Source organism: Lynx rufus, unplaced genomic scaffold, assembly GCF_022079265.1.
Source record: "Lynx rufus isolate CCGP_SWC_20201006 ecotype Redwood Valley unplaced genomic scaffold, mLynRuf1.p SCAF_15, whole genome shotgun sequence".
Taxonomy (NCBI): domain Eukaryota; kingdom Metazoa; phylum Chordata; class Mammalia; order Carnivora; family Felidae; genus Lynx; species Lynx rufus.
Genome location: NW_025814829.1, coordinates 42,051,072 through 42,282,474, shown reverse-complemented (window position 1 = coordinate 42,282,474; position 231,403 = coordinate 42,051,072). Strand labels below are relative to the sequence as shown.

At 38.0% G+C, this 231,403-nt stretch overlaps 1 protein-coding gene and 1 long non-coding RNA gene across 4 annotated transcripts; one reads left to right on the top strand and one right to left on the bottom strand.

Annotated features, from left to right (window-relative positions):
* Positions 1–35,939: 35,939 nt before the first annotated feature.
* On the bottom strand, positions 35,940–194,250 carry PLA2G4A (phospholipase A2 group IVA). 3 transcript variants are annotated; one of them, XM_047076921.1, is made up of 18 exons: positions 194,156–194,250; positions 161,785–161,887; positions 149,000–149,081; positions 125,600–125,748; positions 124,762–124,875; positions 110,978–111,015; positions 105,892–106,033; positions 92,242–92,378; positions 84,559–84,781; positions 83,587–83,701; positions 76,945–77,082; positions 76,764–76,856; positions 73,254–73,325; positions 66,049–66,291; positions 58,190–58,374; positions 46,672–46,867; positions 45,002–45,159; positions 35,940–36,556 (listed from the first exon to the last, which is right to left on the bottom strand). In XM_047076921.1, the coding sequence occupies exons 2-18, from the start codon at positions 161,815–161,817 to the stop codon at positions 36,425–36,427; spliced, it is 2,250 nt and encodes a 749-aa protein (XP_046932877.1). In that variant the 5' UTR covers positions 161,818–161,887; positions 194,156–194,250; the 3' UTR covers positions 35,940–36,424. The 3 variants fall into 3 exon arrangements, with proteins under 3 accessions (XP_046932877.1, XP_046932878.1, XP_046932880.1); XM_047076922.1 differs by lacking the exons at positions 149,000–149,081; positions 161,785–161,887; positions 194,156–194,250 and adding an exon at positions 140,372–140,397; XM_047076924.1 differs by lacking the exons at positions 124,762–124,875; positions 125,600–125,748; positions 161,785–161,887; positions 194,156–194,250 and having other exon boundaries at positions 149,000–149,073.
* Positions 185,543–188,731, top strand: LOC124510175 (uncharacterized). The gene is made up of 2 exons (XR_006961637.1): positions 185,543–185,653; positions 188,573–188,731. It is a non-coding gene; the product is annotated as an uncharacterized LOC124510175 (long non-coding RNA).
* Positions 194,251–231,403: the final 37,153 nt, after the last annotated feature.

Sequence of the window (231,403 nt, the reverse complement as noted above, 5' to 3'; positions counted from 1 at the left end):
CAACCTGGAGTATACAATAATAGAAAGTAATCAAGTTGAGCAAGATAGAGAAAAAAATTATGCAAAATGAGAATAGACTAGGGAACACATCGTCATTATTAAGTGTAATAACATTTGCATTATAGGGATCCCAGAAGAAGTAGAGAGAAAGGGGGCAGAAAATTTATTTGAAGAAATAATAGCTGAAAACTTCTCTAATCTAGGGAAGGAAACAGAAATCCAGATCAAGAAGTCACGGAGATCTCCCAACCAAATCAACCCAAGGAGGTCTACACCAATATACATAGCAGTTAAGATGTCAAAAGAAGTAGTGATAGAGAATTTTAAAGGCAACAAGAATAAAAAAAGCAGTTATATACAAAGGAAACCCTATAAGGCTATCAGCTGATTTTTCAGCAGAAACTTTGCAGGGCAGAAATGAGTAGCATGATATATTCAAAGTGCTGAAAAGAGGGGCACCTGGGCGGTTTAGTCAGTTGAGCTTCCAACTTAGGCTCAGGTCACAATCTCACAGTTCGTGGGTTCAAGCCCCACGTTGGGCTCTGTGCTGACAGCTCAGAGCCTGGAGCCTGCTTCGGATTCTTTGTCTCCCCCTCTGTCTGCCCCTCTCTGGCTTACACTCTTTGTTTTTGAGAGGGAGAGAAAGACAAACATTAAAAAAAAAAGAAACAAAGTGCTGAAAAGAAAAATAATCTGCAGCCAAGAAGACTCTACCCAGCAAGGCTATCATTCAGAATAAAAGGATAAAGAGTCTCCCAGACAAACAAAAGTTAAAGGAATTCATGACCACTAAGCCAGACCTACAAGAAATGTTAAAGGGGACTCTTAGACTGGAAAGGAAAGACCATAAGCACGAATAAGCAAAATGGGAAGCATAAATGCAGTAAAAATAAGTACATCTATAAAAATCAGTCAAGGGAATAAAAAAAAGGGATATACTGTATGATGCCATATTCCTAAAGCATGGGGAGGAGTAAAGAATGGGTTCAAACTTAAGCAAACATCGACTTAATACAGACTGTTAAACACAAAGGATGTTATATACAAACTGCTAACCACACATCAAAAACCAGTAATAGATATGCAAAAAATAAAGAGAAAGGAATCCAAGTATATCAGTAAAGAAAGCCAGCTAATCGTAAGATATGAGAGCAGAGAAAAAAATGGAGAAAAACTACAAAAAACACCATAAAAAAAGTAACAAAAAAGCAATAAATATAATCCTATCAGTTGTTTATTTGAATGTGAATGGACTGAACACTCTAAGCAAAATACATATAGTGATGGAATGGATTAAAAAAAACAAAACAAAAATAAGACCTATCTATATGCTGCCTACAAGAGACTCATTTCAGACCTGAAGACACATGTAGATTAAAAGTGAGGGGATAGAGAATATTAACCAAGCAAATATATTTTAAAAGAAATCTGGGGTAGCAATACTTATATCCGATCAAATGGACTTTAAAACAGATCTCCTTGGTGGTGGAGGCCGAAAGGACAATGGAATCCCTTCCGGATTTCCCTGAGCATCTTAAGATGACCCTGGACTTACTGTGTGGACAGAGAGAGCAGGCCCAGCTTATTATATCATTCTGATTGTCAATGGACACCATTTGAGGGCCCATCAGGCTCTTTTGGCTGCTTGAATTATACATTTTAGAAGTTACTGTGAGGTTAAGAGATGTGTGAGGAAGTACTTTGAAAATAGAAAATTACAGAAATACAGGAGTGCTGGCAGGAAGATGGCAGCATAGGAGGATGCTGGGCTCACCGCGTCCTGCTGACCACTTAGATTCCACCCACATCTGCCTAAATAACCCAGAAAACTGCTGGAAGACTAGCAGAACGGACTCTCCAGAGCCAAGCGTAGACGAGAGGCCCACGGAAGAGGGTCTGCCTCCCTCCTGGTGCTGCAGGGCCCCTCCAGAAGCGGACCACCAAAGGCAAAGTGAGCTGAGTCTGCCCCTCCTGCCCCTGTGCACCTTGCGAATCCACCCCGGCTAATATGCCAGATCCCATCGAAGCAGCACCACAAGCCTGGCAGTGTGCAAGTAGCCCAGACAGGGGCCACACCACTCCACAGTGAGTCCCGCCCCCGGGAGAGGGGAAGATAAGGTACACGCCAGTCTGACTGCGGCCCCAGCGGTGGGCTGGGGGCAGACATCAGGTCTGACTGCGGCCCTGCCCAACAATGCAAGTTACTCCAGACAGACACAGAGGAAGAGCCCTGCAGTTTGGAGCCACCCCAGGGACTACCCAAAATGACGAAACGGAAGAATTCTCCTCAAAAGAAACTCCAGGAATTAGCGACAGCTAACGAACTGATCAAAATGATTTAAGCAATGTAACAGAAAATGAATTTAAAATAGTCGTAAAATTAATCGCTGGGCTTGAAAAAAGTATAGAGGACAGCAGATCATATTACTACAGAGATCAAGGGACTAAGAAACAGTTAGGAGGAGCTAAAAAATGCTATAAATGAGCTGCAAAATAAAATGGAGGCGACCACAGCTCAGATTGAAGAGGCAGAGGAGAGAATACGTGAATTAGAAGATAAAAATATGGAAAAAGAGGAAGCTGAGAAAGAGAGATAAGAAAATCCAGGAGTATTAGGGGAGAATTAGAGAACTAAGGGACACAATTAAATGCAATAACATGCAAATAATTGGGATTCCAGAGGAGGAAGAGAGACAAAGGTGCCAATTGTACTTGAAGAAATCATAGCTGAGAACTTCCCTGATCTGGGGAAGGAAAAAGGCATTGAAATCCAAGAGGCACAGAGAACTCCCTTCAGACGTAACTTGAATCGATCTTCTGCATGACATATCATAGTCAAACTGGCAAAATACAAGGATAAAGAGAAAATTCTGAAAGCAGCTAGGGATAAACATGCTCTAACATATAAAGGGAGACTGATAAGACTAGTGACGGATTTATCTACTGAAACTTGGCAGGCCAGAAAGGAATGGCAGGAAATCTTCAATGTGCTGAACAGAAAAAATATGCAGCTGGGAATCCTCTATCCAGCAAGTCTGTCATTTAGAATAGGGGAGATAAAGGTCTTCTCAAACAAAAACTGAAGGAATTTGTCACCACTAAACCAGCCCTACAAGAGATCCTGAGGGGGATTCTGTGAGACAAGGTACCAGAGACATCACTACAAGCATGAAACCTACAGACATCACAATGACTCTAAACCCATATCTGTCTATAATAACACTGAATGTAAATGGACTAAATGCGCCAACCAAAAGGCATAGGGTATCAGAATGGATAAAAAAACAAGACCCATCTATTTGCTGTCTATAAGAGACTTCAGATTGAAAGTGAGGGGATGGAGAACTATCTATCATGCTACTGGAAGTCAAAAGAAAGCTGGAGTAGCCATACTTATATCAGACAAACTAGACTTTAAATTACAGGCTGTAACAAGAGATGAAGGAGGGCATTATATAGTAATTACAGGGACTATCCATCAGGAAGAGCTAACAATTATAAATGTCTATGCGTCAAATACGGGAGCCCCCAAATATACAAAACAATTAATCACAAACATAAGCAACCTTATTGATAAGAATGTGGTAATTGCAAGGAACTTTAATACTCCACTTACAACAATGGATAGATCATCTAGACACAGGATCAATAAAGAACCAAGGGCCCTGAATGATACATTGGATCAGATGGACTTGACAGATATATTTAGAACTCTGCATCCCAAAGCAACAAAATATACTTTCTTCTAGAGTGCACATGGAACATTCTCCAAGATAGATCACATACTGGGTCACAAAACAGCCCTTCATAAGTATACAAGAATTGAGATCATACCATGCATACTTTCAGACCACAATGCTATGAAGTTTGAAATCAACCACAGGAAAAAGTCTGGAAAACCTCCAAAAGCATGGAGGTTAAAGAACACCCTACTAAAGAATGAATGGGTCAACCAGGCAATTAGTGAAGAAATTAAAAAATATATGGAAACAAACAAAAATGAAAATACAACAATCCAAATGCTTTGGGATGTAGCGAAGGCAGTCCTGAGAGGAAAATACATTGCAATCCAGGCCTATCTCAAGAAATAAGAAAAATCCCCAATACAAAACCTAACAGCACACCTAAAGGAAATAGAAGCAGAACAGCAAAGACAGCCCAAACCCAGCAGAAGAAGAGAAATAATAAAGATCAGAGCAGAAATAAACAATATAGAATCTAAAAAAACTGTAGAGCAGATCAACGAAACCAAGAGTTGGTTTTTTGAAAAAATAAACAAAATTAATAAACCTCTAGCCAGGCTTCTCAAAAAGAAAAGGGAGATGACCCAAATAGATAAACTCATGAATGAAAATGGAATTATTACAACCAATCCCTCAGAGATACAAGCAATTATCAGGGAATACTATGAAAAACTATATGCCAACAAACTAGATAACCTGGAAGAAATGGACAAATTCCTAAACACCCACACACTCCCAAAACTCAAACAGGAAGAAACAGAAAGCTTGAACAGATCCATAACCAGCGAAGAAATTGAATCAGTTATCAAAAATCTCCCAACAAATAAGAGTCCAGGACCAGATGGCTTCCCAGGGGAATTCTACCAGACATTTAAAGCAGAAATAATACCTATCCTTTTCAAACTATTCCAAAAAATAGAAAGGGAAGGAAAACTTCCAGACTCATTCTATGAAGCCAGCATTACTTTGATTCCTAAACCAGACAGAGACCCAGTAAAGAAAGAGAACTACAGGCCAATATCCCTGATGAATATGGATGCAAAAATTCTCAATAAGATACTAGCAAATCGAATTCAACAGCATATAAAAAGAATTAGTCACCATGATCAAGTGGGATTCATTCCTGGGATGCAGGGGTGGTTCAACATTCGCAAATCAATCAATGTGATACATCACATTAATGAAAGATAAGAACCATATGATCCTGTCAATCGATGCAGAAAAAGCATTTGACAAAATTCAGCATCCTTTCTTAATAAAAACCCTCGAGAAAGTTGGGATAGAAGGAACATACTTAAACAGCATAAAAACCATTTATAAAAAGCCCACAGCTATTATCATCCGCAATGGGGAAAAACTGAGAGCTTTTTCCCTGAGATCAGGAACACGACAGGGATGTCCACTCTCACTGCTGTTGTTTAACATAGTGTTGGAAGTTCTAGCATCAGCAATCAGACAACAAAAGGAAATCAAAGGCATCAAAATTGGCAAAGATGAAGTCAAGCTTTCACTTTTTGCAGATGACATGATATTATACGTGGAAAACCTGACAGACTCCACCAAAAGTCTCCTAGAACTGATACATGAATTCAGCAAAGTCGCAGGATACAAAAATCAATGTACAGAAATCAGTTGCATTCTTATACACTAATAATGAAGCAAGAGAAAGACAAATAAAGAAACTGATTCCATTCACAATTGCACCAAGAAGCATAAAATACCTAGGAATAAACCTAACCAAAGATGTAAAAGATCTGTATGCTGAAAACTATAGAAAGCTTATGAAGGACATTGAAGAAGATATAAAGAAATGGAAAAACATTCTGTGCTCATGGATTTGAAGAATAAATGTCGTTAAAATGTCAATACTACCCAAAGGTATCTACACATTCAGTGCAATCCCAATCAAAATTGCACCAGCATTCTTCTCGAAGCTAGAACAAGCAATCCTAAAATTTGTATGGAACCATAAAAGACCCTGAAGAGCCAAAGTAATTTTGAAGAAGAAGACCAAAGCAGGAGGCATCACAATCCCAGACTTTAGCCTCTACTACAAAGCTGTAATCATCAAGACAGCATGGTACTGGCACAAAAACAAACACACAGACCAATGGAATAGAATAGAAACCCCAGAACTAAACCCACAAAAGTATGGACAACTAATTTTTGACAAAGCAGGAAAGAATATCCAATGGAAAAAAGACAGTCTCTTTAACAAATGGTGCTGGGAGAACTGGACAGCAACATGCAGAAGGATGAAACTAGACCACTTTCTTACACCATTCACAACACAAACTCAAAATGGATAAAGGACTTGAATGTGAGACCAGAAACCATCAAAACCCTAGAGGAGAAAGCAGGAAAAAACTTCTCTGACCTCAGCCACAGCAATTTCTTACTTGACACATCCCCAAGGGCAAGGGAATTAAAAGCAAAAATGAACTACTGGGACCACATGAAGATAAAAAGCTTCTGCACAGCAAAGGAAACAACAAAACTAAAAGGCAACCGACGGAATGGGAAATGATATTTGCAAATGACATATCGGACAAAGGGCTAGTATCCAAAATCTATAAAGAGCTCACCAAACTCCACACCCAAAAAGCAAATAATCCAGTGAATAAATGGGCAGAAAATATGAATAGACACTTCTCTAAAGAAGACATCAGGATGGCCAACAGGCACATGAAAAGAAGCTCAACGTCGCTCCTCATCAGGGAAATACAAATCAAAACCACACTATCACCTCACGCCAGTCAGAATGGCTAAAATGAACCAATCAGGAGACTATAGATCCTGGAGAGGATGTGGAGAACGGGAACCCTCTTGCACTGTTGGTGGGAATGCAAACTGGTGCAGCCACTCTGTCAAACAATGTGGAGGTTCCTCAAAAAATTAAAAATAGACCTACCCTATGACCAGCAATAGCACTGCTAGGAATTTACCCAACGGATACAGGAGTGCTGATGCATAGGGGCACTTGTACCCCAATGTTTATAGCAGCACTCTCAACAATAGCCAAATTATGGAAAGAGCCTAAATGTCCATCAACTGATGAATGGATAAAGAAATTGTGGTTTATATACACAATGGAGTACTACATGGCAACGAGAATGAAATATGGCCTTTTGTAGCAATGTGGATGGAACTGGAGTTGTGATGCTAAGTGAAATAAGCCATACAGAGAAAGGCAGATACCATATGTTTTCACTCTTATGTGGATCCTGAGAAACTTAACAGAGATCTATGGGGGAGGGGAAGAAAAAAAAAGACGTTAGAGAGGGAGAGAGCCAAAGCATAAGAGACTCTTAAAAACTGAGAACAAACTGAGGGTTGATGGGGGGTGGAAGGGGTGGGGAGGGTGGGTGATGGGTATTGAGGAGGGCACATTTTGGGATGAGCACTGGGTGTTGTATGGAAACCAATTTGACAATAAATTTCATATTAAAAAAAAAAACCAAAAGACCCCCCCCAAAAACAAATGGACTTTAAAACAAAGATTAACAAGAGACAAAGGACATTATATAGTAATAAATGGGATAATCCAACAGGAAGATGAAACACTTGTTAATATTTACACACCCAACACGATAGTACCCAAATATTTAAAGCAGTTAATAACAAACACAATGGAAGTACTTGAAAGTAATACAATAATAGTAAGGGACTTTAAGACCCCACTTACATCCATGGCCAGATTATTCATACAGAAAATCAACAAGGAAACAGTGGCTTTGAATGACACATTGGACCAGATGGATTTAACAGATATATTCAGAACATTTCATCCTAAAGCAGAAGAATACACTTGCAAGTGCACATAGGACATTCTCCAGAATAGATCACATATTAGCCTACAAGTTAAATCTTAACAAATTCAAAAAGATCAGTCATTCCATGTATCTTTTACGACCACAGCATTATGAAACTAGAAATCAGCCATAAGAAGATTTTGGAAAGAGCACAAATACATGAAGTTAAATAAAAGGCTACTAAACAAAGAATGGATCAACCAAGAAATCAAAGGGGAAATAAAAAAAAATACATGGAGACAAATGAAAATGAAAATGAAAACACAATGGTCCAAAATCTTTGGGATGAAGCAAAAGTTGTTCCAAGAGGGAAGTTTGTAACAATACAGGCCTACCTCAAGAAGGAAGACAAATCTCAAACAACCTAGCCTTACACCTAAAGAATTTAGAAAAAGAACAAACAAAATCCAAAACCAATAGAGGGAAGGAAATAAAGATTAGAAAGAAACAAAAAAGAAACTAAAACAACAACAACAACAACAACAACAACAACAAAACCCCACTATAGAACAGATCAATGAAACCAGGAGTTTGTTCTTTGAAAATATATATAGAAAAAAATTGATAAACCTTAAGCCAGACTCATCAAAGAGAGAACTAAAATAAATAAAATCACAAATGAAAGAGAAATGACTGACACCACAGAAATACAAAAGATTCTAAGAGAATATTTTGAAAAATTATATGCCCACAAACCGGACAACCTAGAAAAAAATGGATAAATTCCTAGAAACAGATAACCTTCCAAAATTGAACCAAGAAGAAGTAGAAAATTTGAACAGACCTACTACTAGCAATGAAATTGAATCAATAATCAAAAAACTCCCCCAAAATAAAAGTCCAGGTGGCTTCATAGGTGAATTCTACCAAACATTTAAAGAAGATACCTGTTATTTCCAAATTATTCCAAAAAATAGAAAACTTCCAAATTCATTGTATGAGGACTGCATTAACCTGATACCAAAACTAGATAAAGACGCTACAAAACAAACAAACAAACAAACAAAAAAAAAAAACAAAAAAAACAAACAAAAAAACCAAAAAAAACCCCAAAAAACTACAGGCCAATATCTCTGATAAACACAGATGCAAAAATCCTCAACAAAATATTAGCAAACTGAATCCAACAATATGTTAAAAAAAATCATTCACCATAATCAAGTGGGATTTATTCCTAGGATGCAAGGGTATTTCAATATTCAGAAAATCAATCACTGTGATGCAATCATATCAATAAGAGAATGGATAAAAACCATATAATTATTTCAACAGATGGGAAAAAAAGGAGTTTGCAAAATACAACATTCATTCATGATAAAAACCCTTAATAAAGTGGGTTTAGAGGGAACATACCTCAACATAATAAAAACCATACAAGAAAAAAACCCCACAGCTAACGTTATACTCAATGGTGAAAACTGAGAGCTTTCCCCTTAATATCAGGAACAAGAAAAGGATGTCCACTCTCATTACTTTTATTCAACATAGTAGAAAACTCCCAGCCACAGCAATCAGACAAGAAAAAGGAATAAAAGGGGCGCCTGGGTGGCGCAGTCGGTTAAGCGTCCGACTTCAGCCAGGTCACGATCTCGCGGTCCGGGAGTTCGAGCCCCGCGTCGGGCTCTGGGCTGATGGCTCAGAGCCTGGAGCCTGTTTCCGATTCTGTGTCTCCCTCTCTCTCTGCCCCTCCCCTGTTCATGCTCTGTCTCTCTCTGTCCCAAAAATAAAATAAAAACGTTGAAAAAAAAAATTTAAAAAAAAAAAAAAAAAGAAAAAGGAATAAAAGGTCTCCAAATTGGTAAGTAAGAAGTTAAACTTTCACTATTTTCAGATGACAGGATACTATATATAGAAAGCCTGAAAGAATCCACCAAAAAAACCTACTAGAACTGATAAATGAATTCAGTAAATTCGCAGGATACAAAAATCAATGTACAGAAATCCACTGCATCTCTATACACTAATAATGAAGCAACAGCAAGAGAAATTAATAAAATAATCCCATTTATAATTGCACCAAAAATAATAAATAATAAAATACCTAGAAATAAACTTAACCAAGGAAGTAAAAGACCTGTACTCTGCAAACTGTAACACACTGATGAAAGGAATTAAAGACACAAACAAATGGAAAAATACTCCATGCTCATTGATTGGGAGAACAAATATTATTAAAATGTCTATGCTACCCAAAGCAATCTACGTATTTAATGTAATCCCTATCAAAATGCCAACAGCATTTTCTACACAACTAGAATGATGCTAAATTTGTGTGAAACCAAAAAAAAAAACCCCCAAATAGCCAAAACAATCTTGAAAAACAAAACAAAGCTGTAGGTATCACAATTCTAGATTTTAAGATATACTACAAATCTGTAATAATCAAAACAGTATGGTACTGGTACAAAAATAGACACATACACCAGTGGAATAGGTTAGAAAGCCCAGAAACAAACCCACAATTATATGGTCAATTAATCTTCAACAAAAGAGGCAAGAATATACAGTGGGAAAAGGACAGTCTCTTCAACAAATGGTGTTGGGAAAACTGTACAGCTACAATCAAAAGAATAAAATCAGACCAGTTTCTCACACCATAACAAAAAGAAACTCAACATAGATTAAAGACCTAGATATGAGACCTGAAACCATAAAAATCCTAGAAGAGAGCACAGGTTGTAATTTCTCTGACAGCAGCTATAGCAATATTTTTCTAGATCTGTCTCCTGAGGTAAGGGAAATTAAAGCAAAATAAACTATTAGGACTATATCAAAATAAAACCCTCTGCACAGTGAAGGAAACTATCAACAGAAGTAAAGACAACCTACTGATTGGGATAAGATATTTGCAAATGACACATCCGATAACAGGTTAATATCCAAATAAATGAAGAACTTATATGACTCAACACCTAAAAAACAAGAAATCCAATTAGAAGTGGGTGGAAGATATGAACAAACTTTTCTCCAAAGTGGATATACAGATGGCCAACAGACACATGAAGAGATGTTCATCATTCACCATCATGGAAATGAAAATCAAAACTGAAATAACACCTCAGAACTGTCAGAATGGATAAAATAAAAAAAAAAACCATAACAAAACTCAAGAAACAAGTGTTGGCAAGGATGTGAAGAAAAAGGAATGCTTGTGCACTCTTGGTGGAATGCACACTGCAATATGAATTCAATAGGAGTCTTTCCATCCTTTCCATAGATAGCTATGCTTTAGACATTGTGTTTTATTGAGTCCAAGCTTTGCTATCTAGATTGTTAGCAAGCAACCTAAGCTTTTGCTTAAGCAAGCCATTACACCTTTCAGTGGAGCCAGAGGCAGTTGGGTTGTAGGGTAAGTAGAAGTTCCACAACATGCCTTCTTCCTTAGCACATTTTTTAAAATGTTTATTTATTTTTGAGAAAGAGAGAGTGACAGATCGTGAGATGGGGAGGGGCAGAGAGAGGTGGAGACACAGAATCCGAAGCAGGTTCCAGGCTCTGAGCTGTCAGCACAGAGCCCAATGCAGGGCTCAAACTCATGAGCTGTGGGATCATGACCTGAGCCAAAGTCAGATGCTCAACCAACTGAGCCACCCAGGCACGCCAGTAAGAAACGATTTTAAAGATGTTTCTCTAACTGTAGGTTGTCAATGTTGCAGTTAAGATTTGGTTGGTGCGGGGAATACTCTTAGAACACCTATAATCTCAGGGCAATGCCTGTCATCTGAGATAACACACAACCCAACCAGAAGTCAAGTAAATATCACACATCCTAATGGCTGTGATTCCTTGGGCAACTGTAAAATGAATATTCACACTTAAAGGAGGAAGTATGACATGGGTTACCCCACTTTTGTGGTTCTGCAATATCAAAAGGGAGAGTGGAGGCCACAGAAAACCCCGTTATAACAGAAGGAAAACCTGTTGCTAAGGATGTGTTGTTGGAACAGAACCAAAATACCTTTATTCTACCAGACTGTGGATACACCTACAGTACAGGTATCAATGACTGTGGCCCTGAAACCTCCTTAACCAGAAGGAAACTGGACCAGAATAGTATTCTCTCTCTTACTCTAACCTATTGGAGTCAAGGGAAAGGCAAGGAACACAACATGATGGGATGTGTAAAAGCGAATCTGACAATAGAAGAAAAAAAGATGTCGTTTGTGGTCAATGGAAGATAAAGGAACTATTAAAATAACCAGAGAAATATCTCACATTGAACCTGCTAAAATCTAATAAATGTCATAAGTGTAAATGTAACAAAAGTAATCTAATAAATGCAAATTCTACGTTAGAAAACTTAAGTGAAGGGGCACCTGGGTGGCTTAGTCAGTCAAGGGTCCGACTTCGGCTCGGGTCATGATCTCACGGTTTGTGGGTTTGAGAACTGCGTCTGGCTCTGCACTGACAGCCTGCTTGGGATTCTCTCCCTCTCTCTCTACTCCTCCCAACTTGCATGAGTGCACCTTCTCTCTCAAAATAAATAAATACACTTAAAAAAAAAGAAAACTTAAAGTAAACTTAAGTAAAGCCACACTTGGAAGATGAAACTAATGAAGTCAAAAGAACCTGGCAGGAACTGAAAAGAGAACAGAAACACGCATTCCCTAAAATGATGATAGCCTTGAATTCTAGTGTTATGGAAATTGAACATGTACTTGATAGTGTTATGCAAACTTGCACCACCTGAAGCTTTATAAAAGTGATCTTTATTTAGAAACATATTTGTCAATAAAGTTAAACAGAGTGGTTTAAGAAAGTTAAGTTTTGGTAATTTGGCAATAGGATATGGAACCATGCTAAAGTGTTGTTATACTTATTATATGGGAATATGGTTGCTTAAACTGGCTATTAAACTATGGTGTAAAAGGATGCACGTCAAATAAAAATACTCCCAAAAGATGAATGAGTGTTTGTGATTAAGACTGTAAGTGATGTAGAATCACAAGGTGTGATGATATTTTTGTGAACTTAGATTTATACTGGCTATTAGGTCCTTAGTATTAACTAATGGGGGAAGGGTTTGGAATCATAGGGTGGATATTGCGTGTTGGTTTAATATGATTTCAAATCCATTTGTTTATGACAAACATAAAAAAAAAACGTTGGTTAGAAAGTTGTTTTGATATAAGAATGAAGTAAGTGGTGTCAAGATGTTAGTTCAACTGTCCTCACCCATAAGAACTCGATAGCTCAGTTCATGAGGGGCCTTGCTGGAGGCTTATTAATAAAAATGTATGAAGGAACTATGGCAAGGGGCCACAAGACTGCAAATACAGAGCATTTCTGAGGATGAGAAGAGAGTGCTCGGTCTGCACAAGGCTACACTTTTCTGATGTAAAATAGCTCTCTGAGGACCGTGGGGCAATTAGCTCCTGCCTGGTAAAGACAACACTTCTACCTGCGGCGGCCAGAGCTGTGCAGTCACCCCTCGAGGATGATCATCTTGTCTCTCAACACCAGCTCTGTCACCCTTAGCAATGTGCTCTAGGAACATGAGACTTGCACCTTTGCACTTGGAGCTGGACTTGGAATTAGGCAGATGACAGGTACTGCCAGTAGCCTGTTCCTGTGACTTAACCTTGCCTTCCATTGCCCTGTTCCCAGGTCCCTGGCTACCCTGACACTAGGCATGAGCAGCTAGAACCAAGTGCTCTTGGCCAGCTGGGGCCATCCAAGCCTGTGGATCTAGGATCCATCTCCAACAACTGCATTGCCTCAATGATGGAGGAAGCCCACCTTCCAAAGATTACTCTGAGGGGACCATCAAAATGAGTGACGGTCTCCATAGGTACTTACTATTTTGGGTGATCTTGGGTTTCTGCAGCAATCGAGGTTCCCAGCTGTCTCTTTTGGGGGGACACCTGGGCCAGCCTGCCCAATCCAGCCATGGTCAAGCAGTTCAGATTTCTCTAGCTCTACGTTCAGTGGAAATATGGGCATTTGCATAGGTTAAGGCTTGGAATTAGGTGGATGCCAGGTACTTCCAATAGTCCGCCAAGTTTGTGTCCCAGCCTTTCCCACCACTGCCCTGTTCCAGGTCCCTGGATAGCCTGACCTCCAATGCTGGGCATGAGAGTTAGAACCCTACCAACTGTTCTTGGCCAACTGTGACCCTCCAAGCCTGTGGATCTAGGGTCCATCTCCAACCCTGCAGGACACTGTCCTGTTCCATGTCCCTGGTTACCTTGACCTGCACCTCCCATGTATGTGTTGTTTGTACCTTGTCAGCCAGAATTTGGTAGAGAGTGCTGACAGGTCTGTGGAACATGGGCAATGCCCATTCTTCTGAAAATTCGTAAGGTGGAGAGCTTTCTCCTTGCAAATATTTTCAGGCAGCAGCTATAAATTGTTGACAAACTGTCTCCATTTGTACTGGTTGCCTGATGAGGTCCAGAACTTCTCCAACAATCAAGGTTCCCAGGTGTTTGTTACTAAAGAGTGCCCTGGCCATCCCACCTTGCCGCACCCTGGCAAGACAGTCCAATTAGTCTTGGTTTGCCATCAGGGGGAATAAGCCCATTTGTGTGGAATAAGACTTCAACTTAGGCATTTGCCAGGTAACCTCAATAGAGTGCTTCTGTGACTCTGTCTTTGATGCTCACTCTGTTTCAGTCCCCCAACTACCTTGTTCTGCATGGCCCGCACATGAGCAGTACATATCACTCAGAAGCCACCCATGTGTAGACCCAGTGCTCCAAGCCTGTGCACCTCCAACCAGACAAACCACCTCCACCACACAGCCTCCAGCATGGAGAGACCTCACCTTCCAAAAATGAATCTGAGCTGAAAGCTATAAATGGGTAATAGTCGCTCCCCATGTGGACTTGCTATCTGATGGGTCCAGGACTTCTCTAGGAAACATGGGCTCCCAGGAATTTCCCGATAGCAGATACCCTGTCTTGTTTTCTATTTCTTGGAAGAGCAGTTGTATACCCACACCACCTCCTTCAGGGGAAATATTCCATAGTGGGTCTATGGACCTTCTGATAGTCCTAGTCCTAGTAATCATAGTCCTTCTGATTAGACTGATGTTTTACACACTCAAGAGCCCCCTCCTGTGCCCCACTCTCTCCTGACATTTGCTCTATTCTAGGTCCCCAACTACCTTCACCTGCATGGCCCACACATCTACAGTATGCCCCCCTTCAGGTGCTCTTGGGCAGGCCTCCAAGCTATGGAGGTAGGGTCCACTCCCGTCCCCCAAATCTTCACTCCTTCCAGGATAGAATAAACCCAATCCTCAAAATTGCTTTGAGGCATCCACTGAATGGGCAACAGTCCAGCCCCATGTGAAATGACTGCTTCATAAGGTCCCAAGCTTCTGCTGCAATTAAGGCCCCTAGGTGTCTCTTAATGTTGGATGCCCAAGCCAGCCTGCCTGACCAAGTCTTCATAAGGCAGTCCAGAATCCTTCAGCATTATCTTCAGAGGGAGTATGTACATTTGTGTAGCTTAGGGCTTGGAATTAAGCGGATGGCATGAACTCCCCAAAGACCCATTCCCATAACCAAGAGTCTTCCAACACTTGCTCTGTTTCAGGTCTCTACCTCAGCTGACCCACATGGCCATGCATACTCAGTACCCACCTAGTTTGCCAACTTTGGGCAGCCATGGACCTCCAGGCCTGTGGAGAAACACCTGCATAGATAGCAGGCTCAAAGCATCTTCAGATGGAGAGCAGGCAGTGACAATCGGACAGAGTTTCCTGGTTTGTAGTGTGAATGTCTCTGGTGATCTTTTGGAGTGGCCTATAGAGCAGCAGGCATGAAAATTATATATGGGCTGCTGTGGTGATTTTCTTGAAGTTTATATAAAGTCATTCCTATTCGGTTTGCAGAGCTTCAGGAAAAAGGGAAGTTTCGGTTCTCGATGATTCCAAGTCAAAAGAATGGGAGAAAATTAGAAATGTCATTTTGGAGAGTTGTAGCCATACTATGGAGGAAACTAGAATCTGGGATCTAGTCCAGTTTACAGGTAGGAAACAAAACCTCAAAGACAAAAGAACCATGATATAATACCTACAAAGCTGTGTTACTGAGACATAATTTTTCTCTCTGAAGTCACCCTATTTTCAAAATTAGTCAGATAAAGTCTTATTTATAAAATAAGTTTAGTTTTAGTAAACTTGATCTGATTATTTGCAGCAAGAACAGCATTTGGTCATAAACACTTCTTAAAATTTTTGCTGGAACTTTTCATAGGGAAACGTTAACAGTCTCTCAAGACTAAGAAACACAGCTGTCAGTCTTTATCTGCAATACCTATAGATTCGTGTTACTCCCTCTTTTCATGGTCCTCAAAATATCCTTGGGTTCTTGCCCCTGACAGGAAATGGCCTTTACTTACCTGGTAAGGCTTCTGGGAACCCTGTAAAGCAGGGTGTCAGGCTGTTTTCCCAGGGGCTTTATTTGGCTCCAAAAAAGCCAACCTTAGTTCCTTAAAGCTGTCCGGTCATATCTGAATCCATGCATGTTTCTCTCAAATATGACATTCCTCTCAAAGCCTTGTTAATATAACCAGTTATCTAATTGTATCCTGTTGCAAGAAGAGCAGATTCTTACTGAATGTATGCAATACATATATTGTCATGAAAATATAAGGATACTGTTTCTGAATTGAATTCTGGAGGGATCAGGTAGGGAGAAAAAGATAAATGTTTCAGTTCTGCTTACAAAGGTTTAATTTACCAAGCTACTGTATAGCAGTTTAAAATTTTTTTCCTTAAATCTGGAAAAAATTTTTTTTTAAACTTAGTAATGTTTCAAACAAAAAGTCATAAAAGTCATAATCATTCTCTTCAATTTATTTTGTCCCAAGTAATTCTTGTTTTGCTTCATCCTGTTTTTCCCATTAATTCTGGAAGTTTTTACCAACTTCAGTTTTGTGATATTTAAATTATGAGACACCTATATTTTTGTCTTTTTCATGAATCTCCTTGAAGGTGAAACATTTCTTCAGGAACACCTTTGCAAAAGCATCCAAATAAAATATAACTGTCTGTAAATGATACAAGACTTAGTAATGGCCATGGTTAAGGATCTGATTCAAGTTCATTACAGTGCAATTGACCAGGAAATTTGGTTATTTCTGTCACACAAAAAGAAGATAATTAGATAATTAAAATTATAAGAAATAACGTATCAGGACATACCAGATTCTTAGGAGTTTGATATACTTTCTAGAACACTTATTTCAACAACATATATTTACACAAATATAATCAAAGAAGGTTTAGCATCACTTATTTGACAATGCTTCCCATGTGATTTAACATACCCAATAGACCTAATTAGTTTAATATCTCTTTTTTTAATGAGGAGAACAAATCCTTTTAATTGTTCCAGGGACCCTTTATAAAACCTCAAAGTTAGTTTGTTGTCAAAAGACTTCATTTTAGAATTTGATTTTGGAAAGTCTATCAAAAAATATCCAAATTTGAACACTTGATTAAATCTGATCACAGAACATTATGAAACATTATTTAGGGGCGCCTGGGTGGCGCAGTCGGTTAAGCGTCCGACTTCAGCCAGGTCACGATCTCGCGGTCCGTGAGTTCGAGCCCCGCGTCAGGCTCTGGGCTGATGGCTCGGAGCCTGGAGCCTGTTTCCGATTCTGTGTCTCCCTCTCTCTCTGCCCCTCCCCCGTTCATGCTTTGTCTCTCTCTGTTCCAAAAATAAATAAACGTTGAAAAAAAATTAAAAAAAAAAGAAACATTATTTATTTAACCAAAACAACAATAAAATATTTCAAAGGCAAGTGCAGAAGTTTACCTAATTGTGAGCAAAACTTAGATCTTTTAATATTAAGATGACTCAGTTTTCTTAAGTAATCAAAGACCTGATGGTAAGGATACCATGAAGCATGAGAGATTATTTTGTTAAAACATATCTTTGTTTTCTAGGCAGATAATTTAAAAAGGTAAAAAACAAAACAAAAAAACCTGTTTACAATCCTTTATCAAGAGGAACCCAGTAATTTAAGAAAACTGTTCTTTTAACAAAGAGTAAACCCAATTTTCATTTTGCACCAGTGTACTTTTGAATATTAAAACTCATTTACTTAAAGTTTATTCCAATCTTAGCCAGCCTGACCACTCATAAAACTCCTTTGCAAAGATTCCTTTTCTAGAAATCTTTTACAACTTCCTTTTTTACATCTAGATTTTGTCCCATGTTTTCCCTCTTTTCTAACCTCTAAGACAAAATTACTTTCTTTTCCCTCAAGAAAAATGTATTTCCCATACTTTCTTCTACTGAAAACATACATCCTACTTACATATGGAGAGTTTTCCTTATTTCTAGTGGCTTTACCCATAAATATTCTTTGGAATTTTTAGCCAGTAGAAACTTTAATGTCTAATGAAATCTAAGTAGTAAGCAATTGTGAACTGTTTATTATACCAGCATTTTTTATTGGCAAATTTATGAAAACATTTCATAATTTCTAGAAATGTTTATTCACAGTAAATCTTTTAATAAAGCAAAAAAACATGTTTACTAACAGACCCACATTTTAGCTTTAGTTTCTTTGTAATAGTGGATAAACCTATATTCAATAATTAATGTTTCATTATTTTATCTTATTTAGAACTTATGTAGATATTCAATAAATTTAACTTATCACTTAACTTAGCAAAACTTTAAAGTTTCATGTTATCAAACATGATTTTGGAGCTAATCTTAGGCATGTATAGAATAAAATATAGTTGTTGCTAAAAAGATTATCTATAAACTCTTATTCCACTTTATCTAAAACATTTGCTCCCAACAATTATGTTTTGATCACCCACAAAAACTTCACAACACACTAAACAAAATCAGTTAGCATTCTGTTACTTTTGCTGACAAATTTTGTAATAGGGATAACATGAAGTTATTTGCTTAGTAAACCTGGGTAGGATAAAAGTATTATATTTAATGCTGATAACTCCAAAGACATGTCTATTTTAATTAAACAAGTAAACTTAAATTAGCTTTAATATCAATTATTTTCCAGATCACATAAACCTGAGATTCATTTGGATTAAATTTCTATTTTATTTTGGAGAGTTTTTTTGAAAGCCAAATTTATATAAGCACTTAATTTTCTTTAAGCCAATTAAACAGAGCTCTTTTACAAATTTATTATGGTAATACCACCTGAAGGTAGGAAAATACCCTATCTCTAACATACGTGCATTCAAATACATCTAGTCAAACACAGAGATCTTATAGCTTGCTTTAAAACAATATAAAACTCACTAGTTTATAAATAACAATTGGAATAAATTAAGTATACTCGCTCAGATGGCTAAAGTCTTTTACTACTTGTAGAGAAGATTTCTAAGATTTGTATTTGCCCCCGTAAGTAATCTTAAGGAGGCTGTGCTGGAGTTTGGGTACAAGAGGCCTTTTAGCAGTTTGGTTTTTAAAAAGGTCTCTTTACTTTTTTTTCTTCTTCAGTTTCAAGTGACTGTGGGATGTGTTTACAGTTCAAAAGATTTATAACTTTAAGATGGTGCCAGATTGCAAGAAAGAGATTTTATGTTGGAGATGGATGTTAAGCTTTGGCTTACATCTAATTTCTGTTCTTTCACATGTCAAAGGAGTCCCTAAGTATAGCCTTTATATTAGTAAAGGAATTGTTACAGGGAAAGAATGCAGGCATTGGCCTTGTCAGCTTGCTTTTCGAGCCAGCCTCACAGACGGGCATGTTCGTGATTCTTGTCAATCTGGCAGCTGTTTAGATAAACTCTGCTGTGGGTCTCATATGTAAAAACTGAATGAAACTTTACTTTTCTTATTAATAGCCTTTCTATTAATAAGACAATTGAGCACTCTATGAAGAATTCCTTTTATCTTTCAAATTTGGCCAATTTAAAGGATCTATCATCTATCTGGCCACCGACAGATGGAATCCTACTAAGGACAAGGCCTTTATCACACGGGTAGTAAGGATGGTGTGGCGACAACAGTATTTCCAGTTTCCTGTGAAAATATGCAGCGTCTCTAGTCACAGACCTGCTAATCTGTGACACCAGGCAGGCACTGCTACAATGGGACTTTTCCAGCACTAACAAGCAATGAGGGGTAAGATGACAAAGGTCCCTCCTGGCTGGGACTTCTTATAACAAACATGTCTGGCATGAGCTGGCATGTCTGGACAAAGAGGGTGCTGCTAGTAAGTGCACATCTTGCAACCCCAGTCTATTTGATCAACGTCCACCCAGGTAATTGTACCCTGTGGCTGGTGAAGACCAGAGAACATTCTCCCCGGTAATAAAGCCAAGCTCTTAGGACACAGAACAAGATTAAAGGAAAACCTCATCAAGATTGTACATAGAGGACCCACAGCAAAGTTTGTTTAAACACACGAGTCTGATGAGAACCTTGAAATCATCAGTCTGTGAGGCTGGCTGGAACAGCAGGCTAATGAGGCCTATGTCTGCGTTTCCTCCCTATGGTAATTCCTTTTTATGACAAATGACACAAAAGACAAAGAAAAACAGTGACCGTCTCTGGGAAGAAATGAATCATTCAGAGCAAGAGTACTTTACCAAATTTATAAGAGTTGCCAAGCCCAAGGAACTGGTTCCATGAATATTTTCTTCTGATGATCTAACTTTAGAAAGAGAGAGAAAAAGGGCTCTCCGTACTCTTTCTCCACGAGATTCTTCAGGCAGAGAGCTGGTGGGGATGGGGATTGGGTGAGTACTGACATAGTAAAGATTCCTACCTTCTTCTGGTTTTTGGAAGACGTCCCAGGGTCTCTCAGCTGCAGCAGTGTCCAGCCAGAGAAGTTTATTCTGCCGACTACAGCAACTTCTGGAGAGGAGAAATATTTCTCTACCTTTCAAGGTTCTTCTAGCTAGTCTAAGAATTAAATTGACAGGAGACAGATTAACAGGAGAAAAAACAAATTTAATTAGCTGTGGACAGAGGTCCAATATTTAAATTGAGACCCAAAGAAACAACAAAGACTGGCAGCTTTTATACTTTTTAGACAAAGAAATAAGAAATCTTTGAGAAATGGGCTGTAGAAAAAGTAGAATTGACAGCAGAAAGATAGTAATGAAACTTACATGTGGGAACTTGAATTAGTAAGGAATTCTAAACAGTATTTGGGCTGGAGTAGTAAATTACTAAAAGTAAAAAGGTGTATATATATATATATATATATGCACACACACATACATACACATACATACATATACACACACATACTTCTTCAGCCACGAATTACCTGTCTGCTGAGGAATGTCATCAAAACGACATGACCACTGATTGACCTATAGGCTGGACTGGGCTCTTGGAGGCTCCTCACCCCACTCTTCTGTCCTTGGAATGTGGGTTACACTTGCCTTTCCTGTTCCCAGAGGCTGCTCCAAGACAGAGCCTTGAGATAGTGATGTGTTGAGAAGACCTGTACTGTATATGTGACTGAACACAGTTAAGGCCTCCTTATAAACTTTTAAGATTGGCAGGCAGGTGGGAGGACCCTTTCCTCTTGCTGCTACCTAAGACACGCCTCTATATAAGTTTTCTTTGCTTATTAAAACTGCCACCTAGAGTTGCCTGCTTCTTTCTGTGATCTCTACCTGTCCTCTGTGTATGGGGGCTGGTTTTAAAATGATAACTGAGAAACCCTTAGGAGGGTTACAAATCAACCCGGTCTCTGATGATAAGGGGGTCTCTTTGCTTTCTGGTACAGGAGGGTACCATTGACATGGGTGATTTATTTCCTGCTTTCAGGAGACAAAGGGGAATCTGGGTGTCCTTATTCCACTGGCTGTTTCTGAAGTAACTTTAATTCAAAATAGTAAGTACGCCAAAGTGGCATATTTTGGGGTAGCCTGCTCTTGGTCCCCATGTGTACATTGGTGTAGGTTCGAGTTTGGAAAAAGGCAGATGCTGTTGTCCCCCCAACAAATCACTCTGGGAACCTAGATTCTCTGGACATGGCCCACTTCAGGTCCCTGCTTGCCCAGACCTGCAGCAGCCCATACATGGGCAGTATGCACCCCATCAGCCATCCTTGGATGGCTGGATACCCTAGTGCTATGGAGCTCAGATGAGTCCCCAACCAAATACATAGCCTCCAGTGCAGAGGGAGTCCAATCTCCCCAACATCATTGTGAAATAACAGCTTTTCCAACGTTTATTTATTTTTGGGACAGAGAGAAACAGAGCATGAACGGGGGAGGGGCAGAGAGAGAGGGAGACACAGAATCGGAAACAGGCTCCAGGCTCTGAGCCATCAGCCCAGAGCCCGACGCGGGGCTCGAACTCACGGACCGCGAGATCGTGACCTGGCTGAAGTCGGACGCTTAACCGACTGCGCCACCCAGGCGCCCCTGAAATAACAGCTTTAAACTTGCAACAACCAGTCCCCATTTGGACTGGCTGACTGCAGGGGTCCCGAGTTTACCTGTAACCAAGGCTCCCAGATGTCTGTTAGTAATGAACACTCTGACCAGCCCGTTGGATCCAGCCCTGGCGAGACAGCCCAGACTTCTCTAACTCTGTCTTCAGGGTGAATATTTGTAGAGATTAATGCTTGGAATTAGGCAGATGCCAATCAGTATCCCCAAGAGCCCCATCCTGTGACCCATCCTTGCCCAACATTGCCCTGCTTGTGTGTGCCTGGCTACCCAGACTTGTGAGGCTTGCACATGTGCAGTGAGAACCTGTAAACCATCCTTGAAAAGATGGACCCCCAAAGCTTAGAAACTCTGGCCACAGGTATAACCTCCAGCGTGGAGGAAGCCCACCTTCCAAAAATCCCTGAGGTGGCAGCTGCAAATGGGCAACAATCCCCATGTGGATTTGCTTTTGCTGGGTTCTGGGCTTCTTTAGGAACCTGGACTCCTACGTGGCTCCTAATGGAGGATACGGTTTCCTGCCCACGTGGCCCAAGGCATGTAAAATACCTCCAGCTCTCTCTTTAGGGCGACCACTCCACAATGGGTAGTTTGGCCTTGCAATCTGTCTGGCATTTTGCACTGCTAAGGGCCCATTCCTATGAACCAGCCTCTTGCAACACTTGCCTCTTTCAAGGACCTGGCTGGCCTGACTGGGACAGTTTGCACAAGCCATATATATCCGGGCATCTGCCCTTGGTAGCCAGGCCCCTTCAGGCCTGTGGAGCTAGGGCCAAACTAGTACCCCCTTGGGGTGCCTGGGTGGATCCAACTTTGGTTCAGGTCATGATCTCGAAGTTCATGAGTTCAAGCCCCAGTGCTGGGTTCTGTGCTGCTAGCTCAGAGCCTGGAGCCTGCTTAGGATTCTGTGTCTCCCTCTCTCTCTGCCCCTCCCCTGCTTGTGCTCTCTTTCTCTCTCTCAGAAATAAACATTAAAAAAAAAAGTACCACCTTGTCTCAAGGGTAGAGAGTGCCCACCCCTCCAAAAATCACTCTGAATCATCAGCTGAAGTTGGCAACAGTCAGTCTCCCTCTCTGCTGGGGTCCCAGACTTCAGCAGCGATCAAGGCTCCCAGTGAAACTCTGGCCTGGCCCCAAACACCTACATAGCCTCAGGCATGGAGGGATCACACCTGCTGAATAGAGTCCTGAACCAACAGGTACAAATGGGTCTTTAGGTGGGCTTGCTGCCTAATGGGGTACATCCCTAGGAACTAGGATTGCTAGGTGTCGCCAAATGAAGGCTAGCCTATCCTATAAAACCAGCCCTCCCTGAAAGGCAGGGCATTCAGGGCCCTCTGGGTGTGTGGATCGGGGTCAGTCCGGAGTCAACTGCATAGCCTCCAGCGCAATAGCCCCCCCTACCCCACATCTTTGTGAGGTGGCTGCTTTAACCTGGCAACAGTCCAGTCTATTTGGAGCAACTGCCTAATGGGGCCCCGGACTTACCTGTAATCTGGGCTCTCAGATGTCTCGGTGTGGGATATCCCAGCAGCCTGGTCATCCTGTCTTGGCCGGGTAGTCCGTACACCTCCAGCTTTACTTTCAGGGAGAATATGCACATTTGTGTGGATTACGGCTTGGAATTAGGCAGATGCCTTATATCCCCTGTCAGCCTGCTCCTGGGACCAGGCCTCCCCAGACACTTTACTTGTAACAGGTCCCTAGCTCGTCTGGCCTTTGCCGCATGCACATGCGTTAAGTAGGCACTTGCCGGCCAGCCTTGGGCAGCTGGGATCCTTCAGGCCTGTGTGTGGAGTTCTTTCCTGTTCCCAAACGCCCGCATAGCCTTTTGGGCATATGGAGCCCACCCCCGAAAATCCTTCTGAGGAAGTAGTTTTACAATAGTGATAGTCCCAATTTGGACCGGCTTCCATAGCAATCAAGGCTCCTAGATATGTCTTACTGAAGGATAGATACCCCAGCCAGTCTGCTGAGCCAGATGATGGCAAGGCAGTGCAATTTCCTCTGGCTCTGCTTCAGAGGGAATATGTGCATTTTCGGAGGATGATGCTAGGAATGAAGTAGATGCCAGGTACCCCAAAGAACTCGCTCCTGTGATCAGGCCTTTCCCTACAGCTGTCTTCTTCCAGATCCCCCGCGACAACCCGCACCAGCGCAGCCCGCACATGCGCATTCCTCACCTCGTCCCCCGGCTTTGGCCTGTAGAGGGCACTCCAGGCTCGCGCAGCTGGGGAGGACGCTCAACCGCCTGAAAGTAATCAGAGTGGAAGGAACTCGCGCCGGTGAAGTTTATTCGAGGCTCCATTTGAAACAAGATGGTTAGTTCCCATGTGGACTGGCTGCCTGATGGGGTTCTGGGCTTACCAGCAATCAGGTCTCCCATGTGTCAGTGAAGGATACCCTGGCTGGGGAGTCCAGACTCCTGCAGATTTACCTTCGGGAAGAACATGCACATTTGTGCAGGGCAGGGCTTGGAAGTGGGCAGATGCCGGTAGCCCCAGTAGCGCCCACTTTTGTGCCCCAGCCTCCCCGTACAGCTGCTCTGTTGCAGGTTCCTGGCTTTCCTGACCTGCACCGCCACGCATGGGCAGTCTGTACTGTCTTCATCTGGACTTTGGCTGCCTGCACTCTTCCAGCTGTTTGGGTTTAGGCCAGTCCCCAAAACCTTCATAGCTTTCAAGCTGGAGAGTGCCCTGCCCCCCCCCCCCCAAGTCATTTCAAGACAGCTGCTTGAACTGGCCTCGGTCAGTTCCCATTTGGACTGGCTGCCTGAAGTGGGCCTGGGCTTCCCCAGCAAGCAAGCCTCCCAGGTGTCCCCGGTTGGTGGATCCCGGGGTAGACCTCCTGGCCCACCCCTGACAAGGTGGTTGAGGAACTTCAAGTTCTGCATGTATGGGGGATATTTTCCATGTGGTAGTTAGAGGTTTCAAGTACATATATGCCTTGTCTCCAAGAACCCCTTCAGAGACCCAGCCTCTCCTTGTGCCCTTGTGGGTCCCTTGTACCCTGAACTGCCCTGCACTAGTGTGCAGTTTGTCCCCTTCAGTCAGGCTTGTATAGTGGAGCCGGTCCCATGTGACCTGCATAGGCCAGTGTGGAGGGATCCCCGCCCTGAAAACCACTGTGAGGCAAAAGCTGCACATTAGTGACAGTCACTCCTTATCTGGACCCGCTGCCTGAAGAGGTTCTGGATTTTTCCAGCAACCGATTCTCCCAGGCTTCTCTTATGAGGTGGTACCCGGGCCAGTCGCCTGGCTCCACCCTGACAAGGCAAGCCAGTAACCTCCAGTCCTGCCTCCAGAGGGAATGTGTACATTTGTGTAGACCAGTGCTTGAAAAGAGGCAGACGCCTCATGTCTCCAAGATCCCCATCCTGTGACCCAGCTTCTAAAGACTAGTGACCTGGTTTGGGTTTTTGGTTTCCCTGAACTATGTTGCAAACATACGTGTAGTTCACACCCAATCAGCCGGCCCGAGTTCAGCTTGGGCCTCCCAGGTTTGTAGAGTTGGGGCCTGGCCCTGACAACCTACACAGGCTCTAGCACCCAGGGGACCCACACCCCCAAATCACCCTGAGGCAGCAGCTACACATTAACAACAGTGAGTCACCATTTGGACTTGCCTGATAGGGTCCTAGGCTTTTCAGCTACCATGGCGTCCACATAGGCTTTATTAGAGGGTTCACCCCGGGCCCCACCGACTGAGGTTTTAAGTGCCAAGATATGTGTGTTCAGAGTGATGAGGTCCTTTGTGTAGGTGCAGGCTTGGACACTGGGAGAGGCCTGTTCTCCCACAAGAATCCATGACAGTGACAAAGACTATTAGGTTTACTTGTTTATACCCTCCATATACTCAGATTATACCATGGAAACAGATTGAGGCTAGAATCCCCCTTTCTTTCCTGCCCCAAACATGTCACTAATTTAAAACACTCTTGTCAAACTCTTCTCAAAAAGCATTAAAAATTGTGTGCCAGGTCCTTTTCCAGGAGCATAGGGAATGTATCCTCATCAAAGTTGTAATTCCAGTATTATAAAGCAAATGAGAACATAGAATTGAATTCCTCAGTCGGCCTCAAGAAGTGAGGAAGGTACCCAACAGAGGAGGTGATGTTTCTAGGACTCCCAATGAAGATATGTTTTCATGGGGAAGGCATTGCTGATGGAGTGACCAGTAAATATAAAGGTGGGGGGGGGGGGCTGTGAGACAGAATGAAGCAGGCTGGTGAACGGAATGCAGATTGCGAGAGGCATAGGGGTGTGATGGGAGAGAGAGGGGAAAGGAAGGCTAAAGATGTAGGTGGAAACCAGACAGCCCCAAGCTCTAGGTGTCTCTGTAGTGTTGTGACTGCTTTCCTGGACTGAATGAGGAAGCCTTGAAAAGATTTCAACGGGAGGATGACAATCACATTTGCATTTTGGAAAGGAGGCTCTGTAGCAGCATGAAGGCTGGATTGGGGGGCTGATGAAACTTGCTTCGGGGACACTTGTAAGGACACTGAGCCACTAGACTCCTGTGCTCTAGTCAACAGAGGGTATATTCCAATGTGTCTCCTATCAGAGACTTTGCCCTTTTTTCTGTTTTTGTTTAAAATAAATATATGATTGTTCTATTAACCTTATTCTCCTAGAGCTGATTAATGTTACCACTGTTTCCTTCGATGCTTTACAGGGCTTAGTATAGCACTTGGCCTTAGTGAGCATGACATAAATGCTAATACTTAAGCCAGAAATTAATGAAACAAGAGGTTGGCTGATGAAAATCAGAAACTGGGCCTGGGATGGGTTTGCTGTTTCTTTGGTGGAAACAGAGAACATAAGGCTGATCTAAAGGCACAGGGGTGGGAGCACAGAGGGTCATGCTTAACTCTGCAAAGGTGACTTTGAGGCTTCACTGAAAATATTTCCACTGGATCTAGAAGAACAATCCAGAAGAACAAAGTTGTCCAAAGGAATCGTTAATGAGAAAAATGCAATTAAGGATCGGAGTATGAGAAAGCACACGCGAAGTTCATTCAGCTGGAGCAGGCAAAGAGTGGTCAGAAATCAGCCTAGGAGTTTGTGTGGAGATGAAGAGCTTCATAAGCCATGCTACATTTAGCTTCTTTTTTCAATAATATTTTTAATATCTAGTCATTATATTTACTATCTGCTTTGCATCTTCACTCAGTGTAGTGTGGGGGAACAGAGGAAATTAGCTCAGGCTAAAACGGAGAAAGGGAAGGTTATTAAGAGTCACTTTGTTAAGGTACGGACAATAACTTACATGGTGGGGTTCAGCACACATGGTAATGGTTAGAACTCTGCCTAAAATCTCTCCTTCCAACCAGGTATCTGGTCTATGAAATTTTTTAATTTATTTTTTTATCTAAAAAAATTTTTTTTAATGTTTGTTTATTTTTGAGACAGAAGGAGACAGAGCGTGAGTGGGGGAGGGGCAGAGAGAGAGGGAGACACAGAATCCGAAACAGGCTCCAGGCTGTCAGCACAGAGCCTGATGCGGGGCTCGAACCCATGATCCGTGAGATCATGACCTGAGCCGAAGTCGGACGCTTGACTGACTGAGCCACCCAGGCTCCCCTGATCGATGAAATTTCTCTTCAGAGATGAACAAACATCCTGATTAAAGTGCCAACAGAGCTACAGCTTTATATACTCTGAGTTGGAAAGAGGCATGAGTCCACCTAAACCGTCCCCCACTGCACCTAGCAAATGAATCTCTTGAACTCATGTTCTGTGAATAGGTGGATAACTCCAGTGACAAGGAATTTATTCACATCATGATTGTATTCCATTCCATAACTGGTAGAAACTTTCCCCCTATTTACAGCTGCACAGTATGTAATTCCTCTTCCACAAGAAATCTGGTAGTGGTTTTCAATTCTTGCCAATTCTAATCAATGGGTATGAATGACCTGGGGCGGTACCCAGCAGGAATCTACAACTTCGTCCAGATTCATCAGGAAGAAGGATGGTTCAATGGCTAGGTCAGTTAAGTATTCTGGAAGGGAGAGTGGCAACATATAGGATATATATTTTCATTCCAGACTGAGATATTTGAAGCCAATAGCTTTAAACAACTCTACCGCCTGTGTGTTAAGTGGTTCCCGAATTAACACCTAGTATATAGAAGAATCTGAATAAACGTCTTATCAGTGGATTCAAGACACTGTTTCTAGTCACACCTCCACCCCTGCTCTCAAGTCATTTTTCCTTAGATATTCTAGACAATGTCTACCCTAAAACCTTGATGCCATACTTCTTTTCCACTGCATTATTGGTTTATTGGATTCCGGTATAGGGTTCTCCATTCATGACCATTAAATTTCATCTAATTAGATTTAACTTGTTGCAACATATAAAGAAAATTACTTGTCAAAATATTCTAAGGGTTTAGAGTTCATGAACTTAATACAGGTCAGTGGGTTGATGCCAAAACAAATCCTAAAGTGATATTAAGATGTATAGAGGGATACGGAATCGACAAGGAGGTATTAAGCTTGCTCCAGTAGAGAAATACTTGTCCCTAAATCCTACTTGGAATTCTACTTACCTTTTAAGAATTAATCTAAATGCCAGCTCTCCATGAAAGTTTCCCTAATTAACCCCTTAAAATTTTTTTTTAACATTCATTTTTGAGACAGAGAGAGACAGAGCATGAGTGGGGGAGGAGCAGAGAGAGAGGGAGACACAGAATCTAAAGCAGGCTCCAGGCTCTGAGCTGTTGGTACAGAGCCCAATGTGGGGCTCAAACTCACAGACCATGAGATCATGACCCGAGCTGAAGTCGGACACTTAACTGAGCCACCCAGGTGTCCCCCCTAATTAAGCTGTTTTTAATGAATCACCCTCAGCAATTTGTATAAACATAATTTTTGGCATTTGTCATCTTATAGGTGTTCTTTTCTTTTACTAGTTTGTAACCTTTAAAACAATCCAGTCTTATGCATTTTGGTATCTGCCTTAGGTCAGGTTCTCTAGGGAGAGAGACTGAGATGAAGGTTCTTACATAAGTAATTTAACTTATTTTTTTAAATTTTTAGTTGGTATTTTTGAGAGAGATAGCGTGCATGAGCGGGGGGAGGGGCAGAGAGAGGGAGAAAGAGAATTCTAAGCAGGCTCATGCTGTCAGCGCAGTCTGACTCGGGGCTGGAACTCACGAACCCTGAGATCATGACCTGAGCCAAAATCAAGAGTTGAACACTTACCCAACTGTGCTACCTAAGTGCCCCATGTAAGTAATACGTTGAAGGAGTACTCTTAGACAAACAATAAAGGAGAGAAGCTACACAAAAAGTGGGTTTAACTGTACTCTTACCTCAGCCTGATCCTTGGGAGAACTTTGGGCAGGAAAAGCATCAGACAATCAGCCCATCCTGAGATAAGGCAGCCCTTTGTAGCCCTACATCAATTAGTCATTGGTTGCAGGCTTCCTCCAGGAGGAAGTCCTAACAGCGCCAGCATATCTCCTCAGCTGAAGGCAATTCTCAGGAGAAGGCTGCAGGGATGGGCTTTTAGAAGCCAATACAGCAGCTGGAGGAAGGGGGCCCCCGACCAGGCAACGGGGATCTGGCCAACCACCAACAGTGCCTGCTATAGTTGCTGTCCAGAACCAAGCATGGCATCTTACACATACTGGGACATAATAAATGTCTGCTGAACTGCACTTTTCAAAGTGTTCAACCAAAAGAACCACTTTTCTATTCAACAAAAATTTTCTTACTGACTATTGCTCATTTTGCTTTAATGTTTATGCAGCCATTGGTGGTCCTAATTGGATTTATCATTTTGGTATTAAAGTAATGGAAGAAATACAAAAACCATTAGGATGTCATAAAGCTCTATTCCTTAAAATATTCAGCAAAAGCTGGGGCACCTGGGTGGCTCAGTTGGTTAAGCGTCCAACCTCAGCTCAGGTCATGATCTCATGGTTTGTGAGTTCGAGCCCCGTGTCAGACTCTGTGCTGACAGCTCAGAGCCTGGAGCCTGCTTCAGATTCTGTATCTACCTCTCTGCACCTCCCCCACTGGCATTGTCTCTCAAAAATAAGTAAACATTAAAAGAATATTCAGTGAAAGCAATTTCATAGAATTTTTAGCCTATGATTTATTTTGCTGGCCTTTATTCAATATAGGTAAGTAGAATTTGCATACATCAGCTGTAAGAAGAGTTAAAAGAAGAAAATGTGGATATGAAAAGGAATCCACTCATGTAAAACCTCCTTAATTATTTGAGAATCTTCTGAGAGCCTACTGCCAAAGCTTTAAGAACTTTTAACAGTTTGAAATAGTGTCAAGCGAGGGGCACCTGGGTGTCTCAGTTGGTTTGAGTGTGTGACTCTTGATTTTGGCTCAGGTCATGATCCCAGGGTTGTGGGATCAAGCCCTGGTTCAGGCTCCACACTGAGCATGGCGCCTACTTGAAGTTCTCTCTCTCTCCCTCTGTCACTCTACCCCCCCACCCCTGCTCACATACACTCCCCCTCTCTCTCAAATTAAAGCAAAACAAAAAACAAAACAGTGTCAAACTTACAGAAAAGTTGCAGGTAGAATTTGAAGAGAATATTTTTTTCTTTTGTGAGCCATTTGCAAGTAACTTGCCAACATAATATCTCATCACCCTGAGAATTTTAATGTGTATTTACTACAAATAAGGATAATCTGCTATATAATCACAATACAACAATCAGAACCAGGATATTAACATCGATACCAACAATTTTCCTGATGACATCCTTTATAACAGTAAGAATCCAGGTGAGAATCACACACTGTCTTCAACTGTCAGTCATGTTTCTTTAGTTTTCTTCAGTTCAGAACCATTATTTAGTTTTTCCTTGATTTTTCTGACCATAATACTTTTGATGATTACAGGCAATTATGCTTGGAGTTTCCCTCAGTTTGGGCTTGCCCGGTATTTACTCATGAACAGACTGAGGTGATGTCTCTGTGGGACTATCACAGGAGAATTCTGCACCGTTCCCATTGCATCCTGTCAGGTGTGCAGGATTTCAATCTGTTCAATTGCTGATGATAATTTTGATTATTCTGCCAGATTTTTCCATTATAAAGTTACTTTCCCACTTTGTAATTAATAAACATTGAGATGATTTATTATTTATCAACATATTTATTCATCAAGATACAGTAATGATTTCCTATATTATTCGATGGGATTATGATCTGTTGCATAGCCAACAGATTATGATCTGTTATTATCATTATTTATTTTAATGCTCAATTTTCCCAAAGGGAGTCAGTCAAGCTGGATTCTGTGTCTTTTGGACATGTTCCTATTATTCCTTGAGCACTTCCTTGCTTTCTGGCAAAATAAAATGGTCTAAGATTATTTTATACTTTTCTTGTCCCAGCCCTAAAATCAGCCACTTCTCCAAAAAGCCTAGGTTTCTTTTTGTAAATAATGAGATTTAAAGGCCAAAATTGAGTGATGTCATCAAGAGGGCAACACAGGATGCTCCTTTTCTTCCCCTCACAAGAAGGACAATTAACAATTATTCAAGAACAAGACACCACTGAGAATCCTAGAACATAGGAGTAGTGCTAAAGTACCCCCTGCCCCCGCACCACAGAGACCAAGTCAGATCACATTAGAAGGGTAGGGGAGGCAGCTACACATTGACTGAATTGCCTCTTCCACAGACCAGTGCAACACTATGCAGAGAGGTCTTTCCTGAGCCTCTCTGGTTCCTCCAGTGGGGAAAGAGAACCTAGGGAGACAACCAGCCACAGCTCTCCCCGCCAACCCCCAGCACTGTGAGTTGCTTTGCAGGAGCCCCTTCTCTGACTTCACACCACAGGGATTATACGGGAATCTGAGGGGCCAAGACAGAATAGAATGACATATTCAAATATTGAAAGAGAGTAACTGTTAACCAAGAGTTTTATACCCAGTGAAGCTGTCCTTCAGAAACAAAAGAGGGATACGGACATTCCCAAACAAAAGCTGAGGGAGTTTATTACCACCATACCTGCCTTACAAGAAATGCTGAAGGGAGGTGTTTGAGTAGAAGGAAAAGCATGCTAATTAACATCATAAAAACATTAAAAAAGAAGTATAAATCTCACTGGTAATGGTAAATATATTGTCATAGATTGTAGAAAATGGTAATAGTACAGTGCATAATTCATTTAAGACTCTAGTTTGTAAGTTAAAAAAATAAAAATAAATAACAATATTAGTAAAAACCATTACTACAACATAATATTAAAAAAAATGTAAATTGTAACAAAAATAACCTAAAATGTGAGGGAGAGGAGAAGTAAAAGTGCAAAGTTGGTGAATTCTATTGAAGTTAAGTGGTATCAGTTTAAAATAGGGTGTTACCAGTTTACACTATTTTATATAAGCCTCATGATAACCACAAAGGAGAATCCTATAGTAACTGCATGCCTACAAAACCACAAATAACAAGTCAAAGTACACCAATACCAAAGACATCACAACACACAAAAAAGGTGGTGGCAGGACAAGAAACAAGGATCAGTGGATCTACAAAACAACCAGAAAATAACTACTAAAATGGCAATAGTAAGTCCTTATCTATCAATAGTAACTTTAAACATAAACTGATTAAATTTTCCAATCAAAAGACAAAGAGTGGCTGAAAGAATTTTAAAAAAATCCAATAATATGCTGACTATAAGAAACTCAAATTAGCCTTAAAGATCAAGACAGACTGAGAGTGAACAGATGGAAAAAGAAATTTCAAGCAATGGTAACAACAACAACAACAACAACAACAATAACAACATCAGGGTAGCTATGTCAGACAAAATAGACTTTAAACTAAAAAGGTAAAAAGAGACAAGGTGATTATATAATGAAAAAAGGGTCAATATATCAAAAAGACATTACATTTTCCAGGATAGACCATACATTAGGCCATAAAACAAGTCTTTGCAAATTCAAGAAGATTGAAATCATACCAGGTATCTTCTCTGACTACAACGGCATGAAACTAGAAATCAACAACCAGAAGAAAACTAGAAATGCACAAACACGTGGAAATTAAACAACATTCTAATGAAAACCAATGGATCCAAGATGTAATTAAAGGGGGAAATTAAAAAAAAAAAGATTGAGGCAAATGAAAATGGAAACAACATACCAGAATTTGAGCCGCAGCAAAAGCAGTTCTAAGAAGAAAGTTTATAGCAATAAACACACTAAGAAACAAAAAAGATCTCAAATAAACAGCCTAACTCTACTCCTCAAGGAACTAGAAAAAGAACAGCAAAGTGAACCCAAAGTTAGCAGAAGAAAGGAAATGATAAAGATTAGAGCAGACATAAATGAAATGTAGAACAGAAAACAATTAAAAAAGATAAAACAAACTATTAAGTTGGTTCTTTGAGACAATAAACAAAATTGACAAGCTTTTAGCTAGACCAACTAAGGAAAAAAAAGCCCAAATCACCAAAATTACAAATGAAAAAGGAGACATTACAAATGATAACATAGAAATTCAAAACATCATAAGAGGCTACTATGAACAACTATATGCCAATAAACTGGACATCTAGAAAGAGTGGAAAAATTATTAGAAACATACAACTTATCAAGACTGAATCAGGAAGAAATAGAAAATCTGAATAGACCAATTACTAGTAAGGAGATGGAATAGGTAATCCAAAATCCCCCAATGAAGAAAAGCCCAGGGCCATATGGCATCACTGGTGAATTTTACCAAACATCAAAGAAGGATTAACACCAATCCTTCTCAAACTCTTTCAAAAAATCAAAGAGGAGGGAACACCCCCAAACTCTTTTTATGAGGCCAGTACTATTTTGATACCAAACCGGAAAAGAACACTAGTAGAAAAGAAAACTACAGGCCGATCAAAAAATATCCTGCTGAATATAAATACAAAAGTTTTCAATCAAATCCTAGCAAACTGAACTTAACATCACACACAAAGGATCATTCACCATGATCAAGTGGGATTTACCCCTGGGACGCAAAGATGGTTGAACATATGCAAATCAATCAATGTGATGCATCACATTAACAGAATGAAAGAAAAGAAACATATGATCATCTCAATAGACACAGAAAAAGCATTTGACAAACTGAACATTTATTCATGATAAAAATTCTTAGCAAATTAGGCATAATTAGGAACATATATTAACATAGTAAAGGCCATATATGACAAACTCACAGCTAACATACTCAGTGGTAAAAGGTTGAAAGCTTTTCCTCTAAGAACAGGAACAAGACAAGTGTGTCTACTCTTATCACTGCTATGCAATATAGTACTAGAAGTTGTAGCTAGAGCAATCAAGCAAGAAAAATAAATAAAAGGTAGCAGAATTGGAAAGGAAAAAGTAAAATTGTCTCTCTTTGCAGATGACATTTTATATACAGAAAATCCTAACGACTCAACCAAGAAAAAAAGCTCTAATCAATGAATTCCATTGCAGTGTACAAAATAAAGTTTCAGAGGGGCGCCTGGGTGGCTCAGTTGGTTAACATCTGACTTCGGCTCAGGTCATGATCTCACGGTTTGTGGGTTCAAGCCCCGCATCAGGCTCTGTGCTGACAGCTCAGAGCCTGGAGGCTGCTTTGGATTCTTTGTCTCCTCTCTCTGCCCCTCCCCCACTCACTTGCTCTCTCTCTCTCTCTCTCTCTCTCTCTCAAAAATAAACATTAAAAAACTAAAAAAAAATAAAGTTTCAGAATACAAAATTAACATACAAAAATCAGTAGCATTTCTATACACTAACAACACATTTTCTTAAAAAGAAATAAATTGATCCCGTTACAGTAGTATCAAAAACAATAAAATACTTAGAAGTAAACTAAGGAGGTAAAAAAATGTCTACTCTGAAAACCATAAGACACTGATGCAAAAAAAAAAAAATCCAAATAAATAGAAAGACATCCTGTGTTGATATTGTTAAAATGTCAATACTACCAGATTCTATAGTTTCAGTACAATCCCTATCAAGATTCTAGTAGTGTTTATACAGAAGTAGAAAACACACTCCTAAAATTTATATGGAAGCACAGAAGACCCTGAATAGCCAAAGAAATCCAAAGAACCAAGCGGGAGGCATCACACATCCTGACCTCAAGGTACCCTATAAAGCTATAGTCCTCAAAACAGTATGGTACTGACATAAAAACCGACAAAGAGACCAATGGAACAGAACTGAGAGCCCAGAAATCAACCCAAGCATACATAATCAACTAGCATTTGACAAGGAAGCCAAGAATACTCAATGGAGAAAAGACAGTCTCTTCAATAAATGGTGCTAATAATTGGACATTCATTCTTCCTTCTTTGAATTATCTTTCTTTACGTTCTCTATTCATTTGTCTTTTTTCGATCACCTTTTATTCACATTCATATGTGTGAGGAAAGATAAAGAAACAATAACAAAGAAGAAGGGAACATTCTTTCCTTGGCTGATTTATGCATACAAGAAATTGGTGCCCAGTACACTTCATCAGACATGCTGCAGCATCTGGGGATACAGCAGTGGACAAAAGCGACAAAAGTCCCCACCCTCAAGGACCTTACATTCCAGTGGAGATGACTGACAATAACCAAGACAGGTGAGTTTCTTTACTATGTTGGTTTCTCCTTAGGTTTACACCAACCCTGAACCTTAGCAGTTCAATGGGAACAGAAACCACTGTCATGCGATACAGACTGTCCCTAAGCCAAGACTTCCAGGTACAGCCTGTGCTACTCTTCTGGATTTTTCTCTGAGGTCAACTGTTCTCTGGTGGGCAAACAGTCCAAGATAATCTCGACAAAGTAAAATATTAAACTAGAAGAAGTTACATTTTTTTTTCTACTTGATGAATAAATGCATACCATTTGTTCAACAGATTACATGTCTTCTCCTTTAAGAAAAATAACCATGATTTAAAATGATATGTTTCACATTACCAGTTAAGATTAACAACTTTTGTGTTTGAAACCTTTGAATCTGAGAATGTTTCATAGTTTACAGTGCAATACCCCATTAAAAATAAACAAAAAATCTGTTATGCTAATTGCATATTGATGTATTTATTTCATGTATGTATGTATGCATAATATAAATAAAAAATAGTGTTGTCTCGTGGTATGAATAAATCCAGTCAGTGAATAACATTTACACACAATGCGAAATCTTACTTATTGAGACTGAACCGTTAATGATTCTTAAAAGAAAACAATTTTTCAAAAAGAGGACACATAAGATAGTTGGTGAGGAATGTCTTAGCGACAGTGTATGTCCCTACATTTGCATCAGGAAATTCATACTGACAGAGAATGTAGCTGAGCATAATTTTACGTGATCACATCATCTGCCAACCTAACAAATTTATAACAGTGTAATTCTCACGCGGCTAAGTAACTTCAACTTTGAGTATCAGCCAGTCTCTTGTGATCAGTACTAACATCTATACTGTGTTTTCAAATCCAGTTGTAATGGCATTTCAAACTGCCTCAGCTTCAGAAATTGCTACCCTTTCCACAACACAAACTATGCTGCAGGTTTGCTTAGAAATTCCTTGTTGAAGAATCGTCTTGCTTCAACATTACTAAGAGAAACCGAGCAACGAGACGGATTCTGTCTTCTGTATTCAATGCTTTCAACTATGGCGTTCTTTATCACCTGCAAATAGAGGTAAAGTATGCATAATTAGTATTGCTCTAGCCCCCTGTAAGCATTTGTTTGGTCAAAACAAATATCTAATTGATCTTTTTAGTATAGTTTTCTTTTTGAAAGAGAGAGAGAAATCTCTGAGTCATGCATGTGTATAGTTAGCTCTAACATTAAGCTCATATCCAGATAATCTTCCCTCCCCAACAAGAGAAAGCAGTATTCTGGGAATGTTCCAGATTTTGTGCTGATAAAATTGTGAATAAAACATTTGTAACCTGGTAAATGTATCCTTATTCTGGTTTTCTATGGGAAGGTGTCAAGAGGGAAGAAACAAGTAAATCTAGAATTTATGTTCTTTGCTGTTAGTGGATAAGCAGAAATGAGGGAACACAAGGAAGTAGAAGACTTTCTTTAAACCTACAGAGAAAAGAGGCATTGCTGAAGACCTGCCCTGCTTTCTCAGCTAAACAAGTACAGGGATAAAACATGGATGTCCTCTATCTAGAAAATGCCATACTTAGTGATTTTATGGATGATCACTATTTTTTATTCAGAATAATCTTCATATATACTCAAATTAATGGTGACTATAACCTCTAAGAACTTCCATTGCAATGATCATACTCTCTTCTGGTGTGAAGTTAACCTACTTAAGAACTTCTGGAAAGAAGACAAGACTTGGAATTTGGTTGAAGCAGTTGTTGCAGAGAATGGGAATGGGCTTTGGCAGAGAGGCCTGGCTCTGCTGCTGTTTTGGAACCCTGTCCAAATCAGGAAGACTCTATTCCCTAGGACTGGACTGTAGGATTTCATCTTAACCAACGAGGTAAAAGTTTGAGGGCACAGAAGAAAATCACAGGGGTAATTTTACAATCCCCTTTATTCTCTACCTCAGGGACTGTCAAACAGCATTAAGGTATTATCTGCCTGTGTTTGAGCCCTTGGCCACAGGTAGGAAGCCTTGGCAAACTCATGTCCACAGCCAGTGTCACTGAGCAAGCCCAGGTCAATGCCTGAAAGAGAGAGATACTGAGTTGAGTAGTGCTAACATGTAACTAATATTCTGTGACTTTGTGTTGGGCCCGAAGGGCAGGCTCCTCTAATTCTCCAATGGTAACTTTAAACAACAAACAGTTGTATTCTGGAAAGAGGGATTTATCACAGAAATGGGACACCTTTATTTGCTTTATGATTTTTAAATTATATAGAGAGAATATATATAATACAACATAGTATCATTTACGTATATTTAATTGTCTTATGGGCTCAACTGTTACTGAGGTTTTTTAAGTAAAGCGGGTATTTGCTGACGCCATTTTCCCCATGAGTAAGGGAAACATAATTAATTCTATGGTGACAGAAGAGGCTTCAGGTCTGTGAAGGAGACCTTGACCAAGGACCTCCAGGCTCAATTACTTCTTGGCTATGTGAGGTCAAGGGGAATTAGCTTAAATCCTTGAACCTGTTTCTTCTCTTCTCTTCTCCTTCCTTCCTCCCTCCCTCCCTTCCTCCCTTTCTTTCTTTCTTTCTTTCTCTCTTTCTTTCTTTCTTTCTTTCTTTCTTTCTTTCTTTTCTTTCTTCTTTCTTTCTTTCAAAAATATTTATTTATTCTTGAGAGAGAGAGAGAAAGAGAGAGAGAGAAAAGGGGGAAATCAAGCAGGGGAGGGGCAGACAGAGAGAGGGAGACAGAAGATCTGAAGTGCGCTCTGTGCTGACAGCAGAGAGCCCGATGAGGGGCTCAAACTCAAGAGCGGAGAGACCACGACCTGAGCCGAAGTCAGATGCTTAACTGACTGAGCCACCCAGGCACTCCTGTTTCCTCTTCTTTAAAGTGGGAATAATAATACTAACCTTGGCTTTTGTGGGGATTGGAGATCATTTATATAAAGTGTTTTGCACAGTACCTGGCACGTAGGAAGCATTCCCTGACCAGCACCTATTTATTGTTGTTATTTTTAAACTGACCATGTGTGCGAGAATTTAGGAGCTTTAATTTGGATGTGAGGCTATAAAGTTTACCAGAAATAAACACACAAGGTATATCCAATTGTGGGCTTATTGTATGGTAGAAGTCAGCAAACCGATTCTATCAAGTGGGTCCTCTGTCTTCTTTCAGTAATCTCTCTGCCTTTCTACATCTTATGTCAGCAAGTTTTCAGCTGGTTTCTCCTTCACCATACCAGCACAAGACACATGAACCCTCACTGCAGAGAAATACCCAAGTAAAATAAAAACCAATGGTTTATTTTCCAAATACCTAAAAAGCTTTAAAATATAACAAACCACAGGGAACTTATACTAATAATGACTGCTGTCAACTCCTTTATAATGAATTCATAAACACGCAAAAATGAGCAGTATCAGTATCCTGAACTAGTGGATTTACCGTAAGTGGACGTTGCAGGTGTTTCTAGAAAACAGGCCATTTTTATAAAGGAAAATGAATATTTACATTTATTAACTGAAAATCCCAAATCACATAGTTAGAATGTGCGAGTTGAACCACTAGGTGGCACATTAATACTAGGAAGGCATTGCCCCGATTTTTCAGATTGCTGCAGAAAACAGCCATTTGTTGTGATTTATAATTCTGTGACACAAACAGAAGAGGCTAGACTCAATACTGCATCAGTTGCTAAATCCAAACTTTCTGGCATGATCCATGGTACAATCACATGTATCCAAAGAACTCTTAATGTGGATCCTTAGAAACTTAACAGAAGACCATGGGGGAGGGGAAGGGAAAAAAAAAAAGTTAGAGAGGAAGGGAGGAAACTGTAAGAGACTCTTAAAAACTGAGAACAAACTGAGAATTGATGGGGGTTGGGAGGGAGGGGAAAGTGGGTGATGGGTGCTGAGGAGGGCACCTGTTGGGATGAGCACTGGGTGTTGTGTGGAAACCAATTTGACAAAAAATTTCATATTAAAAAAATAAAATAAAAATAAATAATAAAAAAATTAAATAAAAAAAAAAGCCACCCCCCCACAAAACAAAGAGGCAATATGCCATCTTTGAATCTTCCTATTTTTAAAATGGTATTAGGGGTAATCTTCAAATAGTGTTTGTATCTAATTTCCTCTTTCATTCCCCTCTGAAATTCATTGAGATTCCAAATTCTTCCCTTTCATGTTATACTACAACAGCCCTCATCTCTCAAACCTCTTCATCCCCCTGCTCATCCCTAAGTATGACTGACCTCTGTCATCCTTCACTTGTGCCATTCAGTACCCTTCTAATGTTGATCCAGACTCTAAATCTATGGCAATAAAGGCCAAGAATAAGAAAAGGAAACATGTTAAATGTGATCTTCTCCCCTAGAGGCATGAGATTAGAAGCAATCCACAAGCAAATACTGAATTCCCACAACAGAAAATGAAAAATGATCCCCAAGAGGAAAGTTACTGTATATTTTGAAAGAGAAATAAAAATTACAAACATAGAAGACTATGAGAAGATATTCTGGTCTAAATTACTATGAATTTGCCAGCAAATGCCTGCCTTTCCAAAATAAACCGAGTGTCATAGAAACAGGCACCCTATTAGTCTTGTCATTTTTGATCCCAGCATTTAGAACACAGAAGGAGAACCATAAATATTTGTCAAAGTAATGAATGCATGGAAGGTTGATCAAAACAAAGTTCAACTCATGGAGATAATGAGATGAATAGAAGGACAGGAAGATTCTATAAGTGTGGTGGATGGACTGGGCATTCTCAGTAGAATTCTAGACGATCTTGTAAAACGGGCTGAAGATAGGAGATCATGGCATGCGTAGGAAACATCTGGGAATTGGCCTGGCAGGAAAGGAGACTGTGTTTGGGAAACAGGAAAGAAGGCTTCTTGAGAAAAAGATGCTTCAAAAGTGAGGAAAAAGTGAGAAAAAAACCCCTGTGACCCCCATCTTGACTCCTCACATGATTGTGTGGCTTCCAGCAATCTGCCTACGTTACCCTTGACTCAGTTTCTTCACATTTAAATAAAGATACCTACCTCATAGGCTGATTTTAAGTGTTAACTATTCTAGGGGAGAATATCTAGCTTATCTTAAACACTCAAAACTGTTTTTTTGTTCTTTTTATTTTGTACACTGTCATATCCTTAGTTACGAAAACAGTGCCTGGCACAGTAGATACCCAACAAATCTGTGTTGAGTTAATGAATAAATAAGATGGAAAGAGATTATAGGCAGCATTAAAGGTAGATGATTTGGGGCCTAACATATTAGGCCATCATATATAATAAGCTTCTAAATTATTTTTTAACCTCTTTGTGTTTTTTAAAAATATATTAATTTAATTTTTTTTTAAGTAGGCTCCACCAACGTGGGGCTCGAACTCACAACCCCGAGATCAAGAGTCCCATGCTCTACTGACTGAACCAGTCAGGGTCTCCTAAATTATTTTGGAAAAGATAAAAACTTTAACTTGTACCTAAGTGCTCTTATGACGATGATGAAGAATTAAGTACCAGTACTTCTGGATACATGCTTTTCCTCATTTTAATTAACATCTAGTATTTTCCGCTTTAAAGAACTGTTTGCGAAAGAATTTTAAAAGCTCATTATTATGCATCATTGGAACATGTTGAATAAGTTGACACATAACCTTAGAATATGCCTACCAAAGTAATCAACTGAATGAGTGAGGCTGTATAACAGTGCATTTCCCTGTGGCAGTTAAATCAACAAGGTCCTGGGAAGGAGAGGCCATATTCCCTCCAGATCAAATTGGGGGTTTATGAGTCCAACACGCTCCATGCCCAGGCATATAAGGTGTAGAGTTTCTGTGTGGTCAGAAATTCTGCCTCCAACCAACAGACCTGTGTCCTGCCACTTGCTCTCCTCCCCTCCTATGACATCAAACTCTTTAAAAATTTCAGCCAGTAACTCAATGACATTTTAAAAATCATTCACAAAAATTTTATCGCATATTTACTTTAGGTGCCTGGCATCATGATCAATGTCTCTGGAGGACACAAGGTAAATAAGGCAAGTTATAGTTTTCAAAGGGTTTAAATTTATAAGTAAAAGTAGAAGACAATATGAACGCTGATAATAATTATCATTATCATATTAATTGCTTCAATTTATAGTGTCTCTTACATGCCAAGCCCTTAAATTACATTATTTTACTTAATAATAATTTACTTAATAATATTTTACTGTAAGATATGTATCATTGTTTCTCTTTACAAGTGAGGGAGGCAAAATTTGGAAAAGTTAACCAACGTGTCCAAGATCACCCAGCCAAGAGGTAGCAAGCAAGGATTTGAACACCCAGTTTGGTCTGACTCCAAAGGCCCTTCATTTCCATACCACATGTTTTGGTATAAGTCATTCTATGGTAGGTTTCTTAAAACAAACAAACAAACAAACAAACAAACACACACACAAACAAAAAACCCCAGCACCCACCCCCGCCCCCACCCAATGAAATACCGCCATTGTAAAAGCACCGAGGCAATGTTCAGGGAGAAAGAATTTGGGAGGACTGAGTAAGTGCAGAAACCTGATGCTAATGAGAAACCCAGGCTGTTGTCACGATGTGAGCAGAAACAGAGCAAGAATTCTCTAAAGATGAACTAGAATTTAGCTTTACCAAAGAAGGCCAGCTAGGATCTCTGGGAAAATAACCCAACAGAAGCATATAGCTGGCAGAGACAGGGTGGCCTTTTCAGAGTAAAAAGTTAAGCCAGAATGTTAATCGAAGATGAAAATTTGCCCCAAGCCAACAGTGGTCATGGCCACAAACTTGGAAACCATCTTCTATGGAGTTGGCAGTCAGGGGTCTGCATTAAAAGAATTTCTGTTCCTAGGGTCCACAACTGGCAAGCAACTGACAGTCCATGGGAAGTAAATATGTGCTGTGTTGCTGAAGTATGAATTAGTAAGCTACGCTATTCAGGTGGTGTGGGAATGAATGATTTAGCTAATGATTGAGCCTAATGAACTCTCCAGCATCCTGCCCTGGCAGTTTTGTTGTTCTGTTTTATCATCCCTTATCAAGAAGCTTTGATGCTGATAAAATTTGTTTCCTTGGTTACAAGTGTTTCCTTGGTTTGTTTCCTTGGGGGAATAGTCAAGAAAGAGATAAAATGTCAGTGAATACTGGAATTCCTACCCGGGTATGAAATGTACCCACGTGTACGTTCACACACACACACACACACACACACACACACACACAGGAATCACTTGAACACAAGTCTCAATGGTCATAAAATTTAAGAGGAAGTTCACATTCACTCATGACCTCCCATTCCCCCCTGCCAATTTATTGCCTAGGCTACTATTACCTGTACAGACTTGTCTATGTTATTAATTCTGGGCATTTGCGAAGGTCTTGGGGGGTATCTAGCATGGTATAGGATATGGATACACGTAGGTAAGATTCCCATTTATTGAGCGGCTTCTGTGTGCAGGTTATCATACATACATCACCCGATGATTCACTATAGCTATTATGATAGGTGCTGTTACATCTGTTTTAGAGATGAGGAAACTGAGACCCCAAAAGTAGCTTATTCAAAGTCACACAAGTGGCCCCTTTGAAATCTAAATAAGATATAAAGCCCATGGTCTTACTTCTACATTCTATGCCAGAAACATTCTTAGAAGCAATTTAAACCTGTTTTATTAATTAATGTTTGATGAGTTATATTTCAGGAAAGTTATTTTGGAATTCAGTTCATTTTTGCTTAGGCTTTTACTTGTTCGTCTACGTGTCAAACAAACTACTTTTGAGAATATATAAATAGAACTGTATCATTCTTTATAGCAAATAGCTTAGCAGACTTTATATAAACCAGAAGTGAAAGCAATGAGAGAAATGTAGTTGTTTAAATTATATATCTATATCTATCCACTCACACATTCAGACTATATAGAGGTATGTAAATATGCAGATGTAAATATGCAGATGTATGTGTGGGTATTCTTTTATTTTTCCAAGTCTAACAGGGTATTTACATATTCTTATATTCTATTTTTTTTCCATTTGAGGACAAATGGTCAAGTTTAATGCATTTAATCCCAAGGAATACACAGGTTTGAGTTTGCTGGTTTCATACCAGATATAGGATTACTATGATATTACCCCTTAGTTCTCTTCTGACAGCATGGGGTTTTATAAAACACAACTCTATTTTGAGAATGTCTGTTCACCCCCTATAAGTTAAAAATTAAAATACTGATTTTCTCTTAATATTCTTTAAATTTTTACAATCACCACAGAAACAATGTAGCCTATGGATTTCAGATGTCCACTGATTGTAAGATAAAAGAAAAAAGAAAAAGATAAATATATTTAGAAAATGATACATGCTATAAACTTTACTAAGCATGTTTGATGTGAATTATCACATATTATTCATAAGTAAAGGCTGACAAGAAACCATTTTAGAGTTTTAGGAACTGAAGCTTATTAGGGAAAAATTTCATGTTTATAAAAATTAAAGATACTGATTAATAAACATATTATGGCATAACTGTTATAACTGTACACAATTGATCACCACTAGTCTCAGGCCAACTAAACCCACAAGTGAACCAGACGTGCCGGAATTCTCTTAGTGCACATGGAACACTCATCCACATACTGTGCTTTCTTTGGCATCATTCGTACAGTATCCAAAAAGACTGGTAAGTCAGATAGGATACCTTTCCCTCTCCATTTAATACCTTTATTTTTCTTTTATTCTTTTTTTTAATGTGCAAAATCCAATTAGGCTACTGAACTTGGGCTTTCACAACTGATAGTAATTTATTAGACACTATGGTTTGGAACTACAAACCAACATGATTTCAGTTACACAACCACGTTCCTAAATGGTGAATTAGAGATTACAGAATGTCACATAGACGCAGAATCTTAGCAGCAGATTTATTGGGGATAGGAATGACTAATACTGAAGAGGATGACTTGTTGCTGAAGTTCCTAATGCAAAGCATACTTAATATCTCATAGGTGAAAAATGAGAAGGCTGTGACTGATGGCAACATGCCCAAGATATACAAAAATAAAGACGTTTAAAAGCATGAGTGTATCTATGAAAGCTCATGATATTTTAGCAGATTAACTACACTTCTATTACATTCATTTTCCTACTCTTATATTTCCTTTTTATCACATTTCTTCCTACTTATAATTTATTTTATCATACGATGAATACATTAGATACTCTGGGAAAGAAGCTGAGTATTAAACAATCCTTCAAACAAATAATAGTATAAAATGTGGGCTCTGCCCAAAAGCAATCTTGGAAAGATTGCTTTTCTTATTTGTGAATTTTATAGGGTTCTTCTGGAGAGTAATACAATAATTTACAAAAAATAAAATGGTACACTTTGGGTGGCATCATCCATAAACTTTATTTTTAATTAATTAAAAAGGTATTGCTATGTTTATGTGATATAGAAGTATGTGACACCATCAATGATCACAGGAGATACTTACATCAATGTTGTTCAGGGTATTGAAGTACATGAGATCATGCAGCCTTTTGAATGCTTGATTTGGATATTGAAAGTTGAAGGTTGAAAATGGTGATTCGGGGTCATCAAAAATATCAAAATCAGCTATTTCTTTCTCTTCCTTAGTTTCTCTTGGGACACCTAAATACCCAAAGAGTCTCAATTGGTGTGATTTTGAAAACTACAAAATATCTCTAAAACCCAAGAAATAAAACATACAAATAGCCATAAACATAACATTGGGAGCCCCCCACCGGGGTCATGTAATCTGTAGTACGCACTGTTTTGCTCTCACCCATATTCCCTGGGTTGGGATTTCTATGTGTTCTGCCTGGGCAACTTCCAATTGCCAGCAGCTGCATCCCTGTGCCTAAGGACTTTCTACCCCATCCTGCAACTGGGGAAGGTTGCTTTGCTAACAGCAGGATGTAAAGTCTGGTAAATAACACTCTGCCCCAGGCAGTAGTCAACCAAAGACACTAGGAAGTAGGATATAAATACTCCAGTTCCCTTGCCTATTGCTGCATGAAAAGGAAGGATGACTCTGGAGCATAGGCTCTATTCCTTTTCCTAGAGTATTCCAACAGGATCAAGTTCTCCTCATGGTAGCTGGCTTACTAACACATCTTTGCTTGTCTACCTTCCTTTATCACTTCCCCACTCCCTTACTAAGGTTCCCTAGTCCACCCAAATAAACCATCTGCCCTTGAATTCTTTCTCAGCATGTGCTTCTGGGGGAATCTGAACCAAGACATTATCTAACTGTGTTCATGCCACAGGAATCCCCTACACAGCCTCTTCTTGAGTATTAACAGTGATAGAAGATTCTCTAGGTTTTAAGTACTCTACTGCTCAATAACTGAAAATGCCAGCCAGCTCTTCCTTCTCTTGTTTTGAAGTGTGACTCCTAGTAACCAACCCCCCACCCCGACTGATCTTTTCTTTGTGTTCCTCCACTCTCTGGAAGATCACTTTCTTTTCCATTAACCCTTGTCAAATCTTCCATGACTATCTTTTGTATCTTTCCGTTCACAACTGTACTTTCTAGTCCGAGGATAATATGATTTTTAGGCCTTGAGCATCCTGCTCGTCAATCTCTAGATCTCCTTTTTGTTAAGCAGTATCGTCTAGGATATTGAAGAGTCTATAGACTCTGGATGTAGTAAAACAGGATGACTGTGCCTTGAACTTGATTCTCTTTTTCTACAAAATATAACATGGCAACCTGAAATTACTAGCTATGTTGTATTATATTAATCCTGTGGTCACTTAAAGTTCTCAGAGTTTTTGCATGATTTGTTCTGAAACAAGGGTTTTCTTGCATGGGTGATTTTTCAAAGTATTTAACAATCCCTACGACAAGGGCACCAACCAATCAGAACAAACACAAGCCCAGGTTCTGGAGTAAAGCCCCAGAGATTTTTATTGATATGTTAATATATCAGTTTCTGAATTGTGAAGAACTCAGGGGATCTTGGAGTGAGAAAGAGGGGAAGTACTTGGGGTCTCAGGATAGTAGCTATTTATTAAGAGAAGGGAAGAATTCAAAATTTTAATAGTTGGTACAGCAAGTACCATTATGAAACCACTTAACATCAGTCTTGCTCCTTTCCCAGATTTCTACTCTACAGATATAATATATTCCCAACGTACCTGGTGCCTTGTAATTTCTGAAGTTGATGTTGGCCAGAACAAAGTGGATGATAGTTGGGCAATCTTTCTCAACGTCAGGATTCTTGGGTTTAAAGACATAGCATTCCTTCAGTCCTTCTCGATCAAACACATTGGGATCAATCTTTGGAAATGGAAGCTTGTTCATTCTGGCCCACTTTTCTGCAAGTAGAAGTTCCTATGGAGGAGAGGTAAAGATACATTCGGGAATTTTCAGTTTTCATGTATTCAGTTGGTCTGGCCATCGTTCAATATTCATTAGGTGTTGACTGTGTCCTAGCAATGTACTCCTTGCTAAGATGAATAATGACCTTGTTCACAAGAAGCTCATTAGTGTAAAAAGATACATAGTTGCCTCCAAACAAACTCGCTATTATGTTAATTCTTGGCCTCATAGGAGGCATGTGAAAATTTACTGATGGACTGAACTGAATGAAATTATATTGACGTAATTGCTATAGGAAAAAAATATTAGGGCTCTGGTTATCTATAACCCTTCAGAGTCAAGGATCTGAAGAAGCCAAATGAGGAACACTCTATTACTGAATTCTTACCTGTATCTTCTTAACACAACCAATTAAAATTAATAAATTTCACGTATGCTAACATATCTGAATTACTCTGAATCAGCTTTTTTAAATCTTCTGTTTATAAAAAGATTTTAGCTTCTGGCCTCAGAATGCTATTAAATGTGTAGTGGCCAAGAGTGGGCCAGACAGGGAAACCAAACATTTAGTTAGTGGGTGTCGCAATTGTGTGATTGTTTCCACATATTAGCTCCCTTCCTGATAAGAGAATTATATATTCCCACCAGAATGAGAAGACACCTAGACATAGTCACAGCAGATGATTTGTAGCTGCTGACACGTAATGTGACCAAGAAATACATGTTTTTTTGTTAGCCACTGAGATTTTAGATTTGTTTCTGCATCAAGGCTGACTAAAGGGTGGGTAAGCGCACAGACACACACACACACACACACACACACACACACACACACACACAGAGTGTTGAACTAGAAAACATAAATCAATATGGACAGATGCCATAAATAAGGCTTATTTATATTTAAAAATATTTTTCAATGTTTATTTATTTTTGAGAGAGAGAGAGAGAGAGAGAGAGAGAGAGAGAGAGAGAGCATGAGCAGGGGAGGGGCAGAGAGAAAGGAAGACACAGAATCCGAAGCAGGCTCCAGGCTCTGAGCTGTCAGCACAGAGCCCGACACAAGGCTTGAACTCACAAACTGTGAGATCATGACCTGAGTCAAAGTTGGACGCTCAACCGACTGAACCACCCAGGGTCCCTGAGCCTATTTATATTTATATACAGTTTCAGGGGGAGTGGGAAAAATAAGAAGCAGACTCTCAGTGGTAAAAGCACAGACTCTAGGGCCCGATTGCCTGAGTTAAAGCACAAGCTCTGAGACTATGGGCATGTTTCTTAGTGTCTCCATACTCAATATCCTCAAATGTAAAATAAGGAAGGTAATAATAATAATACATATCTCATGATTGCCATTCGAATAAAATAATCTCTGTACAGTATTTAGAACAGTGTCTGACACTTATGATTTGCTATACAAATGTTTGATAAATAAATGCCAATAAAGAGAGGAAAGAGGTGGAAGGGGAAAAGTGAGGAAAGAAAAGAGGAAAAAGAAAGAGAGACAGGTACAGTATTAGAGAAATTCTCATAGAGGTAAGGTATTAGGGAAATGATCACTGCAATCTTAAGTTATTTTAACTACTCTGTGTCATCAATCACATCAATCGATTCGATGATAGTCATCAGTTGCAAATCAAAGCTCCATGCTAGGAGGTGGGAACATCACAGTGAATGAAACTCTTGTTGTTATGGGATTTATAGCCTGGTGGGTAAGAGATAGTGACCAAGTAATTCTTGGGTTTAAAACTGTCGTAAATGCTACAGAGTCTTCACCATGAGATTTGCAGTGTATGTGGACTATTTCTTCAGAGCATACATTAATTCATTCAACCATTATTATCAGACACCTGTTTTGTTCTAGGCATAAGTCAAAGGCTGTCTTTGAATCCTTGAAGATTGTAAATCAATGGGAAAGGGGAATAACAGATATTATAGTGCAATATGATAGAGGCAGCGAATGTGATGGATGGCTTCATGTATGGGCTGTGCAGCCTGAAAGGCCAACCTCAAACAGAGACACCTTGATTTGCTACCTGGGTGGTCTGAGACAAACTGCTGAGCCACCACAAGTCAACAGGGACGAAATTATTTTATGGGTTGAAGTATGTAGCGATATTCCCTTAATGGGAAGCATAAGAACCAACCAACCAACCAACCAACCAGACAGGGACCAGGTTGTTCACTATCCCTGAAATAGTAGACTCTCAAACCCATTTCACCTCTATTCCTTCTGTTTCTTATTTCTCAGCAACTTATTTTCTACCACTGGGTGTAAAGTTAATACTATTATTTTCCTCAGGATTGCTGTGATGATGAAATGAGGTAATGTATTAAAAAAAACTCAGTAATTTATATTTAACAGTATAATTTATAGTTTAAATATTTATATTTGTATTTATATATATTTTTTAATTGTAATTTTATTTTTAAAAATATTTATTAGTTTTTGAGAGAGAGAGAGAGAGAAAGAGAGAGGAGGAGAGCGAACAAGAGTGGGGGAGGGGCGGAGAGAGAGGGAGACAGAATCTGAAGCAGGCTCCAGGCTCTGAGCTGTCAGCACAAAGCCCCATGTGGGGCTTGAGCTCACAAACCGTGAGATCTTGACCTGAGTTGAACTCAGACATTTAACCCATTAAGCCACCCAGGCACCCCGATATTTGTGTTTATATTTAAAATAGTACCTTAAATTTACATAAAAGTATACATTGAACCTTTCAGTACTCCTGATGCTTCCGGAATGTTGTGAATTTTAAGTTGATTAACTCTCAATGCCATTTACATTTTATTTACAAGAAACAAAAATTGGGGGGAACAAAGGATATAATGTATATTAAAGCAGTTATTTCATAAACTACTAGGCAAAATATGATTATATTTTACTGAAATATATATAAAGATATAAATTCTGGTTTGAAATTTGATGAAACTTTTATCACTAGCCCCTTTTTACTCCCTGTTCCATTGAATTATTCAGTTTAGTTCTTGTCTGGCACTTTCACAATTATTCATTCAAGATTATTCAACACCAAAATAAAACCAAAAGTTCATACTGTGGATCATTTGCGTGAGAACGAGGCAAAAAAAGAGCTTTCTAGTGTTTACAAACATGACTCAGGATGACTAACTATGTGTGGATAGTTTCCTCTTCACAAGAGGAAAAGGAACCGAGTGAGGTAAAAGACCAAGCTATTTTTAGTTAGATATTTTATGCTGGAATCAGGAAGCGATTGAAACTTTCCCTTTCCTGATATGATCCTGCTGTGGAAAACGTTAAAATCCGATGACTATAAAGATGGTGATTACAGGATGGAAAAACTACCTCCTCCCCGATGTCTCGTTTCTCTGTCAAGACTGAGAAACAATGACACAGTCTATGAGTAGAGCAGACGAGTTAGAAAAGAGTATTTTAGAAGAATGCCATGAGCAAGAACATTGCTGCTTTGCAAATTATGGCAATCTGCCTGAACTGTTTTCTACCACAAGTATCCATTTTGGTTGTTGGACACCTCATACTTCTGATTTCCATAGACTAATTCATGGCAAATTTACATACTACTAAAATGATTTTCTGTGGAGATAAAAATTTGTGAGTACCCTTCAAAGCAACACTTTGTAAGAAGTACTCATTTTTGAGTACAAAAACATTGTGAAGGATAAGAAAAACAGCCTACATAAAATAGAAATATATACAAACTATAGTGTGAATGGCATATATGTGACATTTTATTTATTTTTATGTATGGATAAATATATATTTATATGTATTTTTAAATGTATAAATATATATTTGTATCTACTAAATTAGCTTTTCTCTAGAGGAAACGAGCATTTTCTCTGTCCAAACCTAGGATATGTACTTTCTATGATGTTTCTCAATATTTACAATCCAGTTTTAGATTGGGAAGAGGTATGGAGTATAAATATAAACATAAATTGAATCTTAAAAAAAATGAATGAAGCAAGTAACGTAAGATACAATAGATAGGGGTGCCTGGGTGGCTCAGTCGGTTAAGTGGCCAACTTTAGCTCAGGTCATGATCTTGCTGTTCCTGAGTTTGAACCCTGCGTCGGGCTCTGTGCTGATAGCTCAGAGCCTGGAGCCTACTTTGGATTCTGTCTCCCTCTCTCTCTGACCCTTACCCCCCCCCCTCAAAAATTAATAAACATTAAAACAATAAAAAAAGATACAATGGATAGAATCTACAGTTTAGAATTCACTATTTTCTGGTTATGATCATCATCGCTTCCAATAAAAAGCATGCTGGTATTAGGATCCAAGAGCTTTATAATGCAATGGGTGTGAAAATAATTTTGTATATTTAATAATGTAGAGTATTTACATAGCACTTTACAGTTCTCTTTAGTTCTTCACCAAGACGTTACTATAACTTCACAAAAATACGTAGAGAAATTAATGTTGGGCATATCTGCTCATCAATAGGCATCTGATCCTTAATGACAAATACAGGTGTAGTGGGTTGAATGGTGGCCCTCCAAAACAGAAGTCCATGTGCTCTAACCTCCCACCCTGCCCCAGAACCTGTGAATGTAACCTTATTTGGAAGAGGGGTTTTTGCAAATGTAATTAAGCTGAGGGTCTCGAGATGAGATCATCATGGGTTATCTGGTTGGGGCATAAATCCAATGACAAATGTCTTCGTAAGAGACAAAGGTCCTTATAAGAAGACACACAAACATATAGGAGAGCCCATATGAAGACAGAGGCTGAGAGCCCATATGAAGACAGAGGCTGAGATTGGAGTTATGCAGCAACAAGGCAAGGAAAGCCTGGAGCTGGCAGAAGCTGGAAAAGGCAAGGATGAATTCTAGCCATAGAGCCTTTGGAGGAAATGTGGCCCTGAGATACCTACATCGGTAGTAATTTGTAATGGCAGCCCTAGGAAACTAATATTTGAGGTAAATCTGTAAATGCTATGTTTAATAATGGATAGTTCCCTTTATTGGCCACAGTAGATCGATGCCCAGCAAGCTAACACTTGGACTGGCTTGGCCATGATGGTGTGACCCAAAACAAAGTCATGAATAAATCATATGCAGAGGTTTTCACACAAGGATCATGCCATAATGTTAACAAATAAATCAGGTTAGTGTGGAAAAATACAATTCTCTGTTTTTTTTGTCAGTTTGATGGAATTTTGACCTTGAGTGAAATATAACAAGATAAAGCTAATTTAGATAAATTACTTTTATCATTGGTGAAAACTTGTTCATTTCAAACTTTCCTTTCTTCTCTCCTCCTTTTCTCCTTCCCTCCTTGCCTCCTTTCCTTTCTCTGTTCTTCTTTCCTTTTATTTTTAAGAAAATGAACCCACTGCTCTGGGTTCTGCTCATTACGCATTTAAAAGGGCACTGAAAAACTGAGTGAGACTTATGTCCAACATATGGTAACATGATATAAAATAACATTATTTACGGCATAATAACTATTCTATTATTCTCCATAAAATTTAGTAAGGTTAAAAAAAATTGCTAGTAAACTCTGAATTCTCCTATATTCTTTGCTTGCTCCTTAAAAGAGCCAAAGCTTTCTTAAAAATGTTTTTCCTAAAATCAGTCTGTTCATTTCGCAGACTTGAATGTGAAAACACCCCTGGCTTATTTTCATGACCAACATTAAAGACAAATGCTGTTAGAATTCTCCTTGAATGGACCCTAATGGTGAAATATATTTGTATGGTATATATCTAAGTTATTATACAGTTAACAAAAAGACTCTTGAGAAAATGAAACATAGAACTGATTTTTTCAAATCAGTAAGAATATTATTTAGAATCATGAGGCTCTTTATATCCAGCCTACTATTAGGGTGTGTGCCTACAAACCTAAAACAAAAAAAAAAAAACAAAAGAAAACCTAAAAACCTTCCAGTATTATTGACATTGACATCATCAGTTTTCAAGGCCAGTTACAACATAGATACAATAAAAACTGTGATCGCCTCCATCAAAAGCCATGATATCTATCATTCATATCTCCCTGACAAAATCTGAGTTTTAACTATACTTATGAAATGCTTCTATCAATAATTGTGAAATAAGGTTTATGGTTTTATTTTTTGGCCCAGCATCTTTGCTCTGCTCTTTTATTACAAATGGCATTTATATTTCAACTCAAAAAAAGAAAATTTCTGGAGGAAAACATTATAAACAATAGTGTGTAATTTCCTTTATAGTAAGTCTTTGAAAATATAAATCCTTATTTCCAGAGTAATGGGTTTTATGCTATATTAAACCAATAATAAAAGGAAATATATACATATTGGGGAGAGAGGTGAGATGAAAGGAATTGACAAAATTTCTATAGCACATCTATGAGAATGCATAGCTGGAAATGTCTACAGAATTTGTAAATCTATATAGATGGAGTGATTGTAGGCTCTAAGATAGTAAATATATAATAAAGCTACAGTTATTAAAATACAGTGTGGTACTGAGATAAGAATGATCAGATTGTCAGATGAACCAATGGAATACAATAGATACATACAAAACAGATCTAGGCATTCTGTAGTACATGATAAAGGAAGCATTGCAAATAATATCTTTGAGGGATTGTGTTATTATGCATCTAATATATTGAAAAATATTAATGAGTTAGAATATTTTAAGAGAATATCATACAAAGAAAAATACCGGGGTGGCTGGGTGGCTCAGTCAGTTAAGTGCTGACTTCAGCTCAGGTCATGATCTTGCAGTTCGTGAGTTCAAGCCCTGCATCAGGCTCTCTGCTGACAGCTCAGAGCCTGGAGCCTGTTTCAGATCCTGTGTCGCCCTCTCTCTCTGTTCCCCCGCCCCCCCCAGCCCCAGCTCATACTCTGTCTCTGTCTCTCAAAAACAGAAAAAACATTTTAAAAAATTTGAAAAAAAGAAAAAGAAAAAGAAAAATATCAGTCTATATGTAACTGATCTTGTTAATATGAATTTCAAGAATAAAACCAGTGGAAGAAGTGACTACATAAATATTTAAAATGTTAAAATCATCAGAAATAAAAATTCCAACACAAATACTCATTAGATCATATTTGCAAAAATAAGACAAATTTTAATATCTTTAAGATATAAAATACTTACTAATGAACAGCAGCAATACTAATAATCCAATTAAAAGTAGTTTAAAAACATGAATATAAATAACCATAACAAACTATTTACACTCACAAGCAAAGGGAAAAGTTGGAGGAAAATGTGCTTCTTTTTCTTTCTGTCATATTGTAAATTTTTTTAACTTTGTTTTCAATATTTTTTCAGCCGGAAAAGCCATGTAAAATAAGGACTCACATATACAATCTTATATAGTAATGTCAATTGGTGCAGCCTTTTGGGAAAGCAAACCAAAAATATTTATTAAAAGTCCTAAACTAATACATATCTAAGAAGCCAACCTAAGCAATTAATAAAAAGTATGGTTAAAGATTCATGTGCAAGGATGATCACAGAGAAAGTGACAAAAGAGCAATAATCTGAAAGTTGAAAATAGAGCATTGTTAAAAATTTTTGCATATTTACATACGTATAGAGATACCATGCTGTGTTTATAATTTTTTTAATTTTTTTAATTTTTATTTATTTTTGAGAGAGAGAGAGAGACAGAGACAGAGACAGAGACAGAGACAGAGTGCAAGCAGGGGAGGAACAGAGAGAGAGGGAGACACAGAATCCGAAGCAGGCTCCAGGCTCTGAGCCATCAGCACAGAGCCCAATGTGGGGCTTGAACTCATGAGCCATGAGATCATGACCTGAGCTGATGTAGGACGCTTAACTGACTGAGCCACCCAGGTGCCTGGCATGCTGTGTTTATTATGTTAAAACAAAATTTAATGGGGGAGTGCCTGGGTGGCTCAGTCAGTTAAGTGTCCAATTCCTGATTTTGGCTCAGGTCATGATCTCATGGTCATGAGACTGAGCCCCATGTTGGTATCTGTGCTAAGTGTAGAGCTTGCTTGGGATTCTGTCTCTCCTTCTCTCTCTGCCTCTCTCTCTCTCTCTCAAAATAAATAAATAAACATTAAAAATTATTTAATGGCATGGGAAAATGCTCACTTTATAATTCTAGGTAGAAAGAAGCAAAATGCAAGACTATATTATCCTGGTGTTCACACACAGACACACACACACACACACACACACACACACACGTGAAGAAAATTGCAAAATATCAGCAGCTGTTGTCTGTGTACAAGAAGCACTTAATATATATTCCAAATATCCAAATTTTTAAATAGTAAGTATACATTCTTCTTAGTTAGAAACAACGAGTCAAGTACATTTAAAAACTACAACAAAGTACAAGTTCTTTTTAGAGGTACAAAGTGATAACCAAAGAAGGTGCAAACCTTCTTCCCTGTATTAACTCATGAGGTGGCAGGGCTGTGATTCATATATAAAATTATGGCTTTGACATTTTCCAGCCCCCCTGGTGAAATGAATAATACAGTTTCTTCCATGTCCAGAACTAGTTTCCAAGCTATCCTCTTACAGTCATCCATTGAAATTCACTCCCCCATAGCTGCTCGTAGGTCATCAGATCTTCCTCTTGGCTTTCTCAGTCACCTGCCCTGTACAGTACTTCATTATCCTAGGCTTGGATTACATGAAATCCCTCTTAATTTTAATCTTTTGCTCTTCTTTCTTCAATTCGTCCTACTTTCCACTGTCAGATTAATCATCCTAAAATTCCAATTTCATGAGGCTGTTTGCTGGCTGCAAAGCCTTCACGGCTTCTCTATTTCCTATCATCCAATTTTAGAGTCTCCCCTAAAGCCTTCCTAATGGGAGCTTAATATCTATCACTTCGAATCAGATCACTCCACTTCCTCAGATGTGCTCATTGCCATCTCTGTGCCATTTTCATCCTGGTCTATTTATTTCCCTGCTCATCTACCCCAGGACATACCAGTCTATTCTTACACGGATCTCCCATAACACCCATGCTCATATAAATCAAAATAACTCTTTAACAGTAAGTTTCTTAATTTCCTTCCAAATGACTCTCGCATATAAAGCCTTTCCCCCAAGAAAGCTAAAATGTTATGGAAATCAAGAACCATGGTTTATCATTAATTGCTGCACACAGCACACAGCACAGAAAAATGTACATCTACAATGTATACAGAGGAGGCAGCTAGTGAAGGAGAAAGAGCGTTAGATTGTCATTCTGGAGCCTTGGAAGCTGGTCCAGCTTAACGGCTTCTTCTTCTTTTTTTTAAAGGTATTTTAAAAAAAGTTTTATTTATTTATTTTGAGAGAGACAGAGAGCATGAGTGGGCGAGGGGCAAGGAGAGAGGGGGGAGAGAGAGAATCCCAAACAGGCTCCGCACTGTTAGTTCAGAGCCCAGTGTGAGGCTTGATCTCACAAACCATGAGATCATGACCTGAGTGGAGATCAAGAGTTGGATGCTTAACTGATGGAGCCACCCAGGAGCCCCCATCTTGACCACTTAACTAGCACTTTCCTAGCTATGTCCTGAGCTATGTTCTGTTTACTCATTGTCCATTTTATTTTATTTATTTTGAGAGAGAAAGAGAGATATAGAGAGGCCACAAGCGAAGGAGGGGCAGAGAAAGAGAGGGAGAGAGAGAATCCCAAGCAGGCTCCGTGCTGTCAGTGCAGAGCTCCACGCGGGCTCAATCTTATGAACTGTGAGATCATGACCTGAGCCGAAATCAAGAATTGGATGATTAACCACCAGGCACCTTCAGCTTGACCACTTCTTAACTAGCACTTTCCTACCCAGGTCCTGGACTATGTTCTGTTTACCCATTATCTTATTTAATGTGAGGATATGATGAAATTGCTTATCTCACCAATACTTGTTTCCTTGTCAGAATACCACTAACTGCCTCTAAAAAAATTAAATGTGAAAGCATTTTTAAAATATGAGGCTTTATATATATTAAGGAGCTATTATGACAGCCACTATTAGTCGTGAGAGAAGTCTAGTCATAGTATAACAGAAAGGAAAGCAAATACCAGAGGACTCAGGTTATCATTGACTCTTCCTGGTTGGGAGATCATGGACTATTTCACTTACTTTCTATGAATTTCCATTTCTTAATCTATGAAATGGGGATAATAACTCCATATCTGTTATAACATTTCCTTCATTCACCAACGAAAAAATGACCTACTTACACTTTGGCTGGCACTTATAATACAATTAGAACCAAATGATTAAAACAAAACATACATTCAAAATAGTGTTCTAGTTCCCAAGGAGTTCACAGACAGTGGAAGAGATATATATGTAAACAAATACAGACAATACACCATGAAAATTGCCATATTAGAAGAATATACTAAGTCCTTTGTACTGAAACTAGGTCTGTGGAGGTCAAGAAAGATAACATTGGAGATGCATCTAAAGAAATTTTGAGGTGTTCCAGGCGGAGGGAATAATATTCATGATCTCGCTTGGGTAATATCACAGTGTTGCTGAGCAATCTATGTTGCCTGTTCTGAACTTTTTCTCATTTCTTCAGAGGCAGACTTTTATTCTCCACATGACCCTGGTTCCACCACCTCTACCCTTTCACTCTCAAAAGATAACATTGACTTCTAATTCCTACAAGAGTGAGAAGTCATCAGATAAGTACTCTCCTATCTTCCCCTCTCCATGCCTAACAGTGAAAAATCCTACCCTCTTGCCCCAATATGGACACTTCTATACTACTTTCCAACTGTATTTTTTTAAATCTGCTTTGTACTCCTCACCCCTGTAAGTTTCCAGGACTGTGACTCTGACTCTATCATATATGTCATCTCTCCACTCTCCAATAACATCTTCATTAATGACTCCCAGGCATCAGCATTTAAATACGCTCAAATCTCTTCTATTAACAACCCACCTGTTCACATACACACATAGTTTTCCTGTTCCCCAATTCCTTAATTTTCATTATTTTTCCCTGATAGTTGTTGTTAAATTTTCAAGATACTATTTTATGTCCTCTTCTTGAGAGTATATATTCCCCTGGCATGGTTTTAATTATCTTTTACTTGCTAACATCCAACTTTCAGCTTCATTTCCTTGAACGTCAGATACATTGCATCATTCTTGTTCTGTTGAAGACTGTGAACTTTAATGTGGGTCATGGGAAATCATTTACAAATTTCTTTAAAAAATTTTTAAATTTTACAAATTTCTTAAAGAATGGAAGTGATTAAATCACATCTGTGTTTTTAAAATATTACTCATCATAATGTAGAAAATAGGCTAAAGGGAAAAGAAATTGGAGTGAAGAGGACTAAAATATCTACAAGGCATGCAAATGAACATGCTAGATAATGGAATGTTGTATAAATTCTCCTTACCTTGAATGGAGGACTAGAGTCACTTGGTCGTGCAGAAAAGTCAAAGGAGATAATGAGATCGACTCCTCTCTGAGGTCTCAGGATCAAGGGGTATGGCAGGTTAAATGTGAGGCCACTGTCCACTACATGAATCTTTTTACTTTTGACATCCAGAGGCTCATATATTTGCTCAAATTCATCAGGATCTTTAAAAAGGGAAGAAAGAAAAGAATAAATTAAATGGCCATTTCACATTATTTAGAACATAAAAAAATGCATTTTAAAAATAGTATTTATTTTGAGAGAGGGGAAAAAGAGAGAGTGCATGGGGGCGGGGTAGAGAGAGAGGGAGTGAGAGGATCCCAAGCAGACCCTGATCTGTCAATGCAGAGCCCAATCTGGGGCTCAAGCTCACGAACCATGAGATCATGACCTGAGCCGAAACCAAGAGTTGATGCTCAACCGACTAAGCCCCCCCAGGTGCCCCCAAAATATTTTTAAGGTAAGTTTGTGAATAAAGTTTTATATGGTTAGGTCCTCAGGCTTTGGAGACAAACAGAGCTGGGCAGGAGTCCAGCTTTAGCAGCTGCCAATGAATTATTGTCTTTAACTCCTAGTTTCCGTATCTGTACCATCAGGTAAAAGAATCAAATAAAGGTGCTGTGAAGATGAAGTGAGACAATGCATGGAAAGTACTTAGCTCAGGCCCTGGCATTAATTCTAAGCTTTACCTCACATTACCTAGGTCTTTACTGGCTTAAAAACATTTCCTCATACATTATCTGGTTTTTAAGTCATAACAGACATGTGAGGTAGATGACATCTATAAATGAAGGATGAAATACATCCATCTCTACAGTACAGAACCGGGGGGGGGGGTGTGGTAGAGTGCACCACCCTGATGGGCGTCCAAGGAAATAATCCAGCCAATACATTCAGCAAACGTGTACTGTCTGCTAATATTTGGGCTGTATTTCAGGTGCTGAACAAGATGCAAACTCTGTTCTAACAGAGCACGTGACTGATAAATGGTTCGGGTAGTGATAAATGCAATGTAGAAAATGATAGAGGGTAATATAATAGGGAGTAACTTCAGGTGGATAAATAAGAGAGACCTCTTTGAGAAGAAGACCAGAACTGACCAGCTGACGATTTGGAGGGATATTTTTTTTCTAGGGAGAGGAAAGAGCCAGAGCAATGTCCCTAAGGCAGAATCTGACTTGGTATGTTTGCAGAACAGCAAGAAGCCTGGTGTGGCTACAGTATCAGAGGGGAGTGAAATGAGGTGACAGAGGATCTGAAAGGTAGCAGGGTCTAGAAATCATTTGTTTTATGAATAAAATGGTAACATGCTACTCTTCACATTTATGTGTGGTGCTCCACATTCACTTCCCAGGAAAAAGGAATGTGATCAGAACCGAAGTGATCTGAGCTGAATGAAATAACCTGTAATTGTTTTGTTCTGTTCCCTTGTCTTCACACGTGGACTGTTAAGAAGAACAGAGTGATTATGCTCAAGAAAGAACAGAGTGATTATGATCTCTGAGGAAGCACTGAAATTCCACTTGGCAAGCCTTTTCACAGAGGCAACAATCAAAACTAGAGGGCCAGACCAACCCGTGTTTATAGAATCACCTGAAAATGTAGTTAATACCTATTATTCAGGAAAATGTTCAGCACATGATGGGAACCCATTGAATGTTAGTTTCCTCCATATATTTCTAAGTAAGAATGATACTGACTATATAGTGAATTTTATTGTTATGTTTTGTAAGAGCAAGAGATCCAAAAGTTAGGCAAATCTTTAACTTCTTACTGTCCCATTAAATCCACAATCCTCATCATCATTAAAAGCTGAAAAGCACCGATGAGACAATTAGCCTTGATGTTTATTCCGTGTGAATCGAAACCAGTTCTAAATTAGACTTTGGTTTAGTTACTTAAGAAAATATTATTATCCTTCTAAGTTTCTACAGTTAACACAGAGTCATGTGTTTTCTTCTCTCATATTTATTAAAATTTCTCATCCCTAAAATACTGAATAACAAGTGAGTGCTACAAACATATATTAGTGTGTTTATGAACAAAGCAGAACAGAGTTTACAGCAAGGTGATTTGTACCGCCCAGAACTGTTGAATGAGAAAGGGTGTGAATGAATGACCTTAAACAAACAAACAAACAAAAAACCAAATATGCTTAAAAAAAAAACAGGCTATGGGGGGAGTGGTTTAGACAAGAATAAGGTCATATAACTAAATGAAAATGTGGGCCAAGTTAAAAAAAAGAAAAAGTCTTGCTATGTCTAAGGTGAATAAATAGGTCAGCAAGGAAAGACAAAAGAAATTATTCTTTAAATAATTATCTTTAGGTTAATTCTCTTTTCTTATCAAGTATGTATGGATTGTAGTGACAAGGTATTTTTCTACCAGCCAAGATTCTAAATTTCTATCCATCACAGAAACTGGAACCTAAGAATTATAACACTGAAAAATACATATATTATCAAATGTGATTTTAATATTTATTCCTCTGAAATTCTTATTGTTTAAAAATTACATATGTGAATGTTTTATGTGAATGTTTGTGAGTCTTGTCTTATATTAGTTTTTAAATATTTTAATAAGAGCTGAAATTTATTATTTGGGTACTTTTATTTCTCCTAAAAACAGCTTCATTTATTTTGAGGGTCTATAATGTATTAGAAATTTCATATATGATATTTATCATCCCCATAATACTCTTACCAAAAAAGGTGTTATGAGTGTCATTTTAAAGATAAGGAAACTAAAACCCAAGGGGTCCAGTTTCATACAGTGACAGTCTGGATTCTAAGACAGGCCCACAGGGTCTAAGCCTTCTGCATAGGGTCATGTTGTTACTTCAGTAAGCGGCATGGCCATAAAATTGAAAGGGTTTAAAATGGATGACTTAAGGGGTGCCTGGGTGGCTCAGTGGGTTGAGCATCTGCCTCTTGATTTTGGTTCAGGTCATGATCCCAGGGTCATGGGATGGAGCCCCACGTTGGGCTCTGCACTGAGTGTGGAGCTTGCTTGAGATTCCCCCCACCCCCCACCTCTCTCTCTCTCTCACTCTCTCTCTCTCCCTCTCCCCTGCTCGCACTTTCTCTCTCTAAAATAAAAAACATATACAATTAAAAAAAAGTAAATACAATGGGTAACTTAAAAAGCAATAATTACAATATAGAGAGGCTACCTACACATGCATCTGTCAATCATTAAAACCACATTAATATGTGTATTTCATCACAGGTAAACACAAAAGTTTTAAAAACATATTAGTGGCAGTATTTTTTTTTACACTGCAGTGATTTTCCCCTAATATGATAAAGTAAAATGATATCACAAATATCTTTCTTTGGCTTCATAAATCGTGCTTTTTAAAATCTTAGCTAAAAGATTACAAAAACAGACCATTTCTCTCATATTCCGTTTGGTTTGCTCCCTCTCATCATAAAACTGGTAGTGTCCCTCTTCCTCTTTTATATCCAAGATAACACCTGAGAGACAAATCATTATGTGCACCAATTCCCAGCTGTGGCACATAACTAAACACCGTATTTCCGCCCTTCCAAATAAACTGACAGGAAGTAGTGTTTCCTACTTGTGTTGCAAACAACATAGTTTTGCAAGATATTAACAGATGTTCTTTACACAAAATAAGAGTTCCATGATCAAATGGGTTTGAGAAATATGATTTCAACAGCTTAAAGTAATAGCCAGTTATTGTGTTTGCCTTGGGCTAACTGCTCTTTTTAATGAAGATGCTATTTAATCCTCACAGTAAGTCTCTAAGATAGATATCACTATTACTTCTATTTTATAAGTAAGCTATGATTTCTATTTTACAAGGAATAAACTGTGAGGATTGCTGCAACCTCACTGCCCTACGGTTCCATCAGGATCAGGGCTGTCGGTTTTTAGTTTGGTCCCACTTTTCTACCATTGTTAACCGAGACTTATGCTAAGTAAGGGCTCAAGACTGTCCAGCTAATAAATGGCGCACCCAGGATTCAAATGTAAGCCAGTCTGCTTTTCAAGTCCTATACTTGAGGCACATTAAGTAAGCCAGTCTGCTTAAATTCATTAGAGTATCCCACTGCATTGTGAAAAGGGGGATGGAGCTGTTAGTTTTCCAAATTTATTTGAACTTGAACCCGATTTATTGTATGACATCCACTAGAATGTCATAGAGAGTTTGATGAATACCACTATGGAGGAATATCCTCCCATAGTTTAAAGCCCACATGGTTTCTAAACCTATAAGTGAGTTAATCAGGTTTTTTGATAGGTATGGAAACATGCTGGGTTCTATAATTACGTACCACCTCCTTAAAGCAGTTCAGCTGTATCTGCAGATACTGTATCTGCAGGTATCTGCAACGGTCATTTTATAAACACATCACACAGATTCAATTTCTGATGTACCAAAATGTTTGGCTGTTTGTGTATTGAACTCTGGCCTAAATTAACTCATGCCTCGATTTTTTATTCCAGATGGTATGTGTCACAGTGAATAACATAAACACAAAAGTAAACAGGAAAGAAGTTATGTAATTAATGGGCAGCTTCTCCAAAATTAGGTTCTAAAGGTATACAATGATTCTGAAGTAAACAAATGAGAGGAATCCACCTTCTCTTATTTTCAAAAGATTGTCTGCAAGGTGAGGTAATAGGCACAAAAACTGCACTATTTTTTTTTCTCATTTTAGGTTAAGAGATTGTTTTAATTTTAAGATACTCAAATTTTAATCTGTAAAAACAAAATCATCATAGGTAAACCAAAATGTAAGGTTTTCCTAAAATCTGTGTGTGTGTGTGGTTTTTTTTTTGTTTTTTTTTGCATAGGGGCAGGGTACAAAAATAAAAGAAATAAACTTAGTGAATGTTTTAATTAAGATATGGTATTTTAAAGTGTATAATAAATAGAACTTTTAATGAAGACTTTATGAGCCAAGATGATTATAGTTGATGATTATAGTTTATGATACATCTTTTAACTTTAAGCTCCACATACATAGTTAGTCTAAAGCTTGGAAATAATCAGGAGATAAACAGGGTCTACCTTAGTAAGGAGCTGTCTGAAAAAGCACTAATCGATTTAGCAAATCCAGTCTAAACTGCAGTCATTTTTTAGCAATGTTAATCTGTGAATTATAGATTTGAACGAGCTCATCACTGACCCGACTGGCTTCTTGACTAAAATCAATAGGCCGTATACATTTTCTCAACTGGATAAATATAAAGTGAGTGAAATAGAGTTTTTATGAGATACAGCACAAAGAAATAAATTTAAAGTTCCTTCCAAAGATCATTAATTTAAAACAATTTTCGGTTAAAACATTCCAAAACAGGCCAACAAAAGAATGGTTAGTCAATGTAATACCATATTTTGAGACGATTTATTTTTCTGCTTCCTCATTTTACTTTATGAGAACCAATCATGAGACTTCCTCCAAAGAGCACCCAATAAAGAAAGGAGTCAGATAAGGTGATGTACAACTCTGTTCTCCAAGCACTATGGAGAGAAGTGAGGACTGTGTCCCACAGTTCCACCAGAATCAGGGTTGCTGGGTTTTAGTTTCACTCTACTTTTCTATTATTCTTAACTAGAGTATACAAATCCCTCCTATGAATCAAAACTTTAAGGAAAGGTCAAAAAATGATTTTAATTTTTATGAGGGTGAGAATTACATTTGTCTTGCTGAGCACTGGGTCTCTAGAACTAAACACATTGCAAGTACTCTGCAAATACTGTGTAAATGCATGAACAAAGGAAAGAAGATGAAAATGAAGAACAATTTGAAAGAAGGTGAAAATAACAAAAGCCGTGCATTTCCTAAGGTTACCAAATTTATCTACTAAAAATACAAGATGCTGTTAAATTTGAATTTCAAACAAACAACAAATAATTTTTTAGGACAAGTATGTCCCAAATGTTGCAGGGGCCATATTTACATAGGTGTGTGTGTGTGTGTGTGTGTGTGTGTGTGTGTATTATATATATAATATATACAATATATATATTATATGTATAATCTATAATTTGAATTTCAAATTTAACTAGGCCTGCTGTATTTGATCTAGCAACCCTAATGCCTCTGAATCTACATAAAATATTGCAAAACTACCAGGAAGTTGTTAAAATGCAGTGTGAAGAATTCATGCTGTGCAAACCACAGAGCTATGCTGGGTAAATGAATCAAAGTAATAACATAAAACAGATGTAATATAGTACACAGAAAGGAAACTTCCATTTTACATCAGCAAAACAATGACTAACAGAGACATGGAGTGTAGCAGAAAGGAAGAGCTTTTGAGCAATGCTGAGGTCTGTGACCCCATTCTAGCTCAGCTGATAAATTTTGGAAAATGAGAACGATTTTCTCTGATCTCCCTTTTCTATAGTGGAATATAACTAAAGATTCTTCCTAATTCTAAATGATCTTTGAGAATGGGGATTATAACGGCAGTAAGTATAATCATGTGCCACAAGACAAGTAATGTCACTGATAAATGGTCGTGTTTTTTTTTTTTAATTTTGGATGAATTTTCAAATGGGATATTGATTTTATCACAAATAGACTTTTATCATTGCTAATATATGAAAGGGTTTGGATTACAGGTATATAATCATACCATACCTCACATCCTAGACTTGGATGCCAGAAACATAATACAAAGTATAGTGAGTTTCTACTCCTCTTGTTTAAACAACAAGGGCAACTTCTGCGTTTGCAATTTCCCTTAAGCTCAAGCAACAAATGGAAACAGCACTATGAGAAACACCACCAAACCTAAAGTCATGCCCTAATTTTCACAAATATTTTATAGGCATGATGCTTAACCAAAGAGTAGAAGAAAGGTTTTTGGAAAAATTCCACTTAAGTTTCTAAAGCTTCCTCTTGATGCCCTTAGGCAGAAATGACTGGGAAATGACATTTGGGCAGTTAACAGAAAAAATGATGGTGTGATGTAGTAGAAAGATTTAAGATGACAGAATCATTATAAGAAAGATTATTATGAATTGATTAGTCACCAAGGCAAATTTAACTTTTAATTTGAAACATGAAATGAACTGAAGAATAAAGGGAATTATTCTTTGGAATTTGGCCCACTGAGTGGGTTCTGACCAGCTGGCCTTAAGAAAGCTACCTAACCTTTCTGAGAACTGGAGGGACACACTCAGTAGCCTGATGGTCACTGAGACTGGTGAACTCAACTCTATTTCACGCACTTGGGTTGCATGCATTACTGTGTGGCAGCAGATGGCCAACTAAGGACCCCATTTACCAGAATCCCTTCCAGCACTGGTTCTGCTGAGACCTGTCCTTTGCCAAGGAGAAAAACCCACATGAGATTCAAAGGAGGAAATGAGACAGAGGCTACATTTCTGCCATTTCTACTGCCAAGCACAGTTGTGTGGGCGTTTGTTGGGGGTGATTCTAAAGTGTTTTTGGAATCATTTCTAGAAGCTCAGTCTGGAGCTTGCTCTTCCAAGCCTTGGAGCAATTTTGTAAACACCTACTTCCCTACTTTAAACCCCTCTCAATTAAACAAGGGAGAGGGTTTCCTGTTTTCTGAGTGAACCTTGTCCACTACAGAGAGGATCTAAGATCCCTCCTCAATGTTTCAATGAAAATTTTCTATGCTGAAATAACTATGCCCTTTCCTGTCTAATGGATGTTCTTCTTCTAAAAAACAGTAATCTGAAGCCCTTCACACATTACATGGATGTAGCTGTAATTGAGTATATGTGAATAAATATTGAATATGATCAAAAAGCTTCTTCTCCCTAGAAAGGAATACAGATCTCCTGAATTAGGAGAAACAAACACATGGATTTTGTGTTGTGTGCTTACCTGCAACAGCTGTATCCAATTCATCTTCATCCAACGATTCCTGTGTGGTAAAGTCTTTCAGAGGAGATATTGGATAGGATGTATTGAGATTCAAGCCCAACATGAAGTTGTGTACCTTCCCAGCACGTCCTTCTCTGGTATTGAATAAAGTTGAATCACTCACCAAAGCCATTAACATACGATGGACCCAACTTGCTTGGTTATCATTTTGATATTCCCTTTTAGCATCTTCATTTTCAGTGCCTAAGGAAAAAGAAAAAAAAACCATTGTGTAGATTCCCAAATCCATTGAAAAAATCTTTGGGCAACTGAACGTTAAAATTAACAGCAAAGCTAGGGGCACTTGGGTGGCGCAGTCGATTAAGCATCTGACTCTTGATCTCAGCTGAGGTCATGATCTCACAGTGTGTGAGTTCGAGCCCCACATTGGGGCTCTTTCCTTCTCTCTGCCCCACCCCAGCTTGTGCGCTTTCTCTCTCTCAAAATAAATAAATAAACTTAAAAAAAAAAATTAAGAGCGAAGCTCTATGGCTTTTGATTTAACAAGCATTTATTTGTATAAATTAATGCAGTAAAATATTTCAGTTAATAATTTTTGTTCTTAAATTTTTCTTACTTTATCCTTTACCTATAGTCAGTCTAGAGGTTATGTTCTTAATGTGTTACTTGGTCTATGCTTAGGTTTTCAGGCAAACTGCTACTTTCCCCTTTCTGTCCTTCCCTAGTCCTTTTCTTCCTTTTCTCTTGGCTACACACACACACACACACACACACACACAGAGGGAAATTCCACAGTAGATAATCCTCTCCTCTTCATTACTTAAGTTGCGTTCCGTATCCTGTTTAGTAAACATCCAGAAATCATGCAAACTGAGAATAGGCACCTGAAGGATTCAACACGCATATTTGCTGCCCAATAAACACTCTATAAATAGTCATTTCATCCTTGCTTGTAAAGTATGGAATTTAAAGCCATGTAATTTAAACATGTGCTTTAAAATGTCTTACAATTCAGCAACTTTCCAAAAGAAGCAGTCTTAAATGACTTCTTCCTTCAAACCTACACAAATATCACCGTTACTTGGGAAGCCATGTTTAGAACATAGGCTCCAGAATCAGATTGCCTGGATTTCAATCCTCTCTCCGCTGCTTAACTAGTTAACTCTTTTCAGCCTTCATTTCCTCATCAGTAAACCCCACAGGGCTGTTGTGAAGACTGAGATAGTGCATTTGTGTAAATCTCTTAGAAAAGTGCATGGCCCATATTAAATTCTTAACAAACATTAGTTAGTAGAAGAGATAGTTGTGGTGACAGCAGCAGCTGCATAATCATTATCCTTGATATGATTCATTCACAATCCAAATCGAAGAAAACTGTGGTCGAGTATAACCCCACCTGCCTACATCCCTCTGTTCAGATTTCTGGGAACTCTCTTTATATGCAATATGTAAAACTGTATGTGTGTGTATTTGAGAAAAAAAGTCTATGTTCAAACTTCATAATTTCTAGTAAATGTTAATTAAACATACATAAAACCATAATAAATACTGATTTTTATCCTCATAAAGATTTGCTTAACTGAGCTAAGTAAATGAATGGATATTTCTTTCAGGAACGAATTCCGATGACTACATACAAAAAACACATACATTTTCCTACTCTCACACTTTCTAAAGCCAAATATGACAGAGAAAATCTTTCACGAGAACAAATTAGGCTTTAAAGTGAATGATTTAGTGGTGCCTGGGTGGTTCAGTCAGTTAAGCATCTGACTCATGATTCATGAATTTGAGCCTCACATTGGGCTCTGTGCTGACAGCATGGAGCCTGCTTGGGATTCTCTCTCCCCCTGACCCCTCTCTCTACCCCTCCCCTGCTCATGCATGCGCTCTCTCTCTCCCTCAAAGTAAGTAAATAATCATTAAAACAAATAAAATGAATGATTTAGAGGTGCCCGGGGGCCCAGTCAGTTGAGTGTCCCACTCTTGATTTTGACTCCTGTCATGATACCAGAGTCATGGGATTGAGCCCCATACTGGACTCTGCACTGAGAGTGGAGCCTGCTTAAAATTCCCTCTCTCTCTCCCCCTTTGCTCCTCTCCCCCACTTGCATGCACTCTCTCTCAAAAATAAGTAAATAAGTAAGTAAGTAAGTAAGTAAATAAATAAATAAATAATAAAGTGAATGATTTATATCTTCAGTTACACAGGATATGAATAAGATAATCAGTAATTTGTAGCTTCCTCCTCCTCCTCCACCTCCCTCTCCTTTTCTCCTTCTTCCTCTTTCCTTCCTTCTCCTCCTCTTCCTTCTTTTGCACCATCATAATTACCATCATCATCATCATCATTATTGCTATTATTAAATAAACACTCTGCACTAGAAAATCTACTGTCCTTATGAGACACTTAGAAATGGCATCATTTGTGGGACAAACCCAGGCTTCAACATATAAATGATAATCTACTGTTTTAGTTATAATACTAAGCACATTTCTATTTGCATAGTCTTTTACAACTTAAAGTCCTTTGTATGCATTTGCAATTTGATAATTATAACAATTCTATGAGAGCAAGTAAAATGAGGCCAGTATAGATTTGAAGAAACCAAAGTTGAAAATCCCTGAAGACCTTGCTCAAAATCATAAGACGAAAAATGAAGAAGCCTCAAGACCATGAGAAGACAAGACACGGACTGGGGGAAAATATTTGCAGAAGACATCTAAGAAAGGACTGTTATCCAAAATGTACAAAGAACTCTTAAAATTCAAAATAAGAAAACAAACATCCCAATTTAAAAAATGGGTAACAGACACCTCACCAAAGAAGACACAGAAATGGCAAGTAAGCACATGAAAAGATGCTCCACATCATATGTCATCAGGGAAATACAAATTAAGCAACAATGAGATAACACTACACATCTATTAGAAATGTGCAAATTGTAAACACTGGCATTACTGAATGCTGGTGAGGATATGAAGCAACAGGAACACTTATACATGCTCATGGGAATGCAAATCAGTACAGCCACTTGGGAGGTTTCTTTCTTTCTTTCTTTCTTTCTTTCTTTCTTTCTTTCTTTCTTTCTTTCTTTCTTTCTTTCAAGTAGCCTTTACATCCAACACAGAGCCCAATGTGGGGCTCAAACTCACAACCCTGAGATCATGACTGGAGGTGAGATCAAGACTTGAGCCGAGATCACTGATTTTTGCACTGTTGGTGGGAATGCAAACTAGTGCAGCCACTCTGGAAAACAGTATGGAGATTCCTCAAAAAATTAAAAGTAGAACTACCCTATGACCCAGCAATTGCACTACTAGGTATTTATCCAAAGCATAAAATAATGCTGATTTGAAAGGGCACATGCATCCCAATGTTTATAGCAGCACTATCAACAATAGCCAAATAATGGAAAGAACCCAAATGTCCATCGACTGATGAATGGATAAAGAGGATGTGATATGTATATACATATACATACACACACAATGGAATGTTACTCGGTGATCAAAAAAACCAAAATCTTGCCATTTGCAACAACCTGGGTGGAACTAGAATATATTATGCTCAGTGAAATACGCCAGTCAGAGAAAGACAAATATCATATGATTTCACTCATATGTGGACTTTAAGAAACAAAACAGATGGGGCACCTGGGTGGCTCAGTCGGTTAAGCATCCGACTTCGGCTCAGGTCATGATCTCACGGTCCATGAGTTTGAGCCCCATGTCGGGCTCTGTACTGACAGTTCAGAGCCTGGAGCCTGTTTCAGATTCTGTGTCTCCCTCTTTCTCTCTCCTCTCCTGCTCATGCTCTCTCTCTTCTCAAAAATAAATAAATGTTAAAAAAAAAAAGAAACAAAACAGATGAACATAGGGGAAGAGAAGGAAAAATAAGATAAAAACAGAGGGAGGCAAACCATAAGAGACTCTTTTTTTTGTCTTTTCAAAATTTTATTTAAATTCGAGTTAGTTAACATACAGTACAACACTGGTTTCAGAAATAGAATTCAGTGATTCATCATTTACATGCAACACCCACAATCCTAAATACCCATCATATCACCTGGCTAGCCCATCTCCCACCCAACTCCCTCCATCAACTCACAGTTTGTCCTCTATCATTAAGAGTCTCTCATGGTTTATTTCCCTCTCTCTTTCCAGCCGCTCTCATATGTTCATCTGTTTTGTTTCTTAAGTCCACATATGAGTGGAATTCTCTCATTGACTTATTTTGCTTAGCATAATACATTCTAGCTCCATCTACATCATTGCAAATGGCAAGATTTCATTCTTTTTGATCGCTGAGTGATATTCTATTGTGTGTATGCATATATACACAATAGAATATTGTGTAGAATATATAAGAGACTCATAAGTTCAGAGAACAAACTGAGGGTTGCTGGAGGGGAGGTGGATGGCAGGATGGGCTAAATTAGAGACGAGCATTAAGGAAGGAGGGCACTTGTTGAGATAAGCACTGGGTGTTATATGTAAGTCATGAATCACTGGGCTCTACTCCTGAAACCAATACTACATTGTGTGTTAACTAACTCGAATTTAATTTAAAAAAAATACAAAAAAAAAAAAACCCAAAAAACAAAAAAAGGACCTGAGCTGACATCAAGAGTCAGATGCCCAATCAACTGAGCCACCCAGGCACCCCTGGAAGTTTCTACAAAACTAAATTATACGTCCATCACATGATCTAGCAATCATGTTTCTTGGTTTTTACCCAAAGGAGTTGAAAACATATCTACACAAAATTTGAACATGAGCATTTGTAGCAGCTTTATTCATATTTGTCAAAAATTGGAAGAAAATAAGGTGCCCTTCAATAGGTGAATGGATAAATAAACTGGTACATCCAGACATTGGAATGTTACTCAGTGCTACAAACAAATCAAAACAAAACCAACACAAACAAAAAAGAGCTCTCAAGCCATGAAAAGACATGGAGGAAATTAAAATGCATATTACTAAGTGAAAGAAGTCAATATGAAAAGGCTATATACTCTGTATGATTCCAACAATATGACATTCTGGAAAAAAAAGCAAAACTATGAAGATAGTAAAAATACGAGTGGTTGCCAGAGGTTGGGGTGGGGTGGGGGTAGAGGGATGAATAAACAACACAGAGGGATGTTTAAGGCAGTGAAAGTACTCTGCATCAAACTATAATGGTAGATACATGTCATTATACGTTTGTGAAAACCTACAGAATATATGATACCAAGAGTAAATCCTAAAGTTTGGACTTGGGGTGATAATGATGTGTCAATGTAGGTTCATGGATTATAACAAATGTACCACTCTGATATAGGATGTTGATAGTGGGGGAGGCTCTGTGTGTGTGTGGGTTCAGGAGGTATATGGGAACTCTCTGTTCTTTTCGCTCAATTTTGTTGTCAATCTAAAACTACTGTAAAAACATTTTATTTAAAAGGAAGAAAATGAATATTAAGAGCTAATACTAGAAATCCCCAAATAATCCTCAACAGCCTTCACCAAACTAGGCTGGTACTAAAACCAAAGCAGCCATGTTCAAAGGGTCTTTGAACTTCTCAGCCCTAGGGTAACCAGAGGTGATCAAATGCACTGACCATCTATAGTAATTTACTTAATAATTAACAAGCCATTATTATGTCTACCTGACAGTCCTTATGTCAATATCAGTTCTAGAAATGTTAGACATATGCTGTCTATTCCCTTTGTACTGGCCAGCTCCCTTCATTAAAAGGAAATTAATAATAATAATAATAATAATAATAATAATAAAAAGACCTGAAAACCTGAACAACTAAAAAAATTAAAATTAAAACTATGAAGGAGAGGGAATTAGGACTGAGTTCTTTCCAGCGCAGGGTTCTTTCAGGGTTCCTGCCTAAGGACCTGGCTACTATACGTAATGAGGCAAATCACTGACTGCGTGAAGCAGCCGGACAGTGGGCAAATTGGGACTGAAGTGCAAACCGAGCAGTGGTCAAACCTAGTGCCTGGTGGAAAGTTCTGTCTGCCCAGGGAAAGATTATTTTTTTAAAAACGTTACAAGAAACTACATGCTAGCCAAGCTGTGGTCTTGTGTAGCTGCTGAATTTTGCAGAGAAGGTAGCTTTCTCCTAGGTTATACAAACTCATCTGATGAGTAAGTCACAGCTCAGGCGTGAAAATGTTGATTTGCAGCAAGGATTAAATGGGCTCTTCCAACATCTACACCACGGCTGGAGGAATTCTTGAACTTTAGAGCAAGAAAACACTTAATATCTTCTAAAATCTAGGTGATCATATTCAAACTGTTGTAGGACGTTTACCCAGTTGTTATAAAATGTAAAAATCACTCCATTTACCACATAACATTGGCAACAAATATCCCTGATCCTCACCTTGTCCCTGCCCCGACTTCATCATTGATGTCCTGATCCACACCAAGCTCAAAGCTGCCTTGTCGAAGTGTTAAAAAACTCATTTGTACTCAGAAATAACATATACAATAAAAAGTTCTTGATAATTCTCCCCCACTTTATCACCGATCTCTTCCTAAAAGATAGATTGCTGACAATGGGGTAAGGCTCAGGGAGTGTGAAGAAGTTTTCACATGATACTTTATCAATAATAAAAATTTTCAAGATAAAATTTTAACTTAAAGCCATGTAAAAATGTTCCCATAAGAGGGTGCCTGGGTGGCTCAGCTGGTTAAGTGTCCAACTCTTGATCTGGGCTCAGGTTGTGATCTCACGGTTTGTGGGATTATGCCCCACGTTGGGCTCTGTACTGACAGTGCCTGCTTGGGATTCTCTCTCTCTCTCTCTCTCTCTCTCTCTCTCTCTCTTTCTCTCTCTCTCTCCCTCTCTCTGCCTCTCTCCTGCTTGTGTGCACTCTCTGTCTCTCTCTCAAAATAAATAAATAAACTTAGAAAATGTTCCTATATCACAATTTTCATACCAAGAAGCCTGGTGCTCTAAACAGACCTAGAATTCGTTACTTCTACCGTCTTAGTTTATTCTCCATTTGTCCCACGGATAACATTTTGAGCTATTAAAAAGAAAAGAGTAAGGGATATTTCTGTTGTACATTTTATTACACATACAACATTGATTTTCTCTGTGAACTGAAAGCTACAATTCGATAGCACTCAGTGAGACAATCAGACACAACATTCATATTCTTTTCTAATGGACCTCTGCCAGAGAAAATTCCCTTACCTTTGGGTTCTTGTGATTCATCATCGCTATCCGAGCTGTCATTACTCACAATATGCTCTGCTGTAATATTTTCTGTGGAAAGAAAACAAAACAATTGGACTATCTCAGGTGTCAAGGCTCACAATTAAATTTATCATAAGGAAGTAATCTGAGGAAAACCACCAAGTGAGATCTACTAGGTTTATTAGTGGAAATTTAGATCAATTTAGTACCTAATTCAATAGTTTCAAATTTCCCATTGGAAAACAAATTTCCTGGGACAGGAAAAATTAGTCTAAAACTACTCCTTCATGATTTAAAGGAAAGGATCTTTATTTCTCTTAATTCTGACAGAAAGAATAACTTGGTCATAGGAGGCTCCTGTTACACCAAAACGATATAATTTTCTTTAATTAAGTATGTTTAAGGCTGTTTCTGAGGGAAAATTCAGGGCAAAACCAAAATCTATAGGAAGACTACAGAACAGTTCCTTCAAAATGAATGAAAGCTACTAATATAAGGTATCCTTTGATTTTCAATAATACAGAAAATTGCTTATTGAAATGTGCCTTTTGGTGTCAAAAAATTTGTGCTTCCTCAGAACATATTAAGAGGGCAGTTATGAAAATTAAAACTTAGAAACCATATACCCTTAAAACAAAGACAGGAGTAAAATCTGGCATAATAACTAGTCATTGTTTTTTTTAGAACTCACAGACCATCCTTATTATCATTTGTAGAAGAATCAAACTTTCTTTGGACACTTATATGAAACCACTTTCTATATAACAGTGATTTTTTTTTTCTTTCTATGAGTCAATAGACTTTTTTTTATTTAAAAAAACGCCTGACTCTAAATTTTTAATTTTCCATTCTAGAATCATTTGGGGGCTTTAAACTTGGAGAAATATAGGTATAACATATAGTTTCCCCATATTACTCTGTGTATGTTTATTATATCTGCATAAATGTCACATACCTGAATGAGAGTATATAACGGAAGGGTTTTAAATGCTTGAGGTAGTAGGTTAACTTTTTAGATTTATTTAATTTTACTGGTATGATTGCACATATGAAATTCAATAAAAGACAGTGTTCACAGACTAATATTATTCATTTAATTTCATGAGTATTACAGAAAGTAGTTTTGTTGTACAGAAGAGGGTGAGGTGTTAGCAAATGACCCACTGTGGGTGTCATATACATTAGGTATGTTTTTGGTCCTATACATATTTTGGCAGAACAAAATTTTCTTTCTTTTTTTTTTCAGCATTTTTTTTCGGTCAACTTGATACTCTCCTTTAAGAAAATGGTTCACCAAAATATCATTCAATTTTTCAAAGACATTTTCAAGAGATGAACAGCTTAATATTTGAATGTATCTATTTTCCATCACTATGGTATGATATGTAGCTCCATCTGTTCAAAAGCATAGATGGCTCACATTCAAAATTCCTTGAGAAAATGTGAAGAATTTCATTTCGAGTTGTCGGATTATAGTCCAATTTTCCGTAATGTCTTTCTTCAGAGGGGAAAAAGCAAAAACAGAAACAACCTCTGAACACCCCTTTAAGAGGTAAACTTTAATCAGCCAGTGGATGAAAAGAATCAGCAGGAGTCTTCAGATTCCCCTCAGTCACCTCTCTGGTCTCATTTCTGGAAAGCCTTACCTAATCTGAGGTAACACGCATCCTGGATCACAAGCACATAATACCCCTCACAGTCTGACACAGAGGACAAGTAAATAGGCCGCCAAACCACTGGCCTCAAAGGAAACATCCAACAGCAAAGAATATTCTGAAGACTGTTTAATATAAACATTCTCCTTTTCCTTGGCCTTCAGCCATTGTCTCACCCACCTTCGGATCTGTTATTTCAGTCCTATTCTCTTCCTGCCATCGGAGGAAAAAATAACAAGCTCTAGAGGTATCTGGATCATTCAACAGAGAAGGAGCTCAGAGAAGCAAGCATTATAACATGGGCTCCTTCTGTTTCTTTCCTCTTTTATTCTGAAATCTTCACATAATTTTGAGAAGAGTTAGTGATTTCTGCAAAATTAGGTGGCTATTTATCCATCTGCGCTGTGATGTTCATTTCAAAAAGTCAAGTCAGAACATTTCAGCATGATACACTCGGCTTTAGAGTTACTCTTAAGAGAACGTGGCTCTGTAAGTTAAGGTCGGAGCAGGCTCAAAACTTCCACCAACCCTGACTGCTTGTTAAGTGAGTGCTGCTCAGAGGACAGAAGGCAAAGTGCTTTCTTTATTGTTTTTATTTTTATTTTAAAATCTTTCATTCTAGTGCAATCATTAAGATCACTTCTCCATTACTTATCAAGAGCTACTCAAAAATACAAATGATACTATTTAATAAAAAAATTAAGGACCATGGAGAACTGCTGTGAACATAATACACATATCAAATAGCTAAACTCAATTTTGCAGGATGAATAACACTACTTATAAGCCAATTTGTAGTGCATTAATTAATGCTACAATTGTGTTCTTTTTTCTTTTTTGCATATAAAACTTAATTGAATCAACTGTCACTGCCTGGAAAAGCTAAGGGCAGCTGGTCAAAAAAAATCCTACATTAAGCTTTTTACATCCAAGTATTCTTCAAATGAATTGATTGTTGAAAAAGTCATTTATGCTATTCTGTTAACTCTATCCTTACATAGATTGTGATATTTCATGGGCAGAGAAGAGACAGTAGGTAGTTAGTGTGCGGATAATCTACAGGACCCTCTTCCCCAGTCCCGGCTGGGCTGACTCCCAATTCAGATTTGGCATCCACTGTTCCTTCCCACAGCCAATCAAAGTAGCCATAAGGAAACAGGGTCGGCACTTGGGAGACACTGAAGGTATGTTTCATTTTGTTTGCTTTGAGTCAAATTTACTCATCAAACAAAACATAAAAGTTCCTGTCGTTCATCTTATAACGAATGAAAACCACTGGTCCTCAAATGAGTTGGTCTACTTTTTCAAGTTTTGTAAATATTATATTTTAACTTATTATGGGACAGGAAGTTAGATTTAAAGAAAACCATTAGTGTTCATTTACTAGATGTGATTTGAAATAATTTTTTCCTCCTTCTTGATGTGACTCAGCTATAGGAAGCTAACAGAATTCTAGTGGGTTAGTATTTTAGAGTTAAGTAAACCCGCAAGTGTGAATTTAGGTGTCATATTGTGTTTAACTGCTGATGAGTCTAATGTTGTAAAAACTAACTGTATTTGATAAAAGGAAACAAATAGTATGTTTAGACATTTAATGACTAAGACGAATAGAGATGCCTAGTTGAAAATTATTCTTAGGAATTGATAGTTTTTATGAAATTCACAACCTCAGTGTCAGGATAATATTTAGGAAGTAATATACATATGATTTCCAGAAATATTTAGGTTGATTTAACCAAGCTATTGGTAACTTCAGAATAACTACAGTCTTTATGATGAATTGTCTATACATGCATGTTAAAATTTGCCAGTTTAGCATAATATGGTCAACAGAAACATGTTTTTACAATACCTAGTTCTTCCTCCATTGTGGAACCTTTATTTTGTGAGCCAGAAACTCCCAAGACTCTGTTGAACAATATAGAAAACGCACTGCCCCAGACACCTAAAATAAAGCAAAAATGAAGAATAACTTAGAATTCACCAAGATATAAAACAGTCAGACAGACAAAGAGTAGATTTTGATCACTTACCCATTAAGAAATGCAAGGGGTTTTCTTCATATTTCTTCACAACTGTTCCCATAAAAAATTTGCTTCCAAATAAGTCAGGAGCCATAAAAGTACCATATTTAGCCATGCCAATCTCATATGGACTAAATTCAACCCAATCTGAAAGCATTTTTAAAAGGCACAATCCATTAGTAGGAAAATACTACAGAAATGCACACTGTTAAAGATCACTTCCAACAATGCCTTGATTATTTTCATTTATTTAAAATATTTTTTAAAACTTAACCAAATGCCTTTATGTATATGCCATTGTAGAGAAGTCAGTGGAAAAAACTTACTGAAATGAGAACAAAAAAAAAATCCCTTCAAATTTGTACAAGCTGAATATCTTTTGCATTAAAAGCTCAAACATCTTTAATAAAATCCATCTTAATTCTAAAGAATGGAAAACAGAAAACTGCTAACTCAGATGTAAAATCCATGAAGGTGATAGAAGAAATTAAACTCTGATAACGCAAGTAGACTATGAAAGTAGAAGAAATTGTTTTCTAATATTTTCCTTTTATCTTTCCTTAATTTTGCCTATTAACCATTGTTCTAACTCACAAGATTATAACACAAAGTTTTTATGCTGAGTGTCTTAAGAAATACATGGTAATAGGGTCAATAAAGTATAATTTCTAGGAGTAGAGGCTATGGAGCCAGAGTCCCAGGTTCAAATCCCATTTTTCTTCTTACTAACTGTGCAACCTTGGGTAGATTACTTGTGTTCTTGGTGTCTTACTTCCCTAATCTATAGGATGTGAATAAAATCAGGAGACCATAGAATTGTGAAAATCTAATGAGTTAAGAAATGTAGGGGCGCCTGGGTGGCTCAGTCTGTTAAGCATCCGACTTCGGCTCTGGTCATGATCTCACGGTCCGTGAGTTCGAGCCCCACGTCGGGCTCTCTGCTGACAGCTCAGAGCCTGGAGCCTGCTTCGGATTCTGTGTCTCCCTCTCTCTCTGTCCTCCCCCGCTCACACTCCGTCTCTCTCTCAAAAATCAATAAACATTAAAAAAATGTTTCAAAAATGTAGAGAACTCAGAAGAAGGAATAGCACATCTTAATCACTCCATAAATGGTAGCCACTGCTATATTTCATGTATTTCCATGGCTATCACTATGTTTAATTATGCATCCAAAAAGAATTCCCATTTCTGACACCCATTTCCTACACTTGCTTCTCTCTCAGTCTTCCTTTTCTTGGTAAATGGCACTACTTTTCATATATTCGTACCATTATATATACTTTATCCTTGACAGTTCTTTCCCCTTTATATCTTACATACAAAAACTCAAGTTCTGTAGACTCTCTTATCAGATAAGGTTAGAAACTGGCTGCTTATCCATTTGTCCACCATGGATCACCATCCATTTGTACCCTACTGGTACAAGCTGTCATACCCTCCTCCCTGGATCTCCCCAGTAGTCTTCTAAAACATCCCTTCTCTGTTCCCCTGCTATCTTTTTGATACCTGTTGCCAGAACAAAATTTTAAAAATAGAAATCACAGCACACTAATGCCAGCTGAAAGCTTTCCAATGGCTTTCCATTACACTGAACACAAAAATGCGGTCAACAAGGCTTCTTAATGGTCTGGCTAGTGCCTCTTGACCTCATGTCCTAACCAATCTCCCATTATGTCGGTCTTGCTCTTTCCACTTGAGCCACACAAATCTTCTTAATGTTCCTCAAAGAGAAAGCTCACTGACACCGCAGTGCCTTAATGCTTGCTATTACCTTATGCAATTCCAAGGCTTGCTCCTTCTTATCCCTTAGTTCAAGGTCAATTTTCATTGGCCATCCTCTATGAAGTTCCACCATTATCCACCCTTGCCTAACCCATAACCCTCTGCCCTCCTTTATCCACTCCCCTTTCTGAAACTATTAAATATCTATTCAAACAAACCAAAATCCAGATAACTTAAAACTCCACAAAGTTTTTTGCTATTCATTTGGTGGTAAAATCTGACCTGAATTCATTCAGCAGAAAAAAAAAACAGTCCTGAATGATGCATGACTTATTTTTTTTATCTCATTAAATATGCATATTGACACATTCTATTACAGAAATCACTCTATTTGATTATAAGATCCCTGGGGGGTTGTTATGTACCATACACGGCAAGTTTTTTTTTTTTTTTTAAACTTTAAAATCTAAAATGTTCTGAATTCCAAAACATCTATCTCTAGTTTTAGAAAAGGGATTGCGGGTGTATATTTATTGTTTACTCAGTGGTAGATCATAACATTCTACTTCTGTGAAGTAAGTTATGAAATCACAGTTGTGATGAGAACACATAATTCATTTCAAATCAAAGCCAAGTGGCACATATACCTTTCTTCATAAAGTGATGTGCTTTATAATGATTTACATGGAGTTAGTGAGATATGACTAGCAATGAATCAGAGGCTGCTAGGAAAATTTCTGTATCACTAAAAGTAATTACCTATCTCTGAATCTCATCCCCTTATCTTGGGTACTGAAACACAATAACTTCTTGAGTAATCTCATCTTTATTAATGCTGTGGTTTGTGTACACGCAATTAAAGCATTCTCAAGGTAAGGTTGTTCTTTATTCCTTAGTCAAGAACTCACCATGGTAGTGCGTGACTATTATTCTTTTGCTGTTAACTCGTATGTTTCAAACTTGAACTTCTCTCCCACACCTCCATCTACTCCTTTCCAACTTCCTGTTGTGGATTTACACTTACATACACTGTCGTCGCATCCCACTATGCTTGCCTGGAAAGGAATTAATCACCCTTCCTCCCAGTCTAGCCTACCTCTTTTGGTAAACAACACTATTACAGCCCTCAAAAAGAAATTTTTCAAAAATTGAAACCACTCTTTTACTCACTCACATCAAACCAATCCATTACCACCTTTCACTGATAACCTTTGGGCTTTTCACCTCTGTCTTCTGCTCTTCTTATCAGTATCTCCCTAGTTCCAGGACTTTATTACAAACGCACAGTGATAGCACTGCTTCCGGTTTCTTTCCTTGTTAATCTACCCATATGAATCAACAAAATACTTTTTTTCTTTTTTTTTTTTTTTTTTTAAATTTTTTTTTTCAACGTTTATTTATTTTTTGGGGGACAGAGAGAGACAGAGCATGAACAGGGGAGGGGCAGAGAGGGAGGGAGACACAGAATCGGAAACAGGCTCCAGTCTCTGAGCCATCAGCCCAGAGCCCGACGCGGGGCTCGAACTCACGGACTGCGAGATCGTGACCTGGCTGAAGTCGGACGCCCAACCGACTGCGCCACCCAGGCGCCCCTTTTTTTTTTTTTTTTTTTTTACTTTTTTTCAAAAACACTAAATAATTTCATTGTCCTACCCCTAAACACTAAATGTTTCCCACTATCTTCATAACTGAAGAAAAATATTTCTGTCTGGAATTCAAATCTTTCTGTAACTTGGCACTAATAATTTTCCCAAATGTACCACCCTTCACCGGCTCGTACTAAGTCTGGTTTCTTTTTACTGCTCTTGAAAACATATTTTTGACCCCCTTTCTGAGCATTTTCTCATCCTGTTTCACACAAAGAGGACTATTCACCTCCACTTGATAGATCTTTCCATGTTCAAATGGAATCGCAACTCCATCACCTCATAAAGCTGTCCGTATGACTGTAATAAATCTGTACGATATCTTACACTTAGATCAGTTCTACACACTTTGATAGACCATAATATTCGTGCTCACTCCAGCAGCACATATACTAAAAAAAACAGATCATAATATTCTATGTGTACGGCTCTTTCATTTTTCATGTTTTGTTTCTGTCTTGCTAATGGGATTGTAACTTTCTTGAGGAAAAATGCCATATTTTTACTCTGACGGTATCTCAAAGAATTTAACATGATGTTGGTAAGTTGTACTCAATAAATGCAATTTACTGACCAATGGAAATGAAAATGAAAGCAGTGTAGTTAAGTGAAGGAGTCAAAAATATTTAACAGTTTAAACAATGAATGTTTGTTTAAAATCTTCAAAAGAGGAAAATGTTTAAAACTATTCTAAAGGGAAGAAAAACATTCTCTAATATTGTTGAAATAAAGGCGATCAAACTTCTGTAAGCTAAGATAATTTGGCTCCTTGGCTTTTAAAAATATTATTCACATAATACTTCAACTTTTTCCCTTGAATATTCACTTTTAATCTAAGCAAACTTTAAAAGAATAAAGTATAGACATGTCTCCTTTTTTTCCGTCAATAACCCAAGCTACTTGAACCTTCATAACATACACTTTTGAATGTCTTATCGGGTATAAGATCCACATAACTAATGCTTGATGGCTTTGTCCAACTCTGTTAGAAGAAACAGCTTTGAATCTCCTTATCATAGAAGCTTAACAATGAAGGTTAATGGTGTATCTCTCATCCTGGTACCAGTATCACAGTTAGGCAGATGGCCCAAATAAGACACATCCAGGTCAAAAGATGACCAACTGAACATAAAACGGCCTTTCCCAATTCTAAATGAATCCAAAATATTCACTTGCTGAAATATTACTTCTTCTTTAATTATCTCGATCAGATTTTCTACTGAGAATTGCTACTGCTTCAAAGTTAAGAATGAAAAAAGGTAACTGTCAAAATGTCATCACAATTTTAACAATAGTAATAACACTATTATATTTTAGGTCTCTTTTACGATATTCTGTCTTCTGCCTGTCTCATGTGATTGTCTTCACAGCTCTGTAATATAAACCTGATATTTATTAATATCATTTTTTTAATAACAAGGAAAATAAGAATCAGATTAAATGACCCACCTAATGTATTTCAGCTCAGAAATAAGACAAGGCTTCCAAATCAGTCTAGTGCTTATTTGACCATAGCATAATGCTGTGGGGTAAAATGGCTTATTTGGCTATGCACAGATTTGACTAGCTTACTAGGAAGATTTATCAACCTATCTCCAAATATTCCAGGACCTCAAAAAAACAACAGCTCTAGGAAAGCAAAAACAAAACACAACCAATTTCATCATGGCACTTACTTTTCTTACCTGAATAAATTTCACCTCTCCCTCTGAGCTACATTACATTCAAGATCTTGCTCCCAATTGCTGCTGACATGCCATGGTTATCCCAGACTCCTACTGCGTGCCTTACCTCCCATTCGAAAATTAAATTTGCCTCTCATATACAAATCCTATTTCTCATTAAGATCCAAGACCTCTGATTTCTCACACAGCTTTCACAGAGCACTACATTTTTAAGATTTACTTAAACTTAATTTGGGCCTGCCACTGCTTTTATGTACTTTGCATACTTTATATCATTTATTTAGTGAAAACACTATGAGAGTCTCATCCTCATTTAACAGATGTGGAAACTGAGACTAAAAAAGGCATGTAACTTGGTCAAGGGAACAATGCACAGTAACTTCCTTCTTGTATCTTAACTTGTTTAATAATGATTGCAGATTTCCCAAACAGATTATAAGGTCTTATAGAACAGGGGCAATATACTGTGGGGGCGGGGGAGGGGAGTTCATGCTTAGCACCTGTCATACTACGTCTACACAGTCAGTAACCAGAGGAGCCATTATTTTAATAAAAAGAACAAGGGCTTTTTGCGAACAAACCTCAGCTCTGCTGCTTAGTTTCTACGCGGCAATGTGCAAATCATTTAATTTTTCTGAGGTTTTGTTTTTGCTTCTAAGAAGCAGAGCTAAAAATACCTCACTTCCCGAGTTATAGTAAAAATTGAATAAGATAATAAATATAGTAAGTGATTTCTGAATCATAAGCATGACGAATGTTTTAGTCAATTAACTGATAAAGATTAGAATGAGTGAATTCCAGGTGCACTGCTTTTTATAAACAATTCAAAATTCTTGCCTGGGAATAGTCAGTTGAAAAGAGTGAGACCTTGTAAAATTTGCAAAAGGATTCTGGCTACAAATCTGTTAATTACCTTCCATTCACAAGGACTTTTTTAAGCTCATGGAGTGACTGATTTCACTGAGGTACTTTTCCTAAAATTACAATGAACCCTACCATCTACAGTCAGAAATGCTACCACATTGCAGATTAGGACCAGCAAAGGCCCGCCCCAAGTATGATGTCACATACTTTTAGAGCACCCAACAAGAAGCAAGGCGACAGAGAAAACAAATATTTACATGTGAGATTTAACAATATGAGGTATTTTGTTCGCCAGTTGCCAGAAGCAAAGACTAGTACGAAAATGGTGCTTTGAATGATAAACATACATCATGTTACCCAATTTAATGAAAATATAAGCAGTAAGCAAAAGCATATGCATTGCCTAAAAGCATGCTATTTTGTTAAAAGTCCTTGAGGAATGAGTAACTAAAATTGAGGTGATTATATTCATGACTCTTTAATAATTTTTTTTATTTTACTAATTTAAATGAAGGTATATTAGTAACTGGAATGTATATTAGTTTCATGGAATAGTCTGTCCAACCAGAAAATCATCTAGCTTAGCATTTTCTTGTACCTTCCAATGTTTTTATGTTACCGAAAATACATTAAAATAGACAAATAAAATTGCTTAGGATCTTCCTCTAATGAAAATCATTAGAAACCGCAGTTCAAAGGTTCCTGGAAATGCTTTGAAAGAGGAAATCACATACCTGCAAACATTAGCTCCGAAACATCAGGTTTGACATGGAGACAGGTGAAAAGGGGTAAAGGGCATTGTGCAGAATCGACTTTTTCCTTCAAACTACTCAAGGTAGTGTTCATTCTCTGTCCACAGAAGAAATAAAGAAATGGTTTTCAATATAGAAACATATACAGAGAGAAAACTATTTAAAATAGTACTTCCAATCAAGACACTTAAAACTTCTCTAATAAAAATCAGTCTTCCTTCTTCTAGAAATCTCTGGGTCCTAATAAACGACAACAAGTAAGCTCTATGGAGGTAATTATTATCTTCATTCTAAGAACAACCGTAACTCTTTTAAAGATTATGGCTACATTTGAACTGAAGAAGAACTTGGCAGCTACGAAGCCCAGAAAGCAGTTGGACCCCAGATTCCCTGGCACAGACTCTGTCTCCCACACTTTATCTTCAGATGAAATGTCACACTGTAGTCATGTGTCAAATAGGCTTGCTCCATGTGACTTATTCCCTTTTCTGGCTTTCTTTAGGGAACCTCGTTTTTCCTCTACCACTAAAATACTACTTGTATTCATCCCTTTATTTAAAAAGACTGCCATTGGGGTGTGGAGGAGTGGACAGTAAGAGGTCAAAATGTGTATTGAAGAATACAAAAGTACTTCTCTATACATCAAAACTGATACACAGAAAGAATTAGTAAGCACTAGTTGGAAATGTAGAAGTGTTATGTCTGGCAGGACAATGCGTACTCAGGACACATTGTTGATAGAATCAGTTGAGTCAAGTGACTTTTATAAAATGTTATATGGAAATGATGAATCACTGGGTTCTACTCCTGAAACCAGTACTACACTGTATGTTAACTAACTTGAATTTAAATAAATTAAAAGAAAAACCAAATGCATCATTTTGTTTTATTAAAACATTATGATATACATGGCCGATTTGTATTAAAAGGATTGCAGTTTGAGCCATAGCTTACATTGTGAATTAGTGTTTCTCCAATTAACATCCCAAAGATGTCAGTAAAGGTGACAGGTTGCCCAGAGCTTTTCTTCTTCCATAGAGACTCAATGTATCTCTTGACTTTCTGTGGTGTGAGAAGTAAAAGGGGGTTGTGGCTAACATTTTTCATTAGCTCTTCATTAATCTCCTCTGGCCCTTTCTCTGGAAAATCGGGGTGAGAATATAAGGTTGACATGTACCTGTAAAGAAGACAAAAGATGATTAGTAACGAGAAAGGACGTCACATAGTAGTCTCCAAAGAAGGCAGGTGCTCTCTGTCATAAGAAAAATAAAGAATGTTAGAAATGGTTGGTTAACTTAATTATCTGATTAAAGATATTAATCCATTTAAGGAAAGAATGTATCAATCAGAAAGGAGCTGGTCCACAACAAAGGCCAAGTAAAAGAGAGGTCTCAAAGGAAATAGTGGACTTCCCAAGCCCAGTCCAGAGGAGAGGATGCCCTAGTGGGCTTACTGGCTGTCCACCGTCTAGCCTCTGGGAATGGGTAATTCCTATTAGATTATCAGAGACTGATGAACACAACACATTTAAGTCATGTAAATAAACTTACTTGTCTGGATATAATACCAGTCAAGTAATCTGATAATTTGACTTTCCATAATGATTAACTATAGGTAGGAAATGTGCTGTCTAAACTATTGTGAATGCCTAATTCTCCTAACAAATGTATTTTTGTTTTTATTTTGCCCATTGCCAACTGGGTAGAATCCCGAGTCTTGCCAATTGTAGGTCTCAGAATTTCTGGGCATCCAAATCTGATTGTGAAATCCTGGACAGAAAGAAGTCTTCAAGGTAAATGCTTTCTTATGGACATTCTTGGCCACCAGCCATTTGGCCACTTCTAGTAATACTGGAAATCAGTAGATACTACCTTGGTATTTGATATTTAGACAGTAAACATTCAGTTACCACCCTCCTTCCTGTGCACCAATATCTCTAGTATTGTAGCTCTCCGTACTGAACATTAAGTATGACTTTACTTATCTATCTCCCTTAGTCTTGTGATCTCTTGCTGGGAAAACTTTGTTTATTCATCTTCTCTAGCCTCAATGACTAGCAAATGCCGAGCACATGGAAAGCACAGTTTTTGAACTACTGAACTGAGAAAACAAAATAATGAAAGAAATATATACTCCACCCCTTCATCCAACGAAAGAGAAAACAGGGCATAGTTTAATCTCCTGTTTCCTTGACATTCAAATAGAAATGCCTACTACAATGGTTTATCTTTCCTTCAGGGAGGGGAGAAACCTGACCCTTACTGGGTCCCTGCCCTTCCTGAAGCCTGGGCTGGTTAACTGTACATAAGCTATTGCCTTGAAGACCTGAAATGCTTTCAATTCTTCTATTTTAAAGATGAGGAAAGAGAGGATTGATGAATTTAAATAAATGTTCACAGTTCCCCAATTAATAACAGAATGAGAATTTAAAATGTGTCTTCTCCCCTGATAGGCTTATTAAATCTCTTAAATAAGATTTCAGTTCTTAGAGACCAAACTACTTCCATTTCACATGAAATTAGAATTTCTTATTGGATTCAGAGTTCTTTGGAGACAAGTTGAGAATAATTATAAGTTAACAAATGGAGAGTGATGAGAGACCTTTTAACGTTTATTCATTTTTTGAGAGACAGAGACAGAGCGTGAGTCGGGGAGGGGCGGAGAGAGAGGGAGACACAGAATCCGAAGCAGGCTCCAGGCTCTGAACCGACAGCACATAGCCTGATGCGGGGTTCGAACTCACAGACTGGGAGATCATGACCTGAGCCGAAGTCGGACGTTTAATCGACTGAGCCACCCAGGCGCTCCTCCCACAAAAAAATTTTCTTAAATAAAAATCCTTGGGGCGCCTGGGTGGCTCAGTTGGTTAAGTGTCCAACTCTTAACTTCAGCTCAGGTCATGATCTCACAGTTTATGGGATCAAGCCCCGTGTCAGGCTCTGCGCTGACAGGACAGAGACTACTTGGGATTCTCTCTCTCCCTCTGCCTCTCCTGTGTGCACATGTGTACTTTCTCTCTCTCTCAAAATAACATAAACTTAATAATAGATAAAAACAAATAAGAATTCTTAAAAGATCTTTATTACATAAATTGGATTCCTAAAATTCCCCCCAAACATGTGATAAAGATAAATAAAAAAGACTTACTCCAGACTCAAGCCTGGGATAATTACCAAATATCTATAAAAAATACAGCTTAGAGTACTTGAGAGATACTAGGGTCTATCTACTCCTGTAGTTATTCTAAGGTCTATCACATGACTCACCAAAATCAATAAACACCTGGTTTTCTGGACCTCATCCTACTTTTCAATAATTGCATGCATTGATGGAATGCATTGGTTTGTATTTAAGAACATAATAAAAATAGGACAATAAAACATCTTTTGGTGCCTCTAACTGGTTGACTCTGGAACTATCCAGGATATGCTTCATTCTTTATGGGAACACTAAGAACTTCTTTACTGGTTTTATTAACAAGAATAATTTCTACCTCCATGGACAATTGGTTTGCCCTTAGCTTTTTAAAAATTATATTATGTAATTGGATTTTACATAGTTCAATTTTGCCTTGGACTTTAGAAAGCTTAAACTCAAGCCTGTGTTTCATGCTTTTCAGAGCTATATGTTATAGAATGAATTTTTAATTGAATTTCTAGTTATATATTTACTTACCTTTTTTCACTTCTATCCTTATTGTATGCAACCCAGTTTTACTTTATAAGATACATTAAATCTTTTCCTTAATGAAGCAGGGTAAAAATAAAGAAAAGGACCAAACACTTAATGTCAGTAGAGAACAATTTAGCTTCAGAATAATCTTTTCAAAAGACAGATAAAAAGGAAATAATATGATCATTCTGCTGTTGGAAGTTGTCATTTCCAACTATTCAGCAGAAAGATGTAATTACTCAAATCGGAAATAACATTATTTAAGACTTCCCTTCTCCATCTCTACTTAGCTGGTCTTTAAATGAATCAACTTATGATTCTAGTAAGTACCTTTGCCCCATGAATTGTCCCCAGCAAGATCTGAAGGCCCTGCCCTTCCCTTCCCTTCCCTTCCCTTCCCTTCCCTTCCCTTCCCTTCCCTTCTCCTCAATGTTAGCCATTGGCTCTAGATCAAGAAAGTCCTTCCTCTGGGGTTTGAGGATTGCTCAGAAGCTAGGACTTGTGCCACAGTTTCAGAGGTAGATTTTTTTAAATGGCCAAAAAGTATACAGATGTCAGCCCAATTCTCTCTGTTCCATGTAGGAAGGTTTCTTTTCTTTTCTCTAAATGCTGAAGTAAACTCATTCACTTGAGGGAATTTTTCTAAAGTCCATTTCTTTTCTCTAAATGCTGAAGTAAACTCATTCACTTGAGGGAATTTTTCTCTCCCCCTTTCCCTCTCTGATTCTTTCCCTACTATGAAGCACTTGGTTTGAGGATACAAGCCCTAGCCAAAGACAAAAAGACCTAGATACCTCAGCCTTTGGCACTGGGTTAATGTTCTCTGCTTGTTCAGCATTTATTTTTTAGAATTCATGAGTGTGAATTGGACAGACTCTTCATGATGTCATCACGGTGACATGCAAGACCTGAGTTTTAGCTTTGGTGATGCTAAAGATGGAGGGGTAGGCAATGGCCAGTTTTCTTTAAATAGCTGTCTTTGTTTCCTTGGTTGCACCAAGGCAGGATTCACTGTTACTAGTTTCTGTGGACATGCTACCATCTAAAGCACACAAACATCACCCCAATTTGCAACTCTATAGTTAAGTCTTAATTTTCATCTCTTTACTAATACGTGATTCCCAATTATACCAATCAAATTTCTGAAACTAAGTGACTTAGACATAGCAGGGCCTCTACAAATAATTAATGAATGGAAGGATCCTCAACTTATTCCTCTATAAATCTGAAGATATTGGCCTCTAATTTTTCAACATATTTATATGATGGAACACATCATTCTCTCCATACGAATGCATTTTAGGCTAAGTGTGAAATTCTAATACCTAAATCATGTCAAAACTGCACAAGGAATTCTCAGTGCAGTTTCTTCCTCCAGATCGCCTGGCCAACGTTTTAAAATATCAGTGCCTGGCCTCCAAGGACTTGCCAAATCAGAATCCTTAGGGGTAAACATATAGAATTTCTATGCTTAAAAAAGTGTCAAAAGCAAGTCTCAAAAGCACTAAAATTCGGAATGGCTTGAGAAGACCCTTGACATTTGTGAATCAAATAGCCTGAAACCCTAAAGAAATCTCTAGATTAATTTTCCCCTCAAAAGGCAGTTACTTATGCAAATCTTCATTTAGTCATTCAGTGTGTGATAAACTGGAGAGATTCATCAAGCGAACAAGCCAAGCACAGTCACCACCCCAAACAACATATTTTTCTCTAACTTACACCTTGATCTTTTAGACTATCACCTCTTATCTGACAACATCCCCTAAAATTGTTTCATTGTTCAATGCTGCGGGAAGTCTTCAGACTCCTGAACTGAAAGTTCTCCTTCTTCAATTCCGTTTGGGTCACTTTAATGGACTGAGCCCCACTGCTATCATTGCAGAGCTACTCTGATTTGTCTTTAGATGGCAAGGTCATACACGCATGGCAGTCAAGAGCCCACAGCCCCTTATGATTCTGCAGATGAAGCTGTACTGGGGAAGAGGGTTGTGCCAACTGGTTGGCTAACATTTATATGTAATGAATAGCACAGTATCATCCCAAAATAATTTCAGAAATAATTACCATAAGGATAGTAGCAGTTACAAGGGAAGCCTTTGTCCTACATAAAATTCTCTTTTGTGATCACAGAAACCTTTTTGGGAGGTCCAGGGCTTCTCCAAATATTTCCGTATTACCTCATTTGTGCCAAGTAATGGTCATGTGTCAGCAGAATATAAAAACTTACACAACACAAGAGTGTAATTTGTTTATCCAAGTCTTTCCGAATTCCTTCCTTTGAACTTTTTACCTTCTTGCCTATACTGTTCAAGAGAAAATGAACATGCATCATCCTGACCACCTTTTCTTCTGCTCAGGAAGTATCTCTTCTCTCCACAATGAACAGCTTTCACTTGTGCTTCTTCTCTTGTCCCATCCTGTCTCTGTCTGAATCTTTTTCTATCCACAAACCACCCATTTCTTTACCTTCCATCTATCCTTTTACATTATTTCCTTTACTTCAGACTTCTACAAAAAATATCCAAGTCCCTGAAATTCTGAAAATAAAACAAAACCAAAACCCTTCCCCGAGTTCCTATATTCCCCTTCTTGAAATACAGCACCTGAAAGGTTTACCTCCCCACCTTTCTTCATCTTCTATTCACTTCTTACTTGCAATTTCAAGATCAAGAGTTTTCTTTATTTCCTTTAGTGATTTTTGCTAAAACCACCAAAGATTTCCAAACCCAGTTCTAAGCTAAGCTTCTCACCCATGTTTCACTCTATTAAAAGACCCACTATTTCTTGAAGTACTCTCCACCCTTAACCTCTGGGTCATTTTTTACGTGGTGCTCTTCTCTGACAGCTACTTTGCATTGTTCATTAGGGATTTCCTTCCCTTTTTGGTCCATTAGCTTTTGGGGTGTTCTAGAGTCCCATGAACTAAATTATTGGTAGTAATAGCTGAAGTGGTAGAAATTGGTGAAATTACCGAGGGGGTGGGGTGTAGATATAACAGAACAAAAAGGAGGTCTCCTCACATTCAGGAGAAAAGCAGTGAAAGTAGTAAAGACAGTACGGAGGGCAGAGCAATAAGAGAGGATGAAATAAAAACAAAAAGGCATAGTAGGAGGGATTTGTAAGAGGGACAGCTAATGTGTGAAATGTCCCAACTGCCAACCTCATCCTCCCCGGCTCCCCCAAAAAGTCAAGGAGAAAAAGAATTTCAAGACACCATTATATTTGAAAATTAGGTGCTTTTAGGTGAAAATCAATTGTAAGGATTTTAGGAGTGAGTGTCCTTTAAGGAAATAGAATAAATTAGTGAAGGCTAATCTTGAGGAATTTAGACAATTTTTTGTATATAGAAATTTTTGTATATAGAAACACATGGTCTGTAAATGTTTAAATGATTGGCCTGTAACATTTAAAATTTCCTTTACATTTTGCAGGACTTGTTTTTCGAATCCCGACAGAATATAAGATGTCGCCCAAAGTTGCCCCAAATCCATAACCAACTCAATGACTGCAGCTCTAATTAAGCCTAAACATGCATTATTATACCCTCAAATCAGCACCCCAAATCACACCTGCTCTGTCTTTACTAGCTGAGTCTAAGAAAGTAAGCTTCCTGTAATGTATCAGTCAGGGATGGACCACAGGGATCTAACAAATACTGAATTCAGAGAAAGAAAGCCATTCAAAGAGTAATAACAAAATGCTTGAGTAGGCAAATTAATCTAAGGGTCCGTTTTTCCATCATATTACTCATTAAACAGGCAGGTGCCTGTTCTTTCCTTCAAGGGAAAGAATAATGATGGGCTACACCCTTTTTTCAAAAGAGATAAATCATTTTGAGGGTACATACAAAGAAGGTGGCAACCATAATTCTAAGTTTTTGTTTCTTAGCTAAAGAATCTGATTCAAAATATTTAAGAAACTGTAGACTCTTTGTAGGTGAATCTCTATGTAGAATCTATACCTGTCCAATAGAAGGTTATGGTTTAATTCAAAGAATGCTAGAACAGAGGATCAAAAGCCTGACTTTACATGCTGGTTCAAATCACTTGGCTTCTGAGTCAAATTTTCTTTAGTTGAAAAATGAAAAAACTCAGATCCATCTCACAGGATGAGAAGGTACAGAAATTTTTAGAGTGCTAGACATATTTAGTATAGTATTATAACAGATGAACTTTACTATGGCTGCATGATTAAAAAGCCTTGTAAGTCAAAGTCAGACATTTTGTAATAAGGTGACACTCATAGTTGAGACATCTGGGGAAGAACTAATATTTGATTTTCAATGTGCTTCTATGAGTTAGGCAAACCAAAAAGTACACAGTAGAGTCTTTGAACATGTTTTATACACGTTTGTGAAAAGTCAAATCTACAGTGCACAAATATTATACATGCAGATGTTTTATGTTTCTATCCAGATTTAGCTGCGCTTAAATACATTTAAAGGATTAATTTCACAATTATATGCAAATCAGTGAAACTTATTGCATTTCTGCATTCAAAAGTTGTTTTTCTTCTTTTATATACTAAGGTATCTTGCATTTCATTCTATTTGCCCTAGAGAAGAAAATGAATACCCAGTGAATCATGGAGACTTAGACATGATTGCTGAAAGATTACAAATCAGAAAATTATAGGAAGATTAAATTAATTACGGGTGGAGTACGTTATTCCACCTCTGTGATATTTATATAGAATTTCAATTGATCTATTTTTAAATTTTACATTTAACTGCATTTTAAGTTACAAACAGGCTTAAAGGGAGTAAATTTATGACAAGAGTCATCATTATGTATGAATTTGCCATAAAAACGTTTTTTAGAAGCAAATTATTCAGTGAAGCTGCAATACTTCAGTAATGTGAAGTTAAGGTTAATTTTCTAAATCCTCTTTTCTTTTCTAAGGTTTGAGGTAGATAAATGCAAAACATTTAGCATGATATAACTAAGATTCAAAATGCATACTAACCATGTGGAGCCCGAAAGGCCAGCAACGTAAGTAGCACAGTCCAAAATTCCTGATTCATATAGTGCCTTCATCACACCGGAGAATCCGACCATGGCTCGGAACCCTCCACCTGAGCCCAGTATGGCCACCACAGGCACCTGGGATGATGAAACAAAGAGATCATTTGTGAAGCCATAAAATACATTTCTGTTTTGTTTCAACTTTTATATGTTCTACATTTGGTAATCAGGAATTGTAAATTCCATCATACCTTAATAATAACTAATTTTTAAAAAGGAAAATGTTTCATATAAGACAATCAAGAATTAATGTCTCTTAGAAGGCAGACATTGCTAAAACACCAACTAACTCTATTTAAAAATAACGACAACCATGACTCCCTATATTTACTTGACCCTTTGCAGTTTTTGGCTTGCTTTCGGGTGCATTTTTTTTATCCTCTCAAAAATCCTGCAAGGTGAACAAAAAAGTCTTTGCTTATTCTGCAGATGGAAGTTCTACAATGGTGATATTACTTGCATAAGGCCTATTAACTGGTGACTTCTAGTTAAGTAAGCACTGTGCCCTCTTGGCGCATAATTCTTACTACTCCTTTATGCTGACTCATTTCAAAATACATGCTATTATTCAAGCAATTAAAAAAGAATGTGACAAGACCTAAAAAATTTATTTACTCTTTAATCTATTAAATAAATCTCATTGAGCGGTCTCTATCTTTCAGTCATCACAGGTGGATCCGGGGAATATAGTTTATTTAAGTGAGGCAGAAACATAATAATAATTATGACAATAGTACGAATGGGGACAGATGACATCTGTTGAGCAATTACTATCTGATAGGAACTGTTCTAAGTATTTCATAGAAATTATCTCATTTGATTACCACAAAATCCACATGAAGATTTTACAGGTTTATAGGATTTTATGCTCTTTTATAGGTGAGCAACCAAGGTACTTGGAAGCAAGACCTCGAAAACTTGTTCTGGGTCATGCAACTAATAAATCGCAGTCAGGAGTCAAACCCCAGGTTCCTACATTGGGGTTCATGCTAACATGCCTTACTAAAATAAAGTGCTACAGGTTGGGAGTACGTGAGGTCCAGAAGGTGTGGTGAATTCCAATCAGAGAAACTGAAATGGTAGAGAGAGCTTCATAAATAAAAAAAGAAACCGGTTCTTAATTTTAAAGATGCACAGTTATTCAATAGGGAGGGACGAGGGCAGGGAAGGAGGCCGGTCTGGAAATGGAAGCAGCATGAGTCAACCAAGAGTTTTCCCAGTAGAGAAGCAAAGGCTGTCTGCAACATGACTAAAACACAAGTGTTTGTTTGGAGAGGGAGAGATTGTCATTTTCTTTGTGGTCCTCAACCATTACTGCTTAAGAGAGCTGGTGGTTTCTCTCTCTACTCTAGGGAACAGCTCTTAAAGTGTACACAGCTCTCAGGGTGTCCACAAGGTCAAAACTATTTTCATGATAGCAGTAAGAGGTCATTTGCCTTTTTTTGTTCTCATTACTTCACGAGGGTGTGATGGAGTTTTTCAAGAAATTACAGGATGTGTGATATAGCAACAGATTGGATTCAAAAGCAGATAAGAGAATCCAGCTGTTTTCTGTTAAGTCAAACAACAAAGATAATTGTAAAAATGGATCTCATTTTTTTTGGTTCTTGAAAATTTGATTATTTTCATAAAATGTTATTTATATTAATATGACATCAATGTATTTAAAATTTTTAAATGTTTTTATTTACTTTTGAGAGAGACAGAGACAGAATGTGAGTGGGTTAGGAGCAGAGAGAGAGGGAGACACGGAATCTGAAGCAGGCTCCAGGCTCCGAGCTGTCAGCACAAAGCCCGACGCGGCGCTCGAACTCACAAGCTGTGAGATCATGACCTGAGCTGAAGTCGGACGCTCAACCGACTGAGCCACCCAGGTGCCCCAACATCAACGTATTTAAAATAAATACACATTTTAATAAGTTTTCTCAGTTTCAGTTTTTAATATGGTAAATATCCATAGAGATAGCCCACATATATAAAATCTTTTAGAAGTTTATGATATTTTTTAAGAGTATAATGGATTTCTGAGACCAAAATGGTTAATAACAACTGCTTAAGACTATCAGGCACATGGTGAGTACAATCCAACATCTTCCAGTAAAATTTAGAGGCTTTTGAGGACAAGACAGTGGGAAGAACAGACAAAGGCATAGGGAGTGGATGGAGGGAAATATTACTGGATGGACAGAGAATGATGTGGAGGCATTGTGAGATTGCCAGGGAGAAGAGGTGTCTTTTGTTTGACCTTGTTTCTCAGTGATAACAATTATCAAAGAAGAAGTCAGAGACAGAAGACTGAGCAGTTCATGGAGCAAAGATATTAGATCATGGAGCAATTCAAGGCTTTAGAAGAAACAAAGTGAAGAAAGAAGCCCCCATGGGTAGCAGAGCAGAACCTGAACTGTGTGGGGATGCTCTGACTGGAGTTAAATAAAAATTTCCTACTGTTATCAGGTTTTCCTTTCTACGTATGTGACAAAGTCTCATTTGCAAAATCAATGTCCAAATCATGGAGCTCATGTGCAGAGATGAGCTCAAGTATTTTCGGCAGTTCCATCTTATCTGTAATAGTCATGGTATCCTCTTCTTCTGAGGTGCGAATGGCAAACAGTTCCTCCTTTCTTCTACCCCCTAAAGCGAAGCTTGTGAGGAGAGAAACAGAATCAAGGTACATTTACAAGGAGAAGCTGGTGACTGACCTGACGTTAGGCACAAAAGAGGAAGGAGTGTGGTCAGACTGTTAGGGTTTCTAGCTTTGCTCCCAGCAGATGATGCGGCCATTGCCCAGGAGAAGAACCCCCGGGGCAGGGGGCCAGCTGCAGGGGAAATACTGCACTCAATCTCAGAAATGCAAAATACACAACACGGATGCATCGTGTTCTAATCACTTGGATTCTGATCCTTGGGTATTCATTGACCAATGAGATAGATAGATAGATAGATAGATAGATATAGATATAGATATAGATATAGATATAGATATAGATATAGATATATAACTATTATTTTAGAACTAGAAGGACCAAAAGTCTATCAAACTCTTATATATGGAAAGGGAAGTCTTAGCGGAGATAGGACAGTGAAGAGCCCGACACCTAGGACTAATTTCCTCATCCAAGGCTTTGTCTAATACCAAGTGGTCCCAACCTGGAAGACCCTAGGCATCCTAATTAGATGCAGTTTGGGGACTTCACTGATGAAAACGCATTCCACCGGCACAATGGAGCAATTTAAATGGCTTTGAACCTGTGTATATTTAGATACACAGAATGTTCTCAAACATAAATGTTTAAATTGTCAATAAAGTAAAATCATAAGCTCTTAAAAACTGATCTGGAGGGGAAGGAAAGCTAAGATAGAAAACAGAAGTGGTTTATAAAGTGGGTGAGTGGAGCACAGTACAGTGTAGTTGTAAACAGGCCAGCTAAGAAGTTAGAAGGAGGAGGGATTTGAATTAGGCCTTGAGAGAAGAGTGGAGTTTATAGGCAATGTAGTAATAATAGTGAACATTTATTATTGCCATGTGCCAAGCACTGAGCCTAAGATCAGGCCAAGATCGTCACTCTCTCTCTCAAAAAACAAATACACATGTTATTTTTAATAATAACATTAAACCTATACAAATCAGATAGTTTAGAGAAAGAAAACCCTTAGTAATGGAGTACACTGTTCAATACAGAACATACAAACTGTATTGTTTGGAGTCAGATTTAATAAGAAAAGTTGGAAAACTGAACGTAAGACCTTCTCCAATCCCCAGCTGTCCTTCTTCCTAAGCCAGTAGTCCAGCATAACTTATAGATGCCTATTTTATATTGTTAGGAATTTTCTGGAAATAGCCACTTGCTCTGGAATTCGTTGTTGTATAACCCATTGTTTTCATTATTGCTTTATAGTAAGTTCTTAAAGAGAGTTTTCACATAAGATTTTTAAGTCTGATATCTGAGCTGCTATCAGGTAAAAAAATGTCAGATGTTTGCACATAAAAATTGAATAATCACATGATGGAAAGATTATGAAGATTATAATTACCATCCTCATTTATTACATATGAATCAATCTGTTTTTATGTCTATCATTTAATTTTCATAACTCTATGAGATATATATTTTCACCTACATTTTAAAGATAAAGTAATTGAAACACAAAGAAGTTCATTTTTCCATTATCATAAAGCTGGAAAGTAATGTCCTGTGGATTCAAAGCTGGATCTGTCAGACTCCAAAGCTTTTAATTCACTATGCTCCACTGTCTCTGAAAGCTTTCCTTACAACTAGCTTTGTGACCCAAGGCAAAGAAAATCCTCTTTGAACTCTGTTTACTTCTATGTAGAAATATTGGGTACAATGAACAACCTTGAGGCTTTTTGCTACTATTAACACTCTAGGTTCTATAACTACTACAGAATATGAATTATAAAACTATAAAAGCACAGGATAGGGGCGCCTGGATGGCCCAGTCGGTTAAGCATCTGACTCTTGATTTCGGGTCAGGTCGTGATTTCAAGGTTCGTGAGATTGACTTTCTCATCAGGCTCCATGCCAACAACACAGAGGCTGCTTGGGATTCTCATTCTCCCTCTCTCTCTGCCTCTCCCCCACTCACACATACACACACACACACACACACACACACACTCTCTCTCTCTCTCTCTCTCTCAAAATAAACTTAAAAACAACCTATAAAAGTATAAATTTTTATTAACTACAAAAACGGGAGATTAAACTTATCAAGAAAATACTGTGTACCTGGTATGAGCTTGGGTACTTTCATTCAATGTGTTTCATTTAATCTTCCCAGGCCTCTAAAGGAGATCAGCATTATTTCCATTTTTCAGATGAGCAATTCAGTGCACATAAATACCTTGTCCACATACAGACAGCTGTTAGGTCATAGAACCATGGTGTGAACAAAGGTGTCACTGACATGATAATTCATTCCCTTTCCTTTTACTCACTGTTCAGAAAGACAGGGTAATCTTTATTGAAAAAAACCATTTGATATTTAGCTAATTTATATTTCAGATTCATGTGTCACTTCAGATGATGTCAGCACAACTTTACCTAACAAATGAAGGCTAACTTTTGATGTTTTAAATGTCTTGGTCATTCCAAAATAGCTTCAAAGAAAGCTGGAGAGTTATAAGATGCAGCTGTTAGACCTGGCTCAAAGTCTAAACGATTTAAACTAAAGGTTATTGAGAGTTTTGGGGTTATATTTAGACCTTATAGCATCAGAATTTGTGCATAAATGATATCAATGAATATTTCTCATACTTCTCTCATATGATTACAGGAAATGAATTTTCACTTACCAAAAATCCTGTGGTTTTGATTAAATTATTGTGATGCAGGGGCATATGGATATTATTAATTTCCTCCCTTGCAAAAGAAAACTCTAAAATGCTTAAGGATTTTTTTTTACGTTTTCATAAATTTTTATGGTCTGAAAATTATACAGAGACTTTTTGCTTCCTTGGCTCTCCTATTAGTCAGGGTTCTCCAGAGACACAGAATCAACAAGATGTATCTATATATCTACCTCTCTAGAAAGAGATTTGTTATATAGAATTGGCTCATGAAATTAGGATGAATGGCAAGTCCAAATCTGCAGTATGGGCCAGCAGACTCCAGAACCAGGGGAGTCAATAATACAGTTCTAGGGGTGCCTGGGTCACTCATTTGGTTAAGCATCCAACTTCAGCTCAGGTCATGATCTCACAGTTTGTGGATTCGAGCCCTGTGTCAGGCTTTGTGCTGACAGCTCACAGTTCAGAGCCTGCTTCAGATTCTGTGTCTCTCTCTCTCTCTCTCTCTCTCTCTCTCTCTCTCTCTGCCCCTCCTCGACTCACTCTGTCTCTCTCTCAAAAATAAAATAAACATTAAAAACATTTTAAAAAATACAGTTCTAGTCTGAAGTCTGGCAGGCGGAGACCCAGGAGAGCCAATAGTGCAGATGAAGAGAAAGGCAGTCTGTTGGAGAATTCCCTCTTGCTCAGGGAGGCTGATCTTTTTGTTCTGTTCAGGCCTACAAATGATTGTACACCCCCTCCCCCCCCACATTTCCCATGGCAATTTATGTACTGAAAATTCACTGATCTGAATGTTAATCTCACCTAAAATCACCCTCCAAGTTGACACATGAATTTAACCATCATAGCCCCATTTCATGTTTTAAAGAGGTAAGAGAAAAGTATGTAACCACCTCTGTGCCAAAACTATCAAGTCTTAAAAATAATGCTCAAAAATTATGAAAAACACAAAGAGAAAATTTTTTCCTTGGTAAATTATTCATTTAACAAACATTTTTCACTTGTTATTGGGAAAAAGGTATTTTTAATACATAACTCTACTGATATTAGATAAAAATGTACTTCATTATATTTAGTAAAATATAGACTTAAAATATTTTACTTATAGTACTTTTTAATACACCTAGTCCAGTTCATTAAATGCATTTTTTTAATTTCTAAGAGGGCTTATTATTTTATTGACTAGTATGAAAGAGGACTACAAATCAAAAAAGTTAAGAAGTGTTAGAATTACTTACGCCAGTTCCTCACTAGTAGTATCAAAGACAGATGGTTATAATCATTTGGATTGTTATGTGTTTGGGTTTCATTTTTGTTAGTAATTATCACTTACAAATTACCCCTTTTTCTCTTTTCACTGATAAAATCAGGCAAATAAAAAGGGAAACAAAAGCAAAAATGAACTATTGGGACCTCATTAAGATACAAAGCTTCTGCACAGTGAAGGAAACAATCAACAAAATTAAAAGGCAACTGACGGAATGGGAAAAGATATTGGCAATGAATCTGATAAAGGCTTAGTATCCAAAACCTATAAAGAACTTAACAAATTCAATACCCAAAAAACAAATAATCCAGTGAAGAAATGGGGAAAAGACATGAAGAGACACTTTTCCAAAGAAGACATCCAGATAGCAGGGTTGATGCCTGGTGGCTCATTCAGTTAAGTGTCTGACTTTGGCTCAGGTCATAATCTCGCTGTCCTTGAGTTCAAGCTCCGTGTTGGGCTCTATGCTGACAGCTCAGAGCCTAGAGCCTGTTTTGGATTCTGTGTCTCCCTCTCTCTCTGTCTCTCCCCTGTTTGTACTCTCATTCTCTCTCTCTCTCAAAAATAAATAAACACTAAAGAAAAACAAGAGGGGCAGGGGCTCCTGGGTGGCTCAGTCGGTTGAACATTGACTTTGGCCCAGGTCATGATCTCGCAGTTCGTGAATTCAAGCCCTGCATTGGGTTCTGTGCTGACAGCTCAGAGCCTGGAGCCTGCTTCGGATGCTGTGTCTCCCTCTCTCTCTGCTCCTTTCCCACTCATGTCCTGTCTCTGTCTCTCAAAAATAAATAAACATTAAAAAAAATTAAAAAAAAGAAGACATCCAGATAACTAACAGACACATGAAAAGATGCTCAACATCATTCATCATCAGGGAAATACAAATCAAAACCACAATGAAATGCCACCTCACACCTGTCGGAATGGCTAACATTAACAACTCAGGAAACAACAGATGTTGACGATGCAGAGAAAGGGGAACACCTCTGCACTGCTCGTGGGAATGCAAACTGGTGCAGCCACTCTGGAAAATAGTATGGAGGTTCCTCAAAAAACTAAAAATATAACTACCCTATGACCCAGCAATTGCACTACTAGGCATTTATCCATGGGATACAGACATGCTGTTTTGAAGGGACACATGCACCCCCATGTTTATAGCAGCACTATCAACAATAGCCAAATTATGGAAAGAACCCAAATGCCCACTGACTGATGAATGGATAAAGAAGATGTGATATGTGTGTGTGTATATATATATAATGGAATATATATGGTATATATATATATATATATATATAATGGAATATTGCTCAGTGATCAAAAAGAATGAAATCTTGTCATTTACAACAATGTGGATGGAATTAGAATGTATTATGCTAAGTCAGAGAAAGACAAGTATATGATTTCATTCATATGTGGACTTTAAGAAACAAAACATAGGGGAAGGGATGAAAAAATAAGATTAAAAACAGAAGGAGGCAAACTATGAGAGACTCTTGAATACAGAGAACAAACTGAGGGCTGCTGGTAGGGTGTTGGGTAGGGGGATGGGATGAATGGGTGGTGGTCATTAAGGAGGGCACTTGCTGGGATGAGCACTGGGTGTTATATGTAAGTGATGAATCACTGAATTCTACTCCTGAAACCATTATTACACTAAATGTTACTAACTTGGATTTAAATTTTAAAAAATCAGGCAAATAAAGAATGAATGTCACAAATTCCACATTATTGAAATTTGTTTCTGATTATTTATTTCTATGCCCTCTAATTTGCTCCCAATTATCTCTATGTTCTTGCCAGTTTGAAGAGAAATCTGGTATGAATATAAAATCAGAACCCTTTCTTCCTCTACTTTTACTGAAAGTCAATTTTCCACAGTGCCAACCACCTCCAAACCCTCTGCCCCACAAAGCAGAGTCAAAGTACTTGAACATGCATTCCAGGAGGTAGCCAGGTCCTGGTTTTACAATCTTCAACTGACCAGTCCAATTTATAAAAGGTGCCAGAGAAGCTCTATTGAAAATTAGAGAGCCAATCCTGTAAATGTAAAGGAGGACAGAAAATGTAGCATTGATTTTTTTAAAGACTGATTATCTCCATATTAAAACTGTTAGGTTTTACACTGCTAGTTTGTACATCCTAGGTTGTTGCTGTTGTTGTTATTATTATCATTATTATTATTTATCATTTGGATTAGAGTATAGAAGCAAAGTTGACAATTGTCGAGTCTGATTAACCAGTGCATCCTCACAGTATTAGCAATGGTAGGAGCAGACATGGCTGCCCGGACTTGTGTAAATGCTAATCCCTGCAGTGTGCATTGCCTCCCCACCACCCTGTGCCCAGTACCAGCCCTCCCAAGGTGCTGCCCAGTCCATTTCTGGTCAGAAACTTAGGCAACATCTTTGTACACAAAGAGAAGGAGCTCACTGGCTTGGTTTCCTTCATGAAACGTACAAAAAATAGTGTATATGATCTCGTTTCAACGTATTTACATTTTTCCCCCAGCACAGTCATAATTTCACATGTAAAATTTAAAAAGTGAGTTTACGTTAAATTAAAATATATTATTGTTACTAGCATTTTGTTTTCATCGGGCCGCTGGCCCTTCGAGCCCAGTAAGCTTCCTCACATAATGCCTGATTTATAAAACAAATCACTGAAAACTGCAGCAAATCCAGCACCTGTCCCCATAGGCCTCCTCCTTCCTTGCTCCTGACACATGTGTTCTTACGTGCCTCCCCCTGAGCCTGTCTCCCCGAGAGCTCTGTGGTCTGCAGGAGTCACCTGCCTCATAGTGGACAACCCTCCTGAGTGCAGTCTGGGCCGCTTGGACATCTACTTTCTAGACCAACTTCCAGGTCTCTTATTCCTTTGGCTGTTCACATCCCACCACTACCTCAGAGGAGAAAAACTCCAACTCCACCTTATGAGTCCTCGGAAGTTCACACCCGCCCAGTGCTCCTTTCTGGCCTCTACCCTTGGGAGTTTCACACTGTCTTCCCTGTGATACTTGCAGTCTGGGAGGGGAATAGGAATTGAGAGTACAAAGGGCTGTTGTCACCAGGAAGGGAGGAAGCAAGAGGAAGAATATTCTAGATGACAGAAACAACACAAACGAGGAATAAGAATTCTTATTGACTACTCAAGGTTGACTTCTATTACCTCTTTGCTTCTTTCTCTGTCACCAAATGGACTCTTTTCTCTAGTCTTTCACTTCCTTTATATGACAAACTTAAGTAAGAATAGCACTCACAGAATATATTACTCAAGGTCCGTTTTGATTTTCATCAAAAGATATTTGTTTAAATTGAAAGTATCTTGTAAATTGTGCCTTGGGACAAAACACTTTCTCTTTATTCTCTGGTGCAGGTGAAAGTAAATTACTTTCTCTTGCTTTCCCACTATTATAGTTCCAGACTCTAGTCCCCTAACCAGCTTTGCTTTGTTATGGTCAGTTACTAGGGAACATAAAAACTAGTGAGTAGCATTTCCCTTCACAGAAGACTATAATCTGGGAACTTCATCTGACCAAGAAGTATTTTCAGACCAGAAAATTCATAAGAATGGCCTCTGAACGATCCAACTATGCCAAAAATCCCCACGTACAGAGGCTTGCAGGTCTTAGTCATAGGAAAGATCTCAGGCCTTTATTCATAAAGAAATCACACTAGTCAGAGACACTGTTCTAACAACAAGCCTGCTTATCAGATTTGAATTCCAAAACAGCAAAGTTGAAAGAGAAAGGAGTGGTTTGAAGAAATTACCTCAAGGGAGCACATAAGGCATGGAGAGATGGCAGCTGATTGGAAAGGAGACAGACCTGAGAACACTCAAATCCATTCAGTCAGGACGAGGAATGACCTGTCACTTTAGAAAGGCTTCCATCTAAATGATTAAAATCAATACATTTCAAAACTTCTTTTTAATTATTGAGAATACATTTTTTTTAAAGTCTTAGTATTTAAGAGAATAAACTCTTGAGTTATTAGATGCCTCAGCTCTTTGACTAACTCATTGTCCAGATGGAAAAGCTCAGATTTTATTAAATTTGACAATTATTGCCCTCGGGTGTTATGCAACAGAAGAGCCACACTCAGGTACAATACTATTTTTTTGAGCAACTACTACATGCTCTTACACATTGTGCTGGAGGCTTATAAGCAGTAGTACTCATCTTGTGACCTAATAAAAGCCCCAGGCTCCATTTTACAGGTGAAGCACAGAAGTGAAGGACCATGCCCAAGTTTATGCTGCTCTAATTTATTTGACATTTTAATTTGACACTGAAGTCCTAAACTGGATGCTGTCTGTTGAACACTTGGAATAAGACGAGCACAGTCTCTGCATTGAGAATTAAGAACTGAACAGAAAGTGAAGTCTTATCAGAGAGCAAGGGAATTGGGAACTTAAGACACCCTTCTCACCAAGGAGTAACATAAAAATAGGAAAGGGACGCCTGGATGGCTCAGTTGGTTAAGCATCTGACTTCAGCTCAGGTCATGATCTTATGGTTCATGAGTTCCAGCCCCGTGTCGGGCTCACTGCTGTCAGTGCAGAACGTGCTTCGAATCCTCTATCTTCCCACCCTCTCTGCCCCTCCCCTGCTCATGCTCCTTCTCTCTCAAAAATGAAGAAAATTTTTTAAAAAACAGGAAAACATTACTTGTGGGGATGGGTGGTTCTGAATATATCTAATCTAATTATTCTGCACAAGAGAAAACAACTCTAGACCGAACCGAAACAACTACAATAATTCCAGGAACGACTTCCAAAAACACGGATTTAATATTTTTGAAGAAATTTCCACAGAACACATAATTACTTTATTCTCCATCCATTGCAGAAAAGCCAATTAGTATGAATATTAGGCCAAGTTTCATTTTCCCAGGAACGCTCCTTTTTCCACAAAAAGAGGAGTGCCGAAGGGCAGAGAGAGGGGGACAGAGGATCTGAAGCGAACTCTGTGCTGACAGCACAGAGCCCAATGCAGGGCTTGAATTCCTGACCTGTGAGATCATGACCCGAGCCAAAGTCAGACGCTCGACCAACTGAGCCAGGCACCCCGCCCCCGCACACATACGTTTCTAATTGAACAGTTCAGGCTGGGATCTTTTCCTCCAAACCTTCTCCTCCACCTGTGTCTCCTGCCTCACGACCTGATTCTGTGTTCCTGGGTTCGGAGTCTCTGATCCCTCCCTCTAGCTACTTCATCCCCTGGAGGCAGTGCGAAGCTACCTCCTGAATCTGTGCCCTGACTCCCACAACGCAAGACTTACTGAGGGTCTACCGTGTGCTAAGGAGCCTTTGCCAGGTGCTGGGAATATGAAGGTTAAATAACACAGCCACTGCCCTGGTCTTCATGTAACTTATATTCCACTGGAGAGAAGAGACATTAAACGAATATCTGTACAAGCATTTTTTAAGTATACGTGTTGTAAATGCTAAAAAGATAATGTGCATATATTGGTGCCATTAATATAGAGAATATAACTGAGATCTAACAGATGTGGGGGGAAGGAGGGAGGAGCTGGTGAGGACAACAGCTTCAGAAGAAGCTAAGTATGTGGTGCTTAAAGTTGGGAGGGTCCTAGGTACCCCAAAAGGCGGTGGGGCGGGGACAGGGTGGCACAGGGAAGCACAGAGAGGAGAGGAGAGGAGGGAAGCACACAGAGAGAGAAGAAACTGTGTGGAAAAGCACCACATGGGGAAAGGTTCTGAGGGGACATGGGACCAAGAGGCACCTAGTGAAGGAGTGTGGTGAACTGGGGGTGAACCGGCAAAAATGGATGCTAGAAAGATGCCAAGAAGCCAATCCTAAGAGCAGGAAAAGTTTTTTAAGCTTGGGTTTGAGAGCGAACAGGACATGGGGGGAGGGAGGACAGGCCTTACTTATGCGTCACTTATGCATTTAATAAAAGGATAGACCAATAAATGGATGGACAGGTGGATGGATGGGTAGATAGATGATAGATCAGTGAAGGGAAAAATGAATAAATGGACAGATAAATAGCCAAAAACTGGTTTACACATTACATGTTATTGAACAATAAATGATATTTATTTTCCTGGAAATTAAGGGAAGAAAAAAAAGTTAAAGTACAAATGAAGGATTGTACTTCCTATATTTGTTTACCAAAATATTTTAATTTTAAGATCTCTCTATCATTAGGATGATGAAAACATTAAAAAGTAGAGGTCATCATTCTTAACTATTTGGTCAATCTGGGATGATAGACTTTAGCTTCCTGTGATGAAATATTAAGAATTTGAAACATTTCCTTTTATCTCTCCCATTCACATCTACGTAGTTTGGTAAACTGTGTTATCATTGACAAGACTTGTAGCACTTTCTTCTTGTTTGGTGATGATAAGTCTCACAATTGTTTAATCTTAGTCCATATTAAAGTTAATTCAATGATCCCAGAGGGGAGGGAGCTAGAGCGATGGCCAAAATGGGCGAAGGGAGTGGGAGATACAGAATTACGGTTATGGAATGAATAAATCACAGAGATGAAAAGTACAGCACAGAAAATATCATTAACGGTGTTGTAATAGTGTTGTGTGGTGACCCATGGGAGCCACACTTGTGGTGGGCACCACACAATGAAGAGACTTGTTGAAACACTGTGTTGTACACCTGAAACTAATTGCAACATTGTGTGTCAAATATACTTTAATTAAAAAAATAATAAAAATAAAATAAAATTAATTCAATGATCTTTTTACATCTGAGGCTAATCTTTTCTTACTATCAATAGCTTGTTTGTGTGTAAGTATGCCTACGCCTCTTTGTAAAACTGTACCTGATCAATATTGCTAAATATGGGCAGCATTTGTGATGATCTTCCTCAAAGAATCTTTATTTACGAAACACTTACCTCATCTTAAAAAACTGAAGATATAATGCTCAAACTCAATATTTCCATACTTGGGTGAAATTTGGGAGACGGTACAAACACAATTATTACTGAATTGCAGTAACATTTGAAAATTTTCCAACTCACATCGCGCGTAGAATACAGGCCTCTACTCTTCTCTGGACCCAGGAGTTTCTTCATGTTTTCCTTTATGTTTTCTTTCCTCTGTTGTCTGAAAGTCTTCTCCTGATCACACAGAGCCATACTGAATCGGAGGTCTGGGGATGAACTGTATAGAGAACATAGTCATGAGCCAATGTCCCCAGTAGCCTTGTTAAAATCACCCAGTCCCTGGTAGCTAACGCTGATACCTGCTCACTGTTCCCCTCAAGCCATTTCCTAGAAGGGGAGCTGAACGAGGGTATAAAATGATGGCTGTCTTAAAACTGTATGTTCCAAGGTGTGTTTCCAGAAAATATGGAGTAGGAGATGCTTTAGAAAAAACAAGCAGGCACACGAACGGCCAATGAGAAATTCATCATATGATAGTAAAGACTTCGGGAAATATTTCAGAAAATAAAGCTGCTGAGATCTATTTGGCACAGTATTTCCCAAATTTATTTGATCAAGAATTCCTTCCCCTGGCCCTTCGTTCCCCACTTCTCCATGACATACCACTGATATTCCAAAGAGTCTATGTTCTGTGGAGCATACCGGCAGAAATACTGTCTTAATGAACTGCCTTGTCTAAGAGATGTCCCCGTGTGACAAAAAAAAAAGGCACTGCTAACGCTAGAACTTCAGACAGCGACAAGTAAGTTTGACTGGAGGATTTCAGAGCTCTTACATTGTATACCCTTCCTAATAATAGCAGCGGCGGCAACTTCTCAGATCCCTAGACTATGCCAGAAACCACTTTAGATATGTAGGCATGTATCACTGCAGAAATAATGGGAGTAAATCTCACACGTTATTATACAATATATTATTTTTCTAACTACCTATTACAGATTAAAAAAACCAAAGCTCTGAGAGGTTAGGATCACAGAGCAAATAGATGATGTATTTTCCTCAATGCAACAATTCCTCACAAACAAGTCCAATATTGTATTCTAAAACCAGCTTCTGAATTTAAAAATAGTAAAAAGCAGGAGCACTTGGGTGGCTTAGTCGGTTAAGCAACAGGTTCTTGATTTTGGCTCAGGTCATGATCTCACGGTTCATGGGATAAAGTCCCATGTTGGGCTCTGCACTGACAGTGAGGAGTCTGCTTGGGATTCTCTCTCTCTCTCTCTCTCTCTCTCTCTCTCTCTCTCTCCCTCTGCCCCTCCCCGCTTTCTCTCTCTCTCTCTCTCTCCCTCTCAAAATAAATAAATAATTTTTTAAAAAAATAGTACAAAACAAAACAGAACAAGAAAACAGAGACCTCTATGTTGTGATGCGAATAAATCCAAATGTAGAAAGTAAGAATTTCGCTGATAAAATATTGTCTCTTTACCATTCATAAAAGTAAGTCCTTCCCTTCAGAGTGAATTAAAATTAAGGAAACTTCTGTTAATTCAGTGCATTTATTCCTTGTAAAACATAGGCCAAAAGAAGAGACTCCATAGCCTCTGGGCTATGTACTCTATAATGATCTTTGTTTACCAATAATATTTTAATTACTATTTCCCAAAGGACAAACATGGATAACTCACAAAAGAGGAAGTATGATTAATAATGAAAAACAGAAGAATACTTAGCTTCACTAGCAAATTTTTAAGATACTGTTATTATTTAACAGTTTTTAAGAAATATTTTAAGTATTTATTTTCTAGTACAAAGTAAATATATTCATTTTGAAAATATAAATTTGCAAAACACTTTTGAAAGTCATCAAGTGATGAGCACCAAAAATAATTAAAATGTATATTCCCTTTGAGTAGTTCTATTTTTGGATATATGCTTTAAGAAAACTAACTGTAGGGACACCTGGGTGGCTTACTCAGTTAAGCATCCTACTCTTGATCTTGGCTCGGGTCATGATATCATGGTTCATGAGACGTAGCCTCAAGTCAGGTTCATGCTGACAGTGCAGAGCCTGCTTGGGATTTTCTCTCTCCCTCTCCCTCTGCCCCTCTCCCCGCAAAATAAATAAACTTTAAAAAACAGAAAATTAACTGTAACTTTTGAAAAGAGCACTTAGCCATATTACCCAATAATAAAAAATGATCAGTATAAGCACATCAAAGCATTGGATTGCACAGTTATTAAATCTGATTATTATGAAGCTTTCCAAGGAGGAAAAGAGTTACGAGTGAATCAGTAAGAATTTTTTAAGTCAAGTCTTAGGGGTAGACTCTCTATTATTATTTATTACAATATATTAGGTTGAGTATCTTCTAACCACTTTGAGAAATAAAAATCTCACCTGCACAGTTGTCTCTGTGAATCCATCTCAACTGTGTTTCCTTTTCTGGTCCTCAGAGTAATCACTACCTTAAACTTGCTCTTATTATTCCAATGTATTTACACATTTATGAATTACAATTATTTATAAATTTATACATTTATAAATTATAAATATTTATAACTTCACAGTATATATTTATATCTCTAAAAATACATAGAGTCATTTTGTATGTTTTTAATTTTTTCATAAATTCTATCAACTGTATGTATTCTGCAATATTTTTTCCATTGACCATTTTGTTTTTAAGATTCATCTGTATTTGTATATATAGGAACAATTCAAACATTTTTACTATTGTGAAGTATCTCCATTATATGACTATAGCATAAGTTATTCCATGAATATTGAGGTTGCTTCAAATTTCTGCAAACTATTACATTTTTACTATGAACTTGTGGTGTACATGTGGAAAATTTTTCTACTTTGTATTAATATAAAATAATATGTGCTCTTTTTCTAAAGAACATCTCATTAAATCATCACAACAGATATGCTTACAAAGTACTCTTTTCTTATTTCACAAATGAGCAAAAGTGTCATTAAAAATGTTTCAACTGTTAACACAATTAGCAAGAGGCTGATTTAAAACTAGGATTTCTCATTCTGGAACTCCTGTTCCCTGTAATATACTAGGTAATATACTTGTAACATACTATGCTGATCACTATCCTACATTAAACACAAGGGCCATGATTTTTCAAAAAAACCTATGAACAGAGCAATGAACACAGATATTTAGAAGATCAGTACAAACATGTAAAAGAAAAATAAAAAATGTTGAGTAATTTTATAAATACAATAACAAGTTTGGTTCATTTATTTTCCTCTTTTACATATTATCTTTAACTGTTTAATTTGATTTCTTGATTTTGTTTTATATCCAATGAAAAACATTCCACGGAAAGTTACATTTTTCTTTAAAGAACATTTCTGGGGCACCTGGATGGCTCAGTTGGTTAAGTGTCCAACTCTTGCTTTTGGCTCAGGTCATGATATCGCAGCTTCGTGGATTTGAGCCCCACGTCAGGCTCTGTGCTGGCAGCGGAATCTTAGGATTCTCTCTCTCTCCCTCTCTCTCTGCCCCCCCCCCACGTGTGGTGTCCCTGTTTCTCTCAAAAGAAATAAATACACTTAAAAAAATAATTTCTAAAGGGGCGCCTGGGTGGCTCAGTTGGTTGGGCAGCCAACTTCGGGTCAGGACATGATCTCGCGGTTCGTGGGTTCGAGCCTGCGTGGGGCTCTGTGCTGATGGCTCGGAGCCTGGAGCCTGCTTTGGATTCTGTGTCTCTCTGCCCCTCCCTGCTCATGTTCCGCCTCTCTCTCTCTCTCTCTCTCTCTCTCAAAAATAAATAAGCATTTAAAATAATAATAATAATAATAATTTCTAAGAACATTTCCATTTCAGAGTCAAGACAAATGAACAGATAAAAATAGTTTGATCAAAGTTCATTATAAATATATAGTAAATTGCTTCTGAACATATGTATCTTATTTAGCTGAGTTTTTTTCCTCTATTTTTTGATATCTGTACTTTGTTAAAGCAAATTTCTTTTACATAATATGGTCCTAATTACATCAGTGAAGATCATTTCCCATTAAGACAAATAGCATGACTTTCTACTCAAATAGCAAAAGTTCTTTTAATCTCATGCTAAAATCTCATGTTATACCACATTTTTAAAAATTTTAGACAGAGAAAGAGAAAGCCTGAGTGGGAGAGAGGGGCGAGGGGGGTGGGAGGGAGGAGAGAGGGAGAAGGAGAGGGAGAGAGAGGATCTTAAGCAGGCTTCACAATGTGGGGCTCAATGCCAAGACCCTGGGATCATGACCTGAGCTGAAATCAAGAGTAGGATGGTCAACTGACTGAGCCACCCAGGTGCCCCCAAAATATACCATGTTTTAGCAAGAATCAACACAATGCAAAATAATGCAACTCAATTATTTGGACTGTCCTATGAGACTTCCTGACATATCTTGAGGGACAAGTAGTAATTTATGCAATAATTTACAAGATTGAATCAACGTGTTCTAGGAACCTAAATAAGTGAAAGAAATACCGAGCCCAATGTCAACGTGTCCCTCAGCATTCATTCGGCAAATCACAATATAGGAGAATGTTACACTAATAAATGCAGTGTTTGGGTGAATTAAATGTGGACTAGTTACTTCGGTAAAACCCACTTCAACAGGGAAGTTCAAGGAGACACAGAGAGTTTGAAGGAGGTTGGATGTACTGAACTCAGTGTTAGATCCAGCTAATTCTCCAGGCAGGCCTAACTCCCCTAAGATGCACCATTTGAAAATAAATAAATGATTTTCCAACATTTCTTTTGGAGGCTACTTTGAAACAGCAACGTGCTTCATGGAACTTTACTATCTCTGTGAACAAAAACAATCTCATTTTCAGTTTTTCCTTTTTATAGTTTCCTGTTTATGTTTACTTTCATGTTCTTGAGTATCTATCTGAATCAACAATGAGAAAGAGGCTTAACTAACCATATTTGTTCATTTCTACGGGAAGTAAACCAGAGGGAGGACTCTTTCTAAAAGCCCTTATTGACCTGATAAAAACTACCGGGAAAAGTAAGCAAAGATACAAAATTTATTATTTTTTAATGCCATAGCTATTAGGGAAGAGCTAAAGAAAAGTTTATTTAATGTGTTTTTTATGTTCAAAAGCTCGCAGAATTATTTCTTATTTTAAAAGTGGACCCTTAACAATTAAAATAAGATAGTGAATCACTCACAATATTTTCCACCCAATGAAATAAATGCACTTACCAAACTTCAAGAGACATTTCCAGAAACATTTCAGTGACCTAGAACAGACACATTCATCAGATTCGGTCATAAAATGGATGTGTATTATATATAATGCAAACAAAGTCAAAACCATTTTTGAGTGCCAGATTGTTTTTAACCTAAAAGAGTCCTAAAAATAAAAGTAACATAGCTTCATGGAGGTACATCAATAAATACATGTTTTTGCTATTTTTCATGATATAAATCTATTTAATCAGTCATTTTAGTAAACATAAGAACTGCTTCTGCATAGGTGTTTTCCTCCTCCACTAAAAGGAGGTAGTTGAATTCTGCAGTCATTATGGATGAGACACAAAAATTGCCTGAGCTCTAGGGGCACCTGGGTAGCTAGTCGGTTAAGCGTCCGACTTTTTTTTTTTTTAATGCTTACTTATTTTTGAGAGAGAGACAGAGCATGAGTGGGGGCGGAGCAGAGACAAAGGGAGACACAGAATCCTAAGCAGGCTCCAGGCTCTGAGCTGTCAGCACAGAGCCCGACGTGGGGCTCGAACCCATGAACCGTGAGAGCATGACCTCAGCCTCAGACACCTAACCGACTGAGACTCCCAGGTGCCCCTAAGTGTTCAGTGGCTCAGGTCATGATCTCACGGGGCTCACAGGGTCGAGCCCCATGTTGGGTTCTGCACTGACCACGCAGAGCCTGCTTGGGATTCTCTCTCTCTCCCTCTCCCATGTGTGTGTGCGCACTTCACACCCCCTCTCTCTCAAAATAATAAAACATTTTTGAAAAATTGCCTGAGTCCTAAAAAACTATGAAGATATTGTGCCTGTTATTCAGGAACTGTCCCCGGGCCTCCAGACAGAGGCAGAAGTGGTCAGGAGGTTAAAGAAAGCCTGGGTGAAAATTCACACGTGTGCATTTGTGACAAATGTGGGTTGTCATAGATTGGAGACAGAACACCTATCCAAGGTGGCAGCAGGACCAGGGGCCAGCCAACTGTGGTTAGCTCAAGAAACATCTACAAATGGGAGGTGGGGCTCAGGTTTTCATTTTCCAACACTCTGTGAGCTAACCAAATTTCTGGGAGGACTCTATCCTGCCAATGAGCCAATTTTAGTCTAATGGAAAAGAGAGTGATTAATATCCAAAGAGAAAAAGGGGTATTAAAAGGTATCTCTCCAGGGACTATAATTCTGTTGTATAGAAAGACATTCTCTGTACTATCCCTGCCATTAGTTATGAATAATGTAATTTTAGACTGTCTTGAGAACCAATTGAGAAAATGTTTTGAAGATTGCTGCATAATTATAAAATAGTGCTATTATTTTTATCATATCAGTTACCATAGAATATAGTTAGAATGAACCTTTCCAATATCTTCAAATAGACCAGAACTCAGATATGTCTCTTAAAAGGTGAAGACGGCATTTTTAGAAGCAACACAAAATGCTATAGATTACTGGCTTTGTTTTCTGTTTGGTTTCAGAAGATGGAAAAAAACAAACCAGAAGGAGCTTTCCAAAAGGTTAAAATAAGTTCACGGATAATTCTCAGCACTGAATTTTATGAGTAAGAAAAAGGTATGGAAATCATCTGTACAAGAATTTGCCTCTCCCAGTAAACTGTATCTATCCTATATAGATCTATCTTATAAGTATTTATATGTATCTTATATGTATCTATTTTATATAGCTCTCTATTACTAGTTCATTGCAGTGTTTGGCATATGAGACATAATCAATATCTGCTGAATTACTGTGCATGTGTGTGTGAGGGAGCACGTAAGGCAGTCTTTTCTTGTTAAGAAACATTCCATCGCTACTAAACATAAAATCATGGGCTGGTGTAATACAGACAGCCGTTCCTATGAAGTCCTATGAACCTTTACTCATCAAAGCAACATATCAGTATCACTTTGCAGTTATCAAAATAATCAAGAATCCCGGTACAAGTAGAATTCCACATGCCCAGATGAATCATAGTTCAGTTATAAGTCAAAAAGATGAGTGGTTGGGGGCGCCTGGGTGGCCCAGTCAGGTCAGCATCTGACTTAGGCTCAGGTCATGATCTCATGGTTCATGAGTTTGAGCCCCACATTGGGCTCTGTGCTGACAGCTCGGAGCCTGGAGCCTGCTTCGGATTCTGTGTCTCCCTCTCTCTCTCTGCCCTCCCCCGCTCATGCTCTGTCTCTTTCAAAAATAAATAAACATTTAAAAAAAATTCTTAAAAAAGGTGACTGGCTTCTAAACAATTACTGTAACTGCAGTCTGTTCTATCAATGTTAGAAGCACCGCTCAGACCACATCCCGACACATCATGTCTATTCCCCATTTGTAAATTTCAAATGGAGTCTTTCCTAAAGAGGGCTTGGAAAACTTTATATTGAATGAGCTTGCTCTGGATATTTAGTGAGAAAAACAAGACGTGGGTAAAAACATAAGTCTGTTTTCTACCCTCCTTCATGCCCCCGAATACATGAAAGCTGGTATTAAAATAAGACTAGATTTACTGTTTTCATTTCCAGAGAGCAAAAAACACCATGGGAGAATGGAAACTAAAAGAACAACATTACAACTCATTGTGCAGTTTTCTAACAAAGGAAAGATTTTAAGCTGGAATGGGCTTCCTAGTCCAATGTGCCACGTCATGACAGACTTCCCAACTGGAAGGTCCCCAAGCAATTTGTATGGTAAGATATTCAGTGCCTGGATATATCTAATGCCAACTTAATAAGTAAAAGGAAAATCAACTGTGCTATGTTTATGGTCACATTGGTCTTCAGAATGTTCCTTACACATCCAGCCATAGCACTTCTTGGCTGAGACATTCATAATCTTCGACTGACTGATAAGAATCCTTAAATGAAGGCAGGATGAGAGAAAGGAAGACACAGGATTTTCCTGCCATTGGGAATATTACAGAATGTGGTGTGGAGGGACTTGCCACATGGATGGGGATCTTCACTTCCTCATGTTGCCCAAGTGGATCACCCACAATCTGGAGGAAATTTTAAACTCTCCCACTTGACGTGCTATGCTCAGACATGCCATGAAGACTGACATTTACAATCTCTCCGCACCTTTTACCTGAAACATGTCATTCGGATGCAATAGCCACAAAAGCATGTACTTCCTGTGAGGCATGAAACAAGTATTGTAAATTCCTTCCCACCCACTGCATGAAGCAGCTTTGCATCACAGTCTTCCACATTGCTGGCACCACCAAGGTAAGTTGAAGAAAGGTGACCCCGTCTGGCTGGCTCTCCCCAACCCCGTAACGCTTAGCTAGGAGCCAGACGAAGAAGAAGAACTTCACCTCTTCTAGGAATTATAAATGTAAGAGGCAGGCTGTGCTCATTGTCCATTCTTGTGGAAAACAACAATCTCACCTTTGAATTCCACAGTGGAAAGCAATGTTACATGCTACAACAGGAGATGTTCAGCGTGGGGAGGGGGTGGGGGCCCAGAGGAAAGAACCTACATAGAGAAGCCATTTTAAACTTAAAAATACTGTTTTAAAAGTATCTAATCCACTAATCCCCTTGCAAACTTTCCAGGGTCATTCTGAAATGATAAAGCGAAAGCAACAAACAGTGCTTGGCATGAGAGAGGTTGTTTAAAATTATCACAAAGAGATGCAAATGATTTTAAACTTAAGAACCTACCCTATTGGTAAAGAGCTCTCCGAATGCACTCTGCCTTTTCTTAAATTTTTTTTTTAAATGTTTATTTATTTTTGAGAGAGACAGAGACAGAATGTGAGTGGGTTGGGGCAGAGAGAGAAGGAGGTACAGAATCTGAAGCAGGCTCCAGGGCTCCGAGCTGTCAGCACAAAGCCTGACGCGGGGCTCGAACTCACGAGCTGCGAGATCATGACCTGAGTCGAAGTTGGACGTTCAACCGACTGAGCCACCGAGGCGCCCCTGCATTTTTCTTATTAACATACTCTAGCATTTACAACCTTAACTTTCAATAAAACATTATATTGAATTCTGATCCCTCCCGAGTCAGGTACTCTTTTTCTCCCCCTTAGCAGACTAAAACAGCAACTAATCACCAAGTAGTTCCAATAATCATTTACACTGTTTGAATTATAAAATATGTTCTGCTTTGTCTCTGTATAACTGACCTGTACAAGATAAAATAAAATTATATTTAAGAAATAAGGGCCACTTGCACTAAGAATCACGTTTCCATACACTGTCACTCTATCCACTGAAGAAGGAACCAGATGTGGATCTAACAAGAGGCAACTCAAGTGTGAAGCAGAAATTACAATCCCACCAATACAAGCCAGACCCCCTCCAGATAAATTTTGCACTTTTAAAATGGAATGAGATACTGCTAACATCACTTTTTCAAATGTGTCTGATTTTTAATAACAAAAAACTAACATTTGTTTATTTTTTTAACTGAGATATAATTGACATTTAACATTAGTTTCAGGTATATAGCATAATGATTCAATATTTATATATATTGCAAAATGATCACCACAGTAAGTCTGGTAACACATATGATTTCTTAAGAAAATAAAATTAGCATTTACTACAGGAATCATCGAATCCATTCACCCAAGAATTCAGGATAACTGTGTCCCACGCCCCCCACCCTCCGCCAAATATCACAGATAGTCTTAAAAGATTTGAAAGATTAAAAAATACACTATTTCCCTTAGTCATGTTCCACTCTATCACGCAGCTTTCCTCCTTTCATCCGAGGATGATGTCTCTTTCCTTCATTTAAGGTCCCTTTTCCTTACGTGGACATTGGAAATTCTAAACCTGACTTCCAAGAGCACTGTTACCAACCAAACATTCTCTCTTTTTCTCCAAATGGGAATTTCCCAGACTCTAGTTGTTTTTTTTTTTTTTTTAACTTAATTTACTTTCATTATTCCTGTCTGAGCAGTTCCTAGATTCTCTGTATTTCCCATAAGTACATTCATTAATCCATTCATCCAAAAATGATTCAAGCATCTAATGTGTATCAGGCTAGGTATGCAATGGTAATTAAGGTGAATGTGTTCTACTCCTTGATGGAACTTGATGGAACTTAGGTCCAGTAGAGGACCCCTAGGGATACAAGAACATTTTAAAGTGCCTTATAATTTAAAAGTTGTCTTGTGAAAATGTCACAGAAAGACTCACATATGTTTCCATTGATAGCATCCCAAAATAAAAATGCATTCTCTTTTAAAGCCAGGAATTATTTGGCCTGTGTTTGAACTCTGACCTGCATCCAACTGATGACATTCACATCTCAGCCAAAGATCCCCCAGACTTCTCATCAAAGTATATACTTCTCTTGTTTCCTCTCCAAACTTTGCTTTGTCTCATTCACTTAGCTAAATTATAGTCTTAGCCTTCACACATCAATACATGGTTTTCCAAAGAAATCATCCTGACACTAACTTATTCTGAACTCAGCATCAACACTACCATTTTTTTAAAAAAGCTTTGTCACTATCTCTTCTATAGAACTACCTCTTGCATTTTCAAGTCGGCAATCATGAATAAGCAATAATCAAAGAAAGCAATCAGCCAGAACTAGATACCGCAGCAGTCATGAGACACGGCTATTTTTAAGTAATACCACTAATAGCTAAGTAAAGATGGCAAATAAAAACACCATACCATGTACACTTGGAGGCTACCTTCCTCAGAGTATTGGCCTAAACAAACTAATTTTGTCTAGAAAATAAAAAGAATAAATATCTTACTTCAAAATCTCAGCATTTTTATGATCCTCTTGAAGTGGGCTGCTTTGTTTACACAAAACACACTAAATTCTGAAGATGTTACATCTTTCCACTTTATTTTTTTTTTAATTTTTTTTTCAACGTTTATTTATTTTTTTTGGGACAGAGAGAGACAGAGCATGAACGGGGGAGGGGCAGAGAGAGAGGGAGACACAGAATCGGAAACAGGCTCCAGGCTCCGAGCCATCAGCCCAGAGCCTGACGCGGGGCTCGAACTCACGGACCGCAAGATCGTGACCTGGCTGAAGTCGGACGCTTAACCGACTGCGCCACCCAGGCGCCCCACATCTTTCCACTTTAAAACAGGATTCTGTAACCCACAGCCACACTTGATCTATTCAGTAACAGGTGACTAGAGCATTTTTGAACTGCCTTAAAACAAATGATCACGAAACTTACAGGCTCTACCTGTATATACAAATAGGTTGATTTTGCTAAGTTCAAAAAAATACGTTTCATAGTTAAGTCGGTTCCATGAACCAAATGACAGATAATTAAATCTGGCCAGTTGTAACTATAATGAGAATATCTAATATTTATTTAGTGCTTACTGGGCCAGGCACCGTTCTAAAGCTTTCCATACGTCGGGGCGCCTGGGTGGCGCAGTCGGTTAAGCGTCCGACTTCAGCCAGGTCACGATCTCACGGTCTGTGAGTTCGAGCCCCGCGTCAGGCTCTGGGCTGATGGCTCGGAGCCTGGAGCCTGTTTCCGATTCTGTGTCTCCCTCTCTCTCTGCCCCTCCCCCGTTCATGCTCTGTCTCTCTCTGTCCCAAAAATAAATAAAAACGTTGAAAAAAAAAATAAAGCTTTCCATACGTCAATTAATTTAACCATAACCACAAACTTAAAAGGTGGGTACTATGTATAACCCTGTTTCACAGATGAGGATGGCAAAGAAAAAGAAACAACTTGTCCAACATCACATGGCGAATAATTAACAGAATTGTGATTCCAACCCAGGCAGCCGCTGGCTGACTCTGAGCTGGGGGGTCAAAAACAGCAGGTCCTGCCAATTTCTCTCAGATGACAACTTTGATGCTCTCTCAACTTGTGACTCCAATAAACACAACCTCACCTTATTTTATTTATTTATTTATTATTATTTTTTTAATATATGAAATTTATTGTCAAATTGGTTTCCATACAACACCCAGTGCTCATCCCAAAAGGTGCCCTCCTCAATACCCATCCCCCACCCTCCATCAGTCCTCAGGTTGTTCTCAGTTTTTAAGAGTCTCTTATGTTTTGGCTCCCTCCCTCTCTAACCTCTTTTTTTTTTTCCTTCCCCTCCCCCATGGTCTTCTGTTAAGTTTCTCAGGACCCACATAAGAGTGAAAACATACGGTATCTGTCTTTCTCTGTATGGCTTATTTCACTTAGCATCACACTCTCCAGTTCCATCCACGTTGCTACAAAGAACACAACCTCACCTTAAATGCTAGCTAGAAAACAAAAAATGTGGACCCAGCTCTAAGACTGCCTTCTCTAATGATAATAATAATAATAATAATAATAATGACAACAACAATAACAATAAAGAGAAGAATGATAAATAAATAAATTAAATAAATAAATAAATAAATAAATAAATAAATAAATAAATAATGGAGTGACAAATCACAGTCTTGGGAAGAGCCAGATCTACTGTAAATTCCCACTCTTCGACTTCTCTGGTCCTCACTGCCACAAGAATCTTTCCTTAACTCCTACGGACGCATTATAGCTGCTGCCACACTCATTTTCCTCAAGTCACCCTGCACTCCTCGTACCTGTCTGTTGCCACAGAAGTAGTCTGCTAAATTTGCATCACCTTTTTGTTTTCTTTTTTTTTTCATCCTACAAACTTTACTTATTTATTTATTTTTAAATATATGAAATTTATTGCCAAATTGGTTTCCATACAACACCCAGTGCTCATCCCAACAGGTGCCCTCTTCAATACCCATCACCCACCCCCCCCCTCCCTCCCACCCCCCATCAGCCCTCAGTTTGTTCTCAGTTTTTAACAGTCTCTTATGCTTTGGCTCTCTCCCACAACTGATGAATGGATAAAGAAATTGTGGTTTATATACACAATGGAGTACTACGTGGCAACAAGAAAGAATGAAATATGGCCCTTTGTAGCAACATGGATGGAACTGGAGAGTGTGATGCTAAGTGAAATAAGCCATACAGAGAAAGACAGATACCATATGTGTTCACTCTTATGTGGATCCTGAGAAACTTAACAGGAACCTATGGGGGAGGGGAAGGAAAAAAAAAGACCTTTTTGTTTTCAATAGTAAACATTCTTTATCTACTAACTTGTTGCTTACTAATACATCTGAGAAAGAAGCCAAAACCTGTTTGCCCGAAATTCCCCATTACCTGGTCAAAAACCTTCCATGACTCACTGCTGTCGGTAAGAAAACATCCAAATTCCAACATCTAACATCTGAAACTTGAACTCTGCTATAGTTTGATCCCAGTGTACCCATTCTACCCTCACGCATGAATGCTCTGCTCCCATCACACTGGTCTAGACGCTGTTTCCTGAACATGCTTGTTGTTTTTAGTCCCATGACTATGAACAAAGGCTCGCTAGTCTCTCCACCAGAAGGGCTTTCCATCCCTTTAGTGATCCAACCACATCCTTCCTTTAAGGACAAGCCTAAGCCATTGATATCCACTGTAAGTAACTCACTGAAACCCCATCCCCCTTCACCTCCCTTCCCTCGTCTCCTACCACAATCTCTGCTACTCTTTCTCTGTGTTCCAGCCATATTCTCCTCCTTGCTGTTACTCAACATGGCAGGCAAACTTTCACCTCAGGACTTTTCTACTCAGAACAACTTCTGCCCCCGATATCATCCGAGATGTTTTCTCAGCCACATTTTTGGAACTGCACTTGCAACCCCCTTTACCCACATATACAAATGCCCCTCTCTTCCTTCACTAGTTTATTCAGCACTTACCGCTATCATTATCTAACACAAGCAACTTTTACTTACTTATCTTGCTTCTTGTCTCTCTTACTAAATAGAATATAAGTTCCAAAGATGCTCAACGTCACTACTCATCAGGGAAATACAAATCAAAACCACACTCAGATATCACCTCACGCCAGTCAGAGTGGCCAAAATGAACAAATCAGGAGACTATAGATGCTGGAGAGGATGTGGAGAAACAGGAACCCTCTTGCACTGTTGGTGGGAATGCAAATTGGTGCAGCCACTCTGGAAAACAGTGTGGAGGTTCCTCAAAAAATTAAAAAGAGACCTACCCTATGACCCAGCAATAGCACTGCTAGGAATTTACCCAAGGGATACAGGAGTACTGATGCATAGGGGCACTTGGACCCCAATGTTTATAGCAGCACTCTCAACAGTAGCCAAATTATGGAAAGAGCCTAAATGTCCATCAACTGATGAATGGATAAAGAAATTGTGGTTTATATACACAATGGAGTACTATGTGGCAATGAGAAAGAATGAAATATGGCCCTTTGTAGCAACGTGGATGGAACTGGAGAGTGTGATGCTAAGTGAAATAAGCCATACAGAGAAAGACAGATACCATATGTTTTCACTCTTATGTGGATCCTGAGAAACTTAACAGAAACCCATGGGGGAGAGGAAGGGAAAAAAAAGAGGTTAGAGTGGGAGAGAGTCAAAGCATAAGAGACTCTTAAAAACTGAGAACAAACTGAGGGTTGATGGGGGGTGGGAGGGAGGGGAGGGTGGGTGATGGGTATTGAGGAGGGCACATTTTGGGATGAGCACTGGGTGTTGTATGGAAACCAATTTGACAATAAACTTCATATATTGAAAAAAAAGAGAATATAAGTTCCATAAGGGTAGGGATTCTTGTTGTTTTGTTCTCTTTTGAAGAAGTGGTGCCTAAAAACTGTCTGCCACACAGTAGGTATTCAATGGTTATGTGTGAAATGAATGAATTAATGAGTAATTCCTTCTTATAACTTTCATTGTACATATTGTCCACACTATTTGACACTTAAAACTATATTATGCAAATACTAAACTCTAGTTAATGAAATGCTAAAGTGTTTAGGGGTAAAACATTTGTTGCCTGCAGTTTGTTTCCAAATGCATCAAAATAGTTTGATGGATAGGTAGATGGAGAGATATGTGGCAAAGTAAATACAGCAAAATGTTAATTGTAGAGTCTACGTGGCAGTTTTTCAAATCTTCCAACTTTGTACATGCTTGAAGATTTTTATAATAAAATTCAGAGAAAAAAAATCGAATGCTTTAGAAAGGCCTTCCCTGACAGAAACATTAGTTGCCACCAACTATTCCCTGTCACATCCCTCTATTTTCTTCACAGTATTTATCTCTAGCTGATGTTCTGCTGATTATCCTTTTGCTTTTGTTGCCTATTTACCCCCCCCCCCCATAGAATACAGGCTCACTGGAAACCAGAACATCATCTGTCAGGTCCTCTCCTGTTTGCCCATCACCTGCAATACTGTCTAGAACATAACAAGTGTTTAATCACACCTAAGTAAGTAAATTAATGAAGAGATTCCTCATGCCACTGCTTATTATATTACTTACCAGTTTACACACGAATGTCCACTCCTTTCCAGCTTATTAATTCCTTGAAAACGAACTTCTTGTCGTTTTCTTAACATTTAGCAAAGTGTTAGCTGCAAAATTTTAGCTGCTCAAATTCTCATACTGAAAAATAATCTACTGACGGGTCAGTATTTTAAAATCACATAATAAAGACTTTTTTTGGCATCCCCAGGTGGGCACAAAGTGAAGGATTTTTATTACTGCATTATTATTATTTTGTGTCCATGGACACAACATGGAAAGAATTAAAGATTTTTGACTAAAAAGGTCGTATGAAAAAAGGTATTCTTTCTAGATCACAAAATTTTATAAATTAGAAATGGTCTTAGAAATATGTTAATCAAAACCTCTCTTTTAGAGATGAAGAAAATAAGACAGAAAGAGTGACAACTCAAACATTGTACAGCGAAATTAGTGACCTAGAGAAAATCAGAGAATGGGTCTCCTAATTCCCAGTTTCTGCCCTGAGTGGGCAGAGCAGGCTCCTTGGGAATCTGGCACTCTCCATTTAGAGGCTCTTGTTCTTTCTCTAGCTGGCTGCTGGCCATAGAAATCACTGTATGTTGACTCAGTATTGACTTTGGGAATTTTGAAGAAGTTTTTGCTAATGTCTTGGCTGGAGATATGTGTTCTCTATCTCTCTTTCTCTTTTTTTTTCTTTTTTTACTACTTTGCCATGATCATTTTCAAGAATTGTTTAAAAGTCTATTTTCCCACATTATATCCTCCCAGTCTGCTCCCTCTCACCTCTGTGAACACTGTAGAAAGAAGCCCACATTCCTCTGAAAGGTCTGGTTCGGAGGTGAGGCAAGGCTAGACACCTTGCATAGGGCACACCACATGATCTGGAGAAGACAGGGGCTCTCCAACCTGTGGTGCGCATTCACCTTTCTCCCCTCTACCATTACAGGTCACTAACTCAAACAACTGTCCTTCAGATAAAAACTGCAAAGGACTCTTAAGAACAGAGTGACGTAAAAAAAAAAAAAAGCTGTTTGGCCAACTGTTTCCTCAGGCACACTTAAGAAAATAATTATGTAAGCTACTTTAAATTCAGGAATGTAGAGAGTCTTTTTTAGAGCCCGGAGGTTACACAGCTAACCATAGGAAATGACAGGAGGAGAGGAAATGCATGTTTCCCTACAATATTTTCTCTTATAATCAGACTGAAGAGGGGGAAAAGCATACTTTGGGAAGGCCAATCCATGCTTACAAAGCTCTCAACAAACGTTTATTAAGAACCAACTCCAGCAACATGCCTTAGGAAGGTCGGGGGATGTTAGCCTTGACCATCTTTAAACTTTACCCACGGCTCATCAACCTGTGCCTGCCAAGCCTTGTAACTTGCCAGGCCCCAACTTGCTTTCTTCTTTCAAGACTACATGCCTTTGCATTTATACAGAGCTTAATGTGTTCTAAGCACTATGTGTATGTATGGATACATCCATGTGCATACAGTATTGATATATAGTTCTATAACCAAGCACCATTATATATTTAATATGTAATAAATTATATACTTAATAAATACATAAAATAAGTAACTTTTAATCTATACCTTATGTACTAAACTGTATAAAAGTATAATTAAATAATTATAATAATTAAATACATAAATATATAATATATAAATATATACAAATAACATATATAAATCTATATAAATCTATAAATCTATAAATATTTATATTTATATATAAATCTATATTAAATATATAATTATATCTAAATATATTTAAAATACATGTATATGTAATATACATTATATATTATACAGCTATATAAATAAAATTAACTCATCTAATCATATGAGATATTATCTCCATTTGATAGATGAGCAAATCGAGGCACAGAAGAGCTAAGTGATTTGACCAGGATAAAACAGATAGTAAGGGACAGAGCTGGCATTTAAACACCAAATAGCCTGGCTTCAAATGCCAAGGGATTAAATCTCTGTGTTCACTGTTCAATCTATTCAAAATCACCTACTAATACGCAGCCATCCCTGGCTTCCTCCCCCAACACAGTCTGTCTTTATTCTGTCTTCCTACCATACTCTGCACATTCCTCATTGATGCTTATCTCACTGGATGGTGGTTTCATTTCATCACGTTCACATCTCCCAAGCCTGCTTCCTATTTCCACCCCTACCTCACCTCCACCCCACAGAAAGAAAACTGAGGGAAAAGCCTCCTGTGTCTTGTTCTTTCTTATATTCCTCGCACAGAACACAGTGGCTGGTACACAGGGCACTTCCATAAACTTTGGCAAGAGGGATGAACGAAATAACTTCAAAAAGTCAACAGAACTGTGGGCTGTGTATCTCTTGGCACTGGATTAAGACATACAGAAGACATGCTTCCATAAGCAGCTCAAGGAGTCGGCAGAGAGTGCGTAACTAGAGTGTCCTCAGGCACCTGGGCTGCTCTGATTGCATGAACTGGTCAGGTGGCCCGTTGGGCTTGAGTTGGTTTCTAAATCAGTATACCCTCATTCAATAAGTATACCCTATGTATTAACTCTGTAATTAGACATGCATAACCAGTATTCCTGACCTATAGGATTTTAGTGTACGGGGAGAGGGAGGGAGGTGAGCAACTGAATGATTTAAATGATTCAGTCCCAATGAATACCACAGATAATTATCTTGGGAGTTCGGAGAAGGAGGAGGTCACTTGGGATAGCAATGGTTAGGGAGGTGAGACTTAAGGAATAGGCAGGTTTGAGTGAAGACAGCAATTTGAAGTCATTCCAAGAATGAGCAAAAACAGAGCCTCTCCCAATAAGAAATTAATACATTAACCAGTCTCTGCATACTTGTCCACCAGTTGTTTACATTTCTCACTGTAAACTCTTAAATTAGTTTCTTATAAAATTCAAAATCCAATGTTTGCTCTGTAGTAATAATTTTTCTAAGGCTTTAGTGTTCCTAAATTATTGAAATTTCAGAAACGCAGCAAACCTAGCATTATAAAGAGAATAAAAACCCCAAGACTATTCCTGTTGACCTTTCATTGCTTCAGCCCTAATTGTTTGAGGATTATTTGAGACAGATCCTCCACAGAGGCTTAATTTATTACTAAGCATGTAATTTTGGAACAGTTTGGACGTCCCAATAGTTTTCTGGGTTCACTCCCTCATTCTCTCTTCTCTGCTATTCCTTTCAGATTTCATATCTTCCTTCATCTTCCCAGAAGTTTTGTCAGACCTGCCAGTGGGATCCAAAGTCATTGCCTCACTGAGAGCAACAACAGAGATTAATGTCTTAATAGTATTTACTGTGATACCTCAACCAAAGTCTATAAATATCAAAACAATAAAAAGATTAGGATAAGAGGTAAAAGGGAAAACAAAATTTTCCTCTTTAAAACACAAACATTCAAACAAACAAAGAAATAAAATTCCAGAATAAAGAGATTTTTATCTGACATAGGGTTGAAAAATAATCCTGTTGTGTTGCTTACTTGGTTGAAAATAAAAGGAACCTCTTTCTTCTCTCCCACTCTGATAGAGGATATGGGGAATGTTGCTGTTCCTAGAGTTTCATCCATGACATAATTGGCATCCATTAATGTGACCTGTAGACATTAAAAGGTAAAGCACAAGAACACAATTTCTCTTGGATCTTTGGAAACTATATCTAAAATCTCCACCACAATCAATAAATGAAAGTCTTCAAATGATCTTTAATAATCATTTGAGGTCCTCAACATTCAGCTTTGTTATAATACTTTGTCTTTTCTTTCAGACACATTTGCTACTAAAATAATAATTTTTTTTTCATTTTCCTGATTGACATCTTCATTATCATGTTTTCAAAAATGGGACTTTATCCCCTCTCAGGGGAAATGCTATTCTGGAGTATGAGAAATAAATTAATGTAGGAAACCCATGCAACCATTTTGGAAATGATCTATTTTAACTTCATTGAAAGTTAATGATTTTAAGTTAGAAGCCTTAAGTTACCTTAAAGTCACAATCAATTGACAATAGGATTATTCTGTTATACTTGGACCTTTCTCTTTATAACACAAAACGTTTTCTCCAAAGCACTCAAGGAGGATAAACGATTCTTCCCAGCCCTACCTAACTCTTGTGTTTTCCACTGGACCTTCCCATCACCCGGGCGGGGGTGGGGGTGGGGGTGGTGTCACATCACCTGGGGGGCACCATCTGGAGCCTAGTATGCCATGCTGCACAGCTGGACTCCAACTACACCCAACTGAAGAGAAGGGACAAAGCTCAGGCACCAACTTCAACATGAATTATGACCATTGAACAGTCCACAAATGATTCACTGACCTCCAAAACATTTTCCTGATTAGGATCCAAAATAAATTCAAAGGTCTCATTCCACACTGGGTTTATGTCATTATTGAAGTGTCTTGTTCTCTTCCTGCTGTCAGGGGTTGAGGAGATGAAAAGTTCCACATAGGGATCTGGGGTATCAACTATAGACAGCAAACACAAGGGAGAAGGATACAAAGATGTGATTCATAATTCCTAATTTGTTTTTACTGTATGCTCTGTCAGATTGTTTTTAATGAATCTGCCATCACATATTCAAAATGTCTGAGACAAGATACTACATAACAGAAGAACATCACAGATTATATACTTCTTACACATTATGTCCCTGCCCTTCACAACAGTCCTGTGGGAAGGAATTGTTTATTAGGTGCTTTACTCAGAATTCTTCTGTCCACTTTAGGACATGTTCAGTCAACATGTCAGTCCAACTGCTAAATGATGAGAGCAATCTCACCCAGCTAACTACAATATAACCGTCACCCCAGGACTCTGATGGCGACAAGGTCATGGGTTCAGGATCATAGTCTACAACAGAAAAAAATTATCCTAATTACTTTCTTTGCCAAACAATGACAGTCAGTGTGAGATAAATATTGTAGTTATAGGGTTGCCTTGTATAGCTGTACAGGCTGCACACTGAACAGCACCTATATTAGTAATCCATGTATGTTTCTGTATTTATTATAGCAGTACTCAATCAGATGGAAGTGAGTGTCTCAAGGAAGTGACAGCTTTTTCTTTTCTTTTTTTTTTTTTAACTTTTTAAAATGTTTATTCATGTTTGAGAGACAGAGCACAGGCAGGGGAGGAACAGTGAAAGAGGGAGACACAGAATCTGAAACAGGCTTCAGGCTCTCTCAGCACAGAGCCCAACATGGGGCTCGAACTCACAAACCATGAGATCATGACTTGAGCCGAAGTCAGACGCTTACTTAACCAACTGAGCCACCCAGGTGCCCCAGGAAGTGACAGCTTTTTCTACTGTACATAAAGACTTGCTTGAGTCAGGGCATGATGTGGGTACCATTTTAAATAGAAAGAAACAAAGGTACTATTTAAATTTCTTCCCACTATATATACACTTAACAACAAGGCAACTGACTAAGCCGTGGAAACATTGATCACTCCCTCCTTAGTGGTTCCACTGAATCCTTCACCGTCTTCCAGCATTGCACACACTACATTTCATGGATGTAATTACACATTTATCTTTTCCTACAAGACTGTCAACAGTTTGAGGGCAGCCATCAAGTCTGACTCAACTTTATCTCTTTAGAACTTAACAACCATCACAATATTCATAGGTCTCCTAACTTAAGGACTTGACTTTTCTATTTAACACATCCTTTCCCAAGTGGCCATTGTAATTCATAACCACAACAACCAACAGTTGAGTAATGCCTGCTAGGATCTCCGTTAAGCACTGTACACACATAAGTCTCATTCAAATCTCCCAACAGTACTACACGGTAAGTGCTCTGTTGAGACAACAGGAACTGAGGGATGTTAAGCAATCTGTCTACTATCATCCAGCTGGTAAGTCTCAGGGGAAGTTCTGACTGCAACAATCATTCATTTAATGACATCATGCTCCCAAGTTCTAAAGATGATATCATAAGGCAGGCATTGCTATAGAAAGTAGAAAGAGTCATGGAAAAGAAGAGGGAAGGAGAAAGAAAGGGAGGGAGGGAGGAAGAAAGTGGCACAGATGTCCACACAAAAAGACATAAAAATTGACAACAAAGGAAAAGCAAAAATAATAGTTCTCAAATGATTGCTTTTCAAAGAAATTAAAAAAAAAAAAAAAACCTTTGTCTTTCAACAGTAGTTATGGCCATCAAACAATTTAATCAGTGCCCTTCACTTAATTTTTAAACGCTGTTCATAGTTCTATGTGGTGATCACATTTTTAAAAGCCTTTTTATGGTAAAGAGGAAAGATTTGTGAATGAGGTATAAGCATTTGGAATTGTCTTTTATTTAATTTTCCCATTTAGACCTTATGCATTGATAGTTAAGGGCAGCTGAGTCTCAAAAGTAAGAGTGTAATATAAATGCCTAGGGTTCTACTGGGCACCTGACTGGCTCAGTTGGTTAAGCGTCTAACTTCAGCTCAAGTCATGATCTCACAGTTCATGAGCCCCACATCGGGCTCTGTGCTGAGAGAATGGAGCCTGCTTCAGAGTCTTTGTCTTCTTCTCTCTCTCTCTGCCCCTCCCCCGCTTGCAGTCTCTCAACCAAAATTAGATAAACATTAAAAAAAGAAAAACCTGCAGACCGCTGACCCTCATTTCCTAAGACCTATGATCAGCAGATCAGCAGAGAACTTAGAAATGTGCAGTTTTAAAAGTTTAGTTATTTTTGAGAGAAAGAGAGAGAGCGCACGCTCACACACACGAGTGGGGCAGGGGCAGAGAGAGAGGAGACAGAGAATCACAATCAGGCTCCATGCTGACAGAGCAGAGCCCAATGTGGGGCTCAAACTCACAAACCGTGAGATCATGACCTCAGCTGAAATCAAGAGTCGGATGCTTAACCAACTGAGCCACCCAGATGCCCCAGGAATCTGCATTTTAAAATAAATATTCTAGCTGATACTGATGTAGGTCATCTTCTGTTCACACTTTCGATACCCTGTTTTAGAGAAAAAGGAAATAGGTAGTTATTGGAATTTTATTTATTATTTATTTTTATGGAGGTATAATTGGCATATAATATTGCATAAGTGTAAGGCAGACAAAGTGTTGGTTTGATACATTTACATATTGCAGTTTCTAACCCAGTGCTTGTATCTCTCAACCAGACCATGGAAGACAAACTAGAAAACAAAAGTACTGAGCAGGAGGGAAGGCAAGGGGAAACGGGCCAAAGCAGAGGCGGGCAGGCTACAAGGTGACTCTTCCCACCTCCTCAACCAGGAGATGTTGCTTTTCCTTAACCATGTTCTTGCCACAGCACCAGCGCTCAAGACGGCAAATCAGAAACAAAACTACAGGTTAGAATAGCAGGTGGTGGAAGGCCATAAAGAAAAATATCTTCCCTCCTTTGAGAAGTCAACACGTGATTTAAAGGAGACGATTCAACTGGTCCTTCACCTTAAATGTGCAAAAATGGAGCCCCTTCATTAGCCCAGAGGGCAGGTTCTTTCTCACGGGGCTGATGCTCTCTTCTGTTTTCCCCAAACACTAGAACACACAAAACCAGGCAAAAATCAATCTAGAAAACAAAAAGTGTCTGGGAAGAGGAGGCATGCAAATGGTAAACATCACTCATTCGCTCAACAAATATTTGAGTGCCTACTCTACGCCAGCAACTACCTGTCAAGAAGCAGTTTACCAGGCCACCGAGCGTGAAACTGAAGATCTGGACTGTGGAAGTGACTCAAATGCTAAGAGCCTAATTTGAGAGGCAAAGGTAAACGGGAGACAAGCAGATACACTACGCCCATGACTAGTAACTCAGTCACTCGGATTATTACACACAAATAAAGTCAAATCGTAGGTGGAGAAATTGCCTTTGAGGCTTGGTCTTCCTCTGAATCTGAGGAAAGGAGGGAGAGGTTTTCTTGGGCCAAATGAGGAAGAGAAAGCAGAAAGTTAAGTTCCTTGGGAGAAACCCAAGAATAAGAAAAGAATGCAGCAAACTGAAATAGCCTAAGTCAGTCAGGGATATAACCATCTTCCAAGCCATCCTGGACGCTCAGTTCAGGTCATACACCCTGGCAAATTCTAACTCTGAAAAAATGATAAAGAAAATACCGTGCGACAGGATGCCGATGCTACATTTATACGTCAAAACAGGGACAGACCTCCTTTAAGAAAACCAGAACCCAGTTTAAAGCTGTCACTTTGGATTCTTCTTTTCACTTTTCCCCAGCATCAATAGTCTACAACCTCTGTCAAGAGTGGTAGTTGTTTTAGTTTCTCCTCTTGCTTCATTAGCGAGAGACCTCAGTTAAGATGTCAAAGGGTGCTGGACAGTGGAAAACCACCGACAGCTGCAAACTTTGATAGTGCAGTCGGCATCACTGCTAATCTTTGCAAGCTGAGAAACATCTGGCAGTGGCAGGCACTGCAAGATGAAAAAGAATTTTAGGATGCTAGTTTCAAATTGGATTATGCTAATCACACAGCTCACGCCCTTTATATAATCTATAATCTTCATTAGCACCATAGTGCATAGAAGCTTTTTTTTTTTTTAATGTTTATTTATTTTGGGGGGAGAGAGAGAGCGCGCACTAGCGGAGGAGGGATCGAGAGAGAGAGAGGGAGACAGAGAATTCGAAGCAGGCTCCAGGGTCCGACCTGTCAGGACAGAACCCGGCACAGGGCTCGAACTCACGAATCGCAAGATCGTGACCTGAGCCAGAGTCAGACGCTAAACCGACTGAGCCATCCAGGCGTCCCACACACGGAAGCTTTGAAAAGGGGAAGCAGTCCAGTTCGACAGCACAATTTAGCCAGGTGCTTGAGAGAAGTTCCTAGATATGCATTCAGGGGAGAAAGAAGTCAAATGTAGGAAAAGAAACGTTTGGGTTTCTTTCTCCTGTATACTTAGTTCATGGTTTTGTGAATTGATGCCTGTAGGGTAACTGGATGCTGAGTCAATGATTCAGCTTCGCCTTGATTGGTTCCAGCAAAACAGGTGGTAAAGCAAAGATGCAATGTGTGGGCAAAGACTTCCTCTCATTGCATCCTTTTATCTAAATTCTGACAAACAAAAATGCAAGGGGTGTGGGATACAGATCTTTTTCTGCTCCCATAAAGATGACATGAAACTACATGCACCTGAAATAGCTTCAGAATTCCAGGGTTGTAAAACTTCTCATAAACTTTACTAGTTTAAGGAGTGCCTACCTAAATTAATAACAGGCCCATCTGCCACTTCAGCTTTGTCTGAACAAAATATTATATGATTCATGATAGGGGCTGATGGCAGCTTCTGTACTCTGTAAGTTCTATTTTAAATATTCTCCATTTGTTTTCTCATATCCACTTTGCTCAGCAACTTAAACCCTTTGCTCTAAATGAAGGTGACTCATAACCTGATACAAAACAGCCAAAAAATCCCCAAAAGAATAATCCCCCCAAATTCCCAGTCAAAATATCATTTTCCAAATAGCTATTACTATTGATGGTGAACTTAAGGTAGTGTTTCTCAAAATTTAGTCCCCTAAAATATCTTCACAGCATCGTCTGGAGTGTTAAAAATGCACATACTTTGCGTCTTCAGTCAGAGCTCAGGCTTGGAAATCTGCATTTTTAACAACTTGACCAGGTGGTTCTTAGGTACACAGTTTAGAAAAATGTGGTTTAAGGTATATGATTAGAATCAACTAAAGAACAATAATATAAAGAACACAGACAGAAAAGTAGAAATATTTTGGCATTGAGACGTCAACAGGCTTACTGGCCGTCTGTCATGGAGTCATGCTGCCCATAGACTATATTAAGCACAATCCAGTAATTCACTTCCGTTTCTTTCCAGCCATTAAAGACCTTTTCAAGTAGCCACATGAAAACAAATCCAAGAATAAAGTATGCGGGGTGTGTTAGCAGGCAACGTATATAAGGTGATAGACTGAATATTCAAGCATTCTGCTTCAGTTACCACCAAAATAGGAGTACCATAAGACCAAAAATTAAATAGTAATTTGTTGAAATAAATGCTTCTGCATATCGCTTTCAGCTGTCATCACTCTTTGAAATATGTGTGATTTCATGATAAAGGTAATTATATGGAGCACTTAAAGCTTTTCAACTTAAAGGTTTAAAAACTTAAAGGTTTTATGATTACCAAACTTGTCACTCCCCAGGTTCTATGCTGGCTGAGTGACTAGCCAGGAAAGTGATTGTTAGCCTCACCGTAAATGTACAAATTGCAAGGGCCATCTGGTTCTTTTTTACCGTAAAGTTTTTGTTGAAGGATAAGATATAGGCAGAAGAGTTAGAAGATCATTGCTACAGTCTGTTGAGTTTTCATAAACTGAACTCACTCACAATATCACCACCCAGATCAAGATACAGAACATTACCAGCACTCCGGAAGCCTCCCAAAAATCCCTCCAGCAGGGTGACCAGTGCCCTGCCTTCTATCGGCATAGAATATTTTTACCTGCTTTTTATCAATAGAATCAATAGCACAATATGTACAACTGGGCCACCATTAAGTATGTGAGATTCATCCACAGTAACATGTGTAAAATATGTTCGTTATTATTGATGGAAACTATTCCACTGTATTCCATAAAATGTTTATCCATTTCACCGTTAATGGACATTTGGATTGTTTCTAATTTGGGATATTACCGGTGGTGCTGCCATGAACATTCTGGACGTGGCTTTTGTTGTGTACATATGTATGTTTCTGTTGCAAAATTCCCAAGAATGGAATTCCTTAGGTATGAAATTATTACACTACTGTACACGCTGATGTTAATAGTCATACGGCAGCACATCCTTCCAATACTTAATATTGTCAGTCTTTTAATTTTAAACATCTGGTGGATGTATGATGGTATCTCAGTGTGGATTTATTTCACGCATCTTGGATGATGATGAGGTTGAATACTTCTTCTTTTTATTGGTCAATTGGTGATTCTCTGGAATGAAGAGCATACTCAAATCCTTTGTCCATTTCTTTCCATTGGGTTGCTTGTTTTTTAGATTAATTTATGAGTACTTTACATATTCTGGATGAGTCCTTTGACAGACATACATAGGTTGCAAATATATTTTCTCAATTTAGGGTTTCCATCTTTTCACTACTTTAAATGATGTCTTTTGACCAAAATAAATGCCGAACTTCAATATAGTTCAGTGTGTCCAACTGTTTTCTTATAATTCAGGTTTTTTGTCTTTTTTTTTTATTTTAGAGAGAGAGTGAGAGACGGTGTGCATGTGTGTGTGTGTGAGTGGGGAGGGGAGTGGGGATGGAGGTGCAGAGTGGGGCAGAGAGAGAGAGAATCTTAAGCAGGGCTCAATCTCACGACCCTGGGATCATGACCTGAGCCAAAATCAAGAGTTAGGTGCTTAACTGACTGAGCCACCCAGGCTCCCCTGCTTTTTGTCTTTTAAGAAAACCTTAGTGGGGCGCCTGGGTGGCGCAGTCGGTTAAGCGTCCGACTTCAGCCAGGTCACGATCTCGCAGTCTGTGAGTTCGAGCCCCGCGTCGGGCTCTGGGCTGATGGCTCAGAGCCTGGAGCCTGTTTCCGATTCTGTGTCTCCTTCTCTCTCTGCCCCTCCCCCGTTCATGCTCTGTCTCTCTCTGTCCCAAAAATAAATAAACGTTGAAAAAAAAAAATTAAAAAAAAAAAAAGAAAACCTTAGCTATTCCAGTGTCATAAAATAGTTTGCATTGGCGTCTTCAAAAATCTTACTGGTTTTACTTTTTCTTTTTAGATCTAAATTGGAATCAATTCCTGCGTATGGTGTGAGGGGAGTGTTATGATTTTTTTCATAGGGACTCGGGATCATTTACTGGAAACACTGCCTTTAATCCTAGCATGGCAATGTAACTTTTGCATTAATCAAGAGGTCACATAAATGCAAGTCTGTTTCTGGATTTTTATTGGTTTATTCGCCCATTAGTTCTATTCGTTTACTCTTGCACTAATGCCACTCTGTCTTAATTATCCTAGTTTTATAATAAATTGATGTCAGGTAGAATAAGTTGTCTTTCTTTAATTTCTTCGGTTATTCTGGCAGATATTTTATTTCAACACTTCACAGATGTCATTCTGTTATCTTGTGGTTGTTTTTTTAAATGTCTTTTTTCCTCTGGATACCTTTAGAACATTTTTTTTCTTTCTCTTTAGTTCCCAGCAATTTTACTGCAATATGTGTAGGGTTGGTATTCTTTGTACTTATCCTTGAGTTCATAACCTACACACACACACACACACACACACACACACACACACACACACACCCTTTCTCCTTCCCAGTGCTTTCTATCATGCCCTAGATATTCCTTATGTTTTCCTCTATAGTTTATTTCCCTTTTTGTTCTCTGTGTTTCAGTCTGGATATTTCCTACTAACCTATTCCGTTAATTAATTGCCTCTCTTCAGATGTGTCCAAACGACATCAAACCTATCTATGGAGTTTTTAATTTCACTTCTTGTTTTTAGTTGTAATTCTTCCATTTCATTCTTTCCTATGTATCTGGATCCCTGGTAAAATTCTCCATTTGTCATCTATTTTCTCGAACATATCAACCATAGTTATTTTATATAATCTGTGCAGCTCTATTTATTTTTCTTGATCTTAGTCTTTGGTATACCTGATGATTCTGGGCTCGATGCCAGACCTTTCTATGAAAAATGGGAAGGGACTTAGATCTACCTCCACAGAAGCCCCATCTTATCTTCTGGAAGGCAGGCAGGGAGAATAGGATGGATCTCCTGAACTTAATCAAAAATGGAACTGACTCCTATCTTTATAAGGTTCAGCCTACCTCTCGTTCAGTCCCACTGAAACTTCTCAACTGAGAGCCCAGGGTGTTTCGAAGGCCCCTTTTCATTTGGAAGTTCTGAATTCCATTTTTTTCCCTCTTAGCACTGTGATGCTGCCAATATCTCTGCTTTGTTTTGGGGGGTATTTTATGTTTGCTCCTCAGCCTGTTGCCCCACGCAGATTAAGACTTTGTTTAGTGCACATGGTGAAGGCGCTGACTTTCAGCTTCTCTGAGTTTCCCTTCTCTCAGACGCTCTGCCCCTCAAATTCTAACTGGCTTGTCTCGGAAATGCAGTTTTTGTGTCCCCAAATCCTTTGAGATTGTCAGAGCTCTGGTGGATTGTCTGCCTCTTCACTACTTGGCTACTTCCCACATCCTCGTGACCCCCCCAAACCCACCTAAATCCAGCAGTGGATTGAGGGGGGAAAGATGGCTTGTAGAACACTGAGGCCTACTTCAATGACTTCTCTCCTCTGAGATTTTGGTCCCTCAAATCCCAGTTGACTCAGCAGTTTTCAATCTTTCAGACATTCTTTAAATTAATTTAACCTGTGTCTTATAAGTTGCACTCAGAGGAAATGAATGTTCTGCTATTAGTTGCTTCAGCATAGTCCAATGCCTACTGAGTCATTAAGTTGACCAAACATGTACTAATCCCTATTCCTTTTATTTCCATTCTTTACATGACTGCCCAACACTTATTACATTTCTCAAGTCACCCACCCTATCCGCTACTCCTCATCTGAGGGTACAACTCAGGCTCATACTTCACTGAGAAAACGAAAGGAGAGGATTAGATGGATTCATTCAATTTCTCTTCCCTATACTTCACAACTGTAAAACCATATTTATAATTAGAAAATGCATTTATTCATACTTAAGTTCTTCCTTCATGTCTTAGAAGAACAAGTATCCATACATTCTTCTCTCAATGTCACACTATTCTACCTCCTCTCAGATATTTCTCGTTTATCCCCAAGCCCAAATTTAACCTGTAAACATTTGCTTTGCCCTGGCTACACCTTCGCAACCTATAAACAAACACTGATCATCAAAAAATAAATAAATAAATAAACAGGAGTGCCTAGATGGCCCAGTCAGTTAAGCAACCAACTCTTGATTTTGGCTCAGGTCATGATCTCAAGGTTCATGAGTTCGAGCCCCGCATTGGGCTCTGTGCTGACAGTGGGGAGCCTGCTTGAGATTCTCCCTCTCTCTCTGCCCCTCCCCTCCTCACATTCTCTCTGTCTCTCTCAAAAATAAAGAAATAAACTTAAAAAAATAAAATAAATTCATTATTTTTGCTAATTCCTCAAGATCTTTCCTACCCTCATGAAAGAGTTTAGAAAAATAAACGCAGTCTATACTTGCAGCTTCTAATCCAATCATCTTGTAAAATTCTGACCCATTATGCTCCACCTTTTCTATGACATAGTGTTATTCTCCCTATTGTAACTTTTTTTCTCAGCTTTACTGAATTATACTAGACATATAACACTATGTAAGTTTAAGGTGTACAACATGATGATGTGATACACATATTGCCAAATGATTATCACAGTAGGGTTCGTGAACACCTCTATCATCTCACACAATTACCATTTCTTTTTGTGGTGAAACCATTGAAGATCTACTTTCTTAGCAACTTCCAAATATAGCATAGGGTATTGTTAACTACAATCACCATGTTGTAATTAGATCCACAGAACTTATTCATCTTATAACTGGAAGTTTGTTCCCTTTGACCACCATCTCTCTATTCCTGCCTCCCATCCGCCAGCTCCTGGCAAAAATCATGCCTCAATCACAGCTTCCATGGAGACTTGATGAATTTTTTTTTTTTCTCAATGCAGTACCCTTTACGCAAATAAATGATATCATTATTTGCAATTTCCTACCTACCTCTGTAAATGTTCCCTCAGTATATCTTGCCCTAAGTTTCCCCCTCAGCTCACCACTAAATTGTGGGCTTTCATTTCACATCTCTTACAAATCCTTCAAAGAATCCTTCAAAACAAAGTGAACCCCTTAAAAAAATTAATGTTCATGTATTCAAAACCAACTTATAAAAGAATTATCAACTATTCATATTGTCTTTAAAAAACACACTCAATATGCACCCCTCAGGTCACATGACCCACACGAAGCCTGCAGTTTGATTAATCTCAGATCCTTTAAAGCCGATCATCTTCAAGGCTTAAATGGCAGTCGTGATACATTCACTTCCTCGATGCTGCAAGGAGGACAAATATGAGATTCTTGATTCCATGTCCATATATAACCTATTGCCAAGTAATATATCTTTAAAGGCTTCCATCTTTCTTTAACCATTCTGAATCAATTCTTGAAGTCCTTGAATCCTTTCTTGGCTCTGGCTTCCACATAAATATGATTTTCTCCCTAATCTACATTCCTGAGCCCCTCTCTACTCTGAGACTTTGAATCTTCTTCTTGAATGCCTTTGAAAAATACCTCACACTCAACATGTACAAAACACGTTTATTCTCTTTCCACCTTTCTTTCCTTAGCTGCAAGACAAAAGAAAAACAAAGCAAAATGAACAAAAACCTGTTAATTTTTCCTGACTTTCAATGTCTTACTTGCACGGAACCATCACTTCCAGCCCCAGAGCTGGACACGTGAGGGTCATTCTCTTTTCCTCACAGCTCCTGTATCCAATCTGCCTCTGAGTCCCACCTAGTCCACCTCTAACGTGGCTATCACGTCTGGTTCCTCAAGCCCACTCAAAATATCACCACCTCAGTCCAACTAAGCAGTGCCTCTCACCTGGGCTGTTCACATCATCTCCTAGCTGCTTGCTTCCCCCACATTCCAACCACTCTTCACAAAGCCACCACCACGATGTCTTTGGGAAACACACTTTTGTCTTTCACTGACTGACTCTGAGGGCAGGCCTATGCGTGGTGAGGAAGGGTCACAAGGGTGCCCCCGACCGGACCCCAGGTTCTCTTTCCAGTCAGTGACCCTCCTCGATCACACGCTGCAGAATCACCCCCACAAGTCAACATGTAGGCCACGTGGCATCTCTGGAAGCCAACATTTTGAACATTCCACACAGTCACCTTGATGGTGGAAGCATTTGTTCTAAGAAAACACGGCTTCTGTTTTACTTGTGCACACCATTATGCTTTCCTTTGGCATTTCAGCTGATAACTAAATGCTAGTAAGGTGTTGTCCTTGTCCTAAGAACATTCAAGGGTCCAAATGCTGTACACATAAAGGATGAGCAGAAGGAGATGTTACCTGTATTTTTTCCTTATCCTGTTCATACAGGCAACTAGTTCTGTTTTCTTATCAGGTAAAATTGGCTACTGTAAATCATATTCCCCAGAGGCCTCATCTATATACATCTGCATAAAACAGAAGTAATTCCACGTAAAGCTTCAACTTGCTGAGTTAGATATTATTATTCCCATCATGAAGGTGAGGAAACAGACTCAGAGACTTTTAGTAAGTTGAGCAAGGTTATTTAGCGATAGGATTTTAATCTAGGCTTTCTGAAAGCCAAATTCCTTGCTCTTTCAAATAATTCAACACTAACCCTTACCTATTTTTGCCTCTACTAAACTGTGAACTAAGTCTGAAACATTATAGGAATATATAAATATTACCGAAGTAATGGATAATGGGCTAGCCCTGAGCAATACTGCAGAAAAGGTGACATTTTAGGCACAGCAATCTCCCCACTCTTAACTTCTCTCTGCTCTTGCCTAATATGTCTCAACTTTCCTGGAGCTTTGTCCCACCCCATTCATTTGTATTTTAATATGAGTCAATGCCAGTCATTTCTTCCCAGTGCATTTGCATTTAACCTTTACTTTCAAGTTCTAAACGCAGTAATAATAATAATAATAATAAACCTTTGAATCTCATCTGGCCACCCTTAATACCTTCAAGGAATCGGGTAGAGTGTCAAGGGACTTGTTTATAGATAGCAGTCCCTGCTTCTTCCAGAACAGGCTCAAAATTGGAATGGTCATGGCTATAGATGCTGAAGGGCAGTCCCTGAAAACTGCTGGAAATACAGAAGCTAGAAAAGTTAGTGAAGAATCCAATATAGTTTAGTAAAATAGAACTTAGGTAGTGATTCTGGATACATTGGACAGAGAAGAGAAAAGCCCTTGCAACAACAGCAGCATTGTCTACGTTCTCAAATAATCACAGAATACCTTATCCTTATTTGAAATTACAAAGCAGTTTTAGGGACGTCTGGGTGACTCAGTCGGTTGAGTGGCTAGCTGACTCTTGATTTCGGCTCAGGTCATGATCTCACGGTTCCTGAGTTCGAGTTCGAGCCTCACACTGGGCTCTGGGCTCCCAGTGCGGAGCCTGCTTTGTATCCCGTCTTCCTCTTTCTGACCCTCCCCAACTTGGATGTGTGCATGCGCACATGCTCTCACTCTTTCAAAAATAAATAAATGTTAAAAACAATTTGAAATTACAAAGCAGATAGAGTCTCCAATGTGAACTCTCCTTATTTTTTCATTTTCCTTTTTCTCACAGCCTCGGATCTACAAAAGCACTTTCCCAGGGCACGTGTGTCCCTTTGTAAAAGGACATGAAACTGTCAGAATGTATCATCAGCCAAGTGGATGTCAGGAAGAAAGCCCAATAGCGTCTCTGCACAACTGACTGGGTGCAGTTTGAACTAACAATTGACTTAGTACATTAGTGAAGTGGTCTACCATCTGGCATATAGTAAAAATAACTTACTGTAAACAATGTTGATATTCACAAGAAAACAGAGAGAGATAAATGCAAAACAACCCAAAGCAAGCTAAAGGCCAATCTACAACAGAACGGAAATTTTCGTTGTTACCTACATTGCCTTTTTACTTAAATCTCTATGATAACTTCTTGGAAGGAAACAAAAATACCTTTGTTATCAGTATCTATGTTTGGAATTTTTTTTTTAATTTTTTTTCCCAACGTTTATTTATTTTTGGGACAGAGAGAGACAGAGCATGAACGGGGGAGGGGCAGAGAGAGAGGGAGACACAGAATCGGAAACAGGCTCCAGGCTCTGAGCCATCAGCCCAGAGCCCGACGCGGGGCTCGAACTCCCGGACCGCGAGATCGTGACCTGGCTGAAGTCGGACGCTTAACCGACTGCGCCACCCAGGCGCCCCAGTTTGGAATATTTTTTAAAGATTTAGAACTTAGAATGTTTCTTGGCATCTGTTTAGGTAGGAGAGAAAGAGTAATTCTCCAGAAATTATTATATATTATTATAAAACACATTAATTTATTTATATTATTAATGTTAGTTCTATGGGTTTAGTTGTACGTGTGCATTCTACCCTATACAAGAATAATTCTTATTTTTCATTAAAATAGGAACTCTCAGCCTTGACACTCTTGGTATTTTGGGTCCGATAATTCTTTGCTCTGAGATGCTGTCCCTGGCCTCTACACACTACATGCCAGAAGGGATCCCCCAATTGTGACAACTAAAAATGTCTCTAGATATTGCCCAAAGTGCCCTGTGCAGCAAAACTGACCCCCAGTTTAGGGTCAGTATACTCAAACAAGGCATTATCCTTCCTACCTGACATTTATTCACTAGCATAAACCATCAAAAAATAGCCAGATTCCTTAAATAATAGACATACCATGCCTGTAGACATACCATGCCAGCCCGATGTTTAAGACCTTTTATGATTTTTTTCTAAACTGAAGTATCAAAAGTATTTAATAATAACAAATTACAATTCTACTGAAGTTATAAAATCCATCTCCATTCTAGCTGTGAAGTCTTCTGGGAAGTTTATTGCCAGCACTTTTCAAAATCAGAAACATCATACAGCCTAAACACACAATTACTGAGTGCATATCTTCTTGGGTTGGTTTTCCAGACTTACTCACACCTGTTTCATCTTATCATCTAGGCCATACAAAGCTCAGAGGCAAAGCTACTGTACAAGTAAACATCAGAGTGAGAGAGATTTAAGTTCTAGCCATAAAACCTAACAGCTGTGTGATTTGGGAACATTTACTTAATGTCTTTTAAAAAAATTGTGTATCTGTAAAATTAAAATAAAAACAGCATATATCTTCTAGGGTTACTAAAACGAATAAATGCAGTATGTTAAGTCTTATGAACTCCACTTAATAGTTTTTCTTATTTATTTAACACATATTGTGTAACTATGCATCAAGCCCCTTTCTAAATGCTTCATAATCTTATTTAATTCTTGTAAAAAAAAAAAACCTATGAGGAAGGTATAATTGTTACCCCCATGTAACCACTGAGGAAATTGAGGCTTAGGAAAGCTAAGTAACTTACCCAAAATCATGGAGTTAATAAATAGAAGGGAGATTTGAATTCAAGCAAGCCAGTTCCAGAGTCCTTGCTCCAATCTCTAAGCCATGCTTCCTCTCTGGTATGAAATAGGCACTGAATAAAGTTATCTACCACACGTATTATGTTTATTTCTTTTGTACTTCTCAAGATAGCAGATGCTCAACATTTATTGATGAGGACATTAATAATGGAGCCTTGCTTGGGGCGCCTGGGTGGCTCAGTCAAAGCATCTTACTTTTTCATGATCTCATGGCTCATGGGTTTGAGCCCTGCGTCAGGCTCTGTGCTGACAGCTCAGAGCCCGGAGCCTGCTTCAGATTCTGTGTCTCCCTCTCTGCCGCTCCCCAATTTTCTCACTCTCTCTCTCTCTCAAAAATAAATAAAAATTAAAAAAAGAATAATGGAGACTTGCTGGAAAAAACACTGGGTTCTATTTCTTTTAACATTTGTTCTCCAAAGTTAAAATTTCCAAGCTGTTATTTCATTTTGTAACTGCAGATTTGGATTCACCTTGTATATCAACTGAAAATAAATTTGTCTAGAATTTTATCTAAAATATTTCATAAAAAATATATTGATGCATCATGGGGAGTAAGAACGGAAAAGTACTTATGAGGAGTCGGTGAAATTTACAAAACTCCCAGACTATCCCTTGGCTGAGTTTAACTTAACTTAACTTCAATCTCTATGTCATAGAATTTTTAAGAAATATTTTAAAATATTAAAATATACTAAAATAGCATACATGATAAATGTTTTCACATACATGCTCAAACTTTTAGAGCAGCAGAATTATTCTCTTTGACATAAAAAGTTTAAGAGCATACTTTTCTGAGGAAACTTAAGAAACATTTAACTATTTTTTAAATTTTACTCCATGAGATATTAATCACACATTTTCAATACAGAAGTGGTGATGTATGATTTTTGGCAAAGAGAATTTACTTAGCATAAGAAAAGAAGCCTGCATATCACTCAGTTTTTAAAAAGTTTTTAGAATGAAGATTTCCCTTCGTTAAACATTAACATGCTGAAATATTTAACATGTAGAACATTAACGTGTTGAAGTATTTTTGTGAAAAATATGAAAGTATTTTAAGACAAAGAAGTTCAAGTACAAGACATATGTGATAAAAAACTAAATTAAGGAGGTTCTATCACTGATAGTCTTGAAAAAAAGGAGAGAACATGTGGATTATGTCCCTACTAGTACCGGTGACGTACTCTTCATTTTGATAGGAATCTGCTTTCCTTATCTCACAAAAGCATTGCTACCAAATATACAACTGGAAGATGCTGTTAATCTTATTGAATAAATGTGGTGAAAATCTACCCAAGGATCAACTGATATTATCAAAATATATAGAACAGTATTTACAGTACTCATCAGACCTAAACACAAATATATACATACGAGTCACACACGCATTTAAATGACATTTAAATAGAGAAAAAAATTACTAACTGTCCTCCTAAAACCATTTGACCGTTTAATAAACTACATGAGTTAAATGAATGAAGAACAGTAGTTCTTTCCTAACACAACCTATTTCTCAACTTTGTAGAAAATACAAGATAAGAGATGAGAGATAGGCATGTTCTGGAACACTTTATTCATCTTGAAATTATCTTCCATAAAGAGGCCACTGGGAAATTGTTTCGTTATACACAGAATTTTTTAAATCTTGGGTGGATACTCAAAAACATTCCAAAAATATTAGTAAACCGAAACTCATTCATCATAACTTAAGGGCTAAAGCCTAGGGAAATGTTTGATTCCATAAAAAATACACATATTTGGCCAATAGCAGTTCCATTTATTTATATACATATATATTTGAAACCCCATAATTAATCCAAGAAAAGGTTTATTATATTAATCCAAAGGTGTTATAAAATATATGTACCTTGAAACCCAGGAAAATTCTAGATAGCTATGGATGGAAATAACAGATATTTATAATCTACCAAAAAAATGGAGTATAAAATTATTTTTAAACTTCTCTCTTTAGTGAGGTAAAAAGAAGGCACTACCCAAGAAGAAAGGTATAATTACACATATTTGCAAATATCATTTGTCTATTCCTTCATCCAAAATTCTGAGATCTTACTACTACTTTGCCAGTCTCAAGGCTAAACACCTATTTTCTAAAACATAAGATACAAGCCACAGTTTTATAAACACATGGTTAGACGCCTATGTGACAAGTGTTAAACAGAAGTCTGGACAGCCGGCAGAGGGGCACAGGAGTGAACTGTGCCCAAGGGCATCAGAGAAGACAACGGAAGTGCCATTCTACCATTTATTTCTTCTAAGCTGAAAAAAAGAAGGATCCGTTAATTTGCTCAACACAGAAACTCACAATGGAAATTTGTCTCCAAGGTGAAAAACTGAAAAATTATCCCAGTGCATGGACAATCCCAAAAGAATATTCTTTAGCTCACACAAAGATTATATTTAAGAAATAAATGTCTTCTTGGGGCACCTGGGTGGCTCAGTTGGTTGTGTGTCTGACTTGGGCTCCGGTCATGATCTCACGGGGTTCATGAGTTCGAGCCCTGCATCGAGCTCGCTGCTGTCAGTGCAGAGCCCGCTTTGGATCCTCTGTCCCCCTCTCCCTCTGCCCCTTCTCTGCTTGCACTCTCTCTCTCACAAATAAATAAATCTTAAAAAAGAAAGAGAGAAAGAAAGAAAGAAAGAAAGAAAGAAAGAAAGAAAGAAAAAGAAAGAAAGAAAGGTCTTCTTATGTTAGTATCTGAAATAATTTTAACAATAATAGATAATATCATTGAGGTCTTACTATGTGTCAGGCATATGAGTACTTCACATTAGTTAATGCATTGAATTCTCATAACATCTCTATGGTGAAGAAAGAAGACAGAGGAAACTTGCCCAACAACATGGGATGAGAGAGTAGTGTTTTGCCTCTGGAGACCATACTCTTTCATAAATATAATTTGGCCTGTTTCCTAGGGATTTGATCACTGTGATATTCACGAAGGTCTACCAGAGATAATATATTTTTATAGTAATTTCTACATTGCTCTTGCTGCTGCTGAAGGTTCTCAAAAAAATTAAACAGATAACGTTCCTCTACATACGCACCCAACACTCTGCCTCTCAGGCTAACACTTACAAATAGGAAGGTTGAGTTCTAGGCTCCTTTCCCAGGGAATTATTAACACTATGCATTGCAGGTCATGTCCTTTGAAGAGGCTAAATCCTCTGGATGGTCCTAGAGGTGAGGGGATTGAGCTGCTGCTGGGGAGAACAAGATTGGAGGAAAGAGGGAAACCTTGCCCAGACTTACTGAATCAGAATCCACACTTTCAACAAGAACCGTGGGTGACTCACTTGGACATTAATGTTTGAAAAGCACTACTTGGGGAGATTAGGTCAGCCTTGGACCTGCAAATGGCACAGCTGTTTAAAAATCAGGAACTTGACTTAGATCTTGCTGTGAGTTTATCTACAATAAAACATCATTTACCCACAGACACAGACTTTATGCAAATAAAAGCTTGAGGTTCTTAAGAAAACCCAAAAAGAGTACTTTAAGATAGAAGCAATACAATCTTATTAAAATTGGTTTCAACATAATGAGCTCATAATTCTCCCAAATATATTTATTTTTTTCTTAAAGTTTAAAGGTTGGAATTAAGCTCTGTGTTCTCCTGAATACTTAAGGAAAGTAGATCTATCTGCAATCCTACAACCGTCTTTGGAAACCCTAACGTTGGTGACGCTCATTCTGTAAAGAGAAAGAGTTCGGTGTGTGTTGAGACCAGACAAGAATCATTAGTATATTTGCATAATTAGGATATTAAAAATATCTAATACTGGTATAGTATTTTATTGTTTCAAAAACACTATCATATCCATTTTCTGACTTCATCTTAGGGACTGAAACATGACTCTATCCAGTTGTGAAGTCTGAGACTAGCCTCCATTATCACGTTTGATCTGTGTTTTCCCCAACATTAATAGGAGCAGGAACTCAGGGAGGTAGCTAAAACATTTGTGCCAGCCATTTCATTTGGTTTTAAAATCAGGTTTGTGGCCAGGGCTGTGTGTTTCACTTCACACATGCACAAAGAAAACTCTATTACCAACTGAAATTTTATCGTCACTGTAGTCATTCTGCAAATGTGTAACCTCTGTTAGAAGAGGAAAGGAACAATAAAAAACACAGAGTTTAATATATATCCATCCAACACATGCACCTGCTGCAGTGTTGACATACTCATGACTACACGTTATATTTAATATACCATAAAACCTTGGACTGTGAGTAACTTGTTCTGTGAGTGTTCCACAGGATGAGCAAACATAAGTCCATTTTAACTTGATAAAGAGCTATGTCTTGCAATACGAGGAGTACGTGATGCCGAATGTCACATGATCACAACGGAACCAATGGTTCTTGAAATTCGCTTTGATATACAAGTGCTTTGGATTACAAGCATGTTTCCAGAATGAATTATGCTTGCATGTATGCAAGCTTACATATATATATGCTTACATATATATATGTACATATATATATACATACATACATAAATATGCTTACATATATATATGTACTGCATATATATAATATATATATAATATATTATATATATATATTATACTATAGCTTTAAAAGTGAGAGTTATATTAATATTGCCAAAATTAAGGCAAACTACTTATTTTAAAACTAAGACTATGGTGAGTCAGTTGCAATTATGAACTTCAAACAACCTCTTCATATGATGTGAGAATAAGAATGCACGGAAGGGTGGGCACTGGGATACAGGCATAAATGATACATTTTCGCACACTGAGATTAGCAACCAGGTCCAGGAAGGGGCTGTCCTGCTCTTGGCTGGCCCAGGCCCTTAGGTAAAAACAACGAAATGAGTGAGATGTTATGATTAAAATGTCAACTCTGACCCCTCAAAAGACAGCTCATGGGGTGCTGCTAATTTTATTATGATGTTTTGACAACATTACATGATATATATTTTTTTTATTTATTATTTTTTTTTAATTTTTTTTTCAACGTTTATTTATTTTTGGGACAGAGAGAGACAGAGCATGAACGGGGGAGGGGCAGAGAGAGAGGGAGACACAGAATCGGAAACAGGCTCCAGGTCTGAGCCATCAGCCCAGAGCCTGACGCGGGGCTCGAACTCCCGGACCGCGAGATCGTGACCTGGCTGAAGTCGGACGCTTAACCGACTGCGCCACCCAGGCGCCCCAACATGATATTTTTAAATGGAGATAATTAGAAAAAGATGATTTATCAAGGGACAAAATAAAAAATAGATATTATCTTAGTATTATCTCAAAAAAAAAAAAAGAAAGAAAAAAGAAAAGGGCAGATATAGGCATTTTATCAGGAATCAACCATTTGATTTTTTTTGTGGCACCCTTGAGAAAGCCCCCACATACTCAGGCAAAACCAAAAACCCAGTAGTAATCTGTCATTCTTCTTTATCAACATGTAAAATTTTATGGAAATTTGCCTTCTCAAATAAACGCAGACAATATCAACAACAGAAGAGGGTGTAGGTTTCTGCTATCATATCTTCACAGATCTTAGGGCATTTTTTGTAGTTTTATCTTTGTCTATATTGAGAGAGATTATATATACAAAGAATCCAAATTCAGTTTACTTGGTAATTCGTATTGATCAAGCTCACCACACAATTATCATCAAAACTCCTCTTAGGAAAGTGACAGCTAATGCCAATACCTTTTCTCACTGTAATAATCTCCTACAACTTCTCAGAAATAAAGTGCTTGGCGATGTATTGCAACCCTTCACTTTTTTATGCTAACCTTCTCACTGAATTTGTTTCTCTAAGACTTTCTCTTGTTCTTCCTTCTTATCTCTTCTTATCCTGACTTTCTTCTTCTTATCCTGACTTCTTCTTATCCTGACTTTCTATAAACTCATTAAGGTGATATAAAGGGTTAGCAACAATTGCCCCTCCTCCAAGAAATTATGTAACAACTCAAATGAAACAAAATCAAAATACAAATGCTGAATAAAAAGTTCACCAGAATGTCATGACACTGTCCTTTCCCCTATAGTGATTAATCTCCAGCGGCTATTCCTTCCACGGGTCCTTCATTTTCAAAAGGAAGCTTCTAGAGACCAAGGGTCTAAACTGTGTTGTGTACACTATGAGGATCCAAAATGAACCTGTTCCCTGTTTCATGAGTTAATATCTCATGTTTATATATAAGTATTATTATTAATGTCAACTCACATAGGTTTAAAATGACACCTGCTACACCACTATCTCCCCTGGCTTAATCCTAATAAATAACGATAGCCCAAATACCTGTGCCTCTGGGGGAAGTAGCTAGAAAATCAGATCCATACCACCTGAAGGTGACTCACAGAGTATAGAGTTTGAACTGCTGTGTGGGCTCGTCTTAACCATAGTAACACCTGTTGTACCTGAATGACAGAGTTCAGCGCTATAAGAAAGCATTGTTGCTGCTTTGTATAAGACATAACTATATTTTTTAAAAGTCAAATTAGGTTAGTAACTTGCATGCCTGGCAAGTTACTGACCTAGGCTTCAAGGGAATTAAGGAGAGCTTATCTAACAATCGACCTCTTGAATTTTAAAGCCTGTGCCTTTTCTCAAGGTCATGGGGGATATACCAGTTTTTAAAAAGGGTTTCTGACGTGGCTCTTTCTTCCAGGGAACTCTCATTTAAATGATGAAAATGCAGAGAATTTTAAAAAGCAAAATAAGAATAACTTCAGAAGAACATTGACCAAGGAGTGGTTAAATGGGTTGGATTGAAGTATAAGATACAATTTAGAGTATAGATCCCTGGTCCAGATGAGAGTGAAAGAAATTATCCTTGTACTCTCATCTCTCATGAAAACTACTGCTCATCTAAAACTCTTGCCATTAGATTCTACATTGTTTCCCATTTTACTTCTGACTTTTAAAAAAAATATTTTTTAAAAAGGTTTATTTATTTGAGAGAGATAGAGACAGCGTGAGTGGGGGTGCGGCAGAGAGCATGAGAGGGAGACAGAATCCCAAGTAAGCAGTGCAGAGCCCGATGCAGGGGCTTGAACTCACAAAACTGTGAGATCATGACCTGAGCTGAAACCAAGAGTCGAACACTCAACTGACTGAGCCACGCAGGTGTCCTGTCCACTTCCTGGACACCTCTTTTCATTTGCTGAAGGCTTGGGCACTGAGCTCACTTTTTTTTCCCATAGTATTTAACTTTTCTCTACTGGCCCATTTTCAGCATGATTTCAAGCAGCTAATTTTTATTCTTGCATCCGTTATCATATTTTTTATTCTTAAAAATATAAAGTATACCCCACATTTGCTTCCAATATATTTAACACAATATGGCCAGAACAGACATTTTAAAAAATGTTTTTAAGTTTATTTATTTATCTTGAGAGAGACAGAGACAACACGTGAGCAGGGAAGGAGCAGAGAGAAAGGGAGAGAGAGAGAGTCCCAAGCAGGCTTCACGTTGTCAGTGCAGAGCCCAATTCAGGGCTTGAACTCATGAAACTGTGAGATCATGACCTGAGCTGAAAATAAGAGTTGGACGCTTAAGCCTCTGAGCCACCCAGGCGTCCCCAGAACAAACATTCTTTAGAATGAAAATTCAGTTTGTGATTTATGACAAAAATGCCATCAAATTTTTCCCATTGTATTTCTGATGAAATCTCAACCTCAGCCTTTGTTATATTAGTGTTGGTCCCCCTTCCCCTTTGCTGTCTATTCTCTAACAACACTGGATCTCTTCTAGTTCCTCATAAGCACTCTGTTCTCTCGCTTTCAAAAACTCTACTTGCTCAGCCTGGGACTTCTCACTCTCCTCGCCAAGATTTTCTTCCTCAACATCACTGGGCAAGGCAGCCTTCCCTGCCTGCTTCCCAGCTTGACAAACTATAATCTCCATTCTTTCTCCAAATCCCGTTCTCAGAGGTAAATCGCCTGTTCCCATATTTTAGCAATCATCTAAAACTTTACCAAATTCATCATCATAATCCTTATCCATCTTTCTTTGTATTTCTACCCCCATAACCCCCAGCCTTTTGAGTGGTGAGATGAACTCGGAAAATGGCTTTTTCCAAGCATGGGGAAAGGATACCGCCAGCAAGTTCATTCAACATTATCCTCAGGCTGCGGTTCACGTTGTTGGAAGCTGTGCTACCCCAGTTTCTTTAGCTATTTTCACACATAATAAACACATTTACGGGCATAAGAACTAAAGAAACTGCATTTTTTTTAATCCTATAGGCACAATGCCTCAGGGGCAGCTTGTTCAAAGTCTTCACTCAGCACTCTTTTCAAAATAGAATTAAATAGAATTTATTTTAATTCCAAAAATCTGGATGTCATAAGACAGTCATTTTTTCTGACTCCAAGTACTCTCAATTAATGTAAAGTCAAGACAAAACACTATTCCAACAGAAAGCAGAGCATCAGAGCACTGTTGGAAATGATATCATTCAAAGATCTAGACAAAGATAACCACATCTGAAAGAGAGGGAGCCCCTGGCTTGTCAGAGGGCTGAAGCAACTAGGTTATGCATTTTCAACAGAAAAGCAAATAAGGACACTTACGCATGTCACCGAAGGCCCCCTTTGTCACTTTGGTGGCACGTAACACCACTACTGTGAACTTGTGGGAATACTGGTGCTCCACCTGGAAACAAATAATAGTAAATTAAAAATTAGCTTCCAAGATAGGATCCAAGCAAACTATGCTCGTTGTTTCCTTGAGACTGGTTAAAAACATTCAGGGTGAAGGGAAGTAACATTCATACCAGAAACATCCTTTGATCCCAGGGCTGCTCCTTATTCGATTCTCTCTCTCCTCTCTCCCACCACAGAATTATTGAGAAGTTTAGATCATGCTTTAAAAAATGTCACTACGACTTGACTGCTGGAACTTTTCTGCTGTCAGGTTTACCAAGCTTGAGGGAAAATGTAAATCAGGACTGCAAGCCTTCTAGGAAGACAATCAGGCTTTGTACTGAATGATGAGGAAGCCCTGGCTTAGAGAGGCAAAGTCAGAGCAAGATGTTTGCATTATTCAGATTTGTTTGCTTTTATTGTTACTGTTCTATGAAAGTTTTCTTTGGCAAGACATTTCCAGAGCAGTTTTAAAAATCTTTTGGGTCCAAGGCAATGACCGGAAAACTACTTATGTTAATTTTAATGCATTTGTTATAAACCATATGTAACGATGTTAAAATTTTCTATTAGCCCAATAGCTTGTATGCACATAATAAATAATAACTGGTTGAAGATTATTAAATACTTCACCTAACTTGAAAGTAGTCACTAAACAACTCTATCAACCAAAACAGAGTAAGGAAGCATGAATTCACTAAGTTCTCTGAGCAACTGGAAAGATTACAAAATCTTCATCTGAAGCTCAAGCACGTTTCATCTTTTTTTTTTTTAATTTTTTTTTCAACGTTTATTTATTTTTGGGACAGAGAGAGACAGAGCATGAACGGGGGAGGGGCAGAGAGAGAGGGAGACACAGAATCGGAAACAGGCTCCAGGCTCTGAGCCATCAGCCCAGAGCCCGACGCGGGGCTCGAACTCACGGACCGCGAGATCGTGACCTGGCTGAGGTCGGACGCTTAACCGACTGCGCCACCCAGGCGCCCCATGCACGTTTCATCTTAGAAGAAGCACACACTTATAAGCTACTCCTATCTTTCCTGACTTTAAACAGACTTGCTTAACACTTTAAAAAGTCCATAATTGATTTTAAAAAGGTAAGATACTGGCAATACTGAAAAATGAGTAATGACAATCTAAAATCGAGGAGGTAGAAAAAACTATAAAACAGATTTATATATAGGACCAGCAGTAGTGAGATATAGAACCAAAAGTTATATAACATTCAACAAGTTTCTGAAGATATCACTCTCTCAATAGAATAATTTATGTTCAGATTTGTAATGTAGCATCAGGAAGAGGTGAAGTCCTGAATGATGAGCATACTTTATTTAAAAAGGCAGAGAAGCATATAAAATCTTTCAAGATAATTCTTACTCAAGTTTATTATTGAAGAGAAATATCTTCTATAGCCAGAGGTGCCTGAGTAGTCAAAGTTTTATTCTGTATAAATGAAATTATCAATTATAAATTAAATGAATGCTTGTAAAAAAAAAAAAGTGTGTTGCCCTATACAACCGAAAATAACACACACTGACCCTACCAAAAAAAAAAATTCACTGTATTAGTTGGAGACTTCAATACCCCTCTATCAGAAATAGAACCATCAGGCAGCAAATTAGTAAGGACACGTTGGAACTCAATAGCACCATCAGTCAACTAGATATAATTGACATTATGGGCTACTTCATCCAACACCAGAATACACATTCGTAAGCTCATGTTGAACAATCATACGATACATACTCTCAGACGACAATTGAATTAAACTGGCAATCAAAACTGAATGACATCTGGAAAATCACAAAGTACTTGGAGATTAAATAACTCACTTTTAAATAACACATATGCCAAAGAAGAAGTCTCAAGAGAGATTTTAAAGTATTTGGAAGTAAATGAAAATGAAACTACAACTTATCAAAATTTGGGGGATGCAGCAAAAGTAGTGCTTAGAGGGAAATGAAATAATATGTATTTTGGCATACATATTATTTCATATATACATATATTTCAAGTTTTATTTCATGATATGCATATATGAAAAAAGAAAGATCTAAAATCAATCACCTAAGTGTCTACTAGAAAAAGAAAAGCAAAAATTAAGTCCAAAGTAAGCAGAAGCAACAGTAAAAATTCGAGCAGGAATGAATAAAATTGAAAATGGAAAATCAACAAAGAAAATCATTGACACTAAAAGTTGGTTCTTTGAAAAGAGTAACAAAATTGATAAGCCAGGCTACATAAGAAAAAAAAGAGAGCACAAATTATAAATATCATAAATGAATGAGGGAAGTTCACTCCAGATTCTATGGACATTAAAAAGATAATAAAGGAATACTATGAACAACTCCAAGCCCACAATTTAATAACCTAGATGAAATGGACCAGTTCCTTGAAAGACACAATCTACCAAAACTCACACAAATGGAAACAGACAAGCTGAATAGGCCTATATATATAAATAAATTGAATCAATACCTAACCTTCCAAAACAGAAAGCACCAGGCCCAGATGGATTCACTGGTAATTCTACTAAACACTTAAGGAAGAAATTACACCAATACTCTCCAGTCTCTTCCAGAAGACAGAAGCAGAAGATACAGTGCCTAACTCATTTTATGAAGCCAACATGACCCTGATAACAAACCTGACAGAGACATTACAAGGAAAAAATATAAACCCACTACCGACCAGTATCTATCATAAACATAGATGAAAAAGTTCTCAACAAATTATTAGCAAATAGAATCCAATAATATATACAAGGAAATATAACCACAAGCAAGTGGGATTTACCGTAGGTATGCAAGGCTGGTTTAGCATTCAAAAACCAAATAATGTAGTCCATTACATAAACAGGCGAAACAAGAAAAATAACATGATCATATCAACAGCGCAAAGAAATCGTTTGACAAAATTCAACACCTATTTAGGATAAAAACTCTCAGCAATCAAAGAATAGATGGGAACTTTCTCAACCTGATAAAGAACATAGGTTTTATTTATATTTATATATAACTAAAGTGAGATTCTGAGAGGTTAAATGATTTCCCAGTATCTCATAGATAGGAAAAGTTAAACTTGAATTAGACTCCATTCTTGCTGTCCCCAATGTCTTCACTCCTTGTACATTCCTTCACTTACACAGAGAATAATACCAAATACCCACACCTTTAGTGAAAAAGGCTGTTTTCATTTATTAAAGTGGTACAGTTATCATCTAGTCTGTCTGGTATACCTGTAGTTGATCTGATGTTCCTCTAGTAACTGAGTTATTTCCTGTATCATTCAGCTGTTTTAATCTGCTTTTATTTCCATTAGCCTCAATTCTGTCTTAACTATAATGAATGAAATACTTGCAAACCATTCATAGGAAATAGGGGACAAATCAACCATTTCTTGGTTCTTATAAGTTAATTTCAGAAACACGATAAATCTTCAGATCACCTATAAGTTATTTTCAAAACATGAGTGTCAAAATCATGCCCATCTCCTTATAAGAGCTGTAAAGATTATAATATCTGTAAAGTAAATACAAATTCTTTGAGAAAAATGTTTAGTTTTAATCAAATCCAAATACCTTTTGATAATTCTTTGAAACATCCCGGGGCCAATATCAGTTATAATTTCAAACTAGTATGGACTAGACTAGCTTCCGACTTGGATAGGAGACTTTTGGTTATGTCTCAGGGGTGGTGCCAGAGGAAATGATATTATTGAATCCACAACCAGTGTTCCCTGGAGGAAACTGATGACTCAGCACAATGCTAGTTGGTAGTTGGCAAAAAGAGATGCCATATTTCAATTGAGATGTCAAATATAAGCTCAATACACTGACTCAGCCACCAAGATTAAGCTTTGCCTTCAGGTCTTGGATTACCTTACTTTGAGTGTCTTTTTCATCCCTAATCTTTTCCATCGTGAAAATCATGACCCTTTTTCGTCTCACAATTTCCCGGTCATTATGAAAATAGCTACTGTATTAAATTCATTCTGGAGAATTATATTAACAACTGTAACTAAAATGGGCATTGGAAACAAGAACCAGTTTGTAAAAAGTCGATGTGATGATTGTTCTAATCTGTTGAAAGTTCTACTGTTATAAAGAACCGAAGAAATAATCATCAAACAAATCTGATGGAAGAGAAGGTACATTCTGCATGCAAATAGTTTTCTTTCTCTACTTAACTGTCATTGCTTAACTTTAAGTTAAACTAAAACCAAAGACTGTTGGTATGATAAAGACTGCGGAATCTCATTACCCATTACGGAACCCAGAGATTGTCATCACCACAATCAGCAACAGGCAATTTCAAACAGAACTCAGAAATGTTTTTAAAAGAATTGCTGCATTGATGCCATCTAAGAGTTAGGATAGTGTTTTAGATAAGATACCTATTCTTGGTTTCACTTCCTGGTGTGGAGTTTCATTCTGATGTATTTGAGAGGCACAGGCATTGTGTTACTACTACTCTCTCACATTTTTTAAGAGTGACCAGTTTAACTATTTACAACCTACAATTCTATCTAAACTCTCAGAATTCTCAGTCATGGATTGCTATGTGCACAAATTATCCTAATGCCCCAAACACCCAATTTGTCAACAGAATTTGTTAGTTCTAGCGGAGTTAGATTTTTCTTCATTAAAAGAAAATCATAATCAGAAATCTGATTTGAGTTTTTTCTCCCTCATCAACAAGAAACTTTCCACTTACACAATATATATGTATATATCAAATACAGTAATAACATATTATACCATAATAAATATGCATATATATGTTTAAAAATTGAAGTATGATATAGGGTTCGTTTTCACTGATGTTAGAAGATTTTAAGTCCTATTTAATTGGGATTACTGAGACTGTTCTAGCAGAAAACCAGTCTAAAAAAAATTTGATGGTGACAGCTTACATCTAAAATACTCACTTAATGCCACATTCACCATAAATTTATAGTGACTATAACATCTTCAAAATACCTAAAATGAATCAGTCACCTGAATCTTTAGCACCTGAATTTTAATTGAGATATAGATTCTGGTCCAATGGGTAATTAAGTAGCTACAGTACCACACACACACACACACACAATTTTTTTTAACATCGGCTTTTTTCCTACTTCAATACCCCTGAAGAAACGCACACTGTTTTTGGAGTAATGATGGCTGAGCTGAGGCCCATGAGGTAGAGAGGTACACCTTCATTCTCCTGGAGGGGATCTTTATTTTTTTTATCTTTTTAAAAGTTTATTTATTTTGAGAGAGAGAGAGAGTGTGAGCAGAGAAGTGACAGAGAGAGGGGGAAAGAAAGGATCCCAAGCAGGCTCCACACTGTCAGTGCAGAGTCCAACGCAGGGCTCCAGCTCACAAACCGTGAGATCATGACCTGAGCTGAAACAGAGTGGGACGCTTAACTGACTGAGCCACCCAGGTGCCCCTCCTTCTCCTGGAGAGGCTCTTTAGAACACATGAAGCACCATCTGCTTGAAAACTTGAAAAGGTTTCCCCATTCTTAAAGATGTTTTGGGTGGCAGAAATACTTATTTGGTTTAGAATTACTGATCTAGGTAATACGTCGTGTTCATTCAAATCTAAGGTGTCTTTGCGTGGATGATCTTCAGATGTGTACACGAAGTCTAGTAGATCCAAACATTTGAAAGTGTAGATATATTTACAGATGCCATTTGGGGTAATTTTATTTTTATTTTATTTTTACGGACTTTATTTTATTATCTTTATTTTAAGGCACTTCTTAAAAACCTTCTCTTGGTCTTACTGTGTCTTTGTCATTAAGCAGTAAAAGATTCATAACTAAACAATATAAACATAAGTCAAAAGGGTATTTACAATAAATTGCCTTATATTTTCTCAGTTTTTCCTGCCTTGGTTTCCTCATCTGTAAAATGGCAATTATTTCACCAATGACATGGGATTTGTCAAGGGTCCCCTGAAACAAATCCAGACTCCAACATTAGAATTTCACATAGAGCAATATCGAATGTCAAGTTGGAGGGATAATTTAGCCATCTGCAAAACTCTGTCAAGATCAGACTTTCTCTCTCTTCTGGGGATTATGCAGAAGCACTACCAATTTCAAGTAATGGGGAACTCCACTTGTGATAATGGCAGATTAAACAATCCGGATTACCACTTCCCACAGAAAATAACTGAAAACTGGATAAGGTTTTACAAAGCGGGTAAAGGTTTTCCTAAAAGTTACTGTGACTGACGTTGGGGTATTCAGATTAAACATTACTTCTGGGTGTGTGTGTGTGTTAGGGTGTTTCCAAATTACATTATCATTTGAATCAGTGTACTCAGAAAAGTAGATTGCTTTCTCCCAGGGTGGGTTGGCAACATCCAATCTGTTGGGGGCCTGAACAAAACAAAAAGAGGAATATGCCTCTTTTCTCCGAGTTTCACTGCTTGAGCTGAAACCCCTCATTTCATCTTCTCCTGACCTTAGACTGCTATTTATACCATTAGCCCCCTGAGTTCTCCAGCCTCCAGAACTGGACCGAATTAAACCCCCATCTTTCCTGGGTCTCCAGTTTGCAGATGGCAGAATGGGTGACTTCACGGCCTCCATAACCACATGACACAATTCCTCAAAATAAATCTCCATATCTAGATCTATCTGCTATGGTCTGAATATTTGTGTCCCCCAAAATTCATTTGCTGAAATCTTAACCCCTCAAAGATTAGGAGGTGGGAGCTTTGGGAGGTATAAGGAACTCTCATGAATGGATTAGCGTCTTTATGAAAGAGAATGTAGACAGATTCCTTGCCTCTTCTACCTTATGAGGACGGAGTGGCTACAAACCAGGAAGAGGGTCCTCACCAAATGCAGCTATGCTGGCTCCTCAATCTTGGACTTTGCAGCCGCCAGAACTCTGAGCAATAAATTTCTTTTGTTTACAAGCTAAATCCAGACTCTATGTCCTATCGATTCTGTTTCTCTGGAGAACACTGACTAATACAGTAACAAAGAACTAACAATATAGAAAGGCCTTAACTACCAGGAGGGAGATCAAAAGTCAAAGAGCACAGCAAACCAGAGAGGAAAGCATGGTTTTGCCACAGGGGCATTTGCTGATCCAGAGAGGAGGAGGCTGAGACTAAGCAGAGCACTGACGAAGGATGAGTACCCTAGTAAACCACCCCCCTGTTTTAAGTTGAAACTGCCAGAGACTGCACCATAAGCAATGACTGGTATCAGGGAAAGATTAGAAGCTTATCGCTACCCATCCTTTTTTCACTTTTCTAGAACTTGGTAGTGCTCACATACACAAAATATGCTATTTGCCATAAAAACTGTTAGTTTTGCCCAGTGCTAGGCTTTTACAATAGGAATTTTGCCACCTTTATAGTTTTGATTTCTCAGTAGCAGTATCTTACCTTCTGAGGTCCCTTGGCTGGAAATGCCTGTCTTTACTGTGTCTAGAGAATACTTTGTACACATATCAACTTACTATTTATAAAAGCCCTGTGAGGCAGACACAGCAGGTACCATTCATACTGTTTTCCACACGAAGCGGCTAAAACTCAGTTGAGGTGCTCATGAGCACGTAACTAAAGACAGGAACCAGCAGAATACTAGTTCTTTGACAACTTACCCAGCCCCCCCCCCCACAATGTTACCATAATAATTGAGAATAATAGCTTTCCACTTTCTTGGTAAAATTTCCAGTCATCCCACAATAATGTTTTTCAAAGCTCCCTGCATTTAGCAGGCAGTCAGTCATGCTAGCATACCCATGTGGTTGACTGTCTCTCATGGGAGGACAACCTTAGGTTCTGTGGAAGTGGGACAGTGGCCCCCCATTGCTAATAGGTGGTGGGAAGAACTGTGGATTCTTTTTCATTCCAGGAAATGACTCATTTTCAGAGTAAAAAGCTGGAAATTTTTATAAATCTTTTATACTTGATCTATTCTTGTAAAATTGGTCTCCTTGGTCCAAAAGAATTTTAATAAATCCTGGAGACACAAACATCCTTCAGGTTGGAAAGAATCTCACAACTGTAAACATATGGAAACTGAATTCTGCCATAGGTTTATCACTCCATTTTCTACCAAGTTCTTAAAAGCCAGCACTATGGGAAGCAAGAAAACTTGCTGGCTGTCAATTGCTGCATCGGCCTACGGGATTCTCCAACATGTCACTGCATCGCAGGGGTGGTGAAAATAAGGCCAATCTTCTGTGCCTTGAGGCAGCCAAAACTGTGTTAGCCTGTCTGACACCACTCATTACAAGTTAGCTGACTTAATTTTCCCCATCTTTCCTTTTTACTAAAATTGTTCTGTGTTGAGTATACCCACTTACATATTTTGAAAAGTATCTCGAAAACTAGAGCAGGGAATTTTGTCACTGAAACAATTTACACAGACACACACACATACACACGCAGTCTTTTTCATACATACACAGAACAAGAAGAAAGAACAAAATTATAAAGCACTTGGGATCCTCTTCCTGTAAAGGAGATATAAGTTGGAATAGTAATTAAGTGTCCCACTCTGAAGCTGGGAAAGGTCACGAAAACTGTGATACAGGTATGTGGTTTGCATGCTTCATCATAGGAAATGCCACATAGGTAATGACTATGGCCTAAGTATTTAGCTGCTGTTAAAATGAGAGAAAGGATGACAGCAATGAGTTTTAAAATACCTAGATGCAGTTTTATTTTTAAATATACTCTGCCATGTTAAAAGAAGAAACTAGGGGTGTCTGCATGGCTCAGTATGGTTAATAATCTGACTTCAGCTCAGGTCATGATTTTACAGATCTTGAGTTCAAGCCCCGCATCAAGTTCTGAGCTGACAGGGCAGAGCCTGCTTTGGATTCTCTGTCTCCCACTCTCTCTGCCCCTGCCCACCCCCAATCTCTCTCTCTCCCTCCCTCTCTCTCAAAAAATAAATAAACATTTAAAAAAAGAAGAAGAAGAAACTAAATGGCCAGTTCACAGGTCATCTGACAAGAGACAGGTGAGGTCCTTAACTTCTACTAAACTTTCAGGTCTGTGTCACTCCCTCTAGGAATTTCAGAAGGATTCCAATTATTAGTTATTCCCAGAGTTATTAGTTTTATTAGTTTTTTATTTATTTTTTTAGTTATTGTCATTGTCTCTTATCAGAGCCCTTTCTATTTTTTTTATTTTTTTTTTAACATTTATTTATTTTTGAGACAGAGAGAGATAGAGCATGAACAGGGGAGGGGCAGAGAGAGAGGGAGACACAGAATCGGAAACAGGCTCCAGGCTCTGAGCTGTCAGCACAGAGCCCGACCCGGGGCTCGAACTCCCGGACCGCGAGATCATGACCTGAGCCCAAGTCAGCCGCTTAACCGACTGAGCCACTCAGGCGCCCCTCAGAGCCCTTTCTAAATATTATGGTTAGCGTGTAAATAAATGTTTGGCGTAAGCTCAGTTCAGGGACTCTGTTTGATTCACTTTTGCATCCCCAGTGCCTACTGACAACTGACAGGGAGTGGTACACAATGGGCATTCAATAAATAATAAGTGCTCAGAAAAAAAAAAAAAAACTGCGATAGATTTAGAGGTAGAATGAATTGAAAATCCAAATGTTAGGACTCATAATTATTGTTGGTTTTTGTCCCAAGCTCAGGGTTATAGACTTTAACCTTATCTTCCTTCTTCGTTTTCAGTCTCTAGTGCCAAATTTCATGTTTAAGTTGAAGAGTGAACACTTTGGTTAAATTCTCTGAAAGTGATAGAAATTACCCACCACTCTTGAAATGGTAAGGTGAGAAACATTAATCTGTGCATAAGATATAAAAACTCAATTAGTATGAAAAAAAACAAAAGGAACCTACCTTCATTGTTGAAATGCATCTATAGAAAATCAGAATTGGGAAAGTAGGAGGCTGTTTCAGAAAACAAAGATCATCTCATTTTATGATTTTATTTTATTTTCATGAGTCTTTGAATCAATCATCTCATTTTAAACACTGATTGTATGCCTTTTACAAACACCGCACTTTAAATATAAGGAAAAATATAAATTGCAAATAAAAAAGATGCACACACTAATCAAAGAAACCAGAGGGTTCAAATGAATAAAAGACAAAGTAAAATTTAGAACAAGTTATTATTGGAGATAAAAAAAGGACCTAATGATAAAACATCAATTAGACAGAAATATATACATTCAGAAGTTATATGAACTAATAACATATCTTCATAATTCATAAAGCAAAAGTTTTAAAATGGAATATACTGTTGTATATGGAACATTGATAAAGAAATTCAGTAAGCTCACTGGATCTACAAAAATTGATTCCATTTTGATATAAATGCAACAACTACTTGGAAGATACTCTTTACCCACAGGGGATACATTCCAAGCAACCCCACATCCCCATCCCACCCCCGCACCTCCCACTCCAGCCTTGGATGCCTGAAACCATGGATAGTACAAACTCTCTATATACTGTTTTTTTTTCTTAAACATATGTCTGTATGATAAAGTTTGTTTATAGATTAGATGCAGTAAGAGATTAACAATAACCAATAATAAAATGGAACAAAATAACAATAAACCGTAATAAAAGTTATGTGAATGTGCTCTCTCTCTCAAAGTGTCTTGTATTGGACTCACCCTCCCGTGATCTTGTGAGATGATAAAATGCCTACGTGATGAGATGAAGTGAGGTGAATGACACAGGCTTTGTGACACAGTGTTAGGCTATTACTGACCTTTTGACAATATATCCGGAGGATCATCTATTTCTGTATAAAAGCTGACCACAGGTCACTGAAACCGCAGGCAAGTGGGGATACTATAAAAGGTTTTTTTACTGAAAAATACAATACACTCCAGAGAGACTTAAAGATAATCTAAATAACATTCATCTGGATTAGATTCATGGGTTATTAATGGGTTGGAAGACTCAACAATGTTATCATGTCATTCCTCCCTTCATTGGTCTATAGAATCATTACAGTGCCATTAAAAATTCCAGCAGTTGTGTGTGTGTGTGTGTGTGTGTAAACTGACAAACTGATTGCAAAATTTATGCGGAAATGCAGAAGACTGATAATAGCCACGGCAATCTTAAAGAAGAAAAGTTGGAGGATTTACACTATCATACAGAAGATACATTTCAAAGCTACAGAAATTCAGATGGACATATAACTGGTATTATATAACGAAGACTAATAGACCAATAGAACAGAATAGAAATCAAGCCACACACATATGGCTGCTTGATTTACAGTAGAGGCACTGCTACCATTCAGTGAGGGGATGATGGTTATCAGGAGACTAGATAGTCTGTAGTATATTCAGATATGAAAATTGAAACGTGAAAGTGTGGAAATTGAAATGTGAAGTGTGAAAGTGTGGAATTCTGCTGCTCACAACAACATGAATGAATCTCACAGATATAACGTTGAATGCAGGTATCTATATGAAGGTCAAAAACAGGCAAAACTTATCTGTGGTAATAGAAGTCAAACATTGGTTACCTTTGTGGGGTTTATTGACTGGAAAGGACATGAACAACTCTTCTGGGTTACCTCTAATGCTGTGTATTTTTATCTGGATGATGGTGGAATATATAGGTTATATATTCATGAGTGAATATATAGGTTAATATCCATCAAGCTGAACAGTTAAGATTTATGCACTTTATTTATGTCACCCCTCAATTGAAAAAAAAAAGACTCCAACAGGAAGAACAGCTTGCAAAGAAAACTAAGAAGGAACCTATTGCAAGAAAATAGGAAACAGAACCAGGGAAATCGGAAACAGAACCACAGAAAATTGAGAAGAGTTTTAGAAAAAGTATGACCAGTACGGGTGGGGGAGTACTGAAGAGTCCATTGAATTCAGAGCCAAAAGAGGCCCTCGATGGATTTTTTTTTTTTTTTTTTTTGGTGAGGTGGGAAAGCTGAGTCCAGTTTTTAATGATTCAGGTTGTGAATGGAGGAGAAGAAAGCACTAGAAAACAACTGTAATATGTTAATCACGGCTACCCAGGCAGGGAAAGAGAGAGAGGATGGTAGCTAGAGAAGGATGTAGAGTAAGAGAACAGTGTTTCATTTTAAGTAATAATAAGGCTGTGGATTATTCCTTAAAATCCATAAAAACTATTTTTAGTCCATATAAACCTAACCTAACTGGATCTCAAGTGTTGAATTCAGCAAAACAATTGCTCCTTTGTTTCTCTGATCAGAAGAGAAGGTGAGTACTTCCGACTGAGTTTGGAAAATACATACTAAAATTTGAAATGACTCAACTCTTTCCTGGTAATTAACCACTCATACAAGAGTTGGTTTAACTATACCTACCTAAGGGAAAGTATAGAATGCATTACCCTGGCAGAACATACCAGAATGTAGCCTTCAATTCAATAATTCTTTTTTCTTCTCTCCACCAATTCATGTGAAGGGTTGAACTTACACAGACTGATAGTTGCTAAGTGGTAACTACATTTTTTTATTGTTCCATGAAAGTTCTGTACTGTTACACATGTTTTGGTATTTTTCCCCCCTCCAAGTACCTCTTACAGTGAAAAAAAATGAGTTACTTTTATTATGTGTTATAGGAGTTTGTAGTTTATATGAGTTTCATGAAAAGTCCAGGAGTTGCCATAGAGCTTTACCTTATTAGCCAACAGAAGCAATACTCGTGCACAGAAATATATCTGCCTCCCTCCCAGAAAGGATTTATAAACAGTAAATGACTTACTATAATGTGCTGATAAGGATCTATAAATGACATTTTGGTTTCAATTACAGAAAATCTCTTCACACTTCAAAGGTCTTCTCTGGTACTCTAGCTTCTTTAAAACCTACAAAAATAAATAATCATTGTTGTTAAGCTTCCTCTTGGATGCAATTCTAAGATTTATATGATGATGAATATGAACCTTAGGAAGTAAAAGTCCACCCAAGGGGACCAGATAGAGTTCCCATTTGTTATATGACTGAGCATACACACACAACTTAGGGAAAGGATAAACATATTTTGATAGTACTGTTTAATTTCCATATTTATTTGTTCAAATGTATCCTGTCAGTAATTATTAGGAAAGTCCAGAATTTTTTTTCGCATTTGCCAAGTATTTTATGAGAAATTCATTGAATTTACGAAAAATTAAAATAATTTTTGTAGTGTTTATAACTAAAAAGCCACATCCCATTGTTTGTTTTCTCAATTGGGCCAGTGTTACACAAAATCATGCTAAAAAAGGAACATTTTTTACCTTAGCTATTTGTTAAGAGCTTTAAAAACATTCATGTTGGGGTGCCTGGGTGGCTCAGTTGGTTAAGCCTCCAAGTCTTGATTTCAGCTCAGGTCACGATTTCCTGGTTTGTGAGTTCAAGTCCCACGTCAGGCTCTGTGCTGATAGTGCAGACCCTGCTTGGGATTCTATCTCCCTCTCTTTCTGCCCCTCCCTCATGCACATGTGCATTCTCTCTCTCTCTCTCAAAAATAAACATTAAAAAATTATAAATATATGTTAAATATATAACACATATATGTTATTAATATATATTATATATGTATATGTATATATTAATGTATAATATGTAACATATGTTATTCATATATAATATTAATATATGTTTATACATATATAACATATATATTACATATATAACATATATATATTTCACCTTGAATTTCAACTTAAGTGCTGACATTTTTTAAAAAAGTATTCATTCTAAAATACCAGTTTAATTTGGAAGCAGTTGAATAAAAAATATTTCAGTGAAAAAATGCTTTCTATACTTTGCTTTCTTCTACAATTACTCCATATTATTTAAAATCAAATAAACTATTCGATGAACATCTGTTCTTCCATCATAGATTTTTTTTCCCTTGAGATTATAAAACAATATATATTTATATCTTAGCATTCTATATGTCACATCTAATTTGGAACAGCTTTTCAAATACCTTTGTTATTTATGATTAATATGCACATTCTAAAATATGTTTTAATTTCAGAATAACATTTAAAAATTTTAAAGTGTTTCTTTTCTTCTTAAACATCACATTTTAAAAATTATAAAAAATAGCTCATGCTCAATTTTATGAACATGAACTATGGAAGCAAATAAAGAATAAAGTGTAATCACGATTTTATTTTGATGTGTATCCTTCCAGACTATCTGATGCATAATCATATATTTACAGTACAAAGGAAAAGAAAGGATTTTAATTTTTTATACAGATGGGATCTCATCAAGTGCCCTTGAGTTCTTAGACTTACTTCCTTCATCATTTCTTAAGCAAAAAGAATAGCACTTATTTATTCATTCATTTATTTATTTTTAAAGGCTTTATTTTTTCAGGGTAGTTTTAAATTCGTAACATAATTGAAATGAAGGTACAGAAATTTCCCCATAAACTCCCTGTCCCCACACATACACAGTCTCTCCCAATACCAGTATCTTCCACCACAGTGGGACGATGGTTACAACTGATAATCCTACACTGGCACATCATCACCACCCAGAGACCACATCATGACCTGAGCCAAAGTTGGAAGCTTAACCGATTGAGCCACCCAAGTGTCCCTGATCTTATAATACATTTTCCTGATAAAAATGTAGCCAGCATTTTAAACCAAGATGAAGGCAAACCATCATTCTGATTTTATAAACTACTATAAACTTAATCTTGTATTAGCTTATTTTAAACCAAATACAATTTTTTATAATATTACCCAATCACTAATTGCCTTAGCTGTCTGTTATTTTGGTTGGATCTACTTGCCTTGTCAGTAACTTTCAGATCTTTACTACAGGATCATCTTCCCTGTAAAGCTTTCCCTGACTATATTATTTACTTATTTTTGAGACAGAGAGGGTGCGAGCGAGGGGCAGAGAGAGACAGACAGACAGACAGACAGAGTGACAGAGAGACAGAGAGACAGAGAGGAAGCAGGGCTCACCCAAAGCAGGGCTCACGAACTGTGAGATCATGACCTGAGCCTGAGTCAGATACTTAGCTGACTGAGCCACCCAGGCACCCCCTGACCGTATTATTTTAAATGGTGGAAACCTTTCTTTTTTTGCCATCTAACATGGATTATCTAGTTTTTTGTCTATTTCCCCTCTCACTTAATTAGGATACAAACTCCATGGAGGCAGATCTTTTATGTATTTTATTTTGTAATACTCCCAGCCCCTACGTAGGTACATATGGCCAATTAATATATATTTGTTGAGTGAACAAATGGATGGATATATTTATATAAGAGAAACAACTTTCAAGACCAGTTATACAAAAACACTGTAGCCAAGTAAAAGTTCATTTTTTTTAATCCACAAATTGCATATTCCTCATCTCTGTCTATATCTTCTGCATCATTTCACTCTCTTAATCCATACTAGGATAAGTTTCTCTTTTCCTGCTTATTATTTCCCCTAATTATCCTCACATTACAAACATCATACAAACATAATTATTTATTTACCACCATACTGTACTGTGCCTCTGATTAGGCTCTAAGTATTCTTACAACTACATTTCATGTTAAAGGAACAACAGCATAAGAAGATACAGGCAACACTCTACTAGGATGACCTGGTATTTATATTTGAATTTGTTATATAGGAAATATGTATATGTATCAGATGGTATGATCCTAACTAGCCCTTCCCACTGTCAGGATTCTCTGAGCTATTTCTAGGACACTTTATTTAAAATGATCATCGGGGCTCCTGGGTGGCGCAGTCGGTTAAGCGTCCGACTTCAGCCAGGTCACGATCTCGCGGTCCGTGAGTTCGAGCCCCGCGTAGGGCTCTGGGCTGATGGCTCAGAGCCTGGAGCCTGTTTCCGACTCTGTGTCTCCCTCTCTCTCTGTCCCTCCCCCGTTCATGCTCTGTCTCTCTCTGTCCCAAAAATAAATAAACGTTGAAAAAAAAAAATTTAAAATGATCATCAATGACTTAATGGCTACTGCTTTCACGCCAATCAAATTCAAGATAGCCTACATCAGGTCCCAAGTCAGAATACAGCTCATACTCTAGAGCTGCTGGTGGAACATATTCATATGGATGATAGAGCATGGAAATTGCCTGCACTTTTCTTAGTCTAACAATCTATGTTTCCCTTATATCATTACCCCTTAGAAGTGAAGCAATTTCTTTTTTTTTTTTTTTCAACATTTATTTATTTTTGGGACAGAGAGAGACAGAGCATGAACGGGGGAGGGGCAGAGAGAGAGGGAGACACAGAATCGGAAACAGGCTCCAGGCTCTGAGCCATCAGCCCAGAGCCCGACGCGGGGCTCGAACTCACGGACCGCGAGATCGTGACCTGGCTGAAGTCGGACGCCTAACCGACTGCGCCACCCAGGCGCCCCAAGTGAAGCAATTTCTTAATGGCAATTCTTTTTTCAAGCACATCGATCAGCCACCTGAAGCTCCAAGAGCATGAAGTTTTTATGCTGCTGCAGTAGTCATAATCCCTGAGAGATACACCTTCCCCCTCCAGAAGCTGCAAAGTCCATGCAGTTGTACGGTAATGCCAGGGGACTACTATCAGGGATTCAATGCCCAAGGGAAAATCCTATTATTCTCTTCATTGAAGCAGCATAATTTGGTAAAAACACCACTGGATGTGGGATTAGAAAGACCCTGATTCAAACTCCAGTTTCACATTTTAAGACCTGGTGTATTCTGCCACAAATGGGAATAGTACTACCTTCAATGGCGTAGTGAGGATGAATTAAGTATAGTGAAAGGTGCCTGTCCCATAGTAAATAAATTCTCAACGCATGCAAACTTTCTTTTTTTAAATTTAAGTTTTTATTTTAATTCCAGTGACTTAACATACAATGTTATGTTAGTTTCAGGTGTATTATATAGTGATTCAACAATTCCATACATCACCCAGGCTCACCACGACATGTGCACTCCTTAATCCCCATAACCTATTTAACTTAACCCTCTGCCTCCTTCCCTTCTTGTAACCATCAACTTGTTCTCTATAATTAGGATTCTGTTTCTTGGATTGTCTCTTTTTTTTCCCTTTGCTCATCTGTTGTGTTTCTTAAATTCCACATATGAGTGAAATCATATGGTATTTGTCTTTTCTCTGACTTATTCCACTTAGTATTATACTCTCTAGTTCCATCCATTTCATTGTAAATGACAAGATTTCATAGTTTTTATGGCTGAATAATATTCCATTGTGTAGATGGACACTTGGGCTGTTTCCATATCTTGGCTATTATAAATAATGCTGCAATAAACACAGGGCTGCATGCCTCCCTCTAGTGTTTCTGTATTCCTTGGGTAAATATCTAGTAGTGCCATTGCTGTATCCTAAAGTAGTTCTATTTTTAACTTTTTGACAAACTTCCGTACTGTTTTCCACAGTGGCTGCACCAGTCTGCATTCCCACCAACAGTGCAAGAGGGTTGCTTTTTCTCCACATTTTCACCAACAGCTATTGTTTCTTGTGTTGTTGATTCAAGCCATTCTGACTGGTGTGAGGTGATAATCTCATTGTAGTTTTGATTTACATTTCCCTGATAGTAAGTGATGATGAACATCTTTTCATGTGTCCGTTGGCTATCTGTAGGTCTTCTTTGGGGAAGTATCTGTTCATGTCTTCTGTCCATTTTGTAACTGCATTATTTGTCTTTTGGGTGTTGAGTTTTCTAAGTTCTTTATTTATTTTGGATACTAATCCTTTATCAGATGTCATCTGCAAATACCTTCTCCCATTCTGTAGGTTGCCTTTTAGTTTTGTTAATTGTTTCCTTTGCTGTGCAGAACCTATTTGTTTTGATGTAGTCCCAATAGTTTACTTTTGCTTTTGTTTCCCTTGTCTTAGGAGACCTATCTAGAAAAAAGTTGCTGTGGCTGATGTCAAAGACATTACTGCCTTTGTTCTCTTTTAGGATTTTTATAGTTTAAGGTCTCATATTTAGGTCTTTAATACATTTTGAATTTATTTTTGTGTATGGTGTAAGAAAGTTGTCCAGGGCCACCTGGGTGGCCTGACTCTTGGCTTTGGCTCATGTCATGATCTCATGGTTTTGTGAGTTTGAGCCCCATATTGGGCTCTGTGCTGAAAGCGTGGAGCCTGCTTGGGATTCATTCTCATTCTCTCTCTCTCTCTCTGTCTCTGTCTCTCTCTCTCTCTCTCTCTCCATTTCTCTCTTCCCCCACCCCCACTCATGCTGTCTCTCTCTCAAAAATAAACTTTAAAAAAATTTTTTAAAAAAGAGAAAGTAGTCCAGTTTTCCCAACATCATTAGTTGAAGAGACCATCTTTTTCCCATTGGATATTCTTTCCTACCTTGTCAAAGATAAGTTGACCATACAACTGTGGGTTTATTTCTAGGTTTTCTATTCTCTTATATTGATCTATGTGTCTATTTTTGTGCCAGTATTGTACTGTTTTCATCACTACAGCTTGTGACATAACTTGAAGTCTGGAATTATGATGCCTTCAACTGTGTTTTTTTTTCTCCCCCCCCCCCCCAAGGTTGCTTTGGCTAGCCAGGGTCTTTTGTGGTTCCATACAAATTTTAGAATGTTTGTTCTAGTTCTGTGAAAAATGCTGTTGGTATTTTGATAGGAGTAGCATTAAATCTGTAGATTGCTTTGGGTAGGACAGACATTTTAACAATATTTGTTCTTCCTATCCAGCAGCATGGAATATCTTTCCACTTCTTTCTGTTGTTTTCAATTTCATTCATCAATATTTTAATAGCTTTCAGAGTACAGATTATTTCACCTTTTGGGTTAGGTTTGTTCCTAGGTATCTTATTATTTTTGGTGCAGTTGTAAACAGGATTGTTGTCTTAACTTCTCTTTCTTCTGCTTCATTATTGGTGTAGAGACATACAACAGATTACTGCACGTTGATTTTCTATACTGCAGCTTTACTGAATTCATTTATCAGTTCTAGCAGATTTTTGGTGGAGTCTTTTGTTTCTACATATAGTATCATGTCATCTGCAAATAGTGAAAGTTTTACTTCTTCGTTACCAATTTGTATGCCTTATTTATTTGTTGTCTGATTGTTGAGGTTAGGTCTTCCAGTACTGTGTTGAATAGAAATGGTGAGTGGACATCCTTGTCTTCTTCCTGACATGAGAGGAAAAGGTCTGTTTTTCCCCATCAAGAATGATGTTCACTGTGGGTTTTTCTATATGGCCTCTATGTTGAGGTATATTCCCTCTAAACCCACTTGTTGAGGGTTCTTATCATGAATGGATGTTATACTTTGTCAAATGCTTTTTCTGCATCTATTGAAGTGATCATATGGTTCTTATCCTTTCTCTTACTGATGTGATATATCATGTTGATTGATTTTCAAATGTTGAATCACCCTTATAACCCAGGAATAAATGCCACTTGATCATGGTAATGATTTTTTTTCAATGTATTCAATTTGCTGGTATTTCATTGAGGATTTCCAATGAGGAAATATTATTCCAATGAGGTATATTAGCTTACAGTTCTTTTTTAGTGATTTTTTATCTGGTTTTTGTATCAGGATAATGCTGGCTTCATAGAATGGATTTGGAAGCTTTCCTTCCTTTTCTATTTTTTGGCATAGTTTGAGAAAAACAGGTATTAATTCTTCTTTCAATGTTTGATAAAATGATAAAATCCTGGACTTTTGTTTGTTGGGAGTTTATTACTGATTCAATTTCTTTGCTGGTTATCAGTCTGTTCAAATTTTCTATTTCTCCCTAGTTCAGTTTTGTTAATTTATATGTTTCTAGGAATTTATCCATTGCTCTAAGTTGTCCGATTTGTTGGCATGCTTTTTCATAAGTGTCTTATGATTGTTTCTATGGGTATTTTTCCTTTCTCATTTGTGATTTTTTTTCCTTTCTCATTTGTGATTTTATTTGAATTCCTTCTTTTTCTTGATAAGTCTGGCTAGAGGTTTATCAATTTTATTAATTTTTTACAAAGAACCAGTTCCTGGTTTCATTGATCTGTTCTACTGCTTTTTAAATTTCTATATCATTTATTTCTGCTCTAATCTTTATTATTTCCTTCCCTCTGCTGGTTTTAGATTTTGCTTATTGTCCTTCTTCCAGCTTCTTTGGGTGCAAGGTTATATTGAGATTTTTCTTGCTTCTTGATATAGGCCTGTATTGCTATAAACTTCCCTCTTAGAACCACTTTTGCTGTATCCCAAAGGTTTTGGACCATTGTGTTTTCACTTTCATTTGCTTCCATGTACTTTTTAATTCTTATTTCCTGGCTCATTTACTGTTTAGTAGCATGTTATTTAACCTCCATGTATTGTGGTCTTTCCAGATTTTTTCTTGTGGTTGGCTTCTAGTTTCGTAGCATTGTGGTCATAAAACACACATGGTATGGCTTTGATCTTTTTGAATTTGTTGAGGCTGGTTTTGTGGGATAATATGTGATCTTTTCTGGAGAATGTTCCATGTGCACTTGAAAAGAATGTGTATTCTGCTGTTTGGGGATGGAATGATCTAAATATATCTGTTAAGTCCATCTGGTTCAGTGTACCATTCAAAGCCATTGTTTCTAGTTGATTTTCTGCTTATATGATCTATCCATTGATATTAGGAGGGTGTTAAAGTCCCCTACTATTGTTGTATTATTATTGATTAGTTCCTTTATGTGTAACTTTTATGTATTTGGTTACTCCTATGATAGGTGCATAAATATTTATAATTTTTACATCTTATTGGATTGTCCCCTTTAATATTATATAGTATCCTTGTCTCTTGTTACAGTCTCTGTTTTAGAGTCTATTTCGTTGGGGCGCCTGGGCGGCTCAGTTAGGTGTCTGATGTCAGCTCGGGTCATGATCTTATGGTCCATGAGTTCAAGCCCTGCGTCTGGCTCTGTGCTGACAGCTCAGAGCCCATAGCCTGCTTCATATTCTGTGTCTCCCTCTCTGCCCCTCTCTTGTTTACACTCTGTCTCTCTCTCAAAAATAAAGATTAAAAAAAAAAGTTTGAAGTCTTTTTTGTCTGATGTAAGTATTGCCATTCCAGCTCTCTTTTGACATCCATTTGCATGATAGGTGTTTCTCCATCCCCTCACTTTCCATCTGCAGGTGTCTTTAGGTCTAAAATGGATCTCTTGTAGGCAGCATATAGATAGGTGTTGTTTTTTTTACCCATTCTGTCACCTTATGTCTTTGGATTGGTATGTTTAGTCTATTTACATTAAAAGTAATTGTTGATAAATATGTATTGCCATTTTATTATTTGTTTTGTGATTGTTTCCGAAGATTTTTTTGGATTCCTTCTTATCTTTCTGTCCTTTATGTTTTGTTGATTTTCTTTAGTGATATATCTGGAGTTAACTTTCTCTTTATTCATCGCATGTTTAGTAGTTTTTGATTTTTGGTTACTGTTAGTTTTGTATATATCCTCTTCTTCATACAGCAGTCTAAATTAAGTTGATGGTTGTTCCAGTTTGAACTCATTCTTTTCTTCTCTCCTCCCCATGTTTTAGGTATATATTATATTTTATCACCTTTTTTGAGTTTCTTGACTTTTCACAGAAATATTCATTTTTACTGCTTTTGTGTTGTAAGTTTCCTTTTTAAGATCAAGATTACATAGACTAATAACTATACATTTACTTTGAAAGATGTACTGTTTCCTGTAATTATTGTTGGAAAATCAACATGTTGATGGGTTCATCATTCAACAAATACCTACAATATGCCTATAATACACTTTGTACTATGCAAAGCACTAGGAAGCAAATGGCGAGCCAGACCATTTGTGTATTATGAAACTGTAGCCCTATACACTTTTTACTTGGTATTATCCATAGTGGAACCTTGAAATATTAACAGGACCATGGTAGTCATTCTCACCAAAATTTTCATGTTAAAAAAATACTAATTACAGTAACATAGCAGAAGAGCATCTGCTGCTCCACAGCTTTTCAATTCACAAACAGTAGCTTCACACAAGAGATCATCTACCTGGTCTGTGCTAGGCACTGGGAATGCAATGGTGAATAAAGCATAGCTTCTGCCTTTAATTAACATAAGGTAACCTAGTGGTGGCAATAACTGCAGCCTAGCCGGGTACTTCATACTCACAGGTTGCTAAAAGCATCAACACTCTCTATGAATAACATCTAGAGTTGGAAAGTAATCTTGAAACTTATTCTTCTATAAAAATATTCTTAGGGGTGCCCAGGTGGCTCCTGGTTGGGCTTCCGACTTTGCCTCAGGTCATGATCTCACGGTTTGTGGGTTTGAGACCTGCATTGGGCTCTCTACTGTCAGCACAGAGCCTGCTTTGGATCCTCTGTCCCCCCTCCCCCGCCCCTCCCCACTCGATATCTCTCTCCCTCTCTCTCTCAAAATAAATAAATAAACTTTAAAATTAGTTTCAGTGATTTCCTATTCTTTCATTCTAAAGTTTCAAACTGTTCAATTTCGTGGGGCATCTGGGTGGCTCAATGGGTTGAACGTCTGACGTTGGCTCAGGTTGTGATCTCACGGTTGTGGGTTTGAGTCCCAAGTCGGGCTCTGTGCTCACAGCTCAGAGTCTGGAGCTGTTTCAAATTCTGCATCTCCCTCTCTCTCTTGCCCCACCCCTGCTCATGCTCTGTCTCTCTCAAAAAAAAACATTAAAAATTAAAAAAAAAAAGAAATCTTTCAATTTCATACCTATTGTGTGTCTTTCATACCTATTTATGGCAAACCATGGTAGGAAAACCTTTTTATGTCACAATACCCAAATGTATGTACACACACATATAAATAAAATATGGAAGCAAATTTGACAGTTTTACAAAGACCAGTATATCCTAATTTTAATTCTATGTCATGTGCTTAAATCTGGTAGCAGCCCACTGAATTGATTTCATGACCCGCTAATGGAAGTTTGAAATTAATGGTCCAATGACTTCAAGATGATTTCTATCAAATTCCTCTGTCTTATCCCACAACCCTCCCTTTTTCTTTCTATGCTATAGCCATACTGTTTGCTTTCCTTTCTTCAATGGTGTCATACTCTTGTCACTCAGGGCTGTAACCTACCACTTCCCTCCACCCATTTATTCGACAAATATTTAAGGCATAAGCCCTATGTGTCAAGCACTATTCCAGGGTCTGGAGAGGTGAAAGTGAATGAGCTAGATATATTACATTCCCTTTTCTCATTTCTAGAGGCAGTCAGAAAACAAATAATCCAAGAAATAAATGAAGCGATGAGAATTAGAGGTGTATAAAATGATGGAAATGAGCAAAAAGCAGAACTAGAAAATAATCTGAAGTCTGATCTCTGGAAGACAGCTAGCTTTGGAGGGAGGGGAGGCAGTGGGCTTAGAATATAGCTTTCCAGTTTGAGGAACTGAGAGATGAGTAACTGGTTAATGGTGAGGTTGGAAACAGAAGGGAGGCCAAGTCACCCATTTTTCAGGACTCAGCTTAACTGTCACTTAACTGTCACTTCTCCATAGAGAAGTCTTCTATGACCTTCAGGGTATGTCTGGTCTGCTATTACTGACTCCATTTGCATCTGTACTTCTCCTTCAGGACTTTCGCTCAACTTTCCTGAGAAAACTAAGGGGTGCATAAAGTCAGGGACTGCATTTATCTTGTTCATAGAGTTATCCCTAATGCCTAGACCAGTGCCGAAAATATAGTAGGTTCAGGATAAATATTTATTGGATGGATGGATGAATAATACACACTGTCAGTTTTATATATGAAGGAGATTCACAGAAATAGTACCTGCACCCTCTTTTGATATCCTTCTCTTTCATTCCTATTTTTAATGTCAAGGGATGTTAAACATCAATCTTGATTTTTTTTTTTTTTTTTACAAAAAAGCAGAACTGATATTTCAGAACAGATGAGAGTAGTACTCAAAATGTTTAGAGGAAATGTGTGTTGGCACCCAAAGTTTGGTGTCAGCAACTTTATTTCCTCTTGTCATTCCTAGCAACTCCATTCATAATCACTGCGCTCATCACCTAACTATTCGCCACCGCTGTTACTACTGTATCCTGCGGCAAGACCTGGACAGAGGCACTCCCAATGTTAAAGCTAAAGGCAGAAAATATGCTTATGATAGCTAACTATCCACGTTTATTAGGTTAGAAATTAAGAGGTAAACAGATATTAAACAAGCAAAACTCATGGCATTTAATCCTAGAGCAACATTCCTTTGCTTTTTAAATCCATTCAGGGCTAGTCTTCTCCTACCTTGGTGAAACCTCAGTCAGCCTCAGAATGTTTCTGTTAAAACATATATAATTTAGAAATGAAAATTTTAGGACCATGTATTCAATCAAATTAGGCTTGATTTAGAATTGAAGTTTTTCTCCTCCCTAAACTAGAGCCTATAAGGAAAGGTAAGGTCATAGACTTCTCTCCCTCCCTGTCTAGAGTCGAATCGTTCTAACTCGTGAACTCTGGTTTTTAACCCCTCGTGGCTGGAGAAGGCTGGCAAAGATACAAAAGCAAAAAAAAAGTTCTTACTTCACTCTACTATCCTAAGCAGGCTTTGTGATCTCTGGGCCTGGTACATATTAAAGCTGATTCTTTCTTTTCGTAAATAGATGCCTTGGTGAATTCTTCTGAGATACTCAACTTTTGAGATCTCTTCCTTGTATTCCCTGGCATGTAGCAATGCATCTCTATTCTAGCTGAAGGCTTGCACTTTCTTCGAAGCCCCCATGCACCCTGTGGTTTACATCCACAGGTCTTCTGAGGTTCTTTCATTCTAGCAGGCAACCCCCTTGTATAGGACTTAAAATCCTTTCCCATGGTTCTTTAGTCCACAGAGAATACTTACAACTATTTCCTTTCTTTTCTTCAACAGACTGAGAATGCAATTCCTTCCCAAAGAAACTCTCCATTCTGCTACCTGTGTCCCTCTATGTTTTTCAAGCCTGACGAGACACCAGCCTATGTAGGAGACCATATTAGACTCTCTGATAAACTTCCCAAGTAGTCTCTTTAAAGTCCCCTCTCTTTTTTTATTGTTTTTTTTTTATTTTTTAATATGTATTTATTTTTGAGAGAGAGACAGAGCATGAGCAGGGGAGGGACAGAGAGAGAGGGAGACCTTGAAGAGGCTCCAGGTTCCGAGCTATCAGCACAGAGCCTGAGGCAGGGCTCGAACGCTTGTACCTTGATATCATGGCCTGAGCCAAAGTCGGACACTTAACTGACTGAGCCACTCAGGTGCCCCAAAAGTCCCTCCTGTTGACTGGGGGTTAGGAGATATATTCCTTCCAGATCTCTCACCAAAGGAAGAAGGATTCTACTCCAAGCAATTCTCTCCAAAACAAACAACAACACAAAACTCTGATCTCAAAGTCCTCCCCACATCTCTACTATTCTAAGCTTTCATACCGGTGAAGTATGCATGGTGTTTTAGAGTTAAACACTGCTCTTGCTCACCTGATTTTCTCAAAATGTAAAAGGGCAGGCTGTAGCACAACTATTTTAGTATTTTATTATATCTTAGGTCTTAGGTCTTAAAGTCTTGACCAAAGATTCCACTTCACAGTTCAATATGGAGGTGTGCCAACTGCCAAAATGGCAGAATGAGGAACTTGGGAAATTCTCGTTCCAGAAAGCACTGATAAAAGTGGTCAGAGTTATCATAAACAACAACTCTGGAAACTAACCAAGGGACACAGAACACATGAAAGGCACTTATTTTTAAAACTCTACTAAATCTCTAGCCAATAGTATTGTAATAGCATAATACGGTGACAGATGGTGGCTACACTTGTGGTGAGCACAGTATAACATATAGAGAAGTTGAATCACTATGTTACAACCTTCCTGAAATGAAGGTAATGTTGTGTATCTATTAAATCTCAATAAGAGTCCTGGAGGTCTATGACATTTTATAGCAAGAAGCTGTTCCTACCGTCCTCCAGTTCCACAGCATAGAAGTTCTAGTTGGGAAGATAGGACAGCCCTGAGGATTTATAGCTCTATTGCCTTTCTGTTTGAAGAAGAGAGGAGACAACTGGTATTTGGAACAAAGTATAGAAAATCCCATGTCTAGGTGAATTGTAAAAAACAATAAAGATACAGTAGCAAACAATGTGGGAAGTTTACTGGTTGGGGTGACCAACAAAAGAGCAGACCATTCAGAAATTTAATAGCAAGATTGAGAGGAGGAGATCAGCAAAGAGCACCTTGCTCTGACCCACTTACTCCTAGTCTGGAAGGCTGTGTATATATGCAAGGCTGTACCTCCTAAGAAGAAAGCTGAGAGGACTTAGCCAAATACTCACTAAAAGGGAGGGCTTGCAAATCCAGAAAGTAAAAACCAGGGAGAACCTGTAACTTCCCTGTATTTGAAAGTATTCCCCGGGCCACATGCAGATTAAACAGCAAAAGGTAGACTTACTTGTTCAAGATTTCTAAGCAAAACTTTAGCTATCACTGCCTGACAGTTAAACTATGCTGACCCAGGGGCAATAGTTAGGAAACCAGGCTTAAAAACAAAAACAAGAATGAAAAATAAAAACTGAGCTGACACATCAGAGTATCAGAGTCTGAACACTGTAGGGGAAGACTCCACTGAACCAGCTCAAGAAGTCACTAAAACAAACAGCAGCAGTAACCTTACCAGAGGAAAGATGAGAATTCAAAGTTGCTGCAATATATAATCTAAAATGTTCAGTTTTCAACAATAAAAACAAAAGAAACAAACAGACAAAGCCAGGAAAATGTGAGCCAGACACAGGAAAGAGAAGCAATCAATAATAACTATCTCTGAGGAACTTCAGATTATGAACTTAACCAACAAATATTTTACAGCATCTGTTATACACATGTTCACCAAACTAAAGGAAATCAGAAAGAATAAATGAAAGTATGACACGGTAACATGGCAATAAAGAGATACAGACATTCAAAAAAATAGCCAAATGGGAATTCTGGAGTTAACACGTAGCTGAAATGAAAAATTCACTAAAAAGGATAAACAGCAGATTTGAGCTTTCTGGAAAAATCCATGGATTTAAAGATGCATGAATAGGATGCCTGGGTGGCTCAGTCAGGTAAGCGTCTGACTGACACTTGACCTGAGCTGACTTGACTTGATGCTGACTTGAGTGTCAGCTCAAGTCTTGATCTCATGGCTTGTGGGATCGAGCCCCACATCAGGCCAGCACAGAGCCTGGTTGGGATTCTCTCTCTCTCCCGTTCTCTCTCTGCCCCTCCCCTGCTCACGCTCTCTAAATAAATAAACTTAAATATATATATATGCATGAATAGAAACTATGCAATCTGAAGAACAGAAAGAAAAATAAAAAGAATGGAGAAAAATGAACAAAACCTTAGAGACTCGGGGGGACAAGAAGTATACAAGCATACATGTAAATGGAATCTCAGTGGACAAGAGAGAAAAAAAAGGAAAGAAAAAATATGTGAAGAAATAATAGCTGAAAATTTCCCACATTTTATTAAAACCATGTCAAAAAGCCCAACCAATTTTAAGTGGGATAAGGACAGAGAAATGAACACTTATGTGACTATGACACGTCATTGTCAATCTACTGAAAATCCAAGACAAAATTTTGGAAGTCACAAGAGAAAAAAGGTTCATCATGTACAAGGTAACCAAAATAAGATGAAAACATGACCTCTCATCAGAACAGAGGCTTGAAAGCAGGAGGAGGACATATTCAAAATTCTCAAAGAACAAAACTCTTAACAACGTATACTATACCCAACAAAATTGTCCTTCAAGTGAAGGAGGCAGAGGCTGTCAGACTGGATAAAATCTATTACATACAAAAGAAGAACGAAATCCAAATAAGATCTGTAGTTTAGTTAATAGCTTTATGCTAATGTCATTTTCCTGATTTTGATCATGTTCTATGGTTATGTAAAATGTCACACTGGGGAAATCTGGGTAAAGTGTATATGAGAGCTCTGTGATTTTTTTTTTGTCATTTCTTAAATTATTTCAAACTTAAAAAGTTATTTAAAGAGTCCAATACATGTTGATAGGTCTAGTTTATATGTGCAATTTTCATTCCAAAGTTCTAAAGAAGTAACAAAAGTGTCCTATGGGAAAACTGACTAAAGTTTACTTTCTTCAGGATAAAATTACTGGTCATTGTTGTTAGACGGTGACAGCATTTTCAATTCCAGTTACAAATAGGCACCCTTTCATCCTTTTATTCCCCTTCATAGTAGTAGATATTTTAAGTTTTTGTGAAATTAAGGCATTCTGTCCAGCTTACCACATTAAACACTGGGAAAATGTTTTCCCCCCACATCTGGCTCAGTCCTGGAACTCTTATTGCAAGCAGGTTGCACAACAATTATCATGAATGCTCATGAACCAGCAGTTTGGGAGGTTTTGTGTTTTGTCTTTTATAACTAAGCTGAATAATCAGTGTCGGTGAGTATACATGGTTTTTTTGTTTTGTTTTGTTTTTGGCTGCCCTGTCATTAGAAACTTCCTGAACACTAATGAGAGGGAAATTTGGATATGCTCTTTAACATACTTGCCTGTGCAATGCAACTTTTGGCTTTCCATGAATGCTTAGTAGTGTGTGGTCTGTCCAAAACGCTTTTAGTCGTACTGTCAGGGCAAGACGGGCTTCTCTGGGAAAAGTGAACAAGAACCAGAAACACAGACTAGTCCATTTTCTTTCCTGCACAGTGTGATAGGACAACAGGAAGGGAAGGGGCCATTACTAGGTTTGTGGCCTCTGGAGGAAAGGTGGATAGGCGAAGGATCTTTTTCTCTTTCCTTCCATTTCATTGTGTGACGGAACAGAGGAGGTACTAAGGGACTCAGCACGGAACTAGAGGCAGGCTTCCCTGCTGGAACCAGACTGATCTAAGTTCAAGCTTGTCTCCTCTTTTCTCTGACCGTACGATCCTGATCTTCCATTCCCAAACCTGTGAAATGGGGGAAGTGGCCCCCACACCTCACAGAGGCAGTGGGATGATGAAATGAGAGAACACATGTCAGTCATCAAGCACAGTGCCCAGCAGGTCACAAATATACAAAATGATCATTTGCAATTGTTGTTTATGAAATTGGCGCTTCCCCCTACCCGCCTCTGCCAAATTGCTTCAATTTCCTGAGACTTCTTTGGCTCTTTGGACATTTCTTTTTTTTTTTTTTTAATGTTTATTTATTTTTGAGACAGAGAGAGACAGAGCATGAACAGGGGAGGGTCAGAGAGAGAGGGAGACACAGAATCTGAAACAGGCTCCAGGCTCTGAGCAGTCAGCACAGAGCCCGACGTGGGGCTCGAACTCACGGACAGTGAGATCGTGACCTGAGCCAAAGTCGGATGCTCAACCGACTGAGCCACCCAGGCGCCCCATGGAAATTTCGAAGAAATTCAAGTAGGCAAATTTGTTAAGCACCTCTTACAAAGACTGTGTACTTTTTCATACTCAACAATGAGTTTTAGTCAGAGATTGTACTCCTGCTTTTGATCTGCTAAAATTAAAAAAATATATATTGGGCCACTAACTTGTCTGCTTCCAAACTCAAAGCTTTCTCCATTATGCTGGATATAGAAAGGGGTTCCAAAAGCAAAAAGGGCAAGGTGACATGGTTCCCACCATCACCATCTTTCCCACCATCACCATCCTTGTTACAACGGCATGACTAAAGTTTGAAATTCTTAGATTATTTTGCTGGAGCTTTTTTAAAACCTGGGCCAAGCAAAGGGTTCGCTATCATCAACAGGCATAGAAAAATAAAGAAACAGCAGGAATTAAGATAAGTAAACGAATGGCTTTTTATTAGATAGAAATGTCTCTCAAGCCATATTCTCAGTGTACCACAGAAAACCTGTTAAGAGAATTTTCCTGTTCCCAAAGAAATCTAAAAGCATGCCACCAGATACAAAGGTGCAGATTGATTCCCTCGGTCTGTTTCCTAAGCCAGGAACCCAATGGTATTGAATTTGCCCCCCATTTCCCACAGAGAGACAACCCGGTCCCGGTGGCTAATGTCCACGCTATTCCTTTTGAACTGATTTTTTCTGCTCTGTTTTTATTCCTAGGTCTCTGGCACTGCTTCTGTATCTCTCAAACTTCTATTATTGAAAGTTCGTTATGTAACCAAACCAGTATATATGGAATTCCTACTAGAGTTTCCGAGAAGAAATAGGCAGTTTCAAATAGAAAAGGCTTGATAGAAAAGGTGAATAAGCTGCTATTCAAAATCCTGAACAAGCTTAGATGTAGAGAAATGGGAGATGGAAACACTTTCTCTAGGAAAAGGACATGAACAGTGAGCCACAGCGACATTGGAGATGCTCTGTCCTGTCTCAGTTTCAGCTGGTGCTGTGCCACTGCCCTCACACGTTCTCTACAGGATAGTCTCTGCCTGCCCCTCAGGGTTCTGTGTAAACTTACTCTCTGAAGTAAACTATCTCTTTATTGACCGTCTTCACTATCTCCTTATCCTACAAGGTTAGGACCCTTGCATTTCTTTTTGAGATCTCTCACCACACTGTTATATACCACATTACCATTATATATAGCATATGTCTCCCCTCACTGTGAGCAGCATGAGGGAAGTTTTAGCTCCTTCCCCTGCATGAGCCCCAAATGATCCCTCAATTACTACTAACTGAAAAGATGAATGAACAAATGTGGGAATTTGTATGGAGTGCTGGGGAAAACCACAGATGAGGTCTTGTGTTGAGAAATAATCAAGGGGAAACAAAGCCTATTTACAGACCCTAGAACGACAAAACTGGAAGACATTTTAGCAATGCTTACTTTATTTTCTTTTTATTATTTTTTTAATTTGCTTACTTAATTTGAAAAGTTCACATTCATTAAACATTTCCTAGGTGCCAAGTACGGAGCTAAGTGATTTATATACACCACTTCATTTCGTCTTCATAACAAGAGAGGAATTATTATCGCCATTTTAGAGATTAAACAAAACAAAACAAAACAAAAACCTTAAGAAAAGTTAACTGATTTGTCTAATTGGCAACTCAAATTGAGGCAGTCTCCCAAACCACACTCTACAAGAGAATTCTGTCTTTCAGGAAGACTAAGAAACTTTCCCCAGGTCATAGGGCCCTAGAATCCTGACCCTCTGCCTCACATCAAATTCTTACTTTCTATACCATTCTGCCACTCCATCAAAGACCCTAAAGGACAGGCATTAATTCCAAGACATCATACAATAAACAACTGCATGTGAAAGAATCTTAGCAGAGAGATGGCATGATGGGAGGAGCACTTTGTATTAGTTTGCTAGGACTATGGTAATAAAATGCCACAAACTAGGTGGCTTAACCAAATAGAAGCTTATTTTCTCACAGTTCTAGAGGCTGGAAGTCTAAGATTGACCTGTCAGCAGGATTGTTTTTTTTTTCTGAGGCCTCTCTCATTGGCTTACAAATGGCCACCTTCTCCCTGTGTCCTCACATGGTCTTTCCTCTATGCCCACATGCCCCTGGTGTCTCTATGTGTGTCCAGATTTCTTCTTCTTATAAGGACACATTCTGAGATCCTGAGCTTAGAGCTTCATCATATGAATGGAGGGTGGGCACAATTTAGTCTAAAACACACCAATAATGTAAACATAGCCATTAAATAAGGAGCACATGGTCGCTAATGGAGAAATATGGTGTTTGAGGAGAAAGGGGCGCAGCCAGCCAGAGAGGTCCAGATGTGTTAGGAAATGCATCTAAAGGAGAACTGTGGATGTGATGAAGAGGAGAGGCCACAGCATCTTTTAAATGGGCACGCCTCCCTCACCCGGTTATTTAAAAAGAGCATGCATGCGTGCACCGGATGCATGCATGTACACACACACACTCTATAACTGAAACACAATACGTAACAGTTCATCCCACCACTTCACAATTGGGAAGTCTAATCCAGATGAACCTATTGCAAGGGCTGAGGAAACTGGCCTGCCCAGTTTCACACGCTGCATTGCAAACAAAGTAAGAATGTTGCGTCACCCCTGAGCCAGTTCTCAGCTTTTCTTTCCTTGACTCTCTGGTTTGCTGTTATTTTCCACTGTTTCATCTCTAGATGGCCAAAACCAAGCCACATTCTCAGTGTATGTTCAGTTCACAAAATTTTAAAATTGGAAGAAATATGCACAACTACCACCCAGGCAGAACTTCTTTGTGCAAATATACGAGCTGAGGCCTAAAGGTATAAACAAACCTAGTAGACAGACCAAGGGCAGACTGCTCCAAACTGTGCCACTTTGGCGTATTGAATATTTTGTTTGTTTGTTTATTTATTTATATATTTATTTATTTATTTATTTATTTATTTATTTATTTATTTTTAAGGGTTTTTTTTGTTTTTCTCATTTTTTTTAATGTTTATTTTTGTGAGAGTGACAGAGTGCAAGTGGGGGAGGGGCAGAGAGAGAGAGAGAGAGAGACAGACAGACAGACAGAATCTGAAGCAGGCTCCAGGCTTTGAATTGTTAGAGCAGAGCCCAACGCGGGGCTGGAACTCACAAACTGCAAGATCATGACCTGAGCCGAAGTCAAATGCTTAACCAACTGAGCCACCCTGGAGTCCATGCATGTTGATTACTTTAAAATAAAAGTTATTTAAGAAATAGCCAATGCAAAAAGAACACTCTGACTGCCACATCCCACCCTCCCACCCCCACCTTTGTCTACAGAAAGCAGGAAATAAATCTCCCATGTGAAAGGTACCCTCACGGGACCAGAAGGTAAAGAGAGACATCCCCATCACCAAAGATAGGGAATTCCGAGCTGAAAAGGCTATTTGAACAATCTTTGTTACTTTTACTAATTTAGTACCCCAACCCAAATTAGTTTAGGATTCCTTATCAATTAAAGTGCCTAAACATAAGTTTTCTCTGTCCTATTTCTCACAGATTTATTGTCTCTGTCTAAAAAGTATACAAACTGCCTACACTGGTCATTTCTTTAGGACTTGCTTCTATGCACACATAATTAAACTTTGGGGTTTTTTTCTCTTGTTAATCTGTCTCATGACAATTTAATTCGTAGACCAGCCAGAAGAATCTTGAAGGGTAGAAAGAAATTTTTCCTCTTGACACTAGCCAAGTTCACCCAGTAGGAGAAACAGCTGAACAAAGTCTTTCACTCTCAACCAGCTACTCTTTCTTTATACCCTACCACATTCCCTCCTCTCCCCTGCCCTTCACATACTCAGGCTAAAAAGGAGATGCATCCAAAATAAAAAGGATATAAATATAAATATATATATATATATATTTTAGCCTGACCAAAATCTGAAGTTGCCAAGTTATTATTTGATGATGCAGAATAGACTCAAGATATGAATTTGAGAGAAATGAAAAACTGAATTTCTATGGTTGGTCAAATAAAGTTTTAAAAGAGTCATTTTCATCTTTTACACTTTTCCGAATTTGAATTATAGTTATAAGATGTTAACTTGCAAATATGAGATGGACTATTTAAAAAAAAATTCCTCTTGCCACATAGGCGAGTATGGAATAATACCACATTGACAAGTGTTAACTATATTAGGTTCATTTTCAGAAAACGTAGAATAACATTCTTTTACTTAAAAGAAACAGATACATTAATGACCTTGGTGTTACCACTTTTTAAATATACCTAATGACATGACACAAAACGCCAGCAAAAAAGAGAATGTTTTGAGAAGCATGTTTACTTCCACAGCTTTCTCTCTCCAGACCAGGAGGTTTGCAAAAAATGCTCCCCTAGAGAGTATTTGTGTTTTGTTGAGGGTTCCACTCCCCCTTAATTGCTGCCCTTTTTTCATGACGTACTCAAGATTGCCACAGGAGGGGAAAGCCATATCTTTTTTCTAAAGTAAACAGTCTAGGGAAAACCCCCAGGAAAATCGTCATGTTGGCTTAAATGTTTCATGAGAACCATTTTATTACTGAATGAAATTATCAACATTTTGGGTTTGTTTCACTCTTCAACTAACACAATAACTATTTCAGGCAGCTAGTGAGGTAGTTAAAATATGGATGTTGACTGTGAACTTGAAGTGGAAAAGGTTGACAAATAAATATAGCAGGACTGTGGAAGATAAGAGGAGCCATACACCCACCCATCCGAGGCACTACCAGGAAGTGAAACCACTAAGCTGGAAACGAGCATTCTACTTGTCCTGGATTGTGTTACATGAAATAGGAATTCAAATCCACTGTTCTTTTCTCAGGTTGTAAGGAGCTTTAGAAATTTGCTTCTAGATACTGTGACTGGCAATTCGCTTTTTAAAATAAACCGGAAACCCAGTCTTTTAAAGGATGAAGAGCTGTGTAAATGTGCATTTGAAGGCAATACCCTCAGGAGTTCTTGATCTTTTTTGTACCACGGACCACTCACTCTGGCCATCTGGCAAAGCTAACCCCTGAGTAGAGTATGACATTATAAAGTTCATGAAATAAAAACATTGGATTACAAAGAAAACTGATTTTATCAAAATACATGGAGTCTATGCAGTCTAGTAGACCCCTTATATGATACTTATATACGCTTCAGAGACTTGCGGTATGTTTTCCCCCTCTACTTCTGTGGAACTAAAGTTCTAAAGTTCAATGTAAAATTTTTGAGGACAGAAGAGCTCACAGCACCATAAAGGGTAAAATGATAAAAACAAAAAACAAAACAAAACAAAAAAAAAATAGTTCTTTTTTGTGCTATCTACCTCTGCTAGCACCATAATGAATGTGTAAACCCAATCTGAATATTTAGACGTTGCATGTAAAAAAACACAGGCTGGAATAAATTAGAAACACCATCATTTGCTTCAAAATAGGAAATTTACATTTTCTCAACCTTTGAGCAACAAGCTAGAGAACAGTACCAAGGACATTGGTAGAGTCTGTAAGAATATTTCTACTGAGCTTCTCTGCTGGTGACATAAATGTCCCTCCCTCCCAGTGAGCTTGCAAAAAATATGAAATTAACAAAAACAGTGCTACACTCTCCCCTTCAGTTTGCAGATGTCCCCTTCATTTTTGGACAGGAAGAAGTTAGATAACTACATCTAAACCACAGCCTAACAAATATGGCCAGAACCCAGGAATAAAGTACAGAATGACTTTCCAATTCATGGCGTGTCTCATTGAGGTAGGAGGAAAGGAGGCCAGAGAAGAACCTTGAGTGGCAAGCAGTGCATCTGGAAAAGGTCCGAGCCAGATGCAAACTTAAGTGCATTTGACCACAAAGAGCTTCCCCTCCTCTGCATGTTGCCAGGCTTGACCCACACAGACTCATTGCTCTCATTCAGGAAAGTGCCCAGCCATCCTTAGTGCAAAACTAAAGAACTTTAATGTTATAAGGATTTACAAATATATATATATACATTTATATTTTATATATATATATTTATATCTTATATATATATATAATGAATTTTGAAAAAACAAGATTTTCTTCTAAACTTTGAAGAAATGTAAGAGTCAATATTTCAATAATATTTTCATTCCTGAAAAAAACATGTCGATTATGGTAACCAGCTGTTCTCCGAAGTTCTAAGGATTAAAAAAGAAAAGGAAATGACTTTTAGTTGCAAAATCAAGGATGTATTTCAGGTTGATGAAAGAACATCCTGATAGCAAGGCTATAAAAGAAAACCTTTTTCTGATGGTCGATTATTACTACCACATGTTTTGGCCAGCCTTACACTATAGAGCTGTAATGGTTCAAATTCTATAAAGCACTAAACTATCTTGAGGGAGCACTGATGGCTTCCAGGAGCCTGGAGAAGTAAGCAAAAGCTGAGGAAAGCCGAAGGGTATGATATAAGGCAGACATAAGAACTTACCTAGGCACCCAATAAAGGCCGGCACAGCAACTGTTAGGCAATCAGAATTTAAAATGACAATGACAGTTCTAGCAACTAAGACAAGAAGAGTATAAAGCCCAGTATGATCACTCCTGGAGCAGGTAAAGGCATTGAGATTTGCCAAAGTGATATCCAGTCCAGGCAACTGGAAAGGTAAGAATCCAACAAGAGTGAAAGCAACAAATTCAATCCCTTCCTACAAAATGCTGGAAATCAAGCCAACTTGTAATTACTCCCTGCTAGTTAATAATTACCTTAGATAAAAAGATCTGTATTCTATAAGCTCATGAATTTCTATGCATTGTTTTAGGTGTTTTGTTTTCATTTTGTGTTTTGGCTCAGGGTACTGCCTGTTCATCTTAAGGATTTCCAGATTTTCTTGCTTGCTTGCTTTCAAAACTCCCACTCTAGAAGAATTCAGCCATTCTAGCTTCTCTGGGTTTGCTCCTAGCATTTAGCCAGAGAAAAACCACATAACCTGGCAGACTGGTTTTATTTTCGGTTCACATTCTCAACATTCACAGAGGCCCTGGACACTACACAGTATCTTTCTAAGTTTTTCCTGTGAATTTGCATCCCCATTCTAGAAAATGGCTTTCTTCTCCACCTTGCCTCTCCCCACCCCCCTCTCTTAGCTGGTGACCTCATCTCCCTTCCTGAGAAAACAACACCAGAGGGAAGTGTCTTATCTTCCCACCACCAAATCAGCAAACTCCCTGTACTTGCACTTGAGTCCTGTTTGCCTTCACCAAGGAAGCAGAATTCCTCCTCCTGTTAAGAGACCTGACCCCGCAAGTGGCTCTTGGGACACAAAAGCCCTCTCTCTTCTGTAAGTACATGATAGTCATACCTCTCTTTTCTGAACAAACAAAATGACTTTCTCCTGATGACCTGATGAGCAAGCCCATAGAAGTCCCTCTGCTTCATATTCCTCCTCCCTCCATGTTTCCACGTTTCTGTTCCATTTACCAACAGATTTCTCCAGAGGGCCAGTTGTTCACAGGGTATCCATGCTCCCAGAGTCCTCACCCCCCCATCCACAGGCAACCTCACGCACACTTTCTGTTTCCATCACTCCACTGAAACTGCTCTTAATCAAGATCACTAATGACCACCAAGTTTTCAAGTGAAGTCACTTTTCTACCCTCTGTTTCCCTGGAACCACTTTGCTTCCTTTGCACCCACGACATTACCCCAATCTCTGGTTTTCCATCCAGCTTCTTGCTTGCTTTCTCGCAGGCTCAGGTACCAGTGCTTTGCCTGGAGCCCCCAGCGCAAGCCACACCCTTCTCTCTCCATTCACCTCCTACGCTCTCTCCTCTCTCTTGGCTTCTCATCCCTCACAGCCTCACTTTATGCTTACGTTTCACCTCAGGGAAACTTTTCCGTCCTGCCCCTCTCCAGATTATTCTCAACTGTTGGAATCAGGTTGCTTCCTTTATCATCTGTTTATTGTTTGCTTAATTATTGACTCTCTCTTCCAAGAGGGAATTAATCACACCTGCTTTATTCACCCAGGTCTCCCCTACAGGGATCACAGTGCCTAGCACGTAGTCAGTCTGAATTAAAACTTCCTGAATTGGTGAAGGAGTAAATGCATACAGCCCAGTGATCACCAATTCCTGGTAATATTAGCTCTGGATTTTTCTTTTTAACCCAACAAGTAAAATTCTTTTTTTTTTTTTAATGTTTATTTATTGTTGAGAGATAGAGCATGAGCAGGGGAGGAGCAGACAGAGGAGACACAGAAGCCAAAGCAGGCTCCGGGCTCTGAGCTGTCAGCACAGAACCCACGCGAGGCTCGAACTCATAAACTGTAAGATCGTAACCTGAGCTGAAACCAAGAGTCAGAGGCTTAACCGACTGAGCCACCTAGGCACCCCTCAGCAAGTAAAATTCTTAAGTGACAGAGAGAGCGCAGATTTTCTAAATTGTTTCCTTTAATATCTGTTCTTTTTCTAAGTATTAAAAAGATATATTTTTCCTACCATTTTTCTAGGAGTGCTATATACTATATTAATAAAACAGTATTTTCCTCATAGAAAATTATGATTTATACAAGTGTGTTCTTTTCATTCTGACAATTGTTCACGAGGTATTAATCAACCAAACCAATCTGTCAATCTAAAACATAATTTAGGGGCACCTGGGTGGCTCAGTCAGGTAAGCATCTGACTCTTGATTTTGGCTCAGGTCATGATCTCATCATTTGTGAGACTGAGCCGCACTGGGCTCCTCACTGATAGCACAGAGCCTGCTTCAGATTCAATCTTTCCCTCTCTCTCTGTCCCTCCCCCCTACTCTCGCTCACTCCCTCTCAAAATAAGTAAACTTTAAAAATAAATAAGTAGGGGCACCCGCCTGGGTGGCTCAGTCGGTTAAGCGGCCAACTTTGGCTCGGGTCATGATCTCGCGGTCCATGAGTTCAAGCCCCGCATCGGGCTCTGTGCTGACAGCTCAGAGCCTGGAGCCTGTTTCTGATTCTGTGTCTCCCTCTCTCTGACCCTTCCCCGTTCTTGCTCTGTCTCTGTCTCAAAAATAAATAAAAACGTTAAAAAAAAGCTAAAAAAATAAAATAAAAATAAATAAGTAAATAATTTCAACAGGAAGAATTTCTGCAAACACTGAAGGAGTCTCACAAAGTTGATTCTTTTATTACTTTTCATTGATAGCAGAGACATCATTAGTGGTAAGGGTAAGAAAAAAATCCCATATAAATATTATGAGCTTTCATGTATTTAAAATATAAATCCTTGGTGAACACCACCTCAAAAAATAAGTACCAAGTGGTAGACTATAAGCAACCATCTTAATAATCGGCAGTTAAATTGTTAACTAACCAAGAAATCTCTTTAAATGAGAATTTTTGCTATGTGGCATCTTCCTAAAATATGTTAGTACCATCTTCTGCTAAGGATCAAGGGTCTAACAATACTTTGAAGTTCTTATCTGAACATGAATTCCCATTACATATTGAAAGCAGTGATTTAGAAGACTGTGCCATGAACTACCGATAACTCTAGTGTTAACTTTTTAAGATCTAAATTTGTGACCTCCATCAATTTGAAATTCATCTGCCTCTTCTTCATGACAGTTGAATGGAAAGGAATACAATACCCATTTGAGGTTTACGGTATATATAACAAGGGACTGATGGACATTAAGAAATCTTAATTACAGGGGCACCTGGGTGGCTCAGCCGATTAAGTGTCCAACTCGGGCTTCAGCTCAGGTCATGATCTCGCAGTTTGTGAGTTCAAGCCCCACATTGGCTCTGCACTGTGGCGCCTACTTGGGATTCTCTCTCTCTCTCTCTCTCTCTCTCTCTCTCTCTCTCTCTCCCTCTGCCCCTCCCCTGCTTATACACCCTCTCTCTCTAAATAAATAAAATTAAGTCATAAAAAAAGACATCTTAATTACAGATGCAGGTGCCTATACAGCATGTCCTCACAGCTGCATGCATCTGTAGGCTCTTTTCCCCAAACTGCTTTTCCATAAATTCTTACATAATTGCTTTAAATTTCTTTTCTCAATACTTTCATAATATTGAACCAAATACATGTAAAAAGTCTACAAAATGGATTACCCTGCTGTTTCAACAAATTAGAAATGATATTTGTACAAAGTGGAGATAAACCGTACTTCCAAACAAGGTTGTAAAGGTAGACTAAGAATCAGAAAGGATCAAAAACACTGAGATTCACACAGCAAGAGCAGCAAAATTTTGGTGCATCTCTTTTTTTCTCAGGCAGGTGCAAGTATCAGAAGATCAGAACAGTGTCTGCTCTGGTTACTGTCCTCTTTGGAAAGGACTCCAGAACCAACGAACCGTTGGGTCCCCCCAACTGTCCCCGCCCTAAGCGTCAATGAGTAGATGAAGAGATGCTAATAAATTCATTTTCTCTAAGTTGGTTCCCAGAGTGGCTCAGTCGGTTAAGCGGCCGACTTTGGCTCGGGTCATGATGTCATGGTTTGTGGGGTTCATGGATTTGAGTCCGGCGTCAGGCTCTGTGCTGACAGCTCAGACCCTGGAGCCTGCTTCGGATTCTGTGTCTTCTTCTCTCTCCGTCCCTCCCTCACACTCTGTCTCTGCTTTTGTAAGCATTCAAAAAAATTATAAATAAATAAGTTGGTTCTCGACAAATATGGATGCTATTTTTCCTACAAAACCTTTATAAAGAATCGTGTAACCCTTAGTCTTCATCTTCTCTACATGAAACAAGTCGAGATGTTCCTGGAGCTGTGGGACATTCTACAAGGGTTTTGGCCCACTTCCCTGAACCCTCCTCAATTTCTCTGGTTTTGTAGACTATGACGGTCTATGAGAATAAAAATGGCTTTCTTTCATTTTTCTATGCATCTCACCCATTTTTAAAGAACAGGTTTCAGGCGACAATAAGAACAATTTTCCAAAATTGAGAAAAGCAATAGTTATAGAATTTGTATTTCCAGTTTAATGTTTAGCCTTTGATGTTAAGACCCCCCCCCCAACATTTCAAAATTATTGAGGACCTTTTTTTTTTCAATATATGAAGTTTATTGTCAAATTGGTTTCCATACAACACCCAGTGCTCATCCCAAAAGGTGCCCTCCTCAATACCCATCACCCACCCTCCCCTCCCTCCAACCCCCCATCAACCTATTGAGGACCTTTAATAAGGCCTTTGGTTATGTGAGTTATTTCTTTTTAAAAAAATTTTTTTAATGTTTATTTATTTTTGACAGAGAGAGAGAGAGAGAGAGAGAGAGAGAGAGAGACACCTAGCATGAGGGGGGAGGGGCAGGGAGAGGGAGACACAGAATCTGAAGCAGGCTCCAGGCTCTGAGCGGTCAGCACAGAGCCCCGACGTGGGGCTCGAACTCACGGACCATGAGATCATGACCTGAAACGAAGTCGGACACTCAACCAATTGAGCCACCCAGGCGCCCCATGATTATGTGAGTTATTTCTATTGATATTTACCATATTCAAAATGAAAACTGAAAAATAAAGGATTTAAAAACCACATTGAAAGAGGCAATTCATAAACAAAGACACATAAGTGGCCAGTATAAAATTGCCCAACCTTATTTCTGAAAAAAATATACATTTGAACAAGATACCATTTTTCATATAACAACTAAATTTTTGGATTTATTGTTGTTTGTCCCATGTGACTGATAACACAGTATTAGCGTTAGCATAGGGAAGTTCTACTCTCGCATACTGCTTCTAAATTGATACAATTTTTCTCAAGAGCAAAATGGCAACAATAATTGCTAACCTTCCGTGAAATTCTGTTGAGCATTTTTGAGAATCCTTCAAACACTCAATTATTATTATTACTCCTATTTTACAGTGGAGAAAAGAGTGCTTTGATAAAGCAACTGGCTTAAGATCTTACAACTTGTAAGTAGTGAACTTTTGTTAAAACCTGGGCGGGGGTGCCTGGGTGGCTCAGTCGGTTAAGCGGCCGACTTCGGCTCAGGTCATGATCTCGTGGTCTGTGAGTTCAAGCCCCGCGTCGGGCTCTGTGCTGACAGCTCAGAGCCTGGAGCCTGTTTCAGATTCTGTGTCTCCCTCTCTCTCTGACCCTCCCCCGTTCATGCTCTGTCTCTCTCTGTCTCAAAAATAAATAAACGTTAAAAAAAAAAATTAAAAAAAAAAAGAAAAAAAAAAAAAACCTGGGCGTACACTCTTAAGAATCTATCCAAAGGAAGTACAATCTATCCAAAGTTGTGCACAAACATTTACATAAGGGTCTTTGCTGAAACGTTATTTGTAATAGTAGAAAACAAATCCACCTGAATATCCAAAAATCAACGATCAGCCAATATAACATTTCCACAGTCCAAAAATTACATGCTGGTGAGAAGCACTCTTATTCATGGGTAGATAGCCATTACTTGTCCAGTGCCTGGCACACAGTAGGGACTCAATAATATTTGCTTCAGATAAGAATGAATACAAACTTATACACAAGGATAAAAAAATCATGTTTTAACAGACAATATCATGCCTGAGGGGTAAACACGTTATAAAATAGCAAGAGTAGTGTGTTAAACTAATGAAATAAGGAGGCCATTAGATAAGGTGACACTAATGCCTTGGTGGTCTACATAAGCAAACCAAAGTCCGAAACGGTCTAAAAACTAACCCTACATATTGAAACCTAAGGACAACCAATCACAAACAGCCAACTAGGCTTTAAACTATAGCCAATCAATAACTTTGTTACATTGATTCCACTCCTTCTTGATAGAAGTCTCTTTTTGGAGAGCCTGCTGGGGAAGTGCTTCTGTCCACTTTTGTTTGGCACTGTCCCATTCCACTTAACTGTTGCTCAAATAAACTTTAAAAATTTTTGATATGCTTCAGCTTACCTTTTAACAAATGTAATCACAATTTTGTAAAATGTACCTGTGAGTGTATGTATAGAAAAATGTCTAGAAGTATAAACAGATGTATATAAATGAATTCCTGTCTCTTTGTCTCTGTACTGATGCCTAATAGTTAATAAATATTTGTTGACTGAATGAATGAATGAATGAATGACATTTTAAAAATAGCCCTTGAGGAGGGGCACCTGGGTGGCTCAGGTGGTTGAATGTCCAACTTGGGCTCGGGTCATGATGTTACTGTTCATGAGTTCCAGACCCACAAAGGGCTCTAGGCTGACAGTTCAGAGCCTGGAGCCTACTTCAGATTCTGTCTCCCCCTCTCTCTGTCCCTCCTCTGCTGATACTGTGTATCTCTCTCTCTCTTTCTCTCTCTCTCTCTCTTAAAAATAAACATTGAAAAAAATTTTAAAAATAGCCCTTGAGTGGATTATAGGTCATTTTTTCCTTTCCTCCTTTGCAATTTTCTATATTTAATGAAATTTAAGCAGTGAGTATGAATTACCTTTGTAATAAACAAGAATATTATAAAACAATCATGCAGGGAAATATTGTTAGGAATTTTGGAATAAAAACAGCAAATACAGACATCCCATAATCCAATAAAATATAACTTGTATCTTATTTTCCTACTTGTTTTATGTACTGCATCAACAATTAAAAATATCAGATGTTACAGAAAAATGGCAAGCTTAATATTACACAGTTAATTATTACTGGGGGTCAGTATAGAATCCAGGTCACTTGGTAGTTTTTTCCATTACACCACACTGCTTAGAGTCCCAGAACACTAATGAATGAATGACAGTATGGGCACTGCAATATTCACTGTTTAACAATTCTTCTTACCAGTGAAATGATTTGCTAATTATTTGATATTAGTAGAAAACTCCAAAGTTCTAAGAAGTACTACATGTGCATGTGACATGAATTGTTTCGGCGGGTTTGTGATCTTCCTAATGGTGTTTCCAAATTTGTACATTTTGGAAGAGCATACGTGCATTATTCTGGGGAATGGTCTATAGATTTCACAAGATTTGTAAAAGGGTCTGTGATTTTAAAAAAAAAGCAAAGTTGAGAAAAATTAGAGCTATAAAGTCTGCAAGCAAGAGGAGGGGAAAACACCGAAGGTAATTACAAGGCTTATGAGAGGAAAAGGAACCACGGCTAACTCTGTCTTCCTCTTTTTTATTCCTAGAACTTGTGTTTTAATATACAAATGACATGGCTTTATGATTTTGCTTTCTAAGTAGTGACACCAGGAAAGACACTGCTGGGTTAAGAACACAGGCCAAATTATCTCTACGGAATGAACTTTTTATCAGGTACTAGGAAATCTATTTAATAATTTTCCTTTTCCTATTAAAATACAAATGCAAAATACTTCAAAAGTGACTTACAATGTTAAAAGGACTGTAAGTCACAATTGGGGTGTTTTGCATTTATGTTTAAGTAGGAAAAGGAAAATTATTAAATAAGTTTCTTAGTTTCTTGTTCCATAAAATGTGCTTCCCTTTCAGGAAGTCTGCAAAGCTGCTTTGAGCAAATGCAGAATGCACACTTCTCTGTGCATTTCACAATTATTGCTTAATTTAAAATTTAACTCTTCCTTTGCTCAGTGAAAGAAGCAAATACTTGCTTCTTATCCCAACATCAAACTTGGTTGGCAGGGTCTAGGGACCTCCAGGAATAAAATTTTTAAATTCTTTTTTTTTTAATTTTTTTTAACGTTTATTTATTTTTGAGACAGAGAGAGACAGAGCATGAGCAGGGGAGGGTCAGAGAGAGAGGGAGACACAGAATCTGAAACGGGCTCCAGGCTCTGAGCTGTCAGCACAGAGCCCGACGCGGGGCTCGAACTCACGGACCGTGAGATCATGACCTGAGCTGAAGTCGGCTGCTTAACCGACTGAGCCACCCAGGCGCCCCAAAATTTTAAAATTCTTAACAGGGTTTGTTTCACTACGATTCCCTGCAAATATCTCTTCAGCTTCAATTCCAAATTTCTGAAACAAACAGAAATAAAACACAAATCCTCCTTGAACTCAACGGGTTGTATATGCAAACATCCTAACCAAGAACTGACACCCATCCAAATGAGATGCCTCTAGTATAGACTCTCCATGTGCCTTGGCGGAATAAATGCTTACATCATCAACCAGTGTGACCAGCGTTTCTTGTTCTACTTTTTGAGATGAAAATCATTATTTTTAACACTCCAATGATTGTAAGTTCTAGGAGACTTACATAGGTTAAGCCACTCTTATTTCAAAGCCAAATGCCTTTTTTAACTTTTTCTAAAACAAAGTTACCAAAATAGTATCCACACTCAAAACTTAACTTTGTTATTTGCTCAAACTAGCTCTGTTCTCCAGGCTCGTCAATTAACTTAGGGAAGGGCAAATCAGAATACCAGTGGTTTTACAATTCCTTTTTCAACATTGTTTTTCTTTTCTCCTGACACTGCAGCATATGAAAAACCCAGGAACGCTTTGCATAAGTAATCGAAACGACTTTTTTTTTTTTTTTTAATTAAAACGTTAACAGAGCCCACAGACTCCATCGCTAAGGAGTATTAGTGGCTGTCAAAAACCACACCGCTCTAGTCCGGGATCGGTAACCTCAAGGAGGCATCACGTGGAGCTCTAACAAGAGCCACCTCACTGCCCTGTCGAACGGTCGCTTTCTTTGGGGGCTCTAAGTAAGGGAAACCCCTTGTCGTTCCATTCGCCCATGCCTTTAGACCCCAGGAAGCAAGCTGGCATTTGTTACGAAGAAATTAAGTGCCCTGATCTCAGTCTCCTTTCCAAAAGGCAGAGGAGAGGCAGACTTTTTAAGCAGCGAACCACAGGTTTCCCTCCGTCCTTTCTCCCTTCCAAGTCAGATACGAACTTAAAAGCTAAGGAGCGTGGGGGAGAGAAGTGAGCGGGGCAAGAGTAAATATATTGCTTACTGTTCCCAGAGTTACATGAGATTCTTCAGGCTCCTTTATGCCTCTAGCTTTCTGTCAGGATCCTTTTTCAGCCAGGACGACAGAGAAGTTCAAGTCCAATCCTTGGTAGGAGGGGCTAAACTGTGGGCTGGTTTCCTTCAGTCTTCGCAGCTGTTTTAAGGTGGAACGAAAGACGAAGCGAGGGAAAGCAATGTTCTCGAAGAAGCGGGTATCTTAAATGTAAATGTTAGCTTCTCAGAACCGGTGTCTGAAGTCCCAAAACATGCTTAAATAGTATGTAAGTGAGCTGATCCGAAACCACGTGGATGCTACTGTGTGTGTCTGTGTGTATGTGTCTGGAAGCACGTCTTGTCCTTAAGTAGTTACAGCTTCCTCTCCCCGCCCCCCCCAACAAGTAACAAAATTGAAAAGATGAATAACCTAGAGCATTTTTGCATTCTTTAAAAGGGCAAAGTTTATAACAAACCCAAAATATAAAATGGATACATTTTGAAGATGAACAATAGAAGACCACTTTAATTATTGCGCTATGTGTTAACTAACTTGGATTTAAATTTTAAAAAATGCAATGGAAAAATATCAGTATGATATAATCATTGGGTTAGATCACTGGGTTAGATAATTATAGGTTTATTAATTAACACATTTAAAAATTTTCTAATTTGGTAAATTGACTACAATTGTAGTATCCCATTACCTCTTTATAATATATATAATAACTTTATATATATGATATATAATAAAAGTCAACCTAGTTTTAAACTGAAATAAAACAATACTGAATATATTTTAAAAGTATATAATCTACTCAAAAATTTCCTCCCCAAACTCAAAACACCTGAGTTGGTAACTGAGTGTAAATTTAGGATTAAGAGCATACCAAAGGCTGTAATACACCTGTTGAGATATAGAGGGAAAAATCAAATCACGTTAAATTACAAGTTGGCAACACAAATCGAAAAACCCGGTATCACAGTAATAAGGGAGGTGTACTGTTTAGATTTATCCAAATTCCGCAAGAATGGATCAGTGTCTTTAAAGATTGACATATTCATTTAGTATATCATGTTTTCAGGACCTCCTAGTTTTGCTTTTAATCAAATACTGAGCACATTCTCCTAGCTCTCTTGTAACATTTTCAAAGAATGTAATTTCTGCAAACTCTGTCATTATGGCTTCTCGATCATCTGCTTTCTGCAGCCCAAGAACCAACTCCTTTTTGTTTTTTGTTTTTTTTCCCCCATAAATGCAACCTGGCATACTATAAATCTCTGCTTCCTAAAAAAGGCCTGTAGTGTCTCAGGGGATCAAGATATTTTTCTTTTCAAAGAAGACCCTGAATTTCTTGAAAGGTGGTGTGTGTGCAACAGAGGAGCAGAGAACACGTTGCTATTTCTCACCCCTCCCCCGGTATAATTGGTGAAAGAGTATGTTTCACAGGGCAAGTTCATCCTATGACTCTGACCGAAAAAGACTCCCTTTTCATGAGCTTCATACTGTTCTAGTCAGTTTGATAATCAAAAGTCGTAGCTCTCAATATTCGGAGAGAGAGGATTTCTAATATGTTACATGTTAAAAATAGGAAAATGTTTTGATGAAAGGCTTTTAAAGAAAAATTCAGTATATGCTATGGCTAGAGTGAAAACATATGGGGAGATGTTTGCCTCTTTGCAAACTTCCTAAATGAGACCGACTTATCTCCATACTTGCAGTGAACAAAAGCTTCTGCAAGTATGTCTCCCCCTGTCTATAACTGATATAGACCACTTCCCATTGCTTCACTCTGTGTCCTCTGTGCCCACATCCATTTTGGCTCCTTACCTATGATCTCACTGTTTACACAGACCCGTAAATGGATGGTACAAATTCAGATTTACTACCTTCACTTTGTCCTATTTTCTCCAAAATTATGTTACTGGCTCCAAGGACCTCCACCTCCACTAGGTGAGAGAGACACTGCATGCATAGACTGCCTCAGGCTGTAGGACCAATTAGATCTGAAGACCCCTCTTCCCTGGGCCTGTGATCAATGAAGATCATTTAGGAGGACTACAGGTGCAACCCATCTGAAACTGAAGGTGTGGTAGCAGCCCCTTTAAATCCAGTCCCTCCTTTTGCATTATTACTAGTCAATGAGTTTCATACCATTTGTTACTCATCAACATCTTAAAATTTTAGACTGGGAATAATAAGCTCTAATAATAAGCCCTAATAATAACTTGCACTGGATAAGTAAGCAAATGGAAAGTCCTAGAAGTGGCTGAAGGAATTAATAAGGAAGTACCTACTTGTCAAAACTCATGGCTCAAAAAATAGAAAAGAAGAACTTGATGTTTTTATAATTGGCTTTTCTTTATATGAAGTTGCTTTCTATTTTTTTACAACTTCTGCTTCACGTATCCTATACTCTTAACTATGCAAAAATGATTTGTCTCCTATGAGCTTGCGCTTGAGGAATGAGATACTATTTGTAGTAAAATCCATACATTCAGTGAAAATGATTAGCTAGTATGCTAATTGATACTCAGAGTGCTAAGAGTTGGATAGGAAAGTTTAATCCAGACTGCAGATAGAGAAGATTCTAAATGTTCACCGATTTGCTCAGAATAATATGTCCTTCTTGTCCACGATGGTTGAGTATTCTGGTGCATTCTGCAACTGTATTTATAGTAAAATAATAACCTGGTATTCTTACCACTTATCTGTCTGTGAACATCATTCATATGAGTCATTTCTGTCTTTAACTAATAAAATCAAGTTAGTAAAACTCCTGAATCAAAGAAAACCGAAGACATTCTCACCTGTGAATTTTTTTTTGGCATCCAGCTAATTGACCCTCATCTTTGTCTCAGCACAGAAATGAATTCTCCTTGTGCACCTTTCCCTTAAATTCCACTGAAATAATCATCCTGCAAAGCTTAACTCAGTTGCCACTTTGGAAAATTTCTCTACCAGCTCCCCTTTCCGGCATAAAAAATCTTTCCACTTGAGAAAGAACATTCATTCGAGCACTAGTCAATTTGTTTTATACTTGGCCATGAAAGCAAAAATATTTTATGGTCTATGATGACAGGAAACAAGCCTTCTTCATTCTAATCAACCCTTTCCCCCACTCCCCAAGTCCACATGACATTAGGGGCTCAAAGGATATGTGTTGAATCTGTTATCTACGATTTTGGGCTCAAAAATATCTGGAACCTGACACCCAGATAACATTCTACTTGCTGCTGCATTTTCATCATTACTAAAGAGAAAGTTTAGTTTTTCTAGCCCCCCCCACCACCAATGGTAGTAAAATTCCTGGTAATATGAAGCTAATCAGAAATTAGGAGTGGACCAGACTCTAATTAAAATGTATTTATAATAAATTTAATAATTAGGTGGCATGATGAAAGCACAGATCTAGAAAGTATTTGTGAACTATAAGAACTATATTTGAATAGCTAAATATCTACTAGAATCACCTGTACTTTTCATATACATTGACCACAGCCATACATTTACATCAATATTTTGACCTGAAAAGTGGAAGCAATAATTTTCTCTTGATTATTATTTTTATTTAAAAAATTTTTTTAATGTTTATTTATTTTTGAGACAGAGAGAGACAGAGCATGAATGGGGGAGGTCAGAGAGAGAGGGAGACACAGAATCCGAAACAGGCTCCAGGCTCTGAGCTGTCAGCACAGAGCCCGACACGGGGCTCGAACTCATGGACCGCAAGATCATGACCTGAGCCGAAGTCGGACGCTTAACCGACTGAGCCACCCAGGCGCCCCTCTTAATTATTATTTTTAATTGAACATGTTAGGAGTACTACTTCTTTAAAATGTTTTCCTTCTTAATTTTTTTTTTAATATAGTAAGAGGACTATAACAAATAAATCACTAGTAATATCACTGTTACTCTTTAAATAGAGCCTATAAGGAGCTAGGTAGTTTGTATTATTACTACATTTGTAGCATCCTTCACTATAATCATGAAATCAGGCATTATTATCTTTATTTGGAATCCTAATATTACATAAACCCAGAAAATTGGCAGTGAAATTAGAATTTCAATCCAAGTCTGGCAAACTTGACAATTTTTCCAGTATATCATACTATCTCATAGCAAGTGTTGTTGAACCATCTGTCCAGCTTTGTCCCAAGCCAACCAAATCCCTGACGGTGGTGGTGGTGGTAAAGCCACTGGTAGGAAATGAAACCTGTAAGTAGCCAGGCTAGAACATTCCATCACTCTCTTCTTCATCAGCAAATGGTCACTGTCTTGCCTCTCCTTCCCACTCCCAACTCCTTCATTCATCTTTGGGTTTCTATATTCAAAATTTTTATGTCTACAGTTTCCTTATCATTTTGCTGTGAAATATTAATTTATACTCTTACATTACTATTACTTTCATATATTATCATTGGGATTCACCCCTGCATCTCCTTTCCCCTCTTAACATCACCATAGACTTCATTCCCAGAAAAAACTTCCCTACAAGTCAGATCATTTTATTGCCAGACTCCTACAATGCAGTTTTCTCCACCCTTCTATGGACTTCTACTACTATACCTTAAAAATATTTCTTTTTTTCTTACAGATAAAGAAGTGAAAATCAAATCAGGATCCCTTTGGATTTTATCACAAATTGTAAATTTATATTGTACAATTAGAATGGGTCATACATTCAACAATTAATGTGACTTAATACACGGTAGAAAATTGGGACTACAGATACACCACGTTCAGGAACTTTTGACAAAGCCAAGTTGTCCAACGTTTAACCTCCTCAAGGAAATAATTTAGCAAGTTGTTTTCTGCTCTCTAAGATCCCCCTTAATTTGGTAAAGAAAATGCTTGGCTAGTTTTAGCAATTCTGTCAGAATGGGCACCAGCCCAATTACATGGATCAGAGACCAACTTGCCAGCACTTAACAGAATTTTAAAAATGCTTGTGCTCTTGGAATTTAAATATGCTGATGACCATGAGAGAATCTGAGCCCATGTCCTTTGCTTTGAAGGTAATCCTGAGTAGGAAGAATTACTGCTAAGTGAAAGTCTAGGCTTCTTCAAGTAACTGAGCTCTGAGAGATGTCAGTAGTGTTTTCATAAGAGGGCTAAGATAGTAACAGCATTCCTGTACTTATGTCTATAAAACCAGTGACTAAGCATCTTCAAAAGCACTTTTGCTATTTGTCCAAATATGTTGTCATGCCCAAGAATTTCTCTTTGGAAAATCTTCCATAGATAGATAGATAGATAGATAGATATGGATATAGATATAGATATCATTGATATGTCATTGTTCTCTGATGAAAACACAATGAAAAGAAAGAAAGTAACTCTTAATCTTCACCCAACTAACAAAGATAGTCACATACTAGAATTTAATATCATAACATTTAATATAACCTTTAATCTCAGTTTGTCCCAAATCTGTTTTTTAGGGTAGGGTGAAATTTGAGGTAATTCACAACAACTAACAAAATTCCAAAAACTGCTATGAAAAAGCAAAACACTCATCATAATCAAATCCATTCCAAATTAACAAAATGATCCTACTGTTTTACTTATATATAGATAGGACCATTGAGGAGAACATTGCTGACACAAAATAATTAAATATTTCTCAATTAATATCCTACTGAGATACTTTTACTTTCCTGAAAATAGCAGCAGACTGGTTCAAAAACTGAATTAAAAACAAAAGACTAATATCCTAACCAGTTGTATGTCCGTTCTTGCTTATAATTTGATACAGTTAAAGAAAGCATTATAATATCAAATAATATTTTGATTTATCACTAAAATAGGAAGAGAGAAAAGAGTGTGACTATTTTGCTACAAATAATAGTTCTAGGAAAACAATTTCCCTTTCATTTGGTTCTGTAGATATTTCTATTTTACCTAACACTCATTCTCATTTTGTAATAAATGCATGGTTTATTACATATGGTCATTTGTTTTGGAATGTTCTGCCAACCATTCCAAAACAAATGACCATATGTAATTGGTCCCTAACCCTTATATAGCATTCTCTTTGGATATAACATATATTTAATAAATAACATCCATTCACCAATAATAGGATTCATTCATTTGATCACTCATATACAATAATTTTTAAGTATCTATGCTGGAAGATCCTTTTTAAAATCTATAATTTACTTGGGACGGCAAAACTTAAGTTACACTGATAAACTCATTGGCCAAGTCACTTCATCTCTTGAAAATAAGAAGCTTATCTGCGTTGTGATAAGATTGGCTCCTAAAAAGTCCTGAAAACATAGTCCAACTTTACCCAGGACTTAATGTAGCCATTCCCCTGCAGTCTTGCCTACGTATCATGTGCCTAGCATATTATTAGGGGCTAGAGAGAGAGAAAACTGCATTAACAAAGTTCATATTTTCATGGATCTTATATCCTAGTGGATGGGGAGGCAAGGAACAAAATAAGACAAGATGGTGACAAAAAAAAAAAAAAATCAACATGTCCAGGAAAGTTCTCTCTGAAGATACATGCCAATTGAGACTTGAAAGATGAAAATAGCCATGAAACTGAGTGTGAGAAGAATGTACAAGCACAGAAACCTGTATTGGTGGCATGAAATATGAAAGATGTGTATGACTGAAAACCATTCTAAGTGTCCTGAACAGGAAGTGCTAGAGGGAGGAAATAGAGACAAGGCAGCACTAAGTTAAATCTGAAAATCCCCAAACTGGGCCATGAAACCAGGATTGGGATTTTATGGGTTGTTATAAATTTAAGTAGGAAAGGCAAAGACTGGAATTCATGGTTGGCAGGAAGTACAAAGGCAATTGTAGGAGATGAGAGTTTGTGGGGAGAGCAATAGGAGGGAGGTAAATTTAGAAATGTATGTTGGGGGTCAGGCTTTAAAATTTGTTATAAAAAATAAAATAAATAAAAATAAAAATTCTTTAATAATATAGAAATTTAGACATTTTCCTGCAGTGAATAAGAAACTTCCCAGTTATCAAAGTTGGTAGTGGTTAGTTGCACCATTTTGTTTTAATTTTGGTAGCCAATTACTTGTCAGAGATGGATTTTGATGTTTTGGATCTCAGCAGGGGAAATGACACTGTTAAACTAGTAATCTGGAAGACAGCAGGACAGACTGAGGGGTAGAGACAGTGATGTGGGGAGGGAGAAACCAAAGTCATTACTGTGTCAAGACTTCCTGAAGAGGAAGCCTATCAAGATGGAAAGGATGGAAATGGAGGGTTGAAAAAATTCAACAAAAGTCAACTGTATGAATAAATCAGACCATACTACATGGTAGGGGAAGATAATCTGTATAAGATTGTTCAAATTTAGAGGCTTAATGTTTTATACATAGTATATTTAATAATGTCTTATTAAGATTTATGGTTTAATCTTCAAGTTGCTGTTTGTCTCATGAACTTATATCTGAAAACAAGTCAGTTTATTCTTAGTTGGAATCAGTATTTCCCCCTGAAAGTTGTGAAACACAACTCAGGAAACACAGAGATTTGGGATTATAAAACATGTCCTCTGTTTTTAAGTCCTCAGAGCAGCAGACAGGAGTGCTTAGGGAAGAAAGTCTTCCCAGTACATGGGAATCATACACTAGATTTGCAAGTGACCTCTGGGATGAACTGGGGTCCTGACAGCATTGCCCCAGGCCACGTTGTTATCATTCCACTGGAAGGACAGGATGCAATGGACTCTGGGAGGGTGAGTGATTTACCCAAGATTGAACATCAAAGTCAGAGTTTAAATCAAACCTTTGACCTCCAATTACGTATGTCTTTTTATAGCCATTTCCCATTGGCTATTCACAGATAAATTGAGCCCAAGAAGTCAAAGAAAAAGCTCCCAAGTAAATAGGAAATGAGAAAGTTTGGAGTTTTAACATACACATGCTTTGTTTTATTTCCTGCTAAATTATTGTTAAAAAAAATTCATACTAAATAGGTTAGAAGCTCATTGTTGAACATTTCGAAAGTGCATGTACCATCCTTTTGTATTGAGTTCTCCTGGCTATGGGTATATTCTCCTTCTCCATTCCCAACCATGACTTCATGTTCCATCGACAAAGAATTTTTTAAGTTTTATGAATACTAAAGCAGCCATTACAAAGCATGGAGATTACTAACCTCAAATCCTTACTTCCTTTCATCTCCCCTGTCAGTTATGTTTGCAAAGCCCAAATTGTTATAGAGAATTATGAGAGGAAGCAAACATGGAGACAAGGTAGAAAAGATCCAGGTGATTTGTTTATTTACAGAGTACTGGTAACTCCCATCCCTCAGATCAAGAGCAGGTAGCAAGACTGTCGGGGAATGGCTATCTGGCCATATGGTAGAAGATAATTTTCATAAGATTGATGATTCATACAATCTAGTAATTCCACTACTGGGTATCTACCCAAATAATATGAAAACACTAACTGAAAAAAAAAAAAAAAGAAAACACTAACTGAAAAAGATAGGGGTGCCTGGGTGGCTTAGTCGGTGAAACATCCAACACTTGGTTTTGCCTCAGGTCATGATCTCATGGTTGGTGAGTTCAGGCCCTGCATCAGGCTCTGCACTGGCAGCATGGAGCCTGCTTGAGATCCCCTCTCTCCCTCTCTGTCTGCCCCTCCCCTGCTCATGCTCTCTCTCTCAAAATAAATAAATTTTGAAACAAACAAGCAAAACAGATATATGCACTCCTATGTTTATTGCAGTATTATTTATAATAGATAAGATATGGAAGCAACCCAAGTGTCCATCAGTAGATGAATGGTTAAGGAAGATGTGATTAATCTTTACAATGGAATATTACTCAGTCACAAAAAGAATGATATCTTGCCACTTGTGACAACATGGATGGACCTAGAAGGTATTATGATATGAAACAGCATGTGAAAGCATTATGAAATAAGTCAGACAGAAAAAGACAAATGCCATATGATTTCACTTTTATGTGGCATCTAAAAAACAAAGTAAATAAATAAACAACAACAACAACAACCAGAAACAGATCCATAAATATAGAGAACAAATTGGTGGTTGCTAGAGGGGAGAGGGAAGGAGAGATGAACAAAATGAGTGAAAAGGAATAGGAGGTACAGGCTTTCAGTTATGGAATGAATAAGTCATGGGATAAAAGGTATAGCATTGGGAATATAGTCAATGGTATTAAAATAGTGTTGTATGGTGACAGATGGGAGCTACACATAGGGTGAGCATAGTATATAACATACAGAATTTCATATCACTATTTTGTACACCTGAAACTAATGTAACATTGTGTGACAACCATACTTCAATTTTTTAAAAAGTTGTTAAATGCTTAAAAAAAAAGATTGATGATTCAGAGATTCCATTTAAAATTAGGGACTTTTTGGGGGCACCTGGGTGGCTCAGTCAATTGAGCGTCCGACTTCAGCTCAGGTCAAGATCTCATGGTTCACGAGTTCAAGCCCCACATCGGGATCTGTGCGGACAGCTCAGAGCCTGGAGCCTTCTTCAGAATCTGTATCTCCCTCTCTCTCTGTCCCTCACCTACTCGCCTCTGTCTGTCTCAAAAATAAATAAACATTAAAAAAATAAATAAAATTAGGGATAGGGATAATTTAATATAAATATTAATATTTAATTTATATTAAATTTATATTATATTTAATTTAATTTAAATATAGGGATAATTTAATAAAATTATTAAATAAATAAAATGTGTGCCCTACGCATAGTAATATATATGATTACATAGTAATACATAAGTAATCCATGGCGATACATATTAACTATTTAATAATTTATTAAGATTAATCTTAAAAGTACTATTTACTTCAAGAATTAATACATGAAAAAGAAACCAGCTTATTCTTAGTAGGGAACAGTTTTGCTATATGAAAATTTGAAAAACAATCTGAAGAGGAAAGAAGAGATGAGATTACAAAATGCAGGGTGCCCGAGATAACATTGGGCTGTATCTGCAGGCATTCCCAGAACTCAAGATTGGTGTAGAGACAGAACAGTTCTCAAATTTCAAGGCATAATGTGGCTTGGGTATGAGATGATCATTGGTAATCAGAATATATCAAAATCAGAGGATTCTATTTAAATGTCTGGAACTTTAAAAGAGCCACAGGGTGCTTGTGCAATCTTGACAATTTTAAGTGGAAAGAAATTTCGATAATGCTTGAAATTAAATTTTCTAGCCAGATAAGGGCTAGGAACAATTCGATTTTTATTTAGGAAAATAAAAGAAATGTGACATCTTACATCCTGTGTTACAGAAGTCATAGCCACTGTTCCTAGTTCCATAGAAGACAGAGAATAAAAATCACACATGCCCCCACCTAGAGATAACATTGGCTAATAATTTGTTGTATATCACTCTGTTTTTTATTCTATGCATTTACATACCATTTTAATACCTTGTAATATACCTGTTTTTAATCTTTATTTTTACCTATGGAGGCACGTTAAAAATATTTTTCCATGCTAATAAGATATATTTTAATGGTTGTACAATATCACAATGTATGGACACACTATAATTTATTATTAAAGGATAACTTATTTCAATATATGCTGTTTCCACTTGTTCTCTTTTATAAGCAAAACTTTGATAAACATTTTTGTAACTAATTTTGGTTCAGATTCACAATTAAAAAATTTTTTTTAACCTTTATTTATTTTTGAGAGACAGAGAGAGACAGAGCATGAGTGAGTGGCGGGGGGATGCTAGAGAGAGAGGGAAACAGAATCTGAAGGAGGTTCCAGGCTCAAACTCATGAACGAGGAAATCATGACCTGAGCTGAAGTCAGATGCCCAACTGACTGAGCCACCCAGGCGGCCCTCAAATTTATAATTAATTGAAGAGGTAAGTTTTGATATGAGAAGTAATGGGAAAGTTAACATTTGTATGTTTCCTTGTGGAAAGCAGTCTGGATCAAGCAGATGGATGGAAAATATTCTCATCCAAAGGGATGTAGTAGGTAGACAGAAGTTTGGATACAGCAAGCACTTATTGAGGTCCAGAAAAGTTATAGTATTTCATTTAATTTTCAACCGCACTGTGGAAGGGTATTATCCACACTTTATAAATGGGAAACTAAGGCTTATGATTAAATTGCCTAAGGTAAATTACTAAGTATTTGAGCAGAGATCCAAAGTGACGTCTTCCTGATTTGAAAGACCATGGTTTTTTTGTTGTTGTTGTTTTCTTCAGGTTCTTTTTTTTTATCTATATAACTTAAAACAAGTTTAGCCAAACTCACCATTTTGCACAGGCAGAACTTCCTAATAATTATAACATTTATTCTGCTCTAAAACATGTAAGGACGACTTGACTTTCATACTTCGTGAAAGTATCACCACAATAACTTTAGTTAACATCCATAATCTCATAGAGATATGAGACGAACAAAATTAAAATTTTTTTTCCCTATTATGAGAACTTTTAGGATTTACTCTTTTAGCGACTTTCACCTATACCATACAGCAGTGTTAACTAAAGTCATCATGTTGTACATGACATCCCCAGTACTTATTTACCTTATAGCTGGAATTTTGTACCTTTTGACCCCTTTCATCCAGCTCCCCCAACCTCCATCCCCTGGCTCTGGTAACCACAAATCTGGTCTCTTTTTCTATGAATTTGGGTCTTTTGGTGATTTTTTAATTCCACATGTAAGTGAGAACATACAGTGTTTGTCTTTTTCTGACTTATTTCACTTAGCATAATGCCCTCAAGATCCATCCATGCTGTCACAAATGGCAGAATTTTTCCTTTTTTTATAACTGAACAATATCCCATTATATATATATATATATATATATATATATATATATATAGATAGATAGACAATTTAGGTTGTTCTATGTCTTGACTCTTGTGAACAATGCTGCTACAAACAAGGAAATGTAGATATCTTTCAACAAAGTATTTCCACTTCTTTCAGATAAATACTCCAAATTAGAATTTACTAGATCATTTACTGGGTCAGTTAGAATATACTACCATATCATATGGTGGTTCTATTTTTAATTTTTTCCCAGGAACTTCCATACTGTTTACCATAGTGGCTGAACAAATTTATAATCCCACTAGCAAGGCACAAGGGCTCTCTTTTCTCCACATTCTTGCCAGCACCTGTTATTGTTTGTCTTTTTGATGATAAGACATTCCAACAGATGTTAGGTGAGGTTTTGACTTGCATTTCTCTGAAGATTAGTGATGCTTAGCACCTTTTCATCTACCTATTAGCCATTTGCATGTCTTCTTTGTATATTCAGGATCTTAGTTCATTTTTATTTGAATTTTTTTTTTTTGCTTTTGAGTTACACGAATTCTTGATATATTTTGGATAGTAACCCTTGTCAGATATGTGATTTGCAAATAACTTTCTTATTCCATAAGTTGTCTTTTCATTTTGCTGACCATTTCTTTTGCTGAGCAGCTTTTAATTTGATGTATTCCCATTTGTTTATTTTGGAAAAACTCTTCTTGGTATGGTAGGTGTCCCATATTGAGGTTCTAGAATGAATGTTTAAGACTCTGTGACATACTTCAACTAGATGGTTGATGACAGCAAGGTTTCTTAGCCATTTCTGGGGGTGTGCTACGGTGAAATGATTGAAAGTAAGGTAAGCAGAAGAAGAGTTTTATCAAATGGAGAAAATCATGATAGAAAACAGCCCCATCCCAAGCAGTTAAGACAAGAAAGAAAACAGGTGGTTGTGCGGAGCAATGCTTACAAAAGCCAAGAAGCAGTCACAAACATTTCCAAGACTAGCAGACCAAAAAATGCAGTTTGTGTGTACAAAACCCGGGAAAGATTCCTAATAATATACTTGTTGTAAACATATTTGTTCATCCAGATCATGATCACTTTCAGGCCCTCATTTTGAAATAAGAAGAGGGAAGCGAAAGGAGGGGCATATAAAGAAAATAAACTGCTCCAATTCCTGAATCTTATGAATTTAGAGAGGACACTGACCCTGAAAATCACCTAAGAAAACTCTTACCAGTTTCTAAATGAGGAACTGAGACATGAACTGCACACTGATTTGCATTCACCCACTCCATGATCTTTTAGTGGACCACTAGTATATCTAAAAAATGGTAATGAATTGTAAGCAGCTTTTAGTACACCCCTCAAATTTGATGCCATCTCAAACTCCCCAGTGCTCTTAAGATCCGTGGACTCAAAACCCTAGTTATACTTGAATGAACGCTCTCCTTGTCATCTCACACCCAATGAGACTTTTTAAGTTCTGTCCTTTTTTTTCCTCCTCAATGTCTCCTAAATTATTTTTACTTTCTTTTTTAGTTCTGGGGACATACAGAACTGCAGTTCTTCACAATTCCACAGCTGGTGGACTATGATCACCCCCTAACAGGTCTCTCTGTGATTCAGCCTGTGCAGCAGTAGCCAGAGTGGTGAGAACAATGATCTCAAAGATCGTATCCACCGTAGCATATGACATTTTAGGCTCTCACTCAGAAACTTTAATGGTTCTCCATCACCTAATAAGTCAAAAAAAGTTCACAGCAATCAGGAACTGTCTGCTCCCTGGCAGGAAATCCTCCTTCTTATACACATATCTGTGAGTTCAACTCCATCCGTGCTGTGATCCTGGGCAAACTGGACAGAACCCAGCATCGTTTCCCAGCCTTGCTAAATCACTAGATGTATGGCTTTGTTTCTGCTCTTTATTGATTCTGAGCTGCAATTTACTTGTCTCTAAAGGATAGATGATTTCACTGCTTACCACACTGACTTGCTATGAGAATTAGCAGACATGATTGAAGTAAAGAACTTGGCACGTATCAGACATACTCATACACTTTACTCTTATTTTATATAGTCGCTCTGCCTAATTTCACAAAGGATTTGAATAAGCTATCATCTACTTAGTCTTTCATTAATTTATTCAATCAAAAAAATAGAACACTTCCCTGTGTCAGACGCTATATTGGTAACTTGGGATATAAAGAAAAATAAGACATAAATCCCTCACCTTGAAAAACCACACATAGCAGCAAATATAAAAATACAAACATAAAGCAATGTGACTATATGGGAATAGTAATATACTATGCATTCAGGGAGGGATCCCTGAGTAAGGACTCCTAAACTCCTCCATGATTTGGGAGTTGGATTAAGGAGTATGGGACACCTGATTTCAACCAACAGGCAAAGATGAGTAAAAGGTATAAAGGCAAAGAGGAAACAGGAGCCTGCCACAGATAGGTGGTAGACCACCAGAAAAATTATTACAGTTACTATAAAGTCCTATACCAGAAAACACTGCCTCTGATCCAAGATAACTTCTGGTTCCTTACTTACAGCAAACTGTATTCAATTCTAACATTGCTCAGCTTATCCGTGACTGAATCTCACACATATGCCCACACCCAGCCCCTGGACTACTCCTCTTTGAACTAACTCTCAACTTCCATATACCTCAGAATTGTGGTTTGAGTTCCTGAGATCCTTCCTCCCAGGATCCTCATTCTCCCTTAGCCAACTTGCATACTTAAGTCATTTGTTTCTTGTCTACTCCTTGACCACATTGGCCTCCCAGGGTTTTTGACTTAGTCTGTCTGCTGGGAATTGCTCTGTCAGACTATGTTCATCCCGGTCACATACCCCTGGGTATCTGCTTGTGACTCCTTCTTGACTTCAGGTCTTTGTTTAAATGTCACATCTTCGAAGAGCCCTCCCCTACTCATGTCCCTTCCCCACTCCCAAATTGAAAAGAACAATCAGTCTCTCTTCCATGTGATTCCCTTTAATTTCTGTATTGCAATTACCATCTAGCAATTTTTTCACTTGTTTATTCATTTAGTCAGAAACAAACTCCTTTCACTGGGATTTAAGTTTCGTAAGGTTTCAGGCCTCATCCAAGTGCTAAGAACATTTCTTGGAACATAGTAAATTGTCAATAAACATTAGATTAATTAAGAAGTGAATGAATGAATGAATGAATGAATGAATATCTCTGCTCTGCCAGCTGACCATAAATTCCTGCTCTCCAGACTGTCAGAGCCACTAGATTGATTGCTTTGCTTTCAGCAGATTCTTAGTTCCAGAGTCTGAAGTGGAGCTGAGCACTGAACACAGGGGCCAAGTAGGCCCAGGTATAAAAGGTGGAGACGAGCAGTGAAAAGACAGGCAGGACATTATCCCTTAAGTGCACCCCCTAGTTTCATAACACTCATTTGATGCCTCTGTTTACGAGGCTATTTGCTCTCTTTCTCGCCCTTCATACATACACATGTATGGTGCTCCTCTTCTTACCAGCTATTCCTAACCTTGAACATTCTCATGGGCTCAGGATCTAATTTTAGTTACAGTATGGGGTAACTCAAGTCAGCATGTCATTATTAGAAGTTTAATAGCGTTTCTTATCATTCTGAAAGCACTGAAAATTTATTAATTTTATTCTGGTTTCCTTATTTTTTAATTTATTTCAATAGAGAGAGAGAAAGAGAGAGAGAGAATGAGCAGGGGAAGAGCTGAGAGAGAGGGAGAGAGAAGGAGAGAGAGGATCCCAAGCAGGCTCCACACCCTCCGCGCAGACTCTGATGAGGGGCTTGAACCCATGAACTGTGAGATCATGACCTGAGCTGAAACCAAGAGTCAGACGCTTAACTGAGCCACACAAGTGCCCCTACACTAGTTTTCTTATAATACCATAATCTATCATATAAGCTATCAACCCTTCAGATGACTGAACATTAGAAATTTAACTATATAAATGACTTAAGCTTTAATCTCTTTAATAAGTTATTTTGTGTAAGAGGTAAGCCACCTTCCCAGAATTTTGCCAAACATTTTCTATTATAGTTTTATTTTTCACATTGCTTACATACTTAAGTCCCCTCTCTTTGGTTCACTCGCTCCCTACAGAATTTTAACCTCATTCTCCCCTGAGGAGCTATAAATTATTTATCTTGGAATCTTTTAAGAGTTCTTGTGGTTCAAAATTTTTCAGTAGTAAGACTATTTTCATCATTATGAGATAATCTCTCAATGAAAGCATCATTAATCTTCACAATGCTAATCTTCCACTCCATATTTCTTTTTTTTTTTTAATTTTTTTTTCAACGTTTATTTATTTTTGGGACAGAGAGAGACAGAGCATGAACGGGGGAGGGGCAGAGAGAGAGGGAGACACAGAATCAGAAATAGGCTCCAGGCTCTGAGCCATCAGCCCAGAGCCCGACGCGGGGCTCGAACTCACGGACCGCGAGATCGTGACCTGGCTGAAGTCGGACGCTTAACCGACTGCGCCACCCAGGCGCCCCTCCATATTTCTTTTTATTAGCAAAACAAAAATTTATTTGTGGGTTACCACAACCCTTCCAACTTCTCTTTTTGTAAACATTCAGATCTTTATTATATACTGTATCATTATGTACCACGGGGGAATTACAAAGGAAAGAATGACTCAACACTTCTCTTCCAAAAGCTTATACCCTAATTGAGGGTTTGAAACTACATATGCACAAGGGGGAAAAAAGCAATAATAATGATGATAATGATAATAATAATAATAATAGTAATGGTAATAATAAACCTTATGGAGCTTTGCCATTTTCAACATTCTCTTATTTGATCCTATAATAATCCTGTAAGGTGGATATTATCATCTCCATATTACACACAAGAAAACCAAGTACCAAGTGTTGATATGACTCCTCCAAATTTTCTTAACCATAACCAGAGTTTGAAATTGGCCTTCTAACTTCACAGACTATTGCTTACCGCACTCTCAACAGTGAAAAAATAGTACATTATTCTCTGCCTCAAGTCACCCGGATTACGTAGCGTTAGGATTTGAGGCACAAAGGAAGCACTCTAATTGTATTATCAATATTTTAATTTCTAAATTCTGTAAGAAAGGGAATAATATTTCAAGTAAAAGTTTGGACTTGAACTTTGGAAAATGGGACCTGTAATTGAAAGAGGAAGGAGACATTCCTATCTGTAGGGTTACAAAAGTAAAGCTCTAGTTTCAATAACAAGCATGTCTTATGCAAGACATTGGGAAGACTCCCTCACCTGATGAGCTGTAGCAGAAGATGTTCTGAATACAAAGTCAAGGGACAAATAATAGTACTGAATGACCCTGAATGCTGGGCTGAAGAACTATTTGATAGGCAATTATGAGTCTCTGGAGGGTTTTATGCTCAAAGGTGACAAGATCAAACCACTGCTTTAGTCAGACATTTAATGTGCCTAGAAGCAGAGAGATCAGCCAAGACATTCCTCTAAAACTCCAGGCTTTGGTGATGACCATCTGGACTAGAGGAGGCCCATGGTTATGGAGAAGAAAGGAAAAATGTGAAACAACTTTGAAAAGAGGAATCAGTACAATTTGGTGGCTGACTAAAAAGAAAAAAGAAAAAAGAGTCAAAGTCCTCATTGAGCTTTCAAGTGTGGGTGAAGGCACTAATTAGAACACAGAAAGACTATAGTGAAGTCACTCTAGTTTGTAAAGTGAAGAAGGAAATCCAAGAAATCATCCTTATGAAACTAGCAGGAATGGGGATGCTCTAAAGCACATAAAAAAAAAGTTCAAACTTACTGAAATCCACTATTCCTCCCTTGATATTTCCAAGTCAACAGATAAGAGTATCACCTTGGACATTTTGTAAGATTATGACTACCCTTGTATTGACAAGAAGAGTAAACAGCAGCTTGACAACTTTCTAGTTGAAATCAATTCATAAACCTCTCAAGCCACAAATAACTTCTCAAAAACATTTCATTCAGTAAATATCATATACCTTTAGTCACAACAAAGTGTCCCTTTCTCTTTACCTTGAAGCAATATCTAGAATCAAGCATCTGATTACAATATTATTGTTGTATTCCAGTTTATTTTATTCACAGAATTATAGTCTTTATCCTATCTTCTAGAGTCCTAGACTGCAGAGGTTATATGGTGTGAGGGAGCTACACAATAGACATTTATTCTATAACAGTGCTTCTTAAACTTTTTGGTCTCAGGAATCCTTTAAAGGAACATTCTTGAAAATGATTGAGGACCCAAGAAAGTTTTCCATTATATAGCTTATAGCTATTGATATCTACTGCATTTGAAATCAAAACAGAAATGTTTCAATTATCTATATATTCATTTAAAAATAATAACAACAAATCCATTATAAATTAATGTAAATACATATTTTAATGAAAAATGACATTTTCCAACCAAAAAATTTTAGGGAGAAGCGTGGCATTATTGGACACTTTTGCAAATTTAATGTCTGGCTGAAGTGAAGAAAGCTGTACTTTCATGCTGCTTCTATCGTAAGTCTATTGAAATATATCGTTTTGGTTCAAGTCTATGAAGAAAATCCAGCCACACACAGATATGCTACTGTAAAAAGAGAGCCATTTTAATAGTTGTAAAAATTACCTTTGATACCACACATGGTAGTGATAACAAGTGGTAAATTCTTCAAGGTGAGTTGAAATGTGAAATCTGAAGCCAAATATCAGTAAGCTTACTCTTTTGTCTTCAAATATATCCATTGGTCTGTCTACCCAGATCTTTTATCCATGCATGATTTTGTAGCATAATATGTCTGCCATTTGGAAAATATTGGGTCACTGAGATTATGCAGCTCTTTAAAATGCCGACACATTTCATTATAGAAAATGAAACATCACATTTGTTACTGTTACTACCAGTCTCATCAGAAAAGTCTTTAAGTATTTGAAAGCTCTCAAGCTCATAGTGGTGGATATAAGTTTTCCAAAATTCTAATTTTCATTTGAAACTTCAAATGCTGTCATTGGCAACAAACAGTTATCTTCCCTGAAGTGACAGGCTAACTCCATTCATTTTTGAGAAAATGAATGTCAAATATTAAAGTCGAAATGACCATAATTTGTCTGCAATTTGGTCTTTCAATTTAAAACTGTATTTCATGGAAAATGTGGGTAGTTTTACTCACAACTCAAATAACTGCACATGTGATTTTTTCCCAACACCATCATACTTCAGGGTACAGGAGTGTTTTATATATTCTTCTCTCTGTATCGCATAAAATATTAGAATGATATATAAAATGGAAAAATAAAAATAAATAACACAAAAATAAAATGAATTGAGATTTAGTCAAAGTTACTAAGTTTTACTACTTCATAAAGGGTATTCTTCAGTGACACTGACTTTTTTTTTAACTGAGATTGTGTGGTGGGATTAAATGACAACAGCACTGGTGCCAGTACCAATGGTGAAGAGTACAATGACTTCTAGCAACGGTTAAGTAAACAACATAAAAATGATGCCTTAGTACTATTACGTCTTGTGGACCTCCTGACAAGATTTTGGGGACCCATGGGTATCCATGTATCACTTTCCAGCTACTGTTGCTCTGGAGCTTTCTGGTAATAGCTAATGTTTATAGGCTTTTCCTATGTGCCAGACCCTATTCTAAACAGTGAGTTATTTAAACTCTGAATTTAACATCTTTTTTACTTTAACGAGAATTGTAAACGTGCCAAAGTGGAGGAAGATAAACTCTAATGTTGTGATACTTTCCGACAGAACATATTGAGTAAATGCTCTAAGTAGCTTGAGATCTAAAGTATAGTTGACCCTTTAACAGTGGAGGGGTTGGGGTTCTGACCCCCCACATAATCAAAAATTTGTGTGTAACTATTTTTTTTAATGTGATGTATCACATTGTATGATTAGCAAATACTGAACCACCCTTGCATCCCTGGAATAAATCCCACTTGATCATGGTGAATGATTTTTTTAAATGTATTGTTGGATATGGTTTGCTAATACTTTGTTGAGGATTTTTGCATACACGTTCAATATCAGAGATATTGACCTGTAGTTTTCTTTTTTGTAGCGTCTATCTGGTTTCGGTATCAGAATAATTCTGGTCTCGTAGAATGAATTTGGAAGCTGTCTTCCCTCTTCTATTTTCTTGAATAGTTTGAAAAGAGTAACTATTAACTCTTCTTGATTTTTTTATTAAGTTTTTTATCTTAATTCCAGCATAGTTAATATGAGTGTCATATTAGTTTTAGGTGTATACTATAGTGATTCAACAATTCCATACATCATTTCTCAGCGCTCATCCTGATAAGTGTACTCTTCATCCCATTCATCTATTTTACCCATCAACCCACCCACCTCCCCTCTGATATGCTTATTTGAAATGAGTACCCTCAGTTAAAGTTTTTTTTTTTAACAAGAACATTTTTACTTAAAGCATACTTCGGAATACATGGTTCTAAAAGATATATATGAAATATTCCATCCAAGAAAAATAGAATACAAATTTTCTTCAAGTACACACAGAAGAATCCCCTGGTTAAATCACTTAAAAAGAGTCATAACAAATATTACAAATTTAAAATGACTGAAATCATACCAAATATATTTTCTAACCACAATGGTACAAAACTAAAGGTCAACAATAAAACAAAGCTGGAAAATCTACTATGTAAATATTAAATATTTAATATGTCAATATTAAACAACATATTATTGCACAGTGGACCAAATTAGAAATCAAATGGCAAATCAAAATATGTCTCAAAACAAAAGAAAAACACAATATTCCAAAATCTATGGGATATAGCAAAAGCAGGAGTTAGAGTGAAATTCATGCTGTAAATGTTTTTACGAAGAAAATATTTCAAATGATTTGCTAATACTTTGCAATGAGGAACTAGAAAAAGAAAAAAAACAACTGAAATTTAGTAGAGGAAGGAAATAACAAAGAAAAATAAGAAATAAGAGACCAGAAAAAAACAAAAACATTTGAAAGCAGTGGCCAGCTTAAAAAAAATAAAATTGGTAATGCTTTAACTACATTAACTAGAAAAAAAAGAAGACTCAAAAACCAAAATTAGAGATGGAAGAGGGGCACTTGGGTGGCTCAGTCGGTTAAGTGGCCGACTTCAGCCCAGGTCATGATCTCACAGTTCCAGAGGTCAAGCTCTACATCCGGCTTTGTGCTGACAGCTCAGAGCCTGGAGCCTGCTTCAGATTCTGTGTCTCCCTCTCTCTCTACCCCTCCCCTGCTTGCACTCTGTTTCTCTCTCTCTCTCTCTCAAAAATAAATAAACATTAAAAAAATTTTTTTAAGAAATGGAAGAGAAAAAAATACAACAGATAACCACAGAAATGCACAGTTACAGGGGCGCCTGGGTGGCGCAGTCGGTTAAGCGTCCGACTTCAGCCAGGTCACGATCTCGCGGTCCGTGAGTTCGAGCCCCGCGTCGGGCTCTGGGCGGATGGCTCGGAGCCTGGAGCCTGTTTCCGATTCTGTGTCTCCCTCTCTCTCTGCCCCTCCCCCGTTCATGCTCTGTCTCTCTCTGTCCCAAAAATAAATAAAAACGTTGGAAAAAAAAAAAAAAAAGAAATGCACAGTTACATTAAACAATTATATATGAAAAAATCTGATAACTTAGAAAATACCCAGATAATTCCTAAAAAACGCATAAGCTACCAAGACTAAGTCATGAATCTTGAATCCAAGAAATAGGAAATCTTCTTGGACAAGAATGAAAGATGAATTACGAATCAAAAATCTCCCAGCACAGAACAGCCCAAGACCACATGGTTTCATTGGTGAACTCTACCAAACATTAAAAAAAAATAATAATAACACAATCTTTATCAAAATCTTACAAATAATGGAATAGAGGGAACACAGTCAAAATCATTCTATGAGGCCAGTACTACCGTGATACTGAAGCAGGATAAAAACAATACAAGACCAAAAATGTCTAGTTTATCTGATGTTAAGTAGTGTTACTATAACTTTCTTTTGACATCCATTTGCATGATAAATGTTTCTCTACCCCTCCACTTTCAATCTGCAGGTGTCTCTAGGTCTAACATGAGTCTCTTGTAGGCAGCATATAGATGAGTCTTATTTTGTATTTTTTATTTTTTTACCCATCCTGACATGCTATATCTTTTGATTGGGGTTTTTAGTCCATTTACAATCAAAGTAATTATTAATAGCTATGTACCTGTTGCCATTTTATTACTTGTTTTGTCTTTGTTTCTGGAGATTTTCTCTGATCATTTTTTGTCTTTGTCATTTTTGTCTCTCCTTTGCACCCAAAGAGTCCCTTTAAATGTTTGGTAGAATTTACACAGGAAGCCAACTGGTCTTGTACTTTCATTTGTTGGGAATCTTTAAATTACAGATTCGGGGCGCCTGGGTGGCTCAGTCGGTTAAGCGTCCGACTTCAGCCAGGTCACGATCTCGCGGTCCGCGAGTTCGAGCCCCGCGTCGGGCTCTGGGCTGATGGCTCAGAGCCTGGAGCCTGCTTCCGATTCCGTGTCTCCCTCTCTCTCTCTGCCCCTCCCCCATTCATGCTGTGTCTCTCTCTGTCTCAAAAATAAATAAATGTTAAAAAAAAAATTTTAAATTACAGATTCAATTTCATTGCTGGTAGTCAGTCTGTTCAAATTTTCTATTTCTTCCTGATTCACTTTTGGGAGGTTATATGTTCTAAAAATTTACCCATTCTTCTAGGTTGTCCAATATGTTGGCATAAAATTTTTCATAATATTCTCTTACAATTGTTTGTGTTTCTGTGGTGTCGGTTGGTTGTTACTTCCCCTCTCTCAGTTGTGATTTTGTTTATTTGGTTTCTCTCTCTCTCTTTTCATGAGCATGGCTAGAGTTTTATCAATTTTGTTGATATTTTCAAAGAACAAGCATCTGGTTTGTTCTATTGGTGTTTTTTTATTTGTTTGTTTGTTGTTTTTTCAGTTTTCATATCATTTATTTCTGCTCTGATCTTTATTTCCTTCCTTCTGCTGGTACTGTTTGTTCTTTTTCTATCTACTTTAGGTTTAAGTTTGGTTGTTTATTTGAGATTTTTCTTGCCTCTTGAGGGTAGCCCTCTATTGCTATAATCTTTCCCTTTAGAACAGTTTTGCTGCATCCCAAAGATTTCAGACTGTTGTGTTTTCACGTTCATTTGTCTCCATGTATTTTTTAATTTCCCATTTGATTTCTTGGTTGACCCATTAATTGTTTAGCGGTATGGTATTTAACCTCCATGTGTTTGCGTTCTTTCTGGATTTTTTTCTTATAGGTGATTTCTAGTTTCATACTATTGTGGTCAGAAAAGTTGCATGATATGATTGCAATATTTTTAAGTTTGTTGGGGCGCCTGGGTGGCTCAGTCGGTTAAGCGTCCGACTTTAGCTCAGGTCACGATCTCGCGGTCCGTGAGTTTGAGCCCACGTCGGGCTCTGGGCTGATGGCTCGGAGCCTGGAGCCTGCTTCCAATTCTGTGTCTCCCTCTTTCTCTGCCACTCCCCTGTTCATGCTCTGTCTCTCTGTCTCAAAAATAAATAAACATTAAAAAAAATTTAAAAAAATATTTTTACATTTGTTGACAGTTGTTTTTTGGTCTAACATGGGACTTATTCTGGAGAATGTTACATGTGCACTTGAAAATAATGTGTATTCTGCTGTTTTTACATAGAATGTTCTGAATATATGTGTTAGATCCAGGTGGGCTAATGTGTCACTCAAAGCCACTGTTTTCTTGTTGGTTTTCTGTCTGGATATCTATTCATTGATGTAAGCAGGGTACTAAAGTCCCCTACTATTATTGTATTACTATCACTTGCTTCCTTTATGTTTGTTAATAGCTGCTTTATGTATTTGGGTGCTTGCATGATGGGTGCATAAATATTTACAATTGTTCTCTTTTGATTATGTAATGTCTTTCTTTGTCTCTCCTTACAGTGTTTTTTTAAGACTCCATTTTGTCCAATATAAGTATTGCTACCCTGGCTTTCTTTCCTATTTGCGTGATGTTTTTCCATCCCTTCACTTTCAATCTGCATGTGTCTTTAAGTTTGAAGTGGGTCTCTTGTAGGCAGTATATAGATGGGTCTTGCCTTTTTATCCATTCAGTCACCCTATGTCTTTTGATTGAAGCATTTAGCCCATTTGCATTCAAAGTAGTTACTGAAAGGTAGGTGCTTATTGCCGTTTTGTTACTTGTCTCACAGTTGTTTTTGTAGTTCTCTGTTCCTTTCTATTCTTGCTCTCTTCCCTTGTGGTTTGAGGGTTTTCTTTAGTGGTATACTTGAATTCCTTCCAGTTTTTATGTATATGATGTCATTCTTTACATCCTTTTATTTTGTGAAATCCTGACTAATTTTTATAGAAATAATTGATTGTACTACTTTTGTGCTTTAACCTCTGTGCTAATTTTATAAGTGTTTGATGTATTACTTTTACTATATTTGTATGTACCTATGAAATTTTTCCTTTCTTAATTTTCTTACTCATGATTATGGCCTTTCCTTTCCATCCAAAGAATTTCATTTAACATTTCTCATAAGACTGGTTTATTGGTGATGAATATCTTTAACTTTTGTTTGCCTGAGAAACTCTTTATCTCTCCTGTTCTTAATTATAACCTTACTGGGTATTCTTGGTTGCAAGTTTTTTCCTGCACTTTGAATATATCATGCCCCTCCCTGTTGCCTGTAAAGTTTCTGCTGAAAAATCAGCTGACATCGTTATTTCCTTGTATGTAATTGTTTTCTTTTCTCTTGCTGCTTTTTAAATTCTCTCTTTATCACTACTTCTTGTCATTTTAATTATTATGTGTCTTAGTGTGGACTTCTTTGGGTTGATTTTTTTGGGGGGTTCTCTGTGCCTCCTGGAGCTGGATGTCTGTATCTTTCCCCAGATTAGGGAAGTTTTCAGCTATTATTTCTTCAAATAAATTTTCTGCCCCTTTCTCTCTCTCTCTCAAATCTCTTTAATGGGGATGTTAATATGTTGGATGATGTCATTGAGTTCCCTTAACCTATTCTCATGTTTTATTATTCTTTTTTTCTTTTGGCTATTCAGCTTGGTTGCTTCCCATTACTCTGCTTTCCAGCTCGCTGACCCATTCTCCTGATTCCTCTAGTCTATTCTTTATTCCCTCTAATGTATTTTTAATATCATTGAGTTCTTCATCTGTGATTGGTTCTTTTTTATATTTTATATCTCTTCATTGAAGGTCTGAGATCCTCCACTCTTTTCCCAAGTACAGTAAGTATCTTTATGACCATTACTTTGAATTCTCTATCAGGTTTATTGCTTATCTCCATTTCATTTAGCTCTTTTGCTGTATTGTGTCCTGTTCTTTCATTTGGGATATATTCCTCTGGCTCCTCATTTCATCTAACTCCCTGTGTCTCTTTCTCTGTATTAGGAAAGTCAGCTACGTCTCTTGATCTTGAAAGTAGTGGCGTTATGAAGAAATCCTGTGGTCAATGCCCCCTGTTTACCAGAACCTAAAGCTTCAGTGATATCTCCTATGTGTATTGCGTGCACCTTACTGTTGTGACTGAGCCACATATTCCTTCAGTCCAGTCAGATGCAATGGCCCTGTTTGCCTGTTGTGGGCAGTGTTTGGTCCCTGTACTGTTAAGGGGTCTGTCAGGGATCACATTGTGCTTGTAGTTGGGTGAGACCAGATGCCTGCCTTCAGCCTGTTTGCTGGAACTATAGTTGTACCACACTGCAGGGTGTTCTCCCTGAATTGTCTGCTAAGAGGTTTTCATGGGCAGGTCTGGTAGTCGGACCACATGTCTGTCCGCAGTTTGTCTTTTGGGGTTGCAGTGACCCCAAACTACAGGGCTCTCTTTCTGTGCAGCCCACTGTGAGGGTTTTGATGGTGGGTGGGGCCAACATCGAATTAGATGTCTGCCCCAGCCAACCACTGGGGCTGCAGTCTAACTGGTGTGTATGGATATCTGTCCCTCTCCCCAAGGCAAGAGTCACTTTGGAGTGGTTCTGTCCCTTGTTGTGGCAGAATGAGACACACGAGGTATTGCTTCGGAGGGACTCCTGCCAAGTGGGGTGGGTTGGATGTGGCAAGTCTGTAGCCATATATAACTTTTGAGTCCCCCCAAAACTTAACTATGAGTAGCCTACTGTTGACAGGAAGTCTTACTGATAACATAAACAATTAACACCCATTTTGTAAGTTATAGGTATTACATACTGTATTCTTACAATAAAGTAAGCTAGAGAAAATAATATTATTAAGAAAATAATTAGGAAGAGAAAACACATTTACAATAGTCCACTGTATTTATTGAAAAAATCCAGGGGCACCTGGGTGGCTGAAGTCAGTTAAATATCCAAGTGCTAATTTTGGCTCAGGTTATGATCTCACAGTTTGTGAGATTGAGCCCCACTGTGTGCTCTATGCTGACAGCACAGAGCCTGTTTGGGATTCTTTCTCTCCCTCTCTCCCTGCTCTTGCTCCACCCGTTCACGTTCTTTCTCTCAAAATAAATAAACACTAAAAAAAAAAAAAAAAGAAGAAAAAGAGAAGGTGGACCTGCACAATTCAAACCTGTGTTGTACAAAGGTCAACTGAATGTATTTTAAATACTATGCAGTGGTGAACCATGAAAAAGTCAACATTTTTATGGGACTGTAAACAGAATAAGATTTCTCTGGTTCTTAACGTTAATTCCTCCAACTGGAAAGGAATTAAACAAAGGTTTTAGAGGAAATTATGCCTACTTGGTGATACAGTAATTTTAGGAGGTTCTTGTTTCTATCTTCAAGAAGCTTATAGAAGCTTAGAATCAAATTCAAGTTCCAGCTTTGCTATTTTCTTTAAGTGTTGCTGCATAATGTAAACCATTAACTTTTGGGGGCTTTAGAGAAAGAGGAAGAATTTTAAAGGCACAAAATGACCTCAGATCTGTGTCCATTAAGAGAAAATCTAGAGCTGGCTCAAATTCTAAGCCAAGAGTTATTCAGAAGGGCTGTTGGGTTACATGTTCCCCCTGCGGAAATGGCTGGTAAGTGGGCCTTTGGTACTGAGTGATGCATTGGAATATAGGAAAGACTTTTGGGGTGCCTGGGCGGTTCAGTCTGTTAAGCATCTAACACTTGGTTTCAGCTCAGGTCATGATCTCACGGTTTGTGAGATCAAGCTCTACATCAGGGTCAGTGCTGACAGTGCTGAGCCTGCTTGGGATTCTGTCTACCCTGTCTCTCTGTCCCTCCCCTAATCGTGTGCTCTCTCTCTCTCTCAAAATAAATAAACTTCAAAAAGAAAAGACTTTTAGACACTATGGAGACATCTATGTACATCAACCACACTAATCTAGATGGTCTAACCAGTAAACAAAAAACCAATGAATGAAACACTAGTCTCTCTAGACTTAGCACTATATCATCTTATCTGTCTTGTTTACTAAACCTAGTTTCTGTATCTGTAAAATTGGTCTAATAAAATTGGCCTAATAATTTAGGATTATCTAGACCTAGCAATATGGTATAATTCTAAGATAGCATGTTCATGGCTAGAACTAGTTAATTTACAGGATAGTTTTGGTGTCATAAAATCTAAGGGTAAAGGATAAGAATGTACAAGGGTCTCAAACCAACCTCTAAGATTCCCCCAAATTACCAATCTTCACTGTAATTTGGGATGAAGGAATACGTGTCATTAGTCATCATAATGACTGATGGAAAAAGGCATGGAAATTTGGCCTGTCAGTAAATGTTGAAAGGTAATGACATAGCATTCTCTCATAGGTCAGCAGGGGGTGTCAGGCCACCAGACTTCTTGCTTTCATCGTAAGCTCCTGAAGTTTCAGAGGAAACCTTTCAATGAACAAAGCATTCAAATGAAATTCATCCATGACAGCTATGACTCTTACTTGATTTAATGTTTTAAAGGATATTAAAAGATACAGATCAACAGCTAGATGAAGAGACACATAAGTTGAGGTCCAGAGCAAAGGAGCCTTTATCTTCATGGAGTTTGGGGCCTGGCATGGTGGCAAGTGGAAACGTTCTGGAACCCCAATATGGAAACTTCCCTCCCCAACCTCATCTTTTGGGATTCTTACTGGAGGTTTCATTATGGTAGGCATGACTAATTAACTCATTGGCCACTGATTCAACCTCCAGCCTCCCTCGTCTCCCCAGAAATCAGAGGGTAGGACTGGAAGTTCCAACCCTCTATTTCTGGTTGTTTCCCCTGGCAACCAGGCTCCAACTTTAGGTGCTTTGCCTAAAAGCAAAGGTGACTTTTGTCACCTTCATTAATATAAACACAGTTGTGGTGGAAAGGACTTGCTATGAATAACAAGACACTCACTTTACCTTTATGGCTCTGAAGCAACTGAGGACAGGAGACCAAATATTATGACAAAAGGTGCTTCTACTGCTCTTATTGCTCAGGAAATTCTGAGCCTTTTGGGAGTTGTGAGCTGTGATGCAGCCCAAGTGTATATATTTCTTATAAAGCACAATATTGTAATAAATACAGTAAAAATTCTTAGCTTATATATTACAAACATGTCCCTATTTATGACGGTCAGAAAGATCAACTCATTTAAAAATACGATTGAATCTGGTTTCTCATGCTTTTGAAAAGAAACAAATAAGCAAAAAAATCATCTCAGGAAAAACTATAGCATTCCTCATGTAAAAAGGAGCATTGCAGAATGTAATGATATAGGAACTTTAAGAAAAGTGGCTATATTACTAACAAATAGGCAAGGTTTTCCTCTATGAAATTCAAATCACGTACCAGGAAATACAGTTCTTGGGGCACCTGGGTGGCTCAGTTGGTTAAGTATCTGACAAGAGTTAAATTTTTGGCTCAGGTCATGATCTCACCATTTGTGAGATCAAGCCCCATGTCAGGCTCTGTGCTGAGCCTGCTTGGAAATCTTTCTCTCCCTCTCTCGCTGCTCTTCCCCACTTGTGTTCTCTTTCTCTCAAAATAAATAAATAAACATTAAAAAAGAAGAAATACAGTTTATATCATACAGTTGCACCTAGGTATGGCATGTGGAAAGCTGGTAAAAGTTCACACAATCAGGGCAAGTATACCAAGATAATCTGGGTGCACTGAGACAACAGAGGTGGTGGTGAGGCAGGAGTGAGAAACTAAGGCTGTAGGAAATTTTTCAAATTTAATTGCAAAAGAAATAAAAATAAGAACAAATGTAAAATGCTTAGCAGGAGGCAAATTAAGAGGAAACAGCTTGCAGTCTGGTTTTTTAAAACCTAATGAAATTACAGTAGTCCCCACTTATTCATGAGGGCTATGTTCCAAGACCCCCAGTGGATGCCTGAAACTGTGGATAGAACTGAACCCTCTAAATTCTGGGGTTTTTTTCTTATACCTACATGCCTCTGATAAAGTTTAATTTATAAATTAGGCACAGTAAGAAATGAACAATAATAAATCATAATAAAATAGCACAAGTATAATAATATACTGCAATCAAAATTATGTGAATATGGTCTTTCTCTCTCAAAATCTCTCATGGTACTGTTCTCACCCTTCTTGTGATGATGTGAGAAGATAAAATGCCTCCGTGAAGAGATGAAGTGAGGGGAATGACCCAGGCTTTGTGATGTAGCCGTAGGCTACTACTGAACTTTGGATTTTGCTTCTGAAGGAGAATCACCTGCTTCCAGACCCCAGACCCAGGTAATTAAACCCTGAAAAGCGAAACCACTGATAATGGAGGGCTACTGCTGTGGAGGAAAAAAACAAAACAAACAAACAAACAAAAAACCATTGGAGGGAAAATAGGAGAGGGAAAGCCTGCATCCTTCTCATTTTCTTTGTATATCAATGGAAACGAGGAAGGTGGGCTTATGCATTCTCTATTGTCATATTATCAATTGATTTTAACAACTCATGTGTTTAAGAGGTTGTGGAGGGGTGCCTAGGTGGCTCAGTTGGGTCAGCGTCTGACTCTTGGTTTCAGCTCAGGTCATGATCTTGTGGTTTGTGAGTTCGAGCCCCACGTCAGGCTCTGCGCTGCCATTGCAGAGCCTGCTTAGGATTCTCTCTCTCTCTCCCTCTCTCTCTGCCCCTCTCTGTTCATAATCTCTCTCTTAAAACAAATAAATAAAACTTTGAAAAAAACTGTGGAAAGTAAACTAATTACATAACATCTTTTGCATTAATGGACGAACATAGCTCTGACCCATTCGTGACCTATCATGACAGTGGAAGTAGTTTTCATCAGCTTGGTTATTTTACTCCTTAAGTGTGCCAGGAAATCTGGATCTAGGTGACAGATTAGGACAATTCATAAACTTTTGAATAATGGTTAATGTTTTTAAAGGGAAGGAATCTAAATGTGGAAAAAAGTGTTTTGTTTGTTTGTTTAACCTAATTTTGCATCCAATAATTCACCTATATGCACACTGCCAATATATATAATGTATATTTCCTACCTGTTTAACATAGATAACAAGACCTAAAAGACAGTGAAGTAAAAATATGAGGTGTTTGGCAACATTTCAATAACGAGTTGATTCATTGTATGTTGTCAAAGAAGGCTCCAAGAGCTAACCGTTCATGCTTGCATTGATGGAACAGAGTTATTCCAAAGCATTTACATTGCACTAAAAATCTCCCCTGTTATGTGTGTTCAGTGTGGATACTGGTTAAAAACAATTGGGGGTTGAGTGGAGTAGTATGAGTGAATAACCTTGTATGTCCTTCAGAAAATGCGTAATAACCGTGTCCTGCCTTGAAATATCATAGTTCATTAGGTTTCTGAATACCCTATCCAATCATTTCAAAGCTTGTCCATGGTTAAAGAGTAACAACATTATTATTTCCCTTTCCCCAAGGGAACTGCCAAAATGCAATATCCTGTTATGGAGATCCAAGCCTCTGACACACATACTGAACATTAAAGCCTCTCTCGCTCAGAATAATTGCGTTGCATCCAGCTTCATTGTTCTGAGTGGGGTCTCTGGTGTACTTTCATGAATACTTCAATTTATAGACTATTTTGGAAAAAAAAATGTGACTCTTTTTTTCTGATACATTTTATAATGCACCAAGATAACAGCGAGTTCTGATACTCAAGTTTCATTCTATGGTTTAAGCCATATTGTTGCAGAAGAACCAGACAAGAACTGATTTTTTTTCTAGAGGAATAATAACAAACAGCAAAACAAGCAAAATTGCCAAATTTGAAGCTCAGATGTTTGTTTTAAGGATCCCCAACCTCTCCATTATTATTCCCTCTTCTCTAATAGCAACTACTCCTCCTTCTGAGTCTCACTGGGACCACATTCTCTACTCCCATCACTCAAAAAGAAAAATAGCCCTGAAAATAAATAAATAAATACAAGCACTCATTCATAACATTGTCTTAACTTCTACAAGTAACCAATTTAATACACGGATGACCCAGTCTTTGAAAGTGACTGTAAACAAGAAAAGACAGAATGCAAAAGACCAAGGATGAAAGAAGTCAAAGACTGCACAGGGGTTTCATCTGCACCAGCGCTTTTCTGTTTTCTTCTTTCTTCTGCCCCAAGGACTTTTGACTCCGGAGATCCAAAATCTGCTCTCATTTCAAAACACTCCCATCCCTGGTCTAGTGTGTCCTTGAATAATCATACTTTCTGACTTATAGACTATTACAGTTTTCCACATGAAAAATAGGCACAGGACCAGGTGGTAGCAGTACAAAGAAATGGCCAATGCAGGGCACCTGCCTTTAACAGTCTGATCCCGCTTATCGGAAAACTGTTGTCCTTACCCAAGCAGTGCATGTAAGGCACTCAGAATAGCAGTGTCTCCCATAGGGTGAAGAGAGGTAGTTCAGAGGGATAGAAATGTCACTTTCAAAACTTCTCTCAGTGAGGGCAGCTGGAGGCAATGGAAGCAGAGGCTAAACCCTAACAAAAGAGATATTCCCCAGAATTCTGGATTAGGAATCTCTAATCTCCATGTTTCTGAACTGGGAGATATATTCCTGAAGACCCTGAGAAAGTTCCATCTAAAACAGTGTGGAGGTTCCTCAAAAATTTAAAAATAGACCTACCCTATGACTCAGCAGTAGCACTGCTAGGAATTTACCCAAGGGATACAGGAGTACTGATGCATAGGGGCACTTGGACCCCAATGTTTACAGCAGCACTCTCAACAATAGCCAAATTATGGAAAGAGCCTAAATTTCCATCAACTGATGAATGGATAAAGAAATTGTGGTTTATCTACACAATGGAGTACTACGTGGCAATGAGAAAGAATGAAATATGGCGCTTTGTAGCAACATGGATGGAACTGGAGAGTGTGATGCTAAGTGAAATAAGCCATACAGAGAAAGACAGATACCATATGTTTTCACTCTTATGCGGATCCTGAGAAACTTAACAGGAACCCATGGGGGAGGGGAAGGAAAAAAAAAAAAGAGAGAGGTTAGAGTGGGAGAGAGCCAAAGCATAAGAGACTCTTAAAAAATGAGAACAAACTGAGGGCTGATGGGGGTTGGGAGCAAGGGGAGGGTGGGTGATGGGTATTGAAGAGGGCATCTCTTGGGATGAGCACTGGATGTTGTATGGAAACCAATTTGGCAATAAATTTCATACATTTAAAAAAAAAAGTTCCATCTAGCAGACTAATAACAATGGTCTTGGCCATTTGCTATATGACAATTCTATTTTCATATGGAAGAAGAGGACTATTACAAATTGTCACTGATCGCTCTAATATTTCTATTAGAGAAAAGCAGATGCCTGCCTCCCAAAACCCCAAATGAGAAAAGAGTTATAACTGGTTGGAAAAGAAAGAACTTTTTCAACAAAGAAAGCAATCTCACAGGTAGAGAGGTAAGGAATCGGGGTGGGGGATGATGTTTGATAATTATACTTAGTTTTATCTTGAATAAATTATAAAATAGACAATGGTGAAAAATATTTTTGTTTGATATCTTTTTCTTGGTGTTCTTAATATTATTTTATCTTTTAAAAATCAAATGAATTCCTTTGATTTCAACAAAGAGATAGGAGTCTCTCCTGAGCCTTCACCAAATATTGCATTAAAAAGCAAATTTAGAATACACCACAAGTTTTCTTTTGGTCTTCTAGGTCAGGTAAAGATTCAAAAGGAAATACATCATCAGTATCCTTGGCATTTTGAAATCAATGGATTTATTTATGCACTTCTTGTGCTCTCCATGGTCTGCCTGTATTAACTTCCTCTCTGTTCAAATTTTTCATTCTATTAGTAGCACAGTAAAAGGAAGAAAACAAATTGATTGACAATGTGGATCCAACCTCATTGGTCACTGATCACTGATATGTTTTTAATTAACTTTAACTTTGGAAATTACAAAATTTTTTTCTTTTGTTGCACCAGCCATGTTTCATAGGTTTTTCTCATTTATTTATATTCCTATATGTCTTAGGACATTGTTCAACAGTGGGCGTATTCAAACTCCAGAAAGGAAACCAAGGAATAAGTTGCAATAAATAATTTTAATATTTTATAGTGCACTACTTTATCCCAAATTTTGCTTTGGTCATCTTAGATGCAAGTATCTGACATATATTTATTTATTGCATATATGTAATTAACATACATATTCATGTCTTTATACACTATAATATTTAAATATTTATGATTTTTGTAGAGTTTAACAAGATCACTTTACATCTTATAAAAATGATATATTTAAAAATACTAATTAAATAAAATTAATTTAATAATCTTCAAGGTCTGGAGTATTCAAGCAACTAATTCAAAAATCAAAATATCTTTCCAGGGTGGCTACTGGCAAAGTGGCTATCCTACTGGGTGGCTCAGTAGGTTGAGCATCCAACTCTTGGTTTCTTCTCAGGTCATGATCCCAGGGTCACAGCATGGAGCCCTGCATTAGGCTCCGTGCTGAACATGGAAGCTGCTTAAGATTTCCTCTCTCTCTCTCCCTCTGCCCCTCTCCCCAGCTTGCACTCACTCTCTCCCTAAGCTTAAAAAAAAAATCTTTCCAAATCTCTAAAAGCCCAAAGTCAATGCAACTGTAATCTTAGGATTTCATTCTTTGCTATCAATTTCTAATCCTACCCTGAAAGAGAGAGTGTCTGCTTCGAGCCAGAGTTAAGGAGGAAAGGGGTTTGTAAGGTAGAGGAAGGTAGGATATGACCTCTTGTTGAAAGTTCACCACACTGAAGTTGTGCACCTAGATATCCCCCATCAGGGGCACTTGGGGGAGCTCAGTCAGTCAAATGTCTGACTCTTGATTTCGGCTCAGGCCATGATCTCACAGTTCATGAGACTGAGCCATGCGTGGGGCTCTGCACTGACAGCACAGGCCCTGCTTGGGATTCTCTCTGTCCCTCTCCCTCTGCCCCTCCCCTGCTCATGCTTTCTCTCTCTCTCTGAAGATAAGTAAATAAAGTTAAAAAAAAAAGTTATCCCCCATCAAAATACCATCAGTCAAAAAAGTACAAGTTAAATGTCAGCAAGTAATAAAATCTTGTCTGGCAGGAAGAAGAAAAACATGAGAGATATTGTTTTAAAAAATATTGTTTAACTGAACACAACAAGTGTGGTAAAGTTTTTCAGACTGATCAATTTGGAGTCAATGGTATGAATCAGGACTGTGGATGTCTGTGATCCTAAAACCAACGTGAAGGAGAGTTGGAGGCTATGAATGAGGATTAGGGGAACACAACAAAGGCATCTCTTATGCACAAGACATTTCTACACTTTTCCTCCCGTCTAATTGTCCTCAAAGCAGTAACTTGGTAACGGTGGCAGCAACTGCAGTGAAACAGCTTCCGTCCTTTGTCATGCTTTGATACGTGACAAAGATTTGCAGGTATGTCTAGAGTGATGATGGACGTGGTTATGCTTTATCTACCGTGCAATATTACATAGTAGTACAATCACAATAGTCCTGTAATTTAAAATACACTCATCAATCACATACTAGTTATAAAATACCTTTATATATATGGATTATGTTACAGTATGATAAGCTCATTATATGATAATATCCTTGCTTGCGTTATAACATGAAGATTCACCAAATAAGAATGCTTGTGATTTTTTTTACAAAGGGAAAAGCTATAAAACAAAAAAAATTTTTCTTTAATACCTTTAACATATGATGTTTTCTAAGTATCAAAAGGGGAAATGTGGACAGAAAACCTGAACAAGACTCTGTGAGTAGGCAAATTACTTGGCTTATAGCATGATTATAAATTAGTTCAGGAAAGGACAGTGGGAGGGAGAAAGGAGAAGGGAATGGAAAGGGAAGATAAGTAAGGAAAAGAAGAATAGAACAATCCAGAAACAATCAACAGGGTCTTTTTTTAAAAAGGTAATAACTTCATAATACTACAAATTACAGGGTTATTAACCTTATGATACTATGAGTAAATAAAAATGTATTATTTACTCAATGGCTAAGGTAAGCTGTGAGTGGAAAAGGAATTAGGCAACTCCTGAATTTTCCGGCTCAGAAATTACTAGTATCATTTGGCATTATTTTAATTATTTAAAAGTGATATGATCAATAACCCCAGATTAATATTTTTAATTTGCTCTTATTTCTTTTTTTATAAAAGTTTATTTATTTATTTTGAGAGAGAGAGGGAGGGTGGGAGGGAGGGGCAGAGAGAGAAGGAGAGAGAATCCTAAGCAGGCTCCCACACAAGGCTCCATCTCACGACCATGAGATCATGTCCTGAGCCAGAATCAAGAGTCAGACGCTCAACTAACTGAACCACCCAGGCGCCCCTAATTTGCCCACTTTCTATTCTATTTCATCCATCTTCTAACAGTTGAACATGCTTGTCATGTCACAGATGCAGAGCCAAATCACAGTGCAAATGTACAAAGTCTCATTAGCATAAAAGGCATTTCTATCATTAGCAAATCAGTTATGGAAACAGAAACAAAGAGTAAGAACTCTGGTTCTCTGATTATGATTTCCCCTCATAAGAAACATTCTGTTCAAAATGTCCTGTATTTTTAAGATGGGAAACATGGTTTACTCTGAATTATCTACAAGGTCATATTGAGAAATGTTTGTACAGAGTGTATCTGCATTTGTTTTATCAATGGAATTATCAGTGACATTGGTCTTAAATTGGAGGTCCTGGAATATGGAATCTGAAGTAAAAAAATGATGAAACACTTGTGAGCAGAGTTCTGTATGAGAAAGCGAAAGTCTGGTTTGCCATAAAGCTTATATGAGCTACAAAGCTTGTCTCCAGTCACCTGGAGCCTCTTTTTACTTTTCCTTGTTCCCGGTGCCTTGTCTGATCTGGCTTCCTCACCACCCCAATTAGTCCCTTTTTTAGCATGTAGTGGTCAAACACCCCTATTAGGAAATTTTCTGATTCACAGAGTTTCACTGAAGTGTATTTGAGGGATTAGGTTTTATTAATTACCATTTCTATTTGCATCTAGAAATGTAAGCTTTAATATAAAGAAATGAAATACGAATGGTGACATTTCAGCATCATTTGGGAAAAGGATTTGGGAGCTGATAGAGTCAGGGGCAGAGTGGAAGGAGGATACTAAGTGAGCGGTGGCTCCTGATGCACAGAGATGGCTACTAACACACGCGCACACAACCTCTCTTCCCGATCCCACCTTCTTCCTGCTGATCTCACCTAACCGCATGGTGCTGCGGAAAGAGCCTTGGATTAAGAGTGGGGAGACCTGACATGTAGTTTTAACTCTGCCTCACTTTGTTTGTATGCTCCAGACCAGATTACTTCCTACTTCATTCTCAGAGCACCTGTGCATTCTTTTAACTTGTTTAAACAAAAACAAAAAGAAAAAAGCGTATAGAAAATGAGGTAGAGGATGCAGTAATAAGAGAAGGATCCTTCCAAAATAGCAAATATCAGAGTTGAATAGAACACTGTGCTCATACCCATTACCTGAATTACAATGTTGGCTTCTGAGACTAACCTTGCAAAATTTCCTACTGCCCGACACTATCAAGAGTTCCATTTGTAAATCCAAATGTCATCATTGAAAATGAGTTATGATTTCCTGGTCAAACTCCCACAGAAGCTCTGGGCTGATAAGCAATCCCCTGAAAGGGACTATTCCTCTTCCCAAGGGATTTAGAGCCTAACAAAGATGAATAAGATAAGTAAATATTTACTGCTGTTTTAGAAACCAGAAAGCAAACAGCCTAGTGAGTGGGCAGACTTAGCATGAGCATGGTGATAGTAATGTGACTATGAAGGTTTTTGAAATATATGACTTATACGATTTTGTTTGCTTCTTTTACTCTAAGAATCCTAATTTTTTACTCAGGGGTTTGTTATCTATTTATGATTATGCAATTTCTTTACTAAATAATGGCAACCTTTGCTACTCTATTAGAAGTTTATAAGGAAAAAAGTGTAGAAAAACACAAAAACATAGACATACATCTGACCTAAGCACACACTCGTAAATAACGAAAGCTCTGAAGTGCAT

Coding starts and splice junctions, on each gene's coding strand:
- PLA2G4A (XM_047076921.1), bottom strand. CDS start 161,817: ATGTCATTTATAGATCCTTATCAGCACATTATA. Junction 46,868..58,189: donor ACTCTAGTCCTCCATTCAAG/GTAAGGAGAATT, acceptor TCTCCTCCATAG/GAACTTCTACTTGCAGAAAA. Junction 36,557..45,001: donor ATACCCTGAACAACATTGAT/GTAAGTATCTCC, acceptor CTCTATTTGCAG/GTGATAAAGAACGCCATAGT.